Source organism: Neofelis nebulosa, chromosome 15 (genome assembly GCF_028018385.1).
Source record: "Neofelis nebulosa isolate mNeoNeb1 chromosome 15, mNeoNeb1.pri, whole genome shotgun sequence".
Taxonomy (NCBI): Eukaryota; Metazoa; Chordata; class Mammalia; order Carnivora; family Felidae; genus Neofelis; species Neofelis nebulosa.
The window spans coordinates 29,475,272-29,719,064 of record NC_080796.1 but is presented as its reverse complement, the minus strand read 5'-3'; the positions used below and the strand labels follow the sequence as shown (position 1 = coordinate 29,719,064).

General features: G+C 37.6%; 3 protein-coding genes across 14 annotated transcripts; 1 reads left to right on the top strand and 2 right to left on the bottom strand.

Moving 5' to 3' along the window:
* Positions 1-5,399: 5,399 nt before the first annotated feature.
* Positions 5,400-46,415, bottom strand: TRMT1L (tRNA methyltransferase 1 like). 4 transcript variants are annotated; one of them, XM_058700613.1, is made up of 15 exons: positions 45,938-46,414; positions 41,458-41,568; positions 40,058-40,171; positions 36,668-36,732; positions 34,570-34,699; positions 32,654-32,777; positions 32,100-32,179; positions 28,406-28,655; positions 27,778-27,990; positions 25,911-26,101; positions 12,039-12,117; positions 9,556-9,719; positions 8,983-9,045; positions 6,705-6,831; positions 5,400-6,603 (listed from the first exon to the last, which is right to left on the bottom strand). In XM_058700613.1, exons 1-15 carry the CDS (start codon positions 46,152-46,154, stop codon positions 6,351-6,353), a joined length of 2,181 nt encoding a protein of 726 aa, XP_058556596.1. In that variant the 5' UTR covers positions 46,155-46,414; the 3' UTR covers positions 5,400-6,350. The 4 variants fall into 4 exon arrangements, with proteins under 4 accessions (XP_058556596.1, XP_058556598.1, XP_058556599.1 ...); XM_058700615.1 differs by having other exon boundaries at positions 9,595-9,719; positions 45,938-46,412; XM_058700616.1 differs by lacking the exon at positions 36,668-36,732 and having other exon boundaries at positions 34,570-34,653; positions 45,938-46,415.
* A 129-nt stretch (positions 46,416-46,544) lies between these two features.
* Positions 46,545-152,824, top strand: SWT1 (SWT1 RNA endoribonuclease homolog). 8 transcript variants are annotated; one of them, XR_009254018.1, is made up of 21 exons: positions 46,546-46,713; positions 49,702-49,791; positions 52,668-52,748; positions 54,641-54,699; positions 65,716-66,454; positions 70,719-70,778; positions 72,008-72,137; positions 73,086-73,187; positions 73,791-73,979; positions 79,689-79,782; positions 87,163-87,308; positions 89,021-89,184; positions 90,407-90,545; positions 95,090-95,238; positions 102,000-102,187; positions 106,436-106,567; positions 131,372-131,438; positions 134,629-134,693; positions 146,952-147,212; positions 151,313-151,417; positions 151,551-152,824. XR_009254018.1 is itself a non-coding variant. In XM_058700612.1 (19 exons), exons 2-19 carry the CDS (start codon positions 49,711-49,713, stop codon positions 151,314-151,316), a joined length of 2,589 nt encoding a protein of 862 aa, XP_058556595.1. In that variant the 5' UTR covers positions 46,545-46,713; positions 49,702-49,710; the 3' UTR covers positions 151,317-152,824. The 8 variants fall into 8 exon arrangements, 3 of the variants coding, with proteins under 3 accessions (XP_058556595.1, XP_058556594.1, XP_058556593.1); XR_009254019.1 differs by lacking the exon at positions 146,952-147,212 and having other exon boundaries at positions 46,545-46,713; XR_009254017.1 differs by having other exon boundaries at positions 151,313-152,824.
* Positions 152,825-154,176: 1,352 nt separating this feature from the next.
* Positions 154,177-175,508, bottom strand: IVNS1ABP (influenza virus NS1A binding protein). Of its 2 annotated transcripts, none has more exons than XM_058700619.1 (15): positions 175,369-175,508; positions 168,805-169,032; positions 167,676-167,804; positions 167,283-167,452; positions 167,077-167,152; positions 165,507-165,680; positions 165,084-165,209; positions 163,654-163,761; positions 159,147-159,276; positions 158,685-158,909; positions 158,094-158,215; positions 157,886-158,012; positions 157,668-157,799; positions 157,369-157,542; positions 154,177-155,625 (listed from the first exon to the last, which is right to left on the bottom strand). In XM_058700619.1, exons 3-15 carry the CDS (start codon positions 167,784-167,786, stop codon positions 155,372-155,374), a joined length of 1,929 nt encoding a protein of 642 aa, XP_058556602.1. In that variant the 5' UTR covers positions 167,787-167,804; positions 168,805-169,032; positions 175,369-175,508; the 3' UTR covers positions 154,177-155,371. The 2 variants fall into 2 exon arrangements, with proteins under 2 accessions (XP_058556602.1, XP_058556601.1); XM_058700618.1 differs by lacking the exon at positions 175,369-175,508 and adding an exon at positions 174,541-174,653.
* Positions 175,509-243,793: the final 68,285 nt, after the last annotated feature.

Below are 243,793 nucleotides of genomic sequence, written 5' to 3'. Positions count from 1 at the left end.
TAGCATACTCTGGTCTAACCATACTAGCCTTTTGGGTCCAAGTAAGTATTAGTGTCTAGAGTTTCTTCCAGCTTAAACATTTAATGTTGTATTTTCATACTTAGAATGTCTTTATACCACAGATTATTTATTTGGTGTAAAACTATGGTCTTTTTGAATATGGCGTTATGTTTCTTTCCTGTTAAAGAAATTCTCCCCTAGTTGCTGTACTTTTGGAAGTTTAAAGCTGGAAATCACAAATTTCCTTTTCTGATTTTAATTAGGAATTGACTTCATAAGTAAATTAGTTGTGTAGCTAAACTGATTTTAGCAAGGTGTAATTGGAGAGTTCTCTTCAGTGTTAACGTTCCACTAAATTTCTTTCAAATGAACCCCTGAAAACTTTTTTTTTTAATGTTTTATTTATTTTTGAGAAAGAGAGTGAGAGCAGGTGAGAGACAGAGAAAGGGAGACACAGCATCCAAAGCAGGCTCCAAGCTCTGAGCTGTCTGCACAGAGCCCGATGCGGGACTCAAACCCACAAACCGTGAGGTCATGACCTGAGCTGAAGTTGGACAGTTAACCAACTGAGCCATCCAGCACCCCTGAACCCTGAAAATCGTAAGTGCTTTTTCTTCCAGTATATAACATTCAGTATCAGTCTCTACTTTCTTTAGGTGGCTATATTAATTTACTAGAGTTGCCATAACAAAGTACCACAGTTTGGGTGGCTTAAACAGAAATTCATTTTCTGACAGTTCTGGAGGCTATAAATCCGAGATCAAAGGTGGTGGTGTTTCCTTAGGTGCCTCTCTTTTCGACTTGTAGATAGCATTTTCTCCCTTTGTCTTCACATATTCTCCTGTGCATGTGTGTGTTGTAATCTAAGGACACCAGTCCTATCAGATTAGTGCCCATCCCCAGTGACCTTTAATTACCCTATTTCCAAATACAGCCACATTCTGTGATAGTCAAACATCTGAGTACTTAAACATGAACTTTAGAGAGACATCAATGCTGAGGGGCCTAGACACATTTAGCAGGCAATTCCTAAGGTAAAGATGAAAGTACTGTATTATGCTAAATTAATCTCTTAACAAAAAAATAACTAAATTTTATTTGGTGACCAGTAATAAGAATACACTGAAGGCAGTACTGCTTCCAGTTGGCAAAAGGTATTTTCTAAAAATGTACTTTCTCTGTTTAGTCTGTGGATTAAAATGTAAACTTCCCAGTTTACATTTTTTTTTATGTTTTTTTAATTTTTTTTTTTTTTTTTGAGAGAGAGTGTGAGCATGAACAGGGAAGGGGCAGAGAGTGAGGGAGACACAGAATCCGAAGCAGCTCCAGGCTCTGAGCTATCAGCACAGAGCCTGGCATGGGGCTCGAACTCACGAAGTGTGTGTGATAACATGACCTGAGCCGAAGTCAGAGGCTTAACCAGCTGAGCCACCCGGTGCCCCCTAAACTGCGCAGTTTAAACCAAACACCACTAAGATGATGCCAAAGGAATACTTTTGGGTTTTTAATGAATAAATTCAGGTAAAAAAGAATTGTGGATGTAATGGGTGTTGTCAACATATTGAGAAGTGAGATGTTTTCACATGGACGGTGGTAACTGATTTAGCAGGATGGAGGAAGATTGAAAACATCTACAAAATGCTTAGCAATTGGAGACTTTGGCTTGCCTTTCCAGCAAAATCGGTGTGAAAATGGGATAGGTTAATGGTGTGTCTGAGGAGTATTTGGACCCACAGAAACTTTCCCTTACCACCAGATTACTCTTTCCACTGTTCCAGCAGAATAAGGGCAATTAGTTCTCTATAGAAAATGACCCAGAGTTGTGTGAGACTTGGGACACCAGGCATAGTGGAGGGGGCCCCATACTTATGGTGAGATGACTCTGTTCCCTTCCAGCATAAAGTCCCTACAAATGCTGGAGTTGTAGTTTGCCATGATTTTGCTATCAATCAAAAACTATGTTCTGGGAAAATTTTGGCAGTAGAAAATGGAAACAAAGCTGAAAGTGCTTTCCACATATGTATTGATAATTATTGAGTATAGGGTATACTGGTTAAAAGGGTTTCAGATAGAAAATGTGCAGGAGGCTAGTGGTTAACTATAATTTTATAATAATTATGTATCAGAATTTTCTATGGGACTGCCTTTTTTTTAATTACACTTTTTTTACAATTCCACTTTTGTCTTACATATGTATGTCCTTTGCTGAAGATAGATCATGAAGTGGCTAAAAGCAAGAGCACTTAGGTAAGCCTGGGGTTGGGTCCTGGCTCCTTCACCTGCCAGTTTTAGAATGGCATTGAATAAATTAATCTCACTTAGCCTTGCTGTAATTTATAGGATATAATCTGTGTAGAAACAACACTGTGCAGTGCTAAATCTCATAAATACAAGCTATTGCAGTTAATATGCCACTTCCTAGGAAATATTTTCTTACATAAAGTAGGTTGAAGTTTACAGTTTGGGGATAATTCAGATTCAGTTTACTCACATTTCAAAGTTAACAGTCTTATCTACACTTGAGAGCTAGAAAAGGATCTTTAGGCTGGGGGGGGGGGGTGTTGGTCCTTTCTGGATGCGGAAAGGGTGGTGGCAGAGAAAGGGATCATATAGCTGTGGATGACAAGGTGTTGTAGACCAATGCAGTCACTGTTTTTTTTATTAATAATTTTCTAAAGTATTTTGAGAGAGTATGCCAGCGTGAGCAGGGGAGGGGCAGGGAGAGAGGTAGACAGAATCCTAAGCACGCTCTGCACTGTCATCACGGAGCCTGATGTGGGGCTGGAACCCACAAACTGAGATCATGACCTGAGCTAAAATCAAGAGTTGGACACTTAATAGACTGAGCTGAGCCACTCCGGTGCCACTTTTTTTTTTTTTTTTTTTTTTTTTTTTTAAAAGATGTTCAGCCTTTGTAACCTCTCCCTGGGCTTTGTGAATTCCCTAAAGAGGAAAAATCAATCTCTGTATGGAGACTAAAATTGTGAGGTGCTCACTTTTCCAACCTCCCCTGTAGCTTTAAGCCTGAGATACTGGATAGAAAGTTTGTTCTAGTAAATTGGCTGAATTTGCTGTGTGGTGGAGTCTTTCAAGTGAGAGTAAAGATACTGGTCAGTAAACAGCAATATTCTTTGAATTGGAATAAAAATTTTGGAAAGATTTGGATGAATGAGTATCCTAAATCCTTAATGCCACTAACCCTCACTGAAAATGGAAGAAGCCCCTTGGATGTCTGCTGCCTTGGCAGATGACCCCTTAAATGCACTTCAAGGAGTTAGTTACCTTGCAAAAAGCAGCCCGTTTGCTGTATAGGTAGCTACAATCCTTTATTGCCTGCAGGATATAGAATCAGATCCCAGCATGTCCTTGGGGACAAGTACAAAGTGTGACCTGAAAGAATGCTTTTTTGATCATATATACTAATGATATGTGGAGTATACCTGTGGAAATAGACTATGTTGGGTCTTGCAGGAATGTAATTTTAAATTGGGTTAAATTATTGATATAGGTACACTTGTACCCGAAATTCTGGCTCAGTTGTCAGCTTGTGGGATGTTGTGGGATGTGGCTCTGTTTACTTGACTGAAAGAAAAACTCAGGACTGGCTCCTCTAAACTGGAGGGAAGATGCTAGAAATGCTGTGATATAATGTAGAGAAAGGAAATCAAAGACTTAAAAGGGGGAATATTGGAGAGAATGTATTATATGTGATCTGCTCACCACTGTCTCACTGTATATCTCACAAGAGCCTGGTCAGCTCTCTTTACCTAGGCTTGGGAAATAAAGTGGTGAGCAGGGCATCCTTGAATAGTATGTCAATTGGCCAGGGATGCCTGTGGAAGATGATTATTCGGTGGACATTGCCCAAGCAGCAGTGTGTCAGAAACTTAGTTCCCTTAACTGCTGGCCCAGAAAGGTGTACATAGTTAGAGTTACTATAACAGGCAGTAGGACTGACAGGATGATCAGTATAGTCTGACATAGGATTTTTTTGGTTTTGGCTAATTGGTCATGTGATCTAAAGGGCCAGACTGGTCCTACTTGATTTATATTACTGAAAACTACAGGTCTGATTTGAGCCACGATAGTTGTCATGATACCTTAGCAATTCCCAGGTCTGATTTAATTCGTATTTTCAGAGCACTTTGAGAAAGGACCCTGCCAAAACATCACAAGGCTATGATATGTATTTTCCTCTTAGCCTTCTCCAGAGTAACCTGGGCCATTTGCCAGAGCAATTATGCACCGAGGAAAGAAATTCCTAGACCTTTTGGGATTACTGAACTGGTCTTAAGTTCTGATTTCTGGAAACCAGAACATCATGCATTTATTCAGAGTGGAGTCTGGTTGAACTCAGGTGATAAACGGGTTTTAACCCAAATCCACCACGTTGGCTCCCAACCCCATTTCTTCCTTTCTTCTTCTATTTCTCGAGTGTATGGTTAGAGTAGTGACGTAAGCAGCTAGCAGAGTCAACACACTGGTTTCCTGATGGTAGAGTAAAAACTGGCTGCTTGTATTAATCAAAATTTAATGGAGCAATACAACTGATACTATTTTACAATGCACTCAACATCTGCATGCCCCAAACTACCACAGTAGTTAATGGGGACAAGGCGCTAATGTAGCATTATTTGGAATTTTAAAAGTATTTCCTCTTTAGGTTGATAACATTACCTTAACAGAGTTCCTGACTACTTCTCACCACCTTTCTTTGGAAAATCTGTGTATGTGAAATTAAAACACAACATATATTTTAAATAACAGTAATTTATATATTATTTCTCTATCAAATTAGGCTCCTGGCATAAAGCCCAACGTTATCAATGATCAAAATATGTCACGCTGACAAGCATTTGGCAAGATTTGAGACAGATACTCAATTTAACAATATGTACAAATGGTCCAAGCGCTGGTTTGCCTTGTGGATTTATAGTAATTTTTAAGTATATAAACAAAAAAGTAGTAACTTTTATTTTTGTGCTCATTTGTAATAATTTTAACTGGCAAAAGTTACAGGGTTTTTTGGGGGGTCATTCTAGTATATCACTTGCAGTTCACCTGTTCGTTTATTTAAATATGATTCTACTAATGGGAGAAAACACATCCTCCTAGGTCTATGCTGTAATAACACAAAGAATTTTTTTTATTTCTGCTCATCTACGATGTTGATCTCACTCCCTGGATCTTTAAATATGTCATGGGTGTGCTTTTTTTCTTCCATAGTGTATTTAAAACCTTTTCAGTTATAACTCTTCTCCATCCCCCAAGCTTTATGCTCACTCAGATAAAAAAGTTACTTCCTCTAAAAAGTAATGCAGGGTAAATATGGATTAAGTCCTTGAGACAAAAATCTGAACTTTATACCAAATCCTGTTATCCAAACTTTTACATTCAAATGAAGCAAGAACAAAATTTATTAATGGAGCTTCTACTAATTTTCATAGTCATGTTAGCCTGGGCTACTTATACAAAAAAATGAGCACATACACACACCCAAAAACAAAGCAAATCTGTCTCCCACCACCCCCCCAAAAATCCTTACTTCGTAAGTTCATAAGGTGGCAAGTTTTACTTCTGAGAGGTAGCACAAACAAGCAAATGAATATTGTACGTGCATTAACTGAGGCACTTGAGATCACCCAATTTAATTTACAGCAAAAACTCTCCAGAATTTCGGTGCTTATGAACAACTATTAGAACAATGGTCTCAATTTACTTTGACAAACTCTTACTCTGACTCCAGTCACCTGACCTTAAACTTAAAAGAAAAACTTATTTCTATCTCAGACAAGTATTTAAACTCTCAAAAGCTAGTAATAAATTAAAAGACCAATGTGGAAAGAAGTATGATTTCTGAAAATTGGGAACACATTTTAGCTCTGTAATTGTGAAATAATGTTAGTGACATGAAAGGGCATTGTTCTATTTAGGGTAATACGTAAAAGGCTTTTGGCTTCATTTTGTGTGCTTAAACAGAAAGACATGAATCAGTTTAAGTAGACATGTGATTAAGAACAGTAAAGGATGGTTCCATAACATACATAAAATTCCAAACACTTTGCAAGTGAAAGTTTTCTGAGTTACTAAATGGTAGGGTGATCTCAGTCATAAACCTGGCTTCATATGAAATGTTTTCATTAAAATTTTAAGTTTTCTTTACAATAAGAAAAAACTGGAAAGCACAGCTCCCAAACTAGCTAAGTTAGAAACTGCTAATTTTCTGAATGAAAACACTGTTTTTTTTTATTTTTACACCACTGAATTAAAAGAATAGAAAAAGAACTACAGTTGGTATAGAGAACTACCAGGCCATCTAGACAGACATCTGTAGTAACTCTTGGCTACATTTACCATCTTCTGCAACTGCTTGCTTCTGCTTTGTCGTTCATTGACATTTCAACCCTGTCAGCCACTGTATCCTCGGATGCTGGCTGGACGTGGCCCTCCGACTGTCCTCCCGTGTATGTAGGGGTGCTGTACTTCAAAAGGATCGATTTAAATTGCATCAGAGGTGCATCTGTACGAACACCCATTGGGTCAAAATGAGTTCGGCTCACTCGAAAGCCTGCTTGAGAAAGATAGCACAAAAACTTTTTCAACCTGCAGGAAGGAAAGGAAAAAAAAAGGTTCTGTATTTTTATGTAAATCACAATGTCATTAAAATATAACATATACATTTTGCCATTCACTGGTTGTCTTACTTTGGCATATTCATTCCTTTAATGCTGTGTCTGTGGATGTTGTAATAAAAGGGAGGATGTTCAGTACTGACATCAGTCTTTTGCCTTTTGGCTAAAGTTGTGACTGTTTCATTACCTTTTCTTTTTCCTGAAACATACACATACAAAAAATCAGAACACCTTAATAATGACTCTTTTTGGCCTGATATTTTCTATTGTGAAAGATTTAAATATTGATCAATCTTAAAATAATAATTTTTGAGAACCCATAGAGATTAGTCTGATTCTCTTTATATATAAGAACAGCTCAGAGACTTTATTTTTAAAACTTGTATTTTGCTTTATTCTAAGAAGGATTTAAGACACCCCTGCTGAAGGTGAGTGGCCTGGCTGAGGTTACACGACAAACAGGAGTAAAATGATGCTCTTAAATCCAATGCTTATTGCAATGTACCATAATGCCTTTACTCTCCCAACTGAGGATTGGGTAGAATTGTGAATGTTAGCAAATTAGTTGAAGATGCCAACTAAAACATGACCATTGGAAGGAGCATTTAGTAGGTATTAAACCATATACTATTAAAAGGAGTTGAAGTTTTCTTGGCTTTGAAGATCAACACTAAAATGTTGAGCAACTAATAAAAAATTGTAATTCTGTCCTTTGTCATTCACTGACATTTCAACCCTGTCAGCCACTGTATCCTCCAATGCTGGCTGGATGTGGGCGTCTGACTGTCTTCCAGTATAGGGGTCATGTTAGCCTGGGCTACTTACACAAAAAATGAGCACTTACACACACTGAAAGCAAAACAAATCTATCCCCTCTCCCCACCAAATCCTCACTTTATAAGGTGGCAAGTTTTACTTCTCACAGGTAGCACAAACATGCAAAGGAATATTGTACGTGCATTAACTGAAGCACTTGAAATCACCCAATTTAATTTACAGCAAAAACTCTCCTCTTCAGAATTTCAGTGCTTGTGAACAATTATTACAACAATGGTCTCAATTCACTTTGAAAAAATCTTATTCTGACTTTAGTCATCTGACCTTAAACTTACAAGAAAAATGTATTTCTATCTCAGGCAAGTATTTAAGTTCTCAAAAGCTAGTAAAAAAAGATCAATGTGGAAAGAAGTATGATTTCTGAAAATTGGGAACATATTTTAGCTTTGTAATTGTGAAATGACATTAGTGACATGAAAGGGCATTGTTTTGTTCCTCTGTCTTAACACTATCTAGTTCTTTTTATTAGTATTCAAAACACATTTAGAATCTAAGCTTTTATTTTTTTATTTTTTTAAATTTTTTTTAATGTTTATTTATTTTTGAGACAGAGACAGAGCATGAACGGGGGAGGGTCAGAGAGAGGGAGACACAGAATCTGAAACAGGCCCCAGGCTCTGAGCTGTCAGCACAAAGCCCGACGCGGGGCTCGAACTCACGGACCGCAAGATCATGACCTGAGCCGAAGTCGGCCACTTAACCGACTGAGCCACCCAGGCGCCCCTAGAATCTAAGCTTTTAAAGAGCAAAACAAAACCTTAGACATTAAGACACTGACATAAATCTTTAAATTTTTTTTTTCAACGTTTTTTATTTATTTTTGGGACAGAGAGAGACATAGCATGAACGGGGGAGGGGCAGAGAGAGAGGGAGACACAGAATCGGAAACAGGCTCCAGGCTCTGAGCCATCAGCCCAGAGCCTGACGCGGGGCTCGAACTCACGGACCGTGAGATCGTGACCTGGCTGAAGTCAGACGCTTAACCGACTGTGCCACCCAGGCGCCCCTACACTGACATAAATCTTAAAATCGTTTGGATTCGAATTTGTAATCCCTAATACAACCATATTTTAAAGTGTGCATGCACACATCCCAAATTATAAGAAAGGCTATATAGTACATTCTTCATGGCTAGAGAACAGGGTCTTATGGTTAATGGAATTGTGATATATGTTGATGAGAAAGTTTAAAAGAATTAGAATAAAACTGAATCTTTATTACTGTATCAAATATAATTTGAGCTTAAGTTTGGTTCACATGGTTCTTCAAGGTCTTCTAGTTCTTTCAAGGGGATCACCATATATTAGAGATGTGAACAAGTACATGTTAATAGAAATTCTGAACTGTGCAAATGCCAGATAAACAAGTTTTACTATAGTTATGTTGTCAGTATAATACGGTAAAGAAGCATTTTAAAGAAGGCCACCAGAGCAATCTCTTCCTGCCCTTCTAACTGCGTTTTTGCACTAATACATACATATTTACATATATACACACACGGACATATACATACCTTGTGCAATGTAGTTATCTGGTGTGGTATCATCTGTAGTTTTAATAAACACACCACATTCTTCTAAAATAAAAACATGGGAATAACAAAATATTTTACAGAATGACCTTAAGCAACAATTCAAACTTTAAATAAAAGCTTACGAAATTCTACACACACTGCTTTTATGAAATACGAGATTCTGTGGTAAAAACAGGCTACAAGGTTTACATTTTTAACTGCCTAACAATAGCTGCTGCTTTTAATGACTTAACTAGAATGTCTAATAGGCCCACCCTTGTATCAACAGCCAGATAAAACTACAAAAGCCTATTTTATACCAAAGAGAAAATAAAGGACAAAAAACAGTTGTAATGAGTGAAAGTGTACAGCTTCTGTGTCTCAATGGATATTATGAAAATTTTCGACCACACTATTCTCAGAATTACCTAAGGTTTCTCTCTCTACAAAGCAGGTATAGGATAATAAAACCACAACAGACGTTTAGTTCTTTTAGTCTACTAAAACTAGAAAAAAATATATGTATATTTTAATAAATTGTTACTCATTTCAGGCCCTGAATGTAAATGTCACCTTGCTTGAGATTTGAAGGCGTAGGAACTGAAAACTGACTTTGAGGAGTACACTCTGATTCAAAGATTAATGTCTTTATTAGGGTCTGAATGTCATCTAAACCATGGTGAAGAGATTCAAATAGCATTCTTTTGAGGAATCCAGTATTGAAAAGGGAACTTGACCTGGAAAAGAAAAAAAAAAAAAATACAGAGAACTGGGTTTGAGAAATGTCTATTAAAAATAAAAGTCTCAGGGTACCTGGGTGGTTCAGTTGGCTAAGCACTTGACTCTTGATTTTGGCTCAGGGCATGATCTCATGGTTCGTGAATTTGAGCCCCCATCAGGCTCTGCACATTGAGTGCAGAGCCTGCTTGGGTCTGCTTGGTATCCTCTCTTCCTCTCTGCCCTCCACCACACATGTTCTCTCTCAAAATAAATAAATAAACTTAAAAAAAAAAGTCTCCATAATTTAATCACAACTAACTTAATTTATAGGATGGAGTAAATGCTGAAATTAAAGAATTTATGATTTATTTTAATGTTTACTTTTGAGAGGGGGACAGGGGCAGAGAGAGGGAGACACAGAATCTGAAGTAGGGTAGGCTCCAGGCGCTGAGCTGTCAGCACAGCCCAATGAGGGGCTTGAGCTCACGAACCATGAGATCATGACCTGAGCCGAAGTTGGATGCTTAACCATCTGAGCCACCCAGGCATCCCAAGAATTTATGGTTTAATTTAAAATTACTTTCTATTTGCCCACACCTTTTATCATGTTATTTCTCTAAGTTAGTGGGATTAGTTGTGGAAATTTCACTCACAGTAAATCAACAAAGAATTTATTGAGCCCTCAGGTAAGGTGTGTAAGACTACTAGCCCTGTGGTACATACGGGTGTGGAAGATACACCAAAGTATAAAAGACAGGGTTTACCCTATAAAAGCCTATAAATCTAGATAGGGCCTAGACAGGCGCACAGTGTGAAACATAAGTTTTCATAATGCATATTCTTGTCAGTAAGTCTTAATCCACCTTGTGTATGGTAAAGTGGGGTGGGACAGGAGTAGGTATAGGAGAATTACAGTGGTGATGGTGATTCAGTTAAAAAATGGCACAAGGGTAAGTCTCATCGACTTTCCATGTAATTTGAGAATGACCGGTATAATGGACAGAATATGAAATTCCAAGTCAGATAAACCTGAATTCACATGCTGGCTCCACCACTTACTATCTATGTAATCTTGAGTGATTACTGCTTTTGAGTCTCTTATTCTTCATCACAAAACAGAAAATAAAACTTTTCAGTCTTGTTATGGGAATTAATGAGATAGCACACAGAAAATCCTAAGTATATCCTCAATGAATGACAGCTATTACTATTTGGTTAGCAAATGCATATGAAAAGATGTATGACTTTAAAGTGTCAAATGAATGATCGATGTGAGATTTACTAAAATGGGATTTAGAAATTTTGGGTGAAACACCGGAAACTTCAAAGAGGACACGATTTGAACTGGATCTGGGGAAAGGGGAAGAGACTGTGCATGAGAGTAAAGACATGAACAATGGCTCTGAGTGAGGAAATCTTTGCAGGTGAGTCCCATCTAAACAGCTTTACCTAAAACAAAAGCATGTACTTTCACATGTCCTTCTCACTTAAAACTAATTTCTTGAAGACTTCTTATATCAAGTTGACTCTTCTATAAGAAGTTACGGTGATCATTTCATAATCACATCCTAGTTCTGCAAACTGTCAGCTGAAAAAAGCCTCATTCTTACTAATTCAGAAATGAATGATCTAGTTTGCAGATCTGCCAGGCTCTTTTTGATCTCACCATCTCTTAGCAGTGTCACAAACTTGTGAGAATAATGGTATAGAAAAATCTGAAAACAGAAAACACTTTAGGTTCATAGGGGTAGAAGAATTATAATTATTTACCTAGACTTAAAAAAAAAATTAAATTGAAATTTGTTCTTTTACCACACATAATAAATCAATATGTAAATCAATTTTGAATACTGGCCTTCCTTAACATAATTCCTATGATGGAATTATGTCTCGATAAACCCATTACAAGCTGAAAATGCATGTACTAGAACTAACCTCCCGAACATCATAGCATAACCTAACTACCTTAAACATTCTCAGAACACTTAAATTAGTTAACAGTTGGGCAAAAAATATCCAGCCCAATGTCTATTTTATAAAGTGTTGATTATTTCATATGATTTATTGATTATATTGAAAGTGGAAAAACTGAATGGTTGTTAAGTGTACTGGTTGTTGATCCTCATGATCGTCTGCCTGGCTGGGAGCTGTGACTTAATGCTACTTGCCAGCATCATGAGAGAGGACCCGTATTGCATATTGCTAGCATGGGAAAAGATTAAAATGCAAAATTTGAAATACACTTTCTATTGAATGTGTATCGCTTTTGCACCACTATAGAGTCAAAAAATCCTAAGTCAGGAACCATCTGTATATTCTTATGCTTAAGCACATACCATAGAGGTCCAAGTTCTATTGCTGTCTTTCCAGGCATGCTTCCATGACAGTTACAGGGCAGCTGTCTATATGGGTTTTCTGTGAAAATATAAAAAGAGAACTCAAAGGAGAAATGACAATGTAAATAGTAATTGTTAATAATAATTTGCAGCTACTATATAATGAGGATCTACTATGTGCCAGGTATTATGCTAAGTATTTTATATGCATTTAAAAAATTTAATCCTTACAACTCTTTGAAGTAGGTACTGTTAAAATCTCAATTATCCAGATCAGAGAATTAAAACTTGAGAGGTCATAGAAATCCAGGTCAAATGGCTTATTAGAGGCAAAACTTCTACTAGGGTTTAGTCACTATGCTACATGAAACAATTTAAGTAGGAGAAAGTCTAGAAGTCCACAAGATACTCATTTAAAATCAACTGATTGGGGTATAAATTATATGCAATAAAATTTATACGTGTTATGTGAAAAGGTTGAGTTTTAATAAATGTAACCAACATCCCATCAAAATAAAGACCTTTCTCATTAGTTACTTATGCATTTGGAAAGAAAACAAATTACTCCTTAGGCTTGATTCATATTCAGCCCCCCCAAATAGGTTAGAAGAATCTTAATTCAGTTTAAAGAACAGTGTGAGACCTTACAATCACAAGGAAATTGGGGAAATACTAGCATTATTCTTAGTTTCCAAAAATGGGGCAATATTTTACTATGGACTATTCAGTTCACTTAAGCCCCAGAATAGTCATTTTAAATCAGACTCTCTCCAACTGACTTCCCCCAGGGCATTCCTAGGTTATCATCCACTTTCTTGGAATGGCCTGATCTGATCAATCAGTTCTAGATATATTCAGAACTCAGAATTACTTGGTAGGGCCATAGGTCTATAGCCCATTGCTATCCAACATCACTGTTATTCAACGTAATTAAATGCCATAATGCACAAATACGAGATCTTATTTTAGATTTACTTAAAGGCTTCTTCCCTCGCTGTTTCTACTAGATCGACTTTTCAGTATTATTGAACTCTAAGCCTTATCATCAACATTAGATTTGTTGAGAACTATGTTCCAACGTTATATGAATATACTCAAGAAGTCTTTCCTGGAACCATTAAATAACTAAACTACAAAACTATAGGCAGTATTATCCAAATTAGGGTAATTTATATTTACAGTTCTTTCAGTTATACCCACTTACCACAGGCAGGCGGCAGCACACACATGAATTATTAGTTTGTTTCTTGATGCATCTACAAAATGCTCCCATCATACCAACCTATGTCTTTTCCCAAGCCCCTTACCTAGGATTTCTAAGTGCTAGGTCAGCAATAGCAAATTCCCTCTTTGACAGGTCAGGGCTATCATTTCAAGTTACTAGTAGCAAAAAACGAAGGAATAAAGAAAGAAAACTAGTTATGTCTAGGTCATTGGTATATAGGCTGTGAAGACAATTCTAGATGAGGAATTAAAAATATTTGGAGACTTCTATTTAAATGCAATGGATTAAACATGTACTTTATCTCTGCTGTCTCCTAAAGCATTATTAAAATGAGAACAAAGGAATAAAAATCAAACCAAACGATAAATAAATTGGGAGGAGGTAACAAGATGATGAGAGAGGTCAGTAAAATTTTAGAAGTGGAAATAAGGTACACAAGGGGATAACTGATTTAGCAGGCCAGAGAATGCTAAAGCCTAAGCCTGAAATGGGCAGACAGGCTACCAACAAAACAGCAAGCCCACTAGTGTTGTGCGGCTCCAGAAAGAGCTGAGAATTGAAGGTACTGATCATCTCGAAAGATGGGTATAGGGTTGGTACTGCAAAAAAGAGGTCTAGCTAAAAATTTTGAAGGGGTTCGATTAAGACCCCCAGATTTCCTTCTCTAATACCCACAACCAGGCTCTGTGCTTCCTTGTTCCAAAAGATGAAGTTAATCTTGGGTAAGGCTGAACCATTGAGGATCTGGAACCAGGGGCAGCAGTCACAGTTGAGAATAAGGAGGTTTAGGAAAAGAGGCATTAAGTAAAAGACATCATAAATGTAAGATCTTCCAAGTCTCCTTTCCCCAACATGACTCCTAGAAGGCTGGTGGAAGATTCAAAGATTTTTCTAGAAAAAATTACCAATCCAAGAAAAAAGACTGAATACGTATTATTCATGGTCATTTGGGGGGTCCCCTAGTGACAAGACAAACTGGTGCCTTCTCATTACATACGGTAAAATCCATCAGTTTACAACCCCTGACTCCAGTGCTTCCAAACAACTTTCAGTGAGCACCAAGACCATCAGACATTTGAGATCTACCACGACAGAGAACCAAATTACAATACAGAAAAATAGGGAACAGAACAACAAAATAACAGCAACAATTATACAAAACTAAAAAATCTATCCTCCCCTAAATATAAAATATACTCAACTATAACCAATATTCTTAGCACAGATTAGATGGGCAGAAGGCTACCAACAAAACAGCAAGACCGCTAGTGTTGTGGGACTCCAGAAAGAGCTGAGAATTGAAGGTACTGATCATCTCGAAAGATGGGTAGAGGGTTGGTACTGCAAAAAAGAGGTCTAGCTAAAAATTTTGAAGGGGTTCAATTAAGACCCCTAGATTTCCTTCTCTAATACCCACAACCAGGCTCTGTGTTTCCTCATTCCAAAAGATGAAGTTAATCTTGGATAAGGCTGAACCAAGATTCTTGTGAAATAAGAATAGGACACTATTAAAAAAGAAATAATAAGAAAATATGAAGTAACTTAAAAAAAGACAAAATATGACAAAAATTTAAAAAGAAGAGTTGGAAAGTAACAATCAGGGATAGCTATAAAGGAGAACTAAATGCCAAAGAAATGAATAGGATTATTAAAATAAAACAGAGGATCAATCTAGAAGATCTAATATATAGCTAAAATTATTTCCTGGAAGACAGAGAAGAGACTTTGAGAAGAAAATTATCGAGAAAAAATAACACAAAAATAGACACATAGATCAATGGAACAAAATAGAGTCCAGAAATAAACTCACAATTACATGGTCAATCTATGACAAAGGAGGCAAGAATATACAATGGGAAAAAGACAGTCTTTTCAAAAAATGGTGCTGGAAAAACTTGACATCTATATGTAGAAGAATGAGACTGAACCACCTTCTTACACCATACACAAAAATAAACACAAAACGGATTAAAGACTTAAATGTGAGACCTGAAACCATCTCTTCTAGAAGACCGCACAGGCAGTAATTTCTCTGACATTAGCTGTAGCAACATTTTTCTAGATATATCTCCTGAGACAAGGAAAACAAAAGCAAAAATAAACTATTAGGACTACATCAAAATAAAAATCTTTGCATAGCGAAGGAAACAACGAACAAAAAAATTCAGCCTACTGAATTAGAGAAATATTTACAAATGATATATCCAATAAAGGGTTAATATCCAATATACAGACAGAACTTCTACAACTCAACACCGGAAAAAACCAATCTGAATAAAAAATGGGCAGAAGACCTGAATAGACGTTTTTCCAAGAGGACATACAAGTGGCCCACAGACACATGAAAAGATGTTCAACATCACTAATCATCAGGGAAACAAATCAAAACCATAATGAGATATCACCTTACACCTGTCAGAATGACTAAACTCAAAAAGACAAGAAATAATAAGTAAACTGGTATAGTCACTCTGGAAAACAGTATGGGAGTTCCCCCCAAATTAAAAGTAGAATAACTATATGCTCCAATAATTCCACTACTAGGTATTTACTGAAAGAATACAAAATCACTAATTCGAAAGGATATATGCATCTCTCTGTTTACTGCAGCATTATTTACAATAGCCAAATTTACAAATAGCCAAATTATGGAGATATATGTACATCTCCATATCTCCACACACAATGGAACATTACACAGCCATAAAAAAGGACAACATTGTAGCATTTGAGACAACCTGGATGGACCTAGAGTGTGTTATGCTAAATGAAGTAAGTCAGACTGAGAAAGACAAATGATTCCACTCACAAGTGGAATCTAAAAAAAGCCCCAGAAATGAATAAACAAACAAAAAGCAGAGTCAGGCCTATAAATACAGAGAAAATCTGATGGTTGCTAGAGGGGAGGGGATGGGAGGCTGGGCCAAATGGGTGAAGGCGAAAGGGAAATACAGGCCTCCAGGCCTCCAGGCCTCCAGGCCTCCAGGCCTCCAGGCCTCCAGTTATGGAATGAATAAGTCAAGGGAATAAAAGACACAGCATAAGGAATACAATCAATGATACTGTAATGGTGATGTACTGGAATAGATGGTAGCTATATTTGTGGCATAATGTATAAATTTGTCAAATCACTAAGTTGTACACCTAAAGCTAATGTAGCATTGTATGTCAACTATACTCAAAAAAGAAAAAGTAAATTAAAAAGAAAATGTGGTACATATATAATAGAATATTATTCAGCCACAAAAAAAGATTAAAATCCTGCAATTTGTGACGTGAATGAATCTTAAGGGCATTATGCTGAAAGAAATCAAACAGAAATACTTTATGATCTCATTTATATGTGATATCTAAAAATGCTGAACTCCAAAAAAAGAGTAGACTGGTGTTTGCCAAGACCTGGGGGCAGGGGAAATGAAGAGATGTTGGTAAGAGGCTGCAAACTTTCAGTTATAAAGAGAAGAAGTTCTGGGGATCTAATAATGTACAGTGTGGTGACTGTAATTAACAATGCTATACTATATAACTGAAATTTGCTAAGAGAGTAGATCTTAAATGTTCTCATCACACACACACACACAAAGGTAACTGTGAGGTGATGAAAGTGTTAACTAATCTTATTGTGGTAATCAGTTCACTATATATGTATATAAAATCAATGATACACATTGTACATCTTAAAGTGACACAGCTTTTGTTAATTGTATCTGGATAAAGTTGGAAAAAATGTAAGTTCGAAAGGAAGGACCTCACCTATGAAAAGAAAAGAAAGAAAGAAAAGAGAACAGAAAAGAGTCGCCTGGGTGGCTCAGTCAGTTAAGTGTCTGACTCTTGATTTCGGCTCAGGTCATGATCTCACAGTTCATGGAATCAAGACCTGTGTCAGGCTCTGCACTAACAGCATGGTACCTATTTGGGATTCTCTCTCTGTCCCTCTCCTGCTCACGAGCATATGTGCTCTCTTGCTCTCTCTTGCTCTCTCTCTCTCTCTCTCAAAAATAACTAAATAAATGTTTAAAAGAGAGAAGAAAAGAAATATTCCAGGGCTGGGAAGATGGTAGAGTAAGAGGGATGTTAAGCTCACCTCGTCCCATGGCTACAACTAGACAACAGTTACATCATAAATAACCCAGAAAATGACCTGAAGACTGGAAAAACAAACTCCACCACTAAAGGCAGAGAAGAGACCACACTGAAGAGGGTAGGAAGGGCAGAAATGCAGTGAGGAGCAAAACAGTGTCACCATCTGCCATGGGGAGAGGAACAGATGATTACACCTGGAAGGAAGCTCACTCAATGAAGACAGATAACCATAATGTTTGGCTTTGAATTTCATCAGTTCTTAAAACCAATAGTACTTAAAGCCCAGAATTTTAAAAATCAGTGGACTTGGTTCTGGGAGAGCCTGGAGGGCAACAGGAAGTGGAGTCCCTGCCCTTAAAGAGAGCATGGAGCCCTTAAAAAGGAGCCCTGTCCTTAAAAAAAGACCATGGAGATTCAGTGTAGAAACAGCAATTTGAAAATGCCTGGGACGTGGGGGAGGGAGAGTCGTTTACTCATTTTGGATCATGTCCTGGAGGGGAAGGGATTGCCAAGGGACTTCTCTAGGGTCAAAAGAGCTGTCAGGCACAATCTCCCTGTCCCACCCCCAGCATAAACACATGGCTATGTGGAAACCAGTGACATTCACTACATAACTTGCTTACACCACACCACGACCCCTCCAGCCGGACCTGCCTCAGTCCCAGGGCTGCAAGTACCCTCCCCTAGAAGACTTGTACAAACCTTGCAATACTAGGTCTCCTGACCCATATGTTTTGTGTGGCCTCAGTCTCAGTGGCAGTGGCTACACAGGCTTTTTGGAAGCCTCGGGTACCTTGTTAAAATTGTGCGCTCCACCCATACATCCCTGGGTCCCTGCAGGTCTCATTTTGCAAACAGACTGCCATGCACCTTGTTAAAACTGCACACCCCATCCTGGGGACCAAACACTGCCCATAACAGGCAAATAGAGACTCACTGGACAACTGGACTCAAGAGAAAAGCAGCCAGGACACAACAGCAGGGTGTGTTAACACACAGAAGATATGCCTGAAGCACCAGGCCCTGGTGAAGGGGGCATTACACTGCAGGGCACTACAGGACCTTTTCCTCATAAGGCCATTACTTTCAAGAGCAGGAGATGTAGCTGACCTTCCTAACACATAGACACAGAGACAAAACAAGGAGACAGAGGAATATGTCCCAAATCAAAGGATAGGACAAAACCACAGCAAGAGATCTACACAAAACAGATAGAAGTAATATTCTTAAAAAAGAATTAAAAATAATGATCATAAAGATAGTCACTTGTCTTGAAAAAACAGCAAAGGACATCAGTGAGACCCTTAACAAAGAGATAAAAAAGAACCAATCAGATATGAAGAACACAATAAATGGCATAAAAAATATACTAGATGGCTAAAGTAAGCAAAGGAACAAATTAGCAATCTGGAAAATAGTGGTGGAAAGTAATCAAGCTCAACTGATGAGAGAAAAATAATTCTGCAAAATGAGAACAGACTTAGGGAACTTAGCAACTCCATCAAGCACAACAGCATTCACATCATAGGGATCCCAGAAGAAGAGGAGAAAAAGGGGCAGAAAATTTATTTGAAGAAAAAATAGAAAACTTCCCTAATCTGTGGAAAGAAGACAGATATCCAGATTCAGGTGGCACAGAGATCCCCCAACAAAATCAACCCAAGGAGGTACATGAATACACACAGTAATTTAAATGGCAAAAAGTAGTGATAAAGAGAGAATTTTTAAAGTATCATGAGCAAAGAAGAAAGTTACATACAAAGGAAACCCCATAAACCTATCAGTGGCTTTTTCAGCAGAAACTTTGCAGACCAAAAGGGAGTGGAATGACCTATTTCACGTGCTGAAAGGAGCAGCACCTGTGTGGCTCAGTCAGTGGCTCTTGATTTCAGCTCAGGTCATGATCACATGGTTCATGAGATGGAGCCCTGCATTGGGCTCTGCAAAGACAGCATGGAGTCTGCATGGGATTCTTTCTCTCCCTCTCTCTGCCCCTCCCCTGACTGTGCTCTCTCCGTCTCTCTCAAAATAAATAAACTTAACACACACACACCCTCGGGGCACCTGGGTGGCTCAGTTGGTTAAGCCCTGACTTTAGCTCAGGTCATGATTTCATGATTCATGAGTTCAAGCTCCACATCAGACTCTCCGCTGTCAGCACAGAGGCCACTCCGGATCCTCTCTCTCCCCCTCCCCCCACCCTCTCAAAATAAACTAAAACAACAAAACAAAACAAAACCCCTCAACAAAGTAGGTTTAGAGGAAACATAAAGGCTTTATATGAAAAACTCACAGCTAACGTCATACTCAGTGGGGAAAAACTGAGAGCTTTCTCCCTAAGGTCAAGAAGACAAGCATGTCTGCTCTTGCCAGTTTCATTCACCCTGCTACTGGAAGCTTTAGCCACAGCAATCAGACAACAAAAAGAAACAAAAGGCATCCAGATTGGTAAGGAAGAAGTAAAACTTTCATTGTTTGCAGATGACATGATACTATATATAAAAAACCCAAAAAAATTATACAAAAAAACCGCTAGAACTTCGTAAATGAATTCAGTAATGTTGTGGGATATAAAATGAACGTACAGAAATCCACTGCATTTCTATACACTTATTTAAGTAGCAGAAAGAGAAATTAAGATAACAATCCCATTTACAACTGTACTAAAAAAATCACAAAATACCTAAGAATAAACTTAACCAAAGAAGTTAAAGACTTGTTCTCTGAAAAATATAAAACACTGATGAAAGAAACTGAAGATGACACAAAGAAATGGAAATCCATGCTCATGGATTGCACAAACAAATATTGTTAAAATGACCATATTACCCAAAGCAATCTACGGATTAAATGTGATCCCTATTAGGGCTTCTGGGTGGCTCAGTTGGTTAAAATGTCTGACTCTTGATTTTGGCTCAGGTCACGAACTCATGGTTTTTGACATCAAGCCCCATGTGGGGCTCTGCACCAACAGTGTGGAGCCTGCTTGGGATTCTCTCTCTCTCCCTCTCTCTCTGCCCCTCCTGTGCTTTCTCTTGTCCTCTCTCTCTCTCTCTCTCAAATAAATAAACTTTAAAAAAAATTTTTTTAAATATGACTCCCTATCAAAATACCAACAGCATTTTCCACAGAACTAGAATAAACAATCCTAAAATTTGCATGGAACCACAAAAGACCCTGAGTAGCCAAAGCAATCTTGAAAAAGAAAAACAAAATTAGAGTTATCACAATTCCATATCTCAAGTTATATTACAAAGCTGTAGTAATCAAAACAGTATGGTATTGGGGGAAAAAAAAAAAAAAGACACAGAGATCAATGGAACAGAATAGAAAGCCCAGAAAAAACACCCACAAATATAAGGTAAATTAATTTTTAACAAAGGAGGCGAGAATATGCAATGGAAAAACAGTCTCTTCAACAAATGATGTTGGGAAAACTGGATAGCTACATGGGAAAGAATGAAAGTGGCCTACCTTCTTATATCATACATAAAAATAAACTCAGAGTGAATTAAGGACCTAAATGTGAGACTCGAAACCATAAAACTCCTAGAAGAAAACAGAGGCAGTAATTTCTCTGAAACTGGTCATAACAACATCCTTCTAAATATGTCTCCTGAGACAAGGGAAACAAATACAAAAATAAACTATTGGGACTACATCAAAATAAAAACCTTCTCCACACTGAGGGAAATAACCAACAAAACTAAAAGGTAACCTACAGAATGGCAGAAGATATTTACAAATGACATATATGATAAAGGGTTAGTATCCAAAATATATGAAGAATTTACACAATTCAATACCAAAAAAATCCAAATAACTCAATTAAAAATGAGCAGAAGACTTGAACAAACATTTATCTAAAGAAGACATACAGATGGCCAACACATGAAAAGACAACATCACTCAGGGAAATGCAAATCAAAACTACAATGAGATATCACCTCACACCCATCAGAATGGCTAAAATCAAAAACTCAAGAAGGGCACCCTGGTGTCTCAGTCCGTTAAGCATCAGACTTCAGTTCAGGTCATGATCTCACAGTTTGTGGGTTTGGGTCCTGCATCAGGCTCTGTGCTGACAGCCTAGAGCCTATTTTGGATTCTGTGTCTCCCTCTTCTCTCTGCCCCTCCCCTGCTCTCTCTCTCTCAAAAATAAAGAAACATTAAAAAAAAAAAAAAAGAAAAACTCAAGAAACAACAAGTGTGGGCAAAGATGTGGAGAAAAAGGAACCTTTGTGCACTGTTGGTGGTAATGCAAACTGGTGCAGCCACTGTAGAAGACAGTATAAAAAGGGCGCCTGGGAGGCTCAGTTGGTTAAGCATCCGACTTTGGCTCAGGTCATGATCTCCTGGTTTGTGGTTTCAAGCCCATGTCGGGCTCTGTACTGAGAGCTCAGAGCCTAGAGCCTGCTTTGGATTCTGTGTCTTCCTCTCTCTCTATCCCTGCCCGCTCATGCTCTCTCTCTCTCTCTCTCTCAAAAATAAAGAAACATTTAAAAAAATTAAAAATAAAAAGACAGTATAGAAGTTTGTCAAAAAATTAAGAATAGAACTATCCTACAATCACTCTATGATCTAGGAATTGCAGCACTGGGTACTTACCCAAAGAATATGAAAACGCTAATTCAAAAAGATATATGCATCCTTATGTTTACTGTAGAATTATTTACAACAACCAAACTATGGAAGCAGCCCAAGTGTCCACTGATAGATAAGTGGGTAAAGAAGATATGGTGTACACACCCACACACAAATGGAGTATTATCCAGCCATTAAAAAGAATAAAGTCTCACTATTTCCAACATATATGGGTTTACAGAGTACAATACTAAGTGAAATAAGCCAGAGAAAGACAAATATCACATGATTTCACTCATATGTGGAATTTGAGAAACAACAAACAAAGGGGGGAAAAATGAGAAATCAAAAAAACAGATTCTTAGCTATAGAGAAAAGATGGTTTACCGGAGGGAAAGTGGGTTGAGGAGGATGTGTGAAATAGGTGAAGATTAGGAGTGCACTTGTCTTAGTGAGCACTTAGTAATGTATGGAACTGATAAATCATGCTATTGTACACCTGAAACTAATATAGTACTGTGTGTTAACTACACCAGAATTAAAATTAAAAATAATTTCCCAGAACTAAAGAACTCAAGTTCCTTAAAGGGCTCACGGATTATCCAGGCACAATAAATTTAAAAAGATGAATACACATATTACAAAATTATTTTAGAATACTGGGTAAACAAAGGATGTTTTAAGAGCATTCACAGAGAAAAACACACAAAGGACTAGATATAAGAACAATAGCAGACTTCTCAATATTGGAGGCTAGAAGACAATGAATACAATAATACCTTACGCATTCTGAAGAAAAACGATTTATGACCTACAATTCTATACTTGGCCACATGATTCTTCTCAGGAAGCTACAAAGTGTTCATTCAAAATGAGAAAATAAACAAGGATAGTGGAAAAATATACAAGAGCCAAGATATAGGAGACTCATCAGAAGGAGAAAGCCAAAGAACATCTCCAAGACGCTGGTTAAAAGGAAGCCCCAGGACGACACCTTTCAGCGGACTTGCAAAACAAAGCACCCAGAGGAGAGTGGGAGCACTGTCTCCAGGGAGGTGACACTGGGACTGAAGATAGCCTGATGCACCTACCCACACAGGAAGAAGCTGTGAAACTGTAGCAAAGGGTTTAGGAATGGATTATGAAAAGTGCACATACACAAAAAAAGGAACAAAAACAGCTAAGGATTAATTCCAGAGTTATCCAAGAGTTGCATTTACAAAAGGGAACATTATTACAGCATATTAACTGGTTCATCTGTGTTGGAAAAGACTTCTAAGATAGAAAATGACCTTGTCTCCTGGTTTTCATACCCTTGTGTAGTTCCCCTTAAGTGTGAGATCACTACATCTAGAGCTCATTTCTAATTACTAAAATATGGCAAAAATGATGGATATTATTAGACTAGGTTACAAAATATCATGACTTCTGTCTTGCTTTTTCTCACGCTCTCTCTGGTTCTTGCTGGATCATTCTGATGAAGCAAGCTGCCATGAGAAACTAGATAAAGAGGAATGTATGATTAGGAACTGGGGAAGTCACTGAGCAGCAAGCAAGGTGCTGAGGTCTTCAGTCTAACAACTTACAAGGATCTGAATCCAGGGAGTAACTATGTGAATAAGCTTGTAGGCAGATCCTAACCCAGTCAGGCTTTGATTGCAGCCTTGGCAAACACCTTAATTGCAGCCTGGAGACCCTGAGCTAGTGGACCCAGCTAAGCCATGCCCAGATTCTTAACTCAGAGAAACTATGAGACAATAAATGTTGTTTTAAGCCACTAAATGTTGGACTAATTTGTTACATAGCAACAGATAACTAATACAACTTGTAAACAATAGTTTTATATTTATAAAAATATAAACACTGAATACTGATTTAGCCACACTGGAGAAGGGAGGTACACGCATGTGACTAGGTTGGTTTAAGAAGCTGAATATTCTTCCATGGAAAGAAGTTATAGGTACTATAAACATGCCATTTAGAAATAGGGATGTAAACATTAGAAGAAATAGCTCTGATATTTTAGCTGGTAACTTTAGGGAGTATGGCAGGGGTCATTATTTTATTAAGACTTATGAAACTAGTTGACTTTTGAAACAATGTATTACAAGTTGATAAAATTATAGAAAATTCTGAGCGAACTGACTTCTTTGAAAGACTCATTTACACTCTGCAAGGTCTATATGATTGCAAGCAAATTCAAAAATAAATCCAATTTCTTTACAGTAAATAATTAGGTCAAAAATCCTTTAAAATGTTTGATTAAAAAAACAACAACTACTGTAGATAAAAGTTCAAAAGCATAAGCAAAGGACAGCTACTAAAAATTTAAAAAAACAAGAATATAACCACAGAAACCAAGAAAATTAAAAGGAACCAATGAATACCACTTGGCTCAACTCTATGTAAATAATTTCGAAAAGCTAAAGCTAAAACTGTTCCCAACCACTGAAAAACAGGGCAAAGTTCCAAATTCCTTTTAAACAGACTCCAAAGCCCAACCAAAATTACTACTAAAAAGGAAAACTATATACCATCTCATTTATGAATATTAAAACAAAATTTTAAAAATTAGCAAATTGGGAGCCCTGGGTGGCTCAGTCGGTTAAGCATCCAACTCTTGATCTCAGCTCAGGTTATGATCTCACAGTTCGTGAGTTCTAGCCCTACATGGGGCTCTGCACTGACAGCATGGAGCCTCTTGGTACTCTCTCTCTCCCTCCCCTGCTCTCTCTCACCCTCTCACTCAAAATAAATTCAAAAACTTTAAAAAAATTAGCAAATAGAATCCATCTTTTTTTTTCTGTTTATATATTAGCTTTTGAGAGAGAGTGTGAGCAGAGGAGGGGCAGCGAGAGAGGGAGACAGCAAACCTACAGCAGGTCCCATGCTGTCAGTGCAGAGCCCAACACTTAACCGACTGAGCCACCCAAGTGCCCTGCAAACAGAATCCATCTTAAGAAAATACTTCCTGGCAGAGTAGTTTATTTTAGAAAGTCAGAATTGTTCAATATTGGGAAATTTTATTATGATTACTCAAATCAGTAGACCTAAGGAGAAATACCACACAATCATCTCCACAGATGCTGACATACATGACAAAATTCAACATCTTGCTAAAATACAGTAAAACTGGAAATGAAGGATATTTTCTTGACATGATAAATGATAGGTATCTCATGCTTGAATCAGAAAGCACCACAGAGAACTAAAGGAACAATGACGGATGCCTTCCATTCTCACTATCAATTAACACTGAAGCAAAAGTACTTGTGCAAATGAAAAGCATACTAAGTTATTAGGAACCTTGAAAACCACAATGATATCTATCCTCTTCAATGCAATCAAAATAACACTAAAAAATAGATGCCAACAGAAGTGATAAAATGAGAAAAAATATTTGCAACTCGTATCACTGGGGTTACACTCTAGTATCTAAAGAGTTCTTAAAAAATGTGAAGACTCTAACAGAAAATAATGGGCAACTGTTTCTATGTCCCAGAAAAGTAAAATAGAAACAGCATAAGCCTCATCTTTTTCTTTGATCCCCATGCCTGGCATATAGTAGAGTCTCAGTAAATGTTTACTGAATGAATTTTATAACTGATGGTTTTTGTATTCAGCCAGAAACATGATAATTATTCTTATAAAATTAATGATTTGAAACACCCAGACAAAGAGGTAATCTGACTTATGTTCCTAAAATTAGTGACAGTGGAATCTAAGTTATTTCTAGATGTTTCAACAGAGGGCAGGGCTAGAGAGCATAAATTGAATACAGCATGAGTAAATAACTTTAATAAACTCACACGCATGTCTTGTCTGTTGATGAAAGGAAATCCAGTATAGGAAATAAAGTTAGCACTGTAATCTTTAAAATCAAAGGACAACAACATGTATAATTAGGGATGTGATAAAGACTTATTCATTGGAGGCTTGTATATAAACACGATATACAGTCAAGAGAAGCTTGAATTTACCTTCTACCATATTACCATCCTTCTGAAAAATTCTCTCTTCACACCACTGACAATGGATCAGGTACTGAATCTTCTTGGCTGTTTCATCTGCAGAAGTAGGCCCCCTCAAAACTCGCACAACAACCAACACAAAATGTTCTAAAGCCACTGCAAACAGTACTTCAATGCCTTTGTTACATCGGGCTGCAGCTCTGCAAAAAATTTTTAAGTTATTTTGGGGGCTCATCATGTTTCCTTGGCATTTTTATATTGACAATATTAATTGGACAGTAAACTATGGATGGATTATGGGAAAATACGGAAAATTCAATTCTTAGTGGCAGTGTTTTTAAAAGATCATTAGTATAACCTTTACACAAATTGAAACACAGGAAATAAAGGATGCTTGACAGAATCTTTAGTGACTAGACATTTTCCATTATGGAATTAAGTCAATAAGACTAGTCAGTAAGACTAGATTCTCAGGGTGCCTGGGTGGCTCAGTTGGTTAAGCGTCTGACTTCAGCTCAGGTCATGATCTCACCATTTGTGAGTTTGAGTCCCACACTGGGCTCTGTGCCCCTCTTTCTGCCCCTCCCCTTTCTGCCCCTGTCCCCCTCTTTCTGCCCTCCCCTGCACATGCTCTCCCAAAAATAAACATCAAAAAAAAAAAAAAAGACTACCTTCTGTGATTTTCAGTGTCAATTTGTTTCTTGTCATCACCACCACCCTTTCTTTTTATCTATTTTTTTTTCTATAAAAGCTTCTTCTAAACAATGATTGAGTACTACCTGCAGGATAGTATACCAGATGCTGAATGTTAAGTGAAAAATGAATAGGCAAAGTTTCTGACACTGTTAATTTTATAGACTTTTGGGTTAAATTCTAACTGATACATCATTTATGTAGTTTTCCCTTTGCAATTATATGTACTAAACTTATTTCATATGTATTAATTTCAACTTGTTGATGTTACATCATAAACATTTTTAAGCACATATACTAGGTCCTTGGTAGGTATACAAACTGAATATCAGCGTTTTCAGCTAATTAGGAATAACTCCAAAGGTCTATGAAGTTTAATAATCTGTATTATGCTAAGGTAGGAATTTCAATCTAACTGCTGTGAAAGCTAGTGTTGAGGCTAGTGAACAAGCTGGCTGATCATGCATTAGCTATGTTCTCAGTGTCAATTTATATTATATTGTTATATTCTTCTTCTAGCATAATTTTTTGAATCAAACTGGTGCTCAAAGAAATCTTCCTTGCTTTCTTTAGAAATCCTGATGAAAAAAGAACTTTGTTTTGTGGGTGAGATCACTTTGCAGAATCAAGTATATAAGCCATCATTTCTAAAATTTATTTATGTTTATTATTATTATTATTACTTTAGTAATCTCTACACCCAATGTGGGGCTTGAATCCATGACCTCAAGATCACGAGTTACATGCTTTGTCAAATGAGCCAGCCAGGCGCCCATATAAGCCATCGTTTTATTCAAACTATGTAAAGAGATGAAATGGACATATAACAGTGATTTTTTTCTAAATCTAAAAACAACCTTTGCTTTTTCTTTTCACGGTGGTATCCCCACCTACCCTACGTTGTTAAAATAACTGATTTGAAGTAACTTTCATTCTTATCTCTTCTTTATTACTACTTACTTTAATAAAATTTTTAATTGGAGAGTAAACTATTCTAGACACAAAAGTTTTTAAATCAAATTGTAACAGATACGACATAAGATTACCAAACAAATCAAGATCACAGACATGAATAGAGAATTTGTACCCTGTGAATTTTTTGAAAAATGCAACTGGCACTTTTTGTAATAGTAGCTCTATCACACAGCCAAACATACTAGGCACATTGCTGTCAGTCTGGTACCTTGCCACTGCAGCTACAACAATTCTGGCTGCTAGTTCCTTGTAATACTCAGTTCGGACAATATTACAGCCATAGTGACGCCGGGCAACATGTTGTGCCTTGGCATATAAAGAACTGATATCTGTAGAAGTCACAGACACTATGCCAAGGTTTCTTATATTTCTGAATGCAGAATCTAGATAGTTCACCGATGTTCCAAAAGGGTCTAGGTGTCTAAAATCAGAAAGAATACAGACATATTTAAAATCATACTAGTAATCAAAATGGTACCATTGTCATTATGTCTAATGATAAAATTCCATGGATTCAAAAGTATTTTACAAATCTATCTTAAACATATAATTCTGTTTTTAAATTATGTAAGAAAATGACCATATGATATGTCAGACATATAAAAATCAATCAGTTTTAGAGAAAAATTGTCATGCTTGGGAATTTTATTTCAAATGCTAGAAAATGTTCCTACTGCTTTCCTTAGGCCAATGGTAAAAAACTGTATTAATTCAAATAAACAACAACCATCTTAATTTTTAACCCCTCCAACACCCGCCCCCCACCCCCACCCCCCCCCCCCCCCCCCGCAATCCAGGCCAGTTTAGAAAGTGACACAGCAAAGTTTTTCACTTACATGAAATCAAAGGATCTCAAATGCATTAGTACATTGGCATCCATTTTGGTCACCTTAATGTTACCAAGATTTTCTTCTCCTTCTTCAAGAATATCATCACTCTCTTCCTTTTCCTTACTGTCTACCACCACTTTCAACTTGTTTAAATGGCAATTTTCCTGAATCAGTGTCACAGAGTTCTCATTCAAGTCATTAATTGTAACCTTAACTGCATTTCCGAGATGTTTTGCCCATTGTAATCCCATTATCCCTTAGGAAAAATTTGAAGGAAAATGAAAAAAAAATTTTTTTTTAACATTTATTCATTTTTGAGAGAGAGAGACAGAGTGTGAGTGGGGGAGGGGCAGAGAGAAAGGGACACACAGAATCCAAAGCAGGCTCCAGGCTCTGAGCTATTAGCACAGAACCCAACACGGGGCTCGAACCCACAAACCATGAGATCATGACCTGAGTTGAAGTCAGATGCTTAACTGAATGAGCCACCCAGGCGCCCCAGAAAATGAATTTTTTAAATTAATTAAAGAATAAAAACAGTATATAATAATAAAGTATATACTCTTTTATAAAAACAAAAACACATGTTTCAAAATCTTAGTATTTTCATACATAACTTTTTCTACTTACTCACTACAAAGCCTCTGAAGAAAAGTGACCACACACAAAAAATGTGTTGAGCAGATTTCCCTTAATAATTCTTCCAAAACTTTTCTATAATCCAGATTCAAATAAAATTTTTGTTTGTTCTTTATTCTGGGGAATAGGTTTTCTTTTTTAAAATTTCTTATAATGCTTTTTTCAAACTAAATCTTACAGAGAAAGCCAACATACAATGTGAGTAAGAGTGGAGTTACTCTGCTTGGTGGGTGGGAAGTTGGAACTCCCCCCACTGCTAAAGTTTACCTAATGCACCAAAATATGAAAACAACTTTACTGGACCAATGTTTCCAAAACTGCACAATAGCATCACTGTGAATTGAAGAGAACAACTTTGTATATGTAAGCAAAGATCAAGAATTCAGACCAAGAAAGCCTCTTCTCATAGGCTCTCTATACCTACTGGATTAGAGTCAGAGGGGACATTCATTACAAAGGAGATGGTGACACGGGCCCAGCCACTGTGGATTAGAAAACCCCCATGTACTAAAAGTATAGACCAGCTTTTCCATACATGTGCCTCATAAATGTAAATATTTAACATCTACTATGCACTATGGTCTTTACAAAAATTTTCATATTCTCATAACAAGCTTGTGAAATAAGTTCTGATATTCACATTTTAGAGATGGGGAAGCATGCAGACTAACTGCTATGAACGGATATAAATTTACAAAGGAACATTAAAAGAAAGGACTGAAAAGATCTTCCCCAAACATTAGCTTTAATGATTTCAGGTGAAAAAAAGAGTAGTTCATTTCAGCATTATTTACAATAGCCAAGACATGGAAACAACCTGTGTCCATTGATGGATAAAGAAAATGTGATATACACACACACATATACACCCACAATAAAATACTATTTGGCCATAAAAAAGAAGGAAATCCTGTCTTTTGTGACACCATGGATGAACTGTGGGGGCGCTATGTTAAGTGAAAGAGAGAAAAACAAACATTGTATGATTTCACTTATATGTGGAATCTAAAAATACCAAACTCATAGAAACAGAGATCAGATTTGTGGTTGCCAGAGTTGGGGGCAGAGGGTGGAAGAACTGGGTGAAAGTGGTCAAGAGTCCAAAGAAGACACACAAATGGCTAAGAGACACATCAAAACATGCTCAACATCACTAATCATGAGTAAAAGGCAAATAAAAATGAAATATCACCTTTACACCTGTAAGAATGGCTAGAATCAAAAAAATCAAGATAAGTGTTGGTGAGGGTACAGAGAAAAAGAAACCCTCATGCACTGTGGGTGGAAATGTAAATTGCTGCAGTCACTGTGGGAAACAGTATGGAAATTCTTCAAAAAAAATAACAGAATCACCACATGAGCCAGTAATTCCACTACTGACTATTTACCCAAAGAAAATGTAAACACATTCAAAAAAATATATGCATGCATCCCTATGTTTACTGTGGCATTTTTTATAATAGTTAAGATATAAAAGCAACCCAAGTATCCACTGATAGAATAAAAATGGGGTATATATACAATGGAATACCTTTCAACCATAAAAAAGAATGAAATATTGCCATCTGCAACAACACAGATGGACTTAGAGAGTATAATGCTAAGTGAAACAGACAGGCAAAGATAAATACCAAGATTTCACTCATACGTGGAATTTAAGAAACAAAACAAACAAAGGGAAAAAAAGAGACAAACAGAACAACAGACTCTTAAATACAGAGAACAAATTGGTAGTCACCAGAAGGGAGCTGGGTAAGGGGATGAGTGAAATAGCTAAAATGTTAAAAAAAAAAAAAAAAAAAAGAAAAGAAAAGAAAGGAAAAAAAAAGAAAAGAAAAATAAAAAAGTAAAGGGTTGTGTACAAGGGAAAATGCTGAAAACTGAATTTGGAAAAGTAGGTTGGGATCAGATTATGCAAGATATTAAATTGCTTTTAACCACTACTTTTCCCTGTGAAGAGGAACTTGAAAAGGAGAGCTAACTCACGCTTTCATCCTTTTATTACAAACTTCCCAAGAATATACTCCTCTAACCTTTAAAAAGAAAGACTTGGATTAGGTACAGGTGGCTTCTTAGAAATTTTCTACTCTTCCATGATCTTTTCTTTACTGTTAAGTTCTTTTAGGAAAATGTTCTCAGTCTTTAAAATTTCACCTTACCCCACTGCCTAATGACTAGGCAATTTATCACATCACAAAAAAAGAGAGACAACCAAACATCAAATACTTCCTAATTGCAGTAAACAAGTATTCTTGGAAAAAAAAAATCCTATTTGAATCTGATCAAACCTGAAGACTCAACTACCAATATACAGAAATACTGGAGATAACTACCAATATACAGGAATACTGGAGATAACTACCAATATACAGAAATACTAGAGATAAAGAAACAGGTTTTATGAGCTATGAAGATACCATCAACAAAAATCTAGACTCTGGAAAAGACAATAGACATATAGACAAGCTGTATGTTGACAAATAATCATCACACACGCAGAAAAAATGATGGAAATGAATACAGAGCAAAAAGACACTTAGATATCTCAAACAATGAAAATGCATAGTCTTCATCTGAATTCCTACTTGATTTTTTAAGAAACTGTGAGAGCCTAGCTCTAGCTATGTTTAGCATAGCTAAACATTTGATGATATCAATGTGTGATAATGGTATCAACGTTTTGTTTTTGTAAAGTCCTTATCTTTTAGAGATCCAACTGAAAATATTTACAGATAAAATGACATATTTGTAATCTGTTTCAAAGTAATAGGGATGAAGGATGGTGGAGGAGGTATAAGGGTAAGTGCATGAGATACATATACACGAACAAGCATTAAGTTGATAATTTTTGAAGTGAGTGACAGATACACAGGGATTCATTTATTAAATTCTACTTTTGTATACATTTGAAATTTTTGCACAATAAAAATATTTACCTTGGGTCTTTACTTTTTATGTAAAAATATTCTGCTAGATACAATATCCATATAAATTTTCCAAGAAAAGATACTGCATAAATCTGGTAATTAAAGTGGGATCCAAAAAAAGCTTCATTACTTACCAGTGGCTCCAAAGGCATCTAGACATTCCAAAGGTTTTCGTTCCTTGGCCAAAGCAGCCAATGTACAAAATATTAGCTGTCTAGAAAAAAGTATAATAATCTGAAATAATCTTATTGCATCATGGCTTCATCACTCTAGATTTTATTTAAGAATAGTAAGAATTAGGGTTCCTATTTACTATACAAACTATTTTGAAAGAAGACGTAGTAACATATTCTTTACCTAGTAGTACAAGAACTAAACATGTGTGAAATTAAACTATCAATCTAACTGGGCTCTATAAACAAGCATTCACCATGAATAATGGTTTCATAAATAAAACTTGCCCACTAAAGCACCAGCCTGTTCATTAATTATATAAAGGCAGGCCTATTTTACTGAGAAAGAAATTAGTTTGGTAGGAAAAAAAGAAAACAATCATTCTGAAAAATACTAAAACAGATGATTTTCATTCTGTACCCAGTTTTAAATTTCAATATATTAGAACATAAAAAGAAGGTCACATTTGTAATCATTTGAAACATCCCATAACCCTTTTTTCAATTCATCTTACCGATTTAGTTTCATTTTGGGATTAAAATAGGAATCTGTTTTTTGAGGTATAGAATAGTTAGGACAAACTTGTACATCTGTGTCTGCCTCTTTCAAAATTTCATTAGGTGGTTTAGCAGCAGAAGCTAAGATGAAAAACAAAGATTTCCAGTGAAATACAAAATAATTCTAAGTATCTAAAACAATATACGTTAAAAGAAATAACTTTCCTTTATAATACTTTGTTAATGTAATCAACCGGGCAGATATCAAAGAAGAAAAACCCTAAACTGATCTATCTGTTCAGTACTGTCTGTAGGAAAGAGTAGCATTCAATTAAGTATTTGGGCAATTAAAGTTTAAGTTAAAATCTTATCTGCCTAGAACATAATACATCTATATTATGAAACCTAGTTAAGAACAATTAACCTAACATAAAACCATTATAAAAATTCTAAAATACCTTTATTATTCATCAAACTACTATGCTGCATTTACATAGGTTGGCTGTTAAACATATCTTACTGTGGTATAACTGTTATAAAATTAGTATCTCTGTATGGTTTCATTCCATTAGCTATCATGGATGACTAAGAATCACTATACTTCCTGAGCATGCTAGATTTCAGAACTTTTTTTTTTAATGTTTATTTATTTTTGAGAGAGAGATACACACAGAGCACAAGCAGGGGAGGGACAGAGAGAGGGGAAGACACAGAATGGGAAACAGGCTCCAGGCTCTTAGCTGTCAGCACAGAGCCCGATGTGGGGCTCAAACCCGTGAGATCGTGACCTGAGCCAAAGTCGGATGCTTAACTAACTGAGCCACCCAGGTGCCCCTTCAGAACACTTTCTTATGATTATAATTTTAAATCACAAATTACATTCAAATGGGTATAAAGTAACAGAAAAAAAAGAAAAAGATTCTACATTTAGTATACATTAGAATCATTTAGCTATAAACCCAAATGAAATACCGATATATTTGTGTGTTTTATTTTAAATATTTAAGAAATGAGACATACATATCATGTGTGGGGAAAAATAACTGAGATTCTTTATGTTTGGATTTCTTGATAATATTATGATCAGAATGTTAACTACATGGCAACTATATCTCTTTCCTTCTTTTTTTTTTTTTTTTTTTTTTAGAGACAGAGAAAGTACTAGCAGTGGAGAGCAGCAGAGTGCAGAGGAAGAGAGAGAGAGACAATCTTAAGCAGGCTACATACTCAGCAAAGAGACCAACCCTGGGCTTGATCCTGCAACCCCGGGATCATGACCTGAGCCAAAGTCAAGAGACAGATGCTCAACTGACTGAGCAACCCAGCCGCCCCCACATTTCTTTTTTTACAGTGCCAAATCATCGTAACCTTTCCTAGTGTTGCATTATATATTCTACGCCTACCTAAGTGGCATGTGACATGTTTCACACGATCAGCCTTTCTCAAACCAGATTCTATTAGAAAATTAAGCTCTACAGAAAATTATTTTTTTCAATTCTTAAAAGGTACATAGTACCATTTTAGATGTGTAGGAGAGAAGTTAATTCATTACATACAATGGATGCCGTAGGGCATGATGTCTTAATTAATCTTAATTTTGAGAAGGGCTGCCTCAGTAATAATAACCTATTAATAACCTGATAGCACTTCAGGATAATAAATGATCTTTATATCACTCTATTTCCTTTTTCCAGTGTTTTTCAACAGTAAGTACAACATAGTTATCTATAATCTTTCATTAAGATACCTATATTTACTTTGGCATCAATCAGTTAAATGTTATGAGGAGCCTTACAGAAAGAAAAGAAACCTGAAGTCATGGATTAGTAGTCAATTAAATGGTGAAGTCACTATATTTTATCTACTTGATGTCTGAAAATAATAACTGGACCATTATTTAAGAATTTACCTATTAATATATTGCTCAACTTACCAGCAATATACCTGGATTTCGTCTCTCCTTTATTCACATGTCGCCTAACATGTCCCAGCATATCGGTCCTTCTGGTGATTGTTGCTGAACAAATGATACAATGATAATGGGCGCCCATTTTACTGGATATCTATCAAACAGAGTATTTAATTTAAATATACAGGTAAATTACTAAAACAATGAAACAGAAGTTTATTTATTTTTTTTTTTTTTTTTAATTTTTTTTTTTCAACATTTTTTATTTATTTTTGGGACAGAGAGAGACAGAGCATGAACGGGGGAGGGGCAGAGAGAGAGGAAGACACAGAATCGGAAACAGGCTCCAGGCTCCGAGCCATCGGCCCAGAGCCTGACGCGGGGCTCGAACTCACGGACCGCGAGATCGTGACCTGGCTGAAGTCGGACGCTTAACCGACTGCGCCACCCAGGCGCCCCAACAGAAGTTTATTTAAGATTGCAAATTTAAGTATGTTAGCATATCTTGGGTTTAATGGTAGAGAAGAGAGTATTAATATTGCCATGGGACTTTGAAGGGATCTTTATTTCCTCATCTATATTTACATATGATTTTTACTTACTTTATAATAGACCACTCATTTAATTTGTTTTGTTCATTCATTCTAATCAGCAAATAACTGTACCCTATTTTCTATAAGTAGCACTTACAAATGGTATAACATTAGCAGCGCTGTGCTGGTAGATGTTTAACAATTGTTCTCCAGGAAAATAAAGCCCTGACTTACAGTGTTTGCTGCTTTCTGTGGCATATATACTCTATCATGGCCAATTTCAAACTATAATTGTTGCAGATTTCAAGCTACTCATATGCTGTCACTAAATGTGAATTTGGGAAGAGATAGATAATATCATACTAGAAAACATGGCTACCAGGTGGATAATACAAAAATGTAGTAAAATAATTAGGAAGTGATGAGATTTGAAGACTATTACCTTTGTAATATATTCACCTTAAGGTTTATACAATTTAATTTTTAATAATGGCCATATTTAACAATCAGCTTTCAATATTTCTAGAAATTTCAGTTAGTTTCAGCACATCACAAAATGTTAGAGACATAATAAGTCTTGGGGCACTTGGCTGGCTCAGTTGGTAGAATGTGCGACTCTTAATCTCAGGATTGTGAGTTCGAGCCCCACATTGGGTATAGAGATTACTTAAATATTAAAAAAAGACTTTTTTTTAAAAGTCTATTTGTCCAAGTAAAAAATTCTCACTTGAAAATTTCTTTAAAATTTAGTTGAGAATAAAAAGACTACTCCACTGGGTTTTTCCTAGTTTTGATGACTTTTACTCTTAGATCTTCTAAGATCTTAGATCCTATTTACTTGGAATCAAACAGCAAGTTGAGAACACTGCACAGAGTTCCTTATGGTACTGTGGTTATCATATTCAAAATGTCCTGGATAAGGCCGATGGGCCAAGCATTGTCCTAATTACTATGTAAGAAATTTTTGGGTTTTTTCTCCCCAGCACTTTACTCTTTTTAGTGACATGAAAAAAAATTAATAACGAGGCCTCATTAAGCTAGTATTCACTCAAGATAGCAGCACTAAAAAATATTATGTAATTTGTATTCCCCAAAATTCACATCTGTGCTAAAAATGAACACATGTACTTTTTAAAGAATTATTAAGATTTCAGAAAGATTCTTGATACTGTCCTTTGACAAATTAAAAGTATAGAGAAGATAAATATGAATTGACACACACTAAGATACTTACTAAGTCACAGAAATTGAAGGCTTTTATTCCAGAATCAAAATTTATTACAAAAGAAAAAATTTACTTTTTATTTAAATTCTCCATTCCAAAATTAGTAAATAGGTCAATTTCCCTTTTGAACATAAGAAAACAGTTTCTCTGACTAAAATTTAAAATTATAAAATGAAAAGTTCAATACAGCAACTCTTTTTTTCATATAGTTCGTATTTTTCCTGCTAGGATAATCTGAAAGCACTCAGATACAAAATCTTAAAGTAAACCTCATTGCCAAATATGCCCATAGCCTTAGAGCAAGTAAAAATTGTGCTTTCTTTAAAGAGGGCAAAATTTAAAAATAAATCTAACATCTGATTACCTGTTCTCCAATAATGTTTGGTTTCACTGGTCGACAAGGTAAGTGACAGATGCACATCCTGTAACCTAAAGTGAAGAATTGCTGGTTGTCATATCACTGTTCACTAAATAGTCCATTATCATTAAAAATTATTAGCAAATTTTATAAGAATAACTGGAATTCTTCTTGTATTTATAATATCGTAATTTATTTGAATGAGACTGTTAGTTTTAGATATTTGTTACATAAGATATAGCATAAAAGCAAATATATGAGATCCAGGTTTGAATTCTGGTTCTGCCAAGACCGTGCATTGTCTTGGTTAGTTAGCTTCTTTGGGACTCAATTTTCTCATCTATTCTGTCATGTTGACTTTTCTTAGGCTTCATCTTCTTTGCCTCATGCTACATTTGCCATTACATAGCCTCTTCTTCCATTGATGATACGGCACTTAGTTCTCTCCCACCCTTAATCTTCTTCACAGCTCCTCTTCCCTCTGTTATACTCTAAAACGTAGACTTTCTGTAGGCTTGCTCTGCTACATGACTGTTTTCCCTCGTTTCCTTGGTAATTTTAATGCCTTTTATGACTGCAACTATCTCCACTGGGGGAAGGAATTCCAAATTCTAGCTGTAGTTACTAACTCCTTACTGAAGGCCAGATCTCTATTTCTAACTGCTTATTGAGGATGTATGCCTGGGTTATCAGGTCAGCATTTCAAAATCTACTGTCATGGACTATAAATATATCATTTCCCCTTGAACCAGGTCTCTTTTCCACTTTTTAAATGAATGATAATGCCTTCCAGTTTCTCCTAACTTTAAGTGATCTCCAACTCCTTTCTTCTCATTCCTTATATCTAATTGTTTCTCTTACTTGTACATACGGAGGTATTTCAGGACTCAGCAACTTCTTTTTTTCCACTGATATGTACTCCTATGGTTATCCCATCCAGTCATATAGCTTTAAATACTATTTGTAGTCTGACAATTCCCAAACTTGTATCTCTAGCCCAGACCTTTCCCCCAAACCTGAGATTCATATCTGGACAAGCTACTGACATCTCCAGTAGATGCATCTAAACCTTTGCATGCCTAAATCTGAGGTCTTGGCCTTCTTCCCCAGTATCTGGTCCTAATGATGAGGGAGGATGGGGAGAGCTGAGGGCAAAGTGAGGCTAAAAGCACCTCCCCCCACCCCCCCCCCCCACACCTGTATGATATTCCTTGGACACTCCTGGCTACCCAAAAAACAAATGGTCAAACTGATTAAGTCTCCACCAGTTTACTAGAAAAAGGCAATCCCATCAATAAACCAGAGTATAAGAACTCTCTACAGTCTTAATGTCTTGCTGGAGGGAAAAACAACTTTAGCTTAACTACAGCTAGGCCTCCGATAAGCCTTTAGCATGTGAAAGTCTCTTTGGAAATTCCCCCTTGATTCTATCTCCCCCACCCCCTCCGTAAACTAGTTACCCCCCACACTTACAGTACAGCTCTTCCTGCCCACATGTCCTGTCCTCATGCTTTAATAAAATCACCTTTTTATACCAAAGACGTCTTCAAGAATTCTTTCTTGGCCATCGGCTCTGGACCACCAGAGCCGGCTCTGGACCACCGCCATTCTTGGCTTTTTTCTCCCTCACATCTCACTTCTATCCCTTTGAGAGGTCTTGATGCTTCTACCTTAAACATATTTGTCAACTACTTTGAGACCTGCTTGCTAGGACAAAAACTATGACACTCACCATCTACCAGATCACCATGTGAAAAAACCCAACTTAATGTACTTAAGAGAGTAAAGAAATACCATGAGCCATTTACCAGAATAACTTGAAGGAGGAAGACTAAACCTAATGGTTAAACAATGGCTTAAATAAAGAATACAAAAGAGACCTTTTTAATTAAAATGAGACATTTCTCTTTTTTGATAAAAAGTCAACATGATTTACTACACATTCTTATGTATAATTAAACATAAAAGACAGGATGGCTTCTGAATTAAGTCTCTAATTCCTTCTTCCCTCAGGAACCAGTGAGAACCTTGTACCAGTACCACTAAGAAAATAGTTCTGGCTTCTTTTCTGGGTGTCTCATACTGGCTATTTCATCCGGTTTGGTTCAAACTCCAGATAACCACACTTAATAACACCTGTACTCACAAAATCATATTCAAATGTAAATATACATACGCTTAAGACTGATATTTAGGGCTTTGGGGGGGGGTATTTTTGGTTTTTATCCAAATGTAGTATCATAAAATCTTCCATATATATTGTATTCAATTGCAGTTTATCATGGAAATCCTTCCAAGTAAGCTAGTACTCATCTAACACATACTCTTTACGATGCCTGCATAATATGTCATGGCACTTATGTACCATAATGTATTCAACCATTCCTTTTATTTTAGTTTCAAGTTTTTGTCACTAAGTACAAGCTGCAATAAATATTCTTGTATATCTATTCTTGCCTATTGATTCTTTTACTCCCAAAGGAGGGAGTGCCTGGGAGATATATACATTTTAAATTTTAAAAATGTTGCCAGATCTCTTTCCAAAAATGGTATAATTCACATAATTCACTTCAAAATCTAATAATAATTCATTATATCTAGGAAATCTTTTAACTTGATAAAACCTCAATTTTTAAAAATGTTTATTTATTTTACAGAACAAGGGGGGGGTGCAGAGAGAGAGAGAATCCCAAGCAGACTCCGCACTGTCAGTGCAGAGCCTGATGTGGGGCTCAAATCAACGAACTGTGAGATCATGACCTGAGCCAAAACCAGAGCCAGACACTTAACCAACTGAGCCACCCAGGCACCCCTAAGATCTCATTTTTTTGTCCTTCAACTTTATTCTTTATATGAGCCCTCTTGTTAAATTTAGTCCCCCAAATTATGTCATTTTTGTCATTATCACAATTGGTATCTTTTTCCTAATTTCCATTTATCTATAGTAGAGAAAGGCAATGATTTCAAATATTTATCTTATATCCCACTACTATTCTACATACTCTAACTCTAGTTTTTTCAAGCATTCAGCAGAAAAAAGATATTGTCTCCTCTTTTCCAATACTTACATATTTTATTTCGTTTTACAATCATTATACCTTCAAAAGAATGTGTCAAATGGTAGTCGTTCAACAAGTTATGGGGACCCCCCCAGGGCCAAGCAAAGTACCCAGTGTAGAACAGATGCTTAATAAATGTTTGCTAAACTACACTTGCAACATACATCTTGTTGCCAGAGAGCTACATGGCCTTTTATTAATAGACACGTTAAAAGAGGGTCATTAAATCCCTCAGAAATTTTAAATGGAAAATATTTGATTATGTTCACAATAAAATTCCAAAACTGGTACTGAATCTTGAATTTCATTTATGTTTAGCAAGCATAAAACTACTAACCTTCAAATTCAACCGAGACTTTCCAGTGTAAATTTTGAAGGTGACGACGAAGCTTATGGCTATTACAAGCTCTGAATTTTTCCTTAGGGCACAATGGACAAGACTGTTTGTTTCCTGGCCAAAAAAAAACAAAAAACAAACAAAACAAAACAAAACAAAACAAAACAGAAAACCAATAAAGCACAGAATATACTAGTTACTAATACGTTGACTTAGCTACAAAAGAAGTCATAGGGGACTCCCTCCACACAACACACACACACTTCTTAGATAATGTCTATGTTAACGTTAGGGAGAAGTCATCTCTGCCTCACCAGGTAGTTAACAATAACTGTATTAGCACATGGTCAGTGATTGATTTTTTACCCTAAAACTCTCCTGTCTGTGGCTGATATCCTTGTTGCCCTCGGGAACAGAGAGAATGAGAAAGTGATGAACTACATGATATCCCTCCAGCCAAAATGCCTGCCAGGGAGAGAATCAGGGGCAGCACTTGTCACACTCCCAGAGAGGTAGCAGCTGGGCAGGAAGCATAAGCACCTGCTGTGGCATTCTACTCTGGGCAGCAACAAAAACAGTTAACAGGTGGAGTCAGAAAAGCAGGAGGAGTGGAAGGAGTACATGGGATCCAAAATAACTGCCATTCTGGGACAGGGAGCATAGTTAGAACCTGCTGTATCCTATTTGAGAATTTGTTAAAGTCTTCCTTCTTTATTAATGAAAAGATATGGATCATAAAAAATACAAGTCTTATTTAATTAGAGATGTAACAGATCTCAAATATAAACTTTGATAGGGACAAAAAAACTAAAATCTCAAATTCAGGTTTAAAGCAATAAAAATATACAGAAATCATCAGCAACTTATTTTTTAAATCCATATAGCACACTGCAGGTATAGGCAAAATTAATTTTTCCATATGTTCTGCCTACTTCAAAAACCCATGAAGTGATACTGAGGACAGAATTCAAGCACTAAGGATGGCGAAGCAGAAAGAGAGGAGCTTGAGGCAGTGACAGCAATGAGGAACTCTTGCACCAGCCCTAAAAATTCCCCACCGTGGGACTTCTTTTACATGACATAATATAAGCCTTTCTATTATGTAAGGCACGGTTTCTTGGGATTTCCGTTACTCATAGCCAAATGCGATTCCTAACTTATAGAATGGACAGCACTTATATATCATGAAATTATAATTTCCTCGAGGAGCAATGAACAACTTATTCCTGTAACACCTGTGCATGTAGAAGGCTACCAATTTCCTGAATGAAAACATTTTATTTATTACTGCTCTAGTTCAATGGCAATAAACAAGTCTATTTTCAGCAATTTTTCATGAGTTGAAAGATGAAACACTGTTAGAAATTAAGGGAGACAAACCCCTCCAAATATGGAAGTACCTGCATCAAGATTATCTGAGTTCAACGAACTGGCAGAGTCAAAATCCCCTTCAGTTACGAAAGCTAATTTCTCTAGATCAGCAAGCTGCCTTTGAATTGAGATGTGTCTCTCTGAAAGGAAATTTTAAGAGTTAGAAGATTATGTTTTAACAATCTGAATTCCAGTTATTTGATCACGTCAACAGACTCCGACACTTGTATTTCCTGTAGCATGGCGTCCTGGTGCCTAGATGGGGAATACTGCTGCAACTCAGCTTATGGACAAGCGTGCCTCAGATTGCAAAAAGTTGGGTAAAAAAATGCCACTGTGTAACTTCACACCTTTAAACTTTAATTATTCAATATAATTCCACAAAAAATGTTTTTACTCTGAACAAAATGAAGAAACATAAGCCATCTCCCCTATCTTTATAAAGAAATTTCAACCAGGTGGAAGTGATATTAATATGTTAACCAACTATAACACAAGGCAGAATGAAATGAATACTGAGGTAAAGGTACCATGATGTGGGCATACATAGGAAGGGGGAATTAATTCCAATGACTGCCTCTGGGAATGTCTTCACTGAAGAAGTGGCATTTGACTGAGATGTAAGGTATGAATAGAATTTCAATAAGCAGAGATTTGGTGGCTGCCCTTATAAACTGAAGTAACCTCATCGACAAAGGCACAGGATGTGGAAAAAAAGAAAAAAAATACAGCCACCTCTATCCCGCCCCTGGCTGGAATGTAGTATGTTTGGAGAATGGGGTTGGTAGGAGAACAAGCAGTCAAAAATGTATAAAGATGATGGAAGACATAAATTCTATGAAAGCTAGGCTGGACTTTCATCTTCAGGTAATTGTGAAGTCTGCATGATTTTGAGGAAGTGAATGATATGATCTGAATGCATTTAAGGAGGTTATCTCTGGCTGTAGAACCTAAGACAGTAACTGAAGTGAGAAATTAGCAATGGAAAGGTACAGAATAGATGGTTAAAAAAAAAAAAAAACCAGAGAACTTTGGATTTGAGAAATAACTGTGAATGAAAAGTAAGTTCAAGAATGATTCTAAAAAGATTTCAAGTTTATATAGTTGAAAATAATGGTACCATTAACCAATGAAGGAAGAGGAAAATATTTTGGGTAGAAAAGGAAAGGAGAAAAGGGAATTTAGTTTTTGACATAGTGTGTTTGAGGTAATACCAGTATTCATATTCAAGTTTAGTTTATGCAGTTGAACTGTTTTTGGAGCTCAAGAGGGATATAAATCATAAATATGTGTAAGGTGAAACTAGGAGCTTAAGAAAGCCGAAGGAAAAAAACATTGTGAAAAAAGAGAAGAAAAAGGGCAAAGTCCAGCCCCAGTAACACATTTTTAGGTTTCTCAAACATTATACATTCTTCAAATGTCATACTTGTAAACTTTGGAATATATGAATAAATCTTACCCAAGATTATTACCCAAAGATGCATTACCCAAAGCTGCTGTGAACCCTCTGCTGATTAGTATAAATAGATGCAATTTGGAAATGAGGTATGGAGAGATGCAGGTAACATAAGAGACACTAAGGAAAAACAATCAGGCGGGTAGATTCAAAAAGAATAAATGATAAGGAGAATCAAGATAAGATAGAAGCCAAGAGAAAAGAGAATGTAAAAGACAAATGTTCAACACTAAGTATCACAAATAGTTGCATAGATCAATAAAAGACCACTGGATTTAGTATTAGCAGGTCTCCAGTGACCTTTACAAAAAAGGTTCAGTGAGGTGTTCTGGAATACAATGGGATTAGAAAAAAAACACAAAATATAGAAAATCATATAGATTATTTCTTTCAAAAAAGGTGGCAGTATAAAAAAAGGAGATAGATGGGACTGTAGTTTGCTTTTTCTTTTTTTTTTTTTTTTAAGGATAGAGACACTTGAATATACATATCTCCAAGGAAAGTAATATTTACTAAGTGGGAGCTTGAAAATACAAATACAAGACTAGGAGATGAAAATTGACAGGAAAAATCCCTAACTAGACAGAAAACAGCAAACCGTAGGACTCGCTAGTAGTCATTATACAATTAGGTTATACAATTTAGAACCTTAAGCCTTTTAAATTCTGTTTTTGTCATTGCTACCTTCCTGCCTATTCCTCTCCAAGCTTCACTCCCACTTCTTTTTTTTTTTTTTTTTTTAACTCTTCAGTATAATTTGTGCCCTTATTTGTCTCCTCCACAAATAATCAGTAAGAAGGCAGGGGCTATGCCTTACTCAGTTTTGTAATGGCTACGTGCCTAATACAATATCTTGCACACAGCAGGCACTACAGTTTGTTAAATATTTTTTTAAAAATCATTAGTCAATTTTAGATGCAGTAGCATACTAAAGTCGGTAATTTTGGAATTCAATTCAGCACCATCAGATATTCCTACTCAGATTTATTAAAAGACAAATTTTTACTTCATTTTTAAAAGAGAAAAAGAGCAACATATGTTAGTGGTTAACTTATTACACTAGGTACTGTTCAAGTGACTTTATGAAGAGAAAATTTCTATAAATAGGCAAAATTTTTTTCCCATTTGAGCAAAATCTTTTGTTAGAGGAGACAGTAAGATTCAGTCAATGAATCCATGTGTATAAACCAATCCATTTCATTTGTAGTCATAAAGGCTTTTGGCTTCCAAAGTTCAAAGATCTGTGTATGTGAAACAAGATATACAGTACTATGTAAAGATATGCTTTCTGAAATCTTTCTAAGTAGTATAAAATAAGAGAAAAGGACCTGATAAGTTAGAAGAGAACAATGAAAATTCTGTGGTCCACTATGAGAGAGAACTCTCAAAGATCTGTCTAAAGATTCATGATATGCCTGAAATTGCTTTCTGGTTCAAAATAGTAGATATCAGACAATCTGTAGTTAAATCACTCAAACTTTTTCTAATACACTAATAATCCAGAAGTCAATAGGCAAACCTCCTGTTAAACAGATGAATCCAAAACGCTAGGAGGTTCTTTTACAACTTGTTACTTTTTCCCCATTTTTCAATTCTATTTCAGATGTGTCATCTTCATCCTGCCTACTTAAGACTGATTTCAAAGGACTAACTAGACCGTATAAAAATAATTTTTAAAGTGAGATTAATATGTATTTCCAATGCATTTCAGATTTCTAAATCATTATATATTTGTCCCTGTAATCCATTTTCAGGTTTCTCAAACATCATACATTCCTCAAATGACATACTTGTAAATTCTAGAATATATATCTTCCCAAACTATGTTTAAAATATTGTTGCTGGTGGGGAGTTGAAGAAGCATGCATTCCCTAAAGCTGCTGAACCAATTCCGATTAATATAAACAAATCCAACCTGGAGGGGAGGAAGGGAGGCTACTTACTCAGGAGAATGTACCACCCCCAACCCCAGCTGTAGTTGTGGGTGAAGAAGCAACTCCTTCCAGTTCTGATTTAGTATGAGGAGGAGGGGCCTACCAGAGAGAGGCACGCTGTCTTTGTCTTTGCTGTGATCAGCTCTACTCTTTATTTAATCTACTATAACAATTTATATATGGCTTTAAAATTGCACAACTCTATTAAACTATAACTATCCAAGTGTTTTATAAATATTAAATTCACAACTGGCCTAGAGGTAGGAAAGAAAATGAATTAACTTAAATCATTTTGTTATAATTCAGATAGAGCATTAAGGGTCAATTTATGGCCCACAAAACAAAACAAAACAAAACCCTTAGACTTTACATTTAAAACATTCATAAGATCTTGAGTGTTACTCCTTACGGTCCCCTAAATCACCACTTACAAAACATGCTCGCACATACAGAAACACAGTAATAATGGGCTAATAATTTTCAACAGTCGACTTCTGATGGAACTGGAGTACAAAACTCATCTGGCATTTATGTCTGAGGGAAGACATCTGTAATTTAGTCGACCCTTTCTTAAACTACTTATCGGCCTCAAATTCTTTTTGGAAGCAAGATGCTGAAGAAAATTAAATAATAAAAACTCATCTATTTGTGCGTGTCGAGCATAAAAGCTACTTGACAGCAATGGTTTCTAAATTTGGCAGCTGGGATCTACTACAGTAAACAGGTTGCCTCGGTTACCATGCCACTTTTCGAAGGACTTCGTGAACCATTGCAGACGGGGCTGAGAGGGAAACTACCAAATTAGGTGTAACTTCCTATTTTCCTATCAGAAAAGACCCCCTTTAACGAAAAAGCCTTCAACCTCATCATTTCCTTCTATCTGCAGCACCCCTGGCCTCCACAAATCCTCTACCATGATGTCCTCGAGGTTTTTGGAGATGCCTTCTCCCATTCTGTACCCGCTTCACCCACTACACGGGTCCCTCCTTCCTCCCCCCACATCCCTAAACCTGCCTTTCCCCATAAAAACCATCCCAGTGAAGGGCCTCCCCTACTCCCCAGCAAGGCGCACTTTCTCGCTTCTCTTGCGGCAGAAAGATCTGGGCCTCCTGCACTTACTGCTTTCAGCCTCGTCAGGGGCAGAGGCTAGGGACGGGGACAGGGCCGGAGCCTGGGCCAGGGCAGGGGCTGGGGCTGGAGCCGAGGCCGGAGTCGGAGCCGAGTCCGGGGCCGGGGCCGAATCCGGGGCCGGAGCTGGGGTCGGGACCTGGACCTGGGCCACCTCCACCTCCTCCTTCTCCTGGGGTAGCAGCTCCTCCTCCGCCATATTCTCCATAGTTACCGCCTCCGTGCCAGGCCCGCCCGGGGACCAGGAGGGGCTCACGGCGGGGTGAGAGAACTGGCGTGAAAGCCCAGAGGGCTGGATCCAAGGAGTGGGAAAGCAAATGGGGAGGGCTGGATGCGTGCAACAGACAAAAGATGAAGAACCAGTGACCAAATCCTGTCAGCAGAAAAATAAAAAACCAGAGGCAGCAATTCGCGGTGCCGTCCGCTTCCCTTTCCCCGAGGCGTTACGACGCCACCACAGCCTGCGCAGTAACGTATCGGGGCGGCATCCAATGAGGTAACAGAGTTCCGCTTCCGCGGTGCGTCTCCGTTCTAGCCGTCAACCACGGAAGCGAACCAAGACTACAATACCCAGGGTGCAGCGCGCCACCTGGGGCGGAGCCCGAGTTCCAAGTCCTTGGAGGAAGTAAACGCGAAACTAAACAAACGCTCGGAGCGTTCGAGTAGAAAAGTCTTGGTTCGAGTGCAGAACTACATTTCCCAGCGGGCATCGGGACCAGGGGACGTCCTGGGCCTCTGGAGTTGCCACCTTCGTGGGCGCGAGTAAGGTAACTGGGGCGCAAATTGACGTTTGGCTGGGCAAGTTCCCACTTCTCTCACAGGGGTACCCTAGCGGATGGCCAGCTGGTCGGAGGATTCCGGGGCCCCTCGAGCCTGGGCGGGGTGACTCTGTGGGCGGATCCGGGGAATGAGCCAGCTCAGTGAAGGGTGTGGTTCTGGCTCGGGTCAGCCTCTCGAGCTGCCCCTCGCTCAGAGCAAAGGTCTGGTTTGTTTCTGCGGAGCCCGTGGGCCGCGGCGGTTTACGAGCTGCTGACTAGCTTGCCTGCCAGTCTGGTTGACTTAGAGTTGGGGTCTGCGCTTCCTGTCGCACCCTCATCCACACCGTAACTTGAACACTTCTCCTTTTGTCTTTATTTTGCTTTAACCTCAGATTCCTATTATCAGCACTGCCCTGTGGTTGTAAGAGTCCTGTGGGTAGGGAAGTTGTGTGTGTGTGTGTGTGTGTGTGTGCGCGCGCGCGCGCGCCCTACGCTTGTATTTAGACTTAATAACCAGAGCTGTGAGTGTGTTGAGTTTTAGGTCACTTGATTGATGCGATTCAGATTCCCCACAGCATTTGCCCAGTGAGTCCCCTGGCCCCAGTACTTGTCTTACTCTCTGGCCTGCTTGAGCCTAAGCCTCATTCATTCAGAACCACTGGGGCAGGCAGAGGAAAGCTGGAGTTTTCTGGCTGCTCCTCCTGGGACTGGTCCGAATGTTATAGGCAGCAGGGGAGGAGAAGGAAGCCCCCTTTAGTTTCACACGTCCACACTTCCAGTTCGGTTTTCTTAGTTAATAAATCTGATACTAAATGCCTACTTATCTCATTGGTCTCCTTATTTCCTACTTGTTTCAGAGCCCAGGTGAGAGCAAGTGTGATTATTTAGCACTTTAAGAGTGTAATAGGAATTTAGTTGCCACCTTCCGAACCCCCCCAGCCCGCCCAATAGTTAGGAAGTGTATCTGGAGGGTTGGTTTTTTTTTTTTTCCCTCCTCCCCAGTTTAATGGAAACAGTTGAACCCATGGATTGACTGTTAAAGTTATATCTTATAGGAATAAGTAGTGGCTAATTATATTTGTGCATCATCCAAACATTGTTGTTGTTGTTTTTTTTAATTTCTAAAAGGCTAGATGGCTAATTGAAAGCTTGATTCAGTATATCAGCTGGAAACCAGAAGATGGAAAGGGTTAGATTTTAGTGTGTGGACTCTGGGAATTTCAATAAGAACTTTTAAGTGTGGTCTGTGCTCTTGAGACAGCTTAAAAAAAGAATCTTAAAAGTTGAAGAATTATATTGAGCGTATTACTCATCTATTGCTGCCTAAGTTATCCTAAAACTTAGTGGTTTAAAACAACAAGTATTTATTACCTCACAGTTTCTGTGTGTCAGAAATTAAGAAGTGGCTTTCTGGGGTACCTGGTTCTGAGTCTCATGAGGTTGCAGTGAAAATATCAGCCAGGGATGCTGCCACTCAAAGTCTTGATTAGGGCTTCAGGATTAGCCTCAAAGCTGGGTCACTCACATGCTTGGCAATTGGTTCTTTTTTGGCAAGAGGTCTCAGTTCTTCACTGGTGGGCCTCAGTGAGCTACTTAAAAGTCATCATGGTATGGTGGCTGGCTTTCCCTAGGGTAAGAGAAAGACAGAATCCACAGTGTCTTATATAACTTAGCCACGTATGCCATATAGCAATTCCTATTGGTGACACAGGTCAGTCCTATTTATTGTGAGAGGACTACCTAACAGTGTAATTACCAGGCAGCAGAGATCATCAGGAGCCACTTTGGAGGCTGGCCAGCACAGGAAGTCTCCCCTGTTTGAGCTTATATTTTTTCATAAAACCAACATGACTTTCACACCATTATAAATATGAAACATGTGTCATGGTAAACATGTAGGTGTTTTTGCTTGGATAGTCCATTATCTTCAGTGATTTTTTTTTTTAATTGGGCTTATTTTTGTATTCAAAGCAGTGACATAAGACTAACTTGGGTCAGTTTAAATTGTAAAAAGTAACATTATAAGTAGTCCATTGTCTTGAAGCAATTCATTTCATGGAAGTTATTGTTTTTTTTATTATACCTTTCCCCAACATGGAATAGAATCCTTGGAGTAAGAGAAGGAAAAAGGAGATTATTACTCTCATCTGGAAGCACAACTGTGAATTCAGTTATTGCCATACATTATCTTACAAAGCAAAATTTCTGGGCAATTTAGGATCAGTGCTTGGAAATCTATGTTGAATATGCTTTTGTTAATTTTTACTGTTAGCATTTCTGTTAGCTATCAGCATTTTCCTGCTTTCTCTCTACATTCATCAAAGCATTCTAAAAGTTTGATTTAGTATACTTGCATTATTTTATATAACTTCACTTACTGTGGTCATGATTGACCATGAGTAATTGCAATTGTTTGGTTTCTAAAGCTTTTCTTATGTTCAGAGTCCCCATATGTGTCACTGTCAGCAATAAACTCTCCTTTGGGCTTTGCTTCTAGACTCCGGTCTATCTTCCCGTTCCAACAGACCTGATGATATTTCTAACCCCTAGGCTTTCTATTCCAGCGCTGGAAGCTTCTGGTGCACACTGAGTTGAGTGTAGAGGGTGTATCAGGAGAGTAAAGACTTAGGACTAACTGGTTTTGAGGTGTAGGTAAGGCAAAATACAGCAGTTCTGCAGGCAGTTGGAAAATGGTGATCTGAAGCTTGGGAGAGAAATCAGGGCTACAGGCACAGTTTTGAGAGTCATTCCAAAAAAGGTGATAGATGAAACTGAAGTAGAGGAAGAGATCATTATGAGGGAAACTGTAAGTGAAATAAAGTGGAACAATGAGAGAATTCTGTTGTCTTGGGAATGGTTAGAAAATGGAAATCATTTTGTAAAACTCCAGTCTTTGTATAACTGAAAGAAGATGAATTTCTAACGTATTTTATGGTGGTGGTGGTAAAACACACGCACACACACACGCACGTAATGTGTTTTTAATGTTTATTTTAGCTTTTCAAAATGTCCAACAAAGAATCTTGTGGAAAAAAAGAGAAGTCTCGGAGAAAAGGCAGCACCGCATCACCCAACTTTGACCTAGAAGTAAGAATTTTACTTTACTGACCCAAAGATACCTTTTTTTGCAGTTCACTTTTGTGTTAAGAAAAAAATACCTGTTTTAAAATGAGCTATGTAAGTATTTTGTTTTGCCCTTCTGACACAGAAGTAATTTGTTTTTCCCATCCTTTTTTTTCACCCATTCTTGCATTATTTTATTTATTCCTCACAACTCTGTGAAGTAGGTACTTTATTATCCCAATTATACAAATGCCAAAACTGAGGCTTAGAGAGGTATGTAATTTGCCTAGTCATTCCTGACTTGAGTTCTAGGCCCTCCTTTACATAGAAATAACTCACCATTATACCTTTATTGTGTGTCTCCTTCTTCATTTACTCAGCACTGGATAAGATTATATGCTCATCAGTCAGAATAGGCTACCCTGTGCAGGGGAGGCTAAAGGTAGGGACGGCATGCTCACCATGTGCCTTTCTCTGTGACTCTCAACACATTACCTTAGGAAGTACTTTAAAAAAATTTTTTTTAGTGTTTATTCATTTTTGAGAGAGAGAGAGAGCAGGAGAGGGACAGAGAAAGAGGGAGACACAGAATCTGAACCAGGCTCCAGGCTATGCCCTGTGAGCACAGAGCCCGACATGGGGCTCGAACTCACAAATGCGAGATCATGACCTGAGCCGAAGTTGTAGGCTTAATTGACTGAGCCACCCAGGCTCCCTGGAAGTTTTGTTTTGTTTTTTAAGTTTATTTATTTATTTAAAGAGAGAATGAGAATGAGTGGGGGAGGGGCAGAGAGAGGGAGACAGAAGATCTGAAGCAGGCTCTGCGCTGACAGCACAGAGCCCGATGTAGGGCTCGAACTCACAAAATGTGAGATCATGACCTGAGCCAAAGTTGGACACTTAACCGACTGAGCCACCCAGGCAAACTAGAAGTATTTTAGCAGATGAAATTTAGGGTGTCCCAATTAATTGAGTGAAATGTTATCTCTAGGAAACAAGACTGAAACATGATTTATGTGACCAAAACAAACGAAAACCCTGCAATTAGTTTTATTATAAACTCTCTGAATAGTCTGCTTAGTGCATCATCAGAATTAGACAATGTTTATGCTATAGTACCATCCAAGATGAGAGACTAAAGTCTAGTAAAGGTGAATATTCACTATAGAAGTGATTTCTGTGGTAGCAGATTAGTTCATAAGGCTTTTACATCACCTGGATAAAGTAGACTAAGGATCATTACACTTTCTGATGTTTGTTCCTTTCTTACTAACTATCTGATTACTAATTTGACCTCCCAGATATAGGGATAATTGGAAAGGGGACCCTGGAGTATGGCCTTACAGTACTATGGTATCTTTGATTTATGTATCTTCTATTTGGCACTGATAATTGGCATGCCGTTTGCAATTCTCCTATTCTCTTTTAATCTCCTTGAATCAGACTTTTTGTTGCCATCACTCCTCCAAATATGCTTTCATCAAAGCCAGCAGCAGTGGTTTCCATGTTGCTAAATCCATTTGTTGCCCTTCAGACCTCATCTGACTTGAACCATCAGCAGTATTTGACATAGCTGATTACACTTTCTCCTTGAAACATTTTCTTCACTTAACTTTTGAAACACCATATTCTCCTGATTTTCCTCCACACTGGTGACTTGCCTGGAAGTGTCCTCTGTTGATTCCTCATCTTCTTAAACTATAACCTTTCAAATGCCCAGCTTCGGTTTTTCCAATTTAGTAAGTTGCAATTCCATTCTTTCAGTTGCTTGGGGCAAAGTCCTGGTCATCATCCTCTACCTGCATCCAGTCTATCAGCTTTCTCTTAATAATATATTTAGAGCCTGACTACCTCCTCTGCTGTCACCTTGATCCAGACAATCAGCTTGCTTCTCCAGATTGTCCCAGTACTTTTCGTATTTATCTCCCTGCTGCCACCTTTGCCTCCTCATGTTCTCTTCTCAGCAAGCTGCCAGAATGATCCTATTAAGATGTAAGTCAGATCATGTCACTCCTCTGCTCTGTACTTTCTGGTGGTCTTCCATTTCCCCCAGAGTAACAGCTAAAGTCCTAGCTGGGGCCAACAAAGCAATCTGCTCTCCCCATCTCATCTCCTTTCATTCTCTCATTGCTTTCTCCATTTTGTGTTTTTTTGCTATTATTCCAACAAGCCAGGCACATTACTGCCTCGGGGGCTTTGCCCTTGAACTGAAAGCTCTTTCCCTAGATATTCATGCGGCTTTTTCCTTCACTTCTTTAGGTCTCCAGTCAGATGTCAGCTTATCAGTGGGGCCTTTTTCTGACTACTGTTTAAATTTGCAGCCACCTGCACCCCCACCTTCCAGCCCTTCCTGCCTTCTTTCTCTGTTTTATTGTTTTCCATCGCATCATCCGACACTAAATCTATTACTTGTTTATTTGTAAATTCCTGCACTAAATTTTAACCTCCATGAGGGCAGGGGCTTTTGTTCATTAATCTGTCCCCACTGTCTAGAATGGCTTTGGTACATGGTAGGTACTCAGAGTTTGTCCCGGGTCTGCTGAGTTTTGGATCCACTGAAACATAACTGGATGTATGATTTTGCTTTATAAAAGACTGAATTCCACCATGGCAGTGCCACCTCCCCGTACCTTTATCTGAGCCATCAGCTGTCTTCTGCTGTAGCACCTGTATCCTATCTCATCTCTAATTCAAGAGCATCTAGATCCTCTGATTTCTAGTTGTCTTCTTTCTGGCTGAATTTCCCTCCCTCTTACCAAAGGATGTGTGCCTTTAAACATTTCCCCCCCTGAAGGTTATTATTAATATAGAAAGAATATTAATTTATAATAACAATGGTTAAATAACACTTACACTATATTTTGTGTCTTTCTTTCCTTTTTTCCACTTGGCATTCTTAGGATAAGAAAGAGAAAAAAGCTTCAAGTTCTCCTAGTTCAGCTTGCTGTGTAAGGTCTGTTTCATCAGAGAAGAGAAAACTGGTAAGTGTTCATATACTATAACTAACTCTAAACATTATTTATATTAAAGTTTTAATGTATAATTGGAAAGTTTATGATATAAATTCCCCCACGACTTTTTTACTCATATTTTCTTTATACCTTATGATAGCCAATAGAAAAAAATAAACCAGTGTTTGGTTTTTTTCTTCCTTCTCACCAAAAAGCACTAATCAAGGCCTTCATTTCTTTCTGGGGATACAGGGCCTCAGCACAAGAGAAGAAAGAGAGAAATAGGATATAGTCCCTGTCCTAAAGACTTTAAAGAATAGAGAGAAGTAGAAGCGCATGCACAGATAACTTAATGAAAGGACATACCTCAGTGTCAAAGCAGAAAAATGCACAATAAGTTGTAAAAGAATTCAAAACATCAATCACCAAGACTTAGAACATACTTAGGAAAAAAAAGGTGGACGAAATATATGCTAACGACTGAATATAGATGGAATAAAGATGAATGAGTTAAAGAAAAAAGGTTTTCTTGGCTAAGAAAGCGTGGGCATTCTAAGAATCTATAGATGACTGGAGTGCATTCAGCAGAGAGAAAATAAACCAACCTACCTAGAAACAGAAGGACCATTTTGAGGAAGAAAAATAGAACCTACCATGTGGGATCAGACAACATGGATATAAATTAAGATAGTTTTAAAAAGTCTCGTCCCATATATGATTGTATTTGGCTTTACAATATTCTTGTGAGATAGCGATGGCAGATATGTAGTGTTTGTGTTTTCAGATCCAGAAATTAAGATCCAGAAGGTTAAGTGACTTGTCCAGGAACACAAAATTGTTTATAGCGACAGAGCCAAGTCCAGAGTCACATAAATAATTAGAAACACATTAAGCTAGCTCAGGGGTGGTTGGTGAAGTGCTTAACTACATTCAAGTTGAAAGTAGGTGTATGTGGGGATAGCTACAGGTTTGCAGGTAATGAGAGAAAGTAGTTGTGAAAGTTGTGTGAATGTAGAATTCTGTTTTTAAGAATTTGTTTTTGTACAGTGACACTGCTATTTGAATCGATTGTTTCTATATTAATCTCCTTAAAGCATAGGTTTCATTATATTTCTCCTCTGTTGAAAAATCTTCACTCACTTTTTAGTCTGTCATTTAGGACCTTCTTAAATTCAGTCACACCTTAACTCTCCAGTTCTCTTTTTTCTTCCTCAAAATGGTCCTTCTGTTTCTAGGTAGGTTGGTTTATTTTCTCTCTGCTGAATGTGCACCAGTCGTCTGCAGCTTCTTAGAATGCCTAAGCTTTCTTAGCTGGGAAAACGTTTTTTCCTTAATTCATTCATCTTTATCCCATCTATATTCAGTCGTTAGCATATATTTTGTCCATCTTTTTTCTTAAGTATGTTCCAAGTCTTGGTGATTGATGTTTTGAATTCTTTTACAACTTATTGTGCATTTTTCTGCTTTGACACTCAGGTATGTCCGTTCGTTAAGTTATCCATGCATGTGCTTCTACTTCTCTCTATTCTTTAAAGTCTTTAGGACAGGGACTATATCCTATTTCTCTCTTACTTCCCTTGTGCCGAGGCCCCGTGTCCCAAGTACATAGAGAGACAGGGTGGGGGAGTAGAGATAGTGGCCACAGCTGGTTTCGGTCCTGGCTCTGCTGCTGACTTGCTGTGTGATGTTGAGAAAGACACTTTGCTGTATTTGAGCCTTGGGTACTTTATCTGTAAAAGGGGAATGATGATATTATCTATCTCACAGGATTTATTGGAAGGATGAAATAAATTGTTGTGTCATCCTATTCACTAACACAAAGGTGTGGAAAAAAATATTGTCTCCCAGTCTCTTTCCCCTGTAACTGTGGTAAAAGTGCACAATTTATATTTCCTAAATGATACATTTTTTTTTTCTTTCAGAAATCGGATCATACAGACATTCTGTACTGTGATATAAAAAGAAGACAAGAAGTGAAAAGGTAAATTCCCCCTTTTTATTGATATTTTTTACTTTTTGGGCCTTAGAATTGTGAAAGTAAATATTTTGATTTGCAAATTTTTTTTACTTTGATTAGTACTGATTTGCATATAAATATTTCTAGCTATATCACAGGTTATGATTTTTTAATTTTTTTTAAATTTTTTTAAAGTTTATTTCAGAGAGACAGAGATAGCATGAGTTGGGGAGGTACAAAGAGAGAGGAGGAGAGAGAGAATCCCAAGCAGGCTCTTTGCTTCTAGTGCAGAGTCTGATGTGGGGGTTAAACCCATGAAACTGTGAGATCATGACCTGAGTGGAAACTAAGAGACCGACGCTAACCCCTCATTATTGAATTTTCTTAATGTTAGTGTAGATTTAATAAAAAGTTGAGTGAAATAAAAACTCTTGTCACAATTCTTTGCTTTCAAGTAAATGACCCTTTCAAGTAAAATGCTAATTTTTATCTCAGGTGATTTGATTTTGACACACCCTTAGAAGTTTCATGACTTTGTTACATATAGTGATAGAAGAAGTTGTGTGGGGGCGCCTGGGTGGCGCAGTCGGTTAAGCGTCCGACTTCAGCCAGGTCACGACCTCACGGTCCGTGAGTTCGAGCCCCATGTCAGGCTCTGGGCTGATGGCTCGGAGCCTGGAGCCTGTTTCCGATTCTGTGTCTCCCTCTCTCTCTCTGCCCCTCCCCCGTTCATGCTCTGTCTCTCTCTGTCCCAAAAATAAATAAAAAAACGTTGAAAAAAAAAAAATTAAAAAAAAAAAAAAAGAAGTTGTGTGGCTGGTTTAGAAATGTTATAAATTAAAGATGAATTACATATTACCTTTGAAGAGAATGTGGTACATATTGAATTGGTATGGTTTCAAAACTGTGTTAATTAAAGAGGATATGGCCACAACTAGATAGCTTGGGGAAAAATGGTAGGAACCGTGGAGATTATTTTTCTTTAGTTTCTGTGTTCTTTGGATAAAAATTTCACAGAATTTTGTGGTGAAGGCATTTCTTGCCACTAATACGGTACAAATAAGTATAAAAGTATGCATAATAAAAGTGTATGAGATCATAGTTTCTCTGAAAATAAGGAGTTATGGGAAAATGATAAAATGGCATTAAGTATATACATAAAATTTCTGCTTCACAAACTCAATGTTTGCTAAAAACAAGAAAATTCAACTTGCCTCTAGCTTTTCTTCAGCTTTTTTTTTTATTGTCTCCTTTCTTTGTGATACTTTGCTTCTTATATTATTATCGGTTGAAGTACATTCTGTCATAAATTTCACATTATGTTGACTATTACTTTCTAAATTTTTTAAAATATTTTTTATTTTTTAATTTTATTTTTTTAATTTACATCCAAATTAGTTAGCACATAGTGCAACAATGATTTCAGGAGTAGATTCCTTAATTTAGCCCATTCCCCCCTCTAGTAACCCTTTGTTCTCCATATTTAAGAGTCTCTTATGTTTTGTCCCCCTCCCTGTTTTTATCTTATTTTTGCTTCCCTTCCCTTACGTTCATCTGTTCTGTGTCTTAAAGTCCTCATATGAATGAAGTCACATGATATTTGTCTTTCTTTGGCTGACCAATTTCGCTTAGCATAATACCCTCTAGTTCCATCCACATAGTTGCAAATGGCAAGATTTCATTCTTTTTGATTGCCGAGTAATACTCCATCAAATGTATGTGTGTGTATGTATCTTCTTTATCCATTCATCCATCTATGGACATCTGGGCTCTTTCCATACTTTGGCTATTGTCGATAGTGCTTCTATAAACATTGGGGTACACGTGATCCTTTGAAACAGCATACCTGTATCCCTTAGATAAATACCTAGTAGTGCAATTGGGTAGTTCTATTTTTAATTTTTTGAAGAATCTCCATACTGTTTTCCAGAGTGGCTGCACCAGCTTGCATTACCACCAGCAATGCAAAAGAGATCCTCTTTCTCTGCATGCTCGCCAACATCTGTTGTTGCCTGAGTTGTTAATGTTAGCTATTTGGACAGGTGTGAGGTGGTATCTCATTGTGGTTTTGATTTGTATTTCCCTGATGATAGTGATGAGGAGCATGTTTTCATAGGTTGGTTGGCCATCTGGATGTCTTCTTTGGAGAAGTGTCTATTCATGTCTTTTGCCCATTTCTTCCTTGGATTATTTGTTTTTTGGGTGTTGTGTTTGATAAGTTCTTTATAGATTTTAGATACTGACTCTTCATCTGATATGCTGTTTGCAACTATCTTCTCCCATTCTGTCAGTTGCCTTTTAGTTTTGCTGATTGTTTCCTTCACTGTGCAGAAGAAGCTTTTTATTTTTATGAAGTCCCAATAGTTCATTTTTGCTTTTGTTTCCCTTGCCTCCGGAGGTATGTTGAGTAAGAAGTTGCTGTGGCCAAGATCAAAGAGGTTTTTGCCTGCTTTCTCCTCGAGGACTTTGATGGCTTCCTGTCTTACATTTAGGTCTTTCATCCATTTTGTGTTTATTTTTGTGTATTTTGTGTATAAGAAAGTGGTCCAGGTTCATTCTTCTGCATGTCGCTGTCCAGTTTTCCCAACACCACTTGCTGAAGAGACTGTCTTTATTCCATTGGATATTCTTTTCTGCTTTATCAAAAATTAGTTGGCCATATGTTTGTGGGTCCATTTCTGGGTTCTCTATTCTGTTCCATTCATCTGAGTGTCTGATTTTGTTCCAGTACCGTACTGTCTTGATGATTACAGCTTTGTGGTATAGCTTGAAGTCTGGGATTATCTCCTGCTTTGGTTTTCTTTTTCAAGATTGCTTTGGCTATTTGGGGTCTTTCTGGATTTTTTAGGATTATTTTAGGATTATTTGTTCTAGCTCTGTGAAGAATGCTGGTGTTACTTTGATAGAGATTGCATTGAATATGTAGGTTGCTTTGGGTAGTATTGATATTTTAACAATATTTGTTCTAATCCAGGAGCATGGAATCTTTTTCCATTTCTTTGTGTCTTCTTCAATTTCTTTTATAAGCTTTCTATAGTTTTCAGTGTATAGATTTTTCACCTCTTTACCTAGATTTTTTCCTTGGTATTTTATGGTTTTTGGTGCAATTGTAAATGGGATCGATTCCTTGATTTCTCTTTCTGTTGCTTCATTGTTGGTGTATAGGAATGCAACTGATTTCTGTGCATTGATTTTATATCCTGCAACTTTGCTGAATTCATGAATCAGTTCTAGCAGTTTTTTGGTGGAATCTTTTGGGTTTTCCATATAGCGTATCACGTCATCTGCGAAGAGTGAGTTTGACCTCCTCCTGGCTGATTTGGATGCCTTTTATTTCTTTGTGTTGTCTGATTGCAGAGGCTGACTTCCAATACTATGTTGAATAATAGTGGCAAGAGTGGACATCCCTATTTTGTTCCTGACTTTAAGGGGAAAGCTCTCAGTTTTTCCCCATTGAGGATGATATTAGCGTTGGGTCTTTCATATATGGCTTTTATGATCTTGAGGTATGTTCTAGCCCTACTTTCTTGAGGGTTTTTATCAAGAAAGGATGCTGTGTTTTGTCAAATGTTTTCTCTGCATCTATTGAGAGGATGATATGGTTCTTGTCCTTTCTTTTATTGATGTGATGAATCACATTGATTGTTTTGCAGATATTGAACCAGCCCTGCATCCCAGGTATAAATTCCACTTGGTCGTGGTGAATAATTTTTTTAATGTATTGTTGGATCCAGTTGGCTAATATCTTGTTGAGGATTTTTGCATCCATGTTCATCATGGAAATTGCTCTATAGTTCTCCTTTTTAGTGGGGTCTCTGTCTGGTTTTGGAATCAAGGTAATGCTGGCTTCATAGAAAGAGTCTGGAAGTTTTCCTTCCATTTCTATTTTTTGGAACAGCTTCAAGAGAATAGGTATTAACTCTTCCTTAAATGTTTGGTAGAATTCCCCTGGAAAGCCATCTAGCCCTGGACTCTGGTTTTTGGGGAGATTTTTGATTACTAATTCAATTTCCTTGCTGGTTATGGGTCTGTTCAAACTTTCTATTTCTTCCTGTTTCAGTTTTGGTAGTGTATATGTTTCTAGGAATTTGTCCATTTCTTCCAGATTGCCCATTTCATTGGAGTATAATTGCTCATAATATTCTCTTATTATTGTTTTTATTTCTGTTGTGCTGGTTGTGATCTCTCCTCTTTCATTCATGATTTTTATTTATTTGGGTCCTTTCCTTTTTCTTTTTGATCAAAGTGGCTAGTGGTTTATCAATTTTGTTAATTCTTTCAAAGAACCAGCTTCTGGTTTCATTGATCTGTTCTACTGTTTTTTGGTTTGAATAACATTAATTTCTGCTCTAATCTTTATTACGTCCTGTCTTTTGCTGGTTTTGGTTTTATTTGCTGTTCTTTTTCCAGCTCTTTAAGGCATAAGGTTAGGTTGTGTATCTGAGATCTTTCTTCCTTATTTAGGAAGGCCTGGATTGCTATATACTTTCCTCTTATGAACGCCTTTCCTACATCCCAGAGATTTTGGGTTGTGGTGTTATCATTTTCATTTGCTTCCATGAACTTTTTGATTTCCTCTTTAACTTCTTGGTTAGCCCATTCATTATTTAGTAGGATGTTCTTTAGTCTCCAAGTATTTGTTACCTTTCCGCATTTTTTCTTGTGGTTGATTTCGAGTTTCAGAGCATTGTGGGCTGAAAATATGCCCGGTATGATCTCGATCTTTTTGTACTTGTTGAGGGCTGATTTGTGTCCCAGTATGTGGTCTATTCTGGAGAACATTCCATGTGCACTGGAGAAGAATGTATATTCCACTGCTTTTGGATGAAATGTTTTGAATATATCTGTTAAGTCCACCTGGTCCTGTGTGTCATTCAAAGCCATTGTTTCCTTGTTGATTTTTTGATGAGATGATCTGTCCATTGCTGTGAGTAGGGTGTTGAAGTCCCCTACTTGTTATGGTATTACTGTCAATGAGTTTATGTTTGTGATTAATTGATTTATATATTTGGGTGCCCTCACATTTGGCACATAAATGTTTACAATTGTGAAGTCTTCTTGGTGGATAGACCCCTTAATTGTGATATAATGCCCTTCTTCATCTCTTGATACAGTCTTTATTTTAAATTTTTTTTTTCAACGTTTTTTATTTATTTTTGGGACAGAGAGAGACAGAGCATGAACGGGGGAGGGGCAGAGAGAGAGGGAGACACAGAATTGGAAACAGGATCCAGGCTCCGAGCCATCGGCCCAGAGCCTGACGCGGGACTCGAACTCACGGACCGCAAGATCGTGACCTGGCTGAAGTCGGACGCTTAACCGACTGCGCCACCCAGGCGCCCCAATACAGTCTTTATTTTAAAGTCTAGGTTGTCTGATAGAAGTATGGCTACTCTGGCTTTGTTTTGTGGACCATTAGCATGATAGATGCTTCTCCATCCCCTTATTTTCAATCTGAAGGTGTCTTTAGGTCTAAAGTGGGTCTCTTGTAAACAGCATATAGATGGATCTTGTTATCTTATCCATTCTGTTATCCTGTGTCTTTTGATTGGAGCGTTTTGTCCATTGATGTTTAGAGTGAGTACTGAAAGATATGAATTTATTGCCATTATGTTGCTTGTAGAGTTGGAGTTTCTAGTGGTGTTCTCTGGTCCTTTCTAGTCTTTGTTGCTTTTGGTCTTTATTTATTTGTTTGTTTGTTTTTTCATCTTTTCTCCCCTCAGAGAGTGCCCCTTAAAATTTCTTGCAGGGCTGGTTTAGTGGTCACAAACTCTTAATTTTTGTGTGTCTGGGAAACTTTTTATCTCTCCATCTGTTTTGAATGGCAGCCTTGCTGGATAAAGAATTCTTGGCTGCATATTTTTCTGATTCAGCACATTGAATATATTCTGCCACTCCTCTCTTGCCTGCCAAGTTTCTGTGGATAGGTCTGCTGCAAACCTGATCTGTCTTCCCTTGTAGGTTAAGGACTTTCTTCCCCTTGCTGCTTTCATGATTCTCTCCTTGCCTGAGTATTTTGTGAATTTGACTCTGATATGCCTTGTTGATGGTCGGTTTTTGTTGAATTTAATGGGAGTCCTCTGTGCTTCCTAGATTTTGATGTCTGTGTCTTTCCCCAGGTTAGGAAAGTTTTCTGCTATGGCTTGCTCACATAACCTTTCTACCCATATTTCTGTCTCTTCCTCTTCTGCAACCCCTATGATTCTGATGTTGTTCCTTTTTAATGAGTCACTGATTTCTCTAATTCTTAAATCATGCTTTTTTGCCTTACTCTCCCTCTTTTTTTCTGCTTCATTATTCTCCATAAGTTTGTCCTCTAGATCACTGATTCCCTGTCCTGCTTCACCCATCCTTGCTACTGTGGCATCCATTCAAGATTGTAGCTCAGTTATAGCATTTTTTATTTCATCCTGACTAGCTTTTACTTCTTTTATCTCTGCAGAGAGGGATTCTAATCTATTTTCGACTCCAGCTAGTAATCTTATTATCGTGATTCTAAATTCTGGTTCAGACATCTTACTTGTATCTGTGTTGGTTAAGTCCCTGGGTGTCATTTCTTCCTACTCTTTCTTTTGGGGTGAATTCCTGCTGAATTCTGTGGTTCAGCTTGTGAAGATTGTTGTGTTAATCCTCAGATCAGTTTTCTAGGTATGCAGGATGGTTTATTGTTGGTCTGGCTGTATTTCATGGACGTGAGACACACAAAAAACTTCCATGCTGTTCCACCATCTTGGCTCCTCCCTCACCTTCTAAACTTTTTGAACTGGATTTTTAATGCCTTTTATCATAGAGTATTCTTTTTTTTTTTTTTTAATTCTAAAACCCTGCTTGATTTTTCACTGGTTACTTTTTGCCTCATTAAGGGCACATTTTGTAGCCCTTGATTTTACATCTATGTTACAAGAGCATGAATAGACTTCTAATTTACATACTACCCCCTTAGCCTTGTCCACGTTGTCTTTAGGGGGAAGAAGAAGCAATATTGTTGAATTATTTTGAGAGTGGGATCCAAAGTATTCCAAGGATGCAATGAAGTTCACCTTGGCTTTAGTATTTACTCAAAATTTGGGGACGCCTGGGTCACTCAGTCGGTTGAGCATCTGATTTCAGGTCAGGTCATGATCTTGTGGTTCGTGAGTTCAAGCCCTCTGTTTGTGGTGCTCTCTGCTGTCATTGCAGAATCTGCTTCAGAGCCTCTGTCTCCTCTCTCTGCCCGTCTTCCATAGGTGCACATGCTCTCTCAAAAATGAGTATATGTTAAAAAAAATATATGCTATTTGGTTTTAGCTCTTGAAATGCTGAATAATTGAATGCCTACTGCAACATTTCTGCATTCCTGAATCCATGTGTGATCAATGATGTTGTGTGGGTTATCATCGTATCTACTGAGAGTAACAACATCAGTAATATGTGGCATATTGGATTTATTGTTAATATCTGAATATTCTCATATATTAGTAAGTACTCTAGATGTAACTTATGTGAAATTTTCTTTTGTCAGAGACAAACTATATGTCACAGTAGGTATTTTAGAACTGTTTCATCATGTGTTTAAACAATATGGGATAGAAGCTATTATATATTGAAAAGTTTGCTTGGACAAAAGAAAGCTGTGCTTTGGAAACATTAGTATCAATAGTGCAGAACTTCTAACAACCATTGGTTGTCTGCAAAGAAAGTGGTTCATTTGCTGTTATTTATTTATTGGAGAAGTGAACAAACTTATTTGCCTCAAGATTCTAAGTATTTCTTTATGATATATGGCATCTTCTGTAAAAATCTCCCTATTCACCTATAGGGAAGGTCCCCAAATTGGTGGGACTTCAGTGAAAGCTGAGGTACAGATGAAAAAACAGAGAGAATTTTGTCATCCTGAAAGCCACTTAACATCATTCCATTACCACAATTCTCGATCCATGGTTGATGTATACATGGATGTATCAGCAATGAAAACATTAGCAAGGGTAACAATCTTAAGTTTGCTTTTGAAAGTTTCAGAAAGCATTTTTGTGAGCAGTGCACTGTCAGTTTGTGGGATTTCTCCGGTAAGTCGCATCATCAATATTGACCAAATCTTTTTAAGTCCAGGAGTTGAAGAGGTGAGAAGTTGTACCTCAGTTACTATTAGATAGAGGGCAGTATTGCCACCAGCAGTGCCCATTATTGGCAGAATTAGCCAAAAAGTAATTTATTCTTCAATTGAGCTAAGTTGAAAGTAAGTATACAATTCAATATCCTGAAGGTAAATCATGATAACCAACAGAGCAGTCTAACAGTTGCTAGTGTTGAGAAATTGTTTCTGTAGGATGTCAAATTTAAAATGGCTACTAAACTTTTACATAACACAAGTGTAATAATAGTTTTGACAGAATTTCACATTTGTTCTTATATCACAAGAGTTCATCAAGAATGGTGTTTCAACTTCAGCTGAAAATTGATTTTACACTAAGTCAGTCATAAAAAAATAAGTATTTTAAAAAAATGAAGAGTATTTGCTCCATGTCTAACTTATATCTAAAAAGAGCTCAGAACTTTAGTATTTTGGGGTTGCAAGTATAAAACCTCATTATCACAGTATATAGCATTTTGCAAAACTAGCTGATAAGAGATGATTTTTAAGATTTAATTTTGTTGGCCTTTTAAAAGGTATTGTATTCAGTTTTCATTAATTATGACCATGTAGACCATAGTGCATAGATTGCTACAAAAAAAGCAGTACAGTGTTATGAAGAACAAATAAGGAATGTGAAAATGCTCAGAGAACTACAGGGTCCCATTAAAATTCTTGAGTTATGTTTTGTTTGTTGTTTTCCTGATTTTTCTTTAATACAGCCAGCATCTTAAACCGGGTATACCAGTAGATGCCAAACAAAGTCCTATTAAAATTTAAATTTAAATTTTATCATTATTTACTAACAGATAAATAATGATGTGTAGTCTTTTTATAGGAGGAGATAGAAGATAAAATCAGATGAAGACCTAGGTGAAACTCCTATTAAAAACTCCGAGATGTTTATAGTTTGCTCTTTTGTAATGAATTATTTGAGAAGTCACCTATTTACTATTTCTTTTTCCCCTGCCAGGCTCTAAGCTAATTGGGAGTAAGGACTCAGTGGATGTATCCTCCACTGCCTCTCCAGTGCCTAGCACAGTGACAGGCAATTCGAACGCACTCAAGGATTTACTGATATGAATTAACAGATTGTGTTTCATTGATTTTTTTTCACCTTTCTTTTTGACTACAAAGAAGTATCTACTTTTATTAAGCAGGAAAATATCACCTCTAGCTGTTGCTACTTCTAACATTTTAGTACATTTCTTTCAAGACAGTCAACTCGAATGGACTCAAGGATTTATTGATATGAATTAACAAATTGTATTTCATTGATTTTTTTTCACCTTTCTTTTTGACTACAAAGTAATACTACTTTTATTAAGCAGGAAAATATCACCTCTAGCTATTGCTACTTTTAACATTTTAGTACATTTCTTTCAAGACTTTTTATTATGCTTATTTAAATTGTTGAGACCACATTATATATACAGATTTGTGCCCTGCTTGAGTTTTGCTGAATGTTATATCAATATGGTATATCAATATGTTTATATCAATATGTTTTGCTGAATGATATATCAGTATGTTATATCAATATGTTTTGTTAGATCATTGAAAACTTTCATAAGTATCATTTGAAATGGCCATAATATAATAGCATATTTCTTAGTCATTTCTAAAATTTTAGTATTTACTATCTTACTTTTGCTATTATAAATAATCCTGGATTTTAGAAAAGTTTTTAGTCCATTTTTAATTTTTTTCACCTTGGTATAGATTTCTAAAATGAGAATTACTAGTAAGTCAAATAATATGAACATTTTTAGAATTCTTAATTATATTGTCAAAAATTCCTTTGTGGAACTGTTGCATCATTTTGCATTTCTACCATGAGAGAGTCCATTTTTCAACCCATTGCTAGACTTAATGCTATTTTAAAATCTTTGCTAATTTGGTAGAAGACAATGGTATGTCATTATCATTAGCATGTCTATGATTAGTAGGGAAGTTAAACTTTTTTTTCTCAAATGTCTGTTAGCCATTCCCTTTTTCTCACCAGTAATTTTCTGCTTATGTCCTATTCTAGAGTCAGTACTTTTTGATGTGCTTTTTATTTACTAAGGTTGATAAGCTGTCACATATATAACAAATACCATTTCCCAGTTTTAAAATTTTTATTATCTTTCAATATGCTAGAGGGTTTTTTTTAATTACAAAAAAAATTTTTAATGTTTATTTTTGAGAGAGAGACAGAGCACGAGTGGGGCAGAGGCAGAGAGAGAGGGAGGCATAGAATCTGAAGCAGGATCCAGGCTCTGAGCTGTCAGCACAGAGCCTGACACAGGTCTCTAACTCACAAACCATGAGATCATGACCTGAGCCAAGTTGGCTGCTTAACCGAATGAGCCACTCAGGTGTTCCAGTATGTTAAAGTAAATAGTCATTTTTTAAAAAGTTTTATTTAAGTAAGCTCTATACCCAGCATGGGGCTCGAACTCACCACCCTAAGATCAAGAGTTATATGCTCTTCCAACTGAGCCAGCCAGTCGCCTTGTAAATAGTCATTTATGTTTATTATTTCCCTTTGCAGTTTTTCTCACCGCTGTGAAGTTTAGGAAGTTCTCTATTAAGAAATCGGATAAATACTCCCTTTTTTTCCCATATGGCTTTTAAGGGATTAATATGAAGTGTAGCAATTATGGTAATTATTTTGCACTTAAGTGTTTAATCTGTAAGGAATTCATATTGCCTGATATTATATGAAGCTATAAATTTGATTTTTTTCCAAATAGCAAACCAGTTATTCCAACACCATTTGTAGAGTAATTCTTTACATTTCATTCTTAGTGTAGTCATGTATTTTTTATGATGTTTGTGTCAAGCCAGTTCTGTCATTTCCCTAACTAAAATGATAGATACAGTGCAACATTACATATAATCGTGTGTAACTGTAATGTAACTTAGGTTTCTGTGCTGCTTTACAGATTGAATGTAGAAACCGACACTCCAGGAAGGAGACCAAAAATCAGTTCTTTATCCCCTCAAGGGCCTGTTAAACTCCAGGAAGCATCATATTCCGATGCTAATCAAATTATCTCACAGAGCCCTTCTTCACATGGGACTAAAAAAGATTTAACTAAATATGACAATTTTAAAGATATTAAATTGACAAATGTTAGGAGCAAGGCTGACCATGGAATTAAAAACTTTTGCGGTCCTAAGATTGCCAAAGATGTGAAACCAAAAACAGAAGGCCAAACAAGTGAAAAACAATGGCCTCATTTACTCACTCAGGGGGAGAAGTTGAAAGAACTCAAGAAAGAAAGGTACAAGAAATTTAGAGACAGTTCTGAAACATGTGTTTTGGGGAAACGCAAGAGAATCCATTTTCCTCAGGATTGTAATTCCAACAAGATAATCAAGGAATCCCTTGAATCTAGAAGAAGGAAGACCAGTTTCAAAATCCCAATAAAATCCCGTGATACTCTCCAGAAGCTTGTAGAAGAGAATGTCTTCAATTTAGAGTCTAACAATTCAAAGACTAAGCAGGAGAAGAAAGAAAGACTGAAAGGTTCCCAAGCTTCATTAAATTTGACTAGGCACAAAAGTGAACGTTTATTTTCAGAATCCACGTGTAAACAGGCTGTACATGAGTGGAAAGGAAAATATCATCATGAGCATCGAGAAAGTAATGATTCAGGTTCTGGTGAAAACCCAATCCAGGTAAGGTGGTGCAAAATGAGAATGTCAGTTGTAGCAAAGAATTTTAATAACAGTCAGGTTTGAGTTTTTTCTATTATTAATAGTGATCACAGAGAGCGGATTCACCTTAGGAAGATATTTGTTGGTTCCTTTATTTTACCTTTTTAATTCCAACCTCCTTAGGAAGATAATCCCAGTAAGTATCAAGGATACTTGGTAATAGAAGGTAATTGTGAAAAGGTAGAAAGCAGCACTTACAGAGAGTCCTTTCAAAAAAGCACTGTGACCGTCTCTTAGGCTCTTCTCTAACCCTGGTTACTATGGAACATCCAGGTTACTCTTCTGAAGAGCTATTCCTTTAACGAGTCGTTTTGGAGTGCCACTACCAGGCACTGCAATCACAGTCTCTGTTTTCAGAGACTCCTTCATGTGAGGAGACACACAAGCAATCATCTTAAGTCTAATAAGTACTTATCACTTAACATGGGAATACAGAGCCAGGGAATAATGGCCTTGTACACTGTAGAGGGGCTACTTAAGAAAGGTTTGCTGGACAGGGTCACATTTAAACTGAGAGCTAAAGAATGAAAAGGAGTTATTCAGGTGAAGCCAGGTAGGGTAGGATGGGAGAAGCAGGGATGTTCCAAGCAAACAGAACTAGTATACAAGATCCAGCCTGGAAAGTTTGCCTCTAAATTATGCAATAAATCAACACGTGTGGACTAGTTGGAGAACCTAATCTCTCTAGCCTCGTTCCTGTGGCAAATAAAATTATTTATCTTTATAACTTTTTTTAATGTTTATTTTTGAGGGGCAAGGGAGGGGCAGAGAGAGAGAGAGAGACCCAGACTCTGAAGCAGGCTCCAGACTCTGAGGTGTCAGCACAGAGCCCGATGCTAGGCTCGAACTCAGGAGCCGTGAGATTCAGACCTGAGCTGAAGTCGGACACTTAACCGACTGAGCCACCCAGACACCCCTAGAATTATTTACCTTTAAGAGAACTTAAGAACTTTGGAATTTCACAACTTCTGACAGCCTGATGTTTAGAGACTGCTTATAAACAGGTAGTTGAGCCTACCTGCTTTTAGGAACGAAGACTATAAGATACTTCCTAGGAGACACAGAGGGATTATAACTAGGGAGGCTGGAAGAGCTGGAGAGAGTACTTTTCGTTCAGTGAAACTGAAAGAGTCCAAAGAAGAAAACAGTTGAGTTTGTTCTTTTTATTGCTTTCTTAAAAGAAAGCTCCAGTTTTCTTGGGTTACAACCAGTTCTCTAGAGAAAATATGAGAAAGGAATTTGAAGTTGCAAGATGTTCAGTGAACACTTTGGTGTCATTGCTTGATGTTCCCCCTGTACTATGCATGTAAGGAACAGTACGAGAAAGCCCCAGCAGTATACCTTACAGTCTCTTTTTGTCTCTAAATAGAATTACCACATAAATCAAAAGAGGTACTTCGTATGAATATTAATTAAGTTGTAGGAGAAGCAGTTTTTGCATGATTACTTTCCAGTTCTTGGCATTAAAACTCCTTATAAACTGTTCCTTTGATAGCAACCTAATCTGACTTAAAGTCCTTTAAACACAGGAGCAGCAAGTAAATATTGTTCTTATCTTAGTATATTCTCCTTAGCATATTATTGACAGTAGTTAATCTTCCTAACGTTATGTTTGTTGTTTTTCTCACAAATTCTTTAATCGATAATTATCTTCCTAAAATAATGAGTGTACTTCACAAGGAAATAATTATTATTTTCTGGATTTGGTAATCCTGTTATTGAGTAATCCCATTATGCTTTCCAAAGAGAAAATACCTTCTTTTGTTTCTTGTATTTTATAGCCCTTTGATAGAGACCCCTTCATTTGCACCCTCCCCTCACCATTGAAAACTAATGGTCCAGAGATTTATAGTTCATAGGCCACTTTTATTTTTATTTTTTTATAGGCCACTTTTATAAATAGCATCCTCCTCCTACAGGTCTATGAGGTAGCAATTCAACAGTTCATCAAACATTAATTAAAGCTGCCTATTATGTATCAGGTACACTTCTAGTTTCTAGGGATTTAGAGATGAATAAGATGATCTTTACCCTCAAGAATTTCCCAAGGAGGCAGATTAGTAGACAAATACAGTTGCAATACAGTGAAATAAACATTAGAGCCCTAAGAATTGGGCTGGTGTTAGTATAAATTTGGGGGTGAGTTAAGGAAGGGCTGACAGAGTAGAGATTCTTGAGCTTGGTGTGAAGGGTGTGTAGAGCAAGAAATAAGAGTTCTCCCAGGGTGGAGGGCCAGCGTGATAATGGTACCAAGTCATGAGATTGTCCCATGTCAGAGCATACATGGGGACTTATGTTGTTCAGTATGACTACAGTTGAGATGTGTAGAAAATCTGCATATAGGAGAGGGAGTGGGAGAGGAAGCCAGGGTCAGGCAACGGACTACTTTGTATCCCATGGGAAAGATTTGTTCTGTTTTACCTTGTGTGCCTTAGATGGTGTAGAGAGCCACTGAAATATAACCAGGGAAGCAGTATAATCTGGTTTTCAGTTTAGAATCACTCCAGTAGATAAAGCCATTGTTACTCTCATTATTGATACTCCTTTTTGTCATCCCCAGGGAAGGCTGTATCCCAGTTCATTTATTTAATAAAGTGTGGTAAGAGGAGGCAAACAAATGCCCACTGAGACTTTCTTTTTTTAATAGGGAGAAGTCTTCAGGAACAATTGACCTGAACTTTTTGGTTTGGAGAAGTGATAGAAAATTTATTAAAGTCACTGGAAGTGGCCTGTGGTCAAAGAGAGTGAAGGGTAGTAGTGACCTATGTAAACGAACAACAGGACTTTAAATATCAGGAGTTGTAGGAAATTCTGATAATATTCTCTGGCTTGTTTGGCACTTCCTAATGGAAGAGAACCTTAAGGATCTGGTGAGATTTAAAGTCAATTGGAGAAGAGATTGTAAAATCCAGAGTCATGACACAGTAAAGCTATAATGAGCCTATGTGTGTGATGTATATGGTATTATAGCATGTGAAGACTGGCGTTGGGAATTTAGGATGAAAGCTGAATTCCCAGTAAAGCAACCTATGATATACTTGTTTAAAGGGAATATGTAATTTATACCATATATAGCTGCCTATAAAATACATGTGAATTTGGTGCTATTTTGCAGAATTCTTAGAAGAAGATTTAATTTAGCAGTGGCTTTTGCTGAATTCCCTATTACCTGTACATAGGGTCAGGTAAATCTCATCTGCTTAGCAAAAGTGCCAGTGGAAAATTGGAGAGATTTTTGACTTCTGTTGAAAGACAAAAATTAAAACACAGACCTCTGGTGCTCTACCCATGTATAAGACAACTAGGCATTTTTCAGCTTTTCTCCTTCAGCCATATCATAATCTTTAGGTTCCCTTTGTTTTGTCATGTTACTTTTATTTTTATTTTTGTAAGAAGATGTTAAGTAATCTCTACACCCAATGTGAGGCTTAAATCCACAACCCCGAGATTAAGAGGCACATGCTCCACCGACTGAGCCAGCCAGGCGCCCCTGTCATGTCACTCTTACAAGTGGGTCAGCTACTCCTGGGTGAAAATTTCCCGCCATTGAAGGTCAGCTTGTTTACCGTGGTCATGGTTCTTTCTGTTTCTCAGGGTAGCATGTAGTTCTACTCTTATAATACAAGTATTTTTAGGTGAAGGAGTAAACGTTAAACAATTTCTATCTTGTCTCATTGACTTAACCTTTCTTCTAAAAAAGATTTTTTTAACGTTTATTTATTTTTGAGAGACAGAGACAGAGTGTGAGTGGGGGAGGGGCAGAGAGAGAGGGAGACACAGAATCCAAAGCAGGCTCCAGGCTCTGAGCTGTCAGCACAGAGCCCGATGTGGGGCTCAAGCTCAAGACTACAAGATGATGACCTGAGCTGAAGTCAGACGTTCAACTGACTGAGCCACCCAGGTGCCCCTTGTTTCACTGACTTAACAGAATGAGGCTTTTTTATTTTAGGGGAAGCTTCTATCTAGGGACAATTTGCCTCTTGGGGGGGGGGGGGCATTTGGCTGTTCAGTAGATAGAGACATATTTGATTGTTAAGATTGGGAGGGAGAGGTGCTGCTGGTATCTAGTGGGTAGAGGCAAGGGATACTGTTAAACAGCATAATGCACATAATAACCCCTAACACAAAGAATTATCTGATGCCACATGTAAATAGTGCCAACGTTGCAAACCCTACCCTAGGTATATACTTCATCCTTAACTAATGAAATTATTTTTCATTTCAGAGTTTTGAACCTCCATGTTCTTCAGTGTCCCTTGAAAGTATTCAAGATACAGATCAAGAGGTTACTGATATACTTATTTACTTTGAATATTTTAATGAAATTAAGTCAAACAGTTCCTATATTTATAGATTAAAAAATGGCTATGAAAACCTTGATAATATGAAAATAACAGTGATATCTCTACCTAATATGTAAGTTTGTGAAGTCATGAAAAACTAGTTGGGAAAATACTTAATTTACTTAATCACCTTTATGTCTTTGTTTTTAATAAGCTCTAAACTGGTTTTAATAAAGAGCATGGAGCCTGTGTCCACAAGTTATATGAATTCTCATTTAATGTTATCACACATTTGCATGCTTATACCTAGGCTTGCCAAACTGCAGTGTGATATTAACTTGTTGGCTTCATTTTTCTAATCAGCGATAAGATGAAAATATTATTGAAAATGAGAGTGCCTGCATTTTTTTTTTTTAACCTGTTGCCTTCATTTCCTAGCTGGAATCTCCTGATTGACTCTCATGAAATTATTGCATAGAATTTTATGTTTCTTGGTCCTATATTAAAATTAAATTCGTGGAACACTTTGTTGCAGTTTCCTATTTGAAGAAGACTTTACAACCATATTGATTACTTCTTATTTGTGATGGTCAGTTGTATTTTTCTGTCTTGTGGGTCGGTACTCCTTGAGAGAAGAAAGATTTCTCACCCTTTCTCTAAAACTAGATTATATTTACAATCCTTCACATCAAAATATATCAGGGAGTTACTTCCCTGAAGTGAGAAGGGTCTTAAAGTCTAGATTTCAGTTTTTGATGGTTCATAAACAGTCTTAGAAATCGCAAGAAGAGGTTCATCATCCAGATGTAAACATAGTTGGCTCCCAGAGTACGTTGAAGTGAAAACATGGGATGAGGATGAACTTATTTTGAAGGGCTACTAGGGAGTAGGTTTTGTGCAGGGAACTTCACATTATTTCAGTCCTCACAAAACTACTGCCAGGAAATAGATATTTAACATTCCTATTTCATAGGTGAACAAATGGAGACCCAAGTTAAATACTTTGCTTGCCTAAGGTTACAGAAGTAGTAAGAGAAGAGCTAGTTTTAAAACCCTGCATTTTGTTTATAAATCTGTATTCTTTCATCTTGCGGCCTCCGTATTTTTGTAATTTTTTTCCCACAAACCATTTCATCTTTGGTGAATTAATTAGAATTAATAGCTTTCCAGCCTTTTTAATCTGCAGAGGAGATAATTCAAAATATTTTACTGTGGGTCTTTTGCTATTTAGATGCAGATAGTGGAAGAGCTCCATGCTGTACGTGTGGGGAAAAGTGTGGATTTACCTGTGGTTTTATCTTCCGGGGAGTTAACGAGCATGGAGATTGACTTGGTGGACGATGATGTACATTCCTCTCCTGGTATATCCTATATGTAGATGATGATGTTTATGATCTCCTGTACTTTCTTAGGAACCTAATGTGCGAACATTCAATTTTTATAATATTTAGATGAAAGATGTTAAGGTGTGCTCATTTGAAATAAGGAAGTATGATATATTCTAGCTATAGGAATCTGGTCAAATATTTGTTTATCATCACATTATTGGGCAGTTGGCCATATTTTTGCCAAGCATCAGTAATCACAGTTATCTATTATTCTGCTATCAATGATCAGTTGTCTTTTAGTCTTGGTCTTAATCCTAACTTTTAACAACGTCAGCTTATGTAAAGCACTGATCAGAAATAATGCAAATTGCTCAAAGGTATTATACTCATGGTTTTTTTATTTATGTAGTAAAGTTTTGATCAGTTTACCACTGGGAGAAGATAATGATAGATATTATCCAAAATCTATTAGCATACTGGTTTGAGTTGTGTTTATAAAAATAGTATTGCTACATCACAGTCACATTGCACTTTTCAGTTTGCTAAGTGTTTTCATGTGCATTAATTTGTCTGATCCTCACAATGGCCCTGTGAAATAACAATGCTGGTGTTATCTGTTTTCTTTCACTTTCACGTGTTTTTCTTTTCAACTACATTTCACTCACCGTATATTAAAATTAGCTTATAAATTATATGTGCACAGCTGCTAGTGATGCAGAATGGGGCTTGGGAGCATAGTTAACTGCCAGGGCAAATTAGTTCATGATTTAAAGTCCACTCAGAAACAATTCATGATGTTTTACTAGTAGATAATTAAACCTTGATTACTGTCCCTTTAAGGATTAAACAGTTTTGTTTATGTTGTCTAAAGGATTGCCTTGTCTTAAGAATACCATCAAAGTTCTATGATACCAAATTTTAGTTATTATACAAGTCTTTTATCAAGTGCCATGAGATCCTAACTTTACCCCTTTTCTCTAGCAAAAAGTGCTTCAGATAAAAAGCTTCTAATTGTTATTGACACAAATGTTCTGATGAATCATCTCAAATTTGTTAGAATTTTGAAGACCACAGAAATCCCAGGTACTTATAAAACGTGATTCTGATTTTCTTACTTGAGTTGATATTTTATGTCAACAATGATGTGGGGTATTTTTTTTTCACAAACACGTTTCCATTTGGATATGCTATGAAGTATATATATTAATATATGTATGTTAATAATCAGCATAAATTAAAAAAAGAGCCTTGAGAGGTTAACCTAACAATCTAAACTTACTCTTCTTTGATCTCCAATAGTATTTATTTTTGTACAATTATTTGATTCTTATATCTGTTTTTAATTTCCATTTTTTATGTGTAATCTCTTCATTTAAAATTTTTTTTTCATGTTTATTTATTTTTGAGAGAGAGAGCTAGTGCGTGGGAGGGGCAGCAAGAGAGGGGGACAGAGGATCCCAAGGGGACTCTGTGCCGACAGCTCAAACTCACAAACTGAACCATGAGATCATGACCTGAGCTGAAGTCAGACACTTAACTGACTGAGCCACCTAAGTGCCCCATGTTATTTCTTCATTTAGACTGTGAATTCTTTACTTCAAAACTTCCAATTCTCCTAAAACAATTCAATTTAGTAACCAAATAAACATTTGTTGACTTCTAAGAAATCTTTTTTTTATTTTTCAGGCTTTGATAGACTTGTGTTAATAATTCCCTGGGTTGTTGTACAAGAGCTAGATCGTATGAAGGCAGGAAAACTACTAAAACACGCCCAGCACAAAGCTATACCTGCAGTTCATTTTATCAATGACAGTCTCAAAAATCAAGATAAAAAGCTATGGGGTCAATCAATACAACTCGCATCTCAAAAAGTTTGTAAGTATGGTTCTCTCAGGATGTTTTCTAATTAAGGTTTATTTGGGTGCTGACTCATGATTGGAGGGAAGTGGTGCAAAATGTAAAAGAAAAATTTATAATCAGGCACCTGGCTGGCTCAGTCGGTGGAGCAAGTGACTCTTGATCTCAGGGTCGTAGGTTCGGTGGAAGGATTACTAAAAAAAAAAAAAAAAAAAATCTTTATTATTTCTTCTAAAATTTATTTATTTATTTTGAGAGAGAAGAAGAAGGGAGGGTGTGGGGGAGGGGCAGAGAGATAGGGAGAAAGAATCCTAAGCAGGCTCTGCACCGCCAGTGCAGAGCCCGAAGCAGGGTTTAAACTCACAAACCATGAGATCATGACCTGAGCCGAAGTCAAATGCTTAACCAACTGAGCCACCCAGGTGCCTGATAAAAACAACAGCAACAAAAAAAAATCGTAAAAAATAATTTATAATCATTGGAATATGGAATGGCCAGGTGTAGTGATGGTTTGGGATATTCAGTTAGGTTTGGTTCAGGGGTTTTGATTTTGATTTTTCTTCTTCTTAGGCTATGTCTGTATTTCACAGTGACTGTACAATTCTGTATGTATAGTTTTCTCTATTACAATACTTTGGATTCTTTTTGTGTGTGTGTGAATATCATTGTTGAGTGATGAAGCCAGTAAGTGATCTAGGTTTCGATTCTGTCACTGTATGCAGTTAGTATAATGCAGGGAGAGGCATTGTTTTCCTCTGGTTTGTCAGAATCTGTAAAAAGGGGGTGTTTGTATAATAAAGGTCTCTAGATTTTCTTTTAAGCCATTTTTAAATCACTCTAGTCTTAGGACCTAAGTATATTCTTTATGTTTTATATATATAACTTTGTGGAAAAAGTCTGTGAGTAAAACAACGCTGTTGTCTCTGCAGAGTTTATACATATATTTAGAGAATTTATTTCATTCTTTAAAACTTTGTTTCTTCTTAATTCATAATTATGTATATATTATGTACATTCACTCTATTTTAAATATCGTGGGTATATGTTTTCTGCTATATTCACATACACCATAAGATATGAAAGAATTCATCCTATGATGAATCTAATTATGGTATTAGCCCTGTTAATAGTTGTTAGTCCAATCTTTGGAGAGAAAGGGTCTCCCCCATTCATTCACTCATTCATTCCATTTACAAATGTTTATTAGCTCTTAGTATATATATTCCATATAAAATCTTTGTGCATTTTGAGCTTCATGTGGTATATTTAAGAGCTTTCAAAGGGAAACCACACATATCACTTATTAGAGTTAAGACCAAAATGTTTGAACATTCATATTAAACCAAACATCTTAGATGGTCTTTTTTATGAACTTTTCATTATGAAAAATTTCAAATGCAGAGGTAGAATAACGTATGAATCCCTATGTACCTATCACTCATTTTCAGTAATTATCAGCATTTTGCAAGAACTGCTGCAGGAATTTGAAGCAGATCTCAGATTTATCATATCGTATCATTTTTACCCATAAATACTGTGGTATGTGTTGCTAACCGACAATACTTTTATTTTTAAACAACCACACGATTAACAAACGTAACCCCTCATCCAAACCATCATGTCAGTGAAAGCCCAAACCTTAAAAAGAGATGGGAACTTTTTTTACTCTTAATCTTTTATTTAAAATTTTTTGGTTTGTTGATATAAATTATATTTTGTTATATAACAGCATGGATAAGGATGATAATAATAGACAACATTTATATGGCCATTATTCTCCAGGCCCTTTTCCAGGTGTTTTAACAGCTGATATCATTCAAACCATGTAGTACTTGTAGAAGATACTCTTATTAGCCCCATTTTAGAGATGAGGAAATTGAGACCTAGAGAGGTTAAGAACTTATCCTATATAGCATATCTATTTCTTCAACAGATTTGCTTTGAAAATTATTTTAGAGTTCACTTTGAATAGGTATTTTGGCCACATTTGTTATTTATAGATGCTTAGAATGATTCTTTTGACTTTTCCATTTTCATGTGCTTTTTGATAATTTAACTTATTCACTCTGTGCTGTTTTTGATGATGAAGGAGGATAAATTATAGTAGTGGTCTCAAACTTCTGTGTTGTTTAAATTTCTGGGTGTCTTCCTTGAAATCCATATTTCCCTTCAATATTTGAATGGTATTATTCTATCTTAGTTTTATTAAATTGCTGAAGTTACTTTTAGTTATAAGGTTGTAGATATAAAATTAGGTTATTTGTGTAATTATCTATGTCAGGTATTTATGTCACATAAAGAACTTAATGTGTTTCTCCGTATCACTGTTTCCCTCAGACTGATCGTTAAAAACATTCTTTGTATAAAGTACAGCGTACTTAATAAGTTTATTCTGTTGATAATGATTTTATGATATCCATTAGAAATATCTTTAGGCTTTTTTATCATAGTAAAATTACATTTTATATTCTAATGAACTAATATTCTTATAAAAAATTCAGGATTATTGAGTAAAATTAAAGTGCTTGTTTGGAAAAAGGCAAGAACAAGTTGATCTTTTATTATACTTTACAAATGTTAAGCACATTTGCAACCAACTCTACTAATTGCTAATTTGTATGTATTATATTCCTTTTATATAATCATTGAGTGTGATAACAATGCACTTTTTAACCCTTTTCAAAATTGTGTTTATTTTATATAGTGTTCAGTATGGTGAGAAGAGAATAGGATTTGAAATCTGATTAACCTGACCTGGAGAAGGTTAAAGTTGAGGAAACTAAGGAAATGAAGTAGGGAAAAATAACCCCAGCTCAAAAAATGATTGTGAAGATTTGTTGAGTTCATATATTAAAGCACTTGATGGTTTATGGCCTAGAATAGGCGTAATTCTCTTGTGTCCTTGTTAAATGGAAAGCTTACACAGCTTGACCAAAACAAAAAAAAAAAATCCCTTTTTCCAAAATGGACAAAGAATAATAGATAATTCACAAAAGAAGAAGTACAACTAGTCTGCTCCTTGTTCACTGCAAATATTTTCCTGTTTGCCATTTTTAATGTTGTTAATATCTTATGTGTAGACATTTTTAATTTATATCTTTCACTTTTTCTTTCCTTATTTCTTTTTATTGCTTCTAAGTTTAGAAAGCTATTCTTTTGCATTTTAATCAGTGCTTCAGTGCTTTGGGAATATGAATTAGTAACTTTTCAGGAGAGCAATTTATCAGTGTTATCGATAAGCCTAAAGATAAAATTCTCTTTCTAGAAATGTATTGTAAACAGATAATCAGATGCTTACAGTGATTTATATAATATTCATGACAACATTATTTATACAGCAAAAAATTTGAAACAACCTTACTGCCTAACAATTAGAGAAGTTACATACAATTCTATAGCTATGTGAGAGAATACTACTATATTTCAAAACTGTTAATAACAAGATAGGATTTAAAAGAATAAAAAGTATCATCCCAAATTTGTTAGATTTATATAGATTATTATGTATACTTACAGATGATGAATACTGGATATATTTTAGCTGATGGAATTATGAGTTATTTTTAATTCTTCATATTTTCTGTATTTTCCAGATCTTCTATAATGCTTATTTTTATAATAAGGACAAAATAATCTGCCACTCCCACACCTGACATTTTTCCATCACTTTTATATTTTCATTTATGATCTTTTTGTTGATTCATTTATTTGCCAAATATCTGTACAGACACTGTTCTGGGGCTGCATCAGTGAATGACATAAACAAAGCCTGCTGTTGAGAAGCTTAAATTCATTAAATATTAAAAATTATATTAACCATAATTTATACATAATTTTGTGGGGTTTTTGATGTTAAGAGTAGAGGTCATTGCTGTTGTGCCATTTAAGCTGCATTTTAGGTAATAAGTTTATATTACTTAAAAAGCACTTGTTATTGCCATTTATTGGGCCAACTGCTTCATATTAATTTTATTACATTTTCCTGGGTAAGCAGTTTGCCCAAGATTACGTATCTAGTAAGTGGGAAAGCAGGGATTCAAACCCACGTTGGTCTGTTTCCAGAGTTTTTGTTTTGTTCAGTTTTGAACAGTACCTGAGCAGGTGCTCAAAAAATATTTGTTGAATAAATATTTCATGAATATTCTTGCAATTTTAGGTGTGTTTTCAAGCCCCACATATTCTAGAAAAAGTGAGAGAACAGATAATCTTGAACTTTGATACCTTTAGAGCAGTATACTGTAACCTTTAACCTCCTTTCATCTGCTGAATTCGGTTGTTGCAAGCTAACTAATGTTTATTTTGTTTTTGTTTTTGTTTTTTTGCTGCCCATTTTGCCTTATTGTGGTATTTACTCTGGACTAAAAGAAGGAAAATAGGCTGCTGTAATATATGTCCGCTGACTCACTGGTTCTCTGACAAAAGGACTGAATCACATCTCCCTCAGGCTTATGCTCTGCAATCATTTCAGTTCGGTCTAGATTTCACTATGAGATTGTCAACTCCTCAGGAGTTTGTGTATCCAGTTACTTAGTGCAGGGGCCTGGGTACAAATTCAGCCTTATATAAAATGTATTACTTGAATGAATGAGTTTTCTAATTTGAACGTTTAGAAGACTAAGTAATGTAGGCTAAACGTTGAGGTTAGGTAAAAAGGGAACAAAGTTGGAGCTCATTGTCTACTATGCATTGAATTTTAGTGTGTAAGAGACTTGCCAAGGGGTTGAATTGGTGTTTGTGTCTAGGCGCCAAAGGATGTGACCCTGAAATCTTAAGAAGCACCGTAGGGAGTTTTGAGGCAGGCAGTATAAGGACCTAGGAAGAACACTGTCTTTGGTCCTGTTTCTACACATTACATTATTTTCTCAAAACCCAGACTTTTACATCATGCTTTAGGGCTTGCAGAATGCCAGCAGACACTCTGTCAGCCACTAATTGACGCTTGGTCGAAATTACTTTTTGTGTTTTCTGCCTAGGGCCCGTATTACCTTTTCCTGTACATCTCTGAATGTTAATTGCTTAGAGATTAAGGAAAAGCAGACACATGAAAATGGTTCCATTGCTGGTAGAACAGTTGTTTATTATTTTACAGACCTTTTTGTTAAGTGGAGATAATTTCAAGAATGATGTAATCATCTAACTTACTTATGATCTCTACGTGACTGAACTGAGAGACTGGAATTCATATCTTTCTTTAGGTTTCTTAGTATGGCATTTAACTCACTGACCACTTTTCTTTCCTTTGCATTTATTTATTTATTTATTTATTTATTTAATTTTTTTAAACGTTTATTTATTTTTGAGACAGAGAGAGACACAGCATGAACGGGGGAGGGGCAGAGAGAGAGGGAAACACAGAATCGGAAGCCGGCTCCAGGCTCTGAGCCATCAGCCCGACGCGGGGCTTGAACCCGTGGACCGCGAGATCGTGACCTGAGCCGAAGTCGGACGCTTAACCGACTGAGCCACCCAGGCGCCCCTCCTTTGCATTTATTAATAGGCATATCCTATTCCATTTTAGTAGTAAACTACATACTTTACTAAATATGTGATTATATGCTACCTGAATTCTAGATCCAGAATTTTTAAAGCATTGTTTTGCCGTGTTGTATTTTTCTCTTTTTATTTAAGAAGTTTTCTTTCTTTTAGATGTTTTTGATTTGTAAATATTGCCTGGGCTGCCTAGATTTTTGGTGTGCTTATTGACTGTTGCTTTTGCTAAATTTGCAGATGGGCTGAGTGATGAGAACAACGATGATCGAGTATTAAAATGCTGTCTTCAGTACCAGGAATTATTCCCTTCTTCTGTTGTTATTCTGTGCACGTGAGTTTCATGGTCATTTTACTCTTTTTTAATTTTTTAATCTTAAAAAAATGTTTATTTTTGAGAGGGAGAGAGCATGAGCAGGAGAGGGGCAGAGAGAGAGAGAATCCCAAGCAGGCTCCACACTGTGAGCACAGAACCCAAGGTGGGGCTTCATCTCAGGACCCATGAGATCATGACCTGAGCTGAAGTAAGATGCTCAACCGACTGAGCCATCCAGGCGCCCCATACCAAAGAATTTTTAAAAGTCATAATGTACCCACCATGCTAAGGATGGAGAACATACATCATTTTCTAAATCTGCTAGTAAACACACTCAATTTTATTTCACATCCTCATAACGTGTAAGCTATAAAAGAATGAGATTTGAATCTTATAAAGTCTTATTTTGGTTTTATTTATAAGACATTCAAAAACCTTTTGTAAAAGCTGGGGGCAGCCAATTTTATCTTCCAATAAAATAGTTCAGAAATAAAATTCTGACAAATTTGTGGTCATGAGGCAAAAAGGTTAATTAATTAATTAATTTGTGGGGAAGAGGCAGTTTATGTTGCAGTTATGCCCCTGGTGCCTGTTAATAGAGTGAGGGCTGGAATGCCAGATCTCCCACTTACCAGCTTTGTGACCTGGGCAAGTTGCTCAGTTAGTTACCTCACATGTAAAATACAGGGGGGATACTAATCATAAAATGATCTCAGTAGGAATTTCCTCCTCCTCCTCCTCCCTTTCTCCTCCTTTCTCCTCCTTTCTTTCCTCTATTCATAACTTATTTCTAAGGTAAAACTAACATAATGTTAAACAAATTTGTATTCACTGTGTATGAAAAAAGGCTCTGAAGGAACTGAGAAGGGCAATTTTGAACTGCAGTTTTAGTCTGAGTTTTTTTTCACTGAAAAATGGAGCTTTTACTCTTTCACAATCATGCCTAAATTCACTATGAAATGCAGTGATGAGAGAAATGAATAGACCTAAGGTTTTTCTTGTAAGGGGGCTTGGTCAGTTATCATTTTAAATATATGTAACTTTTCGGGGCGCCTGGGTGGCTCAGTCAGTTAAGTGTCTGACTTCGGTTCAGGTCATGACCTCACGCCTCATGGGTTCGAGCCCCATGTCAGGCTCCATGCTGACAGCTTGGAGCCTGGAGTCTGCTTTGGCTTCTGTGTCTCCCTCTCTCTCTGCCCCTCTCTGCTCATGCTCTCTCTCTCTCTCTCTCTCTCTCCTTCAAAAATAAATATTAAAAAAAATTTTAAATATATGTAACTGTTCACTCACTGTTCAATACACCTGAAAATAATAAAACATTATATGTTAACGGTAATGGAATTAAAATTTCTTTAAAATGTAAAAAAAAAAATTCCCATTTTAGCTGTCTTCAAAGATGATGTTATTCTTTTCAGGATCAGAGGAAATACTAGAGATTTATGTCTAGCATATTTAAAATTATTTTTTATCTAGGGCATAATATATCATGGAGTTTGTGGAAGGTTGAAATAGATAATATGTTAATCATTTTGAAATGAGCTAAGCTAAATTTGAGGAATGATTGTTATGTAATTGTTTTTTTAGTTCAACTTAGAATGAAACTTAAATTGGTGAGACTTTAACAATTCTCTGTTATTTCTGCAGTCAGTGTTTTGGGATTAACAGAGGTAACATTTCTTAGTGAAACGAAAGTTTGTAGTCAGACTGTACTTTTAATTCTAGCACTATCATGTTCCAGGTGAGCCTGTTTTTTTCATTTTTATTTTTTCCTTTAAAGGGCTGTAATCATACCTACTGAGTAAGTCTCACCTACTTACTGTGAGGATAAATTTGTTTTACTTAAATGGATAATGGTAATGATGAAAATATTGATAATGATAGAGCTAGGAGAACCCTTCTACTATACCTTATTTTAAGTACATTATTTTACATTTACAACCCTGAGTATGGGCCAGCAATACCTAGTTCATATCTCTATCCATTTCTTTCTTCTAAATTCTAGACTAGTATATTCATTCTTATTTGCTGTCTTTACTTGGATGTCTCGTAAACATTTGGGACCTGCCATCTCTAGAAATGAACTCTTGGTCTCTCCTTCTAAACTACTATCCATCTGAATAAAAAGTGCCACCGTTGGAGCTTCTGAGTGGCTCAGTCAGCTAAGTATCTGATTCTTGATCTCAGCTCAGGTCTTGATCTCAAGGTCGTGAGTTCAGGTCCTGCGTGGGGCTCCGCACTGGATGTGAAGCCTACTTTAAAAAACAAACAAACAAAACCAGGGCATCTGAGTGCCTCAGTTGGTTAAGCATCCAACTCTTGATTTCGGCTCGGGTCATGATCTCATGGTTTTTGGCTCGAGTCCTGCATCAGGCTCTGCTCTGCTGATAGCGCAGAGCCTTCTTGGGATTTTCTGTCTCCCTCTCTCTCAAAATAAATAAATAAGCATTTAAAAATGTTTAAAAGTGCCATCTTCCACCCATTTGCTAAAGCCAGAAACCTAGGAGTCATTTTTGATACTTGCCTCTCTGTCATAATTTTATATCCAGTCAAGTAAGGGGTCCTGTGTGATCTTTTCTTTATCTTCCTTGCCAACCTGTGTCAACCAGGTTATTTTTCCACCGCCTTTTTGACTCTAAAACTGATTGTGCTGTATACTTCCATACTTGCTCTCTTTCATTTATTCTTCAAAAGTAATGTATTTAAAAATTTTTAATTTTAAACATAGTTGCATTATGGAGAATTTCAAAATACTTAAAGTGAAGAAGAGTTAATAAACTCTTAAGTATGCAGCTACAATTTTCAAAATTGTTCCATTCTTTTATTATCTATATCTCCATTCACTCCCTGTCCCCCCATATGAGTGGTTTTATACAGATTTTTTTGTGTTTTGAGGGAAAATGTGCCATTTTGGAATGCATAAATCTTAACTATACAATCTTCACAACGGATACATTGGTGTGGCCCACATGCCTCTTGATAGATAGAAAACTTCTGTCACCCCAGAAAATACTTTTATGCCCTGCCCCTTTGTGCTCTTTTTCTAGTTTCTTTTTCTTTTTATTCTTTTATGTTTTTATTTTATTTTTGAGAGAGAAACAGAGCACGAGCAGGGGAGGGGCAGAGAGAGAGGAAGACACAGAATGTGAAGCAGGCTCCAGGCTCTGAGCTGTCGGCACAAAACCTGACGCACGGCTGGAACTCAAAGACTATGAGATCATGACCTGAGCCGAAGCTAGATGCTTAACCAACTGAACCACTTGGGCACCCCTCTTTTTCTAGTTTCTTAAGGTGGAAGCTGAGATCATTTATTTGAGACTCCTATAAATTTCCCTGTAAGCACTGCTTCAGCTGTATCCCACAAATGTTGATGTTCTATTTTTTTCATTCAATTCAATAGAACTTACCTTTGACAATTAGATGATTGCTGTTTAATTCCAAATATTTGCACATTTTTTAATCTTCTTGTTATTAATTTGTACTTTAATTCCACTTTGGCTTGAGAACATTAATTTATATGGTTTCTGTTCTTTTAAATTTGTTAGTTTTATTGCCAAGAATATGGTCTACCTTGGTGAATGTTTTATGTGCACTTAAAAAGAATTTGTATCCTCTTGTGGGTGGAGTATTCTATAAATTTCAGTTAGGTCAAGTTGGTTGGTAGTATTGTTCAGGTTTTCTGTAACTTTACTGATTGATTATTCTGTGATTATTGAGAGAGGAGTATTGAAATCTCCAACTATAATTATGGGTTTGTTTAATTCTCCTTTCTGTTTTATTTGTTTTGCTTCATGTATTATGAAGCTTTGTAGTAAGATGCATACACATTTAGGATTGTTTAGGATTGTCTTCTTGGAGAATTGACCCTTTCTCGTTGTGTAATGTCTCTCTGTTCCTGAAGTCTCCTTTGTTTAGTATTAATACTAGCATTCCAGTTTTGTTTTCGTTAGTATTTATATTGTATATCTTTTCCTATCCATTTACTTTTAATCTGTGTTTTTATATTAAAGTAAGTATTTTGTGAGTAGTATATGGTCAGTACTTTCTTCTTTGTCCATTCTGAGAATTTCTTTGAATTGATAAGTTTATACCATTCATTTTTAATTAGATCAAAATCTACCTTTTTGCTAATTATTTTCTATTTGTTTCATCTGTTCTTTTTTCTTTTTCTTTCTTTTCTTGAGTTGTGTATTTTTTATGGTGCCATTTTATCTCCATTATTGATTTATTTATACCGTTTCAAAAAAACGTTTTAATGGTTGCCCTAGCATCTAAAGTTTATATCTTACTTGATCAAAATCTACCTTCAGAAAATATTATATTGCTTCACGTTCAGTGTAAAGATCTTATAATAGGATGTTTCCAGTTTCTCCCATTTTTTGTACTATCATTATAATATTTACTTTTACAGAAATGATAAACATAATATTTTTGTTACTATTTTTGCTTCCATCATTTACCACTTAAAGCAGAGAAAAAGTGAGTGTTTTAATCTTGCATTCTATTTTTTGCCTCTTCATTATTTATATAGATTCAGGTTTCTGTCTGGTGTCATATTCCTTTTGCCTAAATGAATTTCTTTGACATATGCATGCCTACTGGCAGCAAACTTTTTGTTTTGTTTATCTCATAATTTCTTTATTTCTTCATTTATTTTTGTTTATTTTTTTTTATGTTTATTTTTAAGAGAGAGAGTTGGGGAGGAGCAGAAAGAGAGGGAGACAGAGAACCCCAAGCAGGCTCTGCACTGTTTGCTCAGAGCCCAACACAGGGCTTGAACCTACAAACCATGAAATCATGACCCCAACTGAAATCAAGAGTTGGATGGTCAACCAACTGAGCCACCCAGGCACACCTCTTAATTTATTTTTGAAAGATATTTTTGCTGGATATACAATTCTGGGTTGACTTTCTTTTTTTTTCCTTCCAGTATTTTAAAGAGGTGACTCCATTTTCTTCCAGTTTGTATGGTTTCTGATGAGAAGTCTGATGTAAATGTTATCTTTGTTCCTCTATATGTAATGTGTCTTTTTTTTGCTCTCTGCTTTCAAGGACTTTTCTTTGTCCTTTGCTTTTTTAGCAGTTTATTTTAGCAGTTTTTAGCAGATATGTCTCTGTTTGTATATGTGTGGTGGGTTGGGGGGCTGAATAGAGAAGGATTTATCCTGCTTGATATTCTCTGAGCTTCTTTGATCTCTGGTTTCATACCTGTCTTCAGTTTTAGATAATTCTCAGCCATTATTTCTTCAAATATTTTTTCTGCCCATTCCCTCTTTCCTCCTCATATTATAGAATTATACTGTGGTAGCCAGTGACCCCTGTGATCCCTGCTTCTTAGTATGAACGCCCTTGTATAGTCCCCTCCTGCATTGTACCAGGGTTGGCTGTCTGTGTGACAGACAGCATGCATCAGAAGTGATAGCATGTTCCTTCTGTGATTAGATTATAAAAGACTGGGACTTCCTCCTTGGGCACTCTCTTCCTTTCTCCTCTCTCAAATCACTTGCTTTGTGGAAGCAAGCTGCCATGCCATAAACAGCCCTGTGGAAGAGGACCACATGGTGAGAAACTGAAGCCTCCAGCCAAGAGCCAGTGATGGACTAAGGCCTGCCAATAGCCATGTGAATGAGTGCCAATTAAACCTTGAGATGGCTGCAATCTTAGGCAATAGCATATTACAACCTTGAAAGAGACTCTGAACCAGAACCGACCAGTCAAGCTGTTCCCAGATTTCTGATTCTTAGGAACTGTGTGAGAAAATAAATGTTTATTTTAAGCTGCTGAGTTTTGGAATAACTTGTATACAGCAATAGATAACTAATATAGGCACATATGTTAGACTGTTTGATATTGTTCCACAGCTTCTGGATTTTTTTTTTTTTTAAACTTGTACTCTCTTTGTATTTCAGTTTGGGTCATTTCTTTTGACCTGTCTTCAAGTTTGTAATGTTTTCCTTGCCTGTGTCAAGTATACTGAGGAACCTGTTGAAAGCATTCTTTATTTCTGTGACTGTGTGTGTGTGTGTGTGTGTGTGTGTGTGTGTGTTATTGCTAGCATTTAGTTGCTTTCATTTAATTTTCATGATTTTCATCTGTCCTGAAATTGCCTGTCTGATTTTGCATGCTATTCACCTTTTCCATTAGAGCATTTAACAAATAAATCAAAATTATTTAAAATTCCCTATCAGATAGCTTCAACATCTGTGCCATATGTAAGTCTGGTTCTATTGATTGCTTTGTCTCTTGGCAGCATGTTATTTTTTTCTGGGCAGAATTTATATACAGATTTTAAGGTTCACTTGCTCTGTGGTTTCCTCCCTTCTTCAGCTCCTCACTTAACTCTCTATCTGCTCTGGCCAGCCCTGAACATGGTCTCTGACATTTCAAGTTACTGTGGGTGAGGCTTCTGTTGTAAGCCATTGATGAATTAGAGAATGACCTTGGGCAAAAAGGTAGAACCTTGTAGAACCTCTATGATGAAGACAGACTTCTCTCCAGCTTCTGCCCTCATTTTTCTGATCCCTAGTGCCTTCAGATAGCTTTTTTTTTCCTTTTTTTGTTCAAATTTTCTGATTTTCAGCTGTGGAAAGATTAATCTGACCAAGCTACTGTGCCATTAACAAAAGCTGGAAGCCTGTTGGATTCCAGAATAGCAATCTAATAAACACAGATCTGATCATGTCACTTACCCACTGAAGCCCTTAAATGTCTTTCTATTTATTAATGCCCTTGCCTTAGCCACATAAACTGTTCTCGTGCACTATGCTCTAATCATACTTTATTTTTTCAGCAAATAGCAAATCTCACCATTTGTCTTATGCTCACTTTGAGTAAATTTGTAATTGCCTGCCATGTGGAAATTATTTCTTTTACCATGGCTCTCTGTTTATTTCTTTTTGGATGATCATATTCCTGTGTTCAAATCTGGCTGCCGCTTACCAGGTACAATTTTGGGCAAATTACTTAACCTCTTTGCACTTCAGATCCTCATCTGTGGAAGGGGGATACAAATAGTACCACTGCTACATAAGAGGTTTATTGTGAGAATTAAATGGGTTGCGAACATATATGTATATGTATATGTATATGTATATGTATATGTATATGTATACATATATGTATATGTATATCTATCTATAGACATATAGCTATCTATGGAGATATATAGTGCTTACAACAGTGCCTGGTACCAGGGAAACATTCAATATGTAGTAATTATTATTCTCAAAAGCTATTCTACTGTATGTTAATTCCTTTATCTTCTCTGTTTAAAAAAAAATGTTATCCTTTGTTAATATACATGTTGAGAATCTCCAACCTTTGATTAAATCCCATGTGTTTTGAGTTACCATGTGATTTATCTTATAAAAAAATATTCTTTCCTCCTAACCCCAACCTTAGGGATGATAGAAATTTAAGAAACAAAGGCCTAATAAGTGGTGTGAGGTCACTCAGTAAAGAAGAATTGAGTGCAGATTTATTAAACTTATCTCCGAACACAGATGTATGTCATCAACCTTGTTTATCTAAACAACAATTGAAAGCAGGTAGTATTCTTACTGCAACTAATTTGAACTATATCTTCTTTTATGTACTGACATTGATAACAATTGGAATTAATAGTAAATTTCCATCTTGTACATTTATTTTTTTTTTTTTTTTTTTTTAATTTTTTTTTTTCAACATTTTTTTATTTTTGGGACAGAGAGAGACAGAGCATGAACGGGGGAGGGGCAGAGAGAGAGGGAGACACAGAATCGGAAACAGGCTCCAGGCTCCGAGCCATCAGCCCAGAGCCTGACGCGGGGCTCGAACTCACGGACCGCGAGATCGTGACCTGGCTGAAGTCGGACGCTTAACCGACTGCGCCACCCAGGCGCCCCACCATCTTGTACATTTAAAATAACATTGTTTGAAATACTTTCCAGCTTTTATATAGTAGAAATAAATGAAAATCATAATGGTAATCCAGAAGAAAACAGTTAACATTATTGCCTTCTACATACGCTTTTACAAATTAATTTGAATTTTTGTCCATACACTTAAATGCATTTTTACATGTTTATAATCACCGTATATATGCTATTTTGTGCCTTGCAGAGTGTATCTTTTAAATTAATAGTAACTATAGAAAATATTCATTTGAGGTAGAGAGAAATTTTTGGTTTCTTTTTAATGTTAGCTTCCTCTTCATAACCTTCTATTAATACAATAAAAACTTAGTAATAAGAGAAACTTGAAAGATTCTAATAATACTTTAATTTTTAATTTAAAACTAATACTTAAGAAATTAATGGCAGTACCATTGTTTTATCTTTTTTTTTTACCAGAATAATCTGTTCTGTAGCTTGATATTTGATGGAATGTTGTATTAAATCTGACATAATTTAAAAATACATTCTACCTTTTCCCCTGTGGGGAAAATAATTATTGAAATCTTTAATATCATATGGACTTTTTTATATGTAATTGTATAAAAATTGACATATATACATGCTACTTATTTGACCCCTTTGGTACTAAAATTTCTTTTGTCATAATATTCAAAATGGCATTTAGAAGAAGTAACAGGATATTTTGGTTGCTTCTTTTTCAGGGGTAACATGCTTTCAGTTTGCCCTTCGTATTACTACCACTTTAAATCCTTAGTATTTGTAGAGATAAGCCACTTAATGTTTTGAGTTTTGCCATAAAGAAATTGCAGCTGCCTTCAGGCATCAAATTAATAATGTTAATGAAATGATGTCAATTAAAATAATAAAAACTTACTTTAAAAGGGGAGGGCATAAAGGTAGTTAAACCAGAGATTCTCGTCCTTTCAAAACAATTTACTGATGTGAGCTGCAATGGGAAGAATATACTATTTTTTGACGAAAACACACTTTCATCCATAATTCTTCATTTTCTATTATAAATAGATGCAAAGCATTCTTTTAATTTTTCCTTTTTTGAAAATACAATTGAATTGTGGTTAAAATATCACACATTTCTTAAATTCCTATTTTAGTAAATATATTTAGTTGCCTTTTGTCAAAAAGATAAAGCTTTTGCTAATGTGATATGTTTATATCTAAAATAATTATAGATACATGTTTCTAAATACTGTTTGAAAAGTTGAGTATTGATTTGGTTTCTGTGTAATTTAGGTACTAATTATGTACATAAAATGCTTATTATTTATGGCCAAATGCTAATTTTAAAACAATAAAATATTTACTGTGAGTGTCTTAAATAAAGCCTGTGATTCTTTGTTTTAAAGAAGCAACACCATTAGAAGAGAGCTATAAGGGAGAATCTGTACATTCCAGACTACCCATTCTACTTGAAAGCATCATATCTGATCTTGAAAAATCTCTTGGAACAGCTTTATCTTCAATACTAGAAACAGAAATGAAAATTGCTTTTGGAAACCTCTGGATGGAGGTGATTATTTCAACTCTCTTAGTTGACAAATTTCTTTTTCGTTGCTAAAGATTTATGACCTTATCTTAAGAAATAGGACATGTATATGTGTAAGCTTCATTGTGATAATTTATATCCCATTATATTTTTTCATATAGTTTCTAAATAACTTCTTGAAAACTAAATGGTGGACATTTCCTATAGATTAGGAACTATATTTTGTCATTTAATTTTTTTTCAATGAGCAGGTATTTATTATGTATCTACTGGTGTCAAACACATTGCCCCCATGGAGCTTAAATTGAATTCAGAAAAACTTCTCTCATATTTAGTTTATTTGAGTTAAAATGTTTAGTATAGGGAATCCCCATTGCAATGTGTATTCAGAAAAAGAAGTGTATATTTTGGCTTATGTCATATAAATAATCAAAGTATATCAAAGTATAAATATCATATCAACAAGATATTTTGTATTTTCTAGATTCACATCCTTTCTGCAGATAGTAAAACATCACATTTGGCAATAGTGGCCCTTTTAGTTTGGTTAATGTTTGTTTGCTGTTCATATGTATAGCTAGGAGGAACAGTCCCCCTCAGTTGTAGATTCTAATAACTTGTCAATATGATGTTTTTGCTGCTTGATTATATGATCAAGTCTTGAGCCAAGATGATGATGATTAAAAGATTCTAGGAGGGTTGACTTAAATTGGATATTTTGTAATTGAGTCTAGGAAAGTCATTGCATATGAATAATTCAAAAAAGGATGTGCTGACATCTTGTAGTGCTAAATGATGAATCTCCTTTATAAACATGCCTTTGCAAGAGTGTAGCAAGTGTTAGTGCTAGCTGATGTCTTTTTTCAGTATAGATTTTCCCACAGCTATGTGAAATAATTAGATTGATTTCCTCCTAGAATTGACTATGTTGGAAAGTAAATTGAATATCTTTCCTGATTAAAACTATGCTTCTTCTGATTAAAACAGTGCTTTCGTTTTGCACAGTTTCTGAAACTATAAGGATTAATACTAATCTGAATTTTACAAAAACAATTTGCAGTGGAATTAGAATTTTAAGATCACAATTGGCTTTTAATAGAATATCTCTTAGTTTAAAAAGAATTCAACTAACTATATTTTTCCCAGAAATATATATAGATATTTTTAAGTAATTCCTAAGTACTTTTTAATAATAGGAATAATAAATAAATTAGTAGGTAGTAATTTTTTCTAAATACTTTTTTAGATGCTGTACTTGAAACCACCATGGACTCTAATTCATTTATTACAGTGCTTTAGAAAACATTGGTTGGCTGTATTTGGATTAGTTATGGAGAAGAACGTGCTTTTAACCATTGAGAGCCTATATGAAAATCTCTGTAAAGGTATGAATTTTTTATTTTGTCTTTAGCAATGTTGTGTTAAAGTCAGACTAGCAGATATTTTCTATGGAATGTGAAGATGAGTTAATAAGAAATTGGTCAATTATTTTTTAACCATTTACACCTCTGATTACTAAAGGGAGTTTGTGGAAGCTGAATGAATGAAGTTCATAAAGCTTATGACCATTAATGGTATCACCACCATTGATATTCCTGGATATAGTGAATATTTAGTTTTTTATAATGTTTGAAAACTTTTAAAACCGTATTTTATTCAGGTATGAAAATAGAATTTAGACTTTTTTTTCATTTCTCACTGTGTTTAACACACAAACTTTGACCCCATTTCATGTACTAATTTTAGAAATAGTATATCAAAGTATGTATCTAAAATATATGGTTTAAGAAATAGAAAGTGTTTGTCTTTGGTATATAGTGAGTTCTAGAACCAGAAGACACTAGAGTCAACAACTTAGTTGGTGATTTTTAAGCCATGTTGCACAGAACCTTCTTGAAATGCCTCTGGAGCTGCCACAGATTGGAGATGGAAAGGCTAACTGGGAGCCTGGAAAGTTGGCGGGCCTTTAGCCCTCAACCCCAGCTTTAGCCATGCAGTTTTCTTTTATCAGTTTATATATGGAGAATCCATGTAGGTTTTGAAGAAAATGTTTCTCTGCTAAGAAAAAAAAGATGGGAAAAGCACTCATCAAATGTTACAAGAGCCCATGTTTTATAATCAGGTAAACTATCCCTAAGAGGTAAGTGATTTGTCCAAAGTCAAACTACTGGATTTTTCTTGCTATAACTTTAAAAAGCAAAATATGTGTAACAATTATTGGGATGTTCAGTTTGTTCTGGACTTTTTTTTAACTCCTCTAACATGATCTGTTCTGTTTATTATTTTCCTGTATTGGTTATATCCTGTCTGCTTTTGAAAAATAACTGTGAATATAGAGGACTATTAAATAACAACCTGAGTACTTGAGGATTTAAGCTAAGTTTAAAGGCACAAGAGCCAGGTAGTGAAGAATAAGATAATTTCATCATAAAACATATGTAAACAATTAATATAAAACTTGATTTAACACTAATCCTCCTGGAAGCTAAAACAAAACACAAACAAATATATTCTGTGGGAGGTATACCATGGCTATCTTTCCCTTGAAGTGTAACCTTTTGAGAAATGTTTTATATCTTTGGAAATTACTTCAGGGGATTTAAAGTACCTGGTCCAATGCCTTATGACTTTTAAAAGTTACCAAGTTTTTAAAAATCTTTATTTTGAGAGAGAGAGCATGGGAGGGGCAGAGAGAGAGAGAGAGAGAGAGAGAGAGAGAATGAATGAATCCCAAGCAGGCTCCACGCTGTCAGCACAAAGCCTGATGTGGGGCTTGAACTCACGAATCCTGAGATCATGACCCTGAGATCACTACCTGAGCTGAAATCAAGAGCCAGATGCTTAACTGACTGAGCCAGCCAGGCACCCCTAAAAGTTACCAATTTTTAAAAGACATTTTAAAAATTTAAAGATAATTCTTTAACCATAGAAGATATTTATAGGTCGTATTATTATATAAGAGAAGAGACAGGGAATGACTCCTTGGACATGCCTTTAAACCAGTTTTTATAAAACATAGAAATGTCTTTCATATCTTAAGTAGAAGCATAATTTAGTTCTATCAAAAGAGAAAGCCCATAATTCATGTATGATCTTGAATAAGATTTAGTTTAAAGAATGGCATATTTAGTTGCCATTTTTCTCTTTTTCCAGGGGTGGGCAGTGTTTGTCTTTTGCACACAGCTTAGAGGTAGTAGGTAATAGGAGAGAATGAAGAGATGATGGCTGTTCCTCTTGCTAAAAAGTCTTTTTTGGAATCATTGTGTGCATAATTTATTGATCCTTGGTCTAGAAGAATCTAATGCCTAATGTGTACTGACTTGTGAAGAATATATAATAGAACTATAAAAGTGCCTTCTGCTCTAAAATAATTTTAAGAAAAGTCACAGTTTATGATTTTGTTTACTGTCTTTTAATAGTATACTCAGCTGTTAAATTATGATTGTGCTTAACTTCAATAATCCCAAAGAATGTATCCTTAGATCAATTCATAGAAAATTGTGTGGAAAATGACTAGTAGCATTTCCTGATTTTGTTATCCATATTAACTTTAGTCAAAATGATTATTGACCTTACATAAGCATTAAAGTATTTCAACCATGTAGATTTCTTTTTATGTTGTGTCTAGATACTGAATTTATCATTGTTATTTCCCTTCAGCACATTATCTTAGTAAAGACTTTTTGTGAGACAGAAATCAAATGATTAATTCAAGGCTACAAGCCTAACTGAACATTGACTGACTTGGAGAAGCACCCTTGAAAGAAATTGTGCCCAGTTTCTTTTCCTCAGGAGATTTACTAGGTTCATCAAATCTACATTCTGTCCTTTGTGTAGCATTTCTATCTGTCTTTTCCCACAGGAATTTAAACTAGTCATTGACTTTAAAAATAACTAAGTGTTTTGTAAGGAAATATACTTGTTTGTTTTATTTGATAAAGGGGAAGCCAGAAGCCTGGCTATAGCCATCACATTAGATTAGAACTTCTGAATATTGTATAATTAATTAATTAAATCTACTTTTGATTTTTATTTGATTTTTCAGTAATTTCCAAGAAAATACTTGTTTTTGTTTTTGTTTTTTATATTAATTTGTTTTTATTTAAATGTTTATTTTTTTATTAAAAGTATTTTTTAATGTTTATTTTTGAGAGAGAGAGAGAGACGGGGTGCAAGTGGGGGAGAGGCAGAAAGAGAGGGAGACACAGAATCTGAAGCAGGATCCAGGCTCTGAGCTGTCAGCATAGAGCCTGACACCGGGGCTTAAAGTCAGGAACTGCTCAAACATGACCTGGGCCAAAGTTGGACACTTAACCAACTGAGCCACCCAGGCACCCCTTAAATGTGTGTTTGCCTATTTATTTAGAGAGAGAGTGGGCGAGCACACATGCGTGTGAGTAAAGGAGAGGCAGAGAGGGACAGGAAGAGAGAATCCCAAGCAGGCTCCACGCCGTCAACAAGGAGCCCCACACAGGGCTCAGTCCCATGAACCATGAGATCATGACCTGAGCCGAAATCAAGAGTCAGATGCTTAACTGACTGAGCCACCCAAGCACCACTCTAAGCAAATACTTATATAAGTGATACAGAGGAACTGTTTACTTTTTTAAACTCATGGTACCAGTGAAAAACCATGCTGGTGTTTCAGAATATAAACCATGCTGGTCTCTCAAGTTTCTCTGAAACTGAGAACCTTAAAAGGAAACAAAACAAAAACGTTGTAGCATGGTTATTTTAAATGCCTTTGAAAAGTATGTGTGTGTGTGTGTGTGTGTGTGTGTGTATACACACACACACACATATATACACATATATGTACATATATATACACACATATATAAAATATATGGCACATGTATATTATATATATATATAATATATGGCACATATATATGGCACTCTACCCTAATAATGGAAAGAATTTTTCAGTTCTGGGCTTTGATGATGTTAGAAATTTGCTTAACTTCATTGCTCATAACTTTTAAAATCTTTGAAATTATTGTCACCACCTCTGAGAACTTAATGTAAGTAATTTTAGTTGAGAGAAAATTGTTATACCTTTAAATTATTTCTTGTAGGGGCGCCTGGGTGGCGCAGTCGGTTAAGCGTCCAACTTCAGCCAGGTCACGATCTCGCGGTCCGTGAGTTCGAGCCCCGCATCAGGCTCTGGGCTGATGGCTCGGAGCCTGGAGCCTGTTCCCGATTCTGTGTCTCCCTCTCTCTCTGCCCCTCCCCCGTTCATGCTCTGTCTCTCTCTGTCCCAAAAATAAATAAAAAACAAACAAACAAACAAACAAAAAGTTAAATTATTTCTTGTAGATTAACTCACATTGCTAATTTATAAGGAAAAAAATACTGCTGGCTTATCTTGCCCACAGCTGTTACTCAGATTATTTATATTTTTGCTAAAGTTGTGTTGAGCGAAGAGAGAAAATGTTATTTTCAATAAATCTAGTATTACATTTGATGTAATGGAATTTGAAGTTAAATCTCTATGTGATTAACTGAGTTGGTTATGAGAGGGACTGCATGTAACTTACCTGCTTACCCGAAAATGTGACTCTTCTGATGCCTACATAGCAATCTGTATATGAAACAACCTCAGTTTTGAAAATCTGTAGTTTAACTTGTTTGGTAATTATCTCTCTTTTCTGAAAAGTATAATGTTCTTTCACTTTAAAGTTTACTGTGTTGAGGGTTCTCCTGGAATCTGAATCCAGAATACTTGGATCAACTCCAAGAACTTTGTCTTTAGCTAAATTTAATTCTAATGCTTTTTACACCCAAGAAATAAATTAGGAGTAAGGTATAGGTGTAAATGCATACTTTTCTTAAATTTCATAATTAACTTTAGATTGGCTTTCCAAACACATTTTTATATTGTATACTCATTCTTACATATGTTTTCCTTCTTAATTTCTGTTACCAGCTAACAAGGCAGTGGATTTTACAACAGTGAAATTTCTGCTTCAGGATTCTAAAAGTTTGTTACATGCTTTCAGTACAAGGTCAAATTATGATGGTATTCTTCCACAGGCCTTTGCTCAAGTTGACAAACTGCTCCAGACATTTGCAGAGGTAAGTTACCTTTGGAATGCCATTTAGAGGAGCTAATTACATGTGTTCTAAAAATGTATTAGCAGATAACAGAGATAAAGGATATTTTAATTGTAACTTACTTGAACACACTAAGGGATTAAGTATATCTTAAGTGAATTGAAGGAAAGTAAGCAATTTTTATTACAAGTTATAAAACACATCCTCTTATGTGTGTATGTGTTTTGTACATCACCAGTAAGGAAAGAACATACTTGCTTAAGAGAATATCTCATGAAGTAAAAGAAGCATCTTTTTAATAAACTAATAAGACATATGTGATAATTCCTATGGAAAGAATTGACTTAAGGGGTGAAATTATCTTTTGGGTTAAGATGACCAAAATATTGGTAATTGTATTTTTCCATGGCAAATGTGACTTCGAGAATTATTGGTAGGAGAGAATGGACCTGTGAATTTAGGGGATTGCAGCTTGATCTGTGACTGGAGTTGTGTAGGGAAAAATACATTATCCTTTCCCATCACAGAACTGAGCCCTAAACCCTGTCTTTAGTGAAACAAACATAGTGAACAAGATGGAACGTTCAGGATACTCATAGGCTTATCAGTCTTTGAATTAAGATTATTGAAAATTTAAAAAAATAGGATTGATTGAAATAAAAATAATAATGAATGTCAAGTTTTAAGTTCCTTTCATCAATTGGAAACCTAGAGATGGGAGTTACCATGAAAATGTGGTGTTAAAATTTAGTGCTGTTTATCAGATAATGGTATGCCTACTATATGTTGCCCACTGAGTGTTTAAAAATATTGAATTGTTATTTATTCCTGGATCCTGATTTTCCAGTTGCTACATTAGCAAGAGATTCATGAAGGCCACTGGTGAAGAATCTATATCCTCATTAGTGCTTTTCCCTTAACACCTGACATTAATGTGATTGCTGGAAACAATCTGTGATGTTTCCACAATGAGAGCTCTGAAGCATTTCTCCTTTATTTTCATGTTTAGAAACAGTTCACTGTCTGAGTCAGCCAGGAGCTTTGTGATTTAGCTTGGGCTTTTAAAATATACTTTCAGGGGCACCTGGTGGGCTCTGTCTGTGGAGTATGCAACTCTTGATCTTGAGGTCATGAGCTCGAGCCCCACATTGGGGGTAGAGATTACTTTAAAATAAAATTAAACATTTAAAGTAAAATACACTTATGGTAGGAGTTGTTTTGTAGAGTGCATTAGATTTATTTGGTATATGACCTAAATACTTAGTCCTGTCTCAGTAACTTGAGCAACAAATAGGTTACCTCCAGGGATAGGGTATCTGAATACAGTAACTGTAAAATAATAATAACAACGACAAAAATTAAAAAAATAAATAATCCCCCCCAAACTTTATTTACCAAATGTAGAAAATCAGGAAAATAGGGATATTCATTTGTTTGCTTCTGAGAAGGCTTGTGAGAAAACAAAATGGAAAGTTAACCAATTATTTTCGAGATTTTTATATAAATGAGGTGGAACAGGAAAAGGAGACATACATTTTTCTTTTCTCTTTTTTAAGTTTATTTATTTATTTAGGTAATCTCTGCATGCAACATGTGCTTGAACTCACAACCCCGAAATAAAGAGTCACACCCTCTTCTGACTGAGCCAGCCTGGTGCCCCTACAGTATTCTTTTATAAGCCTTCCAACCATCAAAAAACAAACAAATAAATAAGGCTTGCTCTGCCAGGATGTTAGAATCATGAAAGTCAGTCTTCTTAAACTTTAGACCTACATGCCTCAGGATCCCCATCCTGGCTAGTTATGTCTTTAACCTCTGGTTATTTAACCCCTCTGAGCCTTAATTTCTTCTTTTGTAAAATGAATATAATAATCTGTGTCTCAGAACTGTCACGAGAATTAAATATACATTGATACTTGTAAAGCACTTAGTGCCTCACACAGAGTGAATGCTATATAGGTGTTTGATAAAGGAATCCATCTACATACTTGCATACGTGACTATTTGAGAACTGAGGAAAAGAGGCAGCATGTGATGATTTAAGAAACATATCTCAGAACAAAATATGTCTTTCATTCATGTATATGTTATAGTTCATGATTCATGTAAACAGGCAAAACCAGAAAGAATAACTTTTTATTTTTGTCTTCCTGCACCCAAAGATAGAAAAGGGTAACATTTACTTTTATTTTGGAGAGAGATCATAACCTCATTCAGAGTCAGATTGCTGAAGGTCGAGTCCTGTTTGTGAGTCTTACCAGCTGTATGACCTTGCATGAGTTACTTACCCTTTCTATGTCTCAGTTATAAAATATGGATAATCATAGTATCTGTTTGATAGGGTAGTTGTGATGATTTTTTTTTTTAACATTTATTTATTTTTGAGACAGAGAGAGACAGAGCATGAACGGGGGAGGGGCAGAGAGAGAGGGAGACACAGAATTGGAAGCAGGCTCCAGGCTCTGAGCCATCAGCCCAGAGCCCGACGCGGGGCTCAAACTCACGGACCACGAGATCGTGACCTGAGCTGAAGTCGGACGCCCAACCGACTGAGCCACTCAGGCGCCCCTAGTTGTGATGATTAAAAGAGCTAATAGATGCAGAGTTCTGGGACGCCTGGCTGACTCAGTCAGTGGAACATGCGACTCTTGGGGTTGTAAGCTCAAGCCCCACGTTGGGTAGAGAGATTATTTTTAAAAAATAAAATCTTTGAAATAATAGATACAGGGGCACCTGGGTGGCTCAGACACTTAGGCACCTGACTCTTGATTTCGGCTCAGGTCATGATCTCATAGTTCATGATATCAGTCCCTGCATCAGGCTCTGTGCTGACAGTGCTGGAGCCTGCTTGGGATTCTCTCTCCCCCTCTCTCTGCCCCTCCCCTACTCTCTCTCTCTCAAGATAAATAAATAGACATTTTTAAAAAATGACTGGGTGGCTCAGTCATTCAGCCTCTGACTTCTGCTCAGGTCATGAATCTCACAGTTGGTGAGTTTAAGTCCCACATTGGATGAGCACGAGCTTTGGGTGAGCTTGTGCCCTGCTTTAGGTGAGCTCAGGAGGGGTAGAGAGAGAGGGAGAGAGAGAATCCCACGCAGGCCCCTCTCTGTCAACATGGGAGCCCAAACCCACAAACTGTGAGCTCATGACCTTAGCCGAAATCAGGAGTCAGATGCTTAACCCACTGAGCCACCCAGGCACACCTCCCCCAAGGTGATATTTAAAAAAAATTATTTGAATCAATAGTATAGCACTTTATTCTGCTCAGTATCATTATTTATAAATATTTAAAATATTCTTAGGGGCACCTGGGTGGCCCAGTTGGTTCAGTATCTGACTCTTGATTTCAGCTCAGGTCATGATCTCACAGTCAGGAGATCCAGCCCCTCATAGGGCTCCACTCTCAGTGCTGTTTGGGATTCTCTCTAGCCATCTCCTTCTGCCCCTTCCCCTGCTCTGCTCGTGTGTGTGTACTCTAAAATAAAATAAAATATGCTTAAATATTTTTTCATTGTCCATGCTATTTACTGCACTACCTCTTTCTGTCAACCACCAAACTTCTTAAAGAGCAATCTATAACCATGGTTTCCATTTCTTCACTCACTTCTTCCTTAATCCTTCACAAGTAGAATTTTACCTCCACACTCTGGTAAGTGAATTAGGTTATCATTTCCTTCTTAATGATCAAATGCACCCTTTTCTCACTCTTTCTTACTCTTTCTCATTTCTCAACCTTTCTTCAGCACTTGATGTTGTCTACCCTTTCTTTCCTGAAACTTCTCTCTTTTGGCTTTTATTGCTATTGAATACTTCTGACTCTTCCCCTATCTCGTTGATCTCTTTTTTTCTTTTTGCTAATTCCCTCCCTCCTTCAATTCGTCTACCCTTGTCCTTCTTTTTTGCTATATTCTCTCCTAACAATCTCGTCTACTTCAGAGGTTTGTCTCCCTTGAGAACAGTTCCCAACTGTGTCTTGTAGGCTGCAGATCTGCATATCCAATTACCTGCTAGCTATCTCTACCTAAATGTCTTTTTATTCTTCACAGACAACATTCTGAACACAAACTTGTAGTCTGTTTCTCCTCTTTTCTGTAACCAGCCCTTCTTGGTTTTACCTCAGGTGGCCATAAAAATCCAGAAATACAGATAAATATACATTAAATGGCTTACTGCTATTTCACTATGTGGCATGTTCAGTGTGTTTTCCTTCATCAGCAAGACATAGTTTAATGTACTGTTTAAAACTGCAGTGAATGTGGCACATTAAAATAGCATTTTCATCACTTCTTGCACATGTATCTGTGATGTGTTGATGTGTTTATATGTTTGACTTTTACTGAATAAAACTGTGTCTTTATATTCTTTGGAGAAATAATAATCAAGGGGGTTTGATCTATTTCTACTTTATGGACACTTTATATTTCTATTATTTGTACCATTATTCTTCTACGCATCCAGATTCAAAAAATCTTAGAGTCTCCCTGTTCCCTGAATCTAGACTTTAGCCAAGTCTATCTAACTTTGCTTATAGCATTACTTACCCCAATTTGAGAAGTCCAGGACAAGAATGCTAAGAGAATTGTCAGCTCTTAAAATTCTGTGAAACACTGCAAATTTCCACAAGTGTCATCTCCATTCTGCCAACACAGGAGCCAACGTCCCCAAACCATCCATTCCTAGAACAGAAGTGAGACCTTGATGCCATATTCATCTCCGCCAACACCAGACATGTGGCCAGATTTCACAGGGGTGACCCGTGAATATACTGCCATCTTAGAAGCTTAGACACCAGAGCAGACACAGGTGTTAAGTGGGAGCTGGCCCCACATTCCTTCAGACTAATCTGTACCTGAGCGACAGCTACAGTCTGATACTGGTGACAGCCATTAGCAGGACTGTCATACCCTGGAGCCTTGTTTTGAGCTTCCCTGTTATACTCCCAAGGCTTTCTCTAGGGACTGCATTGGGTGGAGAAGTTGTAAAGGTGGGGGAGGGGGAATGCAGAGGCCCTGTAGACTGGAACAGTGGAATGCATGCCTAGGGCATACAGCCAGCAGTCTCCTTTCCTGGAGGCTCTAGTGGAAGCCGCAGTATTTTGTTTGTTTGTTTGTTTAAATTTTAGTTAGTTCACATACAGTGCAATATTGGTTTCAGAAGTAGAATTCAGTGATTGGTCACTTATAACCTATAACACCCAGTGCTCATATAACACCCAAGTACCCTCCTTAGTACCCATCACTCATCTAGCCCATCTCCCCACCTACCTCCCCTCCATCAACCCTTAGTTTGTTCTCTATCGTTAAGAGCCTCCTGTGGTTTTTCTCTCTCCTCTTTCCACCCCCACTCCACCCCAGTCTTCCCCCATATTCATCTGTTCTGTTTCTTAAATTCCACATATGAGTGAAATAACATGTTTGTCTTTCTCTGATTGAGTTATTTTGCTTAGCTTAATACATTCTAGCTCTTTCTGGTCAAGTCTTTAAAAATGTTTCTTGCATGGGGGACCTGGGTGGCTCAGTCACTTGAGTGTCCAACTCTTTAATTTCAGCTTAGGTCATGCTCCCAGGGTCATGGGATTAAGCCTCACATCCAGCTCTGCACTGAGCATGGAGCCTGCTTAAAATTCTCTTTCTCTCTCCCTTTGTCCCTCTCCCCCACTCGTGCTCTCTCTCTCTCTCTAAAATGAAAATAAATATTTCTTGCAAAAGTTTTTCTTTTTCTTTTACTGCCTTTTCCTACTTAATTCAAGTTCTTAGGACTCCTCTTCTGGATCATTTTAGTAGCCTTCTGACCAGTCTTCATGCCTCTACTTTCTTATGTTCCCCTTTGTCTTAGAGTACAGTCCTGAATCTGTCACTTCCTAAGTTAGAAACCTTCAGTGGTTTCTTCAGTGGCATAAGATTTACATTCCATTCTGATTTTTTTTTTTTTAATAATAGCCCTTTGCAATCACATTCTTGTTAATGGATTGTAAGGTGCTTGGAGGCTTGATTACACATGTTTATCATTGTATCCTAGGTGTTCTCTGTCTAGTTTAATGCCATACATGTAAAAGTGTTCAAACAGTATTCTTTTTTTTTTTTTCAACGTTTTTTATTTATTTTTGGGACAGAGAGAGACAGAGCATGACCGGGGGAGGGGCAGAGAGAGAGGGAGACCCAGAATCGGAAACAGGCTCCAGGCTCCGAGCCATCAGCCCAGAGCCTGACGCGGGGCTCGAACTCACGGACCGCGAAATCGTGACCTGGCTGAAGTCAGACGCTTAACCGACTGCGCCACCCAGGCGCCCCCAAACAGTATTCTTAAGTTGATATTAGCATGTTAGCTAAGAAACGTCACTATAGGGGCTCCTGGATGGATTAGTTGGTTAAGCGTCTGACTTTGGCTCAGGTTATGATCTCACGGTTGGTGGGTTTGAGCCCCAGATAAGGCTTGCTGCTGACAGCTCAGAGCCTGGAGCCTGCTTCAGATTCTGTGTCTCCCCCTCTCTCTGCCCTTCCCCCACTCACACTCTGTCTCTCAAAAACGAATAAACGTTTAAAAAAATTAAAAAGAGATGTCACTGTAATAAACACATTGGAAATATTGTTTGATATAAGTGGAAAAGGAAAATATTTTTTCTAGCTCTGATGCCTTTCTGGGAATATTGTGTACACAGTCAAGGACAAAGAATAGTCAGCATTTCTCGGAAAGCTAGAACAATGTAAGCACAATTGACATTCTGTTTCTCTCATTTACTGATGAAGGACTAGCTGAAATTTATTAATTCTTATTTCCCCAGGTCAAGGCAAAACTTAAGCAAAATCCTTCAGAAACTACAGTGGGTAAAAAGCAAGAAGATACCTCTTTAATGAAATCTAATAACCAAGAAGTCACCATTTTCTCAGGTTCTCATCTTCCCCAGCCCAACAGGCATCAAAAAATCTGGTCTACCCTAGAGAATGTTTGGACAACATTATATCAGAACAGGTACTAAATTTCTAAGAATTTTTGAATTCTAGGGTTTTCCATCATTGCTGTTATTCATTGGACAGTTAGTGTTTGGGTTGTGAGTTGAATGCATTAGATTACCTTACTGAGAGACTTTTACCAACTCGGTGCTTTAGAAACAGTGATGCTTAAATAGGGATGCAATCAGATTCACCTGGAGAGTTTTAAAAATATATATGCCTAGGCTCTGTCCTTAGAAGTTCTGATTCGGTCTGCTAAGACTGAGCTGACACTGTAATAGTGCATAAAAAAAAAAAATCTCTCCAGGTGATTCAGATGTGAACTCTTGATGAGAGGCATTTCCCCTGTATGTCAAAAACCAGTGAAGGCCACCTAGATTGGCTGAACAAATTAGCAGGATACAAAGCCTTAGTAAAATTTATTAAAAAAAAATTTTTTTTTAACATTTATGCATTTTTTGAGAATGAGAGAGACAGAGCATGAGCAGGGAAGGGGCAGAGAGAGAGGGAGACACAGAATCAGAAGCAGGTTCCTGGCTCAGAGCAGTCAGCACAGAGCCTAACATGGGGCTCAAACGCATGGATCATGAGATCATGACCTGAGCTGAAGTTGGACGCTTAACCGACTGAGCCACTCGGGCGCCCCTAAAGCCTTAGTAAAATTTAAAATAATCTAAGAAAATGTCATTTTGGATTAGGGAAAATTCATATAAGGCATTTTGAAAAGGAAGATAAATATTTTTATTCAAAAGGAAAAAATGCAGGGCGCCGGGGTGGCTCAGTCAGTTGAGTGTCCCAACTTTTCAGCTCAGGTCATGATCTCACAGTTTGTGAGTTCGAGCCCCACGGAGGGCTTGCTGCTGTCAGCTCAGAGTCCACTTCAGATCCTCTGTCCCACTCTCTCTCTCTGCCTCTCCCCTACTCACACGTGTGCTCTCTCTCTGTCTCAAAATTAAAATAAACATTTTTTTAAAGAAAGGAAGAAATGCTTTTATTCCTTTGATACACATGAAATACTATGTTCCTGGTAAAATGAAAAGATAGAGACCAGTTGTGAGTAGTTCTTTAAATGCTGCTGGAGTAACTTAAAAAATAATTTAAAACAACTGATTTTAAAGTAGGCCAACAGTCTCTCCCATACTTTCTCCCAAACCCATAACCTTTATATAATTTTATATATATTATATAATTTGCCAGTCATACTGTATGCGGTTTAGTGTGATTTTGGTTCAAGGGTCCAGTGCGACTGTTACTTTAGATTAATACCATCTGTCCTAGCAGCAAAGGAATAGGAGCACTCTTCTTAACCATCTATTCTCTATTTACAACACTGTAGATTGAGGGCCCATTTTTAGCCCTTGGAATTTTGTATTTTCTTATAAAGCAAAGGTTTTGTGTGTTTGTTTTGTCCAGTCTTAACGTATTTGTAATGTTTTGGCTAATCAGAGATTCTTGTTAGCTGAAAGTTACCATATATGCTAGGCAGAAATTATCACTTTCAAAATAAAATAGATTAAAGCCATTTGTAAGATGCTTTAATCTTCTCTTCATTTAGAAAATATTTGAATACTGCAGCGCCTGTGTGGCTCAGTTGGTTGAGCATCCGATTTTGGCTCAAGTCATGATCCCAGGGTCAAGGGATCAAGCCCCGTGTTGGGCTCTGCCCTGAGCGTGGAGCCTGCTTGAAATTCTCTTCTCCTTCTCCCTTTGCCCCTCACCCCTGCTCACACACTCTCTCTCTAAAAAAACAAAACAAAACAAAACAATTGAATACTTTTTTACCTTGGAGTTGACCTATAATATATATACGTTTGTGGTGGATGTTAGAATTCTGGGTAATTTCTGTGTAATAGACTTTACTTTGTAGTATTTCAATACATGAAAAATGCTTATATTGCTTTATCAGTGCATGGTTATTAAAGCCCACTTCATTGCTTCTCATGCCTGATTGTGTACCAGAGTCACTGTATAATTTTCCAATATATTCATGCTTGAGCCTTTCATGTAGAGATGCTCATTTGAAGGTCTGGTAGGCCCTATGTATTTTATGCTTTGAAATACTTTTTCTTTTGGAAAGGTAAAACTATACTTATTAACAATTGCATTTCTTTAGATTTTCTAAGTTTTCCCTTTTGCAGACCCGTCACCTTTTTCATATATCACTTCTGTGAATGTGGAAAAACAATTTTTTGTTCTTCAATGCATTAAATATATAATCACCATGTGACCCAGCAGTTCCATTCACAGAGCTATACCCAAATGAACTGAACACAAGGGTTCAAACAAAAACTTACATATGAATGTTCACAACCATTTGCAATAGCCAAAGTGGAAACAGTCCAATGCCCATCAACAGATGAATGGATAAACAGACTGTGGCCTGTCATAAAATGTTTGTATCTATAAAATGGAATCTTTCTCAGTCATAATAATGTATCGACACCCATTATGACGCGAATGCATATTGAAAACATGCTAATTGAAGGAAGCCAGACACAAAGGTCACATGGTATATAATTCCATTTATTTGAAATATCCATAGTAGGTAAATCTGTAGAGATAGAAAATGGATTAGTGGTTACCAGGAACTGGGGGGAGGGAGGAATGATGAATGACTGCTTAATGAATACAGGATTTCCTTCTGGAGTGATGAAAATAGTCTTGATTAGTTAGTGGTGATAGTTGCAGACAGTGTGAACTACCAAATGCCACTGAATTTGGAACACTTCAGAATTGTTAAAATGGTAATTTTATGTTTATTTTACCACAATTTTTTTTTAATTTTATTTATTTTGAGAGAGAGAGAGAATGTGAGCAGGGGTGGGGCAGAGTGACGGGGGGAGAGGGAATCCCAAGCAGGCTGCATGCTGTCAGCACAGAGCCTGATGTGGAGCTTGATCCCACAAACTGTGAGATCATGATCTGAGCCGAAATCAAGAGTCAGACATTTAACCAACTGAGCCACCCAGGCACCCCTGTTTTACCACAATTATTTTAAAAAGTGCTTTGGAAAGTACTGTGAAGTAGGGGAGAAACTTCCTTGAATGCTACTACCTAAAGGTGCCCCAGTAGTTAACATTGTTACTGTTATGTACACCCAGCTTTGTTTTTAGGCATGTATATTAGTTTCCTGGGCTAATTAGTTTCCGGGCTGCCATAGCAAATTACCACAAGCTAGATGGTTTACAATCATAGAAATTTATTCACTCACAGTTCTGGAGGTTGTAAAGTCTGAAATCCAGGTGTCTGTAGGCTCTATTCTATTGGGAAGTTTGACTAAGATCTTAAATAAGGTCACATTCTGAGGTTCTGGGTGAACATGAATTTGGGGGGCATGCTGTTCAACCCAGTACAGCATATGTTTTGACTTTTTATATGGTGGTTGTTATGTTATATAAATAAATTTTGTATACCTTTATGTTTCTAATTTATAGATGGCGTATTATTTTAATTGTTCTTTGTTATTTCGTCAGGTGGCTAATTCACTATTTACTTAGCACTTTTTATATTGCTGAACATTTACATGGTTACTAATTGTTTACCAAATGCAAAATTATTATTAATATGTGATAGATTTCTAAAATTGGAATGATCAGAGTAAAGTATATTAACATTTATAACTTCTAATTTCAGCAAACAGGTAAATCTGATGTCTTTTCTTTTCTGCATCCTTATGTACTGGAGCACTGACAATACTTATGTACTGACCTGAATGTAGATCAATAGTATTACTTCCAGGGATGCCTGGGTGGCTCAGTCGATTAAGCATCTGACTTCGACTCAGGTCATGATCTCCCGGTTCTCAGATTCGAGCCCCTCATCGGGCTCTGCACTGACAGCTCAGAGCCTGCAGCCTGCTTCAGATTCTGTTGTGTGTGTCTCTGTCTGCCTGTCTGTCTGCCTCTCTCTCTCTCTTAAAAAATAAACAAGTAAATGTTTAAAAAAATACTATTACTTGCATGTCTTATGGTCTTTTGATATAAAACATTATTCCCATAGCTTTTACAGTATTACTTTAGATTAGACGCATATAGTCATTGACCTAGATCCTCTGCATGAATGGTAGCCTGGACATTCACAAGTCACTGTCTTTTATTTCTGATTTAAATAAATCAGGATAATGAGAGAGGAGTTATAAATATTACCTTATTTTATATATTATAAATGGAAATGCTTGAATTACAATAAATAGTGCATATTTGAAAAATTAAATAAATAAATAATGCATATGTACTTATGAGTATCTTTTTTTTCCACTCTATTTTAGCATGGATGTATTTCAAAGATTGGGCTCAAATGCAGCTTTGACTTCTTCAAAAATAGCATCATTTGAGGAAGCATTTGTATATCTTCAAAAGTTAATGGCAGCTGTGAAGGATATTCTTGAAGGAATTCAGAGGTAACCACTAATTAATTTTGAAGTTTCATTTATTTTCTCTTTCTTCTAAGTTGACTAGCTTTTGCAGAGGTGCTGGGAGCCTTTCAGCAATATTTATAAGCTAATGAGCTTTAGATTTCACTTTTCCCTCTCCTTTGCAAAGAATCCTCTATTTGTAGTTTGGACCACAAGAATGTTTCTAGTTTTTTCCTTTCTAGAAAAAAACATACCAGGTTTGAAGCTTCGTAAAGAACTTTATTTTCATTATGGTGCAGCTGTAGCTATGAAAACAGTGCCTGGTGTATAATGGGCACTCAGTAATTACTTGTTGAAAAATAATGCTTAGGTAATTATCACTGCCCTTTAAATACAAATATATGTTAGTATTTTAATACAGCCTCACAGTACCACCAAATGAAGAAGTTTGAGACGCAACATAATCTTAATGATGCTTTGAGATTTATATTTGTGTGATTATTTTAAATATTTGTGAAGCATATAGAAAACATAGTGCCAGAAAGCTGTAGAATGGACTTTAGCATAAAGTCAGATGTTTTCTTTTGCGGCAAGAAAGGAGAATACAAAGCTTAATCCTGCAATTATTTTGATATGTACCAAAATTGCTTGACCTGAGTTCAACATGCAGCTTGCTAACAGAAGACTACTCTTCTTTATAGATTAAAAAACAAAACCAAAAACTCAAAACTGATTTGATTTGATATTATGTCCAAATTTCAAAAACTTGGTATTTTTCAAAACAACAGTGATTTTTGAGTTTTTTTTCTTTTCTCTTAAGGGTTTTTGGAAACTTCATCTCATTGTTAATGCACAGAGCATTTGTACCACTTTTTGGATCACAGTTGGCTAAATGATTCTGAGAATAGCTTTTTGGGGGGCACCTGGGTGGCTCTGTCAGTTAAGTGTCTGACTCTTGGTCTATGTTCAGGTCATGATCTCACAATTCTCTGCACTGACAGTGTGGAGCTTGCTTGGGATGCACTCTCTCTCTCTTTCCCAAAAATAAATAAATAAACTTAAAAAAAAAAAAAGAATAGCTTTTTGGTACTCTTAAGTTACTAATGGATTGAAGAGGTGGAAGATCCCAAGGGCAAGTTAAATATTATTTCTAAGTGCAAATTTTTTTTTTTTTTAATTTTTTTTTTTTCAACGTTTTTAATTTATTTTTGGGACAGAGAGAGACAGAGCATGAACGGGGGAGGGGCAGAGAGAGAGGGAGACACAGAATCGGAAACAGGCTCCAGGCTCCGAGCCATCAGCCCAGAGCCTGACGCGGGGCTCGAACTCACGGACCGCGAGATCGTGACCTGGCTGAAGTCGGACGCTTAACCGACTGCGCCACCCAGGCGCCCCAGTACCCCCCCTTTTTTAATGTAAAGCAATACTAAATAAGAGTAGCTTTATGAGGGAGAAATATTCAATTTTTATTTTAGCTATGCAAAAGCTATTTCACATTCTAGGTTGCACAAAAGCCATTCTTGACACTACTTTTTTCTACAGAAAGTAGGGATAGCAATCTATATTCAATTACTCAAAAAATGTTTATCAAGCACCAGTTATCCTTGACATCATACCAGGCTCTGGGGCATCAAGGATGAATTCCGTGCGATCTCTGACTCCAAAGAGCTCGTGGAAATCACGCAGTCACGTTACAAAAGAAAATTAACAGGAGCGCCTGGGTAGCGTAATCAGTTAAGTATCTTACTCTTGGTCTGGGCTCAGGTCATGATCCACGGTTTCATGAGTCTGAGCCCTGCATCAGGGTCCGTGCTGGCAGCTCAGAACTTGCTTGGGATTCTCTTTCCCCCTCTCTCTGTCCCTTGTCTCTGTCAGCTTGTGCTGTCTCTCTCTCAAAAAAAAACAAAAAAAAAATTTACAATAGAGTTGTTAATATTCTAATAGGAACATAAGCAGTGAGGAAGGAAGGGTTTGGCAGTAGATGACGTTGTAGGGGAATGTCTTGTGGGCCATTCAGAGCAGTGTCTGCTTTGTCCCATAGGCTACATGTTTAGATCTGTTAATTATGTGCCCAGACAGAAAGGTTTCTAATCCGAAAGCTTTGGAAATATTGTATAATACACTACTCTCTTGCAAAACCAATCTGTATCCATTTACATATTGATGGGTTTTATAAACCTTTGCTATAGAGAAACCTTTTTAATTTTAGGAGCTTTAAACATACAGAATCTCTCTACAGAGATTCTGATGTGATTGGTTTAAATATGTGCCCAGCTATCAGGAGTTTAAAATTTTCTCCAGGTGATTCTAATATGTAGCCAAAGTTGAGAAGCACTAGTTAACTTTCTTAACCTGAGGTTCTCAACAGGAACTGGCAGAATCAGCATCCTCATCACCACCTGGAACTTGTTATAAATGCAAATTCTCAAACCTTGCCAGACCCTACCAAGTGCAGAACTGTGGGGGGTGGGGCCCAGTTGTCTATGTCGTCCCGGTGATTTGCTGCACATCAGAGGCTGAGAACCACTGGTTTAGTGGCTGACTATAATCATCTGGGAGCTTTAAACAAAGAACAGTGGCCAGCTTGACCCTAAACCTATTAAATCTGCTTCTCTGAGCATGGGACCTGGGCATAAGCATTTTTACAAACTCCCCAGGTGATTCTCATGTCAAGCCAGGATTGGGAAATTATACCATGTAGTACTTACATAAGCTGTGTCTAAAGAAGTAAATGTTTGAGTTTTAAGGATGATATAATTTTGTTATTCTTTCCTCCAAGGACACAATACCTCCAGGAACAAGAAAATATTAGTGGTTCTGCTACTTTTTAGCACGTTACCTGGAATAATAAATTTTCTTGAGCCTCTGTATTCATCTGTAAAAACGGCATAATAATACCTTTCAAAAGCTTTTCACAAAGTTCTTGTGCTTTGAAAGTCAGATGCTGATATAACTTACCAAACCAGTGATTCTCCACTTAATTGTTGGGGAACTTGTTAAAGATAGAGAGTTCTGGATTGTAGTGAAATCACAATATTTGTGGATATTTTTGTAGATGGAGGAAAGTTGTATTTTTAACAAGCTTTCCAGGGAATTTATAGGCCCATGGTGGGGGGACTGCATTAAAGAAACTGATCTAACTTCCCGTAATAAATATATTAGAACCACTTTTGCTACCAGTAGAGGGCATTGTGAATAAAGAAGTTTGCTCATTTCAGCATTCATTAATCTACAGGAAACTACTAAAATCGCGATGTTTTTCTTTTTTTAGCCCTTCAAACAATAGGCATTTAAATAAAAATGTAATAGAAGTGAATAATTATTTTTCAAGTGTATATGTAGTCTTGAAACCTTTAATAAACAATCATTAAATCAAAATAAATTCAGTTAAAAATTTTGTGGGTGGCCTACTATGGGTAGATTTTTATATTTTTTAAACATTGAAAAATACCCTCAACTTTTTTTTTTATGTTAAATATAATTTATTGTCAGATTGGTTTCCATACAACACCCAGTGCTCATCCCAACAGATCACTCAACTTTGTAGTAACTGCATATTATTAGCATTTTCTGATGCTTGTTAAAATGGAGTAGTTTCATTTGATTTTGAGATACATACCCAGTGAATATAGCTCAACTCTATTTTATCATAGCAAATCATGTATGATGTTACATTGGGAATCGGTGAGAAGGTGACCTGTTAACCAGGTCCTTCAGTTAAAGAAGTGAATGAAAATGTTTTTATTAAACTTAAGAGTTTGGGCTTCTAGTTCCAGATTTATCCCTTTGTAGTGGACTTCAGGCTTGTCACTTACCCCTCTCTAACCCAGTTTCTCTCCTTATTAAGTGAGAATCCTGATGCCTTGTTTAGCAGAATAAATGAGATGATGTATGTGAAAATACTTTTTCAGCCGTAACGTATTTACAAGTGTTAGCTTTTGTTTTCTCCCTAAAGCTGATATGTTAAGTTTGAAATGTTCAAAAATATGTATTTCAATTTTAATGATGCTCTAAACATGATTCTGATTAAGGTGGAAAATATTGGTGGAGCAGTTGTCCATACAGTTATATAATGGGAGCAGAACACCTAAGTTTGCAAAAACTGAAAAAGAGGTGGGAATATTGATGATTCTTACACTTTCTGTATACTTTTTTCTTGGGTGGGAGAGTGAACTTAATTTATTTGCTCTTGGTTTGGAAATTGCTTTTTTCTTTCTCATCTTTCCCATTTTGTGTAGATAGGACCAATTTGAGCACTTTTGTTAATGGTTTCTTTATCTAAACACTAGAGAACCAGAGTCAGTACTCTTTCCATGTAGACAAAAGTGTATTAAGATTTTTTTTTTTTTTTTCAGATCTGTACTATCTAGTGTCATTTTATGCTTTAGTAAGCATGATCAGGTTACTCTCAAGATCACAGAAACCTTTGCTTGGTATATAAAGGTTATAAAGTTTCGTTTGAAGTGAAAAATTAATTGGAGAGTCATATGGCACATTCTAGAGAAGTTCTACTTGTATAGTAATCAAACAGCATTGTTAAATATTCGTGTACTTAGGGGCACCTGGGTGGCTCAATTGGTTAAGTGGCCTACTTCGGCTCAGGCCTTGATCTTATGGTTCATGGGTTCGAGCCCCATGTTGGGCTCTGTGCTGACAGCTCAGAGCCTGGAGCTTGCTTCGGATTCTCTGCCTCCCTCTCTCTCTGCCCCTCCCCTGCTCATGCTCTGTCTCTCTCAAAAATAAATAAACATTTAAAAAATTATTTAAAATATCTGTTTGCTTAAACTGGCATCTCTACAAAGTTAACTAAACAGGTCATGTTCTCCAACTCCAAAGCATACCATAAATGTGTGTAGCTTTGACTCGAAAGTTAATACTCAAAACAACAATGAAAGTGATTTAAGTATGTTTTCGTGTCTGAAGTAGATGATGAGCTGCCTGGTTTGGAAGCAGAGAGGAAAGTGGGGAGTGAACATAGGAAATTGCACTCTGCCTAGATTTTATAATCATGTTTATGTGTTTCACCTTTATAAAATAAGGTTGAAATTATTTTTAAAAAAAAATGGTAGCATCTTGAATCCAAAAATATAAGCAGATCGTGTCTCAATGTGCATATTCATTTTAACACCTGAGTGAACATGTAAAACTGTGCACTTCTGTGTTAATTTAATGAATTCTAGATTTCTAGCTCAGGTAGCTTTAGATGAAGTGTTTGAAATAATGTTTTCTTATTTTTATCTTTTGAATCATATGCGGGGCTGGGAGAGGGAGTTACTATTCATTATAAGTAACTTGTCACATTTTAGAGGGGGGAATGTTCCTTTATGAGAGGGTATTTCTTCTTTAGATAACATTTTTTGTTTTTCTAGCTGTCATATTTGGTTTGGTTGTTTTTTGAGAGAGAGTATGTGTGAGTGGGGGATGGCGGGGGGAGAGGGAAAGAGAATTTTAAGTAGGCTCCAGGCTAAGTGCTGAGCCCAACTAGGGGCTCAATCTCTCAACTGTGAGATCATGACCTGAGCTGAAATCAAGAGTTGGACACTCAACCAACTGAGCCACCCAGGTGCCTCTGTTTTGATTGTTTTTAAATGAGGATTGAGTGCTAACTGATGCATTGGGCTTGGTCATGTTCTGGATGGGCTTCATGCCTCATCTTAGAATATGATTTTGGAAAATGAGACTTGTGCTTGGATTTAGGAAAGGAAGATTGTTAATTTTTATCATCTTCAAATGCTTTAATGATCCTCAGAACTTTAGTAACCTCTGTTACAATCCTATGACTTTGGTTTGAAATATTTTGTAGAGCTGTTTTTGTAAAGCACAATAATAATCATGAAGTTTGGGATTTTTTCAGTCTGTCATTCACATATATTTTTATATTATTAAGCCTCTAGAAATGAATTTTCCTATTTACTTTCTTATGGCATTTTAACATTAGAGCAAAACATTTACTGGTGTAACCATACATGATTCCTCTGAGCAGGAGCCCTTAATCACAGCAGCTTCTCAGATCTGCTAATGATTTAGCCACTTCAAAGAATGTGGAGTTTGCATTTGCAAGAATATTTTATTAACTTCATTGTGTGTGTTTTGGAGACTGACCTCTTGAGGCTTTTTAGAAAGGTTATTTAGAAAAGGTCCTCCTTCAGTTGACACAAAGATAACACTCTTTAGGCTGTTTTATAGATTAAGCTAATTGTTCAAACAAAAGTTTCTCTTAGAGACACGTGTAGAATAGAATAACATTATAAAGTGACTTTTCAACATCTCAACTCACTGCAATGTGCAAGGTGTTTAGCCACTGATAAATATTGTCCTTATCTAGAGTGGGGAGGTTTATCGGTGTTTATTTAGGTCTGACCTATTTTCTTTGAGTCTTGGCCTTTCTACCCTTAGATAATTGGACTTTACCTCTGCTCTCCCATTGGGGTTCCCACATATCACTGCACCTCTTTATCAGATGCTTTTCACACCCCTAGTCCTGTCTGTCATCAAGTGTATCAGTTACTGTGTTGAGTAAGAGAAAAATATAATACAAACTATTAATTAAAAATGAAAGGACTTACTTGCTTCACCCTCCTTTCTTTTTTTTTTTTTTTTTTTTTGAGAGGGAGTGAATGAGTGAGCAGGTAGAAAGGCAGAGGGAGAAGGAGAGAGAGAATTTTAAGCAGGCTCTCCCTCCAGTGCAGAGCCCAGACACAGGGCTCAATGTCATGACCATGAGATCATGACCTGGGTTGAAATGAGGAGTCAGATGCTTAACTGACTGAGCCACCCTGAAGCCCCTCCATGTGATCATTTTGTACTTAACTTTCTTTTAATTTATTTTGTAATCAGCTCCATGGGATTGTGAATACCTTTAAGGAAGAAACTTCACTTATTTTCTTCGTCTTACTTTTGTATATCTAGATATATACCTGCATCACAACGACACATAGTAGATGGGGGGAAAAAGTATTGAATGAGTTCTTTATAGTCTTTCCAGTAGAGGGTAACTTCTTTAGGGCTGAATGCTACCAATAGTACCACATTATGACATTTGAGGAATAGGTGACATAGACGTTTTAAAAGTGATACAGAGGAGAGAAGTGTAAGCCAAAAAAGGGAAACAGTAAGAAAAGGAGAAAGGAGAATGAAAGAAGAAGATTGAGGAGATAAAAAACGGTATTTATGTCTAGAACAGATGATGGAGCCCCCAGTAATTTTCCCAAATAGCTTTTGGGAGTCCCACATTATCCTTGATTACTTAATCCTGGTCTCTCTATATCAACTTTATAAATTAGGGTTAGTAGAAGGAAAGATGAAATCTAATGGGAGGGATTGAGATCCAGGGACTATAACCAGACCTTTCTTATATAAGACATATGTAATGTATTATATAAAACATAGACAGTTATTTTATAAGTAAAAACTTTTTTATGTTGCCTGTATTGCAGTTTGATAAACACTGCTCTAACTTAACATTTATATCAAATGTTATATATAATACATAATAAAATTTATATTTGTTAACAAAATATATGGCATCCACATATTAATCTGACTGAATTATCCAGCATTAGCTGATTTGTTTTAACCTGGCCATTTAATGCTACTGAAGACAACAGATCACTCATGACTTAATTTTTAGAATAGCTAGATTTTATTTTACACATCTGAAGCTCTTACCTATGCTTCCCAGCATTTGTAATTCAGGGACCTTTATTTTTATTCTAAATAGCAGGGGAGTGATGCCATAGTCACTCCTCCCATCCCAAAGCATTTCTAGGTGTTGGTTTTTCTTGTTTTAGTGAATAAAATCCAGTTTTGGGTGACAGAGTTAAATATCTGCCATCATAAGCTCCTTGATCATAACAGAATTAAGCAATCAAATATAAAGATTACTTTTGAAGATGACAAATATTTGAATTTATTTATGGAGTTGTTTTTATTTAAAACCAACATTCCTTTAAATTTGCCCTTTGTTTGTTGCTGGTTATTTCTACCTAATGATTTATCGATCTCATATTTGATTAAAATTCCCTGCTATTTAGGTCTTATGTTAAGAAATGCCAAATCCACTTAAAACTATGTTTTTCAGTGGAGCAGATGGGATAAATGACTGACCAAATTAGTGGGGTTAAACATTAGTAAAATAAATGAAAATGAGGGGAAAGTAATTAATTAAAGATGCTGAATAAGTGCTATTGTTGTGATTTTACTTAAATAGTAAGCATAGGAGATAAAGCCAGATGACCAGTTCTAATTCTTTCTTACAGAATAGTTGTACAAAGGTTTAAAGTTAGAGACTCTAAGATTATTCCCATCTTTTTGAGAAATATCCTGTTGGGCCTCTGAAGACCTCTTAACACAGTGGTAGGTCAGCTGTCTGCCTGTTTTAAGAAGTGATACAATCAGTGTCCTCAGGACTATTTGTCCTGGATATAAAAGGTGGAATCCAAGGCACCTGGGTGGCTCAGTCGGTTGAGCGTCCAACTTCAGCTCTGGAGCCTGCTCAGAGCCTGGACTGCTCAGAGCCTGGAGCCTGCTTCAGATTCTGTCTCTGCCCCTCCCCTGCTCGCTCACTCTCTCTCTCTCTCAAAAATAAATAAACATTAAAAAAAAATTTTTTTTTAAAGGTGGAATCCAACTCAGGACAGTGTTTTCTACATAGAAGACAATAAATATTATTGTATATCAGAAACCCCTGGAATTACCTAATGTTTTGATATGCCAATTCCTATTAATAAGGCATAATAAACCTTCTAGAATCAACATATACTTACCCTTAATAATGTAGCTGAAGCTATAAATTGTAAATTTCCAATTCATCTTTCTTTTTGCTAACATTAAGCTAGTTTACTTTGTGACAGCATTCTGTGTATTTTCCCCAACTTATTTGTTGAGCTAAACTAGATTATGAAAATCACCAAAATTATATTTTCTATATTAAAGATGGTAATCTATGTAGATTTTATTTTAAACCCTTTTGATCATATAGATTAAAAAGTGTGAGTACTTTGGCACATTAGTGGAGCATAAAGGAGTGTGAAGAATATACCAAGTCAGCCTTCTTCAAAAGGATTTGTGTCCATTTAGCAGGGCTGCTGTTAGCGTAGAAAAAGTGAAATACTAAGACTTTTGTGGGGGATTGCTAGATACTGGCTCTGAGTGAATACTAATTCTGGGGACCCAAATTCCACCATAGTTGGAGAAATGGTCAGTGAGACAAATCAACCTTGATTGATAAACAGTAACTACTGGTTCATTTGATAGCTTAGGAGAAGCAAGATTGGAAGTTTGGTGACAGGGACGTCTGGAGAAGAGGTTTGTGGATGGGCATCTTGCAATGGGCACAGAATATGGGGGTGTTTGTGTCCCATGTGAATACTCATCAAAGGCTACCTACCGTATGCAGAGGAGACTCAGTAATCAGGTGGACCAGATCAGCTGTCCTGTAGATGTCAGTGTTTCTTCCCTAGCCACCCCAGTGTTTGGTCAGTGAGCTCCTAAACAAAGGGACAATGGCAGTCTTAGAAAACATGAGGTCAAACGTGGGACTTCCCCTCAAGAAGCCTGCTCTGGCTGCTGCCACTGCTGAGAGCCCAAACTGTCTGCAGCAGAGGCAAATGCTAAGCATTCAATAAGGCACCATCTGCTTGGAGACCAGTAAGCCACTTAGAGTGGCAGTGATTCAGACCCTTTCCATCATGAGGCAGTGATTTGTCCTCACAGGAATAGATATTTCTTTTGGATGTGGATTTGCCTTCCCTCATGGTAGTGATTCTGCCAGCAGCTCCATCTATTAATTTAAGGGATATATTGGCCACTCTCTTGATATCCCATACAACCAAGAAACTAATTTTATAGCAAAGTGCAGCTATAGCTATGTGGAATTCACTGTCTTTATCATACGCTAACCTAAGCAACTGGCTTTGCAAAACACTGGAGTGACCTGTAAAAATCTTATTTACCATACCAGCTATAACCTGTTGAGTTTGGGTTCTGTCCTAAATAATGCTGTATATGGTGCCCTTTTCCCCTTAGAATATGTAGAATTCAAGAATCAAGGGAAGTAAGTGGTGATGGTTTCTCTATTATTATACCAAATAACTCTTCTCCTGGTAACAAGTACTGTTTCAGTCATTGCTTAGTCAAGAAAACAAACAACTCTAGATATTTTGGACAGAAAATTTAATATACATACTTAATTTCAGTACTGTTGGAAGGACTGGAAGAGCAAAGGGGAGAAAGTGGGAATATCTGGAGATGCGGAAGAGGGTTTTTAATGTATTCAGAAAAGATCTTGTATCCCAGTGCCCTCTGTACCATAGGAGCACAATCGTGATTACTATGATTGTTTTTTAAAAGTCAGCAGTTCCTACAGATTGCTTGGAAATATTTGCAAACAATAAGAGACATGGATGTGATCCCAGGAAGTATTTCATGTGCAAAAAAAGAGCATTCTACAGTCCAGGGTGTTCCATTCAGTTAAGCTGTAATTGTTATTCTTGCTTTACATATTTAAGCTTAGGGCCAATGTACTAGCACCCATCTGCCCTCAAAGCAAAACAAAGAAAATACAACTTATTTTCAGTGCCATTAATCAGTAATTAGTTTTTTTCGTAAATGTATAGATTTCCAGAGAAGTTGAAGAGATATAATTGTGTTATAACTTGAACCAACATACTTTTCATACCCATGCATTTTCAACTTTGAAACTCATTGAACTCATTTTAAATAGAATTCCATGTTCAGAAATTTATTGCCAATTCTTCAACTTAGACACTTCTGTGATGTAATGACTCATGGGAAAGGACCATTGTTTAGACACCTATTCCTTATGGATTTCTACACTCCGCGTCAGGTCTGTGTCTTTCCCGGGCTCTAGGGTCATTGGTTCGTACTGCCACTATCCTGTCTACCACCAACAGAGCCACTGATCTTTCTCTCTACATGAGAAATATTCTTAGTTCAACCAAGATACAGTAGGACTTTATCGAGGGAATCTTCACTAAAAAGCTAATGAATATATGCGTAAGCAGAAAGAAAAAGGCAAAAGCAGTTCAATTCTTTGTGGTGAGCCAATCAAAAGATTAGGTGCACAAGAAACTGCATACTTTGCAGTTTAGTTGGTGGTTGACTTCCCTTACCTCACCTGCCCTGTTCTGCTACATAACAAATCATCTCACAACTTATTGGCTTGAAACATTGGCAATCACTTATATTCTCTAATGGTTCTGGGGGTTGACTGGACGAAGCTGAGCAATTCTCATTTGGGCTCTCTTGTGCAGTTGCGGTCACATGGCATCTGGTGGCATTTCAAAGTCTGGCTGATGCTGGGTGTTGACTAGAACACCAACACGTGGCATCTCCATGTACCCTTAACTTCCTCACAGGCTGAAGGCTGGTTTCTAAGAGTGTCCAAAAATGCCAGGTGAAAGTTCTTTTGCCTTTAATGACATTGCCTCAAATTATATAGTGTCATTTTCCACGGAGTCACAGACCGTAGATTCAGGGAAGGGAGCATAGACTCCATCTGTTGATAGGAGGAGGAATGTCAATATTACATTATAAGAAGAACATGTGAGATGAGAGATCTTGTGGTGAGGCCATCTTGGAAAATACAGTCTAACACAGTCTGCCCTCTGGCCACAACAGTTTACGTGCCTTCCCCTAGACACATATACTCATCCCTCCCCTCAAGACCACCACATTTTACCCCATTATGCCATTAGCTTAAAATCTAGGATCTTATTTATTTATTTATTTAATATATGAAACATTGTCAAATTGGTTTCCATACAACACCCAGTGCTCATCCCAAAAGATGCCCTCTTCAATGCCCATCACCTACCCTCCCCTCCCTCCCACCCCCCGTCAACCTCTAGGATCTTATTTATTTTTTTTTTTTTTAATTTTTTTTTTTTCAACGTTTTTTATTTCTATTTTTGGGACAGAGAGAGACAGAGCATGAACGGGGGACGGGCAGAGAGAGAGGGAGACACAGAATCGGAAACAGGCTCCAGGCTCCGAGCCATCAGTCCAGAGCCCGACGCGGGGCTCGAACTCACGGACCGCGAGATCGTGACCTGGCTGAAGTCGGACGCTTAACCGACTGCGCCACCCAGGCGCCCCTCTAGGATCTTATTTAAATCAGGTCCAGGTGTGGTGAGGCAAAGCTTCTTGGGTATGACTCCTTGGGTACCACTCCTCTCTGGTTTTACTGTGAACTAAAGAGACAAGTTAGTTCCCCTCATCCCCCAACACATAATAGTCAAGCGAGGCATTGGATAACTGCTATATACCTTCTCGTTCCAAACAGGGGTTGGGGGCAGGGGTGGGAAACCAGAGGCATGCAGGATTCCTGGCAATTCAAAACTCCAGCTATGCACGTGTTACCACTTCATGAGGCCTCAGTCCTGGTGCCTGCAAATTACTTACAGCTGCTCTTAACTCTCTTCTCTGGGTTCTTGGCTTTAGCCTCTGAGCTTTTTTAATGGGAGAAAAGTAAGCTGCAACTGAGGAGCCTTCTCAGTCTGCTTCCTGTTCATAAAAGGTAGGCAGTACAAAACCTCTTTCACTTTGTATTACCTCTATCCCATTTAGCCCAAGTAGTTGTGCTTCTACCACGACAGTCCTCCAAAATACTGTTTTCTGTGAATCTTACTGGGGTTCACTCCATTAGACAAAAATCACAACCGCATATTTCTTTAAAATAAACCCTTGCATTTAAACCCGACCTTGGGTTCCCTGTGAAGCTGCTACAGGGCAATGCCCTTAAGATTTTTTGGAAGTCCTGTTGCTCAACAGATTTTGTGAGCCACACTCTTAGGACCCTTAAAGGGCCTTTTGTGTGAAAGTTTCTCCAAGGCACCTTAGATCTTTCTGAGATCTCAGCTCAAGGTTTTACAGTAATGCTGTTACTGTTTTCTTCTTTAAACCATGTTTTCCTGCCAAACCTGTTAAAGGTGAATATTGAATAATACTCCTAGAATAAATTTGGTTGTTACTTCAGGAACTTGATACACGCCAAGCTTTTGCAACTTGTTTTCTAGACTCACCGCTAGGTGTATCCTATCACTACCACCTTCCCTTCTGTATATGCTCTCCTTTTGTGATCTCATCTACTCCCAACCCTTTCATGAACTTATTTCAGTATTACCTCTCTCCTTGGTTCAGTTGTGAGCTTTCTGCTGCTACTCTAAATGTCTAAAACCGAACTCATCATTTAAACTGGGGCCACTTGACTGACTCTGTTTGTTTTTTTTAAGGTACAGGATCCTCTACGTGTCCATTAGGTCAAAGTTGTTCATTGTATATTCATATTAGTATATGGTTGCTGATTTTTGTCTGAACAGTTCTGTGATTTTTGTTAAAATTTCCAATTGTAGGGGCGCCTGGGTGGCGCAGTCGGTTAAGCGTCCGACTTCAGCCAGGTCACGATCTCGCGGTACGTGAGTTCGAGCCCCGCGTCAGGCTCTGGGCTGATGGCTCGGAGCCTGGAGCCTGTTTCCGATTCTGTGTCTCCCTCTCTCTCTGCCCCTCCCCCGTTCATGCTCTGTCTCTCTCTGTCCCAAAAATAAATAAAAAACGTTGAAAAAAAAAAAAATTTCCAATTGTAGTTGTGAGCTTTTCAATTTCTTCTTGTAATGCTGTCAACATTTGCTTTCTAGATTGTGAGGTTATGGTATATCTGCCTGGCAAATTGGCCTTCTTTACTGCTAATAACTTTTCCCTTCAAGTTTATTTTGTCATGTGTTAATCCTGCCAGACTTGCTTTTTCTTTTCTTTTTTGTTAGTATTTTCTCTTTATCTCCAAACATTCTGGGTCATTATTTCTTTTGTTTTCTACATGACATAATGCTAGTCTGGGTTTTTTGATAGTAAGTAAAATCTGTTTACATAACTATGATTACTGGTATATTTGGACTTACTTTTACCATCCTTTTTTTCTTTTAAGCTTCAAACAGGCTTATTAATCCAGAAATACTCCCCTATATTTGTAAATGTTGAAATTTTTAAGGTTAAACAATTCTTTTAAGTTTGTTTATTTTTGAGAGAGAAAGCACGAATGGGGGAGGGGCAGAGAGAGAGGGAAAGAGAATCCCAAGCAGGCTCCACACCGTCAGAGAGGAGCCCAACGTGGGGCTCTAACCCACGAACCACGAGATCATGACTGAGCAGGAGTTGGGTGCTTAACTGACTCAGCCACCCCTAAGGTTAAATAATTCTTATGGAAACTTTAAGAATACAGTGCAGAAGTCTAAACTAATTGAGGTCACAGACATTTACCCACACAACGAATGAACTAAAACAACAAAAACCTTTCCTAATGCGATACAAATGGATGTTTTAAGTGAAGGGAAATTTCTTGCTCATCACTGAACTAAAATCTTGGCTTGTGTTCTTATTAAACAAAAACCATGTTCCCCAAAACACAAGTTCAGCTATTGAAATTCCTTTAAAGATCTTTGCTGGTGATTCCACAATGAGGGCCATCCCGAAGTGCCATATGTGGGGCTGTATGCTCTCACTTTACCTTTTGTATTTATCCTTTCCTTTGTCCTCGTTTGCCCTTTATTGGATCAACCCAGGTGTACTGTTGTTAGTTTTTCCAATCCTCCTTTTATCCCACTACTTATTGGAAAGTTGCACATTTTATTTCTGTTTTATATTGTTATCCTTAAACTAATAAATGCATACTTGACTTATAAAGTTTAAAATATCAGGATTATTCAGATCCTGAGTAAAACAAGGATCTTAAGACTACTTATATTCTCCCTCCTCTCATCTTCCTTGTCTGTACTTTTTGACATTAGTTTCACATTGTTTTAAACCACCCTCCCCCAAATTATTTTTATATAAAATAGTTTTTGTTTTTAGCCCTGTCATATTTATTAGGCGTTTGCATTTTCTCATTGCTTTATTCCTCCTACTCTTTGAGGATTCAGCTTTCTATTTGATGAAGCAAATGTTTGACTCATTCTTGTAGCAAAGCTCTATTAGTGGTAAGTGCTCTCATTCTGACTCCAAGTGTTGCCTTGCCTTCATTCTTGATTGATCCTGAGCTGAGTGTGGATTCCAGGCTGAGAGCTGTTTTCCCTGAGCACTTCAAAGACAAAATTTCATTATCTACTATCGTCTTGGAAATGGGAAGTCAGCTGTCAGCATATTGTTTTTCCTTAGTAGGTCACCTGTCTTCTTTTTTCTCTGAATGCTTTCAAGATTGTCCTCTGTAACTGACCTGTTTGGCAGTTTTATCACAGTATGTCTAGGTATGGGTTTTGTTTCATTTACCTTTCTTGAGATGTAGTATGCTTTCTTCAATCTGAACACTTGCGTTTTTGATTCCAGAAATACTCATTCATTGTCTCATCCATCATTGCCTTTCCCCCATTCTCCTTCTTCTCTTATTTTGGAATTTCTATTCCTGCCTCTCCTCATTCTCTGAGCCGTGTCTCTTAACTCCTTTTTTGCTTTTTTTGTTTTTTCATCTCTTTTATCCCTCTGTGCCATATTCTGAATAATTTCCACAGATTTATTTTCTAGTCCATCAATTCTTTTTTCCCCAATTGTAAATAATTTTATTTAATCATTTAAAAATATATAGTACCTTCACATTGCTTAAAAATAATTCAAAAGGCAAAAAAGGATATATAGTAAATGAAAATTGTTCTTTCCATCCCTTTTACCTCAGCTACCTTGTTCTCTTCAAGGACAACCAACATTAGTTACTGAAGATTCTCTCTTGTTTATACTACCCATTTTAAAGAGAGTATACCTGGTAAGCTCTTTAAGGGCAGGAGCTCTTTTGATTTTTAATATATCCCCACTCCACACAAGGGTTAACATGTGATAATCAATAGGTGCAAAAATAATAGGAAATACCTGGCTACCTGGATCTTAATGCCATGATTCCATAGTTGCTGGTGTAGAGAGTTCAATACCCAAATTTGCAAGTTTAGGAATTTTATCAGTTTACTGTGAAACCTTCTCAGACTCAACCGTAATCAAATTTAGAACAAAGTAAGCTGATATATCAGTATGCTCATTTATTTACATTGAAATCAGTAACTGAACCAAAATATTTATATACTCCTAAAGGAATGTTTACATTGCATACTAGATTATTACCAAGTTTTCTTGCTGCTCCCCCCCCCCCCCACCCCGGGGTTGTTGGCCTCGAGCTAAAATAGTCTCTTTTCTACAATAGAGCTTAATCTGCCCTTCAGTAAGGTCACCCTTTCCCCCATGCAGGGAAATTCTTTTTCTTTAATCCCTTTTTCCAAGTTCTATATAAACTATTACTTTTCTTCATCAACTATGTCAGTCTGATTGTTATCTCAAAATCTGAAAGCACAACTGGACAGACAGACATCAGTGTTGTTTACGTTTCTTTCATTATATTCCTGTTTCCTAAGGAGATATCTTGAGGTCTTTGATTAGAATTGGATGATCCTTAAGGTTCTTTCAGCTGTATATTTGCAAACCATATTTTAGGATGAGTATTCACCTCACGTGTTGAGTATATCTTAGAGGCATTTTGTATAGTGGGTAGGAACATGGACACTGGAGCCATCTTCCTTGGGTTTCAATCCCTACTCTTTGACTTTTCAGACTGACTCCAGAGAGACTGAGATCATAACATAGATACATACATACAAACATTTATTTATTTATTGAGAAAGAGAATTTTAAGCAGGCTCCATGCTCAGCACAGAGCCCTACGTGGGGCTTGATCCCATGACTCTGGGATCATGGCCTGAGCAGAAATCGAATCAGATGCTCAACCGACTGAGCCACCCAGGTGCCCCTAACCATTTTATTATTATGCTTAAATGCCAATGTATAAAATAAACTGGAGGTACAGGTTAATGACCCAGATAAAAGTATATGGATATATAGTATTTTAACCTTTCTATGAAATTAACAGAAAGCTGTGGTATTTATCAGTGTATTTTTATTGTATGTGTATATATGTCTTGCATATAAATAAACCATATAGTCTGTTGCTTTAACAGAATTATATTTTGCTTCTATAGAATTGCCTTTATGATTAAATTACAAACATAGTCATTAAAATTACCTATAAACTCTTCTTGTCCCACCACCAACTTTAGGGAATAAAAAAGATTGCCAGTATTCTGAGTAAATCAGATTTCAATTATTAATTTTGACTATTTAAAAGTTCCTATATTTAATACTTGTATCTAATTAGTATAATCACCTTGCAGAGTTCTTTATCTCTGAAGGGAAAACAGGAACATAAAATAATTTGTCTAATTTGTTTAAATCATTTAATTTTTTTCTTTTTACCAGTTTCTTAAAAATTTTTTAAAGTTTATTTATTATTATCATTTTAATGTTTGTTTTTTAGAGACAGAGTACAAACAGGGGAGGGGCAGAGAGAGAGGGAGACACAGAATCTGAAGCAGGCTCCAGGCTCTGAGCTGTCACCACAGAGTCCGATTCGGGGCTGGAACCAACAAACTGCGAGATCATGACCTGAGCTGAAGTCGGACACTTAACCGACTGAGCCAACCCAGGCGCCTTTCTTTTCACCAGTTTTAATTATATATAGTATTCTTTCTTTCTTTTCTTTTTTTTTTTTTTAATTTTTTTAATGTTTATTTATTATTGAGAGACAGAGAGAGACAGAGCATGAGCAGGGGAGGGGCAGAGAGAGGAGGAGACAGAATCCGAAGCAGGCTCCAGGCTCTGAGTTGACAACACAGAGCCCGACGCGGGGCTCAAACTCACAAACCACGAGATTATGACTTGAGTCGAAGTCAGACACTTAACCGCCTGAGCCACCCAGGCGCCCCTAATTATATGTGGTATTCTTTCGAAATTTAGCACTGATAGATATCTCATACTTGCATAGCTGATTTCACCAAATTAACTATGGAGAACATATAATTTTAATTTTGTGTGTAATAAGTAACCCAAAAAGTGGGGGGTGGAGAGTGTGCTCTAAGACCTAAGACTTTTTTTTCCTGGTTGAGTGTTTCCTCATTGCCAGTGAGGTCAGTTTTCACCCAGTTTATGAGTAATACAACTTAAATCATCAGCAAAATCCAGTTTGGTAGTATTGTCCACATATGTCACTATATTAAAATGAGAAGAGGGGTGTCTGGGTGGCTCAGTCAGTTAAGCCTGCAACTTTGGCTCAGGGCATGATCTCACAGTCCGTGAGTTCTAGCCCCCTGTCAGGTTCTGTGCTGACAGTTCAGAGCCTGGAACCTGCTTCAGTTTCTGTGTCTCCCTCTCTCTCTGCCACTCCTCTGCTCATGCTCTCTCTCTCTCTCTCTCAAAAATAAACATTAAAAAAAAATGAGAAGAGCAGAGCTTTGAGAGAATGATCAGCAGTTGAATCCTAGTTCCATCAATTTACTGTCACCAAGATAAGGTTAACCTCTTCATATTTGTTTCCTAATCTAGAAAATGGAGTTTATGATCGTTCCTTTCTTAAATTGCAGAGATTAGAGACAGCATTTGTTCAGTTCCTGGCACTGGTTAGATGCTGAATAAATTACATTATCCCCAGTAATGAAGTAATACTGGCTCATAATAATAGTTAACCCTTGAGTCAGTTCTTACCATAGAGAATGTAAAATAAGTGTTACAAATAATGCCACAAACATTTTCACTCTGTAATTACTTTTTTAAAATCTGATTTGCTTATTTTGGTAAAACACACCATAAGTATATTTTTAAGTATACTTAAAAATATGTTAATGTGGTGTTAAATATATTCATAATGCACAGCCATCATCACCATCCATCCATCTCTCTAACTTTTCATCTCTATAACTTTCATCCATCTCTGTAACTAAAACTGTATTCCCCCTCCCCCAGCCTCTAAAAGCCTCATTTCCCCCTCCCCCAGCCTCTGACAGCCTCTACTCTAATTATATATACAAAAGTATTGAAAACAGGGTCTCAGAGACGTATATGCACACCCATGTTCATAGCAGCATTATTCACAGTAGAGAAAACATGGAAGCAACCCAAGTGTCCATCAACAGATGAATGGATAGACATTATGGTGTAATACATACAATGGAATAGTATTCAGTCTTAAAAAGGAAGGATGTTCTGATTTTGCTACAACATGGATGAACCTTGAGGACATTGTGCTAAATGAAATAAGCCATATAATTATTTTTAAATAAACTTATTAATTTTTTCACTCTCAAAACTATTTAAAATATTAATGTAAAACTTTGTCTTGCCAGCAGGGAACATAATTTATTCAGTTCTGTGGTATGTAAGTTATGATTTATAAATATCTAAGAACATGCTCTCTCTTCTTTTGAATGTCTAGAATTAGATATAAAACTTGAATATTCTAGACTTCTTTTCCCGCTCCTGAGTCTGTTGCTTTATTTTTTAACGTAATTAGAAGAGTTTTGTTTCAGTTTTCAAAATTGTAACTTAAAAATTAGTCCATTTTAGTGCATTGTTTGATTTTTAATTTCAGTCAGGTTATCCTATTAACTTGTCTTTTTTTTTTTTTTTTTTTTTAGTGTTTATTTTTTAGAGAGAGCACAAGCGGGGGAGGGACAGAGAGAGAGGGAGACACAGAATCCAAAGCTGTTAGCACAGAGCCTGACGCAGGGCCCAAATTCAGAAAAAGTGAGATGGTGACCTAACCCAAAGTTGAATGCTCAACTAACTGAGCCACCCAGGCGCCCCTTAACTTCTGTCTTTTTAAAAAATTTGAGTGGATAGTCTTTTTTTAAATTAACTAATTAAATTTTTGTTTTTAACATTTATTCATTTTTGAGAGATAGAGACAGAGCACCCGCGGGGGAGAGGCAGAGAGAGAGGGAGACACAGAATTGGAGTCAGACTCCAGGCTCCAAGCTGTCAGCACAGAGCCTGACATGGGGCCCGAACTCAAGAAAAGTGAGATCATGACCTGAGCCAAAGTCGGACATTTAATCGACTGTGCCACCCAGGCGCGCCCCTCTTTTTTTTTTTTTTTTTTTTTTTTTTGTTAAAGAGATGTATTGATATTGGACAAGATGGAAATGAAACTTGTGTAATTGAGATTAACATGTTTCTTACTTAATGCTAATTGCTTATAGATAAAAAGAAAATTCAAAGTGCTTCTGTGGTTAAGTGTCAGGACTTTAGTTGAGTGTTGGTTCTGGTACTAACTTCCTTTGTGGCTTTGAGAAAACCAAAACAACTGCAAAGATCAAATGTTTGAACATACATAAAACAGTTTACCAGAAGCATTTGGTAAAAGGCAAATTAAAGCGTTTCTTTGCTTACATTTAAAATTCTTTACGTGTTTTATTTTGATTTTATTACTATTATTTTTTAAGTAGACTTCACGCCCAGCACAGAGCCCAGAGCAGGGCTTGAACTCAACCCTGAGATCAAGACCAGAGCTGAGATCAAGAGTCAGACACTTAACCTACTGAGCCACCAAGGCACCCCTCTTTAGCTATTTTAAAAGAACTTTAGGGGCACCCGGGTGGCTCAGTCGGTTGAGCATCCGACTTCGGCTCAGGTCATGATCTCGCAGTCTGTGAGTTCGAGCCCCGCGTCAGGCTCTGTGCTGACAGTTTGGAGCCTGGAGCCTGCTTCGGATTCTGTGTCTTTCTCTCTCTCTGCCCCTCCCCTGCTCATGCTCTGTCTGTCTCTCTATCAAAAATAAATAAACATTAAAAAAAATTTTTAAAAACTTTATTTCATTTGATTTTATAAAATCATTTAAGGGCAAGAAGATAGTGGTGGTTACCCATTTTATTAGTGGAAAAAGCATGGGCTCCAGAGTCAAACCAATAGAGAGATGCTTACCACCACTCTGTATAATCTTGGGCAAGTTTTTACCACTCTCACCCTTGATTTCTATATCTGAAAACTGGTAATATTTACTACTTTCTCCTCATTCACAGGTGAGGAGTGGGGGTGCAGAAAAGCAGATAATTTGATCAAGGTCATGTAACTGAATTTGTGGTGGTAAAAGAATTAGAGATGATGTATGTAATATGTAAAACAGCGTCAGTCTCTAAGTGTTCAGGAAGACACTATATGTTGTTATTGATGCTGTTCTAAAAGAAACTCAAGTGCATTCAGATCAGATATGGGTTATAAATAATCTATGAGCTGAGAACTGCATCCTGTTTCAGATGTCTGTTCCCCAGTTCTGATTCCAGAATTCCAAAGTGAAATTTCCAGGTTGTAAACAGCTTGAAGATAGGCAACCATGTTTTTTAATTTTCTCTTCTATTCATAGCTAGTATTATTTTAGTAAAATATCCATTTGAGAAAATAGTATGCATTGGATAAGTACTTATTGATGATTGTGAATTTCTCTTGAAAAGACAAGTGGCCATTTTCTGAAAAAGCATTTCCTTTAAGGGCTAATTTCTTCATTCTGTTATTTTAAAAAGTTGCCACTGGAGGATAATTTTACGACTTTCATTATAAGAGTCTTTTGTTTTCACATTGATACAAGAAAAAAAAAAATGAGAAAGCTATAGAGAAAGCTGACCTCTGAAGAATTTCTGTGTGGGGAATTAACTAAGGCATAGAAGTCCATAAACCATTTTTCTCCATTTAGTTTTTTTTTTTTTTTTTTCAACAAACTGTACTTCTAGTTAGTGAAAGTTGGCAGTTCTTTTAGTATCAGGCCAAATTCCATTCTCATAAACTCAGAGTTCATAGGACACAATGAAGTCTAACTTCAACCCTAAATTGAATGTATTTTAATAAAGATTGTCCATTTAGGGCTCAGCTTACCTTAAAACATTCTATAAGAATAGTAAACTTTAAAGGGAAAAAGAATAGTACATTTTATAATGAATCTTGTAATGTATATCCTAGTTTAAAAGAATAGTATGTGTAGTTTTAGTCTGATAAAAGTAATATATCTGTGAATGATGCTGACATACCAATATACCTTTCTTCATTAGAATATAATTTTGTGATATTTAGAGATAATCAAATCTTTATATTTGGAGCAAATGACTTCTTCCTTAGAAACTTAAAATTCCTGCGTCTCATCACTAGAAACTTGTTTGTTTACAAGTAGCAATTAACAAGTGGAAAGAGATTGTCAAATGCATAACAATGAGATATTTTTCTTCCTTCATTATCTTCCTGTGCTTGGTCAGGATTTTTTTTCTTTCACAAGCCCTTTAGAGTTCTGATGCATTGGTCTACCATGTGTCTTTGTCTTTTTGTTCGCTGATGTATCCAAGAGCCTGGAGCAGAGCTTGGCTCGTAGTAGATCCCAAATATTTGCTGAATGAGAGAATAAAGGCTCTCTTGTTCTGCTTTTGGGCATCTTTGGTATGCATCTTGCTTTTTTATACTTACCAAATACATTGTGGGGTTTAGCCATTATTCACTAGATTTTGACTCATCCACTGGACTCTGAATTATAGTGTGATATCATTTATAGTCACAGCTGTGCTTTGTAATGATAAGAGGGACAGAACTTACAAACTGAGAAAACAATGTAGTCCAAAAAGTCCACACTATAAGGACAGAAGGTAGATTAGTGTCTGCCTGGAGCTGGGATTGGAGGCGAGAACAGAAAGTGACTGCACGTGGGCAGTAGGAAACTGTTTGGGGTAAAGGAAATTCTGAAATTGGATCGTGGTGATCGTTGTACAGCTCTGTAAACTTACTAAAAATCATTGAGTTGTTAAATGAATGAATTTATGGTATGTAAACTGTACCTCAGTAAAACTGTTGAAAAGAAAACAAAACCAAGTTGAGAGTTTAAAATTGTTTCAATTTGTTGCTAATTAGAAAACTAGGATGATGTAATTATTTTCTTTATTTCTTACTTTGGGTAGGACTTGTTGCTATAGATAAATGACTAATTTACCTAAAACCAGGTTTTCTGTGAAGCATTTCAGGACAAAGAAATGTTCATTTTATTCTCTGGTAAAGTACTTTCTTCTGTGATATTGGCTTGGAATTTTTAAGGCTTTTAATATAAAACATCTTGTTTCATCTAATTTTCTTACCATCTTTATTGGAAATAATCCAGAACTATAAAATGAATAGATGTAAATTATTCCACATTGCTGATAGTTTGTTTACATTTGGTTACAAAAGTAGGACATGTTATTTTCTTCCGTTGCCTTTCTGAAAGATTAGTTTATTTAGATTGCTTTGTTTTCGTTGTTTAAAGGAAATTATGGACTCTCCCTCACGTACTATCCTTCTCTCTCCCCACCTTTTTTTTTGGTTAGGAGATTATTTGTATTTTAAATTTTGTTTATTTATTTTGAGAGAGAGAAAGAGCAAGTGCAAGTGGGGGAGGGGCAGAGAGAGAGAGAGAGAGAGAGAGAGAGAGAGAGAGAGAGAATCCCAAGCAGTCTCTGTGCTAATAGCAGACATGGGGCTTGAACTCACAAACTGTGAGATCATGACCTGAGCTGAAATCAAGAGTAGGACACTCAACCAGAGATTATTTGTATTTTAAAATTACTTGTTGGGAGAAAAAAGTTTTTTTTTTCCATGAAACTATTATTCTTGTGCAGATTTTTGTATTCTGTATGTATCTCCTCCAGAGTATAGCTAGCCCCTTTAAAAATTTGTACCCTGAAAAACGATTTATGAAAGCTTTCCCACAAGTCTAATAAAAGCCAAATCGTGTCAAGGTCTGATTAAGGTTATTGAGATCAGTTAACTCTGAAGTCCGAAGGTATCAAGCGTTGGCAAGGATGTGAGGACCTCAGACATTGTAAGTAAAAGGCACTTGGATTTTAAGAATTAATTGAGGTGGCTTGATTTCTCATTAGTTAGATCATTGTGCAGTTACTCTGTGGCCTGAAACTATTAGATGGTAATAGTTATGTTACTATTATAATTGATAATATATATAGTGCTGGCTGTCTATCAGACACTGTTATAAAGGCTTTTTTTCTTAAGGAACTCATTTAATTCTGATAAGAATACTATGAAGTGAGGACTATTACCATCCTCATTTAACGCATGAAGGCAAAGAAGTCACAACTCCCCCGAGGTTACACAGCTAGAAAATGTAGGCAGGCAGGCAAGGCCCATCATCACTATACCATAATGAAAGGACTGTTTTCCTTCTTTTCTTTTTTTTTCCAGAAGAAAAAAAAAGGCTTCAACCTGAAAGGGTTCAAAAATCCTTAGTATAAAAAAATAAGAGTGGATACTTTAATGCTAGATGGAGAAACATGTTCTTTCATTTCCTTCTTTATTTTTATTTTCCCTTGTTCTCATCTGTTGTTTTTATGTTTCTGTTATTTACATACTTATATTTTTATGTTATTTATGTTCCTTTCCATTGTTACTTTATGAATCAGTATTATTTTCAGCAATGGACATACTCTGATTACTCATGCTTTTTCATAGAATACTAGGCTGATAGTTCAAATAGTATTATTTGACTTTAGTCAGAAATATTTTATTAGGATTTCTTTTATGTGCCTGATAGTTTAATCAATTGTCCACTTGGATTGGTTGAACATTTCTGTGGGAACTCTTCAAGCGTTACCTGCTGCTTAGAAGGTGTGGAGTTTAAATGCACCTTCCATTTCTATCTACCTTTTGAGAAATATGTATTAATGTAACTCAAAAGGTAAATTTCATGTAAGAATGCTTATGGCTGTTGATTAAATGGTGATGCAAGTATCAATATAAATAAGCAAAAAAATTTTAATAAAGTGATGTGTTGAATTAAACTGATGGTTTTATCATTTTTAGTGGATAAATAAAAACCAAAAAGTTTGTGAACATTTTAATAAGCTTATCCTACAATAAATTATCTCACAGTATGGATATATTTTGAGGAAAAGTTCAAGGTGTTATTTTTTTAATCATTCATTCCCATTCCTTTGTTTTTATTTTATTTTTTAGGATTTTGGCCCCTAACAGTAATTTTCAAGATGTTGAGACCCTCTATAACTTCCTAGTCAAGTATGAGGTATGAGAAATATTTTGACATGTTTATCGTATTTCCACCATAAGCAAGTTTTACTGTAAATAAACATGGTAGAATTCTAAAATGCGACAGAATTCTATTTAACTGGCATTTGCTTTACATTCTTAAATACCACAGGAGTTTGTCAAAGACCTATTAAACTTTTTCTTTCACTCTTGAAGTAAAAACATAGAGTTCTATAATCCTACACTTTGTCCAACACAGAATTGTTTGTCATTAGGGGTGCTGTTGACATTTTGGACAGGTCATTTCATCATTGTGTGGAACACTGTGGGTATTTAGCATCTCTGCTCCTCAGCTGCTAAGTCCCAATATCTGAGTCATTGTGAGTACACCTCACTCAGCTCACATACACCAGCGGCCCCTCGCGAGAAAGCATCACCTCTGTTTGAGAGCCGGTGATCAGGGAAAAGGAAAGCTATAATTTCGTTTCCTCTGTAGCAGTAGCATAGGCCCTGGTGGTGGAGCTTAGAGGTGTGACTCTGATGTGGTTTGTCACGTAACTTGAAGGCTTTCCCCATCAGTGCTGATCCAGGGAAAGTATTCTGTAGATCTTCAGTTTGTTTGCCCATGTTCCTGAACGTTCTTTCTTTTCGTGTGTGTGTGTGTGTGTGTGTGTGTGTTTAATTTTTTTTTTTTTAATGTTCTAAGTGAAGGAATGTGACATTCAAGTCTCACATCTCTTATAGAGTTAAACTTTTTAAAATATATTCCCTTTTATTTCTGGTTTGCTCTTTATTTAACTTTTTGGATGTAACATACAAAGAACACATACTGGGATCAAACTACCTGTGTTCAAATATTGGTTCTACCCCTTATTAACTGTGTGCTCAAAAAGAGTTATTTAGTTCTCTTTGCCTTAGTTTCTTCATCTGTAAAGTGGGAATAACATCAGTAGATAAATTATAGATATTCTTGTAAAGACTAAATAATTTTACATATATGAAGTGCCCCAAACAGTACCAGACACAGAGTAAGTGTTCAATGGTGTTACCTATTTTATAGAAAGAGTTGTGTTTTCCATCACTGATTCACAATTTTGAAAATTTAGGCACTGTGCTATTTGAGTTATCTGAGAAAAAGAATCTCTCGGACACCAGGGTGGCTCAGTCTATTAAACATCCAACTTCGGCTCAAGTCCTGATCTCACGGTTCGTGGGTTCAAGCCCCGCATCAGGCTCTGTGCTGACAGCTCAGAGCCTGAAGCCTTCTTCAGATTCTGTGTCTCCCTTTCTCTCTACCCCTCTCCTGCTTGTGCTCTTGTCTCTCTCTGTCTCTTTCTCTCTCTCAAAAATAAGTAAACATTAAAAAAAGAAAGAATTTCTATTAATTTCCAGATTCTGGAAATTTCCAGACTCCCTGCACATGAGTAGAATATAGCCTAAATCAATAGTAAGCCTCAAAAAATATAGAATTCAGTCACTGACTGTGTGCTCCAAGTGTGTCATGACTAATCTTTGTATGATCAATGACTTGTATTTATAGTATTGTAAATTATATCTGAATTGTGATATTTGTGAACTTAAACATATTAGTTTAAATATATTATTAGTTTAATTATTAATTATTATTAAAGCATATTAGCTTGATAGTGTGAAAAAGACATTTCTTTAGAAAATGTCTGTAAATCAAACTTTTTCCTAGTTTCCCAACAGTTTATAAACTTAGTATTTAAATGAAAGTGAAGGCTCTTCAGTAAGGGTCAACTATAATATTCAGGTGTTGTTAGAGTTGACTAATTTTTTCTTTCAGCTTGAGTTATTTCTAATGTTCAGGATATAAACAAGATATGGTTGCTTCTACTTTTAAAATAGTCTACCTTGCAGGGGGCGGGTGGCACCCGGGTGGCTCAGTTGGTTAAGCGGCCGACTTCGGCTCAGGTCATGATCTCATGGTTCACTAGTTCGAGACCTGTGTCGGGCTCTGTGCTGACAGCTCGGAGCCTGGAGCCTTCTTGGGCTTCTGTGTCTCACTCTCTCTCTGTCTCAAAAATAAATAAACGTTAAAAAAATTAAAATAAAAATGTCTACCTGGGGCAACTGGCTGGCTCAGTCAGTAGAGCATGAGACTCTTGATCTTGGGGTTGTAGGTTCGAGCCCCACGTTAGGTGTAGAGATTACTTGAAAAGTAAATAAATAGTGGTGCCTGGGTGGCTCAGTCAGTTAGCATCTGACTTCGGCTCAGGTTGTGATCTCCTGGCTCATGAGTTTGAGCCTTGCATGGGGCTCTCTGCCGATAGCATGGAAACAGTATGGAGCCCGCTTCAGATCCTCTGTCCCCCCGCCGCCCTGCACTTCTCCCGCTTATGCTGTCTGTCTCTCTCAAAAATAAAAAAAAAACCTTAAAAAAAGTAAATAAAATCTTTAAAATAGTCTACTTATGTGACCCCAGATCTGCTTCAGTCCTTTAAATAGAATTATTTTAACTTCTTTAAAAACTTGTGCTTTTTTTGTAGAAACGAAATACTGAATGTGTGCATTAGAAATCTTCTAAAATGCTAGGCTAGTTGAAGGCTGAATCTATTTTTTTTTAAGATGTTTATTTACTCTTGATATAGAGAGAGAGAGACAGAGTGAGAGTGGGGGAAGGGGAGAGAGAGAGAGAGAGAGAGAGAGAGAGAGAGAGAGAGAGAGAGAGAGAGAGAATGAGAGAGAGAGAGAGAGAGAGAAACAGAATCTGAAGCAGGCTCCAGGCTCTGAGCTGTCAGCACAGAGCCTGATGCTGGGCTTGAACCTGTGAACTGCGAAATCATGACCTGAGCTGAAGTCCGGTGCTTAACCAACTGAGCCACCCAGGCACCCTGAAGCCTGAATCTATTGATAAGAGCCAGTAGTAGTAGAATTTAGTGTTTCATGGAGAACACATTTTTTTCTTTCCACTTGATCTACAAAATGATACTTAATTCTAATACTCAATTCCACTAACCCCAGAACCATAGATCACTTCTGGTTTTTTGAACAGATTAAGTTGTAACTACAGGATTAGTATTTTTACACATAGTTCGGTGTTAGCCTAGCATTGTGATCACCAAACTTCTGATTGTTCCTGCTGTTTTTATGCAAACGCTGGAAACTTGACATTCTCTCTCAGAATATGGGTCACTCTAATTGTGCTCTTTCTGCTCATTTGACTTCATATGCATTTTAAGTAATTACATCTTGGTTCTTTTCAGGTAAATAAAAATGTCCAATTCACTGCCCAGGAACTTTATGATTGTGTCTCACAGACTGAGTATCGGTAAGTCCCATCTGTATTTAGATACACGGTTGTCATCAGCTTTTACCGTACATGGCTCCACTTGATGTGTTGGCAGAGGATTCTCTTTATGTCTTTACTACACTCTGATTTTATTTTACCTTTATTAATATGAAATAGTTCATACATACAAAAGAGCTCTGTGCGTGTGTGCACGCGCATATATAAAAGCAGGTATAAGGTTTAATGTGGCTCTCAAATTTTTTGGCCTGAGGACTCATTTATATTTTACAAAATTTTGTCTTGTTTATGTAGGTCATCTCTATTTGCTGTATTATAAATTAGAATTGAAGATTTTTTAAACATTCATTTCAAAATAATAACTAATTAATTACATGTTAAGATAGGAGCATATAATTATGAAAATAATTCTTCCCAAACAAAAAGAGTGAGGTTCTACACTCTGCAAGTCTCTTAACGTCTGGTTTAACTGAAGACAGATGGGTTCTCGTAGTTGCTTTTGAATGGAGTTTGCTTTGATGATAATGTCATGTACCACTGGAAAACTGTTGCACATTCTTGCAAGAATGAGAATGCAAAAGGCAAATCATGTCTTTGTCTTATTATGAAAATAGCTTTGACCCCTTTGACCTCACAGCCCCTTATTTTCCCCACACCATGTTTCAAAGAATAACTAGTATAAAAACTACTCACGCCTACCCTTCAGTTGACAAAACAGACCTTTCCCATCTCTGTGTATATCCTCCCTTTCATCCTCTCCTCAGAGATTTGTGTTTATAATTCTCATCTTTATGGGTATATGTATCAGTAAATATATGTTGATCAATTTCATCTGTTTATGTACGTAATAGTATCATATATGTTCTTTTAAAAAATAATTTTGTTTATTGCATTCATGTGTAATAAAGGGGAAGGAGTAGAAAATCTGATTCTTTAATATTCAAGGTGTATATGTGAAGCCCTCCAATCCTGAGCCCCGGCAAACAAATTCATGAGGAGCAAAAACTCACTTAATGCTATTAGTGTTGCCCTCTGTCTCATACTCCCTGCCTCCCATCCCCTGCTATTATTTTTTGACTTTTGAAAATTATCCATGTTGAGGCATGGAGCAGTAGTTGGCTTGCTAATAGTTCTGTTATGGCATAACATATTCATTCCAAATGATCACCTTTGTGCCGTGCAAAATCAAGCAAGAAAAGGGCTCTTGGGAAAAATGGGCTGAGGCACATCACTCAAAAACTTAATAAGAAAGCTATTTGAAAAAAAAAAAAGGAACCTAGTCAAAGTCGTATCAGTTTTACACCTGTTACGTGGTTAAGAAATATATGAATGTGATAAAAAAAAAAAATCTGACACTTTTCCTTGAAAAAAAGCTGAGGTTTGCATGTGGAAGTGAAGTGGCCCTTGGAAGGGTTGCAGCTTGTGGGTTCATGCAGTGTGGTGGAGGGAGGGTTGTCTGAAGTTGAATGTAAAGTTGCCACATCAAATGTGAATGAGGCACTGGTACATGTTTAAAGGGTGTGCAGGTGTGTGTTTTGTGTATTCCTAAGTAGCTTGGTTTGGCTGAGTACAGTTTTCTCTGTTCATCACTGTTGGATATAAGAAAATGTGAAATTTGCATCATGCTCAAATTCTTTAATATAGCAGTGGTGTTGGAACAAATTCGTGTGTTCAAAACAAGTGCTGTAGCAAAACTGTACTTTCACTGCTGTGTAATATGCCATTTCTATCACTAAACCAGTTTATTTGCTAGTTTTAACTTGCACATGTACCTGTGTTGTTACAAAACTTCCTGAGCAGGTGCAATGACAGTGTTAACATCAAAGTAATTTTTCCAAGAAAAATTATTGGGCATGTCCGTTGTAGCTGGAGGTGGGTGAAAACAATTTTTTTTCTAACTTTAATCTTTAGAGTGTCAATCAGTTATACTCTTATGATAGAACTTCACAAATAGGCCACAGAAAGGTTTGTGTACATGACATTTGTGTCAAAAATATAATGTCTGCAAAATTCAATACTTTAAGAAAAATCATTCACCACAATCAAGTAGGATTTATTCTTAGGTTCGGAGGGTGGTTCAATATTCACAAATCAATCAACATGATACATCACACCAGTAAGAGAAAGGATAAGAATCATATGATCATTCCTTGTCAGGAACAAAACAGGGATGTCTACTTTTCTTACTTTTATGAAACATAGTACTGGAAGTCCTAGCCAAAGCAATCAGGCAACAGAAAGAAATAAAAAGCATCCCAATCAGTAAGGAAGAAGTCAGACTTTAGTTATTTGCAGATGGCATGATACTTTATATAGAAAACCCTAAAGATTCCACCAACAAACTTCTAGAACTGGTAAATGAATTCAGTAAAGTCACAGGATACAAAATCAGTATACAGAAATCTGTTGCATTTCTATACACTAATGATAAGAAGAAAGAGAAACTAAGAAAACCATTCCATTTACCGTTGCATCGTAAACTATGAGATACCTCTGAATAAACGTAACCAAAGAGGTGAAAGACCTTTACTCTGAAAACTATAAAACAGTGTTGAAAGGAATTGAAGATGACACAAACAAATGGAAAGACATTCCATGCTCCTGGTTTGGAAGAACAAATTTGTTAAATGTCTATGTTACCCAAAGCAATTTATACATTTAATGCAATCCCTATCAAAATACCAATGGCATTTTCCCTAGAACTAGAACAAACAGTTCTAAAATTTGTATGGAACCACAAAAGACCCTGAATAGCCAAAGCAATCTTGGAAAAATAAAAGCAGAGCTGGAGGCATCACAGTTCCTGACTTCAAGGTATATTACAAAGCTGTAGTGATCAAGACGGTATGGTGCTGGTACAGAAATAAACATACAGATCAATGGAACAGAACAGAAAACCCAGAAATGACCCTACAACTCTGTGGTCAGTTAGCCTTCGACAGAGCAGGAAAGAACATCCAATGGGGAAAAAGTCTCATCAACAAGTGGTGTTGGGAAAACTGGACAGCGACATGCAGAAAAATGAAACTGGGCCACTTTCTTACACCATACACAAAAATAAACTCAAAATGGATTAAAAACCTAAATGTGAGACAGGAAACCATTAAAATTCTAGAAGAGAGCTCAGGCAGCAATTTCTCTGACATTGGCCTTACCAGCTTTTTTCTAGATATGTCTCTGAGGCAAGGAAAACAAAAGCAAAAATAAACTATTGGGACTACATCAAAATAAAAAGCTTCTGACAGCAAAGGAAACAATGAATAAAACTAAAAGGCAACTTACTTGGGAGAAAATATTTACAAACGACGTATCTGATAAAGGATTAGTATCCAAAGTATATAAAGAACTTCTAAAACTCAATACCCCCCAAAACAAAGAATTCAATTTAAAAATGGGCAGAAGACAAGAACAGACATTTCTCCAAAGAATACCTCCAGATGGCCAACAGACACATGAAAAGATGCTCAACATCACTCAGGGAAACACATATCAAAACTACAGTGAAGTATCACCCCACACCTGTCAGAATGGCTAAAATAAATACAATAAACAACAGGTATTAGCAAGGATGTGGGGAAAAAAGGAACACTTGTACACTGTTGGTGGGAATGCAAACTAGTGCAGCCACTCTGGAATGCCACATGGAAGTTCCTGAAAAAGTTACGAATAGAACTGCCATACAATCCAGTAATTGCACTACTGGGTATTTACCCAAAGAATATAAGAACACTAATTCAGAGGGATACATGCACCACCCCTATGTGTATGGCAGCATTCTTTACAATAGCCAAGATATGGAAACGGCCTAAGTGTCCACTGATTGATGGATAGATGAAGAAGATTTGGTGTGTGTGTATGTGTGTGTGTATGTATGTATGTGTGTATATATACACATACATACATACACACACACACACATATATGAAAAGGAATATTATTCAGCCATAAAAAAAAATGAAGTGTTACCATTTGCATGGACATGGATGGAGCTAGAGAGTATAATCCTGAGCTAAATCAGTCAGTCAGAGAAAGACAAATACCATATGATTTCACTCATGTGGAATTTAAGAAACAAATGAGCAAAGGGAAAAAAATGAGAGACAAAGCAAGAAACAGACTATTAACTATAGAGAACAAACTGATGGTTACCAGAAAGGAGGGGTGGGGGATGAGTGAAATAGATGATGGAGATTAAGGAGTGCAGTTGTCATGATGAGCACTAGGTGATGTATGGGATTGTTGAATCACTATCTTGTACACCTGAAGCTAATATAACAGTGTGTTAACTAGAATTGAAATCAAAGCTTAAAAAATATATAATGTTTGTCAACCTTGGACATATTTTTGAAGGTATAGAAAAGCTCACTGTGGATAACTTAGAAGGCAGAGTTCCTTGCAGGATGGTTCCAGTCAGGTGTCTAAAATTTTTTTGACTTCACTTTACCATTGGAATAGTTGGGAGTTTTTTTTTATGGGTTTGTACTGGGGTCAAAGTTGAATGTTCAGAGTTAAAGTAGTTGTACCTATTTTTTTCTTCTAAGTCTTCTTATGCCAGGGATTTGAACTACAATATTAATTAATAAGCTCCCTCTTACACCCAAAAGGATAATTTTGAAGAGAAATGGAATATATCCAATATCTTGAATGCACTGAAAAGTGGTGGTGGTTGCTTAGAAGGCTTTTGGTTAGTAGCTTTTAGAGTTGTTACTCTGTGGTTTGTTTTGAAATTGCTGTCTCTACAGTGATCAGTAGCTCTCATACTAGCCTCACATGTGCTCCACAGCTCACAGTTTTTAAATAAGCTGCCAAAAGAGAGAGGTTCTTTCGGTTTCCGTGGTTCGTACTAGACACAGAGCCAAATGCACCAGATGAAAGGAAGCAGAGTTTTCCTGGTGAAAACAGAAGGATTTAACTTACATATAGCTGACCACTTTCTGGAATGCTGAGGAAAATGATTACTTACATTGCCTGAATTTATTAATCTGGTTTTTTTCATTTATAAAGTATTAGTTGCAAAGGAGGACACTGCTGATGTACCCCTTACCACACTTACTGCAATAGGGAAGTCATTAAATTCCTTTTCAAGAACAGAAAACTATTTCCTAGGTTCTGATAAAGCAAGGAGTTAAGGTTTCAGATTGAAAGTAGCTTTGATCAAAAGTTGAATTCCATGACACGGCAGACAGAACCTTGGTGTTTATAAATAAGTTTATAAATATGTTTGTGTTTTATCTATAAATAAGTTTGTAGAGTCTTCAGCAGAGCTTTTGGGCTTGCCAGTGAGGTCTGAGCATTGCTTACCCTGAGCAGACGAGGAGCCTGCTCAGAAAATCCAGGATGGTAAATTAATGAGATTATCAAATAGATGACCAAACAGATATCCTGGGTGATATCTTTTATATGTATGAGAAATAAGTTAGGAACAGCATGTAGTTCACTTTGCCTTGAAAGCTCTTGGGCAGTGTGTTCCAGCATGTTTGCGAGGCAGGCCTCTGTGGTCATTTTGTCTGTATGAAATGCAAATTAGTTTGCGACATCAGCCTCATAAAGTAACTGGCATATCCAAACAATATGCTGCCTAACCTAGCATCTGGGTCAGAAGCTGTTTTTTTCCCTTGGGGCAGGTGCTTTTGGGAATTACTGCTTTCTGATGCCAGGAATCAACTCCGCGGTAGTATCTTCCAGATCACATTAGAATTGTGGTTCACACAAGCATGGTTTCTTAACTTGAGTGTCAGCCTCACCTGGGAACTTGCAAGAAATCAAACTAGTAAGGCTCTACCGTGGACCTTCTGAATCGGAAACTCTGGGGTGGAGCCCAGCAATCTGTGTTACCCATCCCTCCAGGAAACATTAAAGTTTGAGAATCCCTGCACTAAATTAATGACCTGGTCTGTCCAAGAAGCCTCAGATAGAAAAAAGCCTTAAAGAAAAATAATCTCAAAACCAAATTTACACCTTTGATGCTTCTGCTTTAATTAGAAAGGGACGCTGTTTTTTGTGTCTATTGATTCAGTAATACTTTGCAGTAAATTTGACTCATTATTTGTGACAGAAGATATTATAAAATAAATGTATAGTTTTTTTTCTTTTTTTAATTGAGATAAAATTCACATAATGGAATTAACACCCATTTTAAAGTGTACAATTCAGGGGCAGTTAGTGCATTCACTGTGTTGTGCAATCCTCTCTAGTTCCAAGACATTTCCATCATTCCAGAAGGAAATTCAGTACACATTAAGCAGTCAGTGTGTGTTCTCCCCTTCCCCCAGACCCTAGCAATCTCTAGTCTGCGTTCTGTCTCTATGGATTTCTCTATTCTGAATGTTTCTTATAAGCAGAATCCTACAACATATGACCTTTTGTGTCTGGTTTCTTTCACTTAGCATGATATTTTTGAGGTTCATCTACACTGTAGTATTTATCAATCAATACTTCACTCCTTTTTATGGCTGCATGATGTCCCATTGTATGGACAGACCACATTTTGTTTATCCACTTGTCTGTTGATGGACATTTGGGTTGTTTTCACTTTTTGGCTGTGGTGAATAGTGTTGCTATTTGTGTACAAGTATTCGTTTGAATTCTTCTAGTTCTTTCAAATTTTGGGGGGTGTATATCTAAGAGTGGAACCCTGTGTTTAACTTTTGGAGGAACTACTGCCTTTTTTTCATAGCAGCTACACTATTTTTACCTTCCCACCAGCAATATAGCAGTAGATGAGGGTTCCAGTTTTTCCAAATTTTGACAAAATTTATTTTCCTTTTTTTTTTTTTTTTTTTTTTGATGAAGGCTGTCCAGATGAATGTGAAGTATGCTCTCGTTGTGATTCTTATTTGTATTTCCCTAATTCCTAATGATGTGGAGCATCTTTCCATGTGCCTATTGGCTGTCTGTCTTTTTTGGAGAAATGTCTACTCAGGTCTTGTGCCCATTTTTAATTGGGTTGTTTTCTTTCTGTTGTTGAGTTACAAGAAGTTTTTATGGGGAATCTGGATCTAGGCCAGAATCCTATGTGCGATCTTTCACGCCTGCCTATAGGCAGTTCTAAGACTTTGTCTGGCAGGCTCCTTTGGGAAGCTGCCTTCCCCATACCAGATTGGGTATACTCTCTTCTAGAAGAGTGTACTGCACTCTTCTAGAGGCAGCTGCGGGCAATGCTCAGACCACCTGCCCGTGAGCCTCCACGCATGTCTGCATTCCTAGCCTGGGCAGTTTTCATTTGGAGGCCACCTTATTGGGGACGTTGGCTGAGGCATCTCTCAGGCACTTGAGCTGCGACTTTTGGAAGCCTTGGCTGAGGTATTTTTCCCCATTCTGACTCCATGCTTTCCTACTCCTCACTCTTCTCCTTTGCTATGTTTTGAATGTTTATATCCCCCCCCTCCCTAAAATTCATATGTTGAAATCCTGTTGCCCAATGTAATCTTAGAAGGTGGGGCCTTTGGGAGGTGATTAGGTCATGAGGGTAGAGCCCTGATGAATAGGATTAATGCTCTTCTAAAAGAGGGCTCTCACCAGAATGTGACCATACTGGTGCCTTGATCTTGGATTTCCAGCCACCAGAACTGTGAGAAATAAATCTCTGTTGTCTCTAAACCACCCAGTCTGTGGTGTTTTGTTACAGCAGCCTGAATGAACTGAGACCTCCACCCTCCCTGCCCCTTAGCCCCATGGGTCCGTGAACAGGCAGGAGCCTTAGTTTAGGGATCCTTAGCAGCAGTGAGATGATAGCCCCTGTCTGCCCTGCGTATCATCTGACCCTCACCCAGTGCCATTCTACGAGAAAAAATGGAGTACTAGGGAGCTGGCACCTTTAATTTTGTCTCTGATTTGCAGTGTTGCAGTAAGTGAATAATGTTGATTTTACTTTCAGTTTGGCTCATTGTCTTCATTAACCACCTTGGCACCTGGCAGCCTGACATGTCACCCGTTCTGAGTACTAGACCCTATCAGATGTATAATTTGCAACTATTTTCTCCCATTCCGTACATTGTCTTTTCACTTTTTTGATAGTGTCCTTTGACACACACACGTTTTTAACTTGATGAAGTCCAGTTTATGTGTTTTTTCTTGTGTTGCTTAGGCTTTTGGCATCATACCTAAGAATCCATTGCCAAAGCTAAGGTCATGAAGATTTACCCCAATGTGTTTTTCTTAGAATTTTATAGTTTTAGCTCTTACAGTTAGGTCACTGATGCATTTTTGAGTTAATTTTTGTATATGTTGTGAGGTAAGGGTCTGACTTCATTTGCATCTGGATGTCAAGTTGTGCTAGCACCAAATGTTGAAGAGACCATTTTTCCCATTGAATGTTCTTGGCACCCTTGTTGAAAATCAGTCAACCATGTAGGTGAGATTTATTTCTGGACTTTATTTCTGTTCCATTGGTCTGTATGTCTGTCTTTATGCCAGTGCCACTGTTTTGATTAAAGTTGCTTTATGGGGCGCCTGGGTGGCTCAGTTGGTTGAACGGCCGACTTCAGCTCAGGTCATGATCTCACAGCTTGTGAGTTCGAGCCCTGTGTCGGGCTCTGTGCAGATGGCTCAGAGCCTGGAGCCTGCTTCGGATTCTGTGTCTCCCTCTGTCTCTACCCCTCTCCTGCTTGCGCTCTCTGTCTCTCTCTCTCTCTCAAAAATAAACATTAAAAGAAAATTTTTCTTAAAGTTGCTTTGTATTGAGTTTTCAAAATTGGGAAGAGTGAGTCCTCTGAACATTGTTTTTCTTTTTCAGGATTTGACTATTTGGGGTCCCTTGCAATTCTGTGTGAATATTAGGATCAGTTTTTGCAAAAAAAAATATTATTGGGACTTTGATAGGGATTGCATTGGCCATGTAGATTGCTTTCGGGAGTTATTATCATTGTCCTCCAATCCATAAACATGGGATGCCACTAATTTAGGTCTTTAATTTCTTTTGGCAATGTTTTGTGTTTTTTAGAGTGTACAAGTTTGTGCTTCTTCAATTAAACTTATTTCTGAGTATTTTAATCTTTTTCATGCTATTATAAATGGAATTGTTTTCCTAATTTCCTTTTCTTTTCTTTTTAAATTTTGTTTATTTTATTTTGAGAGAGTGCAGGCAAGCAGGTAAGGTGGAGAATGGGACAGAGAGAGAGAATCCCAAGCAGATTCCACACTGTCAGCACAGAGCCCCACATGGGGCTCAATCTCATGACTGTGAGATTATGAACTGAGCCAAAATCAAGAGTTTGATGCTTAACCAACTGTGCCACCCAGGCACCCTCATTTCCTCTTCTAATTGTTCATTTCTAGTATATAGAAATACAACTGATTTTTTGTGTGTTGATCTTTTATTTTGCAACTTTACTGAATTAATTTATTCTAACAGTTATTTTGTGGATTCTTTAGGATCTGTAAATAGAGAATTTCACTTCTTTGTTTACAGTTTGTATGCTTATGATTTGTTTTGTGCCTAATTGTGCTCCTAGAACTTCCAGTACAGTGTTGAATAGAAGTGGTGAACATGGGCATCCTTGTCTTATTGCCGATTTTAGGGAAAAGCTTTTAGTATTTCACCATTGAATATGAGGTTAGCTATCATATACTGTTTTTATTTTTATTATTATTATTTTTTAGAGCATCCACAAGAGCGGGGTAAAGGAGCGAAGGGAGGGAGGGGGAGAGAAAGAGAGAGAGAGAGAGAGAGAGAGAGAGAGAGAGAGATAGTGATAGCGAGAGAGAATCTTAAGCAGGCTCCATGCTTAGCACAGAGCCTGACGTGACTCGATCCCACCATCCTGGGATCATGACAGGAGCTGAAATCAAGAGTTGCACGCTCAACCGACTGAGCCACCCGGGCCCTGTACTGTTTTTATATTAGCATTACATTGTATTCCACTTTTCTTTCATTTAAGATACATACAGCAAATAAATAGAAAAGTTCATAGAGCTGTAAAACATATCCATTGTAGACTTTCTTCTTGTACCTAGAAAGAATCTTAGAAAAACTGCATCCAATATTGTAATTAGATCACTGAAGTTCGCTACTCCCATGCTGTTTTGACCAAATTAGCCATGGAAATGAATCAAATAACCACTGAAAATATTTTTAAATTGATTTGATTGAATTTCCAGTTTATTTTGACCTGAGATTTGGTCAAAGCAAGTTTGATACTATGATAGGACAATTTAGAGAAATAGAAGTTTTGCAAAAATCTCATGAGCAATATAGAATCACAAAACTAGAAGCAACCTCCAGTCTTGATCTCTGTTCCAGAACCTATTAGGAGTTGGGATTGTTTAGTTTGCAAAAGAGAAATAGGATCACTACAAGGGACATAAAATATTTGTGCTATTAGATAATGACTTTTTTTTTTTTTTTTAACTTAGGCCACTCAGGTCAGAAAATGGAGGTTTTTTTAGGCCTAGTGTAAAGGAAGAACTTCCTAGAAATTAAGAGCAAATATGAAATGGGCTGTCTTTCATGATTGTGAGCATTGTCACAACTTGGTGAAAGCTAACATGATATGACTCACAGAAATGCTGCAGAATGGCACAGAAAGGTGTTAAGGTGCCCCCACATCTGTTATTCTGCCCTTCTCCATAAGCCCTCGGAAAAAGGAACTTAAGAATTCCTATCATAATATAGGAAAAACACGTGGTACTTTTGCTTACTGATAAGCAATGACAGCTCACTGCAGCAGAGAGAGTCTGTAAGGTGATAATCCACAGAAAGCTGACCCACAGAGATGAAGAAGATCAAAAGAGGAGACAGCTCCCCTCTTAACTGTGAGAGTAGGGGAAAGAAGACAAGAGACACGACTAGATTCAAAGTCTAGTTATTAAAGGAGTGTTTCCCCCCACCCCCCAAATGTGGAATAAATCACCAAGAGCAGGAATGGGGCCTGCCATTTTTGTTTCATTTTTAAGTTTATGAGAAAACATTTACATCTCTCCTCTTTTGGGATCTCTTAGGCTCTTCCAGAAATCATCTTCTGAGTAGTTGTGAAGAATTGAAAGCAACACAACTCTAATTTTAAGCACTGTAAATATAGGAAACAGGACTAGAGTAACACAAAACCAAAAGTCAGGTTTTAGTCAGTGTCAGAGAAACCACACATCTTGAGGAAGTGAGGCTGCTCAGAATGTGGGGTGTTTACTTGTGCCATCCCTACTCCCTCTCATCCTAATCCCTGAGTTCCAGCTGACTTCTTTTTCCTTTGTATCCTACATCAAGGGATCCATGGGGCAGGGGGACAGTGCAGGGAGGTGGCTAGTGGTCCTCCCCAACACCATGGAGATGGCCCAGAGATGATCTTAGAAGCCAAGGAAGTAATAACAGTGTAATTTACACTTAAAAACCTGTCCTTTCTCAAACACCTAATGTGCCAGATGCTTGCTAGATGCCGGATATTCTTCGTGAGCTTCTATAGACCATCTCCCAGTAGATTTAAATAGTTTTGCATGACCCTAGACACCAGATGTAATGGATTGGTGCTCTGATGACTTACAGATCCCACAGTTTGTGAGCCCAAGTCAGCTAATGACAGACCAGCTAGGCTTAGTCTGAAGTAAAATTTTGAGTCAGCCATTACTCCCTGTGTCCCATTGCTGCTTGAGAGTCATTAGTTAATATTCATTTGTTAGTTTAGCAGTTCTTTTTAAGAGTTGAAGCTCTGAAAATATATATAATAAAAATAAATAAAATAGAGAGTTGAAGCTCTGTCAGTTTCCCATTGCTGCTCCATTACATCTCGTAGTATCCTCCAGGCTACCTGTTCTTTAATTCTCAAACCAAATAAGACAAAGGTGTGTGATCTAGGCTCTAGCACTGCTTTACCCTTTGGATTAGAACCCTGGAACATCACTCCATCTCCTGCTGGGAGAATCCTTCAGAGACCATACTAAGGACTATTTTTTTTTTTTTTATCAGTAAAGTTTTTTTTGTTGTTGTTGGGTTTTTTTTGTTGTTTTTTTTTCAATATATGAAGTTTATTGTCAAATTGGTTTCCAAGGACTATTTTTCGGCATCCGACTGCGCTTGTTGGCAGCAGGTCTGCCATAGGAACCCTTACTCCTGAATTCTAGGAATTGCACCAAGCTCGCCATGTTGGCTGTCTGAGAATCTGTGCTACTACTGTGTGCTTATCTTCTCATGTTGTTTTGTCTGTGCTAAGAAACTATAACTCTCTTGGTATTTTAATCTTTCAACTATCAAAGAATGTATTTCAAATCCATGTTAACCTGTCGTGTCAAGATTTTTTCATCTATCTGACTAGCCGTCTTGCAGTGATTTAACATTTCTTTATCCTCTAGGGAAAAGTTAACCATTGGATGCCGCCAGCTGGTCGAGATGGAAAATTCCATGCAGCAGTGCAATGCATCTGTCTATATGGAGGCCAAAAACAGGGGATGGTGTGAGGACATGCTTAACTATAGGACCTAAATCCTGATTTATAACTTAAAAGGAATGGCATTTGTCTTCAGGAACAATAGAGTGGCTATCAACCTTTTGAGTCAAACCCAAGTCTTGTAAAAAAAAAAAAAAAAAAAAAAATGTCTCATAGGTGCAAGAAGGTGATTGCTTATTGTTGAAAATCTCATTGAGGTTCTAAAAAGCCTAATGCATCCACTGTGGGATAAACTGTGTACTCAACTCATTGCAGTTGACAATACCTCCCTACCTCTACTCCTGACACTGAGCCAATCTGTCTAAAGAAGGGAGAGCTGTCTTTTTTAATCTCTTAGGGCAGGAGCCACTTTGGCATCTGTGGAAGGCCCAGGGGCACAACATTAGCATCTCTCTCAACCCTAAACAGGAGTACATGGCCAGAAACACTTCCAAACCCCAAGAAAGAAATAGGACAATTAGGACATGGCCATGCTCACCATGCTCCACAAATGAAATCTTACCCTGGGCTGTTTTATAATCACACTATCTTCCATTTAGACCTGGTGAACGTAACATACATCCCTTCCACTTCCCCCAAGGTGATACAAGTAGAATTTTGACTTCAGCTCCTGCTTACTATATAGTTTCTTCTCTTCTACCCTAGGTTTGTCACTTTTCAGTGCATTTCTAATGGAAAAAGCAGAGGAGACCCCTATAACAGACTTCCCTTAAATGTGAAGAGGCATGGATTTATGGGATTAGGTGGCAGTGACTAATGTTTGCCCCTAGCTAAACCAAGTGTTTAATCAACTTATTTAGTTATACAATACGTTGGAAATCCTTGTTTAGTATATTATGCTTTTGTTAATAGATTAAATCTAATTTGGTATTCTATGATAAATGTTAATTTATTTTTTACAAAAAAGCAATAAATTTTATTTTTAGTAAGGTTTTGCTTTTCATTTTACTTCCAAATTGTGTTTCTTGAACTGTGTACAAGGTATAATGATAAAAGTGACCCTCTCCCAATACAAGAGAATCTATGCCGGATTCTCAGTGTCAATCTGTGCAGGGCCCCGCCGAGCTTTATGTTTGCATAGGAAGCCACAGCTCTACCTAGGGCTCAAATGCCATCAGGAATATGAGCCGAGCCCCGTGGAATGAGAAGCTTCCAGAGGATCTCTGCTCTCTTTCCTTTTCTTCCTGGAGGAGCCAGAAAAGCATCGCCCTCCCCACCCCTCCAGGTTTTGTTTTTTGTTTTTTTTTTCAGATTTTTATCCTTCAACTGCTTCTGGTTTGTTACTGGGTTTTGGTTCTGCTTTGTAAACTCCCTCTCCTCTTCCCTCTTTTTATTTAAAAAAAAATTTTTTTTTTGTTTTTGTTTGAGAAACAGCATGAGCAGGGGAGGGGCAGAGAGAGAGAAGGAATCCAAGCAGACTCTGCGCTGTCAGCACAGAGTCCAAGGTGGGGCTTGAACTCATGAACGGTGAGATCATGACCTGAGCCAAAGTCAGACGGTTAACCGACTGAGCCACCCAGGCGCCCCTCCCCCACTTATCTTTTTAACATAGGTCGTGATCTTTAGGAAATTTCACTCCTGTCACCTGTGTGCTTCCACACATTTCACTTTTTAAAAAAAGTTTGAGGGGCGCTTGGGTGGCACAGTTGGTAAAACGTCCGACTTTGGCTCAGGTCAGGATCTCAACTTTGTGGGTTCTAGCCCTGCATCAGGCTCTGTGTGGACAGCTTGGAGCCTAGAGCCTGCTTTGGATTCTGTGGCTCTCTGCCCCTCCCCTGTGTGCACTCTCTCTCCCTCTCAAAAATAACATTTTAAAAATACTAAAAAAATAAAAAAATAAAAAAAATAAAAGTTTGGGGGGGTGGAGGGAGGGGCAGAGAGAGAGAGACAGGAAAGATTCCCAAGCAGGCTCTGTGCTGGAAGTGCAGAGCCCAAGGCAAGGCTTGAACCCATGACCATGAGATCATGACCTGACCTGAAACCAAGAGTTGGACGTTGACTGAGCCACCCAGGTGCCCCTACACATTTCACTCTTATGCATGTAGACTTTATCTTAGTCTGTGTCTTTTACGGTGTACATTAATTTGTCAATTACTTCAACCTTTTTCATTTTTTATTTTGAGATGTGAAGATGTTCTTTCTAGTCTTCTTTTGATTTAGAAACTTTCTTTTAAAAATGTTTAATGTTTTTTTAAAATGTCAGGTTTTTCTTTGTTGCTGTATTTTCTAATCTTAATTTTATACTTTCTAATAGTCCAATGCAGGAGGTGAGGGATCCCTTTCCCCCACCCTCTACTCGTTTTCTGGGTCCCCCACTCTGGATTGAAATAACTCAGCTGACAGAAGGATCATAAGCTCCACCTTGTAGAACACATTTGTTTTAATGGAAGAATTATTAGATCCTTATGAGAGGAACTTACAGTTCTAAAATCTCCATTCTTCAATATGTATAGCTATCATATTTTGGGCGGAAGCCATCATATGTATGCCAGTAGGAACAAATGAGCAAAGTCACACCAGGGAAAGGGCTCCCTTGGCCTTAGGAGTTGGTGATAACTTCATGAGGGCCATCCAGGAGTATTATTCCGGCAAAGTTATGGGCACTATCTTACATTAGTAGACTTTTCCAGCTTACTGTTACAAAACAGAATCTACTTCTCTCCTGAGAGGCCTAGGGAGGACCCTTTGGGTGTAGCCACCCCAGCAATTCCAGCATTCTGGGCCAAAGGAATGCTGGCTCTAAGAATTGGGGCTGGGGGCTCCTGGGTGGCTCAGTTAAGCATCCAACTTCACCTCAAGTCATGATCTCACGGTTCCTGGGTTTGATCCCTGCATGGGGCTCTGTGCTGACAGCTCAGAGCCTGGAGCCTGCTTCAGATTCTGTGTTTCCCTTTCTTTCTCTCTGTCCCTCCCTCACTCATGCTGTCTCTTTCAAAAATAAACATTAAAAAAATTTTTTTTTTTTTTAAAGAATTGGCTTCTGTTGTACCCCACTGGGAATGTTAGGACCTGTAGTAGGCAATTGGGACTGCACAGACTAGAATTTAACAGATGAATTTCACTTTCCCATTTTGGACTTTGTCACCTGAAAGACAGGGGACATAAAGCTCATTTACTTTATCTTTTGACCATCACCTTGAGAGAGAACGGAAGTCTTTTTACCTTTTCAGGGTTGATCCAGGTTTATTTAGATGGTGTCTTGGTCGGAGCCTAGGTCACTGTTCATACTCCTTTTGACAGCTCCACCCCAGCCCACCTATCTGTTGGAGGTCCCCCCCCCCCAACCTTTTTTTAACATTTAATTTGAGAGAGAGAGAGAGAGAGAGCGCGCACACACACCAGCATGTAAGTCTGGGAGGGTAGAGAGAATCTCAAGCAGGCCCTGAGCTGTCAGCCCAGAGCCTGATGTGGGCTCAACCTCACCAGCTGTGAGATCATGACTTGAGCCTAAAACAGGAGCTGGACACTTAACTGAGACACCCAGGCACCCCTGGAGCCCTTTTCAAGCCAATTTTTTTCATTCCATGAGGATGAATTTACCTCTTCTTTAAGAAATAGATTTCACTTTTGAATAATCAAACACATCTTCCACTCTCAGGAAGTGATGCCACCCAAAGCCCTTTGCTGATTTAGACAGGCCAATCAGCCTCCCAATTGATGGCTCTTTGGCTATCCTGCCAAAAAAACCCACTCCAGTGAAAACAACCCCAGTTATCAGCTATGAAACTGGAAGGTGAGGTGGTAGACACCCAGACCCCAGCTAGTTGTTTGGCTCAGTTCCGCTAACTCAAACTGGTGTTAACATCCTATTCTTCAGGAGTTCTAATCTTTACTTATCTTCTGCAACTCTACTGTAGACTGATGGTCATGGGCTAAACTACATTAGGTTTGTATATAATCCTTGCCAGTAGAATCAATGGTTCCCTACTGGGATTTCTAGGGAGGTAAAATACAAATATCTCTTAGTCCTCTTTTTAAAGCCTTTTCTTTTAAAAGGTTTGACACCCTTTTGGTTAAGCTAGAAAGATAAAACCCTTTTAAGTGCAGTTTTGAGTTTTTTCAGAACAAATAATCACCAGCTCTCGAGCCCTTTTGTAGTCAATTCCCATCCACACCCCAGGAAGCCATTCAGGTGTCTGCTATCGCTGGTTTCCTCTTTTCCAGAATGTTATGTAAATGCCTTGAGGTTGGCTTTTCACTTAGCATAATGCTTCGGGGATGCATCCATGTTGTTTTTAATCAGTACTTCATCTTTTTTATTCCTAGGTAGTATTCCATTGTATGGATGCACCAATTTATACATTCACCAGTTGGAAGGCTATGTTGACTTATTTTTGGTGACTGAATAAAAGCAGCTACATTCACATACAGGTTTGTGTGAACATTTTCATTTCATTTGAATCAATTCCTAGGAAAGGTGATTACTGTATCACAGGGCATTTAATTTTGTCAGAAACTGTCAAACTTTTCCAAAGTGACCTTACCATTTTGTTAATTCCTCCAGCAGTCTCTCGGCATCCTAACCAGAACTTGGTATTTTTAATAGGTATGTCATTTTGCTTTTTACATTTTCCTACTGATTTATGATAACATCTTTTCATGTTTGTTTTGAAATCCATTTATTTTCTTTGGTGAAGTGTCATGTTCAAATCTTTTGCCAATTTTTTTTTTTTTTAAAGTTTTGAGTTCTGGGCACCACTTATCAGGCACATTCTTTCAAGCCTGTACCTTTAAAGACTTGGTACCATTTTTGCTTAAGATAGAGACAGCACTTGCTTATTTATTGCAGGAGGTAGATATTACTTTGATTTGGGAGTAACCTTACTAGATACTTGGCCCTGCTAATTACTGGACTAGTTGCATTTGGTAGATGCCTTTCAACATTTTAATACAGCCACTCTCACTCTGAACTTGCTGTAGGTCAGTTCATCTCTGGATCATTCCCTCATTTCTTTCATTCATCCCAGCTTGGTATTGTGTGTGCCTTTTCTCCAGGCTAAAATTTCTTCCTTTGCTCACTGTGAGCAAATGTGTAGCCATGTACCCAGACATAGGTCCTTCTTAGATTTCCACATGATTATCAACCCTGTACACACTGAGGTTTTTGCTTTTCTCTCAGTCAACCCCCAGTGAGGCATGGAGCTATTAATAGTGAAGTTTAAATATTTTGTGGCCACTATTGCTGGTACTTGTTGCTAAGCATCATTTTACAACTGAGAATGTTCTGGTTTTATTATGAAAGAAACTGGTTCTTCATAGTAATTACTTTTTAACCTACAGAGGATTCAACTTTTTTTCCTTGATTTAAAAAAAAAGTGAATTTGACATTGTGTAAGGTGTACAACTTACTTTGATACATTTATATATTGCAACATAACTGCCAGCCATGGAGTGATATTTATCACATTACATAATTATAGCATAACATTATCTATATTCATTATACCATGCATTAGGTCAGTTTTATTACTTCTTACAAATTTGTACCGTTAAATACCACCGCTCTTCTCTCTACCTCCCTCACCCCTGGTAACCACCATTTTACTTTTTTTTTTTTTTTACATCTTTAACTTTTTTAGATTCCACATATAAGTGGTATTCATCTAGTACTCATCTTTGACTTATGTTGCTCAGCATAATGGGCTCAAGATCCATCCATGTTGTTGCCAATATTGTTGCCATCTTCCTTTCTCATGTACAGTTTAACTTATTTAACACGTCTCTTGTTTACAGGACCAAATTTGTGTTGTGGCCTTATTAAATATAAAGATTCATACACTGGTGTCTCCTTGTTTTTCTTTATTTTCACCTAGTTAATTTACTGTGTATCTTATGCGTCACTCTACAAAAGACTCAACAAATCCTTTTTTGGAACCAAGTGGGATACAAATAAATGACTAATATTATAGAGACAAAATCTTCTGTGATCTCATACTCTTCCAAAGGCAACTCTGGAGTTGCAGAAATCTCCTCCAGGGACTCTTTCTGTTACCTACTTCAAGTTTAAGACTTGTACGATCTGGAGAAATCACAGAGTGCACACCCAGAATACTAGACAAGGATTCTAGAACCTTGCATCACAATCCCAGATCCAGATTTCCCCCCAAACCGTAAGGAATTCTAAAACATGTTGAATGGATAAGTATATGTGACAAACTAGAAGCCAAAAATCAAAACCCTACCTTGAAAGTCACAGTAAAAGTCATACCTGAGTATAACCAACTATTGTGAATTAAAGCAGATCATTTTAAAATTTTGCTGTTTTAGGAATCTATTATGTTTTATGTGGTATTACAACTGACCTCAAGGGTAATTATTACCAATGGTATTTCTAAACTACTCCAAAACCCATACTAGTGGTAAAAACTTTATGTTGAGGCTATCCACATTTTCTCCTTCCCTCAAGAAAAGAGGTACCTTTTAGATGCAGATAAATATAAACAACTTGTGATTGAGCACTGTTTTTTTCCCTTTATGGGAGCTTTTTATATTCAAAACATACTTGAAAAACATACTTTTCACCACCAAACTACCTGTTTGGCATTAATAACAGAATACTGGAAAACTCTAACCCAAAATATTGACACATATTTGCTTAATGCCACTTAGGAATTAGCAGGTTACTTAGGAACTGAGAAGTAATTTCAAGGATTTTACTGCTGAATCCTCAACTAAAATTTTATTTCCTTGAACTAAATAAAACATATGCAGATCCATTTAAAAAAATAGTCACCCTGTGAGGCAAATTCAAATCTGCCAACCTAGTTTTAGTCTAGAACCAAGCCAGCAACAAATACAGTCAGCAATACAATGCTACCAGTTTAACTTTCACGATGGTTCTTTGTAGAATAAATGAGAGAAATACGGTGTCAGAGTACCAGTGGGAACAATTTTCTTCCTAACCCAAGTCAGCCACTGGTAATCTTGTCCTAGTTGGCTCATTAGATTCCTGTGTGCTTCTTCATCTTCTTTGAGAAAAAAAAAAATCTTACCATCAGCTCTTATTTCAGACATGTCAGGTAACTATTTTCCCACAAATACTTTAAGCTCATCATTACTGGGAAAACAAACAAAAAAAACTGTCCCCAAGACTTTTAGTAATGAATGAGTACACAAACAACATCTGGATATTAATTCCATGGTGCAAGGATTTCCTGCAAAGTACCTTTAATATGTTTGCATCGGCAGCAAGCATTAGGATGTGCTAATTTTGGCACCATCAGTTATATGTGTGGCACTACACATTCGATAAAGTCACCCCAACCAGTATTTATCCATGTGAATAGAAAAACTGAACAAAAACATAGTTCTGATAAATGCTGAATTCTTAAACCCAATACAGTTTAATTTTCTTCCACAATCGAGGGCTGCTATTTAGGATTGTTTTGTTAATGATAAATAAAGACAGGAATTATTTAGAAAATAAAGTACTTCACCGTTCTTATATATTAAATGTCTTGCTATATAAAATATACCCTCAAGAAGTCAAAGTATGTGAAATCAGTGTTTCAAATAAAAATCACAGCTATGTTACTGTTCAGCAACTCCATTCAAATAAACATCAGTACTGTATTCTCAAAAAAAAAAAGAAACAAAAAAAACCCCTAAAAACCAAAAAACAAACAAACAAACAACAAAAGAAACAAACCAGTAACTGAGGCAAAAGCTTTTAAGTTTGCATTCTGGGTGTACAACAGAAACCCCTCACCCTGCATCCTTTAAGACCGCCAGTTTGCTTCAGTAATTTGAATCTGCCACATCTTCAATATGTAAAGCACTGTGCTGAGAATATAAAAAGTTATAAAAAGGCAATCATAAAAGATTAAATCTTGGTAGGCATGTCAGCTTTCTTTTAATAAAAACAAAAATAGTCATTGTCATCTAGTTAAATAAGTCTCTTTTGTATAGTGTTCCAGTTATTGAAAAAGGGCCCTTAAAAAACCCAACTGCCTCGATCTTAAACCTTACCCTCTTGCCCCATAATACATGTTTGAGGGAAGAGTCACTAATGTGCAAATTGGCAAAACAAATGTGGAGGAGAGGGGACTTCTTGAAATGACATGCCCGATCAAGTCTTGGTTTATTCTTTTACAATATCAACTTCCAAAAAGTAAAATAACCAAAGTAGTCCTAAAAATACACAAAACAGACCTTCATCTTTGCATTCCTTTCCCAATAAACACAAAAAGTATGTACAGCATGTTTAATAATATGCAATATGCAAAAGCTTTGTGTTGCTGTTAGCAACATCTATACCCACCCACCCTCCTTATTCACAAGTGTACCTCTACTAAACACAATTACATCACTAAGCCTGTTAGTTTGTTAAAACTGGAAAATCTTTGTATAGGGGCTCCACTCATTTGACTCAAAGTTATAGACTTCCACCGTATTCAGAAATTCATTGCCATCAAAGCCTCCCACTGCATAAATGGTGTTCCCTACAGTTGTAATCCCAGCGTTGCTCCTTGGTGAAGTCATGTTTCCCATCATCTTCCATTCATTTCTAGTTGGGTCATACATCTCCACACAACTGATGGCATGAGAACCATCAAAGCCACCACCTACAAACAATTTTCCTAAAAGAGAATGAAACAAGGTAAATCTAGAGAAGGAAAAAACCTCCTAAGTCTGTTTTTTGCTAAAATTGGTGGTTCTTAGTAGAAATACCTGCTCATTCTACCAAAAGTCTTTGTTAAATGCCTTCCTAACATGGCAAGTAAACCCATTCATAGATGGAACTCAGGCAATTTACAAAGAGAGGGGCAGCCTCTAACTGAAGCACAATTCTCACAATTCTTTGTGGTAACTGCTACTGCTGCCATTTCACAGATGAAATGAGGCGCAAAGAAGTTGGACAACTTGCCTAAAGAAGCAGCTAGTACGCAGCAAGCCAGAGTAGTTCTGTGCACTGGAGATTCTATACTAGTCCAGTGCCTCAGAATTAAGATTCAAAAAAAAGTTATAGAAAAGCAGTTTTCAGATACTGAACATTTTCTTGAGCTTTCCAATTCTATAAAATTATTTTAGTACAAAAACTTCTTGGAAACAGACCAAGAGTTATTACATTTTCAAATATATATGCAGAGCAGTTAATTATTTTCAAATATGCAGAGCAGTTAATTATTTTCAGACACATAAAATGTCAGCATTAAATACTGTGTAGCTTTAAAATTTTTTTTTTTAAAACATTTATTTAGCTTTGAGAGAGAGCGCATGAGTGGGGTCGGGGCAGAAAGAGAAGGAGACACAGAATCTGAAGCAGGCTCCAGGCTCTGAGCTGTCAGCAGAGCCCGACAAGGAGCTCGAACTCACGAACCGTGAGATCATGACCTGAGCTGAAGTCGGATGCTTAACTGACTGAGCCACCCGGGCGCCCCAATACTGTGTAGGTTTAAAAACTTCCATCCTCTTGGGGCCCCTGGGTGGCTCAGGTGGTTAAGCATCCGACTTCAGCTCAGGTCATGAGGTCACGGTTCTTGAGTTCGAGCCCCGCATCGGGCTCTGTGCTGACAGCTCAGAGTCTGGAGCTTCCCCCTCTCTCTCTGCCCCTCCCCTGCTCACACTGTCTGTCTGTCTCTCTCTCTCTCTCTCTAAAATACAACAAACATTAAAAAATAAAAACTTCATTATTTTCTCATTTGATTGTCCAAAATCTATCTACAACCACATATTTACAGAAGAATTGACAAGGCTCAGTGTGGGCTGCGGGCTACGTGCTGGCATGTCTACACATCTATACGTTCAGCAGGTGAGCCATAAGCTTAACTAAGATTGCACTTTGTTCCCAAGACAATGCTAATTAAACTCATTATGATAATTATATAATTAAACATGTAAATCAATACAATGAATGTGAAAAGAAAGCTGCATCCACATCAAACTAACTTTGGAAAGATCTGTTTAAAAAAAAAAGCCTTAAGTTTTCCTTCCGATTAGGTATGGAGTAGACAGAAGAGACTAGAATCTAGGTGATTTGCACTTATTTTACTTTGCAAGTCAAATCCATTAAATTCTTGCTCTAAAGGAACAAACTGGAACTCTAAGATGATACATTTTGCATATGGTTTATGGACTTAGAGAACTTCAGTGAACCCATCAAAAGACTAGTGTGTTAATATATTTATATTAGTACTTCAAGTACCGAGTCTGATTAGAAATGACTTCTAAAAGACAAACCACCAATGCCCACTGCATCAGAAAAAATGTCTGCTCTGACTTCTTATTATACAAGTGTTTAGTTATCACGGACATTCTCTGGGAATATTAGAACAAACTCTTGCCACTCCCTATGCTTCACCTTTCCAAATCTCAACACTCACCATCAAGAACAGCTACACCAGCTCCTCGCCTTGCCACGTTCATGGGTGCAATTAAGGTCCAGGTGTTATTTTCAGGATTGTAACGTTCTACTGTGTTCAGACAATTCCAAGACTCTGCACCTCCAATTATGTACAAAAAACCACCAAGCTCACAGACTGCAGACTGGTGTCTACCTATAAAATTGAGTCAAACCAAAATTACTTTATCTCCCAAAACTTGAAGTGCGCATACTACACATAATTGATTTTGAGGTAAAAAAACAAAAAACCTTGAGGGGAAAAAACCCAAATCAACTCACGGATGTTAAGAGGAGCACAGCTTGTCCATGACTTTGTTATAGGATCAAATACATCACAGTTTTTCAGTCCTTTTTGACCATATGGATCAGAGCCACCAACAATGTATAATTTCCCATTCAGAGCGCATACTCCTATATGAGTATAAAATAAGGTTATATATTGATAATTTAATTACCATATTTAAATACTGATTATCTCAGAAGGAAAGTAATTTTACCTGCGTTACAACGGTTAGTTCTCAATTCTGGAACAGGAATCCAGTCATCTATGTTTGGATCATACATCTCTCCGCAACTCAGGTCATCTGAATGGCCATTCGATCCACCTACCACATAGAGCTGGCCCTAAGTCAAAAGTACAAGATCAGAATTTCTGCCATTCTGAAGTTATGAGAAACAGCTAAACATGGATTGCTTCTTCCTTACCATGAGTACAGCCATCTGAAATCGAGCTCTGGGTGTTCTCATGGGAGCAAGAAAGGACCAGTGATCTGTACGTGGATCATAGCATTCAACTGTTCGAAGACATTCCTCTCTGTTATAGCCACCTGGTAAAAGAACCATCAAGATTCATGTTTAAGATCTCAAACCAGATGAGGGTTTCTTGTCTAGAATGATTTAGGTAATCTGCACAAAGAGAAAAAGAATTTTTATCCACAAACCTATTAAGGTCCCATTAGGTGATGTTTTAACTCAGGGCTTCTAACAGCCGAACAACATTATCAGTATGAGTAAATTGCTTAGTCTTGGCTTGAAAATTAGGATGGAACAATTTAACGACTTTATAGTTTTTTAAGAATTAGAAACAAGACATTTACTTAAAGGATAGGCAATACAATAGTATTTACTTTTGTATTTCTTGGTCCTTTTAGAATGTGGTAAAGTAGAATGCCAAGGAAGAAGGCATATTAAACCCTCCCTTTCCAAAGTTCACATCAAAGCAAGCACAAATGTCCATGCAGGGGCTTAGCCAGTTGAAACTTTCCAATAAGAAAACACTCATCCTTCTGTTCTTACCTGCTGCTATGAGCTTGCCATTCATCTCTGCTGTCCCCAGACCAGACCGCGCATACTGCATGGGAGACATGGGCTTCTCTATCAGCTCATCTGGTTGCATCTCAAAGCTTAAACTTTTAATTAGTTTTGGAGTACTTGTTGGTGAGCTCTGTGGGCTGTTTCGCCCGTGAAGGAAAATTACACAGAATATACCATCCAGCACAGCCAGGCACAAGTAAGTGTTATCTGTAAGCATAAGAGTTCTATGTTTAAGATGCAATTATTATTACTTTTGTTTGCTGTGTGATCCTGACTTGGATTCCGGATCCCAGACTGGAACGATCTGCTACTGTTTTCCAAATCTAATGGCTTCTGAGTTTTTCCCACAAATAGTCAACTTCAAAGTTATTAAATGGTTCTACTCAACACTCTTCTTTAAAAATAAGTAAGTCAAAGACAATCTGATGAGTGTAATACACTTACTTGAAGTCTTTTCCGAAGCAACGATTTTCCACTCATGCTTAGGGCTTTGTACTGTAGCATTTGGAGAAGAGAGACATCCAGTGGAACTGCTACTTATCGGCTTATGGCCATTCTCACGTGGTGGCTTTTTCTGCAAAATCAAAAGGTAGCTACAGAAACCTAGCCAAAGACCATACCTGGTGTACCTCTGTTCCTGAGCTATTCCACAACACTGAAAAAACACCTAGAATCCTTCACTTATGTATGACATTTAAAGAACCCTAAATTTAACACAAACCAACACTTTCCAATTGACACAAATTACTAGCATACTTCCATCTCCACTTAAAATGAAACACTACACCTACACAAGGAGCCTGGTCAGGAAAAGCTCAATTTAAGCAATTAAAAAGCAAGTTGTAGATCAAGTATGAGAATACCTCAATGGGGAAAAAAAAAAAAAAAGAAAGAAAGAAAGAAAGAAAAAAAAAAAAAACTTTAATCTACATAAGCTCAAAGTTCACATACTCTTTATATGAAGTATAGAATCATCTTTCAAAAGAGATTATTAATTTAAAATGGTATGAATTATCTGAAAGATTACATTTAGCCCACTGTCTCCAAGAAACTATCAAACCTAATTAAATCATATGTACGGATATCCTTCATACAATGCCAGCAAAAAGTGAACAGACATATCCAGTTCGGTCCCTCTGAAAAGTATTTCTCAGGACAAAAGTGGCAGTTACAAGAAACACTTAAAAGCATATTTCTTCAGGACCACCATATAGGTATTATAGAGTGCTTTTCTAGACAAACCATATCAAAAGACAAAATATGGTAATCAGAAATAAAACAATAATACTAAAAGAACCAAACATTCACAAAAGTAGTATAGGAACACTAAGAGGGAGAAATAGGCAAAGCTACAAATTTTCAAATGATTACAAAAGAATTACGTTGTGTTCTTGTGTAGGAGTTCCCTTTGATGGTTTTCTTATGTTATTAGTCCTTGACACTTTTAAAGTATATGATCATATGGAATTAGAAGAGTCAGAGACATCCTCAGAGGACCTACCAAATGAACAGGTACCACCCCCACTTCAGTACCTGACACCAAGTGTGCCGATCCACTTCTTTTGATCCCCAGGGCCAGAGCCACATGGGTAGCTAAGATTTATAGTAGAAATTTGTTTCTTATGGAAGCAAAAAGCTATGTTAACAACTTAGAGGAAAAAAATTTGGTAGCTACTTAAAGCTGTGAAAAAACTATCAGAAGTTTGGTGTGGGCCAGTCAACAAGCATGGTTATAGCATATGTTGGCTACTTTGAGAAAAGGCAGAGAATTAATGGTTACCATTCAATTCTATTTTGACATTTATCATATACCTAGGTATAATTAGGCACTTTATTCACGTCATCTCTTTTAATGGAGTAAGGGCAATGCTGCTAATCCATTTTATAGATAACAATACTCAGAAAAGATATGTATTGCCTAAGGCAATACAACTAAAAGAATAGAAATTCTGAGTATAAAGCCACTCTTTTTATACTATGACAGATTTTTGTCCTCTGCTACTAGAAACTCCAAGGTACATAAAACCCCATCCCAACCTGTGGGAAGAAGGGATCCAAAGTATCACAAATCGATGATGCCATCAAAGGAACTCCTATACAAGTACACAATGTAATTCTTTTATAATCATTTGAAAATTTGTAGCTGTGCCTATTTCTCCCTCTGAGTGTTCCTATACTACTTTTGTGAATGTTTGGTTCTTTTAGTATTGTCTTACTTCTATTTTTTATTTTTGTCTGATATGGTTTGTCTAGAAAAGCACTCTATGATACCTATATGGTGGTCCTGAAGAAATATACTTTTAAGTGTTTCTTGTAACCGCCACTTTTGTCCTGAAAAATACTTTTCAGAGGAACTGAATTGGATATATGTCTGCTCATTTTTTGCTGGCATTAAGAGCTTTTATTATAGTAAGAAAACTGTTCTAACGTATGGATTATAATTGAAAAAAATCAATGTGAAAGAGGAAAGCATGATTAACAATGAAGACTCCTAGTGTTTTATAACTAACAAGTCATACAGAGGTGCTGGTTAACGCCTTTATATTCCTTCTGGAACATTTTCAAATACAATCCCTTCCTCTCCCTTATCTTCACTTTCCTGTATTAACTCCTCCCACGCGCTACCCACCGGCCCCACTTTCTTTGCCTCTGGCTCCCCAGGGGGTAATCTCCGGTGGCTATTTCTTTTTCAACCACTCTTACTTCTCAAGCTAAGATATTCTTAACTTTACACTCTTTGGAACTTATACCCACTAAAGGTTACCAAGTGCCCTCCCAAAACCAGTGAAGAGATACCCGTAACCATATTTTACATGACCTCCAAAAGAATGATCTGACACAATTTAGTCTTCCTCTGTTCAAACTTTTCTGCTTATGTTAGCTAGCTTTCTAACACAAGTTGATTCTAATCTTCTCCTTCCTAATAGCTCCTCAACCTCTTTTCCTATTTCTCAAGCCTAATGTGTCCCCTCATCCTATTTTATTCATGATCTTTATCCAGGGAACCACCTTCTAATGGGTCACATCAGAATCCTGCTTTCTCAAATTCTTCCTTTTCCTTAATTTTCTTATTCTAAACAATCACTAAGGACTCACTCAACCTTTGAAACTATAAATGCTTAGAGTCCACTTTTCCTCCTTCATGCTCCTGGATCAAGCCCTCATTTTTTTTAACTAAACTACTGCTTGTAGTAATCTATAAATTGGTCTCACAATTGGTCTACCCTCTGTACTTGGCCAGAAAAATAGAAGGGCTTAATGCAATCATTTAGTAAAGAAAAACAAAACGAAACAAACCACAGATCAGCTGGAGTCCCATGACCCAGAGACTGCCACCTGATAGTTAACCACGGGTCTAAAATGATTAATGTACAGATCTTTGCTGTACAGAAATACAGTATTTAACCAATGCCCCTACTGTTGGGACTACTGCTCAGTTTTTCACTATTATTAAAGCTGTGAAATGTATCTGTTCAGGGGCCCCTGGGTGGCTCAGTCAGTTAAGCATCCAACTCTTGACTTTGGCTTAGGTCATGATCTCTTGGTCATGACGTCAGGCCCTGTGTGGGGCTCTGTGCTCACAGCACAGAGCCTACTTGAGATTCTCTCTCTTAAAATGAACATTTAAAAAAAAAAAAGGAAATAGATCTGTTCATGTCACTCTACTTCCTTGTCTACAATTCTTTGAAAATTCCCCACCACCTGTAGGATAAAGTATTAAGCCCTAACCCAGTGGCATTTACCTACTTTCCCAATCTTGTGACCTCGCACGGGTATTTTTTCCTATCTGACACACTCTCATCTGCTTTGCAAGCTCTTCTAAATCCTAAGACTGTCCAAATGTTGCCTCTTCTGTAAATTTCCTTAGTTTCTCTCCTCTTGGCTCCTCTATCCCCTCCCCTTTATGCCTTTTGTAGATCCCTCTTAGAAGACTGTACGGTTTTCATCTACTGCTATAGATGGTTCTGCAACCAGAAACTGTCTCTTACATATTTCTGTGTCCTAACATCATGGTCTGCCATTTTACTCAACGGCTGCTTACTGAAAAAGTAACAAAAAAAACAAAACAAAACAAAGTATCTTTAGAGTATGCAAACTATGGACAAAGTTCTCAACTAATTTAAACCCAAACACTTCTTGTAAAACATAAAAATACTTGGCCACTACTACCACAGAATACCTGACAACTGCCATTCAGGTCACTTCTGAGTCTCATTTACCTTCTAACTGGTAAAGAAAACACCCCTTAAAACTGGGTTAACTCTGCCTACTTTATAGTTTATTCCTCACAAATACAACGGTTGAAGCTAAAGGTCAAACAAAAAGAATGCATACTGTATGACCATTTATATACATTTCAAAGGCAAACTAAGCTATTGTTTCCGAAGTTAGAATAATGGTTTCCTTTAGGGCTGTGTAAGGACATGACTGGGAAGAGGCAAGGGAAGGCTTCCCGGGCCACAGAAATCTCTTCTGGACCCAAGTAGTGTTTAAACTAGTGAGTTCACTATTTGACACTTATGATGTGTGTCCTTTTCTCTAAATTTTTGTCTAGAAACTAAAAAATTTTTATGCCTGACATTTTTTTTTTTTTTAAATTGGGTCTAACAACACCCATTCCCTGTTGCAAACAATTTTTTGTAATCTAACAAAAAAAAAAACCCAATTTCTACATTGCTTCATCTTATTGGCCTTGTTTTCTTACTACCTGTAAATCCTATTTCATTGAGAAAAAATCTAAATGTGGTTTCCTAATTTGCTGAATTTTTTTTTATGTGGAGAAACAGTAGTAAATCTAAGAAAGATATGCTTGTTTTGTCCTGAAAATGTTTCTGTTCGGATATACCAATGAAATTCTTCCACTTTCCTTTCTTAAAGGAAAATTTCAGTCTACTAGAAAATGCTCTAATCACATTTTAACCTGAGGTTACCTCAGATGTGCAATGTGTACCTGCACAAACTGAATGTGGTCATCATCACTGCCAAACACCTCAGCCTGTCCATCTAGTAGGTTCCCATCAAGCAGCTTGTGATCAGCTGAGTAGTACAAGGTTTGAACCTGCAAAACAGCAACAGAACACCCATGTGGCTACCGTCTCCATGGCTACTCCACTAGTATGCAGATCACACAAACGCCTCAAGGTAACCTCCAGTGTGCTTCTTGAACTTCTTGACATCTTGCTCTGGCAGGATCCCGAAGTAAAGAAAATACATGTCATGGTTGTAAAAATTTTAAAAACAAAAATAAAATACAGAATCTTCTAACACTGGCCGAAGAGTCCTTGGCTTGATTGGCTTGAAAGAAATCTTCATTTTTCCATAGCTTCTATTATATAGCATTAAAAAAAAAAAGGCACTAATACAATATATGGGCTCTTAAAGCATATACATATTTACAGTAAAATATGGACTATGGTTTACACCTTTGAAGTGCTCTGATTTGCATTAACATATTTGTCCTGTAGGCAATGTCAAGAAAAACAGATAAAAAGCAAATGCAAAACTCAAAACAAGCTGTAGAGACACCTCCCTCAGCAGATGCAAACACATGGTCAATGCACCTGATTTTCAAGTGGGAAATGATATAAAATGTAAAAATCACCTGTTAGCCTTTTTAGAAGATAATGCTAACAGTATGTTTCAAGACCTAACAGATCTGGAAAGCCCTTCGTGGAATGACAAATTCAAAGTCACTCCACTGCTCCATCTGCATGTGTTTAATTCCCACCATTTCTCCATCAAGTTTGTCTTGTGGTATTTTTCAAAAGTTAAGTGAATGACTGTACGTATGAACAACACCATTGAAAAAACACAAAGCTTTAAAGATAAGAATCCTGTAAAGGAGTAAACACCATTAAATCATCATCGTTCTCTGCCCACAGCGGATTTTTCTTAGGAGAACTGGGGCAGGACTGCTGCTTCTTTACGTGTCAATACACTTGAGGTTTCTTCTTGTTTCTTCAGTCTTGGGTATCCTAGTTTTGTTAATAAACCTATGGGGAGATAAATCAATGGGGAGGAACAACCATTAGAAGCTTTTACCTACTTATCAAATTTAAAGCAAAAACCTGTGAAGAAAAATTAAGAATCTACAGAAAATTTCAGTACCACCTCCCATTTCTAAAGCAAATTACATGCTACTTTAAAGGAAGTTAACAGCACATAATAAGCAAAGAAATAAAAAAGAAAAGCAGAAGACCAAACTGAACAGTTCATTCAGCTCACCTGGACACCCCCCCTGTTTCTCAGCTTAGGGGTACCTATAGCAAAATTTAAATTCTTTAGGGTCATGGTTATAAAATAAAAGTGAAAGGGAATCCTTCATTGTTATAGCAAAATAATTTTTAAGAATTGTTGCATCCCATTTACTTTAAAACTAACCTCTTCCATCAGCTCTTCCAGACTGTCTCCATTCTCCCAGATGCTACGCTGCACCCAGTTGATTACCTTTGTATACAATTTGCCATTGCTGGGCAAGCAAACATTATCTTCAAGCATTACCTCCAACTAGAGTTAGGAAAAAACAATGACACTTAGATCAGTGTTGAGTCTCTTAATTCTCAGCTTAATGTGCAATTTCCTAATAAAATGGTCACAGATGCCCAATCTCATCCCATACATTTATTCTCATTTGTAAGAAAACTCTAAAAACAAACCAGTAGGCAGCAAACTGTTACACTGCTAAAAAATAACAGTATCATTTCAATGTACTTTCTCACAACCATGCTTGAAACATGGACAAAGATTCAGCAACTGTAAGTAGTGTATACATACATATATATCTTTATAGATTTTACCCCTTACCTTTAGCCGTGGAAGTTTAAGAAACTCTTCCTCTTCTGAAATTTGTAACAGATGCTCCTGAATATAGGCATCAACTTTATTCAACAAACGGGTGTCTCCCATACAACTTGCAAAATTTCGGTAAGAGATGCAGCTGGTAACATCCATTCTAGATAGCAAATAATCACCACAAACCTGGGAAAAGAAATACACAAGTGACAACACTTACATATATTTTATTTAATGAATATTTAATACTCAATATGTAAGCATTCTGTGAAGATACAAAGATGAATCAAACACCACTGCCTTAACAGAACAACGTTAACTCTGGGAAGAATAGATGTATGCAAACAATAAACATCAAAGAATGCCGGACAAATGTCTAAGTTGTTTACGGAAAGATGCAACAAACTGAAATGCCATATTAACGCATATGCAATGTGCAGATAAGTATTTCCAATTAGAATAATTAGATAAGACTTTATCATGAAGACAGTATCTGAACTGGGATCTACACAAGAGATGATGTTCAATGCAGATAGAAGTAGGGAAGAAGCTGGGACCAATTTAGTTTGGCTGGAGCAAAAGACAAGTAGGAAAACAATTTTGGAAACACAGCAACTACATTAGGGAAAATGTGCAATGCTAACTTGAGGGGTATGTGCTATAAACCACAGAAGGATTTTAAGCAAAGGAGTGACATTACAGAAGGGGACAGGAAACTTCCTCTTAAAGGGCTTAGGCTTTTGGGCCATAATGTCTTTGTCACAACTACTAAACTCTGTCACTGCAGGTGGAAGCAGCCAGAGACCCTATGTAAATAAAAGCTGTGTTCCAATAAACCTTTATAACAAGCAGTTGGCCTGAGGCTTTGCAGTTGACTGACCCCCAAATTAGAGAATTAAATGCTTTTTATCCTATGAATTATTAGGCAGTTTTCAATGGTGTTACATTCTAGAAGGAGTACTTTTACAGAGGAACTTCCAAGTGTAGAACAGAGAGCTGAGAATCTAAGTTGTGTGATTAATTCTTGAGAAAAACAAGAATATTTTACATGTTTATTTTTTTGAGGGAGAAGGGGGGGGCGGGGAGGGAAGGAGGGTGGGAGGAGGAGGAGGAGAGAGGGGGAGAGAGAGAGAAAGAGAGAGAGAGAGAGAGAGAAAGAGAGAGAGAATTCCAAGCAGGCTCCAAGCCCAGTGCGGAGCATGACGGGGTGGAGCATGACAGGGGGTCTGATCTCACCGCGAGATCATGACCTGAGCTAAAATCAAGTCTGATGCTTAAATGAGCCACCCAGGCGCCCCAAGAATATTGTAAACCCTGCTACCAGTGACCAACACAGCCACCCAGCTAGTGAAGACTACTGGTAAAGCAAGAGTTTAGTTCAAATTATCTGAGAGGAAGTTATGACCTTGCTACATTACTACAGCTAACTGGTTAAAATCACATTCAGTTGTCTAGGGGGAAGAGGGGCCATTTTCAAGTTCTTGAGACTAACAAATGTCTTATGACAAATTATGCATCTTAACTATGTAAAAGCAGACTTGCTAGTAACAGCCCTCCTTATATGTTACTTCTGGTACTCTACCTGCTTTACTCGGTCCATCTTCAGCTTTTTTGCTGCAGAATAAACATCTTTCACTAATTCCTTATCGGCTTTCAACCTGTTAAAGAAAAGTTCTTTATCACTTGGATACCAAGGCCTTAAAACACAGATTCTACTTAATCCAAATAAATCAAGGCTTGGAATTTCCTGGTGACATCCCCTAATTATACACTTTATAAAGTACTTACTGAGCAGTGTAGGCATAATTCAGTAAGACTTCAACAGCTTCTGGATTGAGATCATCAAATTTAACATGAGAAATTCCATGAGGATCACTATCACTATTAAAGATTTCAAATAAGTAGGGACTGCAGCAAGCCAGAACTGCTCTGTGTGCTAACATCTCATGGCCACAGACCTGAAATTGTAAGGAATTACAATTAGAAGTACTGTGGACTATTTATTTCTCTAGCTAATTACCACATCAGGTCCTTTATCTAATATTTATAGGTAAATCATTGTTTTTTCAAGTTATTTCATCAAATGCCTACCATGAAAAAGAAAATAAGCATATCCAAGAACGTACTGCTTTTAGAAATAAAATATTAATTTTGTAGGTTTCCAAATTAAGTTTTAAATACCTGAAGTCGAACATCACAGAACTGGCCACTTTTCCTCAGGGCATTTAATTTGGCAACAGAAGACTCAATAAAGTTTTCGTCTTCAAACATTAAATATCCATTGGGAATCATTTTTCCTTACAAATTTGGCTAAAGAGCACAAAAAAAGCCAAGTTATTTTACTAGTGAACAATGATTTTTATAATTATACCTTTAAGAGTAATACAGTATCTTTATTTTCAAATTCCATCCTATCAACAACACAAAAATTTTATTACACAAAAACACTGCTGAAAACACTGGCACTGAATGTCCAAGTCTTTGTACAGCTATATTTTGGTCCTCAATCTTTTTAAGGATTCATACAGCAGTGACTAGCTCAACACTTTTGCCCAGGTTTCCCTGAACATTCATTGGGAAGGGAAAGAAATGTAAGCCCACCCTGCCCAAACCCATACAATGAGCAATTTAAGAAGCCTGGAAGGATGTAATGTGGTCATCACTTCCAGGTTTCCTTGATTTGGGGTGCTGTCATTCCTTTACTCCCAAATGAGAGAAATGGATAAATAAGGCAAACTTAAATCTGTCCCCTTTGCAAGTTTCAGATATTCCAAATCACTTATCTCCTAGGAATACATGCTAGACACTTAATGTTCTTTTTAAAAATGTCCATTTCACCTTGTGAACTGACTAATGCCTATACAAAGCCATCATTAAAAAGCAGTAATAGATTTTAGTTTGCCCTGATTTAAATTCAAAAGTTTACAAAAAGAAAAAAATAGTTTTTTTTTTCTACAAATGATCACTGACTTCCCCTTTAAAAAAATTATGAGGGGCGCCTGGGTGGCGCAGTCGGTTAAGCGTCCGACTTCAGCCAGGTCACGATCTCGCGGTCCGTGAGTTCGAGCCCCGCGTCAGGCTCTGGGCTGATGGCTCGGAGCCTGGAGCCTGTTTCCGATTTTGTGTCTCCCTCTCTCTCTGCCCCTCCCCCGTTCATGCTCTGTCTCTCTCTGTCCCAAAAATAAATAAAAAAACGTTGAAAAAAAATTTATATAAAAAAAAAAATTATGAAAAGGCTATTAGTGTACTGGCATAGTCTTCTGAAAAACAATGTGTCTTAATGTTTCATTGGGCATGAATATTCACTTACCTACTGAACTGGTGAGAAATGTATTTCTGAGATGTCTTAAATAATCCAAGGACAAAGGAGTGTTAAAACTCAGCACTTCCTCAAGGTATGAAGACGGGTGGTTGAAGTGAAGGCAGAGGTGTCTTAAGCTCTAATGGTGATTCCAAAACTATCAGGCTTGAAATGATGTAATCAAGTCCTTAAAAGCTATAGACATGAATTTCTTCTGTGATAATCATGCATCATAATCTGCAATAATGACAAATTTTAGATACTCAGAATGATCAAAGACTGTCATTGATCTAAGTGGATTGTATCATACAAAGTCCTTATCTGAAAGAAATGTACATGGCTCTAACACAGAAAATAACCAAGACAAATGCAATTATACCTAAACATTTTTCAACCTGCAACTATTCAGGTGATCAAAAAACAAAACACCCTTCCCTGGAAGACAGAAGCTAACAACATGTATCAATTAAGTGAGATATGTAAGCACAAGATTAGAGAACAAATATAAATATTGGTTAAATCTAATATTCTTTACTATTAGAGTCCTGTCCATTTTTACCGGCCAGCAAGCAACCTTTAGGCATCATTCCCCAGACGTGTATACAATGTTCCAGTCAAACCAGATATACTATTTCCCAAAATGTGGTCTGCTCTTCCCAGTCTCTGTACCTTTGTTCAAGTTGTTCTGTTCTTGGAATACCCTTAACCCAACCTCTGCTAGATAAAATCTTACCTCCATAGAGCCCTTCCCAATCCCCCCAGTGGAGAGAAGTTTCTCCCTATCTTCCACATACTAAACCTCTTGTGTGATCTTCCAGCTGATCTGCTCTGGTTTTGGCTTCTGTGGACCTCCTTATCTTCCTTGATTTAAGGTCCTGGCAGGCAGAGCCTCTGTCTTGCTCATCTTTGTATCCATCCCATCTCCCCACTACCAAAACTAGCCTAGAAACATAAATATAAAGATGAGCACTTTGTTGAAGTGAACTAAATAAACAAAAGGGAAAATACTGATATCTGTTCTCTATTTGGCCCTTTTTCTCGTTTACAGTAATAAACTCCCACTAGAATAGTTCTGGTCCAAACCAAATCTGCAAAGTAATCATATTCAGTCCTCCTACCTCATTTTCAAGTCATTAACTACAAGTGTCAAATTCAGATGGTTCTTATTTTTTAATCACCTGAACTGCTATGTCACCACTGTCTAATTCAGGAAACTAGAACTAAGTAAATTATTTGAAAGGCATGCATACTTTTTAAAATGGACATCTTAAAATTACCTGGATTTTCCTTATGCATCAATCATACACAGAATTCTAAATCTAACAATTGTATTTGGGTGAATGAGTAATCACTTAACCCAGAATCAACTGAAGGCTGGTCCAACTCTAAGTGAACAAACTGTCGTGTTAAGTTCAACACATGCACAATCTGTAATGGGTCTAACCCATATGTCCTAACTGGTTTCTCCATAACTTAGGTTCTATTTCAAAGAAACCTGAGTAATTCTGACTCAGGTTGGGATTGTTGTCAATGCTTACCCCTGCAATGAAACTGTATCATACCATTATGTAATATTGGTTTCCTCTGCTCTACAGTTGCACCTACATTAGTTTGTTCAGCTTTTAAGAAATCAGTTCTAATAAATGATTCCCAATTACCACACAATTCCAAGTACACAGAGAAAACACACTATCCTAAGGAAACCTTCAAACATTTTCAGCCAAGACCCAACTCAAATTAAGAAGATCTTTATATATATGGTATATACTGGGTAGCCAATCCACAGACATAGTTGGTAATGCCTCACTTCAGTTCCCTTAAGTTGCCTTTAAAAAAAGAAGGGGAAATGGGATGAGGAGGAAAGAGGGAGCTTCCATGCAAATTATGGCAATATATTAAAATGTGCTTTCTGAAAAACCATAAACATTGTGATACAGAGATTTAGAAACATTTTAAACGCTGACCAGTTTTATTCATTATTCAGTGTTTATCTGTAAAGTAGTCTTGATCTAACCAAGAATAAAAATAGCATCTATTTATGTTTGATAATTTGGAAGTTCTACCTTAAATTTTAGGGGAAAACAAGACATGGTTAAAATCACTTCAGTCCATTGGGAGCAAACACTGGAGAACTTCTAGAGCAACTCTTGGCATACACATTTGTACAGTATTATTAGTTCTGCAACAGAGTGTGTTCTACATTTAGTATTTGATGACCTAGTATATCAAGATCTTAGTATGATCCTTATCTCTTTAATGATCAATACAACCCTATTTGATTTTAAGAGCTAGCCCAAGATCACGTGACATTTAAGTTAATGCAGCAAACTTATTTTACTCAATTACTGTCCTCACATCCTGTAGGCCCCTACTCTCACCTACCCCTAAGCTGGAGGAGGTCTTATCAACTCCTGCCTACAAACCATGTCTTTGAGTGTTCACATTCACTCTCACTAAAGTAAGCATTGGGCAAACTGAGTTTCAAACTATTCTAAAAATGTACAGAAGATCTCAGTTTGGTCTATGAAACTCAAGCTCAGTAACTGGTGGAATAAAAATGTGAGCAGATTTTTTTTCTTTAAAAAGCCTAACAAAAGCCCCACCATCCTAGAGTTATATAAAAGAATAAAACTTAAAATCTTCTTTGGTATTGAAAGAATACGAAAATACTAATTCAAAGGAATATATGAACCCCTATGTTTATTGCAGCATTATTTACAACAGCCAAACTACGGAAGCAGCCTAAGTGTCCACTGATAGATGAATGGATAAAGAGGATGTGGGGTACACATAAACACATACACATACAAAATGGGGTATTACTCAGCCATAAAAAAGAATGAAATCTTAACATCTGCAACAACATGGACAGAGCTAGAGAGTATAATGCTAACCAAAATACACCAGAGAAAGACAAATACATGATTTCATTCATATGTGGAATTTAAAAAACAAATGAACAAAAGAAAAAAAAAAAAAAGGAGACAAACCAAAAAATAGACTCTTAACTATAGAGAACAAACAGATGGTTACCAGAGAGAAGGTGGGTACAGGTGAAAAAGTGAAGCGGATTAAGGGTACACTTATCTTAATAGCACTGAGCAAAATATGGATCTACTGAATCACTATATTGCACACCTGAAACTAATGTAACACAACTATACTGGAATTAAAATTAAAAAATTTTTTCTTTGGTATTTAAAATATACATTCCATTAATCCACTTTTAAAATTAAAACTAGGTCAAATACAATATATTCTGGTAAATACACTTCAGTTCCTTAGTATGGCCAGTGCAAGAAAAGGGAAACAGAAGACTCATAAATGAGTAATTAAACTGCTTTAGTAACCACCAGAAGCCCACATGTTATGTTACCACAGACCCCAAAAGATTAACGTAACTGAAATACAGTTCAACAGGTCTTATCCAAGAGTTGTAAGAAAGGGAGGCACAATGTGGCCTCCCCTCCAAATTCTTTTCGGGCTTTCGGTAAGTGGAAGATAAAATGTTATCATCAAACTTCCAAAGCATCCTTAAAAGCTCAAGGAAAATTACAAATATTTAAGTTTCAAGGCAATCTTTTGAGGGCAGCCCACTCACAAAATAAACTCTATTTTTAAAGGACAGACTTTATAATAATACAAAGTAAATGTCTGTAAGACCAGAAGTTACAAATTCCCAGTGTCACCTCTGAAACTACTGTTTCATCATCTATATCAAAACTCACCAAACTCACTCACTCACTCCATCCTCATTGTTCTGAACTCTTATACATCCCACAAACATTTATGGCACCAAACATATGGCAGGCACAATATGGAATGGGATGCTCATAATACCAATGAAGTTAATGCCATTCTTCCGCCCTGAATACTTCACAGACCAACCAAAAAAGACAGGTAAATCAAGCAGTGAAAATAGCTCAAACAAAAGAGGAAAGGGGTATGACAGCATACATATTCCAGAAACTGCAGCTATTAGCATGCATATGGTAAATAGAGAGGAAGAAAGAAAGATCAATGCTAAGGGTTAAATGATGCTGGAGAATAGAAAAGGATTATAGCAAGAACATTCTAGCAGAAATGTGGGGGATGTTCTGGAGGAACAGGTAAAATACGGAAGCAGGGACATTAAGATATTATATACCCCTGCTTATCCTAAGGCAGTAAGGATATTTTAGCTTGGATATGTGTGGTATCCTTATCAAAATTAGTACCAAAATTAGAATTCCAAAAAACCTAATGGTTATCTTTAGTTTGCTCCATGCTCAAAGTTAGGAAGGAAGAATAAGAGGAATTTGCTTTTTATGCTAAGGTACCTCCAGGTTGATACCAAAAGTGTAAGAATACTGATCTGATAGGTGGAAAAATACAGATAGGTTTAGAAATCATTTACAAGGTGGTGATTCAAGCTTGCAAGCGAAGATGAGCATGTATTTTCTGTGCTTCTAACAAAAACCCAGAGATCACTTCCTTGTTCATAATTCCTCCATTCACACTCTCTAGCACAGTAGGTGGGAGGATCTTTTCAGCCTCTAAGAGATCCTTCAAGGAGGTTCAAAATAATATTGTTGAAAAGTCAATGAAATGATTTTCAGGGGTACTTCATCTTAGTATTCAGTGATTAAGACATTTCCTCAATAAGAGAACATTTTACATTAAAAAACCACACTTGTAAAATGACATCAACTGCCATCTAAACTGTTATCTCAAGCAAGAAAAACAAAACCCCACTCCAAAGTAGCCAAAAAGACACTAATTTAGGAGTGCCTGGGTAGCTCAGTCTCCAACTGGATCTCAGCTCAAGTCTTGATCTCAAGGCCGTGAGTTCAAGCCCAGTGTTGGGCTCCATGCTGGGTATGAAGCCTACTTTAAAACAAAAACAAAAAGTAAAGAAAAGGGGGGAGGGGGGCAAAAAAGACGACAATAAAACTAAAACCAAAACCTGGGATCCTCTGTTTTGGGGGGTAAAGTTAGAAAAACAGAACTACAAATTAAGATGAATTAAAAAATTACTATCTATTAATTACAGAGATTTCTTTAATTGGAAAAACAGAGGAAAATCATTCTGGTTCTCTTTTAGGTCAATGGTTTTAGTCTGGTTTTACCACCAGCTACCAAATTATAGACACTTGAGAAGTAGCCTGCCAGATGGCATTAAATGATACTATTGTTAATCCAATTCTAAATAGTCAGTGTTCGCCTCATCGCCAGATATGCAAATGCAACTACTCTCCTCAGCATCTTTAAGACAGAAGTTACAGCAGGATTATGCCCAATGCTATTCACCAGTATTTTGCTATCCTTAAATCAACTGCTAGTTCTAGAATTATTAAAAGAAAAATATGGCTTCTGATTAGTCTAGTCCATGCCGTACTTGTTCAACTGTTAATAGTACTAAGCTTCCAGAGCTGTTACTTATTACTAGACAGAAGATCACCACAAAGTCCTCAAAGAACAGCTTGATACCACGGTATTCTAATCCCCTCCATCACTGGCAACAGACATTAGGAAACCAGGTCTTCAGGCATCTGATTTCTACTTGCTATAGGTTTTGAAATGTCAGATGTTTCAAACAATAGATTTGTCTACTATGTATTGGGAAAAAAAGTAAATCCATTTCTAAAATATTTGCGTCTAAGTCTTCTTACATTCTCAATCTGATATTGCCTGATACTTTCCTACCATTAAAAACTTATAAACACCCTTTTGCAAGATGCGTATAACGACAGAAAAAGAGCAAACCTCTCCGCCGATTGCTTTGGTAAAAAGGAAAGTGGCGACGGCCCCAGAGTGACTGGAGTGTCCTGTAGCCCCAGGCCTTCCTCCCCGCGCGGCCTGGCGGGCGCCCACTACTCCCAAGGCTGGAAGGCAAGGCGCCCAGCGCTCGCACACCCCCGGCCGGGATTGGCCGGCCAAGCAGTCATTCAGAGCCGACACGTCAGGGCAGCCGCTCCCTCCCTCCTCCCGCCCTCTTCTCCCCGCGCTTGGCAAGAAAAGCGGGCAACGTGGAGCGGGAACAAAGGACCCCGCGGCCCACGGCGATCTTGGACGCGGTGCCACCCCACTCCAGGCCCCAGGCACAGATGCCGCCTTGGACCGGCTCCCGGTCCACATGCGCCGGGTCCTGGGAGGTCTCAGGGAGGAAAGTCGGGACCTCGGTTAGACCCAGACACTAGGAATCGATTCCTGACAGCGGGAATACAGAGATTCCCGCGTCCTCCTTCCGGTAGTCATCCCTGCCCCGTGGCGCCCTGACCCAGGCCCACGAGGCTCCCTCGAGCAAGAACTCCCGCCCTACTTCCTATGCCCCAGCTCTCTCCGAGGCGGCCGGCACGCGCCTCAGCAGCCGACGCGACCCGGCAACCATGGCAGCTCCAGGAGCGCGGGCCCCGCGCGGCGCCGGCTCCTCGCCCCCAGAAAGCCGCGGCAGCGGCTGGGAGAGTCCTCCCCCGGGACCAGGACGCCGCTCCGCGTCTCGCACCGTCTCCCCCAGCCGCCCGCGCCATCTCTCAGCAAGGACTCCGGTCGCACCCTCTTCCTCTTCCACCGTCTAGGACCTGCGCGTATTACCTGGTTCATCTCTGAAGAGACGGAAAAACTCATGTCTGGTGCTTCGATGGGGAGCAGGAGGAAGCGGGCGGGAATCGGCGCAACGGAAAGCGCCTCGAGGCCGCGGAGGGGGGGAGCGGTCGAGCGGGAAGAGGAGCGGAGGCTGCGAGGAGGGGGCAGGGCCACCGAGGGTTCGTGGGGACTCGCTCACTCGTTCGCTGGCACTGCCGCGCCAAAGCAGCAGGCGGAGAAACTGCCGCGCAGCTCTGAGCGACCGACCTCCACGCGCGTCCCGGAGACACTGCTGCTGCCGCCGCCGCCCGCTCGCGCCGCACCCCCTCGCACGTCACCACGTGCGCCGCCGCCGCCGCCGCCAATGCCTCCAGGCTGCTTCCGGCTCGAACCGTCGGCGAATCACAAGCGAGCACCAGAAAGCTCCGGCTCGCAGCCCCGCCCACCGTTCGCCCCGCCCCGTCCTTCTCCTTCGCCCCTTGGGTTCGTTCCCTTCCTGTTGGGCTCAAGTAGGTCAAGGCAAGGTGATCCCAGGGAGACAGGCAGTGCTTGGGGCGCGCCTCCTTTTACTTAGCGCGCGGTCGTCTCCTTTCCTCGCCTCGCACCCTCACTTCGCCCTTTCGGACTGTGCCGGAACTGGTTTGCTCCAGCCGCCCTCACCTGTTCTGCCTCCCCCTAGAGGCACAACAGCCGGAGATCGGACGTGGGAGATTAGATTTCTCGACGTCAAATTTACATCTAGGCAACCGCCCTAGACTGGGGCTGGCCACAGTGGACCCGAAAGTCTGCGGTCGGCCGTGGGCCCCTACCTTTGTTGGAGGGTGGTGGTGAGTGAGGAGGGGGCGTGGAGATTGTGAGTGAGAAGAGAGGCACGCTGGGGAAAGAAGGGGTGAGAGGATTCAGTAATAGAAAAAAACCATTGGAGGGGTCAGAGAAGGCCTATTCTATTAGTGTTGCTATAAAAACCTCCGGATTTCTGTTTTGTCCGAGGGCGGCTATCCCTTCGGAGAACAGTCCGTTCTTTGCTGGTCTTGCCCTCTTTTGGAAAAAGAAAATAGCCTGGAGAATCTGCAGTCCCTATCCTAACCTTCTGGGGCCATTTAGACCTCATACCAAACCTAGTTATCCACCCTGCCACTTTGCCCCCAAGAGGCAAACCCGTTCCAGGGACACATGAGGTATACTGGGCTCTGACGGCAACTTCATGTGACTGAAGAGCATGCTGGAAAGTTTCCTAGATTAAAGGTGAGGGGATTTACTGAGGTAAAGTTGTTTAGAGTTTGGCAGAGGCTTCCAGGCTAATGTCCTGTTAGTTTATCCTGATTTGGGAAAGGCACTTAAACGGTCTAGATCTAACTTGTTTGTATTTCACCATTCAGCTTAATTTGTAGGCATTTCTAGGAGCCTAGCATTCTTTTAAAAAATTTTTTAATGTTTTTATTTACTTTTGAGACAGAGAGAGACAGAGCATGAGCAGGGTAGGAGCAGAGAGAGAGGGAGACACAGAATCCGAAGCAGGCTCCAGGCTGAGCTGTCAGCACAGAGCCCGACGCGGTGCTCGAACTCACGAACAGTGAGATCATGACCTGAGCCGAAGTTGGACGCCAAACCGACTGAGCCACCCAGGCGCCCCAAGAAGCTTACCATTCTTTATCATGAACTATTTATGTTTATGGGAGCCGGAAAAATAAATGTTGGGGCTCTTCAGCTGCAATAGAAGCTTTACAACATTTCATTCTAAAATCTTGAGGCAAGGAGGCTAGTTTCCATTTCTCCCCCCTATTCAATTGTGGGAAGAAACAGGAACTAAGATATCTATTAAAATGATTCTTATATCTTATGGAAAAAAAGACTGCCATTTGCCACTGGGCTCTTATTTTTGTCTTCTGATAATTAATAACCAACAACAGTGTTCACTTATATTGCAAATGAAACTATCAGAGTACATGACTCCTAAGCTCTTTTAATACCAAGGGCTTCATTCTTTCAGTGAGAGAGTATGAATTGCTTACTTGGGGTAGGCACATGACTGTGTGGCCTGCTGGACACATGGTCCCTCTTGCTGTACTCTAAATAGTGCCTTTGTGACCTGAAACAGTCAACACGTTTTTTAAAGCTACAGTGTGATCAGTCAATGCTTTTTTGCCATGTATGGAATTTCACATTTACATATTACATTTTCTATGGACAGTGGCATAATTAATTAATTCCATTTGTCTTCTAGGCGACTCCAGACTCGAGCCTATCCAATTACTATATAATCCAGGTGAAAACTTCAAAATGGAACACTGGCAATTTCAACCCTATAAGGTAGCAGATTATAAGATTTTGCTCCTAATATTTAACTTAGACAAGACCTATTGGAGAGTGTCTAATAAAAATAAAAACTATCAACCCCTATTTTTGTCAGGTGCTGAGAAAGATAAAATTAGGAATTGGTGCTAATCTGTAATCTTTCCATTTTTCTCTCTGATCCAGCTTCAAATGTCCCAGTGCTAAACTCTGACTTGTGTTTTATTCTTTATGTGTTAGTTTGCTAGGGCTGCTGTAACAAAGTACCACAAACTGAGTGTCTTAAGCAACAGAAATTTATTGTCTCACAGTTCTGGAGGCTAGAAGTATGAGATCAAGGTGTCTGCAGGGCCATGCTCCCCCTGTGGGAGCTATGGAAGAATCTGTCCTGCCCCTTTCTCCTGGCTTCTGGTAGTTCTTTGGCTTGCATGGCATTTTCCCTGTGTGCCTATCTCTTGGGTCCAAATTTTCCCTTTTTATACAGACAGCAGTCCTACTGGATTAGGGCCCCACCCTAACCCAGTATGACCTTATCTTAACTAAATCTGTAATGACTGTTTCCAAATAGGGTCACATTTTGAGATATTGAGGGTTAGGACTTTAACGTATGAATTTTGGAGGGGACATAATGTAACTCATTAGTTCAGTGTTTCTCAACTTTGGTCCACTGACCATATTCATCAAAACCACCTGGATGTTCTTATTAGAAATGCAGTCCCTAGGCTTCACCTAGACAACTCACCCAAGTAGGAGAAGAGTGATTTTTGCCCCTAGGGGACATTTATCAACATCTGGAAAAAGGCCCAGAGAAATGATGTTATGAGTATCTAGTGGACCTGAAATGCAGCTCAGCCACCTACAAGGCACAGGGAAGTTCCCACACAAGGAAATCATCTCATTTAAAATATCAGTAGTGCCAAAATTAAGAAACCCTACTCTAGAACCACTAGATCAGAACCTCTGGGAAAGGGGCCTGGAAATCTACATTTTGACAAGCCTTCCAGCAGCTCGGACCCACCTTCAAGTTTGAAAACCACTGCAGATACAGAAGCCTTTACTAGGCATGTGAACACGTGCCCTTTTGCTCCAGATATTAGTCACCTCTCTTATCAGCCATGCTCACGATGATAAACTAATTAAATTAATTAAATACTACTTAGCAATTCACACAATTTACAAGTTTTACTCTAATGTTGATTTTAAACTGGACGTTTATGTACATCTTAACACTTCTCTACCACATTATATTATTTTTAATCAACTATCTGCATATTCTGGGTGTCCTTTGCCTGATGAAAAAACCATTGCCAATTTATGGTTTGGCAAAGCAACGTTTTGACTCCTCCAGTCCACTTAATTTCTTTTTTTTTTTTTTTTTTTAATTTTTTTTTCAACGTTTTTTATTTATTTTTGGGACAGAGAGAGACAGAGCATGAACGGGGGAGGGACAGAGAGAGAGGGAGACACAGAATCGGAAACAGGCTCCAGGCTCTGAGCCATCAGCCCAGAGCCTGACGCGGGGCTCGAACTCACGGACCGCGAGATCGTGACCTGGCTGAAGTCGGACGCTTAACCGACTGCGCCACCCAGGCGCCCCTCCAGTCCACTTAATTTCTGTTGTATTCTGAGTTACTGACTGACTTGTCTGTTTCATATATTGCTTTCATCCCTTGTCGACCATGCTTGCTGTTCTCTCAATTCTTTTTGGCAGTTGAAATATTTTTTTAGTACATTAGTGATGTCTTAAGAGCACAAACAAGAAAATGGTAGCATCACAGGGAAAAATCCTAAAACTTCCATTAAAATAGGTCATTGGAAATCGTTATGTATTGTAGTATATAACAAACTGAGAATTTGATGCCTTTCTAAAAACATTGTTTTAAGTATTCCCTTTTGGAGAGAATCTTCTGTTTTCCTGGTAGGACTTCCATAGAGGGTTTGCATCATAACAGGCAAACTGTTCAGGTATTTTTTTTAATCCACAGATTATAAAATCAGAATATTTTGGTCCTGTATTAGCCTCATTGGCTATTACATTATCTAAGCCAACTGTTTTACTAATGACCTTTTGCTAGTTTTCTAAAGTCATCACTGCTAAAATTTTGAGAAAACTCTAGTCTCCTCCTCCAGTAATTAGAATCCCCTAATACTTTCTTTGTCTTTCAACAATTTCTTAGGCATTAAAACTTCTCATGTCATTCAGATGTTCTTCCAGTGACATTATATGACCTTCAAACCTGCTACCTCTTTGGACTACGCAACCAACACCTGTATAGTCAGCTCTTGAATTCTAATGAGTAACCTAAGCTTTCCTAAGCCTTCATCCAAAACACCTTAAAAAAAAATTAACTTCATTGTTGAAAATAAGCAAGGCATGGAATAAGTAGCCTTTATACTAAGCTGAGTTTCTGATGTAAACATTAAAATCAAATGTATAAACAAAAGTGTGGTAACATATAGCACAATCTATACAGTTCAATCCAGGAGAGATCTTTTGTTGTGTTCACATGCAAAACTTGATATCTGATAGATGAAAGTTACACACTATAGTTCAGTTTGACTAGCAGCCAACTGTTGCCAGTGTAAACTGATCACTTAACAGATGAAGTCGAGACTTCTTTAAAGAAAGAAACAGAAAAGACAGAGTAGTGGGTTATAACGTCAGTCTCCCTTTTTCTATATAATGTTTCCTAGTGTCTGGAAGAGACCAGAATGAAGGACACTGAGAACATGATGGAATTTTATAAGAGTCAAGTGCACTGGGCTTTCTAAACTACTGAAGACAGAAAGTCTTAAAATTGTTATCTAAGGGTTCCCACCCCTAAGAGTGATCCCTCCAGGCTATGCTCCTCCAAAATTGGTACCCTCAGGAGCAGAACTGTCAAGTAAGGTGTTTTCTTTCCCAATCACCTCTTCTCTAATGTCTTACTAGAGAGAAAAATGTGGAAGACAATCTGTGGTGGCAGTGGGTCCCAGTAGTACCCTTCAGGGTGACCAGGTCCCTGACACCCTTCTCTTCCTTCCACACTTCTCTCAATGCCTTGCTCCTATCTCTCTTTTAAGACCCAATTAGCACCTTGCCACTTCCAAGAAGTGGGCTAGTATCATGGGAAAAGTGCTGGACTGAAAGGTCTAGGCCCAAATCTTGGCTCTGTTCCTTAACTATTTAAGGAAAATCTCTTGTCTTCTTGATGACTGTTTTCTAATCCTTAAAATGGGAACAATAATACTTGCTTCACAGCATTGGATACTTGGCACGTGGTGGGTGGTAAGTAAATATGTATGTATTTATTTAAATGCCTCTGCCAGTAACTCCAGCATACCTAACTTCTCTTCCATCTTCCTGAGCCCAGGGCACATCACTTGTAACACTCACTTGTCACCACCACGGGATAGTTTTGTACTTGCAGACTTAAGAGATGAGTGGTTTGAATCTTTGAATACATAACAGCACTTCAGACTCTTAAGTAGGGTGTTCCTCTGCCCTCAGACATCTTAGAAGTGTTGGAAGAATGAATATCAAAATCACACGTATCTTTCATGGCTCTTTCTGTCAAGCTGATGTTTCCAAATAATGAAGGTAAGTGGTGGAGGTGTGCTGGTGTGATAGAGGAGTAGGAAAATAAGAAAGGGAGTGGTTATTGAGGCATATCAAATAGCAGAGGGAGTAAATGTAATTCAAATGACTTAGAACTAGGGCACTGGGTCTCCCTAGCTAATATCCCTTCTCTTTCTCAAAAAGCCCTCAAATATGCTGAAGGGAATGTAGGATTGTCAACTCAATCTTTCCCTAGTTTCTTTCCCTAGTTTTCTCGTAGTCCAGATTCAAGGAATGTTCTATTCCATTAGTGGTAGGATCCTGAAAATCATACTGTTACGGAGAGAGGGTAATCTGTTCTGCTTTGTACTTAGCTCTATGGGGGTCAGGACCATGGTTCATTTTGTGTCTGATCATAGCACCTACCTTTGTATTTCTGTGAATGATTTTTGTCTTCTAAAAATATGTATTAGGTGAACTTTGGGAAATTCTTTTCTTTGTGTTGAATAGGAAATTGGAGGAGAATTTTCTCTCTGCAAAGTACTAACATTTTCTTTGCTATTAAGGGGATTCTATTAATTTTTAAACATCTTTCTTCAATAACTTATTATAGTATCTTAAATGATTTAAAGTCTGCCAAATCATAAAAATTTTATTGCTTTTCCTCTATCTGGAATGAATTTATGGATATCAGATTTGCATGTTAACCATAAATGAAAGAGAAAAATCCTTTAATTATATGCATTTTTAAAAGGTACCACATTGCCTACTGAGAAATTAGCTTCATTAATTGGCTACAGTGTCACTGTACAGAAATTCCTGTGTAATCTCTTAGTGTTGCATCAATTCTTATTCATCCCATTAAGTTTATGAAATGTGATGAGATCTCACCCAAAGGAGTAGTAATATAGATATACCTTATAATTAACCCAAACTTCTTTGAGGGTCTACGTCAGAGAAAAAATTAAATATGGATTTTAAAAGTCTTCAAAGACACTACAGAATCCTGGTCATTTGTTTACTGTGTTATTTTTAAAGTGCTATAAAGAATTAAACCCAAGTTACTAAAAGGTTGAGCACTTGTAAAGAATTGAAAAATTGTATGTATATATACATATATATATACACACACACATATATATACACACACACACACATATACAGTATACTGCTTCCTGTGTTTCTTCTAAGTGGAAATGTTATATTATGTAGCTATTTCTCACATTTTTACATAAAACTATTTTCTACCATGACAAAATGAATCCCATGTTGTTGTTGTTGTTGTTGTTGTTGTTTTCCTCTGCATTTCCTAGAAAATTAGGAGAAGCCTATGAGCTGAACCATCATAGTAGGGATCAAGGTTCTTCACTGTATGTATGTATGTATGTATGTATGTATGTATGTATGCTGTGATACAATATCTGTACCTAGCAAATCTTGTCTCTCATGTTCCTTTTCAGCCATACTGAATCCCTCCCTTCCTTAATATACCATGCCCTTTGGATCTGCTCTTTGCACTGACTAAAGCACCCTTCACTTGGTTAATTTCTACTCATCGTCTAGGCCTCAGTGTAGAACTCACCTCCTCCAGGCATCATTCCCTCACTGGCTGAGGCTTGGTGGACTGTCCCCTCCTATGTCATAGCATTAATCACATAGTATGAAAATTTCACTTGTCTGTGCCCCTTCTGTAATGCTATACTCTAGGAAGACAGATGCCATCCTCTTCATCTCTGCATCCCCCGTGCCTACCCTGGGTGAGGCATGTAGAGATCTTCAGCAGATCTCTACAAAGGAAGGGGGGACGGGATAGTGCATTATTACTATTGCGTTGAGCTTTGAAGACACACAGATGTCGAGAAAGTGACTTATGTCTGAGTTTTTGTAGTGTGATGATCAATTTGTTTTAGGTTTCAAATTCTAACCTAAAGTGCTGTGTGATGTTCACAAGTAGTCGAGAAAGTACCACGTAGGTACTTGTCTGTCACTTTTCAGATAAATGTGCTAGTGGGGCCATTGCATGCCTTTCATGTGACCCTATTTACCTACCTGGGGTAGCCCACATGTCAGTGTTAGTTACCAAACAGCAAATCAAGCACACGGATTCTTTTTTTTCAACATTTTTTTTTTTTTTTTTTTTTTAATTTTTGGGACAGAGAGAGACAGAGCATGAACGGGGGAGGGGCAGAGAGAGAGGGAGACACAGAATCGGAAACAGGCTCCAGGCTCCGAGCCATCGGCCCAGAGCCTGACGCGGGGCTCGAACTCACGGACCGCGAGATCGTGACCTGGCTGAAGTCGGACGCCCAACCGACTGCGCCACCCAGGCGCCCCATTTTTTTAAATTTTTTTTTTTTTCAACATTTTTTTTTTTTTTTTTTTTTTTTTGGGACAGAGAGAGACAGAGCATGAACGGGGGAGGGGCAGAGAGAGAGGGAGACACAGAATCGGAAGGGCACACGGATTCTTAACAGATTGAATCATTCCATTTTCTGGAAGAGAATGTATCTACAATTTTGATATCAGTCAAGGGAGGTATCGTTCTAATGTTACACATATGCAAGACCTTTCCTATGCTACAGAGCCTATTTCTGGGTTTCTTAAGCCCCTCCATTCCATCACAAGCTTCTTGCATGTCTTCTTGAAGCTTTAACAACCACAGTGGTTGGTGCCTAGGATGTTACAGGTGCTCTGGGAACAGTGAACGAATTACAGAGTAACAATTTTGAGTGTTATACAGGCATACGGTCACTTTTCATGTTATATTTAATTCACTCCTCACAGCAGCACCAAGAAGTATTAATTGTGATCCTTATCTTATGGAGAAGGAAATGGGGATTTAGAGATGTTGTAAGTTTGCCCAAGGTCACGTTACTTCAATGATGGGAGCAGAAGTTCAATCGAGGAGAGTCTGGTCTGAAGCCTACCCCTGTTCCACCACTACACTCTGCCTTTCATTGCATGCTTACTGAACCAATTTATTAATAATTTCCATAGGAGACAAATGAATCATCCGGCACAGCTAATTCATCTGGAGGAGGGGTGGACAGGAAGTATGTTGATGGGTTATATAACTGAACTTTTGTCTTTGAGACCAGTAGAATTAGCTATTAAGGATAATCAGAAACACAATATAAACAGTAAATAGAGCTGTGAATACACTAATGTGGCATGCAGATGTAGGAAAGGGAGTAACTTCTTGATAAAAAGCATCAATCTAACTTCACCCACAGGTCTTTAAGAGAAACAAGATAAGGCAGAAATGGCTAGTTGACCATGTCTTCCATCCATTCTCCCTTTCCTCCCTGGAAACACAATACTAAAGGTCACAGCTCCTAACCTCCCTTGCAGCTAGTTTTGGTACACTGAATTGTGTGAGAACTTCACACAATTTTCTTCAGAGGGAAGTTTCCTTCAAAGGGAAGAAAGTTTCCTTCCTTTTTCCCTCTGGCTGGGATGCAGATGTGATGGGTTGAAATCAAATAGCCACTGTGGATTAGGGGATGACAGGCCCAGGGTTGACCAGAGCAGCGCCATAGGAAGAGTCTAGCTTCTGATGACCTTGGAGCTGCCATTTCTGCTCTGGATTGCCAAATTCTAGACTTCTTCTATGTGAAAAGGTAACAAACTGTCATCTTGTTTAAGCCAAGAATGGCAGTGGAAATAGCCAATTTAGTGATTTCCGTCATTCAAAAAAAGTGTCCCTTCTGCGTGTGACTCTGTTTGTATTCAATTTATTTCATCTTACAATACTGCAGCTGTTCATATTTCCTGGACACCAAGTGTGGTGCACAATAATACTAGCAAGCAGCAAATATCATTACTGTGTCATAGGCTGTTTGGGTATTGATCCTATCTAACAAGTTCACAGTCCTTTGAACTTCAGAGTCCTTTGTAGGTGACTCTGATTTAAGACCAGGAGGCCACATGTAAACCCTCCAGATAATCTCAAATTTTTCATTATACCATTTAGAAAATTAGGCCCTACTTCAGCTATCCCTGATCTGACCATTACCTAATGCCACATCATTTCCCCCCCAAAATGGCATATTATATACTACTTGATACTTAGCAAATGTTTACTGAGTTTACACATAATACTGTGTGAAACATTGTGTTGTATACAGCAAATTCACAGACGGATTGTAAAAGGTTTTGAATCTTTTAGAAAGTAATCAGTTTATTGAATGAGGTAAACTCTGTGGGGCACACATAGGAAATGGCTTTATTTTTCTCTAACCTTCAAACATGCACTTTCTCATTCCTGCCCTGTAGATAACCCCTCACATAGATCTCCTGGCTTTTCAGCCACTTTAAGTAAGGTTTACTTACTTGTCAGCTATTAAAAGACAAGTACAGTTCAGTCTAAATCCAAACCCAAAATCTAATTCTCTAACCCAATTATATCTTATCTCACATATAATTCAAAGTTTCCCTTGGCTCCTCCAGCCCCCAGCCCAGGCCTGCTCCAAAGCTCAGGCACCCAGAGTAAGCAGGGTGTGTTCCCTCCCTCTTCCATTACTCTCCACCCATTGTAGTAAATGCAACTCCATTCTAATCTCCACCCTTTATTCCTGCCACATTCCCTCTTGCTCACTTCTCTCCAGTCCCGCTGGCTCCTTTCCACCCCAGAAAATACTGTAAACATGTTCTTGCTAAGGGCCTTTGGATTTTCTAGTCTCTCTGCCTAAAACACCCTTCCCCCAGCTATCTGCATGCCTTGCTCCCCCACCGTTAGGCCTCAGACCAAAAGTCCTCTGATCCATGAGATCTTCCCTGACCACTCCATCTCAAATTACACACACCCACAGCGATCACTTACTCTGCTTTATTTTTCTCACCTCATCGTCTGATAAGTTACACTTCTGCTGGGAAACAAGGTGCCTGTCTCCCCTTCTGCAGATACCTTTCCATCTTTATGGGGGAGGTTGGGAGGTAGCACAATTTTCTCTCTGTGTGAGAAGAGAAGGAAAAAGAGTCAAAACACTCTCTGCTTCTTTGAATTCCTGTTATCCTTGACTTCTTCAATGATCTTTAACAATTTGGCCATGTCATATTTTTATGTGGAGGTGAGGGTTTCATAGATACTGAACTGATTTGTTTTCTTTTATGAAGTTTGGCCTGGATGTTTCAGACACTCTCCTTAAAATGGGGTGGGGTGTGTGTTTGTGTGTAATTGTCTCTTATTATTCCCGGCTTTGGGACTTTAGCTAAAAACAGACAACATGCTGAGTAAATAGGAATCTTCTCACAAACTAATGTACTCTATTACAAAAAGAACATTTGAATTTGAGTTCACCATTATGATACGAACAGATGGTTCCAAGAATTCAAGATGTCCAGTTTTTAGGAAATAGGAACCTAGGCATTTCTAGAGCTCAAAAGCAATATAAAATTGTTTATGCATCACTATGGTAGAAAGCTACTGGTTCTGGCTGTGTAGGGTTCATTCTTCTTTCTTCTTGGACTAATACCCTTTGGCTGCAATGAGTGTTCATGGATGAACATGTGACCAAATTTGGTCCAATTAGAACAAATACTTGGGTGTGGGCTGGACAGGAATCTGGAAGATATATGCCTAGTGCTGCTGGGGACCTCCCAGGGAGAGAACTTGCCTCAGAGCGAAGGCAATAAAAAGGGAAGTGAATGCGAGAGATGGAAAGAGACCAAGGTGCAGTCGTATTGCACTGGATCCAGCCATGCCTGCAGTCAATGCCTAGACTTTTTATAGGAGTCAATTAATTTCCTTTTTTTCATAAGCCAAGTGGTTTGGCTTTTCATCACTTGCAGCCCAACTGTCCTGGTTGTCATTCCATTTATTGACTTTAAACCCTTGCCTGTGCGTTGTCATCAGAGCTGCTATGTCCCTGGCATATTTTCTCAAGATGGACTTTTTCCAGGGAGTGATGATAATTGCAAGGACCTATTAATGTCCCATTCTGGGATTCTTCTGGCCACAGGGCACAATGGAAGAAGTATTGTTAATAATTATTTTGACAAATACAGTAATGTTATATTTGGTTGCATAGTTGTGTTTATGATTCTGAATTTTTCTGTTCTACGTATCCCTGAAGAAATTTTCTTTTCTTATTCATTTCCCATAATAGTTCAACATGGTAGGCTTAAGGGTGCCTGAGTGGCTCAGTCGGTTAAGCATCCAACTTCGGCTTAGGTCATGATCTCACTGGAGCCTACTTCAGATTCTGTGCTTCCCCCTCTTTCTGCCCCTCCTTCGCTCACGCTCTGTGTCTCTCTCTCTCAAAAATAAATACACATTTAAAAAATAATAATTTCACATGGAAGGCTTATATTCTTTTTATTCATCATTTTTATTAGTTAATCTTTAGAGAAACTCTACAAATATCTTTAGGTTACTAATCTTTTATGTTCAAGTATAAGTTATATAATTAACTCTAAAGGTATCAAAACTCTTTAAGAAACCTAAAATCCTTTAAGATCTAAAAAAATATATTCTCCCTAGTGACTGAGACATTCTTTTAATAAGGAGATTTATAAAGTAATATATACCCCAGAGTGGTTTACATCTTTGAGAACTCTTAGCAGTGTTATTGTTGGGAAGATTAATTTTTTTGGACAAAATTAGAAATTATCCCTAATACCATGATTTTATACACCCATTAAAGATCTAAGTTTAATTTCCTCCTTTAATATTAAAAAAAATTGTTAATGTTTATTTTTGAGAAAGGGAGAGACAGAGTGTGAGTGGGCAAGGGGTAGAAAGAGAGAGACAGAATCCGAAGCAGGCTCCAGGTTTCGAGTTGTCAGCTCAGAACCGGACACAGGGCTCAAACTCATGAACTGTGAGATCGTAACTTGAGCCGAAGTTTGAAACTTAATTGGCTGAGCCACCCAGGCGCCCCTTTCCTCTTTTTATTCTTAACAGAAAACATTTATGGAAAGAAATATCAAAATTTGAGACAAGATTTGATATCAAATTCATTATAGATTCAACCAAAAGGAAGAACTTTGAGCACCAGAATCCATGAAACATTACATGGCATTTGGTTTTGGTTTTATCCTTCTAATAAGTATGTGGAGAAACTGGAGAGGTTCCTAAGAAAAACAGGAAAAGATTAATGGGTAGAACATGGGATAGGTAAGGAAAGAGCTGCTCTTTCCTTTCCCGGAAAAGGGAAAGCTGACCTTAAAATTCCTGTGTTTGGGGGTGCCTGGATGTCTCAGTCAGTTAAGTGTCCGAGTTCAGCTCTGTTCATGATCTCATGGTCCTAGTTTAAGCCCACCTCAGTCTCTGTGCTGACAGCTCAGAACTGGAACCTCCTTCAGATTCTGTCTTGCTTTCTCTCTGCCCTTCCCCTGCTCATACTCTGTGTCTCCCTCTCTCTCTCTCCCTTTCTCTCTCTCAAAAATAAACATTAAAAATTTTTAAAAGAATAATAAAATGTTTATTAAAAATATTCTTGGGTCTGCTCACTTATTAATTCACTAAGCAAATATTTATTGCATGCTTACTGTATACTAGACACTATGGTAAGTTTTCATCCTATGGGGTGGGAAATAGATATAAAAATAAATCATACAAATTATGAAAAGAGCCTAAATGTCCATCAACTGGTGAATGGATAAAGAAGATGTGGTTTATATATACAATAGAATACTGCTTGGCAATGAGAAAGAATGAAATCATGCCATTTGCAGCAACATAGATGGAACTGGAAGGTATTATGCTGAGTGAATAAGTCAGAGAAGGACAGATATCATATATTTTCACTCATATATGGATCTTGAGAAACGGAACAGAAGACCATGGGGGAAGGGAAGGGGAAAAAATAGTTATAAACAGACAGGGAGGGAGGCAAATCACAAGAGACTCTTAAATACAGAGAACAAACAGGGTGGATGAGGGATGGGGGAGAGGGAAAATGGGTGATGGGCATTGAGGCACTTGTTGGGATGAGCACTGGGTGTTGTATGTAAGCCAATTTGGCAATAAATTACATTCATAAAAAAATAAATAAATGGCTATAATCACTAATAAGGTTAAGTAAGAGAGAGGTTCCAAGTACTATGGGAATCTGGAAGAAGAGCCGGTGAGCCTGTGAGGGCAGTGATCAGGGAAACTTCCAGTGGAGGTAGGGTTTGACCTTGAGGGATGAGCATGAATTTTCCTAGTGGATAGGGAAGAGAATTTCAGGAAACGTGCAAAATAAAAACAGTGAGCATTCCCCGAGTAGATTACAGTGGAGAGGGAAGAAGGCAGGAGTGGACTGGATAACAAAAGAGACAAAGGTAGGCAGGGAGGCAGGTGCCTGGCTATTCTTTAGAATTTGGAGCTGTCTTGAAGGCAATGGGGCATGGCTGAAGATATTAATTTAGGGAGGAAAATTATCATATTCATGTTAAAAAAGCCTTTGTGGAGGATTTTCAAAGGAAAAAGCTAATGAGTTCCCCATATCCACAACTGAAAGAATAACATGAAAAAAGCTGAGATGGGGAGGACTGAATTTTTGCAAGAGAGTATATATAGTAAAACAAAGAACCTTGACCTGGTGGGTGATCAGGCAGAGCTTATGAAACCTGGAGATGTTTTATTAAAAGATGGTCATCTTTTACATTTTATGTTTCTGGGTGAGGCAAGAGGTTAGATATGCTTAGAGTTTCTAAAGTGTGTTCTTTAGAAGACTTGTTAATAGATGTTTCATGAATAGAAAACAAAGTTTCACTGCTTTTTAGAAGTTTCTTCTGCATAACTGGATATGACTATTTACTGTAAGACTTTTTTTTTTTTTTTACAAACTTTAACATGCTAATGTGCCTTGTGAATCTTTGAGTGAGATATTGAATTTAGGGTTTCCAAACTTAATTGATCACGGGATCCCTTACATGGAGTGCTTATGTTCTGTTCTGAGGAGCACATTTAGTAAAATACTGAAACGGATGACTTTGATTCTCTTAACCAACTCTTAAGATTTTTCCCCTTAGGTTCTGATATCCTAAAAAGTATTTAAAACTTGGAATTACTTTTTTATAGTATTTATTCATTGCAAGTGAGTTATCTTAGAGCTCTCAAGCAAGTCTGCCAATATTAAATAACAACTAGGCAATGATTAGCATTTAGAGTCCTTAAGTTAAGGTTGGATAAATCAGATAAAATGTGAACATTTTTGTTGGCCTTAAACATAAATCCAACTAGAATCCTATGGACCAACTTAGTAGACAATCTGGGAAAGCAAAGGTTTCATCTTAAAGAATTAAAATAGAAAATCTGTTCCTTATCTTCCCACCTGAAGTTATTACCTGATACAACTCAAAACTCACAATGAGAGTTAGAATTCTAGTTTGTTTAAACAAAGAGAGATGGAACTTTTGAGTCACCTAATGCACATTACCATTGGGAACGTGACATTAGGTTACCAGACAGAAGATTAGGGGTGTTTAGAGAAATCTCTCAAGAATAGTTAGATTTTCTAGTGATTTAATTTAATCCTGGGATTGCAAATAGATTTCAATTTAAATGTCAATTCCAATTAGTTGACTGTGTTGCTTGCAGTGTTGGACTGTAAAGAATCAAGACTAAATCTCAATGCAGTGGAACAAGTGTGGCAATTGATGAGAAGTATCTATTTGCCTTCTGTGGGGAATAAGAGTGAAGCTCCCAATCCTTGGTTGCCATCTCCCTATTAAGTTATACCTGGAGGTATGTTAGGTCACAAAGGGAGCTGTTGAACTGGATTGGTTCAGAAACAACTATTTGATGGGACGCCTGGGTGGCTCAGTCTGTTGAGCGTCCGACTTCGGCTCAGGTCATGATCTCGCGGTCCGTGAGTTTGAGCCCCGCGTCGGGCTCTGTGATGACAGCTCAGAGCCCGGAGCCTGCTTCAGATTCTGTGTCTCCCTCTCTCTCTTCCCCTCCCCTGCTCATGCTCTGTCTCTCTCTGTCTCAAAAATAAATAAAACATTAAAAAAAAAAAAACAACTATTTGAGAAATACATGTCATTAAAAAATGATTCAGAAGACCTTATCAAATCACTTTGTGTATAGCCACATAGGTGTGAAAGGGAATCATATTACACTGATTTGAGTTAGAAATGTGAACTTTTCAGAAATGTGGTCCAATACCAGACCCCATAGGAAGAGGTCCTTGACAAAAAAGTCTACAAATCTTTTAGCATATGGAGGTGTAATTCCTGTTAGGAAACTACATAGTTGGTCTTTTCTGTGAGTAAATCAAGTTCATGTTCATTATTATCTGTTTTGCCATGTGGCACTGTAAATCCTTAAAGGAATTCTAAATATAAAGAGGAAAGAAAATGGGGCCTCTGTTACTCACAGGGATCCCAAAATCCCTTCAATGGGTGACACTCAAATCAAGGGATACTCAAATCAAGGAAAATAGTGACGTGTCCTTGTTGACCACGCTGCATCCAGACAAATCCCAGCCCACAGCTCTTGGTGGGGCTTGTCCTGTTGGTGGATGAGCTGCTGCCCAAGTCTGGTGATGCACCTGGTGAGTCAGGGACAGTGACAACTTCATACCCAGCTTCCTGCCCAAACCTGAGCCAATTTTGTTTCTTAGCCAAACAACATACAAAACAACTTGAGGAAAATATAAAGTTATGCCCTTCCAAGACAGTCTGTTTCCAGTAGTGTCTGGTCTGTGGCTAAAATTCTAGACTTGAAATTAGGGGAGCTCAGAACTGTTGACAATTCTGCTTCCCCAGGCCTCTATTTCCTCATATCTGCAATTGAGAAGAGGGGGAATCTAGGGGAAGGCTAGAACAGTGCCTGGAAATTTATTTGATCTTATTTATTTATTTATTTATTTATTTATTTATTTATTTATTATTTTAATTCAGTATAGTTAACATACAGTGTTATATTGGTTTCAGGTGTACAATATAGTGATTCCACAATTCTATACATTACTCGGTGCTCATTGTGATAAGTGTATTTTATTTTTATTAAGTAAACTCTACCCTCAATGTGGGGCTCAAACTCAGAACCTGGAGATCAAGAGTCACATGCTCTACAGACTGAGCTAGGCAGGTGCCCCTATAGGTGAACTCTTAATCCTCATCATTTATTACATCCATCCCCCCACTCACCTCCCCTCTGGTAACCATCTCCTTGTTCTTATAGTTAAAAGCCTATTTTTGGTTGTCTCTTTTTTTCTTTGTTGATTTGTTTTTTTCTTAAATTCCATATATGAGTGAAATCCCATTGTCTTTCTCTGACTTTTTTCACTTAAACATTAAATTTCTAAATCCATCTATGTTATTGCAAATAGCAAGATTTCATTCTTTTTTATAGCTGAGTAATATCTTAGTGTGTGTGTGTGTGTGTGTGTGTGTGTGTGTGTATCATATCTTCTTTATCCATTCATCTATGGATGGACACTTGGGCTGCTTCCATAATTTGGTTATTGTGAACAACGCTGCAATAAACACAGGGGTGCATATATCCTTTTGAATTAGTGTTTTGTATTCTTTGGGTAAATACCCAGTAGTGGAATTACTGGATCATATAGTATTTGTATTTTTAATTTTTTGAGGAAACTTCATACTGTCTTCCACAGTGGCTGCACCAGTTTGCATTCCCACCAACAGTGCATGAGTGTTTCTTCTTCTCCACATCCTCACCAACACTTGTTCTTCCTTGTATTTTTTTATTTTAGCCATGCTGACAGTTGTGAGGTGATATCTCACTGTGGTTTTGATTTGCATTTCTCTAATGATTAGTGATGTAAGCATCTTTTCATGTGTCTGTTGGCCATCTGTATGTGTTCTTTGGAGAAATGTCTATTTATGTCTTCTGCCCATTTTTAAATTGGATTATTTATTTTTGTTTTTGTTTTGGTGTTGAGTTATATAAGTTCTTTATATATTTTGGATACTAACTCTACTGGATGTGTCATTTGCAAATATCCTCTTCCATCTCCCATTCAGTAGATTGTCTTTTTGTTTTGTTGATTGTTTTCTTTGCTGTGCAGAAGCTTTTTTTTTTTTCTTAAAGTTGCCCCAATAGTTTAGTTTTTGCTTTTGTGTCCCTTACCTCAGGAGACATATCTAGAAAATGTTGCTAAGTCCAGTGTCAGAGAAATTACTGCCTGTGTTCTCTTCTAGGATTTTGATGGTTTCCTGTCTCACATTTAGGTCTGTAACCCATTTTGAGTTTGCTTTTGTGTATCGTATAAGAATGTGGTCCAGTTTCATTCTTTTTGCAGGTAGCTCCCCAGTTTCCCCAGCACTATTTGTTAAAGAGACTGTCTTTTTCCCATTGCATATTTTTGAGTGCCTGGCAACTTAGTGGTCCCCAATAGACACTGAATGAATGAATGAAAGAAGGGAAATGTCTGCCTTTGGTTACTGAGTCGTTTTTGGCAAGGTGAAAATGAAAGGCTTTGAATAGTTTCAGCATCCCCTTGAACATAATGATTGGCTTTGTGGACTCTTCATCTTGCCCCCTTTTTGCAAACTACATTGGCAAACAGAGAGCACAGGCTAGGATTCCTGCCCTTACTGAAGTTACATTTGAACTTGGGTGTTGAAATGCAGTAAGGTTAAGTGGCAGGTGTCACTCATGTTTCTCTAGTCCTAGTTCTATTACACATCTTCTTACAGGTTTTTCAAAATTTCTTTGCAATTATAGATATATCTAAGCATGGAACTCAGGCCTGCAGGAAACAAGCAGCTGTCAGCGTGGGATCTGCTAATTTACTTTCAGAACATATATGTGTATATATAATTACTTGCTCCTTCCCTTCCGTGGAGCCCTCTGGAGCCAGAGCTCAAGGATAATGAGGTCTTCAATGTTTGCTGATAGATCAAGGCCAAGGAATTCAGCTTATATTGTGTGAAACTTCAGGGCAGCAGGAGCACAGCTACTCTGAAAGAAGAAAATATGATGTCTTCTGAGACAGTTTCAATATGTTGGATTTATTTTTATGTCATTTTTCACTGGCTTTTTAAAAAGCCAGATCATACCAATCATTTCAATATATTGAAAACATGTGTAGTTAAAAAAAAAAATGTTTCCTGAAGGAAAACTGTATCAATGATAGAGCCTCTCAGTTTTTGTTTTTCATGGCAAGTTCAACACTATGAACAAGTTCTGTGAGAGTGAAAATGCAGATAGAACTTTCCTCCCAATTGTTTATTCCTAACGGTAAGTCCCTGTAGGGCAGCCCAGCTAGGTGTTAGCTCTTAGCTCCCTCTTGGTGGTGTGTGTGTGTGGGGGGGGTACTCTGTGAGATACTGTAGCCCCTCGTTGAGCCATTACAGACAGGGGGGCCCATCATGAATCTGAGCCACACAGGCACGTATCCTGACCCCAAGGGAGGAGGACCTCGGCAGGACATCCCTGTGCTTGTAATTAATTCACAGGTGAATGATTCAGATTTCACATTTCAAATTTGCATTTATACTAGTGAAGCAAAGAATCCTTTGTAAAACACTAACTCGGAGGGCTTCCTTACCTCTTGCCTGGGTTGTTGTCATTGTGTCCTAACTGGTGTATCTGCTTCTGTTCTCAGGGGACTTGAATACTGATTAGAATCACCAGGTAAAATACAGAAAGCCCTGTTAAATGTGAATTCCAGATAAGCAAAATATATATATATATTTTTTTGGTATAAGTTTGTCTCAAAAGGTTTAGTCAATTTTGCCCCCAAATATTACATGGGATCACTTAACATATGATGGACTGACTTATCATGAAATCTATTACAGTTTTTTTTTAATCTATCAGTGCCTACCACTTCCAAATCTGTGTCCAGCCTTATCATGTGCGCTAAACTGAGTATCTCCATTGTGATGGCTTGCAGGTAGCATGTTGAAATCTAAACTCATTATCTTCCCTGCCCATAATCTCAATTTCAGCCATCCATCCAGTTGCTGAACTGCTCTGGACCATTCATTTGCCCTTAAAACCATTAGGTGGGTCCACAAGCCCTCTCACAGGCCTCTTTGTTTCTCTCTCTACTCTAGTCTCAGCAATCAGCGATACCTTTAAAAAGATTATAGCATATTCCCTCTACTGCTTTCTCTCTCTCTTTTTTTTATGTCTTTCCTTTTAATCAAGTGACTTTCAAAGTTTGGACAATCTCACATACACACACACACACACACACACACACACACACACACATGCACACACACACACACACACACACACACACGGGTATATGAAGGTACAGAATCAAAAGTTCCTTGTAACTATACTTACCCTTAAAACCTGAGGGGCATTCATAAAACCTGATTTTTTCTATTCTATTTCATTTTTTAAAAAATTGCAATCTGGTGACCCCCTTAATTGATGAATCATGACCTGTGGCTTTAAAAAACCACTACTGATTCTATTTTATACATAACGATCTGACAGTCATTATAAAACATTGAACAGATTGTGTCAGTCCCCTGCTTAAAATCTTTCAATAATTTTCCATGCATTAGCCTTAAGAGAAAGTAGAAGATATGCTCACTGTGGCATTAAAAGCCTCTTTTCTCTCATCAGCTGGTCCTCTTGTCTGAAGAGTACTCCTCCCTTTTACCTAGTGCTAATGCCCACAATAAACGAGTTCTGCAGGCTCAAATGCCATTTATTTAGGAGGCTTTCACTGACCTTTTAGCCTGGGTGAATCCCTTTCCTAGATGGTCTTCCATATTTAATACTTTCATAGCAGAACCAACCTTTATGAGTATTGGTCAGTCCCTCAATTGCTCAAAATCCTTCAGAGGCTCTTCATTTCATTCAGACTAAAATCCAAAGTCCTTCCAGTGGCCTACACAAACCAACATGATCTTTCCTCCCACCTCTTTGACCTTACCTCCTACTATGCTTTCTCCTTATTGACTCTGCTCCAGCCATTCTGGCATCATGATCATTATTCCAGGTTGGCCAGGTATCCTCCTACCTCAGGACCTTTGCATTTGCTGTTATTTCTACTTGGAACACAACACACCCTACAATATTTACTGGACACTCTCTCATTTCTACCAGTTTTCTCAAATGATACATTGTCAGTGAGGCCTTCTACAGTCACTATATTTAAAATTGCATCCCCTATTCTGGCACTCGATTTTCTTCTTTATTTTGTATTAATTTATTTTATTTATTATATGTCTCTCTCTGCTAGTATGTAAACTGTAAGATGATAGGGATATTTTTTTCATTGCTAAAATCCCAGCACCGAGAATAGTATTTGGTTTATGTAGGTGCTCAGTAAATTTATTTGTTGAATAAATGAGTGAGTCAATAGGTAACTCCTGTGTATCCATTGGTTGTTGTGTATCCACTTTCAAATCATTGTTTTCTTACAGGAGGATATACCTGTTCTGTTCACCAGTTGTACCCAGCTTATTGCCTGGCACATATTAGAGTCTCAAAAAATGATTTCCCGAATTAAATTCATTTACATTGAGAGTGATAACAATAGAGAGAGAATAGTGTGTGCCACTTTAAGAATAGTTACATTTGTATTCATAGTGTTTATAACCGGACATTACAGCTCTGTACACAATCCTTAGAAGAGAAAACTATTAGTACAATGTATTCACTTTTATTTGCTGGAAGGAACATTAGCCTTATACTGTTTGCAAACACCTAAAAATTTGAGGAGCATTTTATAGGAGAACACGGTAGAGAAAGAGGTTTGCTGACTTCAAAGTAGTGGCATGTACACAGTCCCCCTTTGCTGTAATCATAATCAAATAGAACATAGGTCCACAGTTCCTCGCTGAAAACCTTTAGGACCAGCTGGATTCAGGACTCATGTTCTCCCCCACCCCAGGTCTCAGAGAAGGTGGATGTGCTCATTCATTACATACACAGCAGACTCTGGGGCAGTGCCCCATAATTAACCATGTCAATACTTCTGCAGAGAAAAGTAGAGTTGGCCTTTGAACAACACGGGTGTAAACTGCATGAGTCCACTTAAATGTGGATTTTTTTGGATATATACATTATTGTAAATCTATTTTCTCTACCTTATGATTTTCTTTTTTATTAAAAAAATTGTTTTTAATATTTATTTGTTTTTGGGAGAAAAAGAGCATGAGTGGGGAAGGGTCAGAGAGAGAGGGAGACAGAATGTGAAGCAGGCTCCAGGCTCTGAGCTGTCAGCACAGAGCCTGATGTGGGGTTTGAACCCATGAACTGTGACATCATGACCTGAGCTGAAGTCTGGTGCTTAACCCACTGAGCCACCCAGGCACCCCTACCTTATGATTTTCTTAATTATATTTTCTTCAGTTTGATTTATTGTAAAAATACAGCATATAATATATATGACATACAAGATAATGTGTTAATAGACTATTTATGTTATCAGTAAGTCTTCTGGTCAACAGAACTGTTAGTAGTTAGATTTGGGGGGAGTCAAAAGTTATACACAGATTTTCCACTGTGTAGGGATTGGCATCTTAACCCCTCGTGTTGGTTGAGGGTCAATTGTAGGACTAGTGACACTTGGTAAGGTAAAGACAACAAATAGCCTACATCCATTCCATTCTAGTTTTTCCACGGAAATGAGCTTTAATGCCAAAAGAGTGTAAAAAACTGGGTTTTCAGAGCTTTTGAGTTGTTCTTTTGGCTTCGGGGTATTATTTATTGTTGCTGGGTGGTAACACTGTGTGCTGCATGACCAGAGGGCTGTTGGCCTCAAGAAAGTTCCTGTTCCTTTCTCAGTTTCAATGCTAGTGATAGAACAAATGATACATGATTCTGATTGAATGGCAATTCAGTAACCCAATTGTCTAATATTGAATGAATTCATCTATAATAATTCAAGTAAATAGACGCAGGAAGAAAAATGTCCTGTTCCATTCAATATCCCAGAACCATGACTACAAGAATGTAGTCCCATCATTAGTTATGAAACAAACAAACAAACAAACAAACAAACAAACAAACAAGGTTTTGATTTGATTGCCTCTAGAGTTTGAAATCCTTAAGGCAGAAGCTCTCAAAGGTTGGTGTTCAGACTCTGTAGTAGGAGTCAGCAAATGTTTTCCATAAAGGGACAGACAGCAATATTTTTGACTTTGCAGGCTACATATCTTCCCTGTCTGTGTGCATATTCTCAATACCTCCTCTGACTCACCACCTCTATTGCCTGCCCAGAGAAGACTGCCTGACCTTGGCCCTGTTATCATGTTTGGATAAAACTGTCAGAAGAAAATCCTGTTGGCATTCAGCAGTTGGATTAATAAAGTGTTTTGTAGGAGTTAGCCTTGATCACATAACCACTTTTGTCCAGTAGACGATAACCAAATCATTTCTTGCTTGTGAGAAAGTAGCTTCTCAATGAAAAGGCATTTTTCAGAAGAGATTCACCTCCAGCAGGAGGTGGCCCAAATGAAGATCGTGCTGCCATTGAAAGGCTGGCTGATGTCATAATCTGCCTTGTGAGTTCTAGGTATTTTTTTCTAGGACACTGTTTGGGTATCCCTAGCTGGATCCGTATCATCTAACTAAACAAAAGTCTGACTTTTCACTTATTAAAATTTAACTGCCATGGGGCACCTGGGTATTAAAATTTAACTGCCATGGGGCACCTGGGTGGCTCAGTTGGTTGAGCGCCCGACTTCAGCTCAGGTCATGATCTCTCAGTTCGTGGGTTTGAGCTCCACATCGGGCTTGCTGCTGTCAGTGCAGAGCCTGCTTTGGATCCTCTGTCTCGCTCTCTCTGCCCCTCCTCACTCATGCTCTCTCTGAAAAATAAAAATATAAGTAAATATTTAAAAAAAGAAACCAGAAACTGCCAGCCTGGGATATGATGATAATGATGATGACAATTAAAAGGTGCTTTTTAACAACTAAGCATTTTACATCCATTCTTTTGAGTAGTCAGTATCACATCCCTTGTAGCAAGTACTATTAAGAAACCAAGACTTAGATCAAATGTTTTGTCCACGGTCAGCCAGTTAGTGTCAGAGCTGAGTTTCTAACCCAGGTCTTGCAGAGTCAGCCCTGCATTTTTGAGTATGATAGAGTATGACCTCATAAATATATATAATTTTTGCATAAGAAGAGGAAAATCTTATTATTTATGCCTTGATGTTTGTGTAGATGACCCTACTGTGAGAAATATTTAAAAAATTGTTTTTGCCCAGGTGTCTGAGTGGTTTAGTTGGTTAAGCTTCTGACTTCAACACAGGTCATGATCTCATGGTTTGTGGATTCCAGCCCTGCATCAGGGTCTGTGCTGACAGCTCAGAGCCTGGAGCCTGCCTCCAATTCTTTCTCTCTCTCTGCTCCTCCCCCACTCATTCTTTTTCTCTCTCTCTCTCTCAAAAATAAATAAACATTAAAAACTTTTTTAAATTGTTTTTGTGTATAGTATAATGGATGCCATTCTTTTTGTCTGAAGAATGGTGACATGGACATTTCTTTTTTAGGGATACTGGCTTCTTTTTAGCATAATCTTCTGGCAGGTTGTTGAGTTTTTCAAATGTGGTTTTTAAAAAGTAAGCTTAAATTTTGTCACAGAGATGTTATTTCCAAGGGAGTATTAAAACCTTTGTGACATTTTTCCATTTAAGTAATTAAGATGGTTTTAATAAGGTTTGAACCTTCCCTAATATGCATGGAAAACAGTGAAGAAATAGAAAAAAAAATTAGTTAATTTAGCACCTATGGTATGACTAACAGTCTTTTCTCAATTAACTTATGATGAAAGGCTTTACATTTCTTGTTCCCCAGGTTTTCTGTATCTAGAGGAGCAATATCAGGGGATTATTTTAAGCTCATTGAAGGCTTTAGGAGTCTGCATTTTATCAGTACTGCATGGGCTAAGGGCTGTTTTTCTCATTACAGGAGTGAAGACTGACTGAACCTAGAAAGGCAAGAAACCTTCCTTTGGAGACTTTCTCCTAAGAGAGGAGGTAAGAGGTTGTATCACAAAGGTAATGCAGTAATAAATACCCTGATGGAGAAAAATGATGAAAGAGAAAGAAAGAGCGTCTATGTTCCTTATGTCTTTTGTGTCAAATACTGGGAACTCCGGGTATCAAAACCGACAATAGTATTTTCTAACCAAGCCTTCTGCAGAGGCAACTATTTTAAGCTCTGCTGCTAATTTCTATTCTTGATTTATCAATTCTGGGCAATATGTACTGACTCCATGCTGTAAAGAATGGGAAGAATTCTCATAGAAACTTCTACCTAAATTACTGTCTTTGACTCTTGATAGTTGTTACCTCTAACGATATATTCAGTTTAGTGGTTGCCTTCATTGAGTGAACAATGTAGACGGCCTCTATTTTCTGACTGATTTTTAGATGTACCTATTGACTCCAGCTATGAAAGTTGAGGAAATTAGCATAGGTATCCACCATTTTACTCTTTTCCTTAGTTGTGTTTTTATTTTTATATCGCCATGGCTTATAACATTCATATTTGAAACATGCTTCCTTGTCTTCTAGCAGCTCGATCAGCTCCTGATTGCCCTCAGGATAAAGTCCAAATTTTCTACTAGAAATAAAATCCATAACTACCTGGCCCATCTTATCTCCCTGGCCTAATCTGCAGCTTGGGAGTTCTCACTGTCTTTATTACACCGCGGCTTTTTGTCTTGCTGGGACTTTGCACACTTGTTAACTCTTAACTCTGGAAATCTGGCTCCTTTTCTTCCTGGTAAATTCTTGCTCATGCTTCAAGACCCAGCTCCCATATACCCTTCTATGGAAGCCTTCTGGACTCCCAGTTTCTTGGGTGGTCAACTCCATGGACTCCCGTAGTCCTCTTCCTACCTCCATTATAGGACTTGGATGTTAAACTATGATTTCAGCTTTATGCATCTGCGTCGTGTCCTTACAGGTTAACATTAGATTGGGCATTCCATTTCTGTGTCCTTAGCATTCAGTGTAGCGTCTCTACGCTGAATGAATGAATGAAAGAATGAATAAATGGATGAGAAAAAGCCTTCAAAAGAAGTTCTAATCCCAAACAATGCATTCAGGGTTTTCTTTCCTAAATCGATTTTAGTCAGCAAAATTTACAGTGGTTCTTTCCTGATCTGTTTTATATTTTTCTTTACTTTGAATACTTTATTTACATTCTTATGGGGGGAATAATCGAAGGAGAAAATAATTTCTGCTGATTGCTGGTAAATACTCACCGTTGCTGCATTGAGCTCAAAAGTGAGGAAGGAGAAGAGAAGCTTATACACCAATACTATTTTAGAAATTCAAATTACCGAACAAAGAGAGAGTAAAATTACTTTGAAAGATATTTACTTATTTTCCAAGCCACTAGTATTTGATTTATCTATTTTTTTTGTATTTCTTTAAATTTTAATTCCAGTATAGTTAATATATAGTTATATTAGTTTCAGGTGTTAAAATATAGTGATTCAACAATTCAGTGCTCAGCGTGATTATGTGTACTCTTAAATCCCCATCACTTATTTCACCCATCCCGCCACCTACCTCCCCTCTGGTAACCATCAGTTTGTTCTCTATAGTTAAGGGTCTGTTTTTTGGTTTTTCTCTTTTTTTTTAAATTTGTTAATTTGTTTTGCTTTTTAAATTCCATATACAAGTGAAATCATATGGTATTTTTCTTTCTCTTACTGACTTATTTCACTTACCATTATATTCTCTAGGTCCATCTATGTTGTTGCAAATGGTAAGATTTCATTCTTTTTTATGGCTGAGTAATATCTCATTATACATATTATATATATATCTCATTATATATAATATGTATGTAATGAGATAAATCTTCTTTATCCATTCATCTATGGATAGACACTTGGGCTACTTCCATAATTTGGCTATTGTGAATAACGCTGCAGTAAACACAGGGGTGCATATATCCTTTTGAATTAGTGTTTTTTTTTTTTTTTTAATTTTTTTTCAACGTTTTTTATTTATTTTTGGGACAGAGAGAGACAGAGCATGAACAGGGGAGGGGCAGAGAGAGAGGGAGACACAGAATCGGAAACAGGCTCCAGGCTCCGAGCCATCAGCCCAGAGCCTGACGCGGGGCTCGAACTCACGGACCGCGAGATCGTGACCTGGCTGAAGTCGGACGCTTAACCGACTGCGCCACCCAGGCGCCCCTTGAATTAGTGTTTTGTATGCTTTGGGTAAATACCCTGTAATGGAATTATTGGATCATATGGTATTTATATTTTTAATTTTTTGAAGGACCTTCCATACTGTTTTCCACAGTGGCTGCACCAGTTTGCATTCCCACCAACGGTACACAAGTGTTTCTTCTTCTCCACATCCTCACCAACACTTGTTGTTCCTTGTATTTTTTATTTTAACCATTCTGATGGATATGAGGTGATACTTCATTGTAGTTTTGATTTGCATTTCCCTGAGTGATGTTGAGCATCTTTTCATGTGTCTGTTGGCCATCTGGATGTATTCTTTGGAGAAATGTCTATTCATATCTGCTACCCATTTTTAAATAGGATTATTTGGGTTTTTTTTTATGTTGAATTGTATAAGTTATATCTTTATTTTGTTTTTTTGTGTTGTTTAAATTTTTTAATGTTTATTTCTGAGAGACAGAGAGACAGAGCATCGGGGGAGGGGCAGAGAGACAGGGAGACACAGAATCCAAAGCAGGCTCCAGTCTCCGAGCTGCCAGCACAGAGCCCAACATGGGGCTCAAACTCACTGACTTTGAGATCACGACCTGGGCTGAGGTCAGACGCTTAACCAACTGAGCCACCCAGGCGCCCCAAGTTGTTTCTTTATTTTGGATACTAACCCATTACTGAATACGTCCTTAGCAAATATCTTCTCCCATTCAGTAGATTGTCTTTTTGTTTTGTTGGTTGTTTCCTTTGCTGTGCAGAAGCTTTTTTATCTTGATGTAGTCCCAATAGTTTATTTTTGCTTTTGTGTTCCTTGCCTCAAGAGACAGATCTAGAAAAATGTTGCTGTGGCTGATGTCAGAGAATTTACTGCCTGTGCCCTTTTCTAGGATTTTTATGGTTTCAGGTCTCACATTTAGGTTCTTAATGCATTCTGGGTTTCTTTTTGTGTATGGTGTAAGAAAGTGGTCCAGTTTCATTCTTTTGCAGTTAGCTTTCCAGTTTTCTGAACATCATTTGTTGAACAGACTATCTTTTTCTCATTACATATTTATTCCTCCTTTGTTGAAGATTGACCATATAATCATGGGTTCATTTCTAGGCTCTGTTCCGTTCTATTGATCTATGTTTCTATCACTGTGCAAGTACCATACTGTTTTGATTACTACAGCTTTGTAGTATATCTTGAAATCTGGGATAGTGATACCTCAAGTTTTGTTCTTCTTTTTCAAGATTGCTTTGGGCATTTGGGGTCTTCTGTGGGTCCATACAAATTTTAGGATTATTTGTTCTAGTTCTGTGAAAAATGCTGTTGGTATTTTGATAGGGATTATATTAAATCTGTAGATTTGCTCTGGATAGTATGGACATTATAGTGATATTTGTTCTTCCAATCCATGAGCATGGAATGTCTTTCCATTTCTTTGTGTCTTTTTCAATTTCTTTAATCAATGTTTTATAGTTTTCAGAGTACAGATCTTTAACCTCCTTGGTTAAGTTTAGTCCTACGTATTTTATTATTTTTATTGAAACCATAAATGGGATTATTCTCTTAATTCTCTTTCTGCTACTCCTTTATTAGCTTATAGAAATGCAATGGGCTTCTGTATATTGATTTTGTATCCTGGGATGTTACTGAATTCATTTATCAGTTCTAGTAGTTTTTTGGTGGAGTCTTTAGGGTTTTCTATATATAGTGTCATGTCGCCTGAAAATAGTGAGTTTTACTTCTTCCTTACCAATTTGGATGCCTATTATTTCTTTTTGTTTACTGATTGCTGTGGTAGGACTTCCAGTATTATGTTGAATGAAAGTGGTGAAAGTGGACTTCCTTGTTTTTGATTTTAGGGGAAAAGCTCTCAGTTTTTCACCATTGAATATAATGTTAGCTGTGGGTTTTCATATATGGCCTTTATAATGTTGAGATATATTCCCTCTAAACCTACTTCATTGAGGGTTTTTATCATGAATGGATGTTGTACTTTGTCAAATGCTATTTGTGCATCTTGAACAGATATCTATTATCAAGTATTCTAAATGAAAATAATTTGTTTTTTATTTTCACTTTTTTTAGTCTACTGAGTCAGTTTTTTTAAGAGTTACGAAATATACATTTGAGAAGGAAACCATTTCCCAGAAATAGTATTTATTTAAAGCAATTCCTTAGAAAGTTCTGTAACTGCATGATCTACTTTGAGTAAACACTGCATGAGGCCCCAGGTTCTGTTGAATTGGCATAATTTCAGTTCTCTGTTGACTAAAATCAGCCCACATGTTGATCCTCATACACTTGTTAGATTTGTTATGCTCTTAAATCCTACTGATGTAAAATTGATTCATAGGTTAAAAGCTGCTAATGAATTGAACACCCAGATATAATTCTGTGTGGCCTGAGATGGGTAGGTAGGGCGCCTGGGTGGCTCAGTCGGTTGAGCATCCAACTCTTGATTTAGGCTCAGGTCATGATCTCATGGTTCATGGGATCAAGTCCCATGTCAGGCTCTGCACTGACCATGCAGAGCCCGCTTGGGATTCTCTCTCTCCCTCTCTCTTTCTGCCCCTGCTCCTCTCTCAAAAATAAATAAATAAACTAGGGGCACCTGGGTGGCTCAGTCAGTTAAGCATCCAACTCTCAATTTCAGCTCAGGCCATGATCTCACAGTTCCTGAGATTGAGCCCCACATCAGACTCTACGCTGACAGCATAGAGCCTGGTTGGGATTCTCTCTCTCTCTCTCTCTCTCTCAAAAATAAATAAACTTTAAAAAAAGGGGTATTACATGAATCGCCTTATAAAAAGAAGAGTGAAGTGGTAAAGATCTAGAGTCTCTCTGATTAGAATCCTGGCTCTCTAGGGGCACTTGGATGGCTCAGTCAGTTAAGCGTCTGACTCTTGACTTCAGCTCAGGTCATGATCTTGTGGTTTGTGAGTTTGAGCCCCACATCAGGCTCTGTGCTGGCAGTGCAAATTCTGCTTGGGATTCTGTCTCCCTCTGTGTCTGTCCCTTCCTTGCTTGCTTTCTATATCTTTCTCAAAGCTAGAAAGAAAGAAAGAAAAGAAAAGAAAAGAAAAGAAAAGAAAAGAAAAGAAAAGAAAAGAAAAGAAAAGAAAAGAATCCTGGATCTCTATTGCTTTCTACATACATGACCTAGAGAAAGTTACACAACTTCTTTTGAGCTATCTGCCAAAAGGGGAATACCAATATGACAATACATAGAATGAGTGTAAACAGTGCCCAGCACCTCATAAACACCCAGCAACTACTAGCAATTATTATTTTCATTGTAAAGAATACATATAGGAAAAAGCAAATGGTCATTTCCCTCTAGTAATCACTATAAATTGGTTAGAATATATCCTGTTGGAGCATTAAATATGTAATTTTAAACAAGAACACAGCATTGCAACAGGAGTGTTAATGCTATGTTTGCAATGACTTGGTTCAACAATACCTAAATGTATAGTTTACAAACAGTTTTTCTATGGAAATTTGCTTCAAAACCTGGTTTCTGTATTACTTTATGGTTTTTCAGTAGTAAGAGAGATACTGGAAGAAAATACAAGATGATAGAGTTTCTGAAGAATTCATGATCAAATGTATTCAGAATTCACACACAGTCATTATGAATTCAATATTCATGACAAGCATTCTGGGTGAACAGCCAAACTATGGGGCTGAGTTTCTCTTTAACTTTATATATATGGATATTGTATTTTAGAAATTGCCCTTCTATGTATTCTATTTCTGGTCATCAAGAGGAAAGCTGTTGCTTAGCAACCAGTGGTTCCTGCTTGGCTGATGTGTAAAATGCAAAGCCATGCAAATAAGAGGCAAATAATTCTGTCCATTAGGAACACTGTTACTGGTTTTTTTTTTAATAATTTAAAAAAATTTTTATTTTAGAGAGAGAGTGAGTTGGGAAGAGAGGCAGAGGGGGAGAGAGAGAGAGAGAGATAATCCCCCAACCAGGCTTCATGCTCAGCGCAGAGCCCATCATGGGGCTTGATCCCAGAAGATCAGGATCACCATCTGAGCCGAAATCAAGAGTTGGGTGCTCAACCAACTGAGCCACCCAGGTGCCCTGCTGACTTACTGGTTCTAACAATTAAGTTGTCTCCCAACTTAGTTTATGATTCTTTGTGTGGAACATTTAAATTTTGAGACAGAAGCTGTATCATTATATTTACTAATCATCAAAAAAAATTTTTTTGATGTTTATTTATTCTTGAGACAGAGACAGAGTGTGAACAGGGGAGGGGCAGAGAGAGAGAGGGAGACACAGAATCTGAAACAGGCTCCAGGTTCCAAGCTGTCAGCACAGAGCCCAACGCGGGGCTCGAACTCATGAACCATGAAATCATGACCTGAGCTGAAGTCGGACGCCCAACCGACTGAGCCACCCAGGCACCCCTGCTAATCATTTTTAAAGAACACAGATTGATTCACAAGATTAACTTAGTGTATAAAAAAGGAATAATTCAAGGATAAAAATTTACCTATATTTTGAAGTATATGTTTAACATTTCAGGCAGAAAATATTTACAGCTTAAAACAAAAAGGAAGAAAACCAAAATATACATACTGAATTCTGGAGATGTAGCCAACAACAAAAAATATGTTTATACCCTGTAAAACTTCCAGTATAATTTTGAATGTATTTTCTTCATTCATTTAGGCTTTTAGCAAAGATTATTCACCAATAAAAGAGAGGTTATATCATATGTGATAAGAGATTACATGGTGGTGAGAGTCCCTTGTCTGCTGCTAACAAATACTCTCTCTTAAGCCAAAGAATATTTATTGAAACAAAAGAATTTTGTGCTGCTGATGGTGTACTCAGGATTGATAGGATATTGGGGAATAAAGCTTGAAAGTGGGCTGGTACTTTAGGCACTTTGGAATACTTCTTGTGGTCATTGCTGTTTCCTTTTGTCTTTCTTATGTTTCAAAAGCCCAGGGGAGAGCACCTGATGGCTAATTCCTCATATGCCTGCTCCTTGGCTGGGGTGATCTGGTCTTTTCAGCTTCCATGGAGGTATGCAACTTCTCCTCAGTCCTCAGTAGGACTGAACACTACTCAGGAGACTTCTCTTCCCCAAAAGGAAATCTGGGTGCTATTAGGAAGAAAGAAATGAATGCTGGAGATGTATTCATGGGCATAGACATATATGTATATATAGTGGAAAGTGTTATGTAAGAGTTACTTATAGTAAGTCTCCAGGGACTACAAATCAATTCATCTATGACCTAATTGCTTCTGTCTTCTGATGTTCCTTACCTCTAAAGTGATATAAAAATCATCAACTCCACATATTTATTGGGTACTATAAAATTATCATTTAGTTAATGGTATCTAGATCATTTTAGAGGGGTAATACATAAGTACAGTTAGAATTTATAAAACAGTAATGTTTGCATATTTTCATAAGCAATTTAAGTCAAGTTAATTTTTATGATTTGAAGCCTCATTTATCTTTATACTGTCGCTGAACATCAAGCACACTGAAGAAATCAATCACAGATATTAAACAAGAATTAAATTAAGAATAAAATTAAACCATGCTTATTGAGTCTAACTTTTTATACAATGTAGAAGCAAAACAAAAAAGGCAATAAGCCAAATAATTACTTTATGTAACTGGATTTTTGATTCAAAGGAAAAGCTCATTAGATGGTGAGTTTACAAATATTTCTCTGGCAAAATATTTTGGCTTTTGCTTACTGATTATTAACAATATTCCTTGTCCCTTAACTTAAAAAAGTCATCATTACAATTTGAATCTGTCAGTTGGACTCTTTTGGTAGTAGCCAATGAAAATAGTCAAGGTCCCTAAATCTACTGTCTGTGTCAGGACATGAGGTCAGCAGCTAAATCAAAGGTCAAAATAATGGTCTCAAACAAGATAGAAATTTGTTTCTTTCTCCCAAAATAGTCAAGCTTAAGTAGACGAGGGCTGAGTTGGCAGTTTCACAGTGCAAGGGACTAGTTACTCTGTCATCATCAACATAATACTTCTATCTTGTGGTCTGATATGGCTGCCCTCGTACCTTGCCACATATCTACATTCCAACCAGTGGGAAGCAAAGAAGGGCAGAGGGAGGGCACATATATCATTAGCTAGAGCTTAATCACATGGCTATACTTAGCTGCAAGAGAGGTGAGTAAAAGAGGTCTTAGTTGGGTAGGTAAGTTCTATTGTTATAAAAGGGTAGAGTGAAAGCTTTCTGCCATACATCTCATCACAAACTTATTACTATCTCATTATGCTAAAACCGAAGATGTCTACTTAAAAAAAAAAAAAACCAATAGCAACCCAAATGTCTATTTAACACACTCTAAGCAAAATTAAGTAATATTATGAAATGGTGAGTAAAATTCTTTAAGAGTATATTACCTACACATAAATTAAACTCTTGTCTTTCAATCTATTAGGGTAATATATATTGTACAAAAGAATTAATTAGCCTAACTTCTAATATCCTTAGAGAGTGAGTGATTAAGGGCATCTTAGGTATAGTTCTGCCACTTTCAGACTCCTTATATCATTGGCATGTTGCTGGAATACTATGTAAGTGTTTTAAATGATCCTCAGAAAAAGGCATGGTCTTATATAAAAACCCTTAAAATACATATTCCCTTTGATCCAGAAATTCTACTTTTAGAAGATTATCTTAAGGACAACATTGAGGATGCAGAAAAAGATTCATCTATAAGGATATTTATTGCAAAGCTTTTTGTTGTAGAAAAAAAATCAGAATAACCTAAATGCCCCCCCAAATGAAAAGTGTGTATGTAGATTGTTATGTCCATATAATAGAATAGCATGCCACCTTTAAAAATGATAGATGAGAAATATATTTATTGACATAGAAATGTGCTCCAACAAATTGTTAAATGAAATATATGGATTAGAAAATAGTATGTACAGTGTTATCCAAATTAAAGCTATACATTTTTATAAAGTATTATAAATGAAAGCTATAAACATTCTTGAAGAAGGCTCACCAAAACACAAAAAGTGGTTATTTCTGGGTGGTGGTGGTGTCGGTCACTGTTGTTTTATTCTTTTTGCTTCTTTGTATTTTTGAAATTAGGAAAAGAGAATACATATCATGTGTATAATTACAGTTGTGTGGGTTTTTTTTTTGTTTTGTTTTTTTGTTTGTTTTGTTTTTTAACATAGAAAGAAATTAAAAGCTGTGTTCTGTTAACTCTCAGCCAGACTCAGAATGGTGCAGGAAGACAAACATTCTCCCAGCCTGATCTCCAAGGAGGCTCTTGTTCTGGAAACAGTGTTTCCCCAAAGACTCTTGGGCACTTTTTTCGCCCCAGGAGAAGTCACATCTCCCACAGACAGAGGCAGATTTTAGATGACCTTGAAGTCCAAGAGCTTGAGTGTTATTCTATAAGTAATGAAACACACTGTAAAATTTGAAGCAATGATACAGGATAAGGATATATTTCCTCCCTCAATCTATCTCAAGATTTTCTACATAATAGGTCCTTAGAAAACCGAATAAAGGAATGAAGAGAAAGGGTAAGATAATGAAGAGAAGAGAGACTATTATGATACCTAGAACATATGATCAGTGGAAATAAATTGGCAGGATATGGCCAAAGACTGTATGGAAGAGAGGTGGTGTCTAAGACAGCTCTGGTTTTTGTGTTTAGGGACCAGGATGAATGACCAAGAGAAACTGGAAGTCAGAAGGATTAGCTTTGGAGTTAGAAGTGAGGGTTTGGAAATCCAGTAAGAGGACAGAGATATTTATGGAGAATTAAGAATTATGCTACAGGCAGGCTGGTTGAAATTTGGGGGTGGATTCTTAGAGAGAAGGGTTAGGGAGATTAAGCTGATTTGCATTTAGCCAGGAAAGAACATAAGGAGGGACTGATGAGGCAAGCAGCAAACAAGGAGATTGGCCAGTGAGAAGGACGCTTGTGCTCCTTCCTCCATGCCTGAGATGGCTGTGCTCACATACCTCTACTGCATCTGGTACACATCCTATCACTCAATTCTTCCATAGAGATGTAAAATACTAATGGGGAAATTTTCAAACATAGCCAAAAAATTGAGAATAAGATAATAAACACAATGTACCAATCACCCAGTATATCAGAGTGCAATAAGTAAAGGAGAACCAATAGGATGTGTGTGTGTGTGTGTGTGTGTGTGTGTGTGTGTGTGTGTGTTTCTAAACACAGGTTTCCCCAGCAATTCCCCTATGAAGCCATTCACAAACCAAAATGGTGTATAAAGCAAAAAAGCAGTTGCCATGAATTTATGTGGAAAAATTTTTGAGTGTTCCCAGACCTAAAAAAATAACCCCTCTTAGGCTTTTCTGATACCTTAGCCACATCTTGCCAAAGGATGCACAAAATAAAATCAAGAGAAATCACAGATGCTCACAGACACAGTTCAAACCTATGGCAGCTTGATGCTGAGTGTGGTTCCCCAGGGAAGGAGCTTAGCGGTGCCACTCTCGCTGCTTGTGGTGCACACTGCCTCTGTAATGGCTCCCTGCAAAACAAACCCTGAACATTATTTTTGCTTTTTGCCTTTTTTTTTTTTTTGTAAAAGCAAAAATCCTCTTAGAATTTCTTTTGGTTAGAAAAAATAGGTACTAATGTAGGTCTTTTGTCAAAGCAAAGTGGCATTACATACACTTTCAAAAGTGGGGGATACCTGCGTACATATATATGTGTGTATGTTTGTACATATGCAATCGTGCAATAGTGGGACCTGGTTAAATGGTGTTTGTAAGGCTGGAATTTGAAGTGCCCAGGGCAGGCAGTGAGGAAGGGAAGATGGGTGTAAAGTGGAGGAAAGCAAGAACAAGATGGAGCTGGGAAGGTGGAGGATGGACTGAAACTCATCTTGCCTCTGACCTTGGTAGTGTGGGTGTCCTACTGAACTCGGGTCTCTTCATCACAGAGCTAGATACATGCACCTTGCTCTGGAGTTGGAGAAACTGGAGGGAGTAGGTGGAACAGATGCAGGCCTATCCACTGTCTCATGCTTATCTGGTGAACGAGCAGATAAATGACAATATGTATGGCTATAAAAATAACTGCAGCTTTACTTCCCTTCCCCGTATTCCACACAAGAATGGTTCCTGTGGGTCACCCTAACCAGAAACACAGAGGGAAGAGAATTCTGGGAAATGAAGTTCAGTCTAGCCAAGTTGACACATTGCAAAGCCACCACACCTCATTTCAACAATTATCATCTCATGGTGAGCCTTATTTCATCACTTCCCCCACCCCCTTCCTGTCCCCCATCCATTTTGGGGGAAGAAAATCCTAGGCACCCTATCATTTTATCTTCTAACCATGTTGTACTTTAAAAGTTGAGGTTTTCTGTCTCTTTCTATAATGAGCTTCTTGAGAAAAGGATCCTTGTCTTACTTAACTCACCTATATACTCACCTGTATAGGTATCTTATAAATGCTTGTTGACTGAATGATAAATGCTATTCACGTGAAGGAACAGAAGTTTAGCAAGAACAAGTTTGATGTTATAAGGCTGTCTTCACCCTGAGGAACAGGATACAAGAATTGCTACCTCCATAAAGTCAGTCCTTTCTCTCTTATGCCTCCAGCTTGAAATACCCACTCCTTTGTGCCCCATGGTGCACATTGTCTGTACTCTTACCCCAGTATTCATATACTTTGTTTTTAATTTGTTTATATGTCTCCCTCTTCTATTAGATCTAAGTTTCTTGAAAGAGAGAACCAGGCTATGTGACCTCTCTGGCTTTTATCTTTTAAAATTATCCAACATAAAACTAAGAATATTGGCCTCCCTCACCAAGATTCCTGTGAAAATTTCTCCTGAAGGGAAAGAGTTGGACTTTTCTGTTTTTATTTTTCTACTGCCTTGGGTTCACAACAATTACTTATATATAGTTTTCCATTATACCTAGTGTCTTCAAGGTCAGTGTGTGGTGCAATATACACAGGGAGTTAGAAACTCTGATCAGGACAGTGGAGGTATTGCTTTTCTCGCACGAATTACTAAAGGATTATGAGTTCTTCTGCCTTTCAGAGTAGTCGGGACTCTTGGCTGCAAGTGACAGACTCTAACTTGGACCAGAGTAGACAAAATGGCAACCATAAACACTCATATAATATAACTAACTGCCAGAGAGGCAGGAACCACAGAGCCTGCCTGGGGATTTGATGGCACAAGGACTCACATCTCCCTTTACACACCATTATATCTCTTTGTATGCTAATCTCATTCTCTCAAGCCCGCTTTCCTCACAAGGCTGACATATCCCCCAGCTTCTCTCCCTGAAAGGAGAAGCCTCATTTCTCTAGACCTTAGTTAAAAAATCCTGAGAAATGGGATCATGTCTGTGGGAAAGGTAGGGAGTAGTCTGCATTATGTGATGGGGTACTGTGATTAGCAATCAGTATCATAACCACACAGTTGGGATGAGGTAGGAGCAGTTCCCCCCAAAGAAGTGTGGTGTGGGGTCACCAAAGCAAAACACAACTTCTGCACCTGTGTACCTTTTAACTGCAAAGAGATTAGAGCAGATAGGAAGGGCGAAACAGCAAACAAAATTCTGTTGCTAATTGTACAAACACTTATCACTGTACTAGGTGCCACAAAAGAAATAAAAACGAACAAGAAATAATCTTTGCCCTTAAGAAGTTTATAAGACATGGAGGGATTAAAACGTGCTTAGGTAATCATGGATTCAAAAGAGAATAGTGTTATCACCAAAAGCAAAGGAAGTGCTATAGAAAGTTCTGTGCAGAGGGAGAGACCAGGTTGATCTGAACAGAAAAGGCTAGGTAGTTGGTTTGGACCTCATGGAGGATCAGAGGTCTGATAAACATAGATGGAACTTTGGATAGGTGATGAGCAGATACTTTTTCTGGCTGAAACCACATGTGGAAGTCTCCCACTTGGGAGAGGTGTGCAGAAGGTGCTTGGGGACCTGCAAGTAATCTAGCGGGAGGCATGACTTAAAGTCATATTATGGGGCCCCTTGACTGCTGAACTAAGGAGTGTGTGTTGTTAAATCCTATGCTTTCTCTCACTGAAACCAATGGGAGCACCAAATGAGTCCATGGAAGAAAAAATTTGATCTCTGGATATGTCTCACTGCAGAACCCTAATAGAAGAAAGCATGGCAGTATCTAAGAGAAACAGGTGTCAGCTGTGCTGTTATTGCCAACATGTGTGATGTTAGAATATGTACAGAAGGCCTATGAAAAGTTGATGACATACAGCTTGAGGTGGGGAAATTAAACAAGAAGATAATTTTTCAAGCATTAGATAGCAAGTGGGACCTGGTTAAGCTAGTGGTTCTCAGAGTGTGAGCTTGGGACCACCAACAGCAGTAGCAGCATCACCTGGGAATTTGCTAATAATTCAAAATCTTAGGCCCCATCCCCCACTTACTGAACAGAAACTCTGGAAGTGGGTTTCAGCAATATGTGTTTTAACAAGCCTCCTAGATGATTTGATAAATGCTGAAGTTTGAGAACTGTGTGCTAGACTGAACATGGCACCCCAAAAAGATCCACGTTCTAATCCCTAGCACCTGTAAATATTACCTTATCTGGAAAAAAAGGGTCTTTGCAGATGTGATTAAAGATTTTGAGACAAGAGATTATCCTGGATTATCTGAGTGGGACATCAATGCCATCACAAGTATCCTCATAAGACAGAGACAGTTATATTAGGCAGAAGAGGAGGCTGCTATGTGCCCAGGAGGCAGACACTGGAGTGAAGGAGCCAGGAGTGAAGGAATGCCTACAGCCACACAGATGCTGGCAGACCAAAAATGGACTCTCCCTCAGAGCCTGTGGTTGGGGGGCCAGGATGGCTTTGATGACACTTTGATTTCAGCTTGACAAAATGGTTCTCAAATTTCTGGTGTCTAGAACAGTAAGACAACAAATTTCTGTTGTTTTAGGCTGCCAAGTTTGTGGTAATTTGTTACAGCAGCCACAGGAACTAATACACACTCAAATAAGAAAAGACTGTAGGATAAAGTACTTAAAAATTCACTAAATTCTTATAATAAGAAAATATGCTTGCTATTATTTTAAAATTCTAAAACTAGTTATTCTTTTGTGTTTAGTAAAATTTGCCACACCTAAAACATTTTCCTAATAGTTTGTTATTGAGTGTTAATGTGTAATAATTTCCATAATGTTAGCATCCAAGATGGCCTTTACATACCTTGATTTTCTTGTGATAGCTAATCCTGCAGGAAATGAAACAAATCCTGTTGGGTGGAAGAAAAAAAAACAACCAGGAGATATTTTGCTTATAGGTAAGATTTGCATGAGATTACAGAGCTGTAATAAATCTTCCTTTACGGATAAAAAAATGCTCTTGGAAAGTACGTATTCCTGTTTATTTATGGGAAACGCTTCAGAATAAATATGAGAAGATTTTCTATCTGTAATCTATGCTACTTGATAAAAATTTAGAGCTCTTTGTTATAATACCTGGGACATCGTAATACTTGTAATAACTTATTTTTCTTGCGCACAATGCTTCTCAGATCACTTTCATATATATATTTATTTTCATATGTATATATTTTTCGTATACATATATATTTTTGTGTGTATATATATATATATATATATTTTTTTTTTTTTTTTTATATATATATAGTAATCCCGCCTTATCCGCAGTTTTGCTTCCACAGTTGCCATCAGCCATTGCCGGCAACAGCGGTCAGGAATCCGATGATCCTCCTCTTGACGAATCATTGGAAGGTGAATAGTAGCCTAACTTTACATCACAACACCTGCGTCTGCGTGGTTCACTGTTCGCTTCGCTTCATCTCATTCTGGAGGCATTTTATCCTCTCCGTCATCACAAGAAAGGTGAGTACAGTACAAGAAGATATTTTGAGAGAGGGCACTTTTACATAACTTTTGTTACATGTTGTTATAACTGCTCTATTTTATTGTTATTGTTGTTAATCTCGTACTGTGCCTAATTTAGGAATTAAACTTTATTATAGGTGTGCATGTAGAGGAAAACATAGTATATATGGGGTTAGGTATTATTCATCGTTTCAGGCATCCACTGGGGGTTTTAGAACATATCCCCTTTAGATAAGGGGGGGCACTGTATTTACATTTAATCCTTAACAACTACTAGGGGAGCTTGGCCCCACAGGTGTTTTTTTTCTTATTTTACAAATAAGAAAAAAAATGATGCTCACAAAAGTTAAATGACTGACTCAGGGTCACCAAAAGGGTAACTATTGGATTTGAGATTAGCAACTGCTAAAATGTGCTGTTCAGTGCTATTTCCATGGATCTGGGTTTCCTCAAAAAGGTGTGTTAATATTTGTGGTTAATTATGCGATGGTTAATTACACTGTGGTTCAAAGGTCTTGTGGTCTGTTTAATTCCATCGACCACTTGCTAAGCATCTTTTGCATGTCTATGATGGTGCTAGTTAATATGGGTCTTTGTAGAAAGGGCTGGACAAAAGTCCTTGCCCTCAGAGAATGCAAGTCACCAATAGGGAGGAATACCTATGCAAATGTCCTCCTTCCCCCCAACCCCAGGAGAAATTGGGCAGGATATTGGGTCTTCCATTCCATGTAGCTTGGGGTTCCAGCCAATTTCATTTGAACCATACAGGACATGGTAACCCTTGCATATATGTGGGTTATACCAGCTCGTGGTCAGTGACAGCGACACTTTCATCTCTGTTTCATTGGGCTCTTCTGTCACCAAGGAAAGACCTTTCTGTTTGCTAAAAATTACCAGGCAAGTTAGCCAGCTCCTGGAGGAGGAGGTAGAGTTAAATGGGCTAAGGGTAGAGTCTCCAGAGAGTGACTCAGGTTTGGCTTCTCTTGGCTCCAGAGCCTATTTTCTGTTTACCAGAGGATTAATCATGGTTTCCAAATTGGTCTGCCAGGACGCCAGCAAGACTGGTTAAAGAAAGCAGAGGTGCTGAGTTTGGGATTTTTCCATGCTGTGGTCAGTGATTTTCATCAGGAAAATGAAGGGATGGGATTCCTCCTTTATAGCCTCACAATGAATTATTGAGGGTCCCGTAACTCATCTGATTCTGGTCATCTGTCTCAGAATAAACTCACCAGGTTTATAGCAATTGAGGTGAGATGCCTGACGTCTTTCATTTTAGGTCAGCATAAGAGTGAATTCGTAGTGTTTGATTAACCAGATTTGGTAGATATTTGATTTAAATTCAACCTGGCAACTATTTAATAAAGAACCACCACGTGCTATGCTATAGAAGCCTAAAGCTGGTATTTACAGGGAAATCAGGGAGGGTTTGGAAATATATAGAAAATAAATAAACAAATGAATGAAGGAATGAATGAATAAAAACATTCATATATACATATATACATAAATCTTTACTCCTCATAACAGGGTTTCAGCAAATGCTATATTCATTACAACCCTTTTAGGATATGCTTTTTCATTATATTCATATATAAGCAATGCATCAACATCATATCTTCTGGTGTTTGACAATGATATCACAGGAGAAGTCTTTTTAGAAGTCTTTACAAGCAGTAATGGTCTTGCTCTCATTTGTTGCGTTGTTTACCATAGGAGGTCATTTGATTGTTTTGGACTGTTACTACTTCCACAGATACTCAGACAGATCCTATTTTCCCACTGATGCCACAGAAGCTCTTGAAAACATCACAGATCATTTTCAAATGGAGAACTTGTTTTTCCACTAGCTGAAATTACTTTAAGTAATTTGTGATAATTATACTTTGGGATTTACTATGGAGGTGTTTATTTATCCTTATATTGACAATAATAACCTCTAGCTGGGGAAAGTTGTATTTTTTTTTTTTTAAATTTTTTTTTTTCAACGTTTTTTATTTATTTTTGGGACAGAGAGAGACAGAGCATGAACGGGGGAGGGGCAGAGAGAGAGGGAGACACAGAATCGGAAACAGGCTCCAGGCTCCGAGCCATCAGCCCAGAGCCTGACGCGGGGCTCGAACTCACGGACCACGAGATCGTGACCTGGCTGAAGTCGGACGCTTAACCGACTGCGCCACCCAGGCGCCCCAGAAAGTTGTATTAATCTTACAAAAAGACTTATATTGTGAAGTTGATTGGTAAAAAGAAATATGTGACAGGTCTGTTATGGTATTTTTTGCTTTATAAGTTTTTCTTTCAAATTAGAAAAAAAAATTAGGATAAAGAAATAGCTTACCATATTATAATATTGCTATTTGGGTCCTGATTAATTTGCATCCCTTCAGCTATTTGCTTTATATAAATTTGCTTTTACGACACATAGGGACCAACATTATTGTGATACATGCTGTGATTAGAATGTAGACAGGTTGGTAGACAGACAGACAATAGTGAAGTACTCTTGCTAACTTGGTCTCCAAACCCCACTGATGTCTGAAATCCCACTTACTCCATAGTGTTAGGCATAGTCTCTTTCAACAGTATTTTGTGCATATTTCCAGACAGTGATGTTACCTTAAAGAGCACTAATCAGCAGGAAGTGTGGCATATTTGAGGAGTATGTTTCCACCTTTTCTCTGTGCCATTAATCTGGCACTTATTGGGCAAGAATGGTGATAACCAAAGTCCATTCAGTATTCCCCACTGACAAGATGGAGAAAGAGCAGCAATGGTAAATATTGGGATAATCATTCTTAGACTCGCTTCTGGATCTGACTTACGCTTGCAGAGATCAAGGACACCCAGCAAGTGAGTACAAAAGTGGCACATAAACTTGAATTCCTGAATCTGGGGTTGAGAGTTAAAGGGTCTAGGTTCCAACCACTCTGTAAACTTCCTGAACCATGGGCCTCTGTGATGACCAAGTGAAGTGAGGATGGGATTACATCAAAGTTAGGAGGTTCCTAGGATGCATTCCTTAGAAGCTATAAACCGGGTGTTTTAATCAGGCTGTTTGGAAAAGCTTCAAGAGTTGCTTGCTGTAGAGGTAGCGTCCATGGAGGCAATAGTTAAGTAGTAATATTCAGTTAAGGCAAAACCTTTTAAAAATCATTTTGAAGGGGCACCTGGGTGGCTCAGTCAGTTGAGTGTCTGACTCTTGATTTTGGCTCAGGTCATGGTCCCAGGGTCATGGAACTGAGGCCTGTGTCAGGCTCCACACTGAGCATGGAGCCTGCTTAAGATTCTCTCTTAGGGGCGTCTGGGTGGCTCAGTCGGTTCATTAAGCATCCGACTTCAACTCAGGTGATGATCTCACGGTTCCTGAGTTTGAGCCCCACATCGAGCTTTGCGCTGACAGCTCAGAGCCTGGAGCCTGTTTCGGATTCTTTGTCTCCTTCTCTCTCTGCCCCTTCCCCACTTGCACTCTGTCCCCCTCTCTCCCAAGAATACATAAACATTAAAAAAAATAATAATAAAGATTCTCTCTCTCTCTCTCTCTCTCCCCCCCCACCCCTCTCCCCTACTTGTGCTCTCTCTCTAAAATAAAATAAATAAATAAAAAACAAATCATTTTGAAATCTAGAGTTGGAAAGGCTTTAAAGGTCATCTGATCTACCTCCCCATCTGCCCTAAGAACGCCTCAATAGCATCTCTCAAGAGTTATCATCCACTTTCTACTTGACCACCTATCATGACATGCAATGTTATTTAAAAGTACCCATTTTGGTAGTAGCCTTTCTGGGCATATTTACATTTTCCACTCACATATTTAAAATCTTTTAGCAATATCCCCTTCAATGTGGTTGGCAAGTAAACTTTTCCTTCTAGATTTCCCTACTTTTGTGCAAAAGTACATGCTAGATACTATAGAGAGAGTACAGGATTGAATAAAGAATAGAATCCTGGCTTTAAGGACATTCCAGTCTAGTGGAAGAATTTAGGCACAGATACACTTTTCCTGAAAGGAATAATCAGGGAAATTTCAGAGAAGAGATTGCATGTGAGCCTAGCCTTAAAGTGTGAGTAAAATATGAAAAGACTTTTCCAAGAATGGCCTAGAACATAAGCAAAATTCTATCACATGGAGAAATAATGCAGTAGAATTCAGATTACTTGCTTAAGGACTCTATTTCCCAGAAGACAGCAGTAGGGACTTTTCCATTAAAGGATTTGCTTTGGGAATGTATTATTGCACCCTTTGATTTTTCAAAGATGTTAATAGTTCTCTTTTTCAACAGAGGGTTCCTACTAAATCAGATTTCCTGTCCCCAGAGTGATCTTCTACTGAATGGAGGAAGTAAATAGAATTCCAGAAAGCAACTTTAAACCATACTTATTTTGAAAAAATGTCCAGAGGAGACTTTTTTTAAGGGAACTTTTTTAAAAGGAACAAAAAAAGCAAGTAGCCCAGATTTTGTCCTATAGAATCCAAAGATCATCTAAGAGGGAGAGCCTTGGCATACACAGCAGAGGTTTGAAGTCTGAGGGTTTTTGATTTGCATTCCCTGGGTGTGCTATTTGGGTTACTCACTGCCTGAAAGTAAGCTCTTTTGTTCATCTCCCCCTTCCCTGGGCTAGTCCAGACCCAGCTCTGCTATGTCTCTCTGGGTTTGCTTACTGAGAACAGAGGAGGGATATGGTCAGTGGCTAACCTTCAGGATAGAATGCTGTCTCTTCCACCACTGACTCATAAGGTGATTGGGCCAGCTCACTTCCCCTTCTGATGTTTCTATTCCTTTGTGTCTAATGGAGCCATAGCAATCCACTTTGCTTCGTTCCATGGAAATACATGTATATATTTGTGAGTGTTATTTGAGACAATAATGGAAAGGAGAGTAGGCAAAGCACAGAGACACTTTTAATTCTCTTACTGTTGCACCAACAGCACCCATGGGATAGCCCATCAAGGGTAAATACCAGCTTTCTCAATGTTGGCTTCTTTATTGCAGGGTAGGAACAAAATCTTGGGCTAACCAACTCACATCCCCATGTTGACTCACTTCCTTACCTTCCTCCTAGCTGCTAGGGCAACAGGGCTAGTTGCCAGAGGGCTTATTTTGCCTTCCCAAACAGGGTTAGTGTTTCGTTGTTGAGTTCAGTGCACAAGATAGATTCTTATTCTTCTACAGATACAGAGGTGCATTGCTTCATGCTATGCGCTGTTTATAGGACGAGTTTGTTGAATATGAAATATTTGCAAACAAATCAAATTTGTTCCCTGATACTATTCCAGAGGAGTTTCTTCTTTATTTTGAGTTGACTTCTCAGCCTGGCAAAGTGGGAAGAGTGTAGGAATAAGAAATAGATTAAGCTACTTATTCTGGTTGTGCCCCTAATTAGCCATGTGACTTTGGGCAAATGGCACTCTAAAGTCACACTAGTTAATGATCTGGCTTGTGGGGCCTCAGTTTTGCCATTCCTAATATTTCGGATTCAGATTAGGTGATTTTTATGGTCTAAATATGGAATTCTTTAACAATTTCAGTAACCTATGATATTGTCACTTTAAATGTCGTGTTTTTAGGCTTTTCTTAAGGAATTTATAGCACCAGTTATCTACTTTTGAGAGCTGATTTGAAAGATGATAATATTAAGGTTAAACAAAAATACATTTTATAAGCAGGATTCCTATTTAAAATGATGATTTGTCTTTTCTAGCAAAATATTGGACCATATATATGTAGCAGTTTGATAAATATTCTGCATTACCTGGGCCCTGCTTAGCTCTCCAGTCCTCAGACTTCTCTCCGTACTCAGTTCCTTAGTGATTTGTATACCTGTGGCTTTAGGTACCATCTATTCATTGATTCCAATAGATTTACATATCCTGCTCAGGCTTCTCTCCCAAAATCCAGACTCATATTCTACTGTGGGTGACATTCTCATTTGGATTTCTAGTAGGTATCTCAGACTCAACATGTCCAACACAGAATGCCTAATCTCCCCCACCTCCCCCTACTCTCCCCATCACAGTACGCAGCGACTCAGACCTTCCGCTTGCTCATGCTACAGTTTCCTTGTCATCCTTACGCCTCTCTTTCTGTCGCAATCCACTAAATGTGACCTAATTGGTCTCCCTGCTGTCTGCCCTTGTTCACTTATGAATCATTTCCCAAACAGCAGCCAGTGTGATCCAGTTGCAAACGAAGTCAGAAGTCAGAAATTGTGTCACTGCTCCGCCCAAAGCTCTTTAACTGATCTGAGTTAGTAATTGATTCTTGATCGCTCAGAGCACAAGCAGAAACTCAGGGCCCTGGTAGCCTTTTCAATTTCATCTCTGCTTCTCTTCCATGGCTCACTAGGCCATATCACTCTCCTTGCTACCCTCGAGTTTGCCAAACGTGTTTGTTCCAGAGGCCCTTGCATTTGCTCTTTCCTGTCCTGCGATGTTCTTTCTGTAGATATCTTCACAGCACACTGCCTTGCCTCTTTCAGGTTTTTGTTCAAATGTCATATTCTTATTGCATTCTTCCCTGAACTGCCTCTGTGCCCTGCCCTCCTATGCCCTGCCCCTGATTTTCCCTATCACCTTTCTCTACCTTTTTTCTCCGTAATTCTTGTCACCACATAATACAGGGTTTCTCCACCTTGGCACTGTTGACATTTTGGCATAATTCTTTGTTATTGGGGATTACTCTGTGCTTTGTAGGATGTTTAGCAGCATCCTTGGCTTCTTACTCACTAAATACTAGTAACCCTTTTTTTTCCCTCCCCAGTTGTGACCACCAAAATTATCTCCAGACATTGCTAAATATCTCCTAGGGAGCAAAATCATCCCTGGTTGAGAAACACTGATCTAATACAATTTATATTTTACCTGTTTATTTACCTTCCTTTTCCACCATTAGAATATAACCTCCAGGAGAACAGGAATTTGTGTCTCTGTTGTTCACTGTAGTAATTGGATTAGAGCCCTGTGCATAGTAACTGCTTAGCAAATATTTAATGAATGAATGAATAAATGAGATGGGCTCCTGTCCTGTCTCTCTGTCCTCATTAAGCTATAGTCATACCCTTTCTTCTGCCTTTTGTTCATCCTGAGCTCATTCTCACCTTCCTGTCTTTTTCTTTCAGTTCCTGCTTCTGGAAAGCTCTATCCACAAGTCATCACAGGGTAGACCCCAGCTTGTTACTCAGGTTCCTACTCAAATGTCTCTTGCTCAAAGTGGCCTTCCCTGATCACCCTACCCAACATGACTCTCCTTGCCTGCAGAGTTTATCATGTTACTGTGATTTCGTTTCTTCATTACATTTATATCTGAAATTGTTCGTTTCACATATTTTGAATTATTCTTTGTTTACATGGTGAATTTCTGTCTTTCTCTCTTAAAAGAATGCTCTCTGAGCCCTCAACCTTATCTGCCTTATTTATCGTGGCAGTCCCATAATTAGAACAGTTCCAGGCCCGTGGTTTGTGTGCTGATTGAATGAATAATCCTATCTCCCAAGCAATTTCAGCACGGAAGAGATTCTCAGTAGTTAGGAGTTAAGGGTTGTGTCTGTCAGGGTTCAGTTGCAAAGAATAGAATCCATTTTAGCTGGCTTAAGCAGAAAGGGATTAACTACAGTATGTGGCTTACAGAATCCCTGAGAGGGCTGAAGAAACAGCCTCCAGGTTGAGCTTTTAAGAACAACCTGGAAAGCCACGCACTGCCTGGACCACCAACGGAGAGACTGCTGTTTGTTCAGGAGACCTCTTTCCCACTGCACCAGGAAGCTGAGGTGCCAGCTGCTGGCTCTGAGACCAAGCCATCACTGTCAGGATCACAAAGCTAGCATGAGAAGAAGGTCAGCACTATCAGGAGCTGTCACAATCAGGAAACTGCCCCAGAAAAACCAGATATGGCCACCTCAGCGTTGGCCAAAAGAAAGCAAAACGGCCAAAGCTTGTGCTCTAGCTCACTTGATCTTCCAGCTCTTGTGCCAGTACTTCTGATTAGTGGAACGATTTAGAACTAAAACTTCGGCTGCTGGGCGGTCTGGGAGATGTGGCTTTTCACTTTCCAGTCTCAGAAACACAAGAAGGCACTTTGGAAGGAGGTGCGAGTCAACGTTGAGGGCCAGCTGACCTATAACCCAGGTGTGGTGGTAAGGTAGGGTGGAGAGACGAGTGATAGCAAAGTTGGTAAATCTTCAAGTTTGTATCTGCCAGGCAATAAGGTCACACTAAAAAATGGCCAAATGGTTGAGAGTCTTTTGTACATGGTACTAATGGGTAGTGTTCATACAACTTCAGAAATAATTACTTTTCCCCAAAGATGCGGTAGCATGTTTGCTACTGTGAATAGCATCACAGTCCTAAAGCATCAGTCTCAGACAAGCCAAGCTCAATAAAGCCATGATCTGAGATCTCCTGGAGGTCTGAACTGTTTATACCTTACAGCTCAAAAAACGTGAGATTGCTCAGCTATGTTTTTCAAAGCTGGCCATGTACATTTATTTCCAGTTTAGGGCAGTGGTTAATCCCAAGTCATAGAAAAGGCTTAAATTACACAGAATCTCAGACTGGCAGTTTTGGTGTTGGCTAAGCAAGAAATCCATTACTTAATTTTTTTTTATTTGAAATCCATAAGGGTGTATTTATTTGAATGAATCTATTTTTGTAAAATATACTGTGTACATTAACCATCTCATACAATGCAGTGAATATATACATGCATTATTGAATTCATTTTATTAGAAGAATAAAAACCCACAAATTCTTTTTATTCTTAACTTTACACCTGCATGCTTTCCAGTAGTTAAAGAAAGCCTCATTGCAGTGATAGGTGCTGTTGATTTATCTGTTTTACATGCTTAAAACTCTAAATAGGATCGGTATAAAGTGATAACTAGGGAGCCCTTGCTCAACTAAAAATGCAGAGATACAGAAAAACCTGAGCAAAATTTTAGAATATGCTTTTAAGAATAATTTTATCACATTTAGGAAACTTAAAAGTCTGCAGCTTTTAAATTCTTCCTTTTAAGTACTTCACACTTAAAGATAGCTTAAGAATTTCTTCCATTCTCTCCTTTCAATTTTCTTTGTGAAGTACTTAAAAAAAATTTTTTTTTAATGTTTTTTATTTTTGAGAGAGAGAGAGAGAGACAGAGAGAGGAGAGAGAGAATGTAAGCCGGGGAGGGGCAGAGAGAGAGGGAGACAGAATCCGAAGCAGGATCCAGGCTCTGAGCTGTCAGCACAGAGCCTGACATGGGGCTCAAACCCACGGATTGTGAGATCATGACCTGAACAGAAGTCGGACGCTTAACCAACTGAGCTACCCAGGTACTCCTCTTTGTGAAGTGCTTTTTTAAACAGCTGCTCCTTTTGAGTACCTTCTGTATACTAGGTCTTGAACACTGATTTAATCCCCAGAGCTTCCCTTTGAGGTGTAGATATTATTTCTGTTGTGCCAATGTGGACACTGAGGCTCAGAGAAATTGCTTAATTAAAGACACCTGGCTATAAACAGGCAGAGCTGGGATGGCAAACTGGGATTTGACTGTGTATCTCCCTAAGTCCAAAGCTTACCCTTTCTTCTGCAACATGTATTTATTCACTCACACGTTTATTCATTTATTGCATTAATGCTGCTCTAGTGCTTACTATGGGCCAGGCATGTACTGTTTGCTGGGATTAAAATGATGAGCCAAAAAAGGGGCACACCATCCCTGCCTGTGTGAAGCTGAGAATCTCCGCTTTCTCCAGGTTAGTTCCTTGTTCAGGATTTATAGATGAGGATTAACTTCCCGCAAATACAGATGAGAATGTAAAGATTTCCTTTTTGTTTCAAGTAGGAGATGACCATTTTATAAATATTCCCATGTGAACGAATATTAAAATTGATTGCCAGCCCTAGGTTATATGTGTTTGCCTAGAGTCCTTGATGACTTCAAGATTAATGAAGCACAGAAATTAATTAGAGAGCCTGAAACTCAAGAAATCTCTGGAGAGGAAAATAAGGTTTATCTGATTTTTGTATGAGGCAGAAGCAACGACAGAAATTGAGTTCCTGTCATGAAGGATCAAGTATTTAAGACATGGTTTAATAATGTTTTCCGGGGTGCTGGCAGCCTGAGCACATTGGAAAATACTGCCAAATTCCTGAGTAAACCCCCAGCCATCAACTAGAAATGACAGGACCTATTATGTGTGCCCAGACTTCAATGACTAGAGGGTCCAGTTGGCTGTGTACTGGGTGTGAGGGCCATGGCTATTAACCGGTGGGAATATGCTTCACTTCCACACACAGAAATGTTTTCTCCTGTTGGTAGATCTTTCATTTTGCTCCTTCTGAGAGACACATAGATATAGGGAACATTTCACTTGCTAATTTACCATAAGGAAAACAACAGCCCAAGTAAGGGTAATAATGAATGGCTGGTGTTCAGCCTCATTCAGGGGGAGTAGTGTGGAGTGCCAAGGCCTGTGGGACCCTAAAAATAACATGACTTATCTAATGGGGAAGCAGTTACTCAACTCCTGTTGACTGTTGCCATGAAAGAGGGCATTTCATTTTTTAAAGAGAAGCCAGAAGTCTTGATTTTTCTGAGAAACCACCTGACATCTGCATATTGGCAACTTAAAAAACCCCAAACTTCTTGGGCCAACATATTTGTTTTTGTTTTTTTTATAGGTTTATTGTTTTATTTTGAGAGCGTGAGAGAGAAAGAGCACATGTGCATGTACACAAGTGGGGAAGGGGCAGAGAGAAAGAGAGAGGGAGAGAGAGAATCCCAAGCAGGATCCATACTGTCAGCACAGAGTCTGGTGCGGGGCTCGATCTCATGAAGTGTGAGATCATGACCTAAGCTGAAATCAAGAATCGGACGTTTAATCGACTGAGCCACCCAGTGCCCTGATTGGCCAACATTTTTAACTGGGTGACCAATCATCCTGGTTTGTCTGAGACTGAGCTGTCTCCTGGAACATGGGTCTTTGAGTGTTAAAATGGGGAGAGTTCTGGGCAAACTGGGATGGTTGGTCCTTCTAGAATGTGGAGGATGAAGAAAACATGTCTGTAGGCTGAATAAAGTCTGCAGATGGTCAGTTGTGACCTCTGATGAATAGGACAGCAAGCTAGAGAATAGGGTTCACATTTTCAAAGGAGGGGAAGATATTTGACAAATAGAGGAGGATGACATATATAGGAACTAGAGATGTACAACTGTTCACTTCTGTTTTCATGGTTCTTCTAGGATGGTCATGACCAGATTAGAAACTCCTATAATAAATGATTGCAGTGCTATAGTGTTCTTTTTTTTCAGCTGTTCATCCTGAAATTTGTTCAATCAAGGAACCCACTGGGGAGAAAGCCCTTCCTTGGAGAGTAGGAGATCCAGAGGGTGGAAGGAAGAGACTGTGTTCTCTGAAAGGACACAGACAATCAAAGGACATGTTGGAAGGTTATCTAGAAGTGTCTTGGGTTAGACTGTTTTTATTCTACTTAAGTTTTGTAACTGTAATTTTAAGGGTTAATTTTTCACAAGCTTTTCTTTAAAAATCATTTTGGGGAGGCATTACAGAATATTACCACAGAAAGGAAACTTAAACACCATGTGGCCCAAAACTTGCAAAATTGGGGAAACTGAGGCTCAGTGTCCCATAGTTAAGTTAGTGGCAGAATGGTTAAACCTGAAGCTGTTTGGAATGGTGTGGATGGGTGCCAATAGGTTGATAAAGGAAGGCAACCCAGCTTCTCTATGTTGCATTTCCAGCAATTAAGGAAGTGTTATGGTATAAAGAAACAACCATTAAAATTTAAGAACAGGGTCACCTGGGTGGCTCAGTAGGTTGAGCGTTGGACCTCGGCTCAGGTCGTGATCTCATGGTTCGTGGGTTTGAGCCCTTGTGTCGGGCTCTGTGCTGACAGCTCAAAGCCCGGAGCCTGCTTCGGATTCTGTGTCTCCCTCTCTGTCTGCCTCTCCCCCACTCACACTCTGTCTCTCTCTCTCAAAAATAAATAAACATTAAAAAATTTAAAATCTAAAAATAACAAAAGTCATTTCATACGCTGCCTTTTGTTAATGAAATTAAATGATAATGAATCACTGAATGCTCATATTTTTGAAACTCATTTCAAATTGTTTAAAGATGAAGGACAGTAAAATAGAAGAATCCCCTATCAAAAGGGCTACTAAATTGTATCTGGGTCATTTCATGTGGGCAGCATGCATTTCAAACTAAAAACCTGTGATTTGCAAAACATAGACAAAGAGGTTTAAAAAAAAAGTCTTTTCAACCATTATTATGTACTAGCATATATTTAGCTTCATTCTTCAGTTCCGAATGCATCACTTCTTCACAATAGAATTTGCTTTGAAGTCTGAGAATGAGCTCTGTGGTGAGCATATGCCCCCAGGCCCATATGGAGCAAGTAAAAACAAGGCTGATTTTTATCTTATTACCCTGGTATCCTGGAGCAGCCAAATAAATTAATGGTCATATTTACAGTCACAAAGAGGTATCAGTGAGGTCCAAAGATTCACAGATTCCTTGCTTGAATGATTAGAATCCTTCTTGCTTCCTTTCAGGCCAAAATTAAATAACAAGGTTCATCTTTGGCACCTGTTTGTGTAAATTAGAATAGGATAGAGATGATGGCCCAATAATATGAATGTCCAGCCAACAGACCACATAGGCCAATATAAGTTCCTTGTAGACTCTAAGAATGTCCTAGAGACTGGAGATCAGTGGTCATATTGTCTTTATTGTGGGTAGATTCCATGTAGATGTAGGCCACTTTAATATAAGCTTGGTAATAGATCAGAGTCAGAATGATTTGATATGGGGGACCAACACTTAACAATGAGTTGATGGTTAAAGACCACATTCCCTGCTGCCCCAGCACTTACCATTACCCTCCTGATTAGATCCAGGAGGGCAGTGACAAGGAAGAGGTATGTTAATTCTTGATAACCATTTGGGGGTTAATGGAATAGGAGAAGGAGTCAACAAAATACAATTATAAAACATTGTTTTGGTGTCCAGGTCAGATTTCCTTCCAGGGCAAATTTCTGAGGGGGTGGTTTGGGTACTCTATTTCAGGGGCAAATCCTAGAAGTGTTATTGCTGTTGTGTGTGTGGAAGCTGAGTACAATGAACATTATTATCTCACATGATTTCTGAGGGACAGGAATTTGGGAATGGCTTAGCTGGGTATTTCTGACCTAGGATCTCACATGAGGTTGCAGAATAAGGGTCAGTCAGAGCTACAGTCATCTTTAGGCTTGACTGAGGGCTCCAGGGTCTACTTCCAAGATTGTGCATCATTGGCTCAACATGGCTTATTCACATGGCTGTTGTTTGGGGGCTTCAGATCCTTCCATTTTGCCTTCAACCTGTCTGTGGGCCTACTTGAGTGTCTTAATGATAAGGCAGCTAGGTGCCCTCAAAGTGAGCAATCTGAGAGAGAAGGTAGGACTGTAATTAGTGTTGCTTTTGGAATTGGACTTTTGAGATTTACAGAGTCATGGTACCACTGAGTTGCTTCATTTCTTCATACCTCTAACAGCCACTGTAGTTGGGGATAGTATGGATTTCCCAAGGGTGACTGACTAACTTGCCTTAACGTGGAAAGGAAACGAGTCTACATTGGAAGACGTGGAAGGTAGGAGGTGGCTATGGCACTGAAATTAGAAGCCTTTTATTTTTTTTATTTTTTATTAAAAAAAATTTTTTTTAGTGTTTATTTTTGAGAGAGAGAGATAGAGGCAGAGAGAGAGGGAGGCACAGAATCCAAAGCAGGCTCCAGACTCCAAGCTGTCACCACAGAGCCTGACGTGGGGCTTGAACTCACAGACCGCAAGATGAGGACCTGGGCTGAAGTCCACTCAACCGACTAAGCCACCCAGGCACCCCTAGGAGAAACCTTCTAAATTTTTTTTTTTTAATGTTTATTTATTTTTGAGACAGAGAGAGACAGAGCATGAACGGGGGAGGGGCAGAGAGAGAGGGAGACACAGAATCGGAAGCAGGCTCCAGGCTCTGAGCCGTCAGCCCAGAGCCCGACGCGGGGCTCAAACCCACGGACCGCGAGATCGTGTCCTGAGCTGAAGTCGGACGCTTAACCGACTGAGCCACCCAGTTGCCCCTAGGAGAAACCTTTTAAATAAATGACTGTTATGCATTGCTGAAAGCACTGGTAAATTAGCCTTTTTTTTTTTTGTTTTTTTGAGAGAGAGAGAGAGAGAGAGAGAGCATGTGCGTGAGCAGTGAGGGAGGGGTAAAGGGAGAGAGAGAGAATCTTAAGGCATGACCTGAGCTGAAACCAAGAGTTGGATGCTCAACCAACTGAGCCACCCAGGCACCCCAAATTATCCTTTTTTTTTTTAATTTATTTTTTAATATATGAAATTTATTGTCAAATTGGTTTCCATACAACACCCAGTGCTCATCCCAAAAGGTGCCCTTCTCAATACCCATCACCCACCCTGCCCTCCCTCCCACCCCCCATCAACCCTCAGTTTGTTCTCAGTTTTTAACAGTCTCTTATGCTTTGGCTCTCTCCCACTCTAACCTCTTTTTTTTTTTTCCTTCCCCTCCCCCATGGGTTTCTGTTAAGTTTCTCAGGATCCACATAAGAGTGAAACCATATGGTATCTGTCTTTCTCTGTATGGCTTATTTCACTTAGCTTCACACTCTCCAGTTCCATCCACGTTGCTACAAAAGGCCATATTTCATTTTTTTCTCATTGCCACGTAATATTCCATTGTGTATATAAACCACAATTTCTTTATCCATTCATCAGTTGGTGGACATTTAGGCTCTTTCCATAATTTGGGTATTGTTGAGAGTGCTGCTATAAAAATTATCCTTTTTTTAAACATTTAGAATGGAAGGATTTGAGCAAGTGTTTAGCCCAAACCTTTCGTTTTAAAGATGGAAGTTGAGGGCATGAGAAGTGAAATTCTTCATAAATATTTGAGTGTATATATTTAAAAGAGTCATCATCTTTAATTAACCTTTGTGGGTAGATTATACAGTAGAGTATAGATAAACTCTCTGTGGACTTTTCCAAGCTCATAAGAGAATGTTTACACTCAATGACGTAGTGATGTGATTAGTGCTTTAATGTGACAGAAGAAGATGATCATTTACATGAAGAAAGCCAAGATAGTGACTAGCAATGAAGAAACCAGAAATGTGATTCTCAGCAACCTTTGAAGCATGTGAATTTGAATGTGGATAAAGGATCAAGATCATAAACCTAATTGCCCCCCACACAAATGGGACAGTGGGTTCTTGGGAAATTGTAAAGAAAATTTCTTCTTCTAGGCCTCAAAACTTTAAGGAAAAGGAAAGGAAAATCTTGAGTAACTTGCTTAATCCTGCTGAGACCCATTTCCTCTCCTGTCAAATTAGGCTTTTGATAGCAACCTTGTGGGATTATTGTGATGATTAGAAATAATCTAATAGTAAGTGGGTGCTCAATAAATGGTAGCTGATTCTATTATTGTTACTATTGTTATCAGTATATATTTTTTCTTCAAGGCATTAAGCCCATAACCAGTGTGCACTCATTCTTACCTAGAACTTTTATTCCCTTGGTTCTCAAAATGACATTGAAGTATCTGAAAGGTGACGGTTGGAGGAAGGTATGATCCTTTAGTACCCTACAGCCTTGTTAGGTAGTGTTTCCCCTGAGACCATTTGCAGCAGAATTACCTGGTTGTTTGTTAAAAATACAGATTCTTGGATCCTGCCACAGATCTACTGAGTCAATATATCTAGGGATGAAACCCCTGTAATCTCCACTAAAATTTGAGAACCACTATATGAGGTGCTTTGGAGACCCTGTGGGGCTCAGAGAGGGCAAGGCAGCTGACTTGATCTTGACCAGAACTTTCCAAATTTCCTTATTATGTACCCCCATTTCTTTAAAATCCAAATTTTGTTTGTCTGTTTATTTATTTATTTATTTATTTATTTAAATTTTAGAGAAAGAGAGAGAGGGCATGAGTAAGGGAGAGGGGCAGAGGCAGAGAGAGAGAGAATCCCAAGCAGGCTCCATGCTCAGTGCAAAGCCTGACACCGGGCTCAATCCCATGACCTGAGCTGAAATCAGGAGTTAGACACTCAACTGACTGAGCCACCCAGGAGCCCCTATGTACCTCCATTAATAAAATCTTTTATATAATGTAATACTAATGTTTATGTGTTTATACATTTATTCATAAATTATTTACATGAGCCACTATGTTAAATATCATATATAGTATAAAAGAAAATAGAAATTTTAAAAAGATGACAAAAATTTTATGTAAAAATTTTAATATTTTCTTAAAACCTACTGGATCGTATGATATACACCTAGCCTGGTGTATGTCTCCCAGAGACCACTGGCCAAACCAGAAGTGATCACTATGTTTGTGTTTATTCAATTACTTGTTAAGTAAACATTTACAAAATTCCTTCCAAGGGCTTCAGGGCCTCACTGTGAATGATCATCTCTTTCTGTTATATTGAAGCACTAATAACATCACTACTTCATTGTGCACAAGGTTCTGTGGGTAGGAGGGTTCAGTTCATCTCCTTCAGGTAGTAGAGTGGTGCGGCATCTAGTTCAAGGCTATACTGAAAATCACAAATCTGTACCTTAACAAAATATTTGGGATTGGAAGAAAGTCCAAGATAATCTTGGTATGTCATTAAGAATCTAAGGAACAAAGTGAAACAGATAAATGGCCCTCACTGAATTAGACAGAGCACCCTCTTTGGGAAGGCTGTGTGGTACTGTGGGAAGAACACTCGACTTGGTTTTGGAAAACCTACAGGTGGGCATGTGTGTCCGTGCTTCTTTCCTTACTGGCTGTGTGACCTTCTGTAAATTATTTACTCTCCTTGTGTTTCTGTAAACACTCCTTTGTAAGACAAGGATAATAACTCCCTTTCTGCCTACCAGACATAATTGCTAGCACAATCAAACTGTTCTCTTTTTGATAATGATCTTGTAGAATTCCAGGCTTGATCCATCAGCTGTCCATTGCTATACATTTATTGAGTGCCTGATGGATATTCCAGAGTGTCACCAGGTAAGTAGAAACTCACTTACATTGATTGTGCTAGAACAAGCAAGTTTTTATTCTCCTGAATTCAACAACTGCTCACCTTCTATCTGTGACACTTCTGTGCTCACAGAGGTTAAGAGAAGTGACTTCAAAGCCTGGCTTTAACGCTCTGACATTTCATTTCCTTAAGCCTTCATTCCCTCATCTGTAAAATAAAGATAATGATATTTATCCCCCAAATTACTCTGAGGAATATCTGAGATAATTTACGTGAAGTCCTTGGTGCAATTGAAACATAATAAAAACTGAATGATGTTTATTACTTAAATGGCAAATACAGTAGGGTACTCTTTCAACATTTTGCTAAATACAAATGGCAATTTGATACAACTGTTCAGACTGGATTTCACTTGGTGCTTCTAAAAAACCAAGTGATTTGACCTTACATCTTCTATATGATTACCTTTTTCATACTGGTCATTGCAAATGAAGTTAAAAGGTTTCTTTTAACATTCAGGTAGGGAATGAATAATGACCAGCTTGATAGAATAGAAATTTTTATTATGTTTTGGGCTGTTGTAGATTTGAGAACTGCTCCCAAATGAAGACTTAATATTTCAGACATAGAAATAAAAGGAAAAAATATTTCTTAAAAAAAAAGTTTTTTTAATGTTTCTTTATTTTTTGAGAGAGAGAGACAGACAGAGTGTGAGCAGGGGAGGGGCAGAGAGACAGAGGGAGACACAGAATCCGAAGCAGGCTCCAGGCTCTGAGCCGTCAGCACAGAGCCTGATGCAGAGCTCGAATCTCAAAGGCCGTGAGATCATGACCTGAGCTGAAGTCAGACGCTTAACTGACTGAACCACCCAGGCGCCCCCAAAAATATTTCTAATGTAATAAGATGTAATCATGAAATCATGAAGTAATGAGCCGGTAGTTTGTATGTACCACAACAAAGCTCTGATCTTGATTTTTAAACTATGTGGCACAAATCTTACCCTAAAATTTAATAACAACAGATTTTTTTTTTTTCTTGTTACACAAGCTATTGACATAGTTTAAATGACTCACTAAATGACTCATGATGCAATGGACTGGCATTTCCTTCTTCCTTACTTAAACAAAGATGATTTGATTATACAGGCACATTTTGGCTGACCATAGCTTACCTTCATAATAGGCCTGCAGCTTAAGAAATGCCCCCAAAGACTGACCAGTATTTATTTCTGAGTTAATTTAAATGCAGTTTTCCTAAATGTCCTAAGTATAAACCTAATCTTTGAAACAAGGGTCTTCTATTGCCTGAGTTTGAGGCTGATCTTCTGTGTTGTAATTTGTCTTGGTGTCTTACTCTGCTTTCCTATCACTGTAGGCTCATAGTGGCATAGAGTATTAGAACAGGAAAGAACCTTTGAGATCTAACTCTCCTCTCTCACTTACCACATGTGAAAACTGCCATCCAGTCAAGTCAACCATTTTCATCAGCTTCAGAGTAGAGAATAGACTCTAGGTCACAACTCTGAGCTCTCTGTTCGTGGTTTATTTCTACCCAACTCATCTTCTTTCAATTTCTCTGACTCCTGACTTAATTTTTTTTTTTTTTGGTTCAGTTGTATAAAAGTGTGGGAAAGTTGGATTAAACTGAAACATTATGTTCAATCCCTTCCCTAGAATAAGCCTTGATGTGTGAGTGGAAACACTGGTATTTCAAGGTTTGCACTATTGAAGTGTGGCAAATTGGCCATGGACATGCTATTGGATTTGGCTGCACACATCCTATTATATCTTTGGCACTGGGGCTCTTATAAACTGCATACAAAATTGTCTCCAATATTAGTGAATATTCACATTGAGAAATCATGTTTATTTCTCCTTTTACATTGCAGTGTGACTTTATGTATTCCTTAGCGAATTAATTACACTGCAGTTCCTGAGCCAAATTCAGGATTTTATATATATTATAAAATATTGACTAATAAATTATATATTAGACCCAAAAATCATTATTGAGCTTTAGTTGAAGAGAGCTGATCTGATATCCTGAGTTGTAAACATTGTATAGTAATAGCGTATTTCATATTATTGAAACAGAAGATGATTATTTAGCAAAAATAAATAAAAAATTCAGCAAAAAAGGCAAAGTAGGTGTATGAGTATAGCATCAGATTGGTGTAAGACAGGATCCTAGAATTATGTGTTTATAGAGAAAAATGGTATCATGGAGATTTGGATATACCAGATGAACACAGTCTAGATGTTACAATTTCAGGGCAGAAAATTGTGAACAAATAAATAATCCCAGAACCAAATATGCATTATTACATATCAAGGAGCAGTGTAAAGTGTGAGGAATCTGAAATTTCTAGAAAAATGTAGATTGTATCCACTACCTTATTTCTTTAGCCTCTGTACTTAAGTTTCTACTTCTTTACTCTTCTGAAACTGTTTTCAGGAAAGTCACCAATGAGTTGCAATTTGCCAACTTTCTTCTTCAAGGAATATGACGTTTGACACAATTGTCTACTTCCTCCTAAAAACCCTCTTCCTATTTGCTTCTGTGATGTTGCTGTTGCTGTGGAATAGGTTGCTGCTGCTTATTTCTTTCCTTCACTCATATCATAAACATTGATATCCAGTATTTCTTACTTGGTCCTTTTTTTTAATAATACAACAAGAAATCATGAACATACAAAATGAACCAAATTACATGTGTCCATAGAAGACACTGCTAATTGATTTTGGCAATTTTCTCTCATCTCTGATGCTATCCTAAGAATTGTCAAAAATGCTTTAGGAAACCACCAAACTATCAGAGTTCACATATGAGAGGAAAATCTTTTTTCCACTCCTGTTTTATATATCCATCTCAGAGGAGCTCATCTGTAGTCATGACTTTAATTCCAAAAATCCTGGGGCTTATTCATTAGTGTCTCTGGTACCCCGCACAGTGCCTGTAGAGCATGGTTTGGGTTGAATAAATATTTGAAGAATAAATGATAAAATGTTTGATAAGCTAACAATGCCTGAGTATGTTCTGACATATCTTGGGTGCTTGAATGTAATTAAAATTGAACTGTAGTGAGCATAGAGAATATACAAAATAGTGATGATATTACAATGAGGTATGTACATGTTGAGAAATTTTATTTCTGAACAAAAATCACTTTCTATACAAGACTTTATAATTATTTTCAAATAAGTAAACTTAAGATCTGTTCAGTAATAAGAAACACCCAGGGGAGATGTGAAAGCTTGCATTGGGGGTTTGAAGAGATAGTAATAGGCTAGTCCAGTGGGATATTTTCCTCAAAGTTGTAAATTCTAGTCCAGTGGCCAATGAGAATAAAATGTGCTTTCTATTTATTCCTAGCCGAGCTTAAAGTAATAACACATAATTTTGCACTGTACTTTGTAAACTTGTGAGAGAACTCTAAATCTTCAATAATCAGAATTGCGGCCTGATTTGTTTCTGAACATTAATAATGTAAATAAGTCACTAAAATGCTTACTATGAAGATGCTTCCAATAAAACATGTTTAAAGGAGGAGAATAAAGTGTTGTCAACTTGGATCCTGCTTTTTCTCTTTTCTCATTTTCTCATTTTTAGATTGATCTGTAAAGGAGGATTGTTATGCAGTAGGGAGTATTATTCACTGAGGTCATATTGCCTAAATTTTATTTATTTGTATTCCACCTCTACCATTTTTTTTTCTGTTTTATGAAAGCACAATAGTATTTAGCACATGGTAAATAAGTGTTGGATGTTACAATTATATATTACCAAAGATGCTTGGCTTGAGTTGGGGGTGTGAAGTGTACATTTTTCAAGGCATGTGATAATGTGGTAGTTCTTGGGGGCTGGGTTTGAAGCCCAAAGGGTGAGCCACCAACTCATACTGCATTTATGCTAGTGTGCATTCAATTTCAGGGTGTAACCAGAAAGTGGAAGCACAGAGGTGGGGTAGAAGAGCCCAGGACAGGAGGGCCAACTTGTGTATGATTAATTTTCTAGTGGAGGTGTTTGCAGACTTTTTTGCACAAATCAATATTTGAGGCTTCATAGGCCATATGATTTCTGTTGTAATTACTCGACTCGACTGTTGTAGTGCAAAAGCAACCACAGACAACACATGTTCCAATAACATTTAATAAAAATCGGTGATGTCCTAGATTTCTTCCAAGGGTCATAGTTTGTAGACTTCTACTCCAGTGGTGTGGTTTTGGTGCTCAATTAGTTTTCTTAAGTCTACATATTATTTTTAATCTTATTTTATGCTCTCTGTGTGCCTATGTGTTTGCCGTTGCTAAGTCATTAATTTCTATCTTTCTCATTTTTAACGTGGACTGAACTTTAGTTTGCTCTAATGTAGGTGCATTCTTCTGGACACTTTCTACCTCATCTGAGATTTGTTTCTCCTCCATTCAGAGCATGGTTTATGAGCTGCCTAATGAGATTAGAACTACATGCAGTCTGTTGGAAGACCTGAGCCCCATTCTCTCATCTGAGATTTTGATAAATTTTCTATACTAAAGATCAGTCAGACTGGTTGGGAGTGCATTTTATTCCTGGACAGATTCTCTCGATCTTTAGTCTATTTTCCAGTTCTTCAAGGAGTCCTGGAAAATGGTAAAGCCTGAAGTGTTAACTCCTCCTGAAATTACCTGTGCACTCCATTGGTTCACATGTCTCTAAATTTTGGGGATGGGGTGGGTTGGGGAGAGAGGAGAGAGGTGTTGGCAAGACTTTTCTGGATTTTTCTGACTCAAAGTATTGATTCAATATTGCTTCTGGGGACTAGGAACAGGATTAGTAGACACTCAATTTCTTTTATTCCTATTTTTTTAGATTTTTCTTTTCCTTTCTATCTTTATTTTATTTTATTTTTTTTGATGTTTATTTATTTTTGAGAGAGACAGAGTGTGAGCAGGGGAGGTGCCGAGAGAGAGAGAGGGAGAGGGAGACACAGAATGGGAAGCAGGCTCTAGGCTCTGAGCTGTCAGCACAGAACCTGATGCGGGGCTCAAACTCACTTTCAGGGTGTGTGCAAGATCATGACCTGAGCCGAAGTCGGAGGCTTAATCTACTGAGCCACCCAGGTGCCCCAAGATTTCTCTTTTCAAAGTTTATGGCATAAGCTTAGACCCTCTCCTTGTTTGGTGACGGACGGCTTTTTTTCTTCTTCCTTTTCACATTGCTTATGTGCCTATTTTGTTTGAGAGCAGAGTGGTATGGTAGCTAAAGACACAAGCTTTGGATTTAGACTGGTTGGGATTAAATCTCAGGTCTACCTGAGCTTCAGTTTCTACATCTGTTAAGTGGGGATGATAATAGTGTTGGTTTTCAAAAAGATGTACTATCAAGTGAGTTAACATGTATAATGCCCTTAGAATAATGCCAGGTGCATTGTAAGCACTATTCATATTTTAATTATTGATACATATTTTTGATTTTTATCTGAGCTTTCTCAGATACTGAGATAGGTGATTGTGCTAGTTGGTTTACTCTGCCATATTGGCCTTCAGCTTGACTATTTTTGAAGCTCTATAGTCATTCTTTATTAGAAATTAAACCTAAAAAGCTGATACCAAACTATCATAATCACTTATGGACAGAAGCAGCAGAAAGAAAAAAGGGCCTTTAGTACATTTAATAGATAACTAAATTGGAAAGGGTTAGCCTTACAACTGTTTATAAATGAGATTGATTCATTTTCAGCTCTGTGTAGCCTTGATTTATTCTGCTGGCCTGGCTCATAAGTGACTTGACTTGTTTCAGAGCATATACTTCCTATTTTGTTTTGACTGTTTGTCTCACATCAGGCTCTTCCAAATCCCCTCCCTGACCTTGTCTTTTGGCCACAAATGCCTCTTCTCATCTCTTGCTACCTGGAATGATGTTGGTTCCACTCTTTCCACTACTTTTCATGTAAAGGAAGTGTTTGTATTCCTGGGTCTAAACGTCAGGCAGAGAGATTGGTCATTGCTTGCTATGTTTTCACCCAATGTGTTAGATATAGACTGGTTCCTTCCTTTACTTAGATTGTAAGGTTTAAGGTGAATGGATCCTATCAAAATCAGAGCTACAGGCTTAGAAATCTCTTGGCATTTAAGGACTGGTGGAACATTTTCAGCAGGTTGCACTAGGGACTTGGGATTTACAGATAGGTTCAGTTTTTGTTTTTGTTTTTAAGTAGTAGTAAAAATTTTAATTTTTTTATTTTAATTTTTTATTTGCACATAATTGACACACAGTGGCTAGAACTAGTTTTGTATAGATTGTTTAGAAGTTCTTCTCTCAGTCCTCTTACAGTATGAGTTTTTGTAATCTTGAAATTATGTTGCAACAAAATTGAAGTAAACAACCCTATTTTTTCTGATAATCAGCTTTATTCAAGTGTTTTCAAAAATTTACATCTGAGAAGAGTCAGTGCAAAAGTTCAAATCTCCCAGATACTCATACTGGCTATAGGTGAACTCAAACTTCCTTTTAGTTAAGCAATGCCCCTGGTCAATTGTGTGCTCTACATGCATTCCTTAATCTTCACCACCACCATCCCCACTGTGATCCAACAAATATGCCTGTCTTTGTGAAGCTTACATTCTAGCAGGGAACAGGAAAGGGAAGGGAAGGGAAGGGAAGGGAAGGGAAGGGAAGGGAGGGAAGGGAGGGAAGGGAGGGAAGGGAAAGGAAGGGAAGGAAGGAAGGAAGGAAAGAAAGAAAGAAAGAAAGAAAGAAAGAAAGAAAGAAAGAAAGAAAGAAAGAGAAAGAAAGAAGAAAGAAGGAAGGAAGGAAGGGAGGAAGAAAGAAGTCTATTTTAATAAAAGGAGCATGGCTGAATGGGGATGAACAGTTAAATTAATTTTTTTTTGTAAAATGAAGATCAAATAGAAACTCATTTTTGTCTCAATCTTTGATGAAAATATATCTCAAAAGTGTACAGCTACTCTCCTACTTTAATATTGAACATGCAAAGTTTAGCTTGACTCAGTGCTGATCCTGGGACTAATCTGAAAATCAAAGAATATATTTGATAACAACATTTTTGTCTTTGTTTTCTCTTAAAAATTGATTTTTTTCATGAAAGAAAATGTGTTTCTTGAGTTCTGGTTGAGGGTTTGATATTTTTGTCTCAGCTCTTGTTTATATGTTACCACAGAATGAGGTGTGACACAATAGTCAGTCTGAGTCACAGTGGCTCGTGAGGTCAGGAATGTTAAGTCAAGGCTTACTATCTCCAAGTTTCTGTGTATCCAGTCTACGTGAGACCCCAGTGATGAACCAATTTTTTAAGTTCTGTCTTGCTCCAGTATATTAATATGAATATGTCAAAAATTGAAAGAATATTAACATGGTTCTTTAAACAAATTAGGCAACATTTCAAGTATTCAGAGTTATTCTGGAAATAATATAACAGACTCTCAAGTTCCTTCAATCCAGATTTACCACAGGATTTGAGGACTTTTAAATCCTTAAACAAATTAAGTGTGAAAGGTAGATGTGTCTGTGTCCCCTTAATACTCTTCCCTTCCCTCTCTCCTTAGAGGTCATTGTTCTGAAAGTGGGATAGGCATCACTCAGCTATTGCTGTGTGTAAAAGTCACTCCGAACAGTGGCTTAAAACAACAGCCAGTTATTATTGATCATGAGTCTACACGTCAGCTGGGTGGTTCTACTGATATGAGATAGGGCTCTCATATTAGGGAGGCTTGCTCATGTGTCTGTGGTCAACTGACAGGTCAGCAGGAAGCTGGCTTGTGATGGTGTGGCCTTTATCATGTGTTTGGAGGTTAGCTGATTGTAGGCTGAAGTGATGGGATTGGCTGGCCATGGGTTGCTCATCATTGATTAAGCCAACTCAGCCTTATTCACAAGGTAGCAGAAAGATTCTATTTTTTTTTTTTTTAGATTTATCCTTAGGAACTTTTATTTTATATATATATATATATATATATATATATATATATATATATATTTTTTTTTTTTTTTTTTTTTTTTTTTTTTTTAATATATGAAATTTATTGTCAAATTGGTTTCCATACAACACCCAGTGCTCATCCCAAAAGGTGCCCTCCTCAATACCCATCACCCACCCTCCCCTCCCTCCCACCCCCCATCAACCCTCAGTTTGTTCTCAGTTTTTAACAGTCTCTTATGCTTTGGTTCTCTCCCACTCTAACCTCTTTTTTTTTTTTTTTTCTTCCCCTCCCTCATGGGTTTCTGTTAAGTCTCTCAGGATCCACATAAGAGTGAAACCATATGGTATCTGTCTTTCTCTGTATGGCTTATTTCACTTAGCATCACACTCTCCAGTTCCATCCACGTTGCTACAAAAGGCCATATTTCATTCTTTCTCATTGCCACGTAGTACTCCATTGTGTATATAAACCACAATTTCTTTATCCATTTATCGGTTGATGGACATTTAGGCTCTTTCCACAATTTGGCTATTGTTGAGAGTGCTGCTATAAACATTGGGGTACAAGTGCCCCTATGCATCAGTACTCCTGTATTCCTTGGGTAAATTCCTAGCAGTGCTATTGCTGGGTCATAGGGTAGGCCTATTTTTATTTTTCTGAGGAACCTCCACACTGCTTTCCAGAGCGGCTGCACCAATTTGCATTCCCACCAACAGTGCAAGAGGTTTCCCGTTTCTCCACATCCTCTCCAGCATCTATAGTCTCCTGATTTGTTCATTTTGGCCACTCTGACTGGCGTGAGGTGATATCTGAGTGTGGTTTTGATTTGTATTTCCCTGATAAGGAGCGACGTTGAACATCTTTTCATGTGCCTGTTGGCCATCCGGATGTCTTCTTTAGAGAAGTGTCTGTTCATGTTTTCAAGGTAGCAGAAAGATTCTAAAAGGGAAAATAGAATGGAAATGTGTAGGGTCTCTGGCAAAACATTGCTTCCATTGCATTCTGTTGGTGAAAATGAATGTCACAAAACACCAGATTGAAGAGATGGGAAAATAAACTTTGCTTCTTGGTAGAAGTAGGGGTAAATATTGTAAGGGGGAATGGATTTCAGGAGGGGAGGAAGACTGTCTTTTCTGTGATCGGCTACATAGCATATGTATTTTTTCCATGTATGTGTCTTACGTTTTTACTAGATGTGTTTATATTTGTAAGTAATATTTTGTATTATTATAAAAATTAGTACATAGATATTCTATTCAATATATGACTTTTCACATTGCTTTTTAAAAAAATTCACAATGATGTTTTTGAAATTTACTGTTATAATGAATTTAATGTATATGATATCACAATTTATACATTCTCTTATTGGTGGCCATTTAAATTATTTCCCATTATTTTTTGCAATCACAAGCAAAGCTACAATGAACATACCTGTATGCAATTTTGTGTGTGTATATGAAAGTTTCTCCAGGCATATATATATATATATATATATATATATATTTTTTTTTTTTTTTTAATGTTTATTTATTTTGAAAGAGAGAGTGGGTGAGAGGCAGAGAGAGGGAGAGAGAATCCCAAGCAGGCTTCATACTCAGCATGGAGCCTGACGTGGGCTTTTATTTTAAGAGTGTGAGATCATGACTTGAGCTGAAATCAAGAGTTGGATGCTTAACAGACTGGGCCAGCCAGGTGCCCCTCCAGGTATATTTCTAAAAATGAACCTATTAGGTTGTACCATACATAACTTTTCAGCTTTATTGGATATTGCCAAATATTTCTCCAAAGTAGTTAGACCAATTTACATACCCCATCAGGATGTGTAAGTTTCATTTTTTCCTACATCCTTATGAGTTACACTTTCTGTTATAAGAAATATTTTTATTTTTTGTGGAGCCAGTTGAAGAGTGCTGTCATTTTAATTGCATATCATTTAGTAATATTGAACATAGTTCATATGTACAATGGCCAGATAAATTTCCTCTTCTGTAAATTAATTGCCTATTCATATATTTCAACATTTAAATTTTATTTTAATATTAAAAATGTTTCCATTGGATTATTTTATCAGTGGTAGTTAAAAATATATAAATACTGGAAACCCATCCTTTTTCAATTATATATATCATCTTTTTGATTGTGACATATCTTTTAACTTGATTTATCATGTTTTCTGCTATGCAGGTGCTTTTTAATGTTAATATAATCAAACATTTCAGTATTTTGCTTTAAGGTTGTGCATTTTCTCCCTTTTTAAAATTTTATTTTAAGTTTTTATTTTAGTGTTAGTTAGTTAACATGCAGTGTTAGATTAGTCTCAGGTGTACAATCTAGTAATTCAATGCTTCCATACATCACCCCATGCTTTTCACTACAAGTGCCCTCCTTAATCCCCATCACCTATTTCACCCATCCTGCTACCCACTTCCCCTCTGATAGCCATCAGTTTGTTCTCTATTATTAAGAGACTGTTTCTTGCTTTGTCTCTCTCACATTGTTTTTCCCTTTGCCCATTTGCTTTGTTTCTTAAATTCCACATATGAGTGATATGGTATTTGTCTTTCTCTTATTTTTCTCAGCATTATACTCTCTAGCTCTATTCCTGTCCCTGAAAATGGCAAGATTTCATTCTTTTTTATGGCTGAGTAACATTCTATTGCATATATCTGTACCATCTCTTCCTTCTGTATTCATCAATCAATGGACACTTGGGCTGTTTCCATGTCTTACTATTGTAAATAATGCTGCTATAAACTTAGGGGTGCATGTATCCCTTTGAATTAGTGTTCTTCTGTTCTTTGGGTAAATACCCAGTAGAGCAATTACTGGATTGTAGGGTACTTCTATTTTTAACTTTTTGAGGAAACTCCATTCTGTTTTCCAGAGTAGCTGCACCAATTTGCATTCCCACCAACAGTGCATAAGTGTTCCCTTTTCTCCACATCCTTGCCAACACTTGTTTTTTCTTGTGTTTTGATTTTAAACATTCTGACAGGTGTGAGGTGATGCTCATTTTAGTTTTGATTTGCATTACCCTAATGATAAGTGATGATGAACATCTTTTCATGTGTCTGTTGGCTGTCTATATGTCTTCTGTAGAAAAATGTCTGTTTATGTCTTCTGCCCATCTTTTAATTGGATTATTGTTTTTTGAGTGTTCAGTTTTATAAGTTTCATTTATTTTATTTTATTTTTTTAATTATTTTTTTAGAGAGAGCATGTGAGCAAGGGAGAAGGACAGAGGGAAAGAGAGAGAGAAAGAGAGAGAGAGAGAGAGGGGGAGAGAGAGAGAGAGAGAGAGAGAGAGAGAGAGAGAGAGAGAGAGAAAATCTCCAGCAGGCTTCACGCTCAGCATGTAGTCCAATTTGGGGCTCAATCCCATGACCCTGGGATCATAACCCAAGCCGAAATCAAGAGTTGGTCGCTCAACTGACTGAACCACCCAGGCACCCCTGTAAGTTCTTTATATATTTTGGATACTAACACTTTATCAGATATGTCATTCACAAATATCCTGTCCCATTCCATAGGTTGCCTTTTAATTTTGTTATGGTTGTGCATTTTTTGTCATGTTGAGAAAACCTTCCCTACCAGGATGTCATAGATATATTTTCTTATATTTTATTCTAAGGTTTGAAAGTTTTTCTTTTTGTGTATAGCCCCTTAATCCCTCTGGAATTTACTTTGTGTATGATGTAAAATAGGCATCTAATTTCATCTGTTTCCAAATAGAAAGCCAATTTTTCTGGCACAAGT

What these genes read in the sequence shown, in the direction of transcription:
- TRMT1L (XM_058700613.1), bottom strand. Translation starts at nt 46,154, where the DNA reads ATGGAGAATATGGCGGAGGAGGAGCTGCTACCCCAGGAGAAGGAGGAG. An exon ending in TTGAGATCCTTTGATTTCAT is followed by an intron (nt 27,991 to 28,405) that starts GTAAGTGAAAAA and finishes TTCTGATTTTAG; the next exon opens with ACACCTAGACCCTTTTGGAA. An exon ending in GCCTTCAAATCTCAAGCAAG is followed by an intron (nt 9,046 to 9,555) that starts GTGACATTTACA and finishes TTTTTATTTTAG; the next exon opens with AAGAATGTGGTGTGTTTATT.
- SWT1 (XM_058700610.1), top strand. Translation starts at nt 49,711, where the DNA reads ATGTCCAACAAAGAATCTTGTGGAAAAAAAGAGAAGTCTCGGAGAAAA. An exon ending in TTCAAGATACAGATCAAGAG is followed by an intron (nt 70,779 to 72,007) that starts GTTACTGATATA and finishes TTTGCTATTTAG; the next exon opens with ATGCAGATAGTGGAAGAGCT. An exon ending in ACTTCCTAGTCAAGTATGAG is followed by an intron (nt 131,439 to 134,628) that starts GTATGAGAAATA and finishes GGTTCTTTTCAG; the next exon opens with GTAAATAAAAATGTCCAATT.
- IVNS1ABP (XM_058700619.1), bottom strand. Translation starts at nt 167,786, where the DNA reads ATGATTCCCAATGGATATTTAATGTTTGAAGACGAAAACTTTATTGAG. An exon ending in TCTGTGATGTTCGACTTCAG is followed by an intron (nt 167,453 to 167,675) that starts GTATTTAAAACT and finishes TTACAATTTCAG; the next exon opens with GTCTGTGGCCATGAGATGTT. An exon ending in TGGTGTAGCTGTTCTTGATG is followed by an intron (nt 155,626 to 157,368) that starts GTGAGTGTTGAG and finishes ATTCTCTTTTAG; the next exon opens with GAAAATTGTTTGTAGGTGGT.